The sequence below is a fragment of the Pseudochaenichthys georgianus genome, chromosome 21 (genome assembly GCF_902827115.2).
Source record: "Pseudochaenichthys georgianus chromosome 21, fPseGeo1.2, whole genome shotgun sequence".
Taxonomy (NCBI): domain Eukaryota; kingdom Metazoa; phylum Chordata; class Actinopteri; order Perciformes; family Channichthyidae; genus Pseudochaenichthys; species Pseudochaenichthys georgianus.
Window position 1 is genome coordinate 31820120 of NC_047523.1, and position 256123 is coordinate 32076242.

General features: G+C 41.3%; 9 protein-coding genes and 1 long non-coding RNA gene across 13 annotated transcripts; 5 read left to right on the forward strand and 5 right to left on the reverse strand.

The window, feature by feature from the left end:
• The first annotated feature begins 4922 nt into the window (after positions 1–4922).
• On the forward strand, positions 4923–23322 carry impg2a (interphotoreceptor matrix proteoglycan 2a). The gene is made up of 15 exons (XM_034109440.1): positions 4923–5059; positions 5895–5953; positions 6059–6079; positions 7945–8183; positions 9288–9322; positions 13137–13302; positions 13566–14389; positions 14858–15142; positions 15232–15451; positions 17848–18058; positions 19350–19538; positions 20663–20864; positions 21809–21888; positions 22386–22446; positions 23235–23322. The coding sequence occupies exons 1-14, from the start codon at positions 4943–4945 to the stop codon at positions 22426–22428; spliced, it is 2691 nt and encodes an 896-aa protein (XP_033965331.1). The 5' UTR covers positions 4923–4942; the 3' UTR covers positions 22429–22446; positions 23235–23322.
• Positions 23323–59296: 35974 nt separating this feature from the next.
• Positions 59297–87659, forward strand: LOC117466982 (target of Nesh-SH3). The gene is given in 24 exon segments (XM_034110524.2): positions 59297–59621; positions 66247–66426; positions 66588–66656; positions 66755–66887; positions 68322–68512; positions 69162–69205; positions 69892–69908; positions 69910–69938; positions 70810–70875; positions 71068–71145; positions 72878–74443; positions 74888–74965; positions 75355–75534; positions 76276–76344; positions 78923–78985; positions 80183–80308; positions 80576–80665; positions 80806–81015; positions 81510–81615; positions 84449–84528; positions 85256–85285; positions 85429–85587; positions 86315–86437; positions 86526–87659. Coding segments are annotated over 24 exon segments (3912 nt in total). The 5' UTR covers positions 59297–59512; the 3' UTR covers positions 86642–87659.
• Positions 87660–89288: 1629 nt separating this feature from the next.
• Positions 89289–104275, reverse strand: tfg (trafficking from ER to golgi regulator). The gene is made up of 8 exons (XM_034110453.2): positions 104110–104275; positions 101624–101837; positions 101370–101453; positions 98145–98291; positions 96770–96937; positions 96512–96658; positions 89994–90095; positions 89289–89875 (listed from the first exon to the last, which is right to left on the reverse strand). The coding sequence occupies exons 2-8, from the start codon at positions 101805–101807 to the stop codon at positions 89439–89441; spliced, it is 1269 nt and encodes a 422-aa protein (XP_033966344.1). The 5' UTR covers positions 101808–101837; positions 104110–104275; the 3' UTR covers positions 89289–89438.
• A 751-nt stretch (positions 104276–105026) lies between these two features.
• Positions 105027–107240, reverse strand: jagn1a (jagunal homolog 1a). The gene is made up of 3 exons (XM_034110204.2): positions 107145–107240; positions 106292–106395; positions 105027–106208 (listed from the first exon to the last, which is right to left on the reverse strand). Exons 2-3 carry the CDS (start codon positions 106381–106383, stop codon positions 105746–105748), a joined length of 555 nt encoding a protein of 184 aa, XP_033966095.1. The 5' UTR covers positions 106384–106395; positions 107145–107240; the 3' UTR covers positions 105027–105745.
• Positions 107241–107867: 627 nt separating this feature from the next.
• On the reverse strand, positions 107868–135333 carry col8a1a (collagen, type VIII, alpha 1a). 3 transcript variants are annotated; one of them, XM_071207032.1, is made up of 3 exons: positions 135318–135333; positions 111657–111948; positions 107868–111412 (listed from the first exon to the last, which is right to left on the reverse strand). In XM_071207032.1, the coding sequence occupies exons 2-3, from the start codon at positions 111937–111939 to the stop codon at positions 109476–109478; spliced, it is 2220 nt and encodes a 739-aa protein (XP_071063133.1). In that variant the 5' UTR covers positions 111940–111948; positions 135318–135333; the 3' UTR covers positions 107868–109475. The 3 variants fall into 3 exon arrangements, with proteins under 3 accessions (XP_071063133.1, XP_033965316.1, XP_033965315.1); XM_034109425.1 differs by lacking the exon at positions 135318–135333 and adding an exon at positions 129113–129149; XM_034109424.1 differs by lacking the exon at positions 135318–135333 and adding an exon at positions 125935–126021.
• Positions 135334–148660: 13327 nt separating this feature from the next.
• On the forward strand, positions 148661–166057 carry dcbld2 (discoidin, CUB and LCCL domain containing 2). Of its 2 annotated transcripts, none has more exons than XM_034109507.1 (15): positions 148661–149062; positions 150995–151219; positions 152477–152614; positions 154663–154714; positions 154806–154878; positions 158604–158737; positions 158913–158953; positions 159195–159404; positions 160986–161110; positions 161612–161756; positions 161840–161977; positions 162063–162156; positions 162827–162876; positions 162949–163074; positions 164112–166057. In XM_034109507.1, exons 1-15 carry the CDS (start codon positions 148960–148962, stop codon positions 164528–164530), a joined length of 2073 nt encoding a protein of 690 aa, XP_033965398.1. In that variant the 5' UTR covers positions 148661–148959; the 3' UTR covers positions 164531–166057. The 2 variants fall into 2 exon arrangements, with proteins under 2 accessions (XP_033965398.1, XP_033965399.1); XM_034109508.1 differs by having other exon boundaries at positions 161840–161971.
• Positions 166058–166825: 768 nt separating this feature from the next.
• Positions 166826–169704, reverse strand: tmem30c (transmembrane protein 30C). The gene is made up of 7 exons (XM_034109509.2): positions 169273–169704; positions 168895–169011; positions 168620–168727; positions 168032–168122; positions 167814–167957; positions 167523–167735; positions 166826–167329 (listed from the first exon to the last, which is right to left on the reverse strand). The coding sequence occupies exons 1-7, from the start codon at positions 169462–169464 to the stop codon at positions 167142–167144; spliced, it is 1053 nt and encodes a 350-aa protein (XP_033965400.1). The 5' UTR covers positions 169465–169704; the 3' UTR covers positions 166826–167141.
• A 255-nt stretch (positions 169705–169959) lies between these two features.
• cmss1 (cms1 ribosomal small subunit homolog) lies at positions 169960–212316 on the reverse strand. The gene is made up of 10 exons (XM_034110290.2): positions 212206–212316; positions 173047–173189; positions 171695–171766; positions 171471–171603; positions 171318–171377; positions 171127–171229; positions 170978–171038; positions 170791–170878; positions 170619–170707; positions 169960–170295 (listed from the first exon to the last, which is right to left on the reverse strand). The coding sequence occupies exons 1-10, from the start codon at positions 212252–212254 to the stop codon at positions 170212–170214; spliced, it is 882 nt and encodes a 293-aa protein (XP_033966181.1). The 5' UTR covers positions 212255–212316; the 3' UTR covers positions 169960–170211.
• Positions 204871–207919, forward strand: LOC117466818 (filamin A-interacting protein 1-like). The gene has a single exon (XM_034110289.1). It carries the CDS (start codon positions 205174–205176, stop codon positions 207394–207396), a length of 2223 nt encoding a protein of 740 aa, XP_033966180.1. The 5' UTR covers positions 204871–205173; the 3' UTR covers positions 207397–207919.
• A 27394-nt stretch (positions 212317–239710) lies between the features above and the next one.
• LOC117466206 (uncharacterized) lies at positions 239711–241400 on the forward strand. Its single transcript, XR_004554267.2, has 3 exons — positions 239711–239815; positions 241122–241229; positions 241327–241400. It is a non-coding gene; the product is annotated as an uncharacterized lncRNA (long non-coding RNA).
• Positions 241401–256123: the final 14723 nt, after the last annotated feature.

A 256123-nucleotide genomic window follows, 5' to 3' on the forward strand; every position in this document is an offset into this window, starting at 1 on the left:
CCAACAAATCTTGAGTTGGTAAATAATTATAATATCTGTATGTTTTGATGCATCTTTTTGATTGCTGTTGATTGTGTGGCCCTTGTCACCTCCTTGTTTCTACCACACAACTACCTCTCTTCACAGTGTTGCTCCAGTAACTTCTCGGCAAGTTCTTCTAAAGGGCTTAGAGTAAACAGGATTAGAGAGCATTAAAAAATCCTCCTCTCTCCAAGAGCCATCTGCCTTTCTACCTCGGAGCTGTCCTCTCAGCACCGTGACCTACACCTCATTTTAGCTGTTAAAGAAAGCAGGAAACCATTGTGCCATATGGTCATCACATGATTTCTTCACAAACTTGTTATTTTTCTGCGTCTGGAGATTTATGAACTATGCAAACTTGTAAGAAGCTGCTTTTGAGAGGACGTGCATATCTACTTGACCCTTTTCCAAGACGGATTTAAACACAATCACGGAATAGACATGAGCAACCTTTTCAGGAGATGTGTTTTCTCCTCTGTTGTTTTTAGTTTTGTGGTCTTATTTTTGGACATAAGGACAGGTATGTATAATAGTTAACTTTTAAACTAAGCACCCAAACAAGGGTCAAACATTCCATTTTAAATGTTTTTTTGTTGGTACCCCAGATGCAACAATGGAGGGTTCATCTATGGGTTACCTGAGTGTGCCCTACAGTCAGGAGCTTTCAGACGTTATTGGTGCACCCGATGTGGAGGTTTCTGATGAAGGCCATGAAGTTGTCTCTCGGCGGAAGAGGAACATCCTTTTTCCAAATGGAGTCAAACTCTGCGCACAAGAGACCGCAGAGCAAGTTGTTGCAAACCACCTGAGCTACTTTAATCTCAGAGGTAAGACTGAACATGAATGAGAGTGGATCTCTGTGTTCTGTGGATGGACTGCTGCTGTTGTGTCACTTCCTAATCATTAAGAAGTAAGGTAATGCAAATTAAAGATCCTGCAAGTCTCTATAATGGGAAACTTTATATAAATAAGAATATAGTTTCTCAAAATAATGATTAAGTATTGCAAAATGAGGACTTAGTTCTCAAAATAAATGCAACTCAAACGCTAATTGTTCTGTACGAATGTTTTATGCTAGTTTAATGCTAGCAGTGGCTAATGTAGCTGCTAGCTTCAAGCTCAAATCTGGTAAAGGCTACAAAAGCAATGTTAAATTGTTCTTCATAACTCCACACCTTCAGATTCTTTTCCATCAAATTTATATTTGTAAGCCCTAATAGTTTTTTTTAATCTTGCGTGACATTAGGCTACTTGAGTCAATTGTATTAGATTTCATACTGCTCTATGTGTGTATGTACTTTAATCAGTGCTGTTTTAAACGTTTAACATACAAATATACTTCACTTAACACTTAAACATCTAATGGAAGACAAAATGCATTTTTTTATATTAGAAATGTTCTTCACATAGTTCTGGTGTAGTAGCAGAAAGTGCAGAGGTGGACATCTCCAACTCTGGACACATAAAACCAAAACAGTCTGCATGGCTAGATTCCAGTGGTGGCATGTAATTAAGTTCATTTAATGATACATATGCTGTACAGAAGTGCTTGTACTAAAGTATTTTTCAATCTACACTGCTTTATACTATTACTTCTGTACATTTCAGATACAAAATGTGTCCTTTTTTACTATACTATATAGGCTATATGTACCTGCACGTTTGTATTTTTACATGGTGATATTAATGCGGCACAAGTGAAACATAATAATAATAATAATAATAACTTTAATTTATATAGCACCTTTCATTAACCCAAGGTCGCTTAACAAGAAACATAAGGACAAGACATTAAGACATAAAACAGGGGGCAGAAATGGAACATGTACTAAATGCACCACTGCTAGATAAGAAAATATGTTTGTGTGCGTGTAATTTGTGTTCTTGACGCCTAAACAAACACTTTCAGTACACCAGGGGTTGATAGTAGTTATGAAGCAAAATATTAAAGAGAAAAAAAACAACATTCTGATTCATTACTGATTAAGAAACACTGTGTAATGTAAGTGCGTTTGAGTGGGCAGAGATCGAGCTGTTATTCCTGTCAATGAACTCCTGGGCAGCTAGACGTAGACAGCGTGTCAGTGCCAACAGACAGTCTGTGACGGTCTGTCTTGTGAAAAGTGGAGGTGTCTTATGTAAGACAGATTTGGATTTGGAGTTGACCACTAGTGTATCAGGTGACAGACAACAGTGATTACTGAAGAAGATTGGAGCACAGGTTTAATCAACAACCGTAGAACAGTGCCCAGTAGTGACAGTAACTCATGTAAGGGAGTTATGTCATGTAGTTAATTGGCTTCCATTTATATGGCAACTACTCAAAGAGCTTTACCCTCACCTTCATACACTGTTGGCAGAGGCTCCCACACTACAGTAGATAACTCTCACACACAGACTCAAAGGGAGCAATTAAAGGATGAGTATCTTGCCAAAGGACACTTTTGACATGTGGATTGCATGGGCTGGGAAGTAAACAATCGACTTCCACAAGCTGACAATTGACATTTTAGGTCAGCATGCCACTAGCGATGTGGGCCTTTGTTTGGGCCTCAGAACTTCCAGCCAAAAATATCAAGGTCTGTCTTTTTTTGTTGTTGATTAATTAAAGAAGATCTTATTCCACTGTTAATTAAGTATTTCTTGCCTGAGGACGCCTTCAAAATAATTGAATTTGTTTGTTTAAAGCTGAGGTGTCGCCCCAACCTCAAGGATTTAAAAAACAACTATGAAACGAGTTCTTAGATGTGGACTTGACAGTCGTTGTTATGTCGACTCAGGTCTCTGTTTTCTTTTGATGACTTCCAACTTGACATGACAGAAATGTAATTATTTAAGGCTTAATATGGACATGCAATTGAAGACTCTTGACTTGACTTGAGACATGATGACTCTAATGACTTTCTGTGTTCATTTAGGTTTTCAGTTTAGATATTTTTGATGTTTTCGAACATTATTTAAGAGAATCTCTGTAACTCTGTAACTGAAATTGTTATTTGGACCAAATTACTTGATTGAAATTTCTAAAAGCTTGTCTTTCTCTATTCTGTCCAGTGTGCCAGGAGACAATATGGGAAGCTTTCAAGATCTTCTGGGACCGCCTCCCCGAGCAAGAGGAGTACCAAAGCTGGATGAACCAATGCCAGGAGGGCACAGTCACAGCACAATATATTGGCAGCCACTTTAGCCAATCAGAGGAGCATCAGGCTCTGGTTAAAATGGTAAGATGCTTTCTTTTTAAAGTATATTTAAGAAATACATAATGTATAACTTTGCTTTTTTTTCTATTTCTAGAGAATGTCAGAGCCAGGTTTGAAAAGGTAAAATATACCACAAATGTATCATTTCAATCATACATTAATTGATCTCATCATTAAGGCTATGTTTTGTAAATGATACTTTTCTTCCCATTCTCAGTAGTGATGAGCCCAACCCGTCCTGGCAACATATATGCAGGTAAAGTTATGAAGTCTCTTCCACATTGTCACTCGTCTGTTATTACACATGGCTTCATGTCAAGCTAAGCTAACGAGTTGCTGGCTGTAAATCGTATTTAGCGTATAAATGTGAGAGTGGTTCCAATATGCTCATCTAACTCTTAGAAAGAAATTGAAGGTGTAATTGTATTTCCCAAGTTGTATATTTTCTTTAATTCTTATAATATTTTTAAGAAATTACATATTTTTTATGACCCGGGGGGCTAGATCAACCTTTTGCTAAGTTAAAACAACTCTTATCAACAGAATAAAAAAAGAAAAGTAATTAAAAATGAAATAACATATATAAATGTAGCCACATTTGTAGACCCTACTTGTGTGTCTACATGTATGTGTTTGTGTGCTTATTATAATTTAGTAATATAATATCAGCAAGTTTCAATAATCTTTTACTTTTCACAGCACTCCGACACAGCGAACACCGGAAGCCCTTGAAGCTTCTGAGCTAGGTCAGTGACACTGTCAGCTTCAGGACGTCATGTGACTTTAATCACATAAGCATCCTCTTGTATCTGTACCTGTGCAAAAGCATTGTTGCTACAGGGTCAATCCATTATCTTTTGTGTGTTTCCATGTAATTATTCCTACAATATTCCAGCTTTCTATGCAGAACGTAGGTGAATCTCTTCTGTGTGTTTGGAGATTGAGCTAAGCAGGTCGGGGTCAGGGCAGTCTAATCAGGAATCACAGCACCTGCCAAAGTGCTTGAAATAGATAAGCACTCCTTTATTCAATCCTTTTTTTACACATGAACTCAACCACCCAGAGGACACAGATGAAGGAGAGGAGGTGGAGGAAGCAGCCGCCGCTGTCCCAGAGGTAGAGGAGAGTCCAGTGAGTGCACACACGCATTGTTTACAGATTCATTGTCTTTCACTAATGTGCACATGCAACTAGAAGCCATAGGTGGAAGAAGTACATTTCATTTGGCTGATGCTTTTATCTAAAGCTTGTTACAATAATGGCAATAAATAATAAAGATACACACTCAGAACAATAAGAAAGATGCAGATATAGTTGCTTCAAATAAGCCAGACCATTGTAACATTGAAAAGAATATTATGTTATCCTGTTTTCATCCCTAACAAAACACATGTAAGGGCATTTTAATGTTATAGTTTGTCATTGTGGAACCAATTTTGGATATTTATCTAGAATACTGGTTAGGTTAGTAGTACAGTACTGCATTCTATCATACAAGTACATATGTCTTTATGTGTACAAAGTAAATGATAACTGTGACTGTTAAATAAACGAAGAAGATGACAGGTAGAATATTTGCCTCTGTGTGCGTGGGATCTAGTAAAGCACAATTGTGTCAAATTATACTTTATTTTTTTACATTCCACCACTGGATGTAACTGGGTCTCTGTCTCTTGGTACAGTTGAACAACGACATCGCCGTGCAGCCTCTGACCCCCACGATGCTGGAGCAGGTGGTGGAGCTGAGCATCCTCCTGCCCAGAAAATCGTACAGCAACGACCTGGAGAATCCGACCAGCTCCCAGTACCAAACACTCAGCAGACAGCTCGCTCAAAAGGTTCCTATCTGGCTCCTTATCCTTCTCTGTCGGACTTTACGACTCCCTTAGTGCTACTGTATCTTGGCTCCAAAACGGCGCTCACTATTTATGGTCTGTGATGGATGCATTGTTAGCTTTAATAACACACATTTAAACAGCAGCAGTAGTTTCACTGTTAGGGCAGAGTTAAAAAACGCTATGTGCTGAACAGTGTTAAGACGTGTCATGGGAGTAGATACACTTTTGCACAGGTACTCTGTTTGGAAGCAGATTCAGTGGTTTTACAGGTACTCGGAAAATTCAGTAAATTTGTTTCAGTGCTTTTCCCTGGCATCATAAACAAAAGCTTGATTTTATGCCTAAAAGGGAAGCCATTTCTCTTAATCCCTGACTTTTTTTAATTCCCAGTGGATATCTGCTATACACATAAGTATAGATAGAGATAGATACACATAAACAAGGTAGTAAAAATAATGTAGGCAAGGGGAAATTGGAGGACAAGCAAGAAGGCCCTGGGGATTTTCTTGCGTCCTCTCTCCGATGTATAAAATAAAGTGGGTCAGTGAGTCTGCAGAACAGAACAGTGTATGGATTGTTTTTTCTTTGTGCCTCGAAGCAGGGCCCTGTAGACCAATACAAAGAGTTGACCACAGTGCAGCAGTCTGCCTCCAGAGGAAAATAATCTGGGACACAGCACACAGGACTCAAAACGTTCAGCTTCTTTGAACAACATGAGTCCTTGGGGAACAACACATCTGAATTATGTTTCCAAGCAAGTCCATTGTAACCTTGTAAAAAAAGAAACAAACTTCTCCTGTGGCTTGTTTTTTTTTAATCTTTTTTGTCCTTACAGATTGAGGACGCTCTGAAGGGGCTTCCTGGATTTAAGAGTGTGTCTGTGAAGGACTTCAGGTCAGTCCCTTTGCTACAGTTTTTGCTGGATCTTGACAAAATAAATGACCAAAACTACCTCGACTCGTAGCACTAACAGTATTTCAATCTCCTTGTTTTATGTAGGCCTCAGAAGGACGACGAAGGGTGAGTCATCTTTACTGGCCGTGGTAGTTAGACCTGGAATATTCTTGTAAACCCACAGATCCCTATCAACCATTCGTTAGCTATGGCACACTGTGTGAGTGTGTGTAGAGTCACCTTCCTCTCACACGGTATTTACCTGTGAGCGTGGGCACATGTCAAGGTGTTTCAGTAGTTTCCTGTTGCTTTTAGTGTGGTCAATCACATGTTAAGTGGGATCAGGATGGGTTTACCGGAGTGATCGTGTGCTATTCTATAGAGGAGATAATCCGGGTTTTACGACCGCGCCGATCAGCCTCTGAGGGAGTGATGGAGAGGAGAAGGGTTAGATATACTGTAAAAGAGATGTGTCAGGGGAGCAAAGGTGAAGACAAGCATAAGATAGGAATTTAAAAACATATAAATAAATGGAAGGAATACAATTTATTATGTGTTCTTGGTGGTGGAAGATCCTTTAGTACGGCCGAGGTACCAATACCCTATCGTGGTAACTTTTTTGGAAATAGCCTTTTGCTTTCTGGCAAAGAGTTAGCTTTGAAGATTAATGACATCTACACATCTGTACTAACACCCTACAGATTCTGTATCTGTAGGGTGTTAGTTTAGCGGCAGCCGGTTAGCTTAGTTTAGCGGTAGCCGGTTAGCTTAGCTTAGCATACAGACTGGAAACTGTCGAAAGCCACTAGCCTGGTTATCAGGCTAAATCCACCTAGAAACTCCTCTATAGCATTTCAATGTGTTCACCTATCAATGTGGAGCCAATTTGACCAACTATATAAAGTTAAGAAGTTTACATTTTTGTTTTAAGTTTTGAAACAATACAATTATAATAACTTACATTGTTGTTGTAAAGTACAGCAACATCATGCAATCCACAATATCCAGTTAAAAAATATTCTGTATAATGAAAGTAAAATCTAGGGTGTTTTTATAAAGCACTTCATCATTTGCATGAATGACGGGGAAGCAGAAGGTAAAAGGAAGGTCATTTTCTAAGCTTATCTTTACAATTTGTCATGTTTTCACAGTACTTAAGTAGATGTACTGACCTACAATCCACCCTGGCTTGCTAGAATTATATATAAATAGCTAAAAATGTACTTTTGCCATTTGTTTGCAAACATAGGTGCATACTTATGCCTTCTTACAGTGATGCTGTAATTAATCTTGAATTCGCTGCTAACTGCAGACCTCACAGCACAGGAAGAGTAAAGATGTAAAAGTCTGTATGAAGCTAAAGTGGAAAATTCCACTTGGGACCGAGAGGCACGTGCTCAGCCGTCCGCCAGAAACCCGACAAACTAGGTCAGATTGGAGGGCTCCAATTTGTCAAATGAAGAATGAAAGATTGGATTTTTTCAGGGCTTGGAAACTATTATGTGGTTTCCTTATTTATTATGATGATATTGATCATGCTGCTGACTCAGATTTTTTTTGGGGCCTACAGAGTAGAGCTTCTACATTCCAAAGAGGAGAAAATTACCCCAGTCGTTTGTCATCTGCGATCCCGAAACAACTATTTTAACAGGGTCGACGTTAAATCACAATAATGCTTGAATGATTTTCATCTTCTTTGACTTTTTTTCTCTCTTATTATAAATGTGTGTATAGGATTGTGGGTATAGGATACATGTAAAAATAGTGTAGGTGCATTTTAGAAATTTGCGTATTTATTGGGTAATACCCTTACAAAGCTTGGATTGGACAAATTAAAACCTTCTAATCTCACTCAACAACTAATATTGTGCTAAAATATGTGGAATTGTCCAGAAGTCCCATGGATGTAAATTAATGTAACACCTACAGATATATATGAAGATGCTTATGTAACTTGTTATGTGTATTAATATTGAATTGTCCCTGTGCAGGGGCGGTGTGGTGGTGGACTACGCTGTCACAGTGGTGGTGGATGGATCAGGAGTGAGCTTGGAACAACTGGACTACCTGACGCTGCAATCCAACCGGGTGGAGAACTCGTACCGTGAAGTCATGGAGCTCCCCACTGTGGTGTACGCCATCAACGAGGTCAAAGACATCATCACTGAGGCCCTGCATAACAACGAGCTGGACACTGTTAAGACCAGCGGAGGCCAAAGCTCGTCTGCTGGTATTCCCCGCACTGTAACCGAACACACAAATACCCCCATTACGGCTATTTATTTAATTGGCATGGCAGCTGGGAACACATTGGCAGAGTTAGTGCGTGCAGCGCAGGGCAATCGGCCAAACGTCATATCAAATACAGACACAGTAGACCCAACATTGACATTAGAACATACGCTACACCACTTGAGAAAACATTCCAGGGTTTTAATAGTCTCATCTGTTTCATATTTGTCTGAGGAGAGAAGAAAAGGAGTTTCAACTCAGAAGTTAATGAACAAAAAACAGACTCATCAGTTACAGAACTCATGTATTTACACTCAAATCCTTTCATTAAGTTGAGGAGAGCTGAGCAAAAGAAAGGACGTTTGGAATCTGAGCCTTTTTCTATACTTTAATCCTTAATTTTGGCTCAAACCAAGCATCTCTTTCTGATTCAGGTGTTTACCGGACTTATAATGTACAATATTATTATGAAAAAGTTAGAATTGTGGCACCAGAAGACACACAAGTAAAGAAACACTCAAATGGTCACACAGGGAGATCTAAACTTCGACATCTGTTAGAGTTACTCAGTAAGTAGGTTAGCTACCTCCTACTTCTGGCCGAGGTCCTTCTCCAGAAATGTGAGGAAATTGATAATGTCTATAGCAGCTTTCTTCCTCCTGTGTGATTCCTCCCTGCTCATGTTTTGGAGAGAATGCGTGTCATTAGTTTACTGTGTTAGCGAGCTTCCCTGGAGATGCAGCTCAGGCTCACTTTAATTAGAAGCTTTGAATGTGAAATAATGGCTAAACACTCTCATATGGCTGACATGTGGGTCTGGGGAACCTAAAGGCACCGCTTGGCTTTGTTTTTCTGCTTTAGGGGAGATGCAGTAATAGCCTTGGCCTCACAGCGGCTGATATTCAGTCCAGATTTTTGCACTGATTTGTAGATATTTCCCCCCTCAAGGTAATGTCAAAACGAAGGCTGTCAGTGCTGAAATGGAATCGGGTTAAAAGGATTCTGCACACTCCTGCAGCCTTGATTATTTTATCTATATGGCACATCCACATGTTGTGTGTCAGTGTGTATTAATATTTGTTTCCCCCACCTGGTTCCACAGTGTCTGAGGTCCCTGCCGCTGCAGATGGAGACACAGTGAGTTAACAAGTCACCTCCACTATCATGACAGCATCTCTCTTTGGGGGCTATCCAGCTGCGCGGAGCAGATAAATCCCTTTTGTTTAAGGAAGCTTGACGCCTGTAGTACTGATGTTGTGAACACTTTTAACTGGCTGGAGATGTTATCAGGACCAGCGCAGGTAGGGGATGAGCCCACCAATGAGGATGAAGCGAGGCTTTGAGGATTACTTTGACTTTTGCTATAATAATAATCCACTGCTATTCTGGGGGAAAAAGCTACAGAGCGCCGCACTACTGAGAGTCAAGAGGCGAGACAGCACATATGAGTTTATTCAGACCAGTAATAACATCTTTAGTCTGTGCTGTCTTGTGGTTGACTGTGCACTTTGATAGTAATCAGAGTTTGGGTTGCACTTAATGTGTCTGCCGGTTCACTTTGTAGCCCAGCTCCTTAGTGATTAATTTGACTCATTATATGAGTTGGGAGAGTTTGGGAAACTTCTCGCCAATAATTGATTTGCATGCAAGAGCCCAGAGCTTCTGTGCCACCGAAGCACTTTTCTGCCCCTGTTCGATTGGGTATAAGTTAAATTCAGCTGCTGTTTTTGAGTTGAGAAAAACAAGGGGCTGAAGCATGCCAGCAAAATAATTATAGACTTTTTCCAGTTCAGTCGACTTGCCAATACAACACACTCTCACTCCCTAAGCGTCCAATAGCGACGTTTGGTCAGTGTCCGTGGCGTCCAATTGTGACGCTCCTAGGCTCCTTCAGCGTCATAAAGGGACGCAAATAGCTTTCAACTGATTGCAATGTATTCCCATCTGCGTCGGGATTTGACGCTCATGGAAGCACGGCATTCGTTTATGCCGGCTGCCCTTAAAGGCAATGTGAGCGTCCATTCCCATTGGATAACGGCGAATTGTACACCCGGAAGTAAGTATTCCTCTTACTGTCGATTGATTTTACAGTGATATCTGCACTACTCATCGACTAAAAAACACCAGATTATCCTTGTTAATTACACAACATTGATTGGTTTAAATTGTGTGCAATGCTTTTGTATTTTTCCCCTTCGATTCGGAAAAACAAATATGTTTTCTGAGTAAAGGATGGCAGAAGACACTACACTACCCAGAATCCCCAGCTATCATTTGGCCTACACCATGTGCTCTGTTTGACAAACCCCGTTTTTTTCACCATTCATTCCGATAGCTGGCGTCTATGTCACGTGATCTTCAAATTTCTCCCTGCAGAAAAAGAAAACATGGCCGAAATTCGTTTTATTCTGGGTGTAAAATGCCTATTTTAAAGTTAGTTTGGCCATTAAAATGCGTTTTGATGTCATTTGATGCGAGAAATATGAGTTGTTATTTCAGATTATGTGTGCAGTGGATGTACATGATCTTTAGTTTGCTAGTTATTACGAAGATTACTTCAGGAAATCGCGACGTTTTCATTGTTGCCAAGGTGGTTTCTAGGGACGCTGCTATCGATATTATATCTGTTATGTTGTGTAACTGTTTAATGGTGTTATCTTTATTGCTACCCCCTTCCCCGTCAATGTATAGTGTTGGTCCACAGCCTAAACATATTAGTTTAACAAAATCCGCATCTAAAGATAGCCTACGTTATTTCCCCCCTGTGCAATTCCAGTCTCACATCTCAGAGCACATCGTCATTAACAAATACCGGAAACAGACCAAAATAATAATAATACCTTATTCCGAGTGTGCTTGCTTTTCTCTTTGAAAGTCATCACATAACGGCATTGTAATACACGGTTCGGCTGCATTACATATTACATATCTGCCGTAGTTCTGTATTTATAGAGCCCTGATGAGAAGACAAACATGAGGAACTGAAAACGTGACGTGGATCATAAATATATCAGCCATTAAACAACATCTTACATTTCTTTTCACACAATACGTCTCCTTGCAGTATCAACACTAATTCGGCTCACTTTTATATTTGATCCAATTGGTAGATAGGCTGTATTTACACCATAAAGGTGCAGAGATGATATAAAGGGACACCTGGTGGTTAAAGCATGTTATTGAATTTCAATATTTTTATTATTCGATATTAATAGGATCCCTATAAAGTATATTCATTACTCGTTATTCTCTACTAATTGTTAATTAAAGACTGTATGTAATGACTATTTTGCACATCCCTTTCAAGATTTTCTAAGGTTTATTGACATAGCATATAGGCCTACACAACTGTGGTGTAGTTCTGCACTGAATGAAAAACTTGGGTCGCAGGTTCCTCAATAGTGCATTACAAGACATCTATCAATATGTGTGCATACCTCCAGCAATGTTAACTATGTTGAAGCACTTATTTTAACTGATATTATACATAATGTATAATGTACTCTTATGAGATGTATGTAGATATTTCATCTCCGGCCTTGTCAGGTATTGAACAATCAATAAATAAAGAACACAGAATTGTTGAATATAAAACACAGAATTTGTGTGATTATACTAAATGATTTTCAAATAAACACAACTGCATATTTAACTGTTACACATGCTGATGTAACGCAAATGTTCCAACTTGGGATCAATAAAGTATATCTTATCTTAAGCTGATCGATGGCTACTGCCATATTTGCAAAATGTGCCTCTGAACCTTGACAAGTGCATGTTTCAGGCTTATCAATTAATGTAATGTAATGTTATCACAGGGGTCACAAACATAAGACCAGCTTTTAAATAAAGCTCTTCTGACCTTAGCTGGCATGTGGGTATATATATTAATACTGCCCATAATGGGCACCATTTATTAATTATATGTTTTAAATGTGAGTGTTTCCTGTCCCCTAAACCTCCAGGGATGTACACAGTTGAATACTGGCAACTTCTTATTATGGGAAATACGAAAACGTCTTTTAAAACTACAACTCCCAGTAGAGACGTGCCATAGAGAACATGTTGCGAAACAGAATAGCCAGTATCTGTAGTTCTGGGGACGGGGTGGGGGAGGGGGGACGCGGTGGACCCGTTCAAATCCAGTTTTGGACAGTCTGCCGTGGTTCCATCCCATTTCAAGTGCTGTTCGAGAATCGGCTTAACCCTCGGAGCACACTCTCCAATCACAGAGCTTGAGGACTATCACGGGGTTTGTCAAGAGCACATGGTGTAGTCCAAACGATAGCTGGGGATTCTGGGTAGTGTAGTGTCTTCTGCCATCCTTTACTCCTGGGAATGGACGCTCACATTACCTTTAAGGGCAGCCGACATAAACGAATGCCGTGCTTCCATGAGCGTCAAATCCCGACGCAGATGGGAATACATTGCAATCAGTTGAAAGCTATTTGCGTCCCTTTATGACGCTGAAGGAGCCTAGGAGCGTCACAATTGGACGCCACGGACACTGACCAAACGTCGCTATTGGACGCTTAGGGAGTGAGAGTGTGTTGGCCAATACTGCTTTATAGCCTGTTATTAAATAATTATTTCAATTATTAAATAATCCATTTCAAATGTATAATAATGTTTATCTGTAGAGTTACAGTTACTTTCTTGTAGAGTGATTTTTTTTGTTTTTTTAGGTTAGCATAGTGCTCAGATCAAACACCTTTCCCAGCTATATTAACCAATTTCCCCCTGGGATTATTTTAGTATTTCTGATTCCGAATATTCAATTTCCCTGTGTCTACCTTAAATTTAATTCATTTTTTGCCTAAACATTTCATTTTAGACACAAGCGTTGTACCTACTATACATTAAATGGAAACCACAGAGCAGCCACAGTAGCTGTTGTTGCATGACACACTCAACAGTACCAATCCCTTTATGAACTCTGTTTGTGATGCAGAATACTGCTGCCGATGAGCCACCAGAGGTCACGATCCTTGTAGAGGACATCTACGTCTCCGAAACCAACAGAGTGGAGAACAACGAAAACGACATCATTATCCTGGAGGAGAGTGCAGTTGTGTCTCCTGATCCTGTCAATACAGATAGTGAACTTGAAGCTGATAGTAAGTGTTTATACCTAACATAAACATTTGCAGTGTATCCCCCTGTTGTGCTTTTCCCCTACAATGATACTTCTGTTTTCACTTCGACTGCACTTCCTCCTGCTTTGTTCGCGCTGAAATAACTTATGAAACTGATCATTTTCTGCACTTCTCACTTCTCATTTTATTGATGTTAACCAGATAGATCTGTGGATCTTTACTTAGATAGCCCGTTTCTATAAAAAGAGAGATTGAGACAATTTTCTTCTGTATTTTTTTCCAAGGCATTGCAGAGGAGGGTCTGTTACTCGGGGACATTGTGCAGAGTCCTGCAGTAGAAACCCCCGCCGCAGAGGAGCTCCCAGCCGAGCTGTCGGAGGTTACACTTCATGAACCCCCGGTGGATGAAGAGGCCTCTGGAGTGGGCACAGACAACCTGAATAACCAGCTCGAGCCACCTGCAACCACAGAAGAAGAAGAAGAAGAAGTAGAGTCTCTTGAGGAGACTGACCCAGAAGATGGGCTGATAATGGAAGATGTCGCCATAAATTCAGAAATCCCAGAGGATAATGAGATGTCCTCAATCTCAGCTGAGACCACAGAGGAGGAAGAAGAAGAAGGCCTGTCTGTCCTGGTCTCACCTCCTGAGACTGAAGAGGAAGCGAGTGAAGCACCAGAACCGTTGGCAGAAGAAACAGGTGAAGAATCTGTGGAAGAACAACCAGAAGAACAACCAGAAGAACAACCAGAAGAACAACCTGCCGAAGAGGAAGACAATAATGTGGTGCTGACCATTCCTGAGGAACCTGTGGCTGAAGAAGGTGGCGTGGAGGAAGCAACAGAGAACCAGGTAGAAGAGGCTGCACCTGAAGCTCCTCCTGTGGAGGAAGAGGGCCCGGCAGCTCCAGAGCTCTCCACAGAGGATCTGACAGAGGATGAGATCCTGCTGGTCAACGTTGATGAACCAGAACCACTAGTGACAGACTCTATGAACCCGGTCCAACCCACTGCCCTGTCCCCAGAGAAGGAGTCGCCCTTCACCCGCATCTCTGATTTTGACACCGCCCTGGAGGAACAACCTGACATCATCATGCCTTCACTGGTGGAGGTAAAGCAAGAAGAATTGAATTTAAGAAAATTGCCAATTTTATATAATAATAAAATAACAATAAGAACATATACTTTATTGATGTTACTACTACTTCTATTACTAACAATAATAATCATTCAAAAGTAGATCAATAATAATAATAGTTTGTGTTTTTACGAAATCAGAAAACAGAATATATGATTTTTTGAAATATTTAAACGGATAAAACTTAAAAGAAAACATTTTGTGGAAAGTATCTGAGCTTTAATATTGCTGTAGGTCCCCAGTTAAAAGTACAATGTAAATAGGTCAAGTTGTATTTATAGAGCACTTCATATAACCAGGGCTAGGTCAATCCGTGCCTTTATATGTAATCAGCAGGACCTTATAGCATCATCTGAATTCAAGAGGAAGCTAAAGAAGGGATTTAAGAACTGCTGGTTCTTGTTAGTAACTTGACAAGTCTCTCCTTTTTTACTGCCCCAGATCCAGACCACTGACGGAGGCTTGGAAGGTGCCACTAATGGAGACAGCGACTATGATGTGATCCATTATGGTTACGAGTTGATTAACCACACAGAGGAGGGCAGCACTGGCTTTCCGTTTAGTGCACACGGCACAGAACAAGTCAGTATCGCCATGCCTGTGAACCCCGGACGAGCACTGATGGTGTTCTTCAGCCTGAGGGTGACCAACATGGTTTTCTCAGAGGATCTCTTTAATAAGAAATCCCCAGAATACAAAGCTTTGGAGCAACGATTCATAGAGCTGGTAAACTCCTGTTATTCACTGCACTTGATTATCAGCATTCCCACTGTTGTGTTGTAACATCAAACGCTTTTTTTGGTATATTTTCCCAGCTTGTGCCCTACCTGCAGTCCAACCTGAGTAACTTTGAGAACCTGGAGATCCTGAACTTCAGGAACGGGAGCATCGTGGTCAACAGCCGGATGAAATTCGGAAAACCTGTTCCACAAACCGTCACCACCACCGTCTATCTGATCCTGGAGGACTTCTGTAACACAGCCTACCAGACCATGAACCTGGCCATCGATAAGTACTCACTGGACGTAGAGTCAGGTTGGTTCTCACGATATATACACTGTGTTTTGAACTAGACAACTGTGATATCATGAATTGTTTAATGCTTGTTTTAGATGTTTCTTTAAGGAAAAATAAGTTGTTGATTTATGCAGAGAGTTCAATTAGGGCCTATTAGGGCTGTACCCGAATATCCGAATATTTGTTCGTTGGAGTACTATTCGGGTTTCAAACTGTGAGCCCAGTGGCCGTCTGCGAGACAGCGAGACACAGCGAAACCCAGCCCGAAACCAGCTCGAGCACACACACACACACACACACACCCGCAGCCTGGCTGGGAGTTTGTGTGTGTGCTCACACACCGACTCACAGCCTCGCCGTGTTCCACCGTCTCAGGGAGGAAAAATCGGCGGAGCTGCAGCTAAGAAAAGATTGAGGTTGCGGTCGGATAATCCAAAAATCAGCTCCTAACGTCTAACCCTATCGTCTATTCCTTGACCTCTGAGTGAAATGTCACAGGGTTAAGGGATAGTGGATAGGAGAATTCAAAAGGACTTAGGAGAAGAGACTGTGGTTCTTTAGAGAATCCGACTGCACTTTCACTATCCGACGTGTTTATCATGCGCCAGCGGACGTCTGCTGCTGTGGGGAAACTATGGAAACTACAGTTTTCTATACAGCGGACTACAACATGGATGTTTAATAAGAACGAAGGACTACTGTAAACTCATCTAGAGACAGCATTTTCTCCTCTCCTCTCGGTGAGGGAGGTCCAGTGGTTCCTAAGCTAAAGGAGGTTATAAAGGAAGTTTGAAACCTCCTTTCCTTTCATCTAGAGAATTCGAACGGCACTTATCATGGCTGCCACTGAGGGAAAGCTAAATGGACTATTCGACTTCACCCTGTGTGTGTGTGTGTGTGTGTGTGTGTGTGTGTGTGTGTGTGTGTGTGTGTGTGTGTGTGTGTGTGTGTGTGTGTGTGTGTGTGTGTGTGTGTGTGTGTGTGTGTGTGTGTGTGTGTGTGTGTGTGTGTGTGTGTGTGTGTGTGTGTGTGTGTGTGTGTGTGTGTGTGTGTGTGTGTGTGTGTGTGTGTGTGTGTGTGTGTGTGTGTGTGTGTGTGTGTGTGTGTGACTTAAGGTAAAATCTTCAACGAGGCGTTCTGGGGCAGCATAGACAGGTATTTTTCTGTGTTAGAGTTTTACTCGCTCCAAGGTGTACTTTGAGGGTTTGTGACTTTGCAAACCGTTTACATGCATAAAAAGCTACATAACACACAAAGGGACGGGTAATAATCGGAAAAGCATGTCATTGGTGGGACCTTTAAGACTTGAAACGAATAGAAACAGCTTGTCTGGCTACGTCAAAAGGTGAAAATATCTGCCACACTGCATCTGTAAAGCTGGAAAATCTCTGCACATATTTATCTGCACGGATATAACTTGTTAGCCAAGGAGCTTTAGACGTGCTGGTTGGCAGATTATGTGGCGCCAATCTTCTCATCTAACTCTCAGTAAGAAGCCGTGATTCCCAAAATGATGAACTATTCCCTCAACGACTGTAATCGGAGAGCATTGTTTTATAAAATAATCTCAGCAAATCAGTGTTGAATGACATGCTAGTGTGTCAAAAGGCCTGGGAAAGCAGGTGTTAGATCCTTGTCGTGACACTTGTATCGACAGCTGGGTTGAGATGATGGACAGCAGCCAAGTTTACATGTATCATTACTGCACTTTGACCGGCTGATTACGGCGTGCAGCTCCGGTTTCACGTGTGTGAATTATATTGCCATTTTTTTAACTAGGGAGCAAGCATGAAATCTTCTGTGCTCTTTAAACCTTTTTGCATTTCCTCATGTGGTATCGGTCTCCAGGCTTCTGTGCGTGACACCATCAGCCAGCTTGAAATGGGCAATTTATGATAACAGTGATTCATGCTTGTGTTGTGTTTACAATCATTACTGAGCTGTCTGATCACTGCCAGCGCTCATTGCTGGATCCCAGCATGCATTAGGGCTGCATTAGAATGGAAGGAAGAATTACCTTTGTATGTGTCTGTGAATATCCTTCTACAAAAAAAAAACATATCTGAAATACTAAGAATGTTTTGTGCAACAATGGACTATTATTTTGTTGAATTGAATAATTGTTTGGGGTTGAAGAAACTAATATCCCTGTTAATCTAAAGGTGCATAGCAGAACTCAAAGGGTGAAAATTGCTGTTGTTTTTGGTGTCATTTAAAGGTATTTATCCTTTTGAGAAATATGTGTATATATTGAACTTTCAAATGTTTTGAGAAAGGGTTAGGGTATAATGTACTCTCCTCTTTAAAACGGTGATCACTACATGAGAATTTAACAACCTGTAGACGACCTGCGTGTCACTGCTTATCCTGATAACCATTAAAAGTCAACACTACTGTTTCTTTTTGATTTCTAGGTGATAAAGCCGACCCCTGTAAGTTCCAGGCGTGTAACGAGTACGCTGGATGTAAGGTGAACAAGTGGTCGGGGGAGGCGGAGTGTGTCTGTAACGCAGGATACTTCAGCGTGGACAGCCTGCCCTGTCAGAGCATCTGTGACCTGCAGACTGACTTCTGCCTCAATGACGGCAAGTGTGACATCATCCCCGGCCAGGGAGCAATCTGCAGGTGGGTGTGGATTAGTGGGAACTGATCTGCGTAAGTGTGTGTGCGGGAAAAAAAGGTCTGATCTTAATCACAGAAACAGATTTTCACCAGTTTTGGCAGAAGGTAAGATTCTTAGCTTCTAGTTTTGACGTTGCTTGGCTGTATGTTGATGATGTGGAGTTTCAAAAGCATAGTTTTTATAGTTCAATGTGCAATAGCCTAATGAATTATAATCATAACCAACTGCATAGAATAAACATTTATTTGCACCGAAGTTGGCTACAAATAACAATGAACTGTCTTAACATTTTTATATTTTCTGGCTTAAATCAAGATTGTTTTAAAGAAACTCACGTCAACATTTTGAATACACTTTTTTTATTTCACTATGCTCTCTGGTTCTGAATGTACTGAAGAACAATAAGAAACCTCAGAGTATATTTGATTAATATTGTGATCCATTTTTCAAAATATCACATTTTGGGTCAGTGAAGTGTTTCTTATTATGTGGCGTTTCAACTCTTTTCTATTTATTTTCTTATCTCAATTATTTCAAAATGGTCATCTGTGTGTGTTCTTGTTAATGTTTATGTCTTAACATGTTTGTGCATGTTGTCCAAACAATCATATGCATGCGTCAATGTGTGTAACATGACGTGCCAGAAATCGCAATCAGTCACAACAGGTTCTCTGGCCGTGTTGAAACTGATGTATGTGGTGCACTTCAAATTGAATAATTATAAACAGACAGAGAGGCGGCCGTGTGCCAAGATGAATGTGAACCTTTGATTTACTCTTTCCACAACACCATAAAACACGCAGGCAGCTCCAGATGCTGTTTGATTGTTGTTTACTTCACGCCTCCCAACCCAAAGGATTGCGTCGCTGAATCGAGACAGGAAACAGACTAGATGAGTTGTTTCAAAACAAGGATTTAATGACGCATACAGAACATTATAATTGTTGTTTCCAACGATCTTAAGACAAACAGGATTCAGTCATTTTGTTTTTGTATATACTAAAATCATTAAACACAACATTAGAAATAAAAAACAAAGAACTATGACGTTGTTTTTCTGCTGTTCCCCTAATGCGTAAATAATTTTTAAAAGGAATTGGTCCGTGTCCAGTACCCTGTTTTTGTTTCAGAGTGGAAATGATTGTTTTCTTTACTAATCCAAAACAACAAAAATAAAAAGGGAATAAATCACAGAGATTCAATAATACCTTCATCTCAATCAGGTCTATAATGTTCTTGAATCATTGAGTGATTACATTATTCTAGCTGACAAATTCTCCATTTTATCATCAGGTGTCGTGTCGGGGAGAACTGGTGGTACAGAGGAGAGCACTGTGAGGAGTACGTGTCTGAGCCGCTGGTGGTCGGCATAGCGATTGCCTCCGTAGCTGGATTCCTATTGGTGGCGTCCGGAGTAATCTTCTTCCTCGCCAGGACGTTACGGGATCAGTATGACAAGGATGAATCAGAGGACCCCATACGGTGAGACAATCCACGTACCATATGGCTAAACTTCTCAGCAGCCCTCGATCATTTAGATCTAGCAACTAATCCAATTAATACAGATTTTGCATGTTTACTTACCAGTGAGGGACACGGGGAGAAATCAAAAGGATTGTGATTGTGATTGTAACCTAAACAAATAATTGTTCTGACAGGAAAAAAATACTTCTTCAACTTCCTAAACTCTGGAGAATCAGCTTACGTTGTGTGTGTGTGGCTAACCTACAGATCCACTGTATTTACTTCACTTTGTACTTATTTTGGAGATCTAAGATGTTTCCAAAGATTACAAATATGTCAGGCTCAATTTTGTATGCACAAAAAATAATGCACAAGAGACCAATAACATTTCAAATTGCATTCATATGAAGTTCACATCCAAAATGTGCAATTGAATTGTGACACCAGCTGAAACAGTATACATATGTGACCCTGAAAAAGCGAATTAAATGATAAATTACCCCATCAGATTGTTTTTCCATAGTGAGCAAAAGCTGTGAAGTGTATACTCCAATAATAAACAAACTTTACTTTCAGTTGATAGTGAACAGAAACCCTCACATTTAGTGTGTTTGAAGTTTTTCTCTCCTCCACGTAATCCTTTTTGGATTAAAGGAGCCTGGTTACTTTCTTCAGGGGACAGAATAAGTTGAAACACCCCATGAATGTATCCTCAGTTAGCCGGCCAAAATGATCCAATGCACCATCCCATTACTCCTCTACACTTCAGGCAGGAGGACTCCCTTTTTCTGGATATCTTTTTCTTCCTGTGCTGCTTTGATCCAGACACAAAGATACACAGAGTATCTGTTCACCATCTATCTCTTTGTGTTTGTGTGTGCATGTCTGGCATGGTTTCCAAAGCAGTCCGTGAAGAATCACTGTGCTATAACCTAAGCTAGTTATCTGATCAGAAAGGCTGCTGATCTCACACACCTACAGTTACACAATAGCTTCTCGGAGGTCTGGACACAAACACAAAGACTTATCTGAGGTTAAGGAGGGTTCATTTCTGCTGAAGTCAGATTCAATGCTGCTCAGTCACCTTTTTTCTGGCTTCCTTGACATTGTGACGTGAACTGATTATTTGTGTTGCTCCGCAGGCGAGCAGAGAGTGTCCCGTCTCTCGAGAGGGCGACTAAGTACAACCCCATGTATGAAAGTGAGGCCACCACAGGCTACAGCCACTACTACCGCCGCTATCCTGAAGCTGCGGTGTACAGCAGTGCCAGCGCTGAGGCCTCCACTGACTTCAGCAGCGAGGAGATACGACACATCTACGAGAACAATGAACTGACCAAGGAGGTGTGTGTGTGTGTGTGTGTGTGTGTGTGTGTGTGTGTGTGTGTGTGTGTGTGTGTGTGTGTGTGTGTGTGTGTGTGTGTGTGTGTGTGTGTGTGTGTGTGTGTGTGTGTGTGTGTGTGTGTGTGTGTGTGTGTGTGTGTGTGTGTGTGTGTGTGTGTGTGTGTGTGTGTGTGTGTGTGTGTGTGTGTGTGTGTGTGTGTGTGTGTGTGTGTGTGTGTGTGTGTGTGTGTGTGTGTGTGTGTGGGCTGCTACCCATGGGTATACTTAAAATATTTCCAAGCAGCATTGAGAAACTTAATTGTTCTTATTACTTTTAATATGAAGGGAACTGTTTTACCAGATGTCATACTAAGTTTCTGCAGCAAAAATACTGTAGTGGGTGATCAGGTTTATTGGCGATCACAGAGAAATTAAGAGGTGACCAGTGATGAAAAAAATACTCTTAACTTAAGTAAAAGCAGCAATGTGATGTTGCAGAAATGTTAACAAGTTACAGTCCTACATTTGAAACTTTTATTTTTGAAAACATTTTAGGGAAAGAAGATGCCTTGTTTAAAATTAACCATCCACTTGCAGATATTGGATGGTTACTGTGAGTGCTAACATACTCTGAGTGCCTTTTTGAAGCACAACTGGGTACAGTTATACCAAAGTGCAGGCCGGAGATGTGCCAAGGCCATCTGGATGCTGGATGGAAGTTAATGACACCGGACTGGCACATCCTGTCCCACAAGGATATTTGACCTGACAAGGATCTGAATTGGGAAATATCAGGTTGTAAACTTGTTCTATTACCAACTGGCATTTTTGCCATTAAATAGAAACCTCATTTGTTTTTCTTATGGAGTGTAAAATGTCACGTTTTGTTTCAGCCACAGCCGGTTTACTGTTTATTTGCATGTGATGTAATGTTCCCTCCCGACTGATACCATGTGTTTCTGCAGGAAATCCAAGACAGGATACGCATCATTGAGCTCTACGCAAAGGACCGACAGTTTGCAGACTTTGTACGGCATCATCAAGCGTAAGTGCCTCTCTTGTTTTTCCTATCGTACCACAATGAGATAAACACATGGACCACACTAACCAGTATATGAGGAAAACGGGAAGTGAGTTTGAGATACAGGAGTCTGGTCAAGATTCTGCTGAACAATTGATTAAATTGTTTGTTCAGAGCTGGAGGAAGACGAAGAGTTCAAGCCGCACTAAATCAGTTGGGAAACGGATTTATCATTCTTGAACCATCACCAATCGGGCCCTGAGCTGATTCAATAAGACAGAAAGCATTAGTGGACACAGGCATTCCTCCGTCTGCCAACAGTTTGGCAGTAGCAATGCGTCTGAGTGTAAAAGTGGAGGTTGTTTTAAGTCTTATTTGGCTGTATATCCCCAATCTGTATGCCAGAGAGATGCTTCTTGCCAGATACACCTGAGATAATATGTGGGTACGTTCATCAACTAAAGTCACTGGTTTACCTACAAAGCTGAAATACAATGTGTGTGTGTTTATATGTTCTGCAGTGTTGTGGAAACACGCAGAGAGAGCTCCTCTGCACACACATGAAACTCTCCTGTGAATAAGGTAACTTTCCTTGATTGAAGAATGTGTAGCAGCTTATACTTTCAATGACTAGTCCTCCTGAGATATTTGTCAAAAATACCAGCTACACTATGTTTAAATAAAAGTTAAATACATAATATGGGGGTACAGTACTCAAAGATTTGGAAGACTGGTAGAAGTTCATATTGACCTCTAAAAAAGAAAATGGTGGCAGATATAATATCAAATACAGTAGATTACCAATGGTGCTGCAATCAATAAATACAATAATACATAAATAAGTACATTAACAGTTGAAGGAAAGGGGGCATATTATTATGTAATGCATATAAAAAAAATAGCAAAAGAGGTTAAGCTCTAACAGTTTTGAATACCTAACTACAAAATGTATTTAAATAAACGGACAGTGCCAGACTATTCCTTGGCGAGGAGCAGTTAAAGTAATTGCTCCATATCAAGACATTTTCCAGTACAAATTCAGGCTAGCTGTGTCTATGTGTTCCCTCATGCCAACCTTAGCTGCAGTCTGTAGCTTAATATTCACAGACTGGAGAGTGGTATGCATCTTCTCACTTTAAAAAAGAATAACAAAACGTATTTCCAAACAATTCCAACAAAAAGTTAGATAATTCGTGGACTCACAGCATATTGAAGCCAAGATAGAAAAGGTGTTTCCATGAGCTTATGGAGAAATTCAAGTGAGACATTGTGTTGGCAGAAAAAAAGGATATGGTAGAAGATTAGTGTGTATATCTAATACATACAAAATGTGGACACTGCATACTCACTCACCTTTTCCTACTGCACAGAAACATGCCTCGATGCTAGAAAAGTGAAGACTCCACTTTCTTCATCATGGCACTCACAATCTGGACTGGCTAAGACGGACTCATTCAGCACACTGCTCTTTATTTCCTCGACCAACGACCCCTTTCTGTTTCTACGTATTTCCCCGAACTGTTGACTGTTCTTCCTCCTTCCTTTGTGCCTTCTCTTGACTGGTCGAGCTGTGTGTGACATCACGTGTTGCTACTGGATGTGTCCCTCTGGACTGCATCCTACTACTTGAAATGTTCATCTCAATACTGTCTTCAGTAGTACTTTTGTTTAGTGGAACAATCGGTTTTGTCAACTCATGTCTGTCAATTCTTAGAGGGAACAACTTAAAGACTGTGAATATGTAAATAGTGTCTCTGTGAGGTTGTTTGCTAGTTAAGATGTTATTCTCTACTTTCTTTTTTGTCTCGATAAAACTTAAATGACTCTTCAAGTCTTCTCAGAAAGGCCCTGAGAGAGCTGCTCTTTTAAGGACAACGGTGCTATTCTGATTCATAATGTGGTGGTCTATGATGACTTTTCTGGTTGTGACTTACATAAAAGGATTGATACAAATATCTTGACTGTCTCACAGTAGCCGTTAGCTTAGCTTAGCATAAAGACTGAAAACAGGGGTCAAACTTCTTAACTCAGACTGCCCAAATGTAACAAAATCTGCATATACTTAAGTACATTTATATTTTACAAAGAATATATAAAGTGTCAATCATGTTTATTAGTGCTGGTAGATGGATTTTGTTATGTTCAACAGAACTAAGCTAGCTATTTCCTTCTTTTCTTAATTTTCCAGTCTTTTTGCTAGGCTATGCTAAGAGCTGCTTGCTTGAGCCAATGTACATATACTAGTGGAATACATTTTCCTATTTAAATCTCTATAAATAAGGGTATTTTCCCAAATGTCAAGCTATTACTAGAAGTTAGCAACATTAAGTGGCAGTGTATGTGTTATTGTTGATCATCAATGTAAAAGCACACTTTCACAATCTTAGCGAATTCCAGCAATATTCTTTCTTTTGACAGGGGATTTCTCTGCCGTTTTTACGTCTCCTTTTATTATAAGCTTTGGTGTATGTTTGTAAAAGTACGGCGTATTAGACATAAGAAAGTGAAAACAGTGGTGATGGGAGCATGAACCCTCTATAGCTCTGGGATCCAGAAATAAGTGAAAACACGTTTCAGTGGAAAAATGCTCCGGGGCAAGCGGCCCTGGGATTTGATGAAATGGTTTGCTTTCAGATGTCGTATGTAATGCAACTGAAAAGCTGGCTGATAAACAACATGCTCTCTTTGGAATGACAACCTCAAGCTGAAGTCTCCCGCTGAAAAAACCTCAAGGTTACAAGCAATTCCTTTAAAAGAAAAAAATTCTCCTGTGACTACGTGTTTGGCTATGATCCTGCTGTTCATTCTGAAAGCTTGCAACAGACTATTTGCAGCATGCAGTTTGTAAGAGTCCGCAGGTTTTTTTGATTATTGTCGGCAAGTGTGCCCATCAGAATCAGATCCATAGATTATATTTTAGCTTCTTGTTTACATAACATACTCCACGTCCTTTGCCCTTATTCTAAAGGTCTACATAAGCAACAAACACCGGTGAAGCAGACTCTTGTGACAATTTCATGCCTTTTTCAATCTGCAGTCAGTTTAATTTTTTTGTGCATGCTTTTTTTATGGTATCTGCATACAGTTTATGTCAACATCCTCCATCTGCCACCTGTACAAACGGACAGTCATCCCATACAGTTTTGTCATGTAAATAACATTGAAGATATTAGATATTTGATAGTTGTAGGATGTAAATCATGTGTGTCTCAAATGTTTCAATAAATGAACATATTTTTATACTGATAACTGTTTCACCACTTTAACAGTGTTATCAAACCGTGCAGCTGTGTAACTAACTAATACAACTAATTGTAACATTACAAAAATACAACATTGATGTAAAATACAGACTGTGCTCGGTGGTAAAAAGTAACTTCACCATTGTACTTCAGTACTTGATTATTTTAAACAACTTTGTAAAATAAGACGTTTCATTATTAAATAAAAATTGCCCAAAAGCCATATTGGCCAGCAACAATACATTTTATTCTTGAAAAAACAGAATTATGTAAAATATATCTTTGCTTAAAGGTGGGGTAGGTAATTCACTTCAGAAACACTTTTTGTTATATTCCATGGAATGCTCTTAACATCCCGATAGCAATGAATACATGACATGCTTTGACAATAAATACATTACAAAATGTCATCTGTGGAAGGAAGCCGTGGCGCTGTAAAAACCACGGCCAATTATTAATAAAATAATTAATAATTATTATCAGCCTTCCATCTCGTCCACAAATGTATCTCGTGCCTTCATTATGGGTGTTATTCCCTATCTTTATTCAAGAGCGTGGTATTTAAATTTGAGAGCATACTTTATGTATTTATTTCCCTCAAACTCTGTCCTCACACTCAAATAGTGCCCTCGCACTCAAATAGTGCCTGCTTGCACTTAGATTTGCTCTGCTTGTGCTCAAACTGTACGCTTGCACTCAGATATATTGCTGCTCAGAATTATTCTGTGCGCGCTCGAAACTTTTGTGCAACAATCCTGTCAAAATCCCTCAACCAATAGGAGGCCAGGTGTCCTTGCGGGTGCGTTCGCTTTACTTATTACAGCGTCCCGTCAGGGCGGTTACTCTTTGGTTTATCAACTCCAGCCCTCCACGGCTTTATAACATGTACTTCACTTTTTTCTGGGGGGTGGGGGAGGAAGCACAGTTTATATATATATAGAGAGAGAGAGAGTAGAGAGATAGTTAGAGAGAGGAGATAGGAAGAGAGAAGATGATAAGAGAGAGAGAGAGAGAGAGAGAGCGATGAAAGAGAGACTGATAGAGATATATATTATATATAAATATATAATATTATATGATATATATTATATATATATTAATATATATTATATATAATATATATTATATATATATATATATATATATATATATAATATATATATATATATATATATACCAGCACCTTACATAATAGCTACGTTCAGTGGCGTACTGGGACTAAAAATCAGCCCGGGAATCTCGACCGGCCCTCGTTATCGCTAGTAAATTGTCAACGGGAGGAGGGGGCAGCGCCATATATAGAGAGCTCTGGGAGGGGGGATTGCTAGTGAATTTTCCCACCGGCCCACTTCTTCCTCCAGACTGTTGTTCTGCTCCAGCACTGTTGTGCTACGGCTTGGTTCGGCCCGACGCGAAGCGGAGTGTCGACAACCATATTGTATAGATATTCGTATATCACGGCCTGAAGTGAGCTATTGCATTTATAAAACGGTTACCACGTGTGGCTGGCAATGTGAAAGAAAAATACACACTCCAATTTAAATAGTTTTTATTATTAAATAATGATGTTCAAAATAAAATAGTCCCTCCGTTGCCTTCTGCACAAAACATAGTGCGAGGTGGTTGCTATGCAACAACAATAACAGCTAGAGAACATAATAGACAGACAGCATTGTCGTCGTTTAGGTGCTTTTTTTCTGGAGATAGGCACTTCTCAATCCACTCCTCCATAGTAAGGCCACCCGGAGGTCGAAGTTAACCTTAAATGTTTCCATTTTAAGCTTTGTTAGTTAGTTAGTTTCGTGACGGACGTAATGTAACAGTTGTAACCATATGGTTGTAACGGTTCTCAGACACGGAGGGATACTGACTTGTGAAAAGTAACTACAATTATACCCGGGATATACAGTCATTATATCACGACTAAGAAACATCAGATTCCTTGATTTGAATTGTCCGTTTTATAAACATGTACTAACTGTGCTTACACCCCCCCCCCCCCCCCCCCCCCCCAAAAAAAGTTGTACAGCGAAGTGATGTACATGTTATGTTATAAAGCCGTGGAGGGCTGGAGTTGATAAACCAAAGAGTAACCGCCCTGACGGGACGCTGTAATAAGTAAAGCGAACGCACCCGCAAGGACACCTGGCCTCCTATTGGTTGAGGGATTTTGACAGGGTTGTTGCACAAAAGTTTCGAGCACGCACAGAATAATTCTGAGAGCAGAAAAAGTTTCGAGCGCGCACAGAATAATTCTGAGCAGCAATATATCTGAGTGCAAGCGTACAGTTTGAGCACAAGCAGAGCAAATCTAAGTGCAAGCAGGCACTATTTGAGTGCGAGGGCACTATTTGAGTGCGAGGACAGAGTTTGAGGGAAATAAATACATAAAGTATGCTCTCAAATTTAAATACCACGCTCTTGAATAAAGATAGGGAATAACCCCCATATCATTGGTCATGTGTGCGTTCGTGTGTGTTGGAGGAGGGGCTCTATAAGGAAGACTGAAGGAAGCGGCAGATTTTTTTCGGCTGCGTAGTTTCAATTTCTAGCGCACTTTAATTTCTATTTTAAGAATATTTTACAAATAATATTTTTTACTTTCAATTGAATGAATAGTTCAATTTCTGGAAGAAAATGTACTTTCTTGCTGAAAGTCAGATGAGAAGATGTCACATGATATCACATCAGTAGCCAGTTAGCTTAGCCTATTTTAGCATAAAGCCTTGAAAAAAATGAAAACAGTTAGCCTCTGTCCAAAGATACCAAAATCTCTCGACCTGTTACACCTAAAGGAAGGGGTCGTAACATAGCTGTTTCCAAATGTCCAACTATTCCTTTAAAAACCTTTAAACATGTTTTTTGTCATTGTTAAGAAAACACTAAGAGGGAGAACAGACTTGGTTGACTTGGTCTCAAAATGCTAGCTTTTTCAATTTCGCTGTTGGACAAAATGTTTAGCTGCTCCAAGATAATCCAGATTAGTCTCAGCAGGTATGGATTAGGCCCGTCTGTGGGAATAACAGTTTCCAAAATAGTGCATACTAGTAATCAGCCTGCGTCACACACTCTCACAGATGCCAGGGTGTGGCGAGTAAAAGACATTGTGTAAACATTTTTCTGGTGAAATTCTACATTTGTGAACTTTTGCACTATATTAAATCCAGCTGCTGTTGCTTTTGTTATTTTTTAGAACGAGCACATTTCCAGAGGTTTGGATTATACATTTGGTTTGGTTTGATGAGATCAGCGGGTGTGTTTTTGACAAGTGATGGCGTTATTTAATTTAATTCAATTACATTTAAAAAAAGTTTAAAACACCATGGTTACATAGCAGGAGAGTTTGCTTAAATGGCTCAGTTTGGATCTTTCACCTGCATGAAGTCAGCGGGTGATAAATGGAAAACATTGAGTGAGGGGGGAAACAATTTCTGCATGCTGACAGACTGACTGTTGTTCTGGATTGAGTAACTCATGAAAAGTCCCATTTATGGCTGTTTCTGACCAGGTGGGTCGATGTTTGCTCCAGTTAGTTATTGAGCGTGTAATTTATGGCAATTGTGAGCAACTAGTCGGTGGAAAACCCCTTCATATGTTGAATTGTCATAATTATTTTTAGGGGTTTTGCAATGTACATTTTGTCACAAGCAACAACCTCCTTGTGCCGCCCTAAAAAGTTGTTTTCTGTCAGGCAGTCTTTACATTCTCTCTATACAAAATAGAAATCCCTGTGCTCTTAATACAAAAATATCAGTATTGCAACTAACTATTTTCTCCAAAAAATACCCCTTAAGCATTCAAGATAACTAATACATCTGAATATCAGTATTCACCACTTTAAATTATTTGACAATTTATGGATTTTTGCGGCTGTCGAGTGTTTGTATATAGCAGATTCTGCCTCCGCATGTTATAAATTGAGTCGCATTTCATATAGAGAAACTTAATTGCGCTTTCGTGGAATCTGGTCACAGTTTATAGGAAGTGAGGAGTATGTGGTGTTATGGATGTGTTGAAACCTGATCCTCCACAAGAGGGCCATGTATCTGTCTTCACTCAGAGGAAAGCCTCTTAAATATCACCTTGATACAATTCACTTTTGTTGTTGTTTTTATTTAGTATACCATTTATCAGGGCATTAAAGGTATTATTATACAAATTGTACTCATTATAATATTTGTAATCAAATATGTTTTAGAGCCATTTGAACCTTGTGTGTAAGTGAGCAGGCAGACAGAGGGAGAGAATGATTTATCAAGAGTAGAAATCTGTGTAGACACTTGAAGTAATCCCTACTCCATCTTTTCCTGTCTCCCTGCCTCTTCCTTCAACAACAGCATGTAATTATGCTGATAAGCCGTCTGAGGTGTTATGTGATATCTCAATAAGTCTGTGGCTCATTCTCACGTGTCTCTGAAGACTCTTGTTAAGCATCTTATAAAAGTCTGCTGATTTATGAGCACACGAATGACAGAGTTAGCGGGGTGGCCCTGACCAGCTGGCTGTAAAGCTGTGCAGACAATATGTTTACCGCTGTGTACCTGTAGCACGAATAACAGTTTGTACCAGCAAGTCGTTACCACTGAACCTGTTGGACTTTAATTGCTCCCAGCAGTTGTTTGGGGACGTTTGTGTTTTATCTTTAAACAGCTTAAATTGATCAAATATTTTATAGAAACCGTTTCTTTACAATCAATTATACATGGCAGGTCGTCTCTGAATTTCCAATGACTGCCATGATCATTTTATATTCACTTTCATCTCTTTCTATTTTTTGTTATTGCATTCCTTTTCTTTCTATTTGCACTCCCCCTCCTCACGTCATTTCCTTTTAAATCGTGTTATGACTGTGTTTTCTTTCTAAGCTTGATGTGGGACCATTCATGTCTCCAGTATTTGTATGTGGGTGTGTAGACGGAGCAGCATGGAAGACGAGAGTGAATCGGGTCGAGGGAGACAGAATCTGAGTAGGCACGTGGCTGGATTACTGCTCTGTTTTCGGTGCACGTGCCTTACCAGCAGTGTGGCCGGTAGGAGTGCAAGTCATCGTTTGCTTTTTTCCAAGTCCCACTGGCCTGATAGTCATTTTCACAGGCCCAAATCTGCCTATTGTTGAACACTCAGCATTTATCACCAGACGATTGAGTGGTTACAGAGGGATATTTGATTGTGTGATTACAAACTCCAGATATATGTTCACGTTTCTCTATCTTCTTTTTAAGACAATAAAACAATACGCCAATGCTCTGTTTACAGTTTAATGTGCTGCCCTCAAGTGTTACGTTCAGTTAACTCAGACTGGGCTCTGGTGTCAGACAGAGGGTGAAAAGAGGTGCTGCAACACAGGCAGTATGAGAAAAAGAAAGACCTTTTTGAACATTAAAGCATAAACATGCCCCAGTAGAGGCACAACACACACATATGAACCTGGTAATTAGCATAATAGTCCTCTTTAACTTTGGTAAGACAAAAGTGTCTGTGCAGTAGTGAAAATCCAACAACTATTGCAAAATGTCATGTAACTTGGAGGGGTGTAGCATTTTCCAAAGACGAACCTATTACATTAAACCGAGAAGATCTGAATCACAGGGCGGATTCACATTAGAAAATAAATGGCCTGAGGTCTGCGCTCTACAAATGCCCTTCCTGTCATAATGTATTTTTCATCTTTTATGATTTTAAGGAAGGAAATAGGAAGTTGTTTTATTTGTATGTCTTTTTCTGCATTTATGAGACAAAAGTCTTTACTTTTTAGTATGTCATTCTTGTTTTATTAATAATGGCAACAAAAGTAATATAGCATAGACAAGCTTCAATCAATTCCCTGCAAAGTAGAGTAGTTGGACTTCCTATTGTGCATCCAGTGCAGACAGATTAACATCTTCAGGTCGATACAGGCCTCTGGAGACACATTTAGCGTAATGGCTTTTTGATTTCAACGTGCCTTTGCATCACCCCGTCTTTCAGGCCGCATGTTTTTACTTCTCATCCCCTAATCCCACTTGAAGCATAATTTCAGTGTTTTGGCAATTAAAACATGATGTATTGCAGTTTAGGATAGTTACATTCCTTTCTCTTGCTTGGCGGTCGCTGCTAAGGGCTTCTCTCTCAGTGACTCAGGCCTTGTGGTTTGTGAGGTAACCCCTCTTAGGTTGATTTATACCACACAGATGTTCTAGGATGAGCAGTTATCCTGTTGGGAAGCTGTGTGTGTGTGTGTGTGTGTGTGTGTGTGTGTGTGTGTGTGTGTGTGTGTGTGTGTGTGTGTGTGTGTGTGTGTGTGTGTGTGTGTGTGTGTGTGTGTGTGTGTGTGTGTGTGTGTGTGTGTGTGTGTGTGTGTGTGTGTGTGTGTGTGTGTGTGTGTGTGTGTGTGTGTGTGTGTGTGTGTGTGTGTGTGTGTGTGTGTGTGTGTGTGTGTGTGTGTGTGTGTGTGTGTGTGTGTGTGTGTGTGTGTGTGTGTGTGTGTGTGTGTGTGTGTGTGTGTGTGTGTGTGTGTGTGTGTGATGCCATTAGCAACAATACAGAGCTGTCCAAGGTATTCTGCAGGGGAAACACTTAACGTCCTATGGCAGCGTAATGAAAAGAGCTTTTTTTCCCCATTTTAATTAATAAAAGTCCATCTTATTTAGGAAAATACCCTCCTGACTATCTGGTTGAGAAAAGGCAGGTTAGTGCAGTTATATTATATCACAGGGGTCCCCAACCTTTTTCTATCTGACAGCCCTTATAAATAAACTCAAGTAGGCATCCACCTTCACAGACAACACCGTGTTTCCAAAGTGTTCATTACAAGCCACGACAGCGACGCCAATATCGCTTTCACTTAGTGTGTGTGTGTGTGTGTGTGTGTGTGTGTGTGTGTGTGTGTGTGTGTGTGGGTGTGGGTGTGGGTGGGAGTGTGAGTGTGTGTCATTATGTTGAAATATGGTTTCGGAGGCACCTCCTGTAGTTGGAACTACCACAGAGGATGTTTTAAGTACTCTGCCAGGTGTTTATTTTTATGTCTGTGGACAGATTTTGTGACTGCGATAGCGCCTCAACTATGCACTAAGCAGTCACAAAACTTTACAGGTGTGTAGTTTTAGTTCAAAATGTAGGCTGAGATGGTGGCAAGGTGGCAATCACCCCCCCCCCCCTCCCTAACTTGAGGCCTTTTTGACATTTGACCATTTATTTATTATTAGCTATTTATTTAAGCTATGTATTACTTTTAGAACTATTTACATTTTCATATTTTTTTTGTTATTTTACCAATTTTTGAATCCGTGTTTTATCTCTTTTTAGATATTTTTTTTTTTTACTGTAAATCCATACCTAGCTAAACATTTAAATTGTAAACTATTTTTAGCTTTGTTTGCTTGCTTGCTAAATAGTTTCATTTTTGTGCTCACTCAATTGTAATGTAGGCCTACTGTGCATGCATTGCTGTCTCAATTGTTGTGTATAGTCCAATTGTAATTTATATTTTTAGCAGCAACATTTCAGATATTTATGACCTTGCATGAAGGTATTTCTCCTTTATCAAAATGGTTGTTGATGTCATATATTTCCATCAGTGACGTGCGGTGAGGTTCATGGCTGGTGAGGCACTAACTCTTTCAGAGTCAGATTTACAACTATTATATTTTGACCTTAAAGGTGGGGTAGGTAAATTTCAGAAACCGGCTCGAGATCGCTAGAATTTGAAAATACACAACCGGAGAAAATCTGCAACTTCCTTACAGAGCCCCTCCTCCAACACACACGAACGCGCACATGACCAATGAGGGCACGAGATAAGTTTGTGCCCCGTTTGACTTGAAGATGAAGTCCATGCTATCCTTCTCGACAACAATCTCTATTACTTTTTTGTAAAAGTCCTCCTTATCTTCCTCTAGTTTCAAAAGTCTAATTTGTTGTTTGCGTCTACCGTCTCTGCGTAGAATAACAGTAGCAACAAGAACCTGTGGGCTCACTTGCGCCCCCTTCAGTGCGGCAGAGGTTATGGGTGCCTCCCCTGGTGCTTTGTTCATTGCCGTTGTATGATGAGACCAGCGAGCCTAAATATCATATATACGTGAAATAAGTTATTTCGAGACTATGGATGGCGAGGATAAATGTAATAAAGGGATCTACAAACATTACATTGGTGACATACAGTGAGATGGTGCAGGCATGCGCTTAGGGCCCGCTTTCCAGCCAGTTTCTGTGGGGTGACGCATTCTGAGGTGAGGCAGAGCTCATCTGTGCCTCACCTCACCCCACAGTAGCTAGCTTGAGCGCGCTCACAAAATAAGTGCCCGCGTTAAATTAGTGCCCGCGCTCCAGCCAGTTACTGTGGGCTTACGCATGGATGTATAATAAGGGTTTACGAGAGGCAGAGCTCGTCCCTGCCTCACTTCTCGTCCCTGGCTCATCGCTACCCGTAGTTGTAGCGGAGCTCGGCAAATTTGCTGATTTTGACTATAAAAAGCGATTGGAATCATACATAAATCACATTTACAACACAGATCAGTAGAGACATTTTATTATTATTACTATTTAGTTTTTCTTTAGTTGTTTTTCCGTTACATTGGAGTATGACTGCATGTCGCTGATTTCCATGCAGAATAACTCATTTTCAGTCAAAACCTGAGCTCTCATACATCAGAATAAATCTAAAAGTCAAAAACAGCCATAAAGTCATCCCTCTTTAATCAGAACTAGATTCACAACAGGTTCTTTGGCAGCAACACTAACCAGTTGGCCATTTATCCGCTTGTATCAGTTTGATTTTTGGCGCTGGCTATCTCTCTGTTTTGGTGATTGTTGTTGTGTTGTACAAACACTCAAACTACAGTATAATAGGCTTGGACAGGCGGTGTGAAACAACCTTTGATGCGATGAGGCATTTGTCCCCATTGACGTAAATAAAAAGCCAAATTAACACTAGTTTTCTTCATTTCTCCAATTATGCTCTGTCGCTCTGTATGGGCGTAATGGAGCATTATTCATAACAGCGCTGGAACTGCTAAATCTATGTGTGAAAAACATGATCTCAGCTGTCTTGTTCCAAACCTTCTGTCAGCAGAGACCTCAGCAGGGGCACATGGGAATGAATGAAGCAGGGAAACCTCTTCTGACCCGCCAGCAATACTCAACCCGCGGCTCCTTTATGACTAGTTGCGGCTCTTTTAAGTCCCACTTAAAAAAAAAAAAAAAAACGAAAAAAAAAACATTGACAGCAGAATTCATCAACATTTCATTATCACTCACAAGTCACACATCAGTCATCACACACATCAGTCTATTAAGCCACCCCCCCATCCCTCTGAACAACCAATCACAAATTATTTCAGGTTTCGCGCTCTGATTGCAGGTGCGCGAGATAATTGCTCCGTCACACTGGGAAAACTAGCTTACAGCACTATGCAAAAATGGCAAAGGAATATAGGAAACGAAAATATGAAGAGGAATATCGAACATTTAAAGAGGACTGGGAACTCGAGTTTTTCTTCGTCTCCACCAGTTCGGAAAAATGCATCTGCCTGCTTTGTGACAACGTCATTTCACAATTTAAAAGGTCCAATTTGCAGCGCCATCACGACACAAAACACCCGAAGTTCAGTACCGACTTTCCGAAAGGTGGAGAGCTGAGGGCGGAAAAGTTGGCGAGACACAAACAGAACCGAACTGCTCAAAAAAACGTATTCCACACTAATACGAGTGAAAGAGCGACAGAGGCATCCTACAAAATCACACATGAACTGATGAAAAAGATGAAGCCATATACTGATGGAGAAATGGTGAAGGATTGCATACTGCTGGCTTGTTCAACGTTGTTCCCTGAGAAAAAAGACCTGGAACGAGAGGCAAAAAAAATTCAACTGTCGGATTCTACTGTAGCTAGGAGTGCACCAGACATTTCAGAGAACATTGCACATACTCTTAAGGACAAACTGTCATCCGCTGAGTTTGTCAGCCCTGCAATGGGCGAACGCTTGGATATCAATGACACGCCACAATTACTCATCTTTATCCGAGCGATCAACAGTAAGTTTGACATTACAGAAGAACTGCTTGACATGGTTTCATTGAAAAATGGAACAACGGGCATTGAAATAAAAAACGCTGTGCTGGAAACATTAGAAAAGTTTAACATTGGACCAGAAAAAATCACAGCATTCACAACAGATGGCGCACCGGCGATGCTTGGTAAGAGGAATGGAGGCTTTGCTGAAAGAAACGCTGAAAACGGCGGGGTTGCTGCTGAGGGTATTTTGTCATTGTATTGTGCATCAACAAGCCTTGTTTGCTAAGTTCAAATGTCTGAATGAAGTGATGGCAAATGTAATCGAAGTGGTTAATTATATCAGGGCCCGTGCAAGAAACCACTTAAATGTTAAACTGCTGTGTGAGGAGTTTGACACTCACTATGAAGATTTGGTGTTACACACCGAGATCAGATGGCTGTCCAAAGGACGTATGCTTGCACATTTCATGGACCTGCTTGAACCCCTGAAATCCTTCATTGTCGGCAAAGGGGAGACTTCCCGATTTCCCTTTTTGGATGATAAAGAGTGGGTGCTGTATGTTGCGTTCCTGTGTGACATTGCGCAGCACTTGAACGAACTTAATCTCAAGATGCAGGGAAGAAAGAAGACCGTGTATGAGCTCTACACGGCTGTCAGACTATTTTCTGACAAACTGGATGTACTCTCCTGCCCTGTCAATCACAATTCTGTGACGTGCTAACTGAGCTCAAGCAAAACTACACATCAAGATTCCACGACTTCAAGGACCATAGCAATATTTTTCTACTTGTGAAAAACCCATTCCTGATTGAGGTCAATGAAATGAAGCAAATAAGCGACCAGCTCGGACTTGTGCAGCTTCAAATGGAGTTCGTGGAGTTAAAGAGCTCAGATGAACTTCAGCGTCAGTTTCGGATTACAGATGTCGTGGACTTTTGGAAACTGGTGGGGCATCTACCAAATATCTCCAAACTGGCAAGACGCATCATCTCAATGTTTCCGTCCACATACCGGTGTGAAGCAGCATTCTCTGCGCTCTCAAAAATAAAATGTCGCAACCGAAACAGATTGAGTCTGCAGCACACAACAGAGGCCCTTCGGATCGCCGTTTCCAGCGCAGAGCCCGACTTCAAATCACTTGTGCGGCAGAAGGAGTGTCAGAAATCACAATGAGTGTGAAGTAAGTACAACATTAATCTTCTGACAACCCCTGCTGTCTATAATCTTCTGTTATATGGACTGTGATGATCAGTAAACATGCTGTCTGTTATCTGTTGTTATGGGCAGTGATGATCAGTAAACATGCTGTCTGTTATCTGTTGTTATGGGCAGTGATGATCAGTAAACATGCTGTCTGTTATCTGTTGTTATGGGCAGTGATGATCAGTACACATGCTGTCTGTTATCTGTTGTTATGGGCAGTGATGATCAGCAATGTGTGTTTTGTGGTTGCTGTGAAAATAATAAATCACAGTTATTGCACTGTACATTATGCTTTTCATTCCTTAGCAACATATTACTATTATCCATATTCTCAAATGCATAATGGTTTCAGGGAGGAAAGGAGCGTTTTTGGATTGTGGCTCTTGCAAAAATATTTTTTCGTCAACGTGGCTCCTGATTAGGACAAGGTTGAGTACCACTGCGCGTTTAGCGACGGACAGGTATGTCCTTTCTGGATTGGGAAGGATCTGCTCATATCCACTGAGCTCCAAAACTCATTCACTTTTAGTGGCCACAGTGTTGACTTTTAGGAAACAAATGACTCCCTTTTGGTAAATAACTGCTTTTTATGTGTTAATGATTCTACTGTATGGTATTGGTTTTGTGAGATCATCCAGAAGCCTTTGTTGTTTTTGTTGCATACTGCTTCGTTCTGACTGTTAATGAGGGAAGACAAGACAGGATTCTGGACACATTTAGATCAAAGTCATAAATGTCTCCCCTTGTTTTCTTTGGTTGTCTTTCTTCGTCGAATAACAACACTCAGTCACTCCCAAATGTACTCTGATCATTTCACATTTTAGAAACTTTGATGTCAAAGTCAAACTCGAGCTGCTGTTTGTTCACCACATTGACCCAAATGTTAGGCTGTTGACACTGGCAGCTCCCGCTAAACCGAAAAGAGCCGAAGTCATAACGTCATGTGTTACGTCTGTTGCATTAGCTTCTGTAACTTAATGCAATCTCTTATTCAGCATTCAATTATCCTATGTGTAAGTGTGTTTCTGCTGGGGTTTACTTTCCATACACTGAGACAATTCAGCACCAACTACAGCAATTGATAATAGAGGTAAAACTTAAATTATGACCTTGCAAGCATACAAAAAAAGTAATGAGGTTTAATTTTCACTAAAAGTCTAAAATATTGAATTAACAATAAGATTTTATTGTTTTAAGTATCACCTTTATCGAAAAATATTAAGAAAACAATGGGTTTTGAATGATATTTCTTACTTGTGGACCAGAGCCCGGAAAGTCACCTTAATAGTACAAACTTCTTCCCCAAATAAACTACGAGTTAGTATTTTTGAATGGCTTTGATTTGCTTTAATTCAATAGCACAGCTATAGATAGACAGGAAAGGGGGAAAGAGAGGGGAAGACATGAAGCAAAAGTCCGCAGATCGATTTCGAAACCGGGCCTCTAAGATCTCAGCCTCAGTTACTGGGCGCCCCTACCATTTAGATTTTTAAACAGATGTGTGTCTTGTGTGTGTGATGATTGACCTGCTGGCAGATGTTTCAAGGCCTCATTTGGAAGAGAAAGACACTGTGGAAAAGGAAAACAGTCTGAGACAGCTTGCAGGTGTAGAAACCAGAGAGGACCAAAAGCCCCTCTGAGACCTTCTGCTCATGTGGAGGGAGCAGCTGGAAAGTCTAATTTACTGTAAGTCTGTAAATGGCAGACGGTAGCAGGACCATCAGACTGTTCATCATCAGCAACAAGTCGAACCAAACACAAACACCATTGGATATAATATCAACAGGCAGAGACTCAATATGTTTCTACTCAACGTCCTCTCAATGTTTACAGCATTTTTTCTTCTATAAATATTTTTCCTTTAAGGATCCTATCTTTTTTTTTCTCTGTAATTTTGAATATTGCTACTTGATGTATGACATTTTAAGCATTCAGTCGAAATCGGCTAGTTTTAATCTAAAAAATTAATTCCTCTTGACATTCGTTGGCTTTTTGTCTTCGGGGGGTTTCTGTCTTTTTTGTCCTCATGTTTTGACAGCTTTGAAGAAGTTTAATGTTCTTGACCTTAACCGCCTTCATTTGATTACAATAGTTTGAATAGGAGTAGATTGAATAAGTGTTTTATAGCAGTAGTAATTACAAGACTATACGTCCACAGATTATTGGTCATTGCCATTATATGTAGTTTAGTCAGTGAGTAGTAAAGACAATAAACAAACATGGATGTCAAGGAAATGATGATGTGAGCTTGTTGATTTTTTTGCATTAAAAATGTCGTCATCGAAAGCATTTTCAAGGGAGATTTTCCAAAACAATCCCAGCTCAAACCGTGTCATCAAGCATCAATGTAATTTTGGCAAAAAATGAAGCCAGATAAATGTTCCCTGCAATCGATCGGTTCCGTGAGCTCCACTTTTATGAAATTGAAATGATGAAATTAATGCACAACAGTGCCTGAAATTGAAGCCAATCTGAAATCCTGCATGCTCGGACAGTAAGATAAACACTGTTTATAGTTAGTGGGCTAGAACAAGAAAAACCACCAGTATGTTTTAGTACAGACATTTTCAAAGTTGAACACAGGATTCCTGAAGGGGGACTCCAAACAGTTTCAACTGAGGCATCGTATATAGAAATGAAAAACAATTACATTGGTTACTCAGTAAAACAATAGTTACAAATGCCTTAGGACAGACACATCTTTTTCAACAAGCAAAAGGTTTCTTCTTGCATGCGTCAAAAGCACTCTTATTGCATCTTTAATGTTTGTCAAGAGTCAAATCCTGCATCCTCCAGGGGTCCCTCAGGGCTCTGTTCTTGGTCCCCTCCTCTTCTCCCTGTACACAAACTCGCTCGGAACTGTCATTAGCCCGCATGGTTTTTCATACCACTGCTACGCTGACGACACCCAATTAATTCTGTCCTTTCCCCGCTCAGAGACCCAGGTCGTCGCACGCATCTCTGCTTGTTTAGCTGACATCTCTCAGTGGATGTCCGCTCATCACCTCAAGCTCAACCTTGACAAAACTGAAGTGCTTTTCCTTCCGGGAAAAGATTGTCCCACTCTTGACCTGACAATCAACATCGGCACCTCTGTTGTTTCCCCGACCCAGACTGTAAGGAATCTGGGTGTGACCCTGGATAACAACCTGTCCTTCACTGCAAACATCGCTGCTACAACCCGTTGCTGCAGATACACGCTTTACAACATCAGGAAGATACGTCCGCAGCTGACCCAGAAATCGACGCAGGTTCTGGTCCAGGCTCTCGTCACCTCACGCCTAGACTACTGCAACTCCCTCCTGGCTGGTCTACCTGCATGTGCCATCCGACCTCTGCAGCTCATTCAGAATGCAGCGGCTCGTCTGGTCTTCAACCTTCCTAAATGTTCCCACACCACTCCCCTCCTCCGCTCCCTTCACTGGCTTCCGGTAACTGCTAGAATTCATTTCAAGACACTGGTACTTGCGTACCATGCTGCGAATGGATCTGGCCCTTCCTACATCCAGGACATGGTTAAACCGTACACCCCAGCACGTGCACTTCGCTTTGCATCAGCCAAACGACTCGCTGCACCCTCGCTGCGAGGGGGACCCAAGTTCCCATCAGCAAAAACACGTGGGTTTGCTATCCTGGCTCCAAAATGGTGGAATGAGCTCCCCATTGAAATCAGGACAGCAGAAAGCTTACACACCTTCCGGCGCAGACTGAAAACTCATCTCTTTCGACTCCACTTCGAGCGATAGAATGACTAACAAAGAACTGCTAACAGAGCACTTATATACTAATAAAGGGCTGGCTTATCTAAAGCCAGTTGAGTAGCACTTGAAATGTTTAGCTCTATGAAACCTGATGTTCGAATGTCGAATGTACTTATTGTAAGTCGCTTTGGATAAAAGCGTCAGCTAAATGCAATGTAATGTAATGTTAAGTTGTGGATCAACTGCTCATCCAGGTTGTTGAGCTGTTTATCCAACCAAATAATATTGGACAACTGGTGTGAGATTTAATAAATTAGTAAAACGTAAATGCCTTTTACTCATAGGACCAAAAAATGGACTATCCACGACATGACAGGTTGAAAGACTGAGTTGTGTTAAATCATAGTCAGTTGTACGTCACATTGTGTTTCTCTACATTTCTCCTGGGACAAGCTGCTTTCTGGGACTGAGAACAGTTATTAAACCGGTGGGGCCGTCTGTAAAACATGGTCAAAGATCACATTGAACATACAATAACAGACAGGTTTCTGCAGCGATGCTAGGTCACTGACTGTTTTTGCTTAATGTTTCAGTATTTGTTGGCGTACACCACACAAAATGTTGCATACGATTTATTCATACTCATGAACAGATTATTTTAAGGTGATTGAAACTGACCCACACCCAAGTTTTCTCAATCTGATACTTTACATAACAGTGAGTTATGTCAAATTCGTGATACATCCGTTACCGAAGGGACTGATTTTCTGCCAAATTCATTTACATCAACATGTACTAGACATAAAGCTTTTACAAAGCATGCAGGCAAAATAAACCAAAACTACAAATATGAAAGAACTCGTATCGTTATAACCATCTAATTGTTGTCTCCTTAAGTAGCTAATAATTATATTATTATATGTTATATATTTATATATAATATATAATCTATAAGAGTTTTTCCAAGGGAAATGTAACCTTTCACATAATGGTAAGACAGGAAATCACTGCACCATGCCAAGAAATAGTTCTGCATCTAAAGCCCTACCTTAATAAGCTGAGGCAATATTCTGCTGAAATCTACAACTACAAGCAAAGCAAATGTTTTTTGTGCCCCTTTTCTCATTAAAAGTTAGGTAAAAATAAGTGAAATGTCAATGACTCACAGGTGAGACAGAGCTAAACTAGCTGTTTCCCTTTTTCCAGTCTTAATTTTAAGCTATGTTAACTGTCTCTAGCTTCACATTTGACATGAGAGTGGTTTAGACCTTCTTATCAAACTCTTGACAATGCGTACTATTCAAACTTTAAATACTTAAAAAGTGAAGGTATTTAGACTCCGGGTAATCAGTACAATAATCTCTCCAAAAGGATTACAAAGTATTATTCAGTTTCATTCCCTCAGTTTGTTTTGCTTGGCCATTTATCATATCTGTGGTCCTCAGCGATAATGTTTTAGAAATATGGCCCTGTGAGGAGGTAGCAAATCTAAAGCAGAAATAAACTTCAGCGCCACAAGTGGAGGATGTTTTAAATCATCTGCAATTGCAATACTACTTTTTAGAGAATCTCTTGATCCACTTAGCTTTTTTCTCAAAGAGCTCTATGTTTTATATCAACTCTGTCTGGACCGATTCATCCCTTATTCTACCTCCTATTCTTGTGTTAACCTCCCTATCTACTTCATTTTCTCCACTGGCTTTAAAAGTCTCAAAGGATATTGTAGCCAGGCACATTCCCAGCTGTGTTCAGGTCCAAGTGGCCGGGTGACACGACATCTCCAATCAGATAACTTTGAGGATAGATCTGGCTTTGCTTTTAGAGATCAGAGGCAACTCATATTATTCAAAGCATGTGCCTGAACTAATCTTAACCTCATACGAATCATTGATTTCAAATAATCTTTGTGTTTTTTCAGGGATTTATGGAAATAAGGAACAAAATAAAAGTTGTGTCTGTGTTCATTTTTCAACTCCCAAAACAATCAGATTCTTGAAACAATTTAGTTTTCTTTGTAAAGTTCAGTATATGTCTACAGAAAGGCACATCTTTGTTTACTCTACTTAAATGTCTAACTTTCATGGACAGTTCTTGGTAATGGTCTATGGACTTCCTTTTAATGAGGTAACAATATCCACCTACGAAAGCAAAAACAGTTTCTGAGAATTTTGTGACTTTGTTTTTCTAGGAAACCAAAACCCAACACATAATCTTACATAATCCCCCCAAAACCCACAATGTGTTCTTTTACACTTTACTGTTATTGAACATGTCAAGTAGCCCTGGGGAATATCTTAATACCCACCCAAGACCAGCAGTGTCACTTTGTTGCCAGTTTTTGTGCTAAGCTATGCTAACCGGTGTATGGCTGTAGCTTTATAGCTAACATACAGACATGAGAATTGTGTTAATGTTCTCATTTCACTCAATAATAGAAAAACACATGCTTTTAATAACTTTTGTAATTGATGGGCGATGGTGCAGAGTTAGATAATGTGCAAAACATGAGTTTTTGTTGTAAAGCTCAGCTACACTAATTTAAAATCAATTATTGGCTGCAACAACGCTTTCATGAAGCATCCATCTTCGTGTTGGGTTTTTAACATGGACTGTAGGTTTTTAATAGATCAGAGGGTTCTCTGTTCTCTTCAGGAAGCAACGAGCCCCTCAGCCAAGTGCTGAGTTTAGCAATGATATTTTTTGGTTTCCCGCCAAAAGTAAGAGTTGCTTCTGACAGACATATGGAAACCAGATGGTCCGTTACCAAAACAAGTCTTTCAAAGTTCTAACCAATGTGTGTAATCAAGAGATTGTGGCTTACACACTAACCTGTCAACTGAAGATAAACAACCCAGTCTTGTATGTTGAACCATGCATAATGTAACACAATACAGCTACAGTATGTAACTTAGCCCTTTGTGTCTCCTTGACTCTCTGATTGTTGTGGATATTTCTCTGTTGTTTGTTGCCTCGCGCTATGTTTGCGTGCATCATGCACCAGTGAAAGCTGCCCAGACATATCCAGTGTGTGCAGTATGTTTGCATATGTCTGGTATGGTGTGTGCAGAGTCGGCCAGGTCGATTAAGGAATGTTATGGAAAATTAAAAAGGCCTGTGAGGGAAACAGGCCAGTCGGCGTGGCTGTGGCATTTGAAAGTGGGGGCAGTTTTTCCGAATTGTCGACTGTTCACCGGCAGTCACCTGCTCACAATTAGACCTGGATGTCTTTCTTTTTCTCTCCTTCTACGGCCTCAATAATCATGGTGTGTCACCGACTGGAAGCAGAGCAATACATTGCATCTCAGAAACACACTTCTACGTCAAAGAATTTAGCTTTATGGTTTTTCTTTCCAACATGCAGCACATTATTTTCAATACGACATAAAACTCTCTCAGAGTATCCTCTTGAGCTACTTATTCAGTTTGTGATCCTTCATCTTATCTCTCAAAGCCTTCAAGAAGGTTTATACAGCTTTGATTAGTCTTGTCAGTAGATGTAGTTTGAGATCAGTTTAAGACTAGATTTTAGACTAGTTAAATAATCTTTGATTTGACTGTTTGATGCTATATGTGCATAAATATTAAGACTAATTTATTTGGAATCCCCAAAGTAAGCCACTGGCCCCTGCTATGCTTTAGTTAATGCCATATTGTAGTCCATACATAATAATTATGAGAAACTAATCGGGAGAATACATTCACATCAGTTTTTCTTCCAAATCCAGGTTTGATTGATTTGCTTTTTTATTAGATCCCTTGCTTCCTGTGGTCATCATTTCGAAGGGCTTTAATGGTCGTAAAGACGATAAGAACGCTCTACAGTATAAATTCAATCAATTTACCATTCTTTCAGCTTCACTAACGTGATGCAATAAATTAATGTAATCCTCAACTTTTACTATCTGATTTGGATCATAATTACCACACATTTTCTGAAACAAAGGGTTATTTTTCATGCAGAATGATTTGTGGTTGTTGTATTAAAAAGAGAAATAACTAAATGGTACAGACTCAGACTTATAGCTGAAAGTTTATAAGGTTTTTGGAAAGAGTCCAACACCAGAACCAGGGTCCAGAGTTCAGCCTGACTGTCTGGCAAATGTTTCAGCAGGTACTACCTGAGGCTGGCTGTTTCAAATCCTCTTTTCAATGGCTGGAAACTATTTTTAATGAGAAACACAGGGATGGATAATAAAAAAAAGAGTTGAGAGTTAGAACTTCGCTCTTCTCCAGACCCAATTAGATGTTGGCCTGTTTCTGTCGGGAATCTTTCAACAGTATTGCGTGCAATCAAAGTTTATTACGCAAGCAGCACATCTACTCTCCACAGCAGAGAATCCAATCCCCTGAGAGAAAGAGAGAGAGAGGACACTTGTGTTGAATGTGACATGCCAGTCATAAGACCCCGCCTCTTAATAAAGTGAGGTATTATGTAATGATGGCTCCTGCTAAATTACTGGATAATGTACTAATTTGTATCAAATTAAATGCAATCAGGCATTAGCATGGTCGTTACAGAGCTGGCCCTGACTGCTGCCATGGAGAATATATCCCACATGCTGCACATAAAATCAGGTTATCAGCAGTTCACTGCAGTCTTTTCTACGTACATTAACTGGGGCAGCCTTTCAGGTGTGTAAGCATTCACTGCTCTGCTCGGTGCTGGAGGAGCTTGTGAACGTTTAGGTGAAGTTTAGATTTGTTCCAGGAGTCTCTGATGGTTTTCTCGTGTGTTTCCTCCATCTTGGCGATGGATGACGTTAATGATATTGTTGTTGTTGACATTAATCCCTTTCCTCTGTGTTTGATTAGTTCACCCGAGGAAGACCAATGTGTGGTGGAGATGCATTGATTTCTAAACATGAAGCCACATAATAAGGGTTTTTAAACTCGTATGAAGAAATGTGCCTTTTGGGGAATTCATTCCTTTTTTGGTGACAGAGGTTTCCTAACTGTGCATCAGGAGCACCTTGGAGTTACATCACCCTCAGATACAAGTAGTGCTCGTTGTTTTATTTACTAATAGTACATGTAGTTGTTGTGAATAGAATATTGGGAATGTATTGCATAGTATAACCAGAATGTAACTTGGATGAAACATTTTTAAAACAACTACTGCTAACAAACGATGTAAAACTTAATGTCAACATAACTTACTGAGAACTTGCAAAAACAATACTTTAGAGGTAGCTAAATGTTCTTCGTGATGAATTACATCTCAAGCAAATTGAAAGTTTCTCCAAGTTGTTTTTTTTCAGCAAACTGAAACTAACGACTCTCTGGAAAAGGAGGAAAATTAATTAAAAAAAACTTGTGGTGTGCTTTGGAAAATGGAAAGTCGAGAGTAAAACATGCAGAACCACCGACATGTCATTTATTGTTATGGACCAAATAATGAATAATAACTTAAGAGTCATTGCTCTCAGCTTTGAGTTTATACTACATGAGGTAGGAGAGCAGTGATCTTTAGTTTTCCCCCTGTAAAGGTCTTTGCAGGATGGTAAAAGTCACCACTTGGGAGTTGGCAAAGCATTTATAAACCCAGAATATTAGCTGTCACTGTAAACCAGTCTCTAATCCCTCACATCCATTTGCATTCTGTGAAATGATTTGTTGCTGCTCTTGAAGCTGCAGGATGGTGCTGAGTTCCATCAGTTGAACATTTTCCGAATGCGCCCAGTCCTTTCGGTCATGGCGAGGAAGCCAATTCTTCCCCAGCTTGTATCATCTGTAATGCTCCCCTGCAGAGACGAAAAGCCACTCTCCATGTGAGTCCATGTGGATGAGAATGGAGTGTTTTCGTCATTAGGGGAGATTGAAAACATAATAAACAACCGCAGACCACTGGCTCATGAGCCTCCCTGTCAGTTTGAGGACTTCCCTCTGCCACAGGAATGCTGCTTCAAGCAACGATTGAGCTTTCGGGGATCGTCATCAGCTGTCCTTTTGATTCACTTCACATTCTGCTTATGAGGAGTGTTTTCACTTAAAAAACTTTGCAGTGTCCCTGATGAGCTCATCACTTAGACTTCAGCCTGCATCCAGTGTGTGTTGAGACTCAGAGGGAAATGATCGAAAGTATGTTTAGTGTAAATAAATACAATTCTGAGAACCTTGTACTTTTTTTTACTTTAATCCACTCCAAATCAGAGACAAACAAACTTGTGGTAATTTAAAAATTTAAATTAATAAATCAGCAAATAAATCAGGATATAATTAAATCAAAAGGACTATTGATCTCTTGATGGAAATGTACACAATACATTTACCTGCTGCAACATTAGTGATGTGCACATTATTCCATTCATATATTATCCAATGATATATTAATCGGAAAGGGGCAATTTTGTGTAATGAGAACTTCAATTTATAAGTACTTTTATAATATTTTGATGCTGTTAATTGTTGTACTTTTAAAAATGTTACATTTTGCATGCAGGACTGTTACTTGTAACAGAGTATTTCTGCACTGAATGTGATTTTCTATTACTGCCTATTGGTGGTTTCATTTCACACAGCAATGTCATAGTGTTTGTGATGTTTCGATATTTAAAATAAAGTATTTACGAGAAGGTCATCCTAGTATTCTGTGCAGAGAATAAGGATTTTTCATGTATGATTCTTCTTTTTCCTAAATTTTTAGGGCCGTCTTAGGAACAAATGTGCTTTTTTTCATACTTCTGTTTCACACTGGGCACAGCACGTCTAAATATTGTTTTCTATGGCTTAAACAATCTCTCCGTCTCTTCTTCTTTCGTTCCCTCAATCAATCATTTCATGAACGCCAGCACACAATGCGGTAAGCAGCTCTCCAAACTTCCACTGTTTGACATCAAGACGAATTGATGAAACCCTACAGAGACACCTGTTGAGAGTTAGATGTATCTCCTGTGAGGTCGAACAAGGACTGCTGTGTATCCGTATAGTGCCTCTTACTTCATCTGTCACATGTTGATTCACTCTGGTTCAAATCCAAGTACATTTCTTCATTGGAAAAGCCCTTTTTTCTACCTCACAGTCCAGATGGTTTAACAGATAAACGAAAGAGGATTAGAAAAATGGAAAGAAGGAGCCATTCGTTTCTTTAGAAAGTGCGGATTTTCAGGCTGCTATATCATTTACTGTAAACTGTGTATTTTGTTCGGTAAGTGTGAAATGATGTGGTGTGGAGTGGGTGATTATTTTCCACAGTCCAGTGCACTAGCATCCCGTTTGCTTTCATCTACTGAGCTGAGCTGAGCTAAATATGTCCAAATCTCTTCCCCCTCCTGTCTTCCAGATGCTGTCTTATTTTGATCCCGTGGTTTATTTGTTTTAATCACCCAGAGGAACAAAGAGGGGGCCGAGACCAAGGAAGGCTTTAGAACAATCATATTACCAAGCCAGGAAAAGAAACACACTTCAATCACAAGTCGCTCTTTTCTTTCTGTCTTTCACTGAATCGCTTTCTAATAATAAATGTTCCCGTTGTCAAGTGGCTGTCCTGGGGATAAGAAAAGATTAAAAAGCCAACACTTGTTCATCTAGGGACAATAGACACTGTAGCTGTTATGTCATCTCAGTGTTTGCTTTACTCTCAGAGACAAAAGTGCCGTGTCAACTTTCACAATAACACAAACGATGAAGTGCAGGTAAGGAATTAAGCGATGTGTACAAACACATCCAAACAATTTATCTGTTGGCTTCTGAACATCTCCTGTGTTTTCTCTGCCGTGTGCACGCTGACCCATTCTTCAGCTCTTGTGTAGCCTACAGTACACGGCTGCCCTCTCACAGCCCGCCAATGTTCCACCATTAAACATTATTTCTGAAATGTGTCTTAACCTCAAAAAGCGAATATGACGCTGGATTTTTTTACTTGAAATGACGCAGAGGTGAGCGGTTTTCAGTGTGTCAGGGCTTTGAAAAATGACTTTAGCATGATGTGCATCTGCTTTGTGATTTTAGTCATAAATGTGTTACGTAAGTAGAGCTGTTTTAACTGTTGTCAAGGATGCCCCTTTTTCCCTGTTTGACTGGTCTGTGTTTTGCATTTGATGCTTGATGGAGCGGTGGAGTAATGGAGAATGCTGCATGTATATATGGTTAATTGTTATAACACACCTTATTGAGCCTGAAGTTATGTTTGTATTTTCATTATGGCCCTGGTAAATGGATAGTATATGGACTTCATGAACAACGATAGATATGCTTTCAGGAGTAAATAGGGCTTTAGTACCTTGCCAGTGGAGACTTTTGGAGACTTTTGAAGTGGTAAAACTGGGAATCAATCCGCTAGTCTTTGTCTCCTGAGCCACAGCTGACCCCATTATGTATAGGGGAGAAGGGGGTAAATTCAGCCAGTGGTAGTTGAACCACCCCCTGTAACCAGGCAACGCCTTATAGTTGTAATCAAGTGACCAGAAATTATGCAAGCTCCACCCATTTCTCATTGCCTGTGAAAGAGAGATACTCATTGTGGTCTGGTAAGTAAACATTTTTACAAAAAAACGTTTTTTGCTTGTCAAAGTACATTTTCTAGATGTCAGCTATATCGGCTGTCATGTAAAAAAAAAGTACCCAGGTTTAAACACATATTGTATGCGTTGGCAGCGTATTAAACCATGTGAATGATAAAGATGACTCTGAATTTTAATGCTAGGCTATTTTTTCTAAAATGGTGGCTATGGGGTAAAGTGTGCTTGGGTAGTTTAAGTTTTGGCTGTTGTTGGAGACATTTCTCTTTCTTCCTGATACATTTGATGAGAAACTGTGTGTATTTCCATCCATCTGCTTTGATGCGTTTTTTTATGTGCACAATTTGACATCTAAATTAGTACACTAAATTAGAAAATATCTTGACATATTGCAAGAAAATAATGTTTTCAAGCTTTAGCGTACAACATTTGAGATTAAACAGAAGCCTTTCAAATGACATCCTCTTGTTGCACCAAACCTAGTTTACTGCTTATCATGATGAACCAACTTGTTATTATCGCATAACATAGTTGATCGAAAAAAATATTTATTTGCGTTTTCTTTTGCAGATTTTCACAAATGCTCATTCAAAATCTGATACACATGAATGGAAACCAAACTAAGGTATGTTGTATGGGCTCAGAACAGTCTCATAATACACACATGCACACAGAAGGATTCACACTTGTATTTCCGGATCCACTTGTGTTTTTCAATGCACACACAAATGTGTTCCGTTTCATATACATGTAAATAAAATCCAATTACAGAAAAAAGTTTTACATATGTATTTTTGATCCCCACATATTTGTTTTCCGTTTAAAACCTCTGCACCTGCAAACACAAACAGCTTTCTGTGCACGGATCGCTGTGCATTCGTGTGTGGGTTTTTTGAGACTCCCCTGACGGTCAGCCGATTCGTACTTGTAATTTTTTCTATCTATAGCCAATCAGATGTCTCCTCCATTCTAAGCCAATCACATGAGCGCGCCCCCACGTGGGTATGATTTCTTGCGTTCATGACGTAGCACTTCATGTACGCATTTTGCGCAGTCCGGTCAGCTCGCTAAACCGAGGGAGGAGCATCAGGTGATCATGCAGAGCTGCGAGTCACCGTCAGACTCAGCAGCTGATCTGATCTCTCTCTCGCGTCCGGTTATACTTCACTCGCGTTTGTTACCTTTTTACTAACGGTATCTTGGCACCGAAACCGTAGTTTCGGTTACACACCGGTGGTTTCTGACTTGGCTCGTGGTCAGCCGGTAACCAGCTGCCCAGACATTTCGAGGGGAAAAGGGATGCAAACGGGGCGTTCGTGTGCCGTGGGAAGAACCTCTGTTTATTCACGTTCTTCAGACTAATCAGTTACATTGACACTGTATTGCATAGGCCTACATACAGACTAGTTACTTTTCACGTTCTGACCACTTTCTCTATACTTTCGTCTCTCTCTTCATAACTCGCCTTGGCCATCACATTTCTCTCTCTCACTCACTCACACACACACACACACACACACACACACACACACACACACACACACACACACACACACACACAACACACACACACACACACACACCCCTTGTGGCTGCTACTCTTAAAGTGACAGGCCAAGCCTGTAACACGTTTATGTCCATATCGATCAGATCTAGCTCTCCTGATCGGCCTTTATAGAGAGCACCGATCAAACTATTAAGAGTGAATATCGGCCGATAATGGCCGGCGGGGCTCCCCCCGTTGACAGTTCACTGTCTAGCACTGGCTTCGTAGTGCACTGATCGATTAGGCTAAGCTAACCTGTAGCTCCCTCCACACTCACAACAACTTTAATAAATAAAGCAGCTGTATTCGCCATGTAGGAAACACACATTTAAAACAGTTTTACCTGCCGTTTTTGTGTACACAAGCATTCATCAATGGTTCGGAAAGTGGCGCTGTACCTTAATAATATAAAGGCTTGTATTTGCGTGCATTTCCTGCTAGGAAAGTGTCAATGTACTGAGAGTGGAGGTGTCCTGCAGGCAGGTTCCATGCGGTTCCATGGAGCTGTCGGCTCCGGACTGCGCAAAATGCGTACCTGAAGCGCTACGTCATGAACGCAAGAAATCTACCCTCGTGGGGGCGCGCTCATGTGATTGGCTTAGAATTGAGGAGACATCTGATTGGCTATAGATAGAAAAATTACAAGTACGAAGCGGCTCACCATCAGGAGAGTCTCAAAAAACCCACACATGAATGCACAGCGATCCGTGCACAGGAAGCGGTTTGTGTTTGCAGGTTCAGGGGATTTAAACGGAAAACAAATATGTGAGGATCAAAAATACATATGTAAAACTTTTTTCTGTAATTGGATTTTATTTACATGTATATGAAACGGAACACATTTGTGTGTGCATTGGAAAAATACAAGTGTGAATCCTTCTGTGTGCATGTGTGTATTATGAGACTGTTCTGAGCCCATGTTGGGCTATAAAGATTAAGCTATAGAGCCAACGGTTGATGGCTAAAGTTAGATGCTATGTTCGGGTCGTGGCTGAACCTGTCTCTGCGGTCCTGCTTGGGTCTCGTCATGCTGCTTCCCTGATGGGTTCCACAGGATTGTAGCTGACATCCTCGTGGATTCATCTTCTTATTACAGACACATGCATTTCCTAACATTCGGTCTATATGCTGTAAAATGTATTATCTCTTCGATTTACACACGGCATCTATTGCACGTCTGTCCGTCCTGGGAGAGGGATCCCTCCTCTGTTGCTCTCCCTGAGGTTTCTCCCATGTTTCCCTTTAAACTGTGGGTTTTCTCTGGAAGTTTTTCCTTGTACGATGTGAGGGTCTAAGGATAGAGGGTGTCGTTTTTCTCATACTGATATTCTGAACAATCTGTGCTGTTGTCTTTGCTGTAAAGTGTCTCTGCTGTAGGCTATTTTTATTATATGTACAGCACTTTGGCTCGACCAAAAATCGTTTATAAATGTGCTATATAAATAAAACTTGATTTGATTTGATGGAGACAGGAAACAGCTAGCCTGGCTCTGTCCAAAGTTCACAATTTACCACATTATATCTCGTTTGTTTTATCCGTACAAGTTATTTAAAGATATATAGTAAGCTAGTCAGCTAGCTCTATAGGTGCTTGCTTTCTCTAAGCTAAGCTAAGCTAACTGTCTTCAGGCCATAGTTTTTTATGTTAAACTTGCATGCGGTCACATTTTCACTTCACATATTTGTTTCTCTCTTTTGATTGTTTTATTGTATTTGAATGTCCTTTTGTGGTGTTTTTTGCACTTTGGGTTAATGCTTTTGATGTTTTATGTACTGTAGTAATGTGCCTTGACTTGACTTGCCTTGCCTTCAGCAGACACAGACAAACATTACCATGACAAATATTTCTTTGTCTTTTAAGGAAAGAAGAGCATATGTGTAACAGAGGCCAGTCTGCACATTTTCATTGCAAGTTGTTAAAATATTGAGAGTATAATAACAGTGCAGTAGCAGTGTGGAAAGTGTGTAAAAAGTTATGATGCAGACATCTGTGTGTTTTGTATCGGCAAATCAGAGCCAGATTCTTGCTTAATGCCCATGGATTTGTCTAGTATCCTATCTGCTGTCAGCTCTAAGCTTTATGCCTGATCCTCCCATGTAATGTGGTTATTTATCTTTCAGATGGAGGATCTATCCCGTTAAGCACCCTTGCATACATAAAGTATGCACGCTTGCACAGGCACAGTGAGCGTGCGCACCAAAAATATACAAAGAAAGGCACACAAAATGAGAACCACATTGAGATTTTTGGTCGCTCTCTTGTGCTCTCTGAGACGAATTTAGAGTTGATGAATTATATTTGTCTCTTTTCTCTGTCCCCCTAAATCCTTCTGCTTCATCATCCACAATACTGCGGTCCCCGTGGGCTTTCCAGAAAAGAAAGATTTGCTGATTGCCACATGGCACTTGGCAATAACACTGGCCTGTCTATCAAACGTCATCATATTGCAGTTGTAATTCTCATTTTCACAAAGGAATTATTGGTCCTGGCCTGTGTAAAGAACTGACTGTTATGTCGTTTTTGGACGTTTTTAAAATATTCCGTAGATGCAGAAAGATGCACAGATGTTGCTCACCTGCAATGTGTGGGAGTATGTGAAGTTTAAACATTGTGTTGTTCTTTAGCAGCAACCACGACTGTTACAGTAATCAGCAATGAAGTAATCCTCAGAGCTGATCCAAGAAATTCTGTGATTTTGAAATGTATGATTTAATATTATTATCAGCAATTTGACAGAGCGATCTGCAATTATCTACAAGAAAAAGAAAGTGTGTGAGCACATAATGGATGCACAAGTGAAACACAATTGAGCCTTTGACCTCTTAGAAACTGTGTGAATATTTGGAAGAATATTTCCATACATCATATTTTCCACTTTTCTTCAGAATGCAGAGTTGGGCCCGTTTATCTGGCAGGGAAACCAGACTTGCTGCACTACCACACATCCTGACAGGCACATAATACATTTCCAAAATCGGAGCCGTGTCAGAAGTCAGGGGCATACTTTCAGTATATATGCATCAGTATATAGTTCATATAGAAACGGTCTGATGTACAGAGGCGCATGATTTTCTATAGGGAGGCATGAGTATAGTACGAAAGAATATATGTCTGCAACATTTTCATCCTCAAACTGCTCAGACCTGGTATGGAAGTCTGTAACCTAATAAGCCACTCCATTCATGGCATCAGAAGATTGGAAAAAGTGAGTGGAAAAATATCTAAATTGTCTTTTTCCATACTCAAAATCACAACCAGTCCTGGTGAGGAGACTTGCACACTTGACTGTGCCGTGAAGGACCTTCTGCTCTTGGCCTGCAGCAGCAAACATTTTCCAATCGCCTGCACCTACTGGAAGAAGGAATCCAGGATTATGCAAAAGTCATGATCAGATTCAGATTTTGGTGAGTGCTTTTCCACCTGAGTAAAGGTGATCTTTCTTCAGGGAGCGAAGGGGGCTTTAATCTTTTGGATAAGAACCTCCCATTGTTTCCTTCAGTATCATCAACTTATCGGAAACGGTCATTCACATAAACAGAAGACTAGTAGAAACTAAAACAGATGACTTAAAAAAAACGTTTACCCATCCCCATCACAATATTCCGGATGTGTGGCGCATGTTGTAGGTGTAGCTGAGGATGTGTTGAGAAGCAATACAAAAATCGGAGTCTTTCTCCTCAAACCTACGCATCTTTCAGGGACCCACAGGGAGGAAAGAAAAGCCAGAAGAGGATTGCATGAGGGGGAATAAAATATATACCATATCAGGAAAAGGTGAATGATTCTGATCAAAGACAAAGAGAAGTGTGAGTGAAAGGCAGAAAATATTGCCAGTATCTATAGACTAAAAGTATCTTGGTTATAAAATCAGTTATAAAAACAACAAATATGAATTTTAACACATGTATTCCTTCACTGTAGAATACTGAAGAATGGACGCGATCAGGCAACACGGAAAATAGAGGAAAATCAAAGACAGGAACAATTCATCTAAATTATGAAAAGGAGCCTAAAAAAAATCATGTATTTCAAATGTTAAAAAAGGTCCTGTCCCCTCCCTGCCTTATATGGAAGGGCTCTTAGCATGCTTTGCTTTCTGCAACAGGAGTTACGTTTCTTGGACATGCACATTTTTTCAATAAAAACCTCAGGGTTCCAAAGTGTAACAAGAAATGAACCACTGATTTAATCTGCAACAACACCATTTCTAAACCTGACATTTGTTTTGTTTTTGAATGATGGAAGACCTGCTCGAGTAATGTGAAAATGTACACAGTTTGGCAGTTTAGTTTAGGTTACTAAATGTACGGCTGGATTCTTCCGAAGGGTCCATTAATTCTCCCTACCCCTTTCCAAACATAACAAAACTAATCTCTTCTCATCCTGCACCTGTCCGCCGTAACCTCCGGTCCCTCTCCCCCTCTACCTTTGCCTCATCAGTGCTCTCAGCCCTCCCTTCCTCTGACTCGTTCCAACTCCTGCCTCCAAACTCTGCTGCAGAAACTCTCCTCTCTACTCTCTCATCCTCTCTGGACTCTCTCTGTCCTCTCACATCTCAGCAGGCTCGTCAGTCCCCTCCTGCTCCCTGGCTAAATGACGCACTGCATGCTAATGGAACCGTCCTTCGGGCAGCAGAGCGGAACCGGTGGAAATCCAAACACTGCGACGACCTCCTAACCTATCAGGGTCTCTTCTCCTCTTTCTCTGCTTCGATCTCTCAGGCAAAAAGCACTATCTTTCAAGGTAAGATCCAATCTTCCTATTCCAATCCCAAAAAACTATTTTCCATCTTCTCCACCCTCTTGGACCCTCGCAAAGCCCCTCCTCACTTCTGTCAAGCGACTTTGTTAACCACTTTGAAAAAAAGGTTGATGATATTCGCTCTTCTTTTTCTGACTCACCTTTACTCACCGTTGGGTCACCAGACTCTCCTTTCACCCGCACACTAACCTCCTTTTCCCCTCTCTCGCCAAGTGAGGTTCTTACCCTCATTACCTCTGCCCGCCCTACCACTTGTCCTCTGGACCCTATCCCTTCAAACCTCCTTCAGACTATCGCTCCTGATATTCTACCCTTTCTCACCCATTTCATCAACACTTCTCTAACTTCTGGTCACTTTCCAAACAGTCTCAAGGAGGCAAGAGTAAACCCTCTCCTAAAGAAACCCACTCTCAACCCGCCTGATGTTATAAACTACAGGCCTGTCTCTCTCCTCCCGTTCCTGTCTAAAACACTTGAACGCACTGTCTTTAAACAACTCTCCTGTTATCTCCATCAGAACAACCTTCTGGATCCGCACCAGTCTGGTTTCAAGGCAGGTCACTCCACAGAAACTGCCCTCCTTGCTGTCACTGAGGAACTGCACACTGCCAAAGCAGCATCCCTCTCCTCTGTCATCATCCTGTTGGACCTGTCTGCTGCATTCGACACGGTGAACCATCAGATCCTCCTTCACACTCTCCAAGAACTTGGAGTTTCAGGCTCTGCACTTTCCCTCCTCACCTCATACCTCAAAGACCGCACCTACAGGGTTACTTGGAGAGGGTCCGAGTCCGACCCTTGTCAATTAACTACAGGGGTCCCTCAGGGCTCTGTTCTTGGTCCCCTCCTCTTCTCCCTGTACACAAACTTGCTCGGATCAGTCATTAGCCCGCATAATTTTTCATACCACTGCTACGCTGACAACACCCAATTAATTCTGTCCTTTCCCCGCTCAGAGACCCAGGTCGTCGCACGCATCTCTGCTTGTCTAGCTGACATCTCTCAGTGGATGTCCGCTCATCACCTCAAGCTCAACCTTGACAAGACTGAACTGATTTTCCTTCCGGGAAAAGATTGTCCCACTCTTGACCTGACTATCAACATCGGCACCTCTGTTGTTTCCCCGACCCAGACTGCAAGGAATCTGGGTGTGATCCTAGATAACAACCTGTCCTTCACTGCAAACATCGCTGCTACAACCCGTTGCTGCAGATACACGCTTTACAACATCAGGAAGATACGTCCCCAGCTGACCCAGAAAGCGACGCAGGTTCTGGTCCAGGCTCTCGTCATCTCACGCCTAGACTACTGCAACTCCCTCCTGGCTGGTCTACCTGCATGTGCCATCCGACCTCTGCAGCTCATCCAGAATGCAGCGGCTCGCCTGGTCTTCAACTTTCCTACATTTTCCCACACCACGCCGCTCCTCCGCTCCCTCCACTGGCTTCCGGTAACTGCTAGAATTCACTTCAAGACACTGGTACTTGCGTACCATGCTGCAAATGGATCTGGCCCTTCCTACATCCAGGACATGGTTAAACCGTACACCCCAGCACGTGCACTACGCTCTGCATCAGCCAAACGGCTCGCTGCACCCGCACTGCGAGGGGGACCCAAGTTCCCATCAGCAAAAACACGTGGGTTTGCTATCCTGGCTCCAAAATGGTGGAATGAGCTCCCCATTGACATCAGGACAGCAGAAAGCTTACACACCTTCCGGCGCAGACTGAAAACTCATCTCTTTCGACTCCACCTCGAGCGATAGAATTACTAACAAAGAACTGCTAACAGAGCACTTATATACTAATAAAGAACTGGCTTATCTAAAGCCAGTTGAGTAGCACTTGAAATGCTTGGCTCTATGAAACCTGATGTACTTATATGATTCTGTTTTCTTCAAGGTTGTGTCTTCCTGGTCGAATGTACTTATTGTAAGTCGCTTTGGATAAAAGCGTCAGGTAAATGTAATGTAATGTCCACAACAATCTGAAGGGTGCTGAGATGATAAACGAAGGAGAAAAGAAACAAAGTTCTACTACAAAAATCAATATTTCAGTTTTCCTATTTCAACCCTCTTTTTGAAAAGTTGGGACAATTTTACTACTTTGGAAATCAAACAGTTTCTTAAATGAAACCATCTGAAAAGTTTAAAGGGGGAGTCTGAGACATCTGGAGGGAGAGGTCACACACCAAAACTTGGGAATCCCCGGTTTAATATTTAACAATACATCGTATTTTATTATAGCTTATATGTATAATCTAATTCTGAAAGAGTCAAAAGTTCAGAGAATCCCTCTTGAATTTAGCACCGAAGAAGTACAATAGAAAAACAGAACAATAGTGAGTCATTAACAGGGTTTTCTTTAACTACAATGTTTTCCCTCATCACAATTACCCTGACTTCGTACACAAATAAATCTCATCAGCAAGCTGGTTTGGTCCCATTGGTTACACCTCGAATGTTTTCCTTTCGTTATCGTTTTTACAGAATGCCCTTTATGATTCATCTGAGTTTAATGTGTTCTGGCGTGATGGAGGCCGGGGTTCCACTGCAACGATCTGTTCAGGGACTTCCTCTGTAGATACACCTCCTTTGGCGCGCAACATCATTTCCTGTCTCGTGTGGAGACATGTGGAGTACAATCAATTGCAGTGGAGGGTGGAGATGTCGGAGTATTCACACACACACACACACACACACACACACACACACACACACACACACACACACACACACACACACACACACACACACACACACACACACACACACACACACACACACACACACACACACACACACACACACACACACACACACACACATATGCAAGTGGACGTGTGGGCCTTGCAAAATTGCATACACCCCCTGAGTAAGCCCGAGTTCTGGCTGAGACTTTTGGCTGACCATGGATAAAACTACTCCAGGAAACACAAACACTCGTATACCATTAGTTTGACTTCAAAGAAAGCCCATGATGCAACACAGCCAGCATGTGTTTGCGATGCACCAGAGAGTCATGTAGAAGTGTGCGACACATGGCTACAAATGCCATGTTTTCCTGAGCTGATCTGCGCTGCATGTGATGTTAATGTGTCTTTTGTCATTGGCAGGGAATATATTTATAGATTAGATAATGAGAGACATTGTTTCCATGGAATATAATGGCAGACATTCTCTGTACTCGTAACTCTTTGGATGCAGACAGCCCATGTGACTGTTCCAATTAGTCTTCATATGCTCCTATGCTCCTGACTAAAGCATGTGTTCGTTTTATATGGCATTGTGGGGACATAAATCTGGAGTCGTGCATGCTGCATGGACTTGCCTTTTCTAGGGACCCAGACTTTGGCCCTCCCAACCTTAACAGCTTATTTCATAACTTGGCTGTAGGTTGAGATTCAGGCTAACATAGATGTTTGGTTAAAGGGGAAGGAAAAGAAAGATATGCACTGCTGTGTACAGTATGTGTGTTGTTGCTTGTAAAGAAAAACAAAATTGGCACATATTCCTCATTATAAACCCCCCTATACATGCACACAGTAATAGGGTGCATGTGTTTGCAGGCGATTTAATTTGTTTTGAGTATCCCAGGGTTTGTCTGTGTAGATAATGAATCATGGATTCAGAAACCTGGATAAGACTTTTTTTCCCCTCAATACACACATCTTTAGCACTTACTGTATCACATTGCGTTTGCAAGTTTGTAGTCCTGTAGTTCTAGCCGGAGAACAGTGTAAACCAGGATAACGTGTATGTGAATACCTTCGTCTGCAATGTGTGTAGATGCATCCTTTGGGCAAGTAGTTGACAGTTAGCAAAACAGTGTTGTACAGTATATTGAAATGGATGTCATGTCAATCAAGCAAAAAAAGTTAGCTTGAAGGAAAACTACATTATTGATCAAATCTGCACTTCATGATGCACACTGGAGTGTCAACATACAGACATGCAGCCAGGAAGTAGGTTGCAGATGTCATGGTGGTGAATGGGTGTCTAGCAGATTTGAGTTTCATCACCAAAGTCTATTTTATAAATGCTCACGTTTCCATTAAGCGGTTTCCCAAGCCTGTTTCCTATAACCTAACCTTGTAATGGCATATCAACACTGACCTAAGCTAAGTGCTTTGTGCTCTGTGCAGATATTGTAGAAAGTGAAAATGTTAAAAATATTGTAAAACCAGATTTCTTCCAGGCAAATCTGTTTTCCAGAGTAGCAAAACAGGGAACTTAGAGTTCTCAGTGTGAGACAAGCTCGGAAAAGGAGAGAAAGAAACAATGAAAAGTGTCAAAAGGCCTCTGCAGATGGAAAGGAGGATTGCTGAGGACACACCAGACTTAAAAAAGAAAAAGAGAACAGAAAAAAAGTCAGAGGAGGGCGGGGAGCTTAGAGAAAACTCACCTCTTTTCCAGAGAAAAAAGAGCTTGGGATGGAGAGTGAAAGAAAATGGGGGAGGGTAATGGGTGTGGGTGTGTGTCTGACTCTGTCTGTCCCCTCCCTCCATTATAGAGGTATAGATGGTGCAGGGCAGCCAGGAGACAGTCCAGAGAGCTGCACTAGTCCTGAGACCACCAGCTCAGAGAAGTAGTCCAGCCACTCCAGAGACGCCCAACCAGACTCACAATAACTCAACCTGTTAGATTCAGCCAATCAGCAAGGAGTGACAGCTTCTCTTATTCCTGATCTGAGCTGATTCAGATCACTGACAGCTTTACACCTGAGACGCAGAGACAACACAGCAGAGATGAGGATGGGGATGCAGCAACACTCACACAGCTTTCTGGTCCTTCTTCTCTTGGTCTTCATCGCTGGGATAGTTCTTTCTGTCCCCTCGACGCCCCGCAGGAGCAGAGGTAGGTCACGCCTGCATCAGAGTTAATGTCTTCCACTGAGGAATCCACATGACTAGTGAATGCATGTGAAGGGGTGTGTTGTTAGTCTTCTCTGCGTGTGGGTCCTTGCAAGTGAAATTGAACATTAGTGTAATTGTCCTTGTGTTTTATCCCTTTGATGGCTGTTCCATGTCTTTCTCTGCCTTCGGCCAAATGCATGCTGGGATACCCTTGGAGAGAGAATATGTCATAGTTACTAAGATTGATATGTGTTTTAAGGATACATGACAAGAGAAAGTGTTTTTTATAACCATATCGATGTAATCAGTTTCTGCAAAGTGATGGATACAGTTTGACACATGTCGTTTGTAACACCATAAAGAAAGTTGGCAGCTTCTGATGCAAAAATCCCCCAAAACACACACAAAATAATTGGGCTCAGCTCTTTTCCTCACACATTTTTGTGATTACGGCACTTGGCTTTGAAAGTAGTGAAGAAGGGAGTTAAGGGAGTCTGATTTTATTTGTCATTCCAAGGTTTTGTTTGAAGAGTAATGTACCATATTATTTCCTTAGCAAACTTACAAAGAAATGAACACCACTTCAGTGTTTTAACTGTTTCAATGAGTTATAGTTCTTAAGTGTTACAGTAAGTGTCCTTGTATATTGTGACTTAAAGCTGTTGAAGCTGTTTTGTTTCTGCACCAAGTGCAATAAATTCTCAGCAGTTTGTGTCCCCCTGCACAACTAAACAGCTTCATTGAAATAAGTCATGTTCAATATAAGTGGATTTGATACTGACTTCTGCTGTTGAGCCTTAAACCCTTAACTGAAAAAGAGCTTTCCGCTCTTGAGCCCTGCCTCTATTAGAAAGCAGGGTTTTTACGATCCCCGTGGTTTATCCATATTTCCCTGAGACGAGCTGAGCAGACACAGTGAAATAGATCAGTTACTGCTTCTCACAGGTTGTAATGAAAGTGTTTCCAGGTTGGGGGTCAGGGGTTAGACTTGTAGACAACATGGTGGGACGGCATTCCTCGAACTCTGCCCACCATGCAGGGGATCTGAAGAGTTTGTAAGTCGGCTAATTATTTTCAATCATGGCCTCAGGGAAAAACTTTGTTAACTGCCTCTTTTGTTTTATACATATTGCAGCTCTTGTTAATGGATCTTTTTAGAAAACAACCTGCAGATAAACCACAACAAAGCAATAAACATATAGTTTCTGCCCTCCCTGCCCCCCTCGCCACATGCCCTAAAGGAAAGACAGACGCACTTTAATAAGGAGATTATAACGTATTGAGCCTTTATCCGATTATGATTCTCACGCCATCCTTGGAAAGCAGAACATTTTCCACACATCTTTTTCATATAGTCTCATTATCTCACACACACACACACACACACACACACACACACACACACACACACACACACACACACACACACACACACACACACACACACACACACACACACACACACACACACACACACACACACACACACACACACACACACACACACACACACACACACACTGAACCCTGGCTATCCAGCTTCGCAGCCATGATCTGTTTTGCGGGTTCAACTTGGCGCCCCTTTTAAGACGTTTGATGATAGTAGAAGAGACTTGATGTGAGCAGTTGATATAAAGAGGTGGAGAAAGAGGCTGCTTCCAGTGTGTAACCGGTCGGCTGAACTTGGCGTGCGGACCGTTCTCAGTGTGCAACTTTGGGAGCCAGATGAAAGGAAAGTGTGTGTTTTTGCTTTGGAAGGAGGGTTGAACGTCTGTATCTCTGTTCTTCTTGGATCAAGGCCCTGCTTTGGGGGGGAAAACATGTTATGCAATGAGTGTATGCTTTATTATGTCACAGATACTGTAGGATTACACAACAGAAGGTATCAGATTTGACAAGTCTATACATTTGGATGATCTATAACTCCCAAGGCATTTCATTTCCTTTAATACTCATTTCAATCCAATACCAAAAATGATTTAGCACTACCCCTTCACAACAATATGTGGCCTGGAAACTACTGCTGAGCCAGATAAAACATGGCCACATGTCATGTAGAGATTACAGTAATGAGAAGGAAATATGAGAGGAGGGAGAGGAGATAAGAGGACAAGAGAGATACATTGAAATCACTTTAGGAAGTCCGACAAGGATCAGGTTGATGGAAAGATGGTCGCTGACACATAAAGGACAGCGAAGATTGAGTGAAGGAGGAAAGGGATGGGATGGAGCGTTGCCACGAGGGAGGGGAAAACAGCTGTTGCTCTGTTGAGTTTGACAGGGGGGATTTATTGTGTGAGAGCGGGGGACCTGCATGGAAGCTGCCAAGGTGGAGGGAAAATGTTGGAGAACGATCCCGACTGTTTCCCACTGGGCTGCAAGGTGAGGCCTCTTGTGAACCAATGACATGCGTAATACCAGAGGGCGGGATCAAAGAGGCTCCTGCTGCATGACGTGTATTCAGAGGATTTAGTAAGCGATATTCCCATCGGAGATTATATGGGTCAGTTCAGCTGTCGTTCGCTCACCAACTAAATGATTTCAACCCGCTGTGCTCCGGCTGGCACGGAGCTCAGATTTTCACACTTCATTGCCTTAAATGAAGGTCACTGTTTCACCAAGGGGCCATAAAACAGCCTCGGAGGAGCTGGAAGCCAAGTCTCCCCTTTCACCTCTCCTTTTCCAGGACAGAAACCTGAGAGGCTGAAATACTGGACCCCGGAGCTGCGTAAAATCACTCAGGAAAGGTGTCATCTAAAGTCAGTTTAATTGAAAGTGTGCGATGCTTGTAGGGCAGATATATTGCACCAATATTAGGAGTTTATACCCTCATTTAGTCAGGGGGATTCACAGGCTGCAGAGCTCAGCTGGGATGTTCAGCTGCTCGAGGAAAACTGACATGACTTCATGATTCTGTGTCACCACCAAAATAACCGCAAAAAGTAACGGAAAAGCTATTTTCCATTGCACATTTTGAAAACAAAACAAGCCTTGTAGAGTTGTTCCGAGCGGTTTTCTTTTCTCCTTTTGAGGCTTTGCTTTAGATATTTATAGTGTATTAGTTCACACATCAGCTTGAGTGGAAAAGTCTTGACATGATCGCAGTGTTAACCTTGATGCACTCCTCCACATGTGAACCAAGAGAGACAGAGGGGAATTCGAGAGCTGCCAATAGAGGAACTCTGCGGTTTGATACTGTCAGACAATAAATCAGGACTGATTGTTCTTTGCACATGCACGAGGACTGTTTTCATATTGATTCCCCAACACTAAACAGACATATAAATATCATGTTTCACAGCCGTAAAGTGAGTGAAGTGTTTTGCTGACAACCCAATTAACCTACTCCCTTTTCTCGAGGATCATCCATCATGCTGATGATCACAGATAGCCGCTCCGCTCCGCTGAGCCACGACTCAGTTTCCAGTTGGTAGGTGTTTCTGCTTCCCAAGCCAGCGGGATCACATCCTCTAGCTATTAGGCCCAAAACAGGAAAAATGCAATGTTGAAATGTTTATTGAATGATGTGGCTTTGTTTACCGCCTAATACGACATGTTTATTGGCTGACTTCCGGACGATTTGATGGATGTGGTACAGTAATCGTGGATGAATTGGTTATATTCTCTGCAGACTGAATATGTCATGATGTTTTAATTGAAACGATTTGTCTTCATTATGAGACTTACAGTACATGACATTAAAATACTGTGTAAGTATGTGAGGCGGAATGGCATTTGTGATGCTGTCCGAAGAATCTGACACCATTTCTACATAACATACAGATGAAGTCATATATTCTTTTATTAAAACAGATTTAGGTTGTTTGTTTGCTGCTCTAAGTTAAATTGGGATTGATTTGCACCTCTTTCCATCTCTTACTGGTCTTTTGCATCTCTTAGTTGGCATTTTGCATCTTTTTGTGATTGTTCCATTGACTTTCTATCAACAAATGTTCACAGTCAAGTGAAACAAAGGCTTATCTTTCACCCGGTGTAGGCTTCTAATCCATCTATGTTTGTAACAGTAATGGTAGGATTATGGATTCTATTACAAAGGTTACATGTCTTTTGATGAGGTTGTACATCTCCACTGATCTCATGTGTTCGAATGTCAGAGTCACAGGCAGAGCAGCCTCTCAGGAAAATGTGTTATCCTATTCTCAATGTGTTGCTCGATATTCCTCCACACAAACATCCACAAGATGACTTTGTAGCTTAGCAACTTTATTCCTGTCAATATTTCTCCTCTGTCGCTGATTGATTATCAGGACTGTGACTGGATTTGTTCCTAAAGTTTTATTAATTTGTCTTTGGAAACACTGATTAGTCTTTGCAGTCCCTAAGCAGTGTGGGCCAAATGGCCGGGCTCTGGATAGGCTGTCGTGGGACTCAGCCAGTGTTTGCTTGTACTGGAGTTTAACTCAAGTTGCCAAAAGTTTCCTAATGTTTCAAATGCTTTGATCCCCTCTCCGGCTGAGCCAAAGTCGGTCGTGTTGTATCGGAAATATTGATGGAAGAATCAAAACAAATGCAGTTTTGATAGGAAACATATCACTGGGAAAGCATGAGGGTATCTTTCAAATCCAGGGCTTCCCCCTCTCTCGCTGGCAGTGTCTGATTCGGCGTCTGGCAGCTGCTGGCAGTATCCCTGATGAAAAGTTCCACTATTTCATTTAATGCTGAAATATGAGCCAGGGACTTGTGGAGAGTATAGTAGGAGCCATAATCCAGGCAGAAAGTCCATCTTTTTTAGCCTCATAGACTATGAAGGGTGTAGTGTTAGGACCCTATAGACTCATGGGTGATTTCCACTGCTTAAAAAGGAGATGGAAAACATAATTCTCTTCTTACAATGTAGATTTATGAAGGGCTTCAATCGTTCAATTAAAACACACACAATGCAATACAAACAGTGTTGATTTGAAAAGCTGTTTATTTTACTGCTTACCACCAGCGGCCAAGTCTGCAGAAGGTTGTTATTTCTTGTTTTACAATTAAGCCCCACTGTTGAGTTTATGATGCCCATTAGCATGCCTGTAACAAACTAGATAATTGTTAGCATGGCTTGTTCTTGGATCATTTTGAAGGCCACATAATAGTAGCAATTGGTGAGTGGAAAATAAGCAAATCATCCATTCCTTGTTCTTGCAGAGTCCTAGAGCTGCTTGTCTAGTGACTATCCGATCATCATTCACAGAAGTTAATATTTAGCATAAACCAGAAGGGATAACAGTCCCTGTTTGTGTGCGTTCGGAAGGTGCCAACTACATTTACAATAACATCCAACATTTGCCAAATATGTACCCCTCATTTCTTTCTACCTTAATGTGAAGCTAATACATCCATCACACCAAGGCTATTTGATTTATAGACTCTAAAAGCTGCCTCTACGGCACCATGCAAGCTCATGGTCATAGCTCATTGGGCATTGGACTTTTGGTTACCTCACCAAGTTTAAAACATCCAAGAAACAGTCAAATTACTCTAACTCTGTTACTATAGTAAAGAATGGCATCTTGCAGAACCGTAGAAGCGGAACAAAAAATACTAGAAAGAAAAAACTCTATAATCATCCATTTTTCAAAACAAAAATGTACCGTATAATGCCAAGTGGCTTACCACTAGTCTGATCGGAATTATCAGAGCAAGTGAAGCTGGCTTTGGTTTACTATGATTCATCCGGTGATTATTTTCCTCATCCAATATCTGTCCCCAGACTCTGCTGATTAGGACTGTATTCTGTTCAAGTCAATTTCTACGAGACATGTGTGGCCTCAGTGTGTTTCTGTGGAAGAGACAGACTCAAAAAGTATTTCTTGTCAAATCAACAAGGTCAAGTTGTCCTCTCATTTTAACAATGCTTTATCATTTAAAATAACAGTAGATGCATTTTATAAGCACACCTATATCCTGTTCCCACTTTCATAACATACACAGTGAAAGCTCCAGCTAACGATGCTTGTGGTGGCAGATCCTAGATGTGTGTACTGTGTCTATCAAAGTCTGAATGTATACAAGTCATGTTCTCCTCCAGTTATACATCCACAACAAAAAGTGTTATTATCATAAGTTTTCAGTTACACTTGTGCCTCAGCAGAATTTAAACAGCAACAGCTGCTTTGACTTGAAGTCTTCCTAACATGCTTTCATTCTTCTTCTTTTTTTAAACCACTAAAATAGAAGAAAGACACATAAAGGGTGGTTTGAGGGTGGTTTGAACTGCAGTTTCCACATTGTTGTTCAGTATTTCCTTTCTTTTAATCCTTTGTTCTATGTTTTGTGATTCAATGGTTGCTGCTCGTATAAATTGATACTCCCTTTTTGAGACTTTGTGGCAGTTGCCAATATCTTGAACTGCAGATATATAATTTTAAACTGCATTTCCCATGGACACTTGCATGCAAAAGCAAATAAGTGCTCTATTTGATGTCATTAGAATCTCTGAGAATCCTTTTGTCAAACATCTGCTGTGACGAGGCTCCATATTGACATGAAGCCTGGTTTGGTCATAAAGTACGAGCAATGGACTGAAGTGTGCAGGAACTTTAGGTCCATGTCCTGCATGTGGTGATTTTCTCGAAAATCAACAATGAATGGATACATTGATTCCTCCCCTGCCTCCACAGTGAGACGTCAGAACATGAAAGTCCGGATCAACGCCTCAGGAGACACCATCGTTATGAAGTTTTTGCGTCCCAACGCTGACACCAAGCTGGAGGGTTACATCCTGGGCTACGGCAGCAGCATGTTCTCCAAGCAGTATATTCAGCTGCCGGAAAACGGACAGCCGTACGAGACTGAGTTTGGTAAGAAAAACTATTGATACATACTTTGGTAAAGAACCGCCTCGAGATGAGAAGTTGCTTTTATGCACATTTTAATTTGACTGAATGTAATACTTTTAGTCATGGCTGAAAGAGATGGATGAGTGGCTGCAACATTTATTTTGTTCCTCTTCTGTGTTTAGATGCTGAACCCAAATACCTTATAGCCGTCCAGCCCATCCCAACCAATGATGTGAAAAAGCATTGCACAGGTAATGCTTGAAAAACACTTGATTTAAAAACATTATCCTTAAAGTGACACTTGGAGGTGGACATGGACTTAAAAGTAAAATCTTCATTTGTTTTGTAGGTAAAGTGGAACTGCTGAAGCCGCTACACCTGGTCATCGGCTCGGTAACGCCCACCTCAGTTATCCTGTCTTGGGGGACCCTGCTGAAAACTCCCTATGAAGGCAACGTTATGAATGACTGTCTTGAGGATGGGTAAGCTTAGACGCTAACACACATTTTCAAGAATTTTATTTGGGCAGGGGCTTTAATTGACCGACACCCCCCCTTATACAAAATGTAGGCAACTGAGACCCCCCAATCACTTAAACGGGCCCTATAATGCTCACTTTCATGTACATATTTGTATTGTGTGCATCTACTGTGACATGTCTCCACGCTTTAATGTTCAAAAAGGTCTTTATTCTTCTCACTGCCTGTGCTGCAGCACCTCTTTTCACCCTCTGTCTGAAACCAGAGCCCAGTCTGCTCTGTTGTTATTGGTCAACCAACCCCTTAGAGATGTCCCGCACCTTAGCCTATCAAGTACAATGTGTTGGAGCGCTAGCCAATAGAAGCGCAAGTGTTACGTACTGATGTCACGATGTTACAGAAGTAAACAAAGGAGTCCAATGGAGGCGTCACAGACAGGGGGGGGGGGGAGAGTGTGTGGGAGAGAAACTTTGCAGACCATTAACATGCACAACACACGTCAGGAAAGGGACAACGGCAAAGATGACTTGAGCCTCTGTATTTTTTATTAAAAGTATGCCAAACTAGCTATTAACAGTTCGTGTTAGCAATGTCTCCATGTATGGACAGATAATAGCACTGGATCTTTTTTTACTATTGTACTAAACACCTCGGCCACAGAGCAAAGCCTCGATAGACGGATGGTACAGTGTAAAGGTGTGCTGAAACAGAATTGCTCTAAAGCATGGAGATGTTCATCTTATTCATGTCTTCCACACTGGCTGTATTGTAATCTTTATAAGCATAGAAACATGACTCACTCTCTTCTTCCCACACATGCAGTTGTTACAGAGAGTCTGGAATCAATGCATGAGCAGTAAATGATTCCCTGGAGTCTCTCAGGTTACTGAGCAGTGGATCCAGAACATGCTGTGCACGCACGTGTTTATGAGAGGAGTCCCACAACCCTCACAACATCTGAATGTAGTTTTTCTTCTATGTTGGAAGCATTTGATAGAAGAAATCAAACTTTGCCTTTTGGAACAGATTATTTTTTGTGTGTTTTCTGAATAAAGCAAGTAGATTAATGCATTTGATCTTTTGTAGAAAGAGTAGTAATTTTCTTCCACATAATCAAAACATTGTATCCAGACATTGCAGTTCATGCTGGAATGTGAAATTTTAAACAACACTAGAAAACTTGAGATGGACAATTTCGAAAGGAGTTCAGACAGCTTTCCTAAAATGAGCATAAAATAAGACCAAACCCCAGCAGTTTCAGATCATTGTCAGCATTGTTGGAATTACCTTTTTATGGTATCGGAAAATACTCAGCAGTTGTACGGTGACATTAAAGTACTTCTTGTACTTCTTGATATGTTTATCATCGTCTTACGTTATTATTAGACGTACGATTTACTGTTTAAATGTTCTGTTTCTGTTCTGTCTTCGGCTCAGACACTACACCGTGCGTTATCGTGAGAGACACAGGAAGTGGAACTACCAAACCTGCCCAACTAGCGACACAGTCATCGACAACCTGAAGCCAAACGCGGTTTATGAGTTCGGTGTCCAGCCCAACGCTAAGGATGTCACCGGAGTGTGGAGCAAGCCGGTCATTCATAGCATCAGCTCAGGGGGCACCGAGGGTATGTTTAATGTCAGTTTTTTTACAATATTTTCCATCCCACACCAAATAAAACAGTAGTACTTGCTACGGCAATTTCATCAACCAAGTTTCTTTGAAAAGTAATGTTGATTAGAATCATCAAAATCCATGCAAATGTATTTATGTGAAAGATCATTATATGTATAAATGTAGTTCAAAGACAGAATATGTGTGCTTCCCAGACCATCAAGTTAGTGAGGATAATTAAATAGTTTAGTATAATAAGTATTTGTCCGAAACCTTATCTGGTATTTAATCATTGTCACGTCTTGTTGTTGTTACTCTGGCTCTGTCCTATTTTAGTACAGAATGTGTCTTTCTGATCGTTAACATTATCTGTGCACATGTTTTAGATTGTCTTTCATGTTTAATTAAGATAAACAGATGCTACTTTTGACAGTTCCAAGAAGTATGGCTTCATGTTATTTATAGTCATGATTTCTTTGTGAATACATCTGTTTGGGGGAATTGCAAATAACTAGATACTTACCAATCTTACAGAATCAAAACTGCTTTGTGTTTAAATGAATCTTGAGCGAGGCATATTGCAATGTGTTGTTACTTCAGTTTCTTTTAATTCCACTGAACTGACTTTTTTTTACTGATTTGATCTTGTGTCATGTTTCTAGACAAGCCAAGGAAAATCATCGTTAAACGTCCCATCAAGCCTGTGGTATGTATTGGACACTCTTAACTAATCGCAAATAATACGAAGCTGTTTTGTTGTAGAGTTGTATGAATATGTGATGTGAGAGTGCTGAGACTTCTCAGGTACAGTTCACATCATTTTGGGAACAGAGTGTTTATATGGAACAGGCAAAACTCTCTAGCGTCCATGTTGTACGCTTTAGTCAGCTTATGCTATTCTCGGGGTTGTTTGCCTCATTAGTTTTCCATCCAGCTGCTGAATGGAAACAGCCGACTGTAGCCAGGACCGGCCGAGCCAGGAAGCAGTCTGTAGCTAGCTAACTTTTGAGAAGGATAACAAATGAGATGAGAAGGCAAGATATAGGAGGAAGGATAACCATGTGGAAATGAGTTGAGAGGGGAAAGGTGGCACTGATTTACACAGTGACAGTGGAGGTCTGATGTGTCACATGCTCCTGGCTCTGCACTCGTAAAACATCCCAGCTGTTGAGAATCAGACACAACACTTGCCCTCCCAGAGGGAAACTTCAAATAACAAGCTTCTCACCAGGGACTTTACCAATTCGACATGGAGTAGAAAGCCTACAACTAGTGCAAAACACAGAGAAAGAGAAGGCACCGAGTTTGTATGCTGACACGTTGACTGGTTGTGGTCATTACAAAGACTAATAACCGATTATTTCCCTTTTCTTTTTTTCTGTCACCCTTCAGAAACCTTTACTGCCAGGTCCACGCCCCCCCCTTTCCTCAACGCCATGGTAAGCCAACAGAGACATGCTGCAGTGCTTTGGTCAAACCCACTGAACAATATTTTATGCAGAAGCAGAATGTTATAACACACTGTGAAGTATTGCTGCTTAGTATTGTCTGTTTCCTCCATTCTCAGTGACCCATGCTTTACATCCCAGCACTGGAAGAATTTTAACTACAACTTTTGATTTATCGTCTTTTCAGACAGGACCTTTGCATATCCAGTCTAACTTTTGTTAATTCACAATTATTATTATTATTATTATTAAGCCGGTTTGTTGCAGATATCCCATTAACCAATGTTGTGTCCCTGATGATGGGATTCAATAGTTTGAATAACTCACTGTAATGTGAAAGAGGTCATTTTTTGTGATTATTATTAACAAGTATGCATTTCCCTTCACCTTTACATTTTTAGCATCTTTAACCTCAGTGTAATTCATTTGAACTGTTCCCATCAGTAGCATTTTTGTCCACAATAGGCAGTAGTTTTTGCTGAAAACCCATTGTTTACACTACTTGCTCAGCCGCAAACAGTAGACAGATAACGTTAGCAACTAGCTTGTGAAGATAGCAAAAATATTTAGCGGGAATTGGCCTTAAGAGTTTTTTTTAAGCTAAAAAATCAGAACCACAATGAAAAGGAATATCATTTGACTTACATTTCCCACTTTTCAAGAAACATGACTCTTCATCAACTTTAAATGTGATAATATGTTAATGTTGTGTTTACAGCTTGTTTCTGCTGCCCCCATGTGGCCAAAGAATCTAAGACATCAAATTCAGACTAATAATTCCTTTACATATTTTTTTCAGGATTGTGAGGACGTCTAATGTGTGACTTCTTTACTTAAATCTGTCTTCCCTTGTCATTATCAGTTCATCCTAACAGGACCCATGGCAGACCGCCCTCCACCCGGAAAATAAACTCAAAGACATCTCTTGGTAATAACTTTTCTGACCTAAATCTGAGTTTAAAGGTCAGAAAAAATACTCTTGACCTTACGTCTGACCTTTCAACCTTACTTCTCCCTCACTATCCTGCTTATTGTTTAATGAATATGCACCAGTTTTATTTATATTCTGCAGAACATAAAGTTTTCTCACAGGTCCACTAACCTAAACTATATTTCTCAGCTCCCACCACAACTACTAAAAAGGAATCTCTGTCGACCCCTGGACCCACACTGCCTGTTGTCACCAAAAAGCCAATCGGTAAACTGTGAATCATGGTTCATTTTAAAAAGCTTGAAGCTCTCATTTAGGCTGTATGCAGTCAAAGACTTGGCGGACTGAAATTGGGAGGCTGATAATGCTAAACGGTGTCCTTTGTTTGAGCTGCATGAGTAAGAGTAGCATGCTCTGAGTGAGTACAATACAGCTAAACCCCCCCCCATGGAAACCGATGGAGTCAGCTGGTTGAGTTGCCAAGAGTGTAAGGTAGGTGGCCTTGGCTGCATGGCATTTGAGCAAAACAACAAAGCTTGCAGGAATTCCCTATATACCTAGACATGCTTATAGGTTAAATTGTTACAGTCACTGATTCAAACAATATAAACAACCCGATTTGATGTCAGAACCCAAACCAATACGCATCAGATCACTTCCTTATTCTCTCTGTTTCTTATATCTTTACCACAGTGGTGACCATTGCATGTATGATATGTGTAATGTGTATTTGTAAAAGCGCTTTGAGCATCTGGAAAAGCGCTATAATAAATGTAAGGAATTATAATTATTATGTAAGTTAATATGAAATTATAAAAAAACCTAAGGCTTTTGCTTTCAATGCAGTGCGGGTGATGTGAAGTCTGCATGACGTAACTGCATGCACCAGAAATACTCTCTCTCCCACAGGAACTCGAGCAGAATTGAACCTTTCTCTTTTTCCTGTGTTACACTGTCATACTATGTCCTTTTCTACTTATCTTGTATTATGTTTAATCTAAATCCTAATTCTTATTGAATAAAGATCTTAAATAGAGCTCATTTAAATTCAGGGCCTGGATACATCTAAATACGAGTTTGATTACAACAGCTCCTTTTATAGGCAGCCTGAATGTGAAAAGGATGAAGGATGCAACCCTCATTATTCCATAATTAATTTTGCACCAATCAGTTTTTCAATGTAGCATTCATTGGTTAATTTGGAGGAACCAGTCAGTATTTAGACATGGTTATAGTTTCCATTTATTTTTAGCAATTACAGTAAAGAACCATTTGACTTGGTTGGTTGGTTAATTCCAGTACATTTGCCAACAACTCTAAAAGCATTACATGGTCATAAAGTTGAGGCACTACATACCTAGCATCTCATGTAATCTATTGGTTTCTTTGCTTTCCAATTGTTTTTCTCTCTTTCTCTCACATTCTCTGAATTCTTCTCTTTTTCCCCGTTATTCTCTATCCCTGAGGTGAACATCTGATGAGATTGAACAATCAATTTAGACTGGTCCATCAAAATCCCTCAGCAAGCAATCCCTCAGCAAGCAATCACTCAGCAAGCAATCCCTCAGCGACTATTAAAACCTCATGTGTTTTAGGCCACAGCCAATGGATTTGGATGGCCATTGCTCACAGGCGTCCTGGCCCTGCTTGCTAGGCCTGTAGGCAGTAACACGGTTGTTACTTTGCGAATACCTCATATGGTTTCTTTGCCTTTGAAATTCCACAAGACATGTGCCAGGTAGAAGTTATTGTGTAACCTGTACCTAAGTCCAAGATAAGCTCTGTGAGTTCTCAGGCCAGTAGCTGTTGGTACTTCTGCTGATCTAAATGTCAGCTGTTCCCGAAACGTCTTTATGTCTTGCTTTCATAATTTTCTAGACAGTAAAATCTAATTTATTTTTTATTTCATTGTGTCAGAATATCAAATATTTTGAAATTATATTTTACAGCACAGTATTGTGGCTTCATGGCGATATTTTCTCTTTCTTACAAAATCTAGGAGGAAGAGACCTTTCCAGATATGTCTTGCCTCCCTTCATGGAGGCTCCTTTACGTCCCAAGCCCCGTCCTCCACCACATATTACAACCACTGTTGCAGCTGTAACAGCCCTCCAGAAAAATATAAATAAGCACTTAGAGCACAACAGCCAACAACCACAACAGAGACCCCAATCCCAACCCCATGCACAACCCCCACCCAAACCCCAGCTCCGGCCACAGTATCAGCCCCAACGAAAACCATATCCCCAAACCCAAATCCCTCAACTAAAGCCATGGGTGAAAGCTGAGCCTCAACCACAACCCAAACAAACATCCCTGCCCATACTCCAGAACCAACCTCATGCACAACCCCCACCCAAACCCCAGTTCCGGCCACAGTATCAGCCCCAACCAAAACCATATCCCCAAACCCAAATCCCTCAACTAAAGCCATGGGTGAAAGCTGAGCCTCAACCACAACCACAACCCAAACAAACATCCCTGCCCATACTCCAGAACCAACCCCATGCACAACCCCCAACCAAACCCCAGCTCCGGCCACAGTATCAGCCCCAACCAAAACCATATCCCCAAACCCAAATCCCTCAACTAAAGCCATGGGTGAAAGCTGAGCCTCAACCACAACCCAAACAAACATCCCTGCCCATACTCCAGAACCAACCTCATGCACAACCCCCACCCAAACCCCAGTTCCGGCCACAGTATCAGCCCCAACCAAAACCATATCCCCAAACCCAAATCCCTCAACTAAAGCCATGGGTGAAAGCTGAGCCTCAACCACAACCCAAACAAACATCCCTGCCCATACTCCAGAACCAACCACAACCACAACCCAAACAAACATCCCTGCCCATACTCCAGAACCAACCACAACCACAACCCAAACAAACATCCCTGCCCATACTCCAGAACCAACCACAACCACAACCCAAACAAACATCCCTGCCCATACTCCAGAACCAACCACCACCCCGACCAACATACCAGCCAAAGATCCAAACACAACCTCAGTCGGAATCCTGGCCAAAGCAGCATCCCCAATCACAGCCTCAAACCACACCACATCTCCAGGTTGAACCACAACCTAAACCAACACTGCAGCCCAAACACCAGGCCCAACATCAAACACAACCCCAGAAAAAGAGCCAAACCCAGCCTCAAGTTCCCTCACTTCCCCAGCCCACACCTGTGGCACATCCTCAATCACAAACACAACCTGTGCGCAAAACTAACCCTGAACTTCAACTCAAATCAAAGCAGCAGACTGAGGCCAAACCAACAACTAAACCAAAGACCATTTCTTTACAATCCAATCCCAAATCACAGACTCGACCAAAGGGTCCATCATCTAAAATAAATAAGTCTGAAAAAACGCCCCAAACAAGAAACCGACAAGAACCTCCCCGTGAGAGTAAGCCAAGGTCCCAAGCACAACCTCCAAAAAAGATCCAGGCCCAACCAAAGCCCTCTCCACCCAAGCCACAACCTCAACCTGGGATTCATTTTCAGACCAGGACCTACTCTGATCCCACCAAGGTCACCCCAAGGCAGGCAGTCTCTACGGGTAAAGACCCTTTTTTTGCCATCATTAATCCACATAATCAAGTTTTAAGACCTTTTCTAAAATAACATTTTAAAGGGGGCATAAGGATTCAAGTGTTGATAGATATTGTCAATTCTCTACATTTGTAGGTGATGAGCTTCTTAAAATCTATCCTCCACCAAACAATCTAGAAATGTTGGACTCCTCTTAAGCATGATTTTCTCCTTTGGTAAACCAAAATGAGAGTACATATAGACCTGCCATTTTAATTGGTGCTCCAGTCCGAGTTCAGCTTTGTCAGAATGCACAAAAGTGTTTTCTCTTCATGGATATCATGATCGGAACAAATACCCTATTTTAAACCAACTATATTCTCCTAATCCATCACCTCAATTATGCCCCCTTTAAAAATCAAAAATACATTTGGTATTTTCTTAGATAAATAGTGAGTTTTCTTCCATACAGCTCCTAGTCCACCAGAAGAGGGCAAGCCTCTGCCAAGACCTGCCCTGGCTACAGAGGAGGCTGGTAGTTACAATCAGGGTAAACGCTGTGTGAAGTTTGTCCCATTACCATCTCTGCTTTCGTCAAGTCACGTGGAACCCAATGCTTTCAGTTATACCTCAAACCATTGGATGATATAACTGCATTCCCATCTTCATCTCCATCCTACCACCCTACACACCCCACCACGTCATTACCCCAGCCTGAATGTGTACCTCCATTTTCAGCCTAGCACCCTCACCTCACTCCTGCCCCATTCCCAACCAAGCAGTGTGCCTGGCTTTCGATCTCATCTATGCCTTCTCTTTCATTTCATCCATTGTCTTCTACAGTCTCTTTCACTCTCATTTATTCCATCCAGGTAAAGCGCTCAAGCTGTTGCAAGTGGATCATCCCTAACCTCCCAAATTGCTTTTCTGCTCATCTAGGTACTAGAGTCCTCAAGCCGTCCATTGCTGCAGTTCCTCGTTCTCCCATTAGCTCATCTGTTCCCCAAGCAGGAAGAAACATCACGCGCACCCGGGTTCCTCCTCAAACCCCTCGTATTAGTGGAAGGCCATTTACTCCGTCCAAGACATCCTCCTCTCACAGCTCCAGCACACCTGGGGGTAATGGAGTACTCACTTCTCCTTTCTTTTTTCCCTCTTCCCAAGTAGCAACCTCAGGTTATCTTCTCCTGCCAGCACCCTCTTACACTCTCCTCTGCAACTATGCATTTACAAAATAAGGCATACAAAACTCATGGCACGTGATTAAGCACTTGATGTGTGTTTGGATGCACACAATAGACATAGCATTATCTTTTACCTGACCTTCTCTCATGGTACATATGTTCTCCACGCTCTGCCACATGTGTTCGATGTGTATATTTCACAGTTTTACCAAGAGCAGCACTGTGTGTCTCTAGGGTCAGGATCGTTAACATGATTTACAGTCCCTCTGGCTGGCCGGTTAGGAAATCTGGCCACAGCACTGGCCAGGACACACCACATGTTATACCCACCATGCCAAGCCAAGCATTGTGCAGACAGCACAATTATATGTTCTTTCACTCTTTCTGTATTTCTTCTCAAACACATTCCCTATTTCCCCAAAGAGCAATAGAAGAATAAAGTGAGAACTGTCAACGGATAAAATTAATGATTTTTAGTCATGGCAATTATATTTGTATATCCAGAACATCTGTAAAACCAGGTTGAAGACACAAACACATATCTATCATTTTCACTCACACAAGTAAGAAATTGGATGATAAGAAAGGCATTTTTCCTTCTGACTTTCTTCCTATTTAGTATTTATTTGTCTCAGTGCCACAAAACATTTTATAACTAACCTTTTTCTCCCTCTAGCAACCGGTGGGGCGCGTCATAGGGGAATTGCTTATCCTAAACATGTGGTGTGGCCCAAAGAGAAAACTGGTAAAGACAAACCGAGATAATCGCCTCTCAGCGTTCCTCACTCACTAACCTAAGAGGCACTGCTATGTCCCGTCCCAAGCAGTCACACCGATCTGCGCTTTTGTCACAATCCATCCATGCTTTGTGATTTTCATTTGTCTGTCAGCGTGACGTGTTGTGTCTGGTTGCGATCTGTGTTGTCCGATTGTCCCAGTAGCTTTAACCTGACTGAGACTGAAGCCTTACAAAATTCCAATTATGGCATATACCTTTCCACATTGTTTAGTCTACTGCACATATGGACCTGTAATCAGGAACCGGTCTGAATTAGTTTGAGAATAGCTTTAGCCTGCTTGTTGTGAAAGGTGATTGTGGTTTGTCCTTTTTTTGGGTCAATCACATTGTTTCCATTCCTGCCAGGCAGGCTCAGTTAATTAGAGTAATTAAATCCATCTCAAGCACAAATGCAAACCATGTCTGGACCACATGTATTAATGGTGATGCTTCACCCACTCCTTGTAAGTTGGAGTTGTGAAAAGGGGTTGTGCTTCAGTCCCATGTCCCAGCTGGTGTGTGTTATTTCTGGAAACGTTGACAGTTTCAGAGTTCTTCAAGAAGTCACATGGCTCTCTGGAAGCAGCTCTACAGAAAATAATGTTGCTTGCCACACTGCACAAGCATTTAAAAATAAAGCTCCTAATGACTGTTTCTACCTTTCTAAATAGAGATGCAACCTACACATTGTTCACCTTCTTCTGCCCATGCAGTCAATTGCTTACAACACTTGATCATTTTCTCAGCACTTCCTAACTTTTTATTTGACTCAAGCGATGGAATTAGCATGTCCTTGACAGGTTTCTGGAGCTCAGTTTCACATTGGCATTTCAACTTGAATTTCTTTCAAAGCTCTGCTTATTGTGGACTCCAGGTTTGTACAGTAATGGACGGTGTCCCTCCATGAATCCCTGCAAAAGCAGCAAACCACAGGGATGTGAGACACTGGTATGTCTTTCAGTGGGAATATTTGTTCTGGACTGAACGTACATCCTTGTGTTATTTTCACATTCCTGCCCTGAAGATGAAGTTATCTGAGAGGAACCAGCGCTCACACCACTGCTTCTGTTTTACCTCACAAAAGTGAGTCTGAGGCGCTTGGCACTTCAGAGAGTCTGCCTGCTGTGTCAGGGGGTTACTGTGGGACAGCAAACCAAACACACACGCTGTAGAAACACCGACCAGATCGTTATATATTGATGTGGACACATTGTTGACATGTACTGTATAGTGTTGACATCACGTCTTATCACATTACATCACGTTGGCCTTGTTCTCATTTCTTGTCCATGACATCACATCTTCGGAGCTGTCAGTCCTTTTCTTCGCGTACCCCCGTCTTTTTTATTTTGTTTATCTTGAGACTGGCATTTAAATGATTGCAATAGTGTGACTTTCTGTATGAGCATATGTTTGCCATTAGTTGTCAGATATACCATGTGCGAGTCAGAGGCCCCCATGAATGTATTTTCGGTGAATCAGTGAGACTTGTTGGCAGATGTTGTTACAGTTCGTCTTGACAGCCTCACCTCTTTTCTCTTGGGAGGAGATGCCAGAGATCACTGTTTTATGCGAGGAAAACAAAGCCAAGATAAATGTTTTTAACGTTTTTGGCTTTAACAATTGGACAATTACAGAATGTCGTTGACTAGAAATGAATCTTTGAGATAAGAGAATGACAAATGGCGAAGGGAGTTGATTCTCTGGAAATGAAACAGTTGAAATGTATTATCTCTTAACAACATCGGATGTGAAGCCTGTAAAGAGATCAACTTGTGTCAACCCTCCCGGAGCTTAACCAACACTTCTAAGATACCAAACCAAGTGTTCTTATTCTTGTTTAACAACGTTCAGTCATTTTACAGCCGTAGTGTTAAGATGTCTGAGATTTACACTTCGTAGCTGTGGTGTTTTCATTACAAAGCCTTCTTGTGATTTATTATCCAGTTCAGCCAAGAGAGTTTATTCCTCAGATTCATTAAAGCCGTTAAACTGATCTGGTCTTCATCTCATAGCTTGGCACGATCTTTATTTTATTGTGTTCTCCATGGTGCAGGGATTTAGTGGAAAATGTGATGGTCAAACAGCATCTGATCTGAAATAAGATTTCACACAAGGGAGTCCAAAGTTGTTGAACCTGCTACCTCACTTTCCTTAGGATTCACTAAGGATTTTTAAATTATTCTTCTGAAGACTTTTGTTCAGTTATTAAATGCGGACATGTTTTTCATTAGTCAAATGTGGCTGCAACGTGACTTTTCAGCGTTTTACATGCAATCTGCTTGGCTTTGATGTGCTTTATTGTTGCTTGTATATTATGTCCTATGTTTGCACACTCATCTTTCAGCACACAGTATTACTGCAGTCCTCTGACCTACTTAATGTCTCTCTCTTTCTGAATCTATAAACTTCACATTCTTTCATCGTTGTTGCACTATTAAAATAACCATCTTGTTTACAGTTGTGTATCTCTTCTTCAGGGCCCAACACCTGTTCTGTTTTTATTTGATTCTTAATCTAAAATGGACTTTTGTTTTCCCACAAGTCCCTACAGTCCTGCGTCCTATCAACAAGAAACCCAACCTGGTGGGGAAACCTAGTGACAATGGTGAGGGCAACAGTGATGCTGCACCCAACCCTGCTGCACCTTGTCCTGTATACTGTCATCATTCACACAACAGCAAGGGGAGGCTTAACTTCTGCTTCTTAAGCCAGTGGTTGTCAAACTTGTCCTTCATGTCATCATTGTTGTATCATGGATCCAGGCCCTCTCAAAAGCAATTGAATTTGTAACGAACATTCTAAAAATGTGTAGTTTTTCACACCTTATTATGCGGATTAAATGTGAAATAACCTGTTAGCTTTATTGTGCTGGTAGAATGATTGTGTTACATTTGGACAGAGCCAGGCTGTTTCCAGTCTTAAGGCTGCTGTTTAAACTGACTATATAGTTATGTATTTACAAGAAAGAGAATAAACGTTTCCCTACATTCCAAACTATTCCTCTAAACTTCATCCGGACTGCCAGAGGCTGAACACATACAAGACGAAAGGCTTGCTACATTGACAGTGAGCCTGAACTTAAATAATTTTTTTGTAATGATTTTACTTCTTTTCACATGATAGGTCAACGAGCATCAATTATTTTCCCTTTCTTCCTTTCTAAAAATCTGTCCAACCCAAATTGTACATGTTTTGTTGTTTTGAACAATGCTCTCGACTTCCCTTTATAGCCCAACTAGCGTGAAAGCACTCTTGTTTGTTTATTAGTCACACATGACTCCAATTTATTCAACTTTAGTTCCACTGCACACTTTTCCACTAGGTCAAGTAAGTCTCGCTGCGATGCCTCCACGCCCTTCGTTATAGTTTGAAAACCACTGGCTCAGGCTGTCTTCTGCAATTATAAAAATGCTTGTAACTTCAAAATATGGCTTGTAGGTTTTTACTAATGAACAAAACAGCATTCCTCCTAACATTTCCCCTCATCTCTATCACTTGTTTATATCTCTCTGTCTTCACACAAGTGCACTGATATACACAAGGCCTCTGTGTGCATGGTCCTGAGCATCTGGGCATCTTTGTCTTTCGCAGATGTATTCTGGCAGACCTTTTTCCCCTTTAATGTGCACAAGAGCGCTCACACAACAAGCCATCTCTGATCCTCCGACGCCAGGAAGAGGCCACTGGGTTGCTCAGTGAAGATGGCCAGAGCAGATGGATCACAACTGTGTGTTACCATGAGTCAGAGGATGAGTGTGAATAACTGATCGCTTCTCCTTCTCCTGCTGCTCCCTATCCTCAGATAAACCCATGGATTTGAAACAAGGAGGCAAGGAATCCATCTTGAAGCCATTTCCTCTGGTCACAGACAAGCCCAAGCAAGAGCGCAGACAGCAGCACACGACCAGCTCGGCCCCGGCACTAAACAGTATGAGAAAGAAATATGATTGAAAAAGTGATATGAGTAAATGCATGCATGTGATAATAATCATCTTGATGGAGCTTGCAGGTGTGTTTCGTAGTAAGGCAAAAAGAACAAAAGAAATGAAAACGTTTTGAATATCAAGAGGCAGACAAAGAGCAGGCTGGCCGGTGGCTGACCTGGACCAGAGCTGCAGAACTGAGGACAAAGAGCTGCCAGGGACTGCTAGCACCTCAAACAATCCCCAACCCCTCTCTCCTGTTTCCTTTTCAGCAAGCCGTTTTGACATGAATGACAACTCCTCCGTATTCAGCCATTCTCCTGTGTCAGACTTAGACATCATGGGCAAGCCGCGCTTTGTAGGTGAGAGTCCATCCATCTTGTTGTTTTGCATCTCCCCTGTGGTTTAAACAGCTTAATCTTTGAAATCCTCTCACTCAGTACTAACACATGGCAACCTAAAGAGTGGAACAGGTAACATGCATACTTATTCCCATCTATAGGTCCCCATGTGATCTACAAGACGGACAAGAAGCCAGACGAGCCGTGCTCCATCACCTCCTCCCTCAGTTTCTTCGCTGATGAGGAGGGTGGGGATCAGAATGTGACTGGTCCTCCCCGCGTCCCCCCCACCAACCTCACTGTGGTCACTGTGGAAGGCTGCCCGTCCTTCGTCATTCTTGACTGGCAGAAAAGTGATAATGAAACCAGAGGTACAGTAGATACAAACGTTGACATTTTCAAAGATATGGGATGGAACTGCCCTTATTCAGCAAAGCTAGTGGCTTCATAGACACTTTGGGTCGGTGAGCGATGTGCTTGGACCCTCTTTGACTTGGCTGGAAGATTTGTTTTGGAAATGAGCACTGAATGGAAAATAACTCCATCTCAACTTAATCAAGCTGTGTCCTCATTCATGACTGCACGTTGTATGGATGTAACTGGCTGATAGGGTGAAAGGTTGTAAATAATGTTTTTAACTAGGTTGTCACTTATGGTTATTATAATTGTTATAGATTATAGTGTTTGAGTTTCCTTTGGTGGTGTTCATCCTACTAAAAAACCCAGGTTAGTTATGTTGTGATTGCTTCGGAGGCCTTTCCTCAAAATGAACTCAAAATATCTCAACATTAATTTATTTTACCTTTTGAAATGTGAACTTGCTAATGTGTAGAATGTGTTAAAGGATTCCTGCTTTCTTTCTCAGAGTATGAGGTTGTATCCACCACTAAAGGACCAAATGGAGAGGAGGTGTCCGTCCTGACGACCAACCAGACACACACAGCCGTGGAGAATCTCAAACCAGAGAGCAGGTATGTGACTCAAACCATATTCTGTCAGACAAACACCCTACCATCCATATTTTCCCTTTAATGGTTCCATTGTTCAGGTATTTGACGATGCATAGTTTAGGAACAACTAACCATGTTTACATTACAATAAGGGTTGTCCATATAAACCTTGCTTGAAGTTTCCCTCTGGAGGTTGGTTTTCTGTCACCTCTCGTAGTAAAGAGCAGCTTGTCTTTGAGTGGGTCTTCGTACAGATGTCAATAGTGTCCCACTCTTCCACTTTTCACCAGTTGATGGTAACATGTCAAGAAAAGTATTTGTAAACAAAGGCAGTGAAGACGTCTTCTGCAAGTAATCTTGAATATGTATGTTTCAAAATGTAAAGAAAAGTGGACTTTGCAATTGTTTTATGAAGAGTTATTGAAGGCAATGCATTCATTATGGAAGTAGAGAAAGACTAAGTGTTTATATTACCTTGTTTTTTTAAATAACTCCACGGGGCACCTGCTTGAAGTGCTTGCTGGCTGATTACATTAGTAGGGTTCACTGTAGATATCATAAAGAGAGGAGTATTGAATGGCAGTGACAGGATATTGGTGTGCTACTTATAAAGGTACAGTGGGGCAAAAAAGTATTTAGTCAGCCACCAATTGTGCTAGTTCTCCCACTTAAAAAGATGAGAGAGGCCTGTAATTTTCATCCTAGGTATACCTCAACTATGAGAGACAAAATGAGAAGAAAAACAAATCCAGAAAATCACATTGTCTGATTTTTAAAGAATTTATTTGGAATTATGGTGGAAAATAAGTATTTGGTCAAAAACAAAAGTTCATCTCAATACTTTGTTATATACCCTTTGTTGGCAATGACAGAGGTCAAACGTTTTCTGTAAGTCTTCACAAGGTTTTCACACACTGTTGCTGGTATTTTGGCCCATTCCTCCATGCAGATCTCCTCTAGAGCAGTGATGTTTTGGGGCTGTCGCTGGGCAACACGGACTTTCAACTCCCTCCAAAGATTTTCTATGGGGTTGAGATCTGGAGACTGGCTAGGCCACTCCAGGACCTTGAAATGCTTCTTACGAAGCCACTCCTTCGTTGCCCGGGCGGTGTGTTTGGATCATTGTCATGCTGAAAGACCCAGCCACGTTTCATCTTCAATGCCCTTGCTGATGGAAGGAGGTTGTCACTCAAAATCTCACGATACATGGCCCCATTCATTCTTTCCTTTACACGGATCAGTCGTCCTGGTCCCTTTGCAGAAACACAGCCCCAAAGCATGATGATTCCACCCCCATGTTTCACAGTAGGTATGGTGTTCTTTGGATGCAACTCAGCATTCTTTCTCCTCCAAACACGTCTAGTTGAGTTTTTTACCAAAAAGTTCTATTTTGGTTTCATCTGACCATATGACATTCTCCCAATCCTCTTCTGGATCATCTAAATGCTCTCTAGCACACTTCAGACGGGCCTGGACATGTACTGGCTTAAGCAGGGGGACACGTCTGGCACTGCAGGATTTGAGTCCCTGGCGGCGTAGTGTGTTACTGATGGTAGCCTTTGTTACTTTTGTCCCAGCTCTCTGCAGGTCATTGACTAGGTCCCCCCGTGTGGTTCTGGGATTTATGCTCACCGTTCTTGTGATCATTTTGACCCCACGGGGTGAGATCTTGCGTGGAGCCCCAGATCGAGGGAGATTATCAGTGGTCTTGTATGTCTTCCATTTTCTAATAATTGCTCCCACAGTTGATTTCTTCACACCAAGCTGCTTACCTATTGCAGATTCAGTCTTCCCAGCCTGGTGCAGGTCTCCAATTTTGTTTCTGGTGTCCTTTGACAGCTCTTTGGTCTTAGCCATAGTGGAGTTTGGAGAGTGACTGTTTGAGGTTGTGGACAGGTGTCTTTTATACTGATATAAAATGTTGTTGATGTTCAAACAGGTGCCATTAATACAGTTAACAAGTGGAGGACAGGGGAGGCTCTTATAGAAGAAGTTACAGGTCTGTGAGAGCCAGAAATCTTGCTTCTTTGTAGGTGACCAAATACTTATTTTACCGAGGAATTTACCAATTAATTCATTAAAAATCCTACAATGTGATTTCCTGGATTCTTTCCCCCCATTCTGTCTCTCATAGTTGAAGTGTACCTAGGGTGAACATTACAGGCCTCTCTCATCTATTTAAGTGGGAGAACTTGCACAATTGGTGGCTGACTAAATTGTTCTGATTTACTTGTACGTCTTGCTGCGACACAAAATCTGGGTGGAAAGGTTCAGAGTGTTTTTAATTAAATCTCCGCATCTGGAGTCTCAAAACTCAACAGAATCCGGCCCTGGGCTGGGTCTGCTGGCCCGACTATTGCCAGGACATCTGAATGCAGCACATGGAATAGCCATCAGATCCGTGTGTGTGTGTGTGTGTGTGTGTGTGTGTGTGTGTGTGTGTGTGTGTGTGTGTGTGTGTGTGTGTGTGTGTGTGTGTGTGTGTGTGTGTGTGTGGTGTGTGTGTGTGTGTGTGTGTGTGTGGTGTGTGTTGTGTGTGTGTGTGTGTGTGTGTGTGTGTGTGTGTGTGTGTGTGTGTGTGTGTGTGTGTGTGTGTGTGTGTGTGTGTGTGTGTGTGTGTGTGTGTGTGTGTGTGTGTGTGTGTGTGTGTGTGTGTGTGTGTGTGTGTGTGTGTGTGTGTGTGTGTGTGTGTGTGTGTGTGTGTGTGTGTGTGTGTGTGACCCATTCTTAGCTTTCAAAGGCATGAAAGTGTGATGTGCTCCAGTTCTGGAGGTTGGGAGGGATTACGATGAATAACTCCTCAACATTTGTATAACACCTTTTTATTCATTTTTTCGTTTCTATTTTGTTTCAGTTATGAATTCACAGTAACACCAAAGAACGAGCTGGGAGCCGGACCCTCCAGTGACCCTGTGACGTTTAGCACAGAATCAGGCAAGTTTCACAAACCATGTAATTGAAATAAACCAAAGTCCTAACAGAGGAACTTCCTGATAAACCTGAATGTGTTTGCTCTGACAGATGACACTAATTAGTTGCATGTTAATCCCACTGTATCCACTTCTAATTATCAGGCTGTTGTTAATATTGCTTTAATGCTCAGAAGGTGGGCTATTAAACAGTTGTTAGTGTAATGATTTCAACATGGCACTGGAGTCTGACTGATTAGGACTCGAGGGGTTTGTCAGCTCACCAGATGTCTTCTGAGTCTCATTTCTCATTTCGCTGGATAAAAAGGCTGAATTTGAGCTTTGTTGATCACATGTTGTGTTTTTATAGGGGCCTTATTATGAACAATTTCAGGTTTATATTCTATTTATTACTTTAACCCTTACAACATTAGTAAGGTAATCCTGTTCAAATCAGGGGGTGGGGTAGAGAAATAATTGAAACAGGAAAGTGAAAACCCAGAAAAGGATTAGGGCCTCTTTAAGATCCCAATGACACCACTGAAAGGGGAAGCTCTGCCTAATTGGCCTCCTGCCCTGGAGCAATCAGAGCCCAGCCTGTTGGGAGTGGATATTTCTAATATTGTGCCAAATTGGCCCCGATACACGTCTGTGTTTGTCTTGCTCAATGATTGAAGGTATCTTATGAATGTGTGGTTACTCTAAGTTGTTTTGATGATGTTTTTCATTGCAAATTAATCTCACGTTTGCAGCGGACCCACGAGTGAGCGAACATGCTTCAGGTGAATATCGTTTTTCTCTGTTTATCAGTGTGTTCCAGCTAAATAAAGCTTTTTCAAATGTCAAAAAATAACTTGGACTTGTTTTTAATCCTGTTCATACAGTAGACTATATTCAGACTCCACCTCTAATGATTTCTTCACAGGCAAAGATGCAATCTGGAGTCAGTTCCCATTTAAGTCTGATGACTACTCTGAATGCAATGGAAAGCAGTACGTGAAGAGGACCTGGTACCGGAAGTTTGTGGGAATCCAGCTCTGCAACTCGCTGAGATACAAGCTCTACATGAGTGACTCTCTCACTGGTAATTACAGAAACATTAAAGAACTACGAAGAAGCTTTTTATGATTTTCAACAATCCACTATACTATGCCGACTACTTTATTTAAATGACCTTTTAGGGCATGCTATATTCTGATTTGTTCTTGATTTTTTATGGCAACCTGCTATCCTTTTATGACTTTTTTCATTTTTGAAGAAGTTGAAGTATAATTTGTTATTAAATAAAACAATAGTATAGTATGGCATAAAAAAGCATTTTGGTCATAAAAACAATCAAAAAAACTCGTAGTATCCTTTACAAAATGTGTAAATATAAGTACGCCATAAAGGGACTGCGGATGGAAATTAGCTCCAAGCTAAAATCCGGCATATTTACACTATTTGCATTTTTTTGTTTTAAGTGTTCATTAATGTGCATTGTCTCTGCTAAATAAACGATTAAATGAAATGAAAATAAAAATGTTTAAAAATAATAATAGTACTTAAAAAAAAATATATATATAATTAAAAAGTCATAGTAAAGTATGCCAAAATAAGTTGTAAAAAAAGCGGTAGAAATAAATCATAGTATAATATGTCATAATATAGAAAGTAATATTGGATTAGATTTATAAAATAGCACTAAAAGGGGAAAAACTGACCTTTGATTTCCATTAAGTTTTGAGAGGAAAAATAACCTGGATTTCGATCATGTGGTAGGGTCTATTTAGAAACTAATTATGAACCTTCTTCCTCTATTCTTTCTTTAGGGAAGTTCTACAACATTGGAGATCAGACGGGACACGGAGAGGACCATTGTCAGTTTGTGGACTCCTTCCTGGACGGACGCACCGGCACCCAGATGTTTGCTGACCAGCTACCAAGCAGACAAGGTATGTTAGTTGGCCATCACCATTAACCAATCATTTAAAGTATTACAATACGTAGACTCTTACACTCTCCTCTGTGTCTTTGTCCCAGGGTTTTACAGAGCGATGAGACAGGAGCCCGTCCACTTTGGAGAGATTGGAGGAAAGTCACATGTTACTTACGTAGGCTGGTACGAGTGTGGCACACCCATCCCTGGGAAGTGGTAAAGACCTCACAGCGGTTTCCAGGAAGGATTCCTTTATTGGAAAGTAGGAAGAAGGAGACGCCTGCCTTACCCTGAAGGCAGGTGGGCCTTTCTGTCATGTTACCATGGACACTGTAGATGGGTCTGTCTGTTTGAGCTCCTTTCTTAAAGGGTTGAACCTGTACACGACTCTTAGGTGTCACAAAACTCTTCTTGAGTGCATTTGTAACATTTGTCTTAATTTCTCTATTTATCAAAAATGCATTCAGCAAACGGGTGTTTGAGAGAACCAAAATGTTGAATATACAATAATTACAGAGAAAATGGTTGGAAGCTGGCTCCCAAAGTGTTATAACTTGTATGATATTATTTATCAAAAGGGGATCGTTATTGAATATTCTGTGTGTGCTCGGGCTTTTGAAATGAGGAAGTACAAATTGTTCCAAATACTTGCATGTCAGTGAGCACACACATTGTGTTATATGTATACAGCACGGTACCAATCATGCTTTCATTGTACATTTGGACTTTGTAAAATACAAGTACACACAGACATGCAGAATGGACCTTCTGCTGGCCCTAAGGGATTATTAGCAGTTGCAGTTTGCACAGTATTAAACCTTTTGTTATGTATATGGTGTGGAATACAGTATGTATACCAGGGATCCTTTAGTTTGATACATTTCAGGTAAAAGACTGCTTTTAGCCAAATTGTATTTGTAGAAAGCTAATGTAGCTCGAACCCAGCGTTTCTATGGACTCACTTGGAAAGATTTATGTAGTTTTGATGCTGAGTCTTGTCCTTTATTTTATAAAATAACATATATATATAAAAAAAATATAAATAATAAACTGAACTTCAACGTGGAAACAAAAGTACATTTCATAATTTATGTTTTTGTGTTCAAACTTACGAAGTGTACATAACGCTATAATCATTGGAGAGAAAGTGTCAGTTTGTTTCCACTGCCTTTGTTTTTGATGCCCAATGAATGTGTGTTTGTTTTCAGCAATAAATCTTGTTTTTATATTTACTGATATTCATTTCTGCTTGACTTCAATGACTTTACTGGTGAAGCTTATAAAAGACATTTTGGGAAGTGTCGCAGTTGTTCTCTTTCTATGCCAATAGTGCGATCTCCGTCTTCTCTGAAGCAGGAAAGCTTTTCCAAATAAATCAAACTTCTCTTTACGGCCCGTCCACACGACAGCTTCAAAAACAGTTTCCAACGCGTCTGCCCATTCACTTTGAATGGGGTGACGTCACTTTTCGCCGAACTGCATTGCGGGAAGCAGAGCGGAGCTTTCCTGGCGTCCAGGCTGCAAAAGTTGAGCAATGTTCAACGTTTGAAGCTTCTGAAGCTTTCGGTGGAAGCGTCAGCCAATCAAATCATATGCCAGTACAAGCTCTAGCCATTCAAACCGCTGCTTGTGTGTCAGGGGCGGGAGATTCATGTGATTGGTCGAGCTTCAGACAAGCCCAGCTCCAAGCTTGTTTTGAAGCTGTAGTGTGGACGGGCCGTTAGGGTGATTCATTGGCTCCACATTTGTGCTTGGATATTGATCTTAATTGGATCAAACAGGGATTAAACTCCACAGGTAGATATTATCCAACCATGAGTAATAAATCCATAACAACGTGTTAACTACACCAATATTGCTATTTTCATGTAAACAGAGTGATTTTGGTTTGGCACAGACGAGGTGAACAGCAATGCTAAACACACTTCTCGTAAATTATCTTTAATAAATCCGATGTGCTCAATTCCTCCGACTCAGAGAGACAGTTTGACATGAGGTATCAACCGCATACTCCCGTGCCATAAGTCCCAGCCAACCACAACCCACAGGCCGGAAAACTGAATAGGAAAACCAGCATTACTACAGTTTTCCAAATCTGGGTGGGGGAGAAGAAGAGAAGCCAAACTTAACAGACATGAACTCAGAAACCACAAAGTGTTAAGAGGAAGACAACGTGCCGGCCAACAGCAACACAATATCAAAACAAAAAGATAAAACTGGGTCGCAATCATTTATTAGGTTCAAGAAAAAATGTTACATTTTATACATAAACAACTAATTTCACTCGAGGATGGAACTTGATTTATTAGTAAAAACCAGTGATAGAGAAAAAGAGGAATAGCAAGCCTTACTGGAGATGATATATAATTAGCTAAATGAAAGAAGCCTTCTTCATGACACTGGGATCTACACCTCCCATAAGCCATCACCTAGCTAGTGTTCCCAACATGGGGCAGTTTCAATAACACATCATTAATACCGACATGGTGGGGAAGTTGATCAGATCAAGAAAAACAACAACAAACAGCAAAAACAAAAGGGTAACTTTTCATTTAGATAGTGTCATATAAATGCATCTATACATAGTAAACTCGACCGGGTTGAGATATTTGCCATCGACGTGTACGACACCGATGCAGAATGTGGACGCTGATCTCACTCGCAAAATGAAGCATTACCATGTACAGAACATTGTGCAACAGCTTGCTGTGGTCTCCCAGGTGTGTGCATACAGACTAGGTACATATCGACAGGTACAAGAGGGCCAGTGGTGGTGACAGGAGGCGAGGAGCAACAAGGAACAGACACCAGGGCAGAGTGTGGTGTTGGAGAGACAGCATACGAACACTAACCATCAGACTGGGGGGGGGGGGGGGGGGTTGCTTGTTTCATGTTTGGATATTGGTGTAGGGAAGGGGATGCAGAGCAGCGTTTTCCTGCACCCACTCCAAACAGGGAGCCACACATAGAGGGAGGGGGTTGGGGGGGGATGTGTGAGGATCATCAGCTATCCTCTTTTACCGGTACCCAGGGCCAGGCTGGGTGTAGCCCTGGCCGTACGGGGGGCGGTTGCGGGCGTACGGGTTACCGGCTCCGGGCGGGGGGGTGACAGTGCTGCCTGGGGGAGGGGTGTATCCTGGGCGGGGAGCGAACCCTGCTGCGGGCTGGGAGCCGGGCGGCAGGCTGTAGTTGGCAGGCTGGGAGGCCTGGGAGGTATAGTTTTGGGGAGGGAAGGCTCCTGGGGGGTACTGCTGGGCTGCCTGAGTGGGGTGGGGCTGCTGCTGCTGCTGCCCCCCCTGGAAGCCTGGAGCAGAAGCTGCACCGGGGGCTGGGGCCTGGGAGGAGGGAGTGGGGTAGTTCTGAAACTGCTGCTGCTGCTGGGGCTGCTGGGGCTGCTGAGGCTGCTGGGGCTGGGGGGGGGCGGGCTGAGGGGCTCCGGGCTGAGTGCTGTATCCTGCAGAGAGAGGGAGGGAGAGTCTTTTTAATTCACTCCAGAATAAAGACATCCCCATTGCTCTACAACTCAGCAGCTGCTTTTCTTCTTGTAACATCCTGACCATTTCTGCTCTTACCAGAGTACTGCATACCGTACTGCTGCTGCGGCTGCTGGGGCGGGGCAGCGGGCTGCTGGGGGGGGTATCCACCTGGAGCCTGGTACTGCTGATACATCTGACCTGAAGACACAGGGACAAGCGTCATCAGTACACAGATAGAACAACACAAATAAGATCTACTGTTCCAGATTCACTTTAAAGTATCTCAGTGTTTGTTTTTCACTCACAGCTTCAGCTTCTGCTAAAACTTCACGCAGTCATTAATATCATCTGCTGTGTTTCACCCGAGTGCAAGGCTTAGGTAGCCGAGGAAAACAGATTTGGTGTTTTTCTACAGGCCTGTATTGACGATAACCATAATACGTAAAACCTTTTCACAAAACGTGAGCATTCTGCAAACTATAAGAAGTTAGGACACAACATTTAAAGTTGGCAGTAACAGATAGTCGGTTAACAAGTATCCACTCCAGATCCTTCCGTACGCTTGTATATGTTATAAATTGGATCTCTTCTGCTTTTTTAAGCATTTTATTTGAAAGCCATCCAAGATGCCTCCAATGGCGCGTTTCCACTGCAGCGCGGAGCTCGCTTTAAGCGTGCCGAGCCGTGCGGGGACCGTTTTTGGTTGCGTTTCCACTTGGTATAGTACCGGCTAGCGGGTCCTAATTCACAGTTTTTCTGGCCCCATAAAATCGTGGTTCTAGGGCCAGGTTAGTAAAAACCATGAATTAATGCTTTGACAAGTCTGCAGACAGACGGCAGGCGAAAAACTTTTTAAAATGCGTGTTTTCTGAATGGAGATCGGCTAAGCTAATGTTATATATGCTCCGACCGTCCACACTCACAACAACGGCCTATACAGACATAAATAAACCAGCGACTGTATTCACCATGACACAGGCAGTTTGTGGTTTGTACATGTTTAACTTTTGTCTAGTTTCTGAACAGATATGAGGAGCTGTGAGCTCTGAGGGCTAACAGCTAACGGCTGTGTTGTTTTTCTGGGGCGCTCATTGAAGATGACGTCACGGTTCCGCCTAACTACCCAGTTCCTAAACTGTAATGGAAGCGCAGCATTAAAGTGAGCCGGGCCTAACCAAACCGAGCGAGGCCTGCAGTGGAAAGGCGCCATTAGAAGTATGTGTGTATGTGGTATCAGGGAAACACCTGTTCATCAGGACAGAATAACAAACAAAAAGCAGCTGCAAACACTTTGATGCAGCTATTTGTTGCTAAAAGCGCAGGACTCACAGATGTTGATCGTTGGTAGACGTTACAGTAAGAAGCATCAACCACCAACAGCATGCAAGGGCCCAAGTCGACATAAACACACAAAGGCAACCTTTGCAGAGTGTGATGAGTAGTTGGTAATATCTTCCTTGCAAGTGACGTCGTGCACACACTCCTTTTTATGTTTCAAAAACATGGAAACTATTTTTCCTTGTTATTTTAAATGTGCTCATCAAGTTTTCCGTTGAATGCCTGAATGTTCAGAAGGCAGGCGAAGACTTGGCAAACTACCGGTCTCCCTTAACAAGGCCTGAATCTTTCTCCAAAATCTCCTGCCTGGCACATAAAGTGGGTTGACGACATGAAAAGCACAAAGAGGGAAGGCCTAATGAAAGACGGCCGCGCCAGGTTCCCTGCTTCTTCAAGCCCTGGTTCTCCACTCTTTGGGAGGGCTGACATGACACTTTACAATTACCGAGTCTGAACAACGCAAAGCTGAGTCCTATAAAATGATAGACCGTCCGAAAACCTCAATTCACTCAAAGAACTCCAGCAATTCAAAACATTAGAGTAGTGCAGACAGTACACACACACTGAAGGAAACTGACTTTGAGGAGAGGAGGCTAAAAGAACCAGGAGTCAGAAAACACGTCTAACAACGTTGCATCGTTTCTGGGAGACACTTGACAACTAAATATTTATCTAGCAACAGTGGTGTCTTTTTAAAAGCGTTAATGTGATGTGGCAACCATCTGTTATCTCACTGACAGCACCTTTTACATGAACACCACAGTCTTTATTGTGTGAGAAGGCATGTGTGTTAAATTGGCTTCTCCTCCTGTTCTCCCCGGCCTGTAATCCATCATGTGTTACGTGAGAGTGACGGAAGGACGCATGAGGGCTGTGAGACACCTTCAGCCTGGGGAGTTCATTTCACTTCAGGGTAGCGATCAGCTATGCGCCTGCTGAGCGCTCACAGGACCAAGGAATGAAAAGAGTCAGGGATCAAAAGTTACTATTTTGGTACAGTAGTTTGCTTCTGAAATCAGTCGCCGATAGACCACTCTACTTTTAGGGTGCATTCACACCTGATAGTCCGCTCTCTGGTGCCCAGACCACAGTTTGTTACATTGTTTCATTTTTCAGAAGGTTCAGTTTGCGTTCACCAAAACTCAAACGGACTATAAACTTTAAACACAAGTCATGTGCACGGAAATGCTGTTCAACCATTGGTCAGACATTAAGGGGGTAAACACGCAAATCCCGGCAATTTCTACCGGAGCCTCCGCCATGGAGCATCGGCACTTTCAGCAGGTTATTCTCATGCTGCTGTTAATCAGGAGATCAACAGACACTAGCGGCACGCGCATATGATTATATCATCAGACAACGTCCGTTAAAAAACATTATAACATAATGAGACGTTCTGCAGAGGAGGGGCGTTTCACCGAGGACAGGTGTTCTTACTTTTATGTAGCTGACGGAGCATTTTTACTTTACACGACACGGTTCAACACTTCATTCCGCTTTACTCTTTAACTAAACAACCGCGGATGTCTTGAAAGACTCTTTCGCTCAAGATTTTTTAAGATATCCGCGTTCTTGTGACACGTAAATACTGCGCTTCCTATGTTTTGGTGCGGACTGCGTTCACACCAGCAATGAACCGCTCCAGAGTTCGCAAGCAAGCGCTCCGAGACCACCTATTTTAGCGGACCAGAGTCCGGTTGTTTAGTTCACTTAAGAGGTCTCGGGCTGCGTTCACACCGACCCAAACGAACCGCACCGAGCGGCTAAACGCACCAGGGTTCGATTCAACCGGACTATAAAAGGCTGGTGTGAACGCGCCCTTAGAAGACAGTCATGGATAAATGGATTCTTTCAAGTGTAAACTTCACTTTACACATGCATCCTGCGCTTACCAGTGTGTGGCATTCAATACATCTTAAAACCAGTGCACATAACCACCAAGTGCACATGATATGAGTGCACAGAGTCAAAATGGAAAATGCACAAATGCAGTCCCTTCCTGCGACACTGGCTCACTCGTCCAGCTGAACATGTTTGTAGGGATGGAACAGACTGATGGTGACTTTGCTTCGGCTGAGGGAACCATAAACGGTGATCATCATGTTGTGACCACGTAAAACTTTATCTAGCAGGCTCACAAACAAGTTTCGCATAGGCCTGGATTCTGGCTGCAGTCCCGAGCCCCGGCGAGGGGCTCACTGAAGACGGAGCCTCGGCGAGGGGCTCACTGAAGACGGAGCCTCGGCGAGGGGCTCACTGAAGACGGAGCCTCGGCGAGGGTCTCACTGAAGACGGAGCCTCGGCGAGGGGCTCACTGAAGCCGGAGCCTCGGCGAGGGGCTCACTGAAGACGGAGCCAAGGCGAGGGGCTCACTGAAGACGGAGCCTCGGCGAGGGGCTCACTGAAGACGGAGCCTCGGCGAGGGGCTCACTGAAGCCGGAGCCTCGGCGAGGGGCTCACTGAAGACGGAGCCCCGGCGAGGGGCTCACTGAAGACGGAGCCAAGGCGAGGGTCTCACTGAAGACGGAGCCTCGGCGAGGGGCTCACTGAAGACGGAGCCCCGGCGAGGGGCTCACTGAAGACGGAGCCCCGGCGAGGGGCTCACTGAAGACGGAGCCTCGGCGAGGGGCTCACTGAAGCCGGAGCCTCGGCGAGGGGCTCACTGAAGACGGAGCCAAGGCGACAGGAGACAAATCCCAAGTTGGGAAAATTATGTTCATTGGAACAAAAAAGTATTTGGCTCTAGTTCTACTGACCTTTAAAACAAGCCTGAAGAAAAAGTCAGGAGAACAAGTTCTTATTTAAAAAAAACAACACATTTCTGCCCATCTGATAAAGAGCCTCGAGCTTTAGTCTCAGACGCCGCTACAAACACATGTGTTTACAGTTTCTTCATGTCTGGCACACATATTGCCAAGGGATAGACAATAGGTCGAAATCTTTACCATCTGCCTAAGGATCTTGTTGGCAGCATTCCTGTGGTAGAAAGTAACCTTTGAAAAGACCATACACAGTCATTTGGCAGCCAATCTCATGTGTTTTATAAATTGTAATGCATCAAGGCTGATTTGCCCGGAGGCAGCTCGAATGAGCAACAGTGATATTGTGAGGAAAGGGTCGAGTGGGAGAAGGGGCTGGCAGGATCTACTTTAACGTCTTTGTTTGCCAACCATCTGCAGCCTTGGAAGTAAGAAAGACATTAAGAAGTGAAAGGAGAGGACAAACTATGCGTTGCCACGTTGGGTTTGGGAGATGTGTCTAACAACCTGCCACAAGATTACAAGAAGGTATTTAGGAAGAGCGGCCAACGTGTATAATAACAACGCTTTAGTGAGCTCTGTGGGGTAATTCTCTTTTCACTTGGTACAGAAAGTTCTCCTGGAGCTGGGACGAGGCTTTCTGCACGACAGCAGGGTAAATGCTTGCAAAGAAGAAACTTCAGACTGCACTTACGGGCTGTCAGCCTGTTTAATACCTTACCTCTAGCTGCCTACATACTTTACTTGACCTCTATCAGATAAGCTCAAGTAGCCTACCTCCCGTCTTGCTTGTTTGAACCGATATACATTCAGGGCAAAGCACATTTTAGCATTGATTTTTAGGCCATTACCTCAATTAATATAGAAGCTATTGAAAAGATATGAGACTATTTGATAAAGAAACTGCTGATATTTTCATTAAAATAATCATATGTACATTTAGGGAGACAAAAATCAGCTACACAAAAGGTGTACAAAGATGTTGTTTAGCCTAGTTCTGGTGTTATAGAGGGAACACTCAGAGCAGCTGGCTAACCTGAAGACGTCTTCATCTGGAGCGACTAAAGAGTAAAAGCCCTGTGGAGAGGCCCTGCTAATCAACCAGCCAAACCACAAACCACCAGTTAAATGGGGATAGTGATACCACATGTGTGTCCACTAATCTCCAGTGTTGCAGGTGTTGTCAAGTCAGCAGCGTGACTGCTCTGAGAACAAGCTACAGCTCTGCAACAGAAAGGCCTCTCCTTTGCTCCAGTGGGCTCCTCAAAGAGCGATGCCAAACCACAATCTGAAAACAATCCGATCCACTCACTTCTTTGTGGTAAACAAATACAATATGCGTGACCTCTGGGGCTGCACCTGCCTGGGCCTTGCTCTGCAACAACAGGAACACCAGGCCAGAATTCCCTCAAGTTAAATTAGATAAAGGTTGGAAGACATTGGAAATGTGTGATCGGCGCAGAACACCATTTCCCAGCGTGGTGCTGAGTAAAGTAAAATAAGTCATGTTTGTTATTGCCTGATGCTATTTCCATTTATCTCCATCTAGTCTTTAGGGTTGGGTCCAGAACGTCCACATTAAAGATCACACCCAGGGGATAGCTGGGGGGTTTCTCCGGAGTAAGGAAACCCCTAAAGCAATGCTTAGTCTTGTTTAAAGACTGTTGAGACTCAAGCATCATGTCTCATTCCATGAACTGCTTCTACAGCAGAATGGACCTTGCTAACATCTCGGGATGCTCCGAGCGGCAATTTTGGGGCCGATCGCCGGAATCAGTATCGGTGGGCGGGGCCTATGGGGATCTTCCATTTAAAGTGATGTTTAAAACTCTGTTAATGGGGCTCATTCACTGGCGCTTCCACAAACAACAACCAACACAATTATTACATTCAAATGAAGTACATTATTCAAGTTTACATTCACTTTGGAGAATAACACGGGAGAGATGAGCGGAAGCGCTCTCTTTTCCTGAAATTGTAATTCCTAACCACCGATAAGGCAGTCAATCTCCCTGCTATCCGTGCACGAGGCTGCCTGTGTGTTCACCTATTTATTAAATATTGCATGTGGGTATTGTTGGGGAAATATTTCCAAGGTCCATAACTTTGACCCAGTGTATCAGTTCAAACTGTCCTGACTGAGCACAGCCTCCTGTAACCTTGGCTGCTGTGCTCTCAGTGTTCTTCCTCCCTGTTCCTGCCTGCTGGCGTCAGCTGATAGAGGTGTTATCATTCCATCTTATGCACAAAGTTGATTATTCTCTCTGAACTAGCTAAATACACGGGGGTAGAGTTCTTCAGAATGTATTGTGGCATCTCAACCCTGTGGTCATCCTGTGGCCCGTGACTTGTTTTGTGAATTCTCCGGCCGAAGCTCCGAATAAACCGTCAGTGTTTGCCATCAAAGCTCCAGCTCTCCTCGTATCTCTCCGAGTCCTGACTGCTATTGCTTCAGAAGAGTCCCCCACAGGTATATTGGATTTCATGGGGCAGTAGCTGTGTGTGGTTGTGACTCACCATCCAAGGCAGCTGGGGGGCCCTGCTGCACTCCAGGATAGGGAGCCTGTGGTTGGGGAGGCGCCGCCGGCTGAGGAGCTGCAGAGGAGGAGTTGATGCTGTCAGGTGTTCCTGAACGCTCCTCTAGTGACAGTGACGCTGGGGGAGCTGCTCGGACGAGGATGAGGAAAAACATTACAGCGATACACTGAAACAAAACACATTAATGTATCAAAGCCAAGTGTCTTCTATTTGATGCAGTTTGCTCAGGTGCAATACCTTGGGCATGGTCCTCACTCAGTCCAAAAGCGGAGATGACATTCTTGCTGACCTCGTCCTGGTTTTTTAACGGGTCGAAGGCCGACATGCTGGCTGCGCTGACTGGAGTGGCGTGTTTCACAGCCTGCTCTGCTGCCATCAGTTTGCCTTCACGTCCGTCCACTGAATCTAGAAACACAGACCTTTAGGAACCAGCTGAGTCTAAGACACATTTTGGCAACAAGGCAATGCATGTACAGTATGCAACATTTTGAGATAATTTGAGTTAACAAAAAACATGAACACGAATATTTAGTACTAAAGGTACGAGTGCTACAGCCTCATTAAGACCTTGATTACACTCCTGCATTAGACTCAGAAAAGGCTACAGATCACTCCCCATTTACTGTTTCCAGACAAATAACTTATTCAGATGTTATTAAAAAGAAACAGCTCACCAAAATGAAAAATGGCAGCACAACGTTTCTCAGACAACAGTTACGATAACACATGGAAAGGGTGTCTTTCTGCTTAGTGCGTTTGTGTGCAAGTTTGTATTCCCACAATCAAACTGGACTAAACCAGTTCATATTTAAACAAAAGCTAGTTGTTAAATGATTCCACGATGGCAGACCCTTATGAACTCAAGTCTCACTCTGGTACCAGTATGCCTGTGGGATCTTAAATGTTGGCAGTAAGCATGTGATCAAAGGTTTGTTCAGGAAGGGGGATCCCCATCAGTGGGATAACAGACCTTACTGAAGGTTTGTGATCTAAAAAATAAAACCCAAAGACAAATCAGACTGCCTGGATTATGCATGTGAAAATATACTATAGCCTAGACGGCACAGTGTGGCTCTGTGATTTACATTACTGTTCAGAAGCTATGAGTTTTCATGTAACGACCATTAAAATACACCATCAGAAAGACTACAAATCAATCAAGAATTGCAAAGTAAACATATTTGTATAGTAAAACAGACAGTGTTTTCTTACAAGGCTGATAGTATTGGGAGGGATGAACCCCTCTTTAATGGTCACACATGCAGAGCACACAGCACACACCGTCCTAGTACCAGGAGTCTAGTACTAGGAGCAGTGATACTAAAGGCTGTTATTAATAAGGCTGATACTGATATCCTGTTTAAACAAATCCAACCCAAAACCTAAGGATATGGATCCTTTACATTTGTGACCCATATACATACCAAGTAGGACATTTAACAAATGAAAAATCAATCTGTCGGTGCTCTCTGGTGGACAAACTATGTAATGATGACACAGAACCATTTCTGCACTGCAACTTCTAAAGGCCAACATATACACCGATATAATCTAATAAAGGTTGACTTGTTGGTCTACCTCTAAAGTGTGTGTGTGTAGGAGGGGTGGTTACCACTGTCCGGTGCTGCAGCAGCCAGGCCCGGCTCTGTTGGGGGCTCCAGGCTGTCCAGGAGGTTGTTGACTTTATTCCTGAGCTCAATGAGCTCCCTGCGCAGATACTTCACTTGACTAGACTCCAAAGGCCGCGGCTGACCGTTCACTGCAGATAACGGGAGATAAAGGAAAAGGAAAGCAGTGAGCAAAGTCAAACATGAGATTAAGCAAAGCCAAACATTTCTCCATGTCCGCACAGTCAAATCCATCTGTGTGTAAGACCTCAAGGAAAGTGATTGATTCCTGATGGCTTTTACAGAGGACAACAATCCCCAGTTCATATCTTTATTCTCCTTATCGTTGTCTCACGTCTGATCTCATTAGATACCATCATTTCCCACTTGGAGTAAAGTATTCAGGATCTGAGTTATAGCCATGACTTATTGATTTGATATGTTTGATCTTTGAGATGGATACATTTCACTATACATTATGATTAACAGTTGGGCTGAAAGTCAAACTGTAAAATAGGATCTTCAGTAAAAACTATTTATTACAGTAACATTTTCAAATTCAAAATAACTCATAATTATCCAGTTCATTGGTCAGCTGGAAAGGCAGTTCATTCCACACCGAGTATGTGGCAATTATGAATGATGACTAGTTGCAAATCTGACTACACACTGTGAATACTTGGCATTACTGATCATCTATCGGTCACATGGTTAAAACCACAAAGCCATTTGCAAAAGCAGCCAGGCTGACGGAGAACTTTATTATTACCAGCTAAACAAAAGAGCTTGGTTTTCATGCTAACTTAATGAATTGAAATGACGCTATCTAACCAATAGGTCAATTATTCCATTTCCAATCTGCTCTCAACACAGGAAAAAGGCCTTCACAATCTTTGACACGTTGTGACCTGCACCACGTAAGTCATTCAATATTTTCCAAATTTGTATTATCCCCACTCTAAAAGTGACTGGGGAGTGTAATGTCCAAGAATGATTTTGAGATTAGTGACTGCCGGACATTCTTTTCTCACGTAAGTGTCTGTGCTATGAGAGGATAATGCTGAACAGGGATGCAGTGGGTCATGAGTTCCTCTGTTGAGACACAGGCTGCCACAAGACCGACTACTCTTGCTTGTTTTGCATTTCGACACGTCCCATTATGCATGTTTGTTTTTGAAATAAAAGCTGAAATCTTGCAGATTAACCGCTTATAATTGCAATTACAGGAGAACAAACTGACGGGAAGCAGAGGATAGGAAACAACATCATGTTGCCATTATATCCCTGAGTAGATATTTTTAACTTTTGAGTTTAAAAATGAGTCAACATTATAACGTTTGTAAGAAGCAAGTACATGGTGTGCTATGACTTTGAAGTCTTTTTTTCCGTAGCTGAAACAATATTCTGTTGAATCGTTATCTTAAAATGTTACTTTCCTGCCTATATTCCTCTGCTGGTTATTCTCTACCACAATATTTCCGTGCAGGAAGGAACATAATCAGATTCTAGGCTATCCAAAAGTCAAACACTGGGGAAATAATCCTGCTTTTAAAATGACTCACAGGAAATAGAGTAATTCATGAACATGAATACAAACACATGTAATATAGAAATGGGAGCCGAGAGACATAATCAGGGAAAACAACATGTTGTTTTTTGTCATTTACAGAATCAGATGAAGAAGTAATTATGGCCTGAAGTTGGCCAGTATTGAAGAGAATGGATTGAAAGAAAACAGTCCCAGATGGCTTGTTTGATCAGTATAATTGGGATGTGCTTCAGCCACCTGCGACCCTACGGATAAGTTGAAATAGCTTAAATAAATGGGTGGAATATACTTCACCTTCAGTAAGGCACTTAGCCCTCAGTTACTCTGGGGGGGAATCAAATTCTGTGGGAAACACTGTACATGCCTGTGTGTGGACGGCCGTTAGCCTGACATGTTAGGGGCGGAGCTAAGCAGTTGTTTGTAAATATTATTAATTGTTCTCATGCCCGAGTCAGGTGGCCTGGTGCATATCTAAAATGTCAGTAAGGAACTGGACAAAAGGCTTTTGTGAAAACAACTGTCACAACATACTGAAAACAACTTAACATATAGCCAACATTTTGGTAAAACATATTCAACATATTCCACTCAGTTAAACGTTGAAGGCTGGCCAACCGTCATGGTCCAGAAGTAACAGGAAATAAATGTTGAACCACAATTTAAGACCAAATAAAAATGTTTAGGCCACCATGGCAAATGCTGGTAGGGCTGCTCATGTCATCTCTTAAAGATTTTTTGCCAGAAACACCAGCCTGTTGACATGGTCTGGTTTCAGAGATGAGCGCAGGCAGGTGACAATATTGCCACCTGGACTGAAGACCCTCAGCCACGCCCCGACACATGGAGTGACGCCGGCCAATCACAAAGCTTTGATGCGTTCAAGGGCATTATTCTGGCACAGGAAGATTATGTTACAGGACATTAACGATAAAACAGATTATTGTTGTTCTATTTTTAGACTCATCTCGCGATCGACTGGTTGGGCACCCCTGGGCTAGACCATAGGTCCGTTGTGGTAGCAAAGTAGTCAGCTGAAGCCACATCTCTCTCAACTTCCCCACGGCATGTGTCATATAGTGCAGGCAGCGCAGACCTGCTGAAATAATACCGAGACGGCATCGCGTAACGCTTGTCCAACGTGTTGACAAGTTGCTTAAAGCCCTGGTTGCTAACAGTGCTAACTGGGCACATATCTTTAGCGATGTGAAACGTAATGGCAAAGTACTTGCAAATAGTGGAAATAGTTTTATCCTTCTTTTTAACGAGTTGCTGCTCTTGTTCTGACATCTTCACTCGCGCTGAACACTCACAACACATGTCACTCCCAGGTGGCCGAGTGGGCTTTTAGGGAGGGGCGAAAGCGCACCTAGCTAAATAATCGTATTTTGTCATTTATGCTGTTTTCATAATCGTCGCAAGCCATAATCGTAATCGCGATTAAAATACGATTAATTGCACAGCCCTAGTTTGTTGTTTGAAAGATAAGCTGGACTGCCCTCCAGTGACTGGTTGAGGTAACAGCTGATTAAAGACATCTTGGTCTACAATTGATCATTATTACGGTTTCACATGATTTAAGGAATCCAGAGGCTTGAAGTTTCGATTCCTTAAGGAAAAGTTCACACACAACACGGGGGCGGATGTCTTTTGATCCGTAAGAGAAAATGCTTTAATATCTTACCAAACAAAGTCAGTTTGAGTATTCTACTGCACTGGATGGCGAAGGAGAGGTCGGAGCTGTCAAAAATGGTGATGAGGTCATCATCTAGAAAGAGGGAAATGAAAGAAAAGATGATTATCTCTGTCAAAAATAAAGATTATGTTGTCAAGTTATCAGTAACAGTCACATAAACTTGGTTTTAAAAATAAGAGGAAAACGTCAACAATCACACTTCTGACCAATGAGGATAAAGGGCCCTGGATGTCCTGACTCACCTTCATCCTTGTATTTGATGGTAACCTCGTCGTTACTCTGCAGCTTTCCCCTGAAGACACGTTGCATCATCAGCACTAGCTCGTCGTATGTAATGTCTTCGTTGTGGATTGGGATGCGTCTGATGTCATCGCCCAACTGGGCTTTAATGATCAGCTTCCCGCTTAGGTCCAGCTGGCCGTTCATGGTGCCGTCCGACCTCTTCTGCTCCCACCACTACAGGGTCAGAGGAAAGGTAGACAACTTACTAAACAACAAGCCTGATGTCCTAGCGTCTTGTCTACTTTCTTAATGCTTAATGGAACCGAGTATGACATTTTGGGAACAGCTAAGTTGGACTGACTTTGATTATTTGTTGTCTATTAAAGAAGTAGGGTTTTTATTCATAAAGTCGATTGGAGGTTACCAAAAACTAAAGTCATCAACAGCATCAGTGTTAACGGACAATAGTGTAATGCTGAACCCCACTAGAACTGCAGGATTATGAGTAAAAGAATGACTCACTCTGATCTCACGAAATAAAATAACATCAGAATGATCATTATGTTCAACTAGAGGGCTTAGAAAACACTAGGTCAGTGTTATCAGGGTCGGCAAAGTGGTTGCTGAAAGTGGTTTCTTGGTGGTTACTATTTAAAAGGCGATTGTCACATTAACAAGGGATATGGAATCATGTTCAAATGAGCAGATCCTATTTGTGGTCTTATCTCTCTGAACAGAGATCAAGGGAGAAAGAGAACTTCTGTCTACTAAACATTTAATTGTAATAGTCTAACTCAATCTTTAACAAACCGTCTATCTCCCTAATGGGCAGTGATGTGATTTCTAAAGTCTGTTTATACGTAATTGAATCCAATCAAGAGTATTCATATGCAGTAACAACATCACACAGTGTCCCTGTACTGCAGGGTCTAAGGGTCAAACATCACCCTGTGAGGTGGCAAAGATAACTGTATGATATTACAGACTTTGACCCAAAATATTAACCAGTTTGATAAGATAATCACAGCTTTCAACTATGAGTATTGGATCTTTTCGAAAAGCATAATTTTATCATTTACAAGCAAAATAAGTGAAACACACAGATTAAGTTTGTTATGCAATCCAACATATGCAGTTTCCCATTCAGCTAAAGTCGAGCCTAAACAGCTTGTGATCAATGAACGTCTCAGTGATCGTGTGTAGCAGTGGTGGATAATAACAAAGTGCATTTACTCAAGTACAATTTTGAAGTACTTTTACCTCACCTGAGTATTTACAGTATATGATACTTTTATACTTCTACTCCACTGCATTTTAGAAGCCAATATTGTACCTTTTAGTCCACTACATTTATTTGACAGCTTTAGTTACTAGTTACTTTTTAGATTTAGACTATTAGCTTATACAAAATATAAATATACATTAAATGATTTATAAGTTATATTTATAGGTTAGGATATCCAGCAGCAGTATACAGTTATAAGCTCCAAATGTACCAGCTATGATAAAAACACATTCATAATCATATAAGTAACCTAGCTACTGTATACTATATAGATGATTAGGAGCACCTTTATTCTTGATTCCTGTATTATTGCTTATTTTACTTGAAAATCTGAGTACTTCTTCCACAACTGATATGTAGTGAGCAGTTGGATTTACTATGACGTTTGGTACTTATGTTCAAGGCTGGACAATAAACAGTGAATTTAATTCCAGAGATGCTACGGCTTTCACTCTGCTAGCCAGATGAATAATTAGCCGGATGCTAGGGATTGTGTGGTAGCTAACATTTAGCATACAGTTATGTTAAATGGGGAACGACAAACTGGTTTCTACCAAAAGTGACTATACCAAATGTTGATGACAACGTTTGGTAACTTTAGATCTGATTTAGACGTAAAAATGGTCACTGAAGTGCGGCTAAAGCTGATGGTAACAGACGCTCATTCGCAGAGTCATCTGTCAGTGGCCCATAAACATAACCAGTGACTGCTAACTAGGCCGTTTCATCACTGCCCTGTCAATGGTGTCATTAACAACTGTAAATGCGGAGTTAAAAGCAATAGTATATTTAATATTTCATTTCTTTGCAGTAAAATAACTATAATTACTTTCACTTTCTAGTAATCGGTCGGCATCAAGCTGTTTCCTGGGTAACTTGCTACCTTTAAATGGCACTCTGAGCTAACGTTAGGTAAACCGGCATATTTTCAACAAAGTAAAATAACAACTTTGTCTTTCATAAGAATAGAAAAAAAAGCCAGTGTCAGTTATTTTCGTATGTAACTTCCTATGAATAAGACTCGGCACCTGTTTTGGCGAGATGCATAAGCTTTAGCTCGCTGCGTAGCTAAATTAACATTAGTAGTTGCTAGCTAGCAAGCTAACCACATAGCTAGCTTGCTAGCAACAGACCACTCAAACAGAGAAAGGATGGGAACTGCGGTGTGGTTTAAACTACTTCATAACATGCCTGAACCATAAACACAAGAAGGTATTTTACCTGAATCAGACGACTTGGCCGCGCTGTGTTTCACAGGTTTTCCTAAACCGTGAAATTAATATATTTTAGCTAGCCTAGCTAGACCCGGGTACCAGCATCAGGAAGTGTCCAAGCCTCCAAGACTGTCAACGTCAACCAGTACGTGGCATTCATCGTGCGCATGCCCAGATGATCGGATCAAAGTGCGTTGTGACCAGATACTGTGCCTGTGATTGAATCACCTAATTGTAAATATGTTCAGTGCTGTAAAGCAGAGCTGGGAGAAGTACTCAGATCTTGTTCTTAAGTAAAAGTGGAAGTACCATAGTGTAGGAATACTCTGTTACAGATGTAAAAGTCCAAAATGTTACAGATGTAAAAGTACAAAAGTATTAGCATCAAAATATACTTAAAGTAGGCTAACAACATAAAGTACTCATTATGCAAATGTACTCAATTCAAAATTATATATTTTGATTATAATGATTGATGCATTAATGTATTTATGGTAAAGGTGCAGCTAGTTTTAATTACTTAGTATGCTGCAGGGTAGCTTGTTAATGTTACTCCTGGTGTAACTAAAGTCTTCTTAGTTTTAAGTGTTATACCACTGGTGTAAAGTAACTAAGTACATCACTCAAGTACAGTACTTAAGTAGCCTACAAAGGTGTCATTTTCACTGGGGACGCTGGGGACATGTCCCCACCACTTTTTGAAAAGGCCAATTTTGTACCCACCACTTTTTAAAAGTATAACTTTTACATGTTCTGAAAAATAACGTGCACAAAGAAATGTAATAAAAAATAACACTGGTTTAGTGTTTGCAGCAAACCATCACACACACTTCTGTGGAGATGCTCTCAACATCCTCAATAATACACTGAATGTGTGTTAAGGAGACATTTCTTGAAAAAGAGATCCAGTAACACGCTTTATAATGCATATTTTATTCCGAAACACAGGAGTAATGAGCTGTCTTTCTGATGCTGAATGAGAAAACATGAACATATATCAGTACAGGCAGCTATTCTTATCACCATCTCTATGTTTTAATAGCTGAAATGCATTCTGGAAAGGAGGTAATATGAGAGGTAGACTTACAGAAGAAACAGCATCAGCACATCTGCAGCAATAAACATAGTTCCTTTAGGTAGGTAGGGTCAGAAATTCTAATCCAATATATTTTTGTCAAATTCAGCAAAAACCTCCTCCTTGCTAGAAATATATATTCAGTGTGTGCTGAAAACAAATCTGGTGTTTGTACACAGCCCTGGCTCTGTAAATGGTATACAAAAAGTGTCTCACTCCCAGTTGCAATTCTTGAATTCATTTCACATAATTTTTAGAGAGATTACTTAACATTCCTTTTCCTAATTGACCAATTTATTAGTTTAGATTCAAGCTGGTGATGAAGGGGGAAAAGTAGATGGTATACCATGTTTATGGATGTTGCTTTGATGCCACTCAAAATAAATTATGATGAACAAAAACAAAACAAGTTTTAACAAATAATAAATAAGCCAGGTTCCTGTACAGAAGAAACTGGTTTCTAATGTATGTTGTTTCATGAAATTAATTAATAATAAATAGACTTAAATAAGATTCATAAATTAAGTTAAAAACACAGTTTTTTCCCAGTCACAGCTTTTTCACTCGATTACTTCTTCTTCTTTTCCTGAGTGGAGTCAAACCAAGAGTCTAACAGCTTCTTCATGTAATATAACTGCCAGCCGTGTACTTGAACAGCAACCACCATGATGAGATACATAACAGTCACTGCAGAGAAGCCAAAAATGAAACGGTAGGCCTTTCCATGGCGGTAGAGCTGCTGCGCCACAGGAAACATCTCCATTCCACCGTAAATGAGTGGTGCCACAGAGAACAGCCCTGCGCTGATCATGGATAAGACCAGGTAACTTATATTGTTCTTTGGAAGGGATAGGGCACTGCAGAACAGTGGCAGGAGGCTGAGCAGGTAGGGGTACTCCCACTGGTACGGCATGCACACTATGTCATGGGACACCAGGTTGAAGTGGCTGACAGTCACTTGTGCCGCCACCAGCAGCCAGAGCAGGAAATGGACCAGGTTTAGCTTCCGCACCTCTGACTTCATGGGAGCACTGTAAAACCGATAACAGATAAACAAGGTGTGAGCCATACTTGTTGTTACTGCCACTATCAGAAATGCATGACAGGTACTTGCCTCATCTGGTATTGTGGGACCGACACCCTCTCTTTGTACTTGAATTCACTTCCATTGGTGCCACCTGGTCTGAGACCAGCACGTGATGTCATGTTGAGGCAAACCTAAAGACAAAACACATTTTATTTCAGCAACCAACACTTGACAGACCTAAACCAACAATCATTTTTTATTATTTGTTCTATATTATGTTTGAAAACGATATGAAAAAGCCCATGACAATCTCATAAATTACAAAGTGATATCTACAAGGTGCTTGTTTTTTTACAGCAGCCCAAAGCCAATATATTTTGAAGATATTAAAATGTATATAATTTATATCAATACATCTGCAAATCCTCACAACAGGAAGCTGGATTAGACGTTGGCTTGAAAATGACTCGGCCCAAACGACCAATTATCAAAATAGTTTATTTGACTATTTAATGATTCCAGTATTTGCTTTAGACCCAAACCTAACATTTTACAATGTTAGCCTGCTCATTTTAACCACATAATGAGACTGGATTAAATGGCAGGTGTTACAACACAGACACGATGCTATCAGAAGAGAAAATCACGTTAGCAATGACATAAAATCAACCATAGTACGTGAGACCGATCTGCTTTTCTAATAACAAAGTGCTACTAGCTATTAAAAAAATAGTGGAGTAGAGTAATTAGAGGCAGATTAGTTGGGCTGTTATATCAAAGCAGGCTAGCGTGTTAGCTGTTGTTGCTAGCTAACCTAATTCAGCATAACCTTTAAATAGATCTAGTTACGTTTTGTAGCTTACGACTGGCATGTTTCTAAATTTAGCAAAAACAACACAGTGTGACACCATTTCAAATCTTAAAAGCTAACGATGCTTACCCTTACTGCTGCGTATTTCCGGAAGGTTTGGAAGAGCTCGTTGAATGAATCTGTACTAACAAAAGATGTGGTGACAGATGTTGCAAACCCCACTGCGCATGCGCTGTAGTCGATTAACTCCCCCCGCAGCATCAGCATCTCGTCTCACAGCTGTTACCATGATCAGTAATGGAAAGTAACTAAGTAGATTTACATTACATAAGTAGGCCTACTGTACATTAGTACACTTTTGAGTTACTTGTACTTTACCTGAATATTTCAATTTGTGCTACTTAGTTATTCTACTCCACTACATCTTAGACGTAAATCGCGTACTTAACTAGCACCTTTACCAGCTTTGATAAACACATTAATGAATCAATAATAATAATCAAAACATATAATGTATATTATTATGGAATGGTCCAATCGGCATAATGAGTATTTTTACATGTGGTACTTTACTATTTTGATGCTAATACTTTTGTAATTTATTTGAGTAACATTTTAATTGGTAACAAACTACATTTACAACAAAAAAAAAAGTGGTATACTTGGGTATTTTCATATTATGCTACTTTATACTTTTACTTCATACATTTTTGTGGCAAAAGTTGTACATTTTACTCCACTACATTCATTTGAAATGTTTAGTTACTTGTTGCTTCTTACAGTGAGCAAAAACATTTCAACCATATATTCTTTTTATTTAAACATTTTTTATTTAGAAAAACAACATGGTAACAAAACACGCGATAACAAAAGTGAAAAATTAAGACATTAAATCTTTGGTTACAATGACAATATTAGCACTGTGATAAAATAAGAAATATACATTGAGTTTTCCTTTAAAAGTTGTCATGCTTTTTGTCCTTGTCATAGCATGCAAGGGATCGGCAGATTAAATAATAAATTATTGACATAACCATTCTTATGAATTGCTGCGACATTCAATACTTGCTTTGAGTTAATTGTGATAAAAATGTATTTGTATTGTCTTTAAACCTGGCAGAAAGTCGTACCAAATGAAGCTCACCAAGGATGCTGTTACAACTAAACAATGATTAATCTTACAAAACAGTTAGAAAATACAATCAGTTTAATTTTAAATAAAAAGAGTAAGTAAGAATATATTTCATTTGAATTTATTCCCAACATGATTTCGCTCTGAAAGAAACCTAAATGCAGAGTTATTTGATCATGATGATAACCGAACGACACAGATAAGCCATATACTGTTTTTTGTCGTCTTTAATATATAGTGTGTGGAGTGGTTTTCATAGGCCAGGGCAATATGGTATGTTAGTTTGACCTTTGCACTTTTGCACACACATTTTTTTTCTTTACACCCATAAACCTGTACGTAAAAACTAAAACATAAGATCAATATTACATTCTTACCTATTGAATCTCACTCATGGGAGCAATTGTCAGTCAGCCACATATATCACGGGTGTGATGTTTTTTATTTTGACTCCCTCATTTTTTGTGCTCATACAAGAGCACATTTTTTGCCATAAAATAATTCACCACCAATACCAGTTGGCCCTATTATGCTGAGGTTTACACAAGTCATATAGGTTGCTCCCACATTGTAATTTGTAAATGTAATTATTGTTGGTAATCCACATGGGGGATTAAGAGATTGGTCCATGAAAAATCTGAATTAGTGTGTATACAATAAACCGTCTCCTAATACTGATTAGTTTGCTGGTTATGACCACACATGTGTTTACCTCCAAAACCTATACAAAATGCTTTAATGTAAACACTTTACTTTCCTATAAATCATTTCAGATGCTTGCAATTATCATACATTTATATTTATAATGAATGCATGCATGCTTTAAATGTTGTACTGTAATGAATAAACCATCATGTTTTGAAATATGTTCACATTCTTCACCACAATGGGTAGCTGCCAATTTTGAAGAGGTGCAGGAACAAAATGTGGCTTTGCGTAACTAGGATTGTTTTTTTTGTTTTATTTTGCATACACTTCACATGTACCCTTCTTCCCTTTCATATGTTTGTACAAAATGCAAATCGTTTTTTGTCTCTTCTTTTAATGCCTTTTTATATATTCTATTATATTTTCAAAGCTGTAAAAGAAAGACACATTATTCTCCAAATTATGTTGCTATAAGGCTATAAAGTATAACAGCTGTTGCACATACAAGCCTTCAGGCTTCTGATTTGTCCTCAAATCTCTGCTGATGAGATCAATATGTTGTTGATTTACCATTATATAAGACTGCTAAGTCTTTGGTGGTTTATAATAATGTTTATATTATAAAAAATAGGCTCCCACTTTGATCTCATAGAAGATCTCTATCTCTGTAGTTTGTGGCTTCACATTGGATATAACAAATATCCAGAGAATGAGGAGTGCACATACTGTCCAGCATAAAGTCCTGAGGCCTGATCTGAGGGCAGCTGAATATACACAGTGTCCCCCTGTTGTAGAGGTAGTACTGCACTTCCTGATGCTTGATCTAAGAAACCCTTTTTGTATTCATCATATGTATACATCACTGGCTCATTGTTCCTCATCAAAGCCACCCAGACATTAGCTCCTTTGCAATGAACGTGGTAGGCAAAGTAATAAATGCCGGGCATGTCACAGGTGAAGATTCCTGTTTCCGGGTTGTAGTTTTGGCGACCATTGTACAAGAGCTTGTCAAAGACGACTGGAGTGCCCACAGGTGGAAAGGGAGTGGTTATTACAGCTGTGAACGCTGGCATTTCCAGCCCACTGGCCCCCATTGCTTCTGCCCCGTTGCCTCCATACTTTCCCTTCTTTCCATAGCCGCCAGTCTTAACACCATCTAGTTCAGGGCCCATTTGAGAGAGCACTCCAGCGAACTCAGGGGACAGACCCGATGCACCAGTTGGGCCTGGTGGTCCAGGGAGGCCAGGCTGACCACGTTGTCCAGCTGGCCCTGATGGTCCCTCTTTCCCTTGGGGTCCTATGGGACCAGGAAGACCTGAATTTCCCTCACCTGCAATGCCTGGTGGACCAGGAACACCGCCATCTCCTTTTGAACCTGGGAGACCAGAAGGCCCAATTGGTCCTGCAGTGCCATCCATTCCAGGGATTCCTTTAGGACCTTGAGGTCCCACTGCACCAGGTAATCCACCTTGTCCTTTTGGCCCGGGAAGTCCTGGAGATCCAGGGTTACCAGGTAGACCTTTATGCCCTCCATCTCCTTTCGTTCCACCCGGTCCTGGTGGACCTCTTGGTCCTGGCTCTCCACGATCTCCAGGCAGACCATCCTTACCAGGTATCCCAGAGGCACCAGGGTTACCCTGGTCTCCTCCAAGCCCGTTAGGTCCTACTTCTCCACAATCTCCTTTAGGACCAGGTGCACCTAAACCACCTGGGGTTCCCAGAGGGCCAGGAGGACCTGGTGGACCATTTGGTCCAGGTCGTCCAAGCATACCAGGCAGGCCCCCGTAGCCTTTATCTCCTTTTGGTCCTGAAGGTCCAGGTTGTCCACCCATACCTTTATCACCTTTTGGTCCTAGGAGCCCTGGTTTACCAAATCCAGGAAGTCCTGGCTTTCCTGGCAGACCTGGTGGTCCTGGATGACCTTTCTCACCTGGCATGCCAGGCTGTCCTGGCAGGCCATTTTGACCTGGTTTTCCCTGACCCGGTAGACCTGGTGGACCAGGCTGTCCTCCTTCCCCAGGTGGCCCAGCTGGTCCTAGCTTCCCAGGATGACCTTTATCTCCTGATGGTCCGAGTGGCCCTGGTGCCCCATTCAAACCAGGTTTTCCAAAACCAGGCAGCCCTCTTGGGCCAGCAGGTCCTTGGGTCCCTGGGAGCCCTTTGTGACCAGGTTGTCCTGGCTGGCCTATCCCTTTGTCTCCTTTGGGTCCCGGTAATCCTGGTAGTCCTGGCAACCCTTTGTGACCTGGCTCTCCCTTGAGACCTGGTTGGCCAGGTAATCCCTGTCCCCCTGGTTTACCTATTCCTGGCAGTCCAGGTGATCCTGGGGGACCCTGAGGCCCTGTCTGCCCAGCTGGCCCTTCCTCACCCCTAGGGCCCATTTCTCCTTGTGGTCCAGGCTCACCACTTCCTCCTGGCTTGCCTGCAAGTCCTGGCAAACCTGGTTTTCCAATTCCAGGCCCCCCTGGTGGACCTAGTGGTCCTGGTCGTCCCTCGGGTCCGGGCTGTCCATTCCCTGAAGGTCCAGGAGGTCCTGCGGGTCCCTCAGCTCCAGGTGGCCCGGCTGGGCCAGGCTCTCCTTGGGGAATCCCCTCAGCGCCACTAGGGATTGTCTGACCTGGATAAATATTCAACAGGAAATTATTGATTTGATAATATATAGGCAATGCTTTGATTGTTAAACCAGGGAATACATGACCATGACATGGACACTCAGTTGAAATAGAAAAACACAACAATGGTTCAATAAAAACAAACATGTTTTTTTTTTTTAATGTTCATTGACAGGTAGTGTCACATTTGTCCAAGATGAGACTGATTTATATTTTTGGAAGTTTGTTGGTTACTTTTGATTTTCTCACCTTTGTCTTGGCCCCCATTATAGCCGTCTCCTTTATGAGCATTGCCTTTGCCCTTGTGCATGGGCATCTGGGGAATCTCCTTCCTGTAGTGGGGATACTGCATATACGGCACCTCTTTGCCAAGGTACTGTTGTTGGGGAAAGCCTTCTTTGCCCATTTGTTGGTGGTGTTGCACCGGCTGGTATTGCTGAGGGTGTTGCTTGTGTCCATAGTATGCCCCAGCAGTCATACAAGTAAGTATTGCGAGCTGTAGCAGTGTCAGAAAGAAAGGGAGGGGAGGCATGGCCAAGGCCTGTATGGAAGGAAGACAAGACGAGGTGAGTGAGGGATCTGCATTTCATGTATATTACTAACTATGTCGATCAAAGATTGGTATAGTGTCGGTTTAACACTTCTTGAGAACCTCATTTGCCAAAGTAGGATGTTTGTCTCCCTCTGCTGGATTTACATTGGAGCTGCACTGACTTGTGACCAGTATTTGGAGTCGGTTGCGCTTATACTGTATGTCATTGTGTCATCCACTCTATGTATTGTCACAGGCAGACATACACCTGAAAGTTTTAAATGTATTTTTCTGCTTCAATTTGGAATAAATGGGCTGGTTAATAGATTGTGGTAGGATTGATTGAACTCTTAATGTTTACTAGTTATTTTAGTAAACATGTTAGGGGTTGTGTACATTACTGTTGTAAGGTTAAACAACACGATTGTATCTGAGAAGGACACTTTGAAATGTGTGTAGATTTCAATTTTGGCTCTACATTAAAGTTCATCTGACAGAATAGAAGGGGGAGACACACAAAGAGTCACATATTTATTTTTGAAATATGTCCTGTTGAAAATATACACTTACAGATACACTAAAGTACCAGTGCACTAATTAATCTGTCACACTGTCTACAAAATAATGTGATATTGAAACATTTGTATTTACATGTATTCAGACACACTGCTTTTTTTGCTCTTTTTACAAGTATGTGAAGTATTTCTGCCACCTTCCAGTTAACTCACTGGTGTGCACACCCCACTCCTGCTGGTATTAATAGGAACATTCTTGTTCTTCGTACATTAGTGCAACATATTTAGTCAGATATCTGACACAGAAAAAAGGCAAAAAAAAGAAAGAAATCTCCATAACGACACAAAAGTCGGAATGTGACACAGGAAGGCGGGTATTTCATGAGGAATATCTAAAGCAACCTGTCAGAAGTACAAAAGTTCCCAAGTTTCAAATATACATTATATATCAAAAAAAAGTTGCGGCCCAAAAGTTGTGGTCTGCTTTAAATGGACAGTAACAGAACGAGTCAAAGAGGTTTTCCTTGGCTCCAAAGCCAGTGAATACCTCACCATAAGCTGCTCCTCTGAGTGGCTACTCTTCAGTTTTTCTTTATAAGTGCCATTTCCATCCCAGTCTTGCATCTCCTGCCACACTCATTTTATTACAGCCAGCTCATCTGTGGTTCTTGTAATTCGCATCCTAATTGTCCACTCCATCACTGGCTCTTTGGATCTTTTCCGCTCTTTGACCTTTTCTCATTGGACTGGTGATTTTGACATGGCCGTGTCACTTTCTCCCCCGATGAGAGCTGGTCTTTCAAATAAGCCCAGCTTGTTTCCACAGCGACAGGAGCCAGACATGCCAAAGGCCGTGGAGGACTGCTGCTTTTCCCAATAAGAACTGGGACCTATGTTTGCCCACTGGGAGTAAGCTTTGGTCTATTCCCAGTATCCTACTCAACATTATGAGGTTGATAGACAATAGAGAAGTGAAGGAAATTAGTTGATGTGTGACAACCTGAGCTTCAAACTTTTTTTTTCTGTGTTAAAGTTCCCACAACTGACAGTAGTAGAAAAACAATAACTATTAGGAGATGGTAGGAAAAAAAGTGTAATGAAAATAAAGAAAAGGGTATACAAATGTATAATGCTTTGATCCAAAAGATTACGAATGAAATACTTCTAACAGGTGAGGGTTATAGAAGAAAAAGGTTCCCTGATCCTAGAGCATTTTTCAGGTTAAAATATTCAGACACATTTTTGCCAACAAGTAAAGAAACTGAACAAAAGCATTTCAAGGCAACAATGTTTGTGGAAAAAGGAGCTAAACTTTCCCTTATTGACAGGATGACATTATTATCAAAATCCCTTTTGATCTATAAATCTATCCAAATCACTATTGTATGTGTATGCTCAATGAACATTGTTTATGAACATTTGACCAGCTCAGGGTTGATTTCAGACTTCTCCACTGGTACGTGATTTACACTCTTTTAAAAAACTTCCTGTGATTGTACATTGTATAATTAGGGTTTTATTTGACTTGCATAACACATATTTACAGAATTAACTGAACATGTAAATATGAAAAGTTACATTTGAGAATACAGTGATGCGTATTACATATATATTAAAAGCTTTAAGAAAATAAATAGGACAGTTTTACTGCTTCTTTGGAACGTCCCAGCATGGTGTCGGTATGTGTGTGTGTGTGTGTGTGTGCGTGCGTGCGTGTGTGTGTGTGTATGTATGTGTTTTTTAGGGGGTTGGAAATATTCCGACAGATTTGTATGGCCACAGATCAGGGGGTCTGTTCAGCATCACATAGCAACACCGTTATGATGTCATGGAGACCGCTGAGTGATGGAAACACCTCCTGTCCTTACCTGCTGAGTTTTTCTCCAACACGTTATTCTACATAAGTGTTGCCTCCAGAGTGACTTGTTCACACAGCATGGCCAGTTTCAGACATCTGACTCAAACATTAGCTAACAAGTTTCCATGTTTTAAATGAAGCATGCATTTAAACCAATGAGACGATAAAGAAGTCTATTGTGCCAAATTAACTTTCCTTTTAAAAACGTGAGTGTCATCCTTAATGATGCCAGACATGAAGTCACATATAAATGTTGCTGTGAGTAAGGTATTTGTGAGATTTAAAGTGTAATTTTGCGCATGTTTGTGTAAAAAACGATTTATCTTGTTCATTGATGTCTTTCTAATGACATTTGTAACAATGACAATCAGGAACACCAACCATGTACTACAATTTCAGATGTCACCCATTCAGTTCACACACACTCCATACTTTGTTTGTTCATCTGACGAAGAGATAGGTTGTTGTGCTCCCTCTCTCTGTTTCTTATCATATATCTAATAGAACTGCTCGGGTCCTGATAGATTGAGTGGGGAAGTTCATGAGATCTTTCTAGAGGGTTATCAAGAATAACTTTTATCCAATGACCTTTCCCCTCTCTGTCTGTGTCTGTGTTTTCTCTTGCTCCGATGAACCCAGCCAAATCTTTCTTCTTGTTTTGTATCTATATCTACGCCGGGATCCGGAGTCGAGGCTGATCCTCTTGCTGTAGTCCTGTGTCCTGGATCCTCTATCCTGAGTTCTGGATTAAGTTGTGGACTTCGGGTCGTGGCTGAACCTGTCTCTGCGGTCCTGCCTTGGGTCTCGCCATGCTGCTTCCCTGATGGCTTCCACAGGATTGTAGCTGACATCCTCGTGGATTCATCTTCTTATTACAGACACATGCATTTCCTAACATTCGGTCTATATGCTGTCAAATGTATTATCTCTTCGATGTACACACGGCATCTATTGCACGTCTGTCCGTCCTGGGAGAGGGATCCCTCCTCTGTTGCTCTCCCTGAGGTTTCTCCCATTTTTCCCCCTTAAACTGTGGGTTTTCTCTGGAAGTCTTTCCTGGTACGATGTGAGGGTCTAAGGATAGAGGGTCTAAGGATAGAGGGTGTCGTTTTTCTCATACTGATATTCTGAACAATCTGTGCTGTTGTATTTGCTGTAAAGTGTCTCTACTGTAGGCTATTTTTATTATATGTACACTACAGCACTTTGGCTCGACCAAAAATCGTTTATAAATGTGCTATATAAATAAAACTTGATTTGATAGGGCAGGAAAATACACACATACACATAACTTGAAGACAAAAGAAAAGCACACACACTGTGCAATGTGTATGTGTCATGTTGAATTAACATGTATTTGTGCAATTATGGATAACAACTTGGAAAACAAGCTGAAACCGTTTCTGAAGAGCAATAACCCGATAAGTGTGCACAAATGTTACATTTGCTTTGCATTGCTCTGATATTTGCCTGGTTTGTATAGTTACATTTTTCGTTTTTATTTCACACAAGAGTCTACGGCAGTGTTTCTCAAACTTTTTCATACCAAGGACCACTTAACAAATAAAAAAACACTCGCCGACCACCTAACTCCACAAATATCCAAAATCACATCGTTTTTCTAGAACAGATTACAAATCGCCTGAAAATGGTACAAACAAGTGGCAACATGTGTGATGAAGGTGTTGCGCTGGGCTATATCATACCATCGAATGAAACTTAAGCTGGCTCCATTGCGGAGATATTCCCGCCAGAGTGCGTACAACTTTAATTTATTCATTTATTTAAAATGTGAAATTGTACCAATATACTCACGGACCACTAGGGGGCGCTCACGGACCACCAGTGGTCCGCGGACCACTAGGGGGCGCTCACGGACCACCAGTGGTCCGCGGACCACACTTTGAGAAGCACTGGGCCATGCTAGCAGCCAGTTTTACAAGTTAGTGATTCTGTGAACTAAATAACGCCAAGGTGCTTACATTTTCAAAATGTTAATGCTAAAATGCTGATGCTTATGTTACCATGTTCAGCATCTCATCTTTTTAGCAGGTGAGAGCGCTTACATTAACCAATAAGCATTAAACACAAAGAACATATGATGGGAACGCCATTAGCTTTACTAGTAATTATATGAACCAAAGTTTCCACCGATTAACATCTTGACCCCAGATGATGACACCAGAGGTCAGAGGATCACCAAAGTCATCATGATTAATCATCTAGGGACCATTACACTCAGTAATCCATCCACGGAGGTATTTCATCCCTACATGCCGCTAGTGTTGCTTTAAAAGAAGTGTTACCAAATGTGTTCAGACCATGATCTGTATACAGTATTTAAGCTTAAACAGTTGCACAGTGAAAAATAAATAATCTACACTATCGTAAAACTTTCAAACTTTCAAACTACATCCATCACCTTTAGTAGTCCTGTCAATCAAGTTTAGGCCCACACATCAACTGTGTGACCACAGCCCAGGGGGAAATGGATGTACAAATATCTGCGGTCTGAATCCTAATTTTTCAACATCTGCTGCCAAATCATGTGTGTCCAGTCATACACCACTGAGCTCTCAGCATGTCCTCCCTGGCCCAGACACTCTCAAAAATAAGCAAACCTCAAAGTAGTCTACATTGAATGTAATGTGTGTGCATGTTTTTCCTCCTGTTTCCCTGACTACATCCAGATGTGCATATGTTTTGTCATACTACGTAAACCAAACACAGTAAATTGTCTGTCAGGTGTGCAGTGTGAGAGGACTCATGGGCATCATGTGTCTGTAAGATGTGGTTTTTGCTGAGTCAACTTTCGCCCAGTAAAAGCTTGGGTGTCGACTACTGCGATTTATACAAGGTGCGATCTCCAGAATCTCATTAAAACCGCAGCAGCTGGCAACCCCCTGAACAAATGTGTAAGAAAAACTATAATACTATCCAAAGTACAATATGTTAAATGAACCTCAGCTTCCTCTGTAATTCTGATTTACCATAGACTGAATTACATGATTGGAGGGAGGTAGTGAGGGAATTTTAAAAACGTTCAGATGTCCCAATTACAGAGTTTCATCACAAGATTATCAATCGCTATATCTATGGAAAACGTGATAACACAAAATACAAATGCTATCAGTCCAATTTAAATCCAACTCTTCTATTGTGTGTTTTCTCTCTTTTTGGCAAACGATTTGTGTGTTTGGGGGTTGGGAGTGAGACAAAGCCAGATCCTAAATATTGGATTATTTACACAATATTATTATATATGTGAACACGTGAAGGAAGCCTAAAACCTGATGAAGAAATGCAACCGTCTTAAATGGGCTTATTGCAATATACAGAATCAAACAACATTATTCAGTCAAGTTTAAATGCTTGGAAATAATCATATCTTTGATGGAAGGACAGAGATTTGGTTGATTTTTGAGAAAAAAACGAGGAAAGCCTGCATTCATATTGTCACTGCACTGTAAAATATTACCATGATTTCACAATATTTAGCTGCGATATTTTACAATAAATTACTGTTTTACCACTTTACAGTCTTTACCTGTATTGTTCACAATATAATACTGTCATCATTTTGAATTTCACAGTGAAATCAATGCAGGCACAATGTGAATGTACAGGATAAATGATTACCAGGATCACAACATGTTACTGTATTATTTCACAGTAAAATACTGTATTCAGACCATCCTCTGTGATAACACAACAAATTAAGTGATATATATATCGTAGTATAGGCCCCTGGTCCCGACCAGGGGGGTATACTACGAATCTAGTTCAATTTATCCTGGATATGTTTTGAGTTATCCGGTTGACTTAATCCAAAACAAAGCCGCTCTCGCTAAACTGTCCTACAACGCTGGCTATCAACTCGTTCGCTCAAGCCAGCCGTGTCCTATCTAGTTAGGTGCGCGTTCACATGAAAGGGGTGGTATCTGGAGCATTCGACCAATCACAAACATGGAGAAGCGTACTGACAGCGCAGCGTCATACTTCCTGAATGAAAAGTCAACTATAATATTCAAATATGAAGAAGTTAAACTTTAAACATTCATGACTTAAACACTTTTTCCAGGATAAAAGCCACATAGCTGCACCTGCAAGGTGAACACAGCTGGAAACAGAACAAGTGTTTGAATGCGTACATTAACAGGTTTATGATATCACTGTGCGGCCGTCCAAGACACGAGTGGATCTGACTTTAATTACATTTGACTCGAGTGTTTCGTCAATTTAATGTGTTGCTTAAAATAATACTTATGCATACAGTATGTGACACTGTGAGTGTTGCACGGCCAGATACGGCTCAGCTGACTCAGATAAGGAAATATATGATACATTATGATGTGATATGAATGATAATGGGACACATCGACGTCTGCACTCACAGTGCCGCGGACTGAAGGCAACGTAATGTTACTTTGATCCGGTTACTTTTGTTGTGGCAGATATTTAATTAAGCTTTCTTAACATAATAGTATAATAGTTATAATAGTCAGATTGCTCTGAAGATGGGAGGTGATGTTCTATTAATTTTCACGTTCACACAGTCGGTGATTTTGGCCGGCCGTCTTTCCTGCAACGACAGTTTAAACTGTATTTCCTCCGCACACTGAGCTCTGATACCTCATTCACACCAACGGTGTTTCAGGGCCGGTTCGGATCTGGAGCTTGAAAAGCACCGGGTTTTCCTCTTCACACCGCAGCGGAGCAGCCTCTTAGCTCCGGAATCCGGTTCGTTTCAAGCACCAAAAAATGGTCAGGCCAGAGCAAAAGCACCACATACTTCACGCTTACGTCGAGGCGGGGGCAGGGGCAGGAGCTCAACTCCTGAACAACAACAAGAAACCCGCGTTTTATCCAGCTTGTACACAACGATGGAGAAACTTAACAAGCAGCAGTGGCCCACTGAAGAGACCAGCTACCTACTGGGAATCTGGTCTTCCGAAGAGGTACAGAGGAAGCTGGAGCACAATCGGCCATTGTTGTTGTTGTCGGTGTCAGCTGTGAGGGGTTTCCGCACGGTTTGGCTTTATGAAGCAGGCACGCAAACGGTTACGTCATGACGCAAACGATGACGCAATGACGCAGCACCAGTCGGACTCTGGGCGGTGTGAAAAGAGCCTCCGCTAAACCGAAGAACCGGTTCTGAACCTGAAAAGCTCTAGCACGGAGCTTGAACCGGAGTTGCGTTGGTGTGAATGAGGTAGAGGCGGGGGCAGGGGCAGAGACAGATCAACTCCTGAACAACAACAAAAAGCCAGCATTTTATCCAGTTTGTACACAACGATGGAGAAACTTAACAAGAGTCTCAGAGTTTCAGTGTTTCTGCCATAGACTGTATATATAACGGCCCGTCCACACTACAGCTTCAAAAAAAGCTTGGAGCTCGGCGTGTCTGACGCTCTACCAACAACCAATCACATGAATCTCCCGCTCCTGACACACAAGCAGCGGTTTGATTGGCTAGAGCTTGTACTGGCATATGATTTGATTGGCTGACGCTTCCACCGAAAGCTTCAGAAGCTTCAAAAGTTGAACATTGCTCAACTTTTGCAGCCTGGACGCCAGGAAAGCTCCGCTCTGCTTCCCACAATGAAGTTCGGCAAAAAGTGACGTCACCCCATTCAAAGTGAATGGGCAGACGCGTTGGAAACCGCTTTTGAAGCTGTAGTGTGGAGTCTGTGGACGGGCCGTAACGGCCCCTACACACGGCGGCGTGCGTTGCCGCTTGGCGGTGGGCGTGTCTTGAGCTTGGGGAGTCAACGCGAGCAGCCCGACCAACAACCAACCACATGAATGTCCCGCCCCGGACATACAAAGCAAAGCATTCATGCTACATCCATGCTGGCTAAATATACTGTCTATGCTTGCTAGCTGTCCATTCAATAGAAATACACTGGATATAAACTCCCCAAACAAGCGAAAATCTACCAGTTTCCCCCACTGTCTCTGCCACCTCCCCCCATGCCTGGCTCCTCCGGTTTGTATCCCTGTATGTTCCCTACCGCCACGATCATTTTCTCCTCCTTTTGTTGACATATGGGAAATAACTGCGGTCTGGCTCTCCCAACATACACCCGGTTTGATTGGCTACTGCTTGTACTGTCAGATTTACATACGAGGGATTTGATTGGCTGACGCCTCAAAAGTAGAACATTAGCCGCGTTCACACTGCGGTACTTTTCCCACAAAGGTTCATGCGAACTTAGTTCATGATCGCGTTCACACCAAAAAGAGCCGGTACTAAAAGTAGTTCATGCGAACCTTTTTACCCCCTCGAAAGTCCCTGCTAGAGAGCAGGGACTTTCGAGCGGCTCTTTTTTGAGAAAAGAGCTATATTCCTGATTGGCTGGGCGAATTGCAAACCACGCCCCGTAAAACTCCCAAAAAGTTTTGTGAAGCCGCCATTTTATTATCCTCGCATTAGCATTATTAGCATTAGCATTAGCCCAGCGCAGAAACGCAGAGAGACTAACTTATGGCAACACAAAATAAAACATGGGAGCGGTGGAGATGAGGAGGTGTCGGCGTTCTGGCGATTTACTCGGAAGGCTTCAGTAGAAGCTGCTGGGACTCCCAGCAGCTTCTACTGCTACTACTGCTACTTCTACTACTGCTACTTCTACTACTTCTACTTCTACTTCCGGCCGGGGACTTTGGGCGGCAGTATACGCCGTGAAGTGGGTTGCGGCCTGCCAGTAAACCCAAAGCAGAAGAAGAAGTGACGTCAGCGGCTTCATTTGCCTAATCCACCCCCAGGGACTTTTTCTGGTGTGAACGCGATCTGTACTTAGTTCATGCGAACTAAAGAGTTCGCATGAACTAAGTTCGCATGAACCTTTGTGGGAAAAGTACCGCAGTGTGAACGCGGATATAGCTCTACTTTTGCAGCGAGCACCTCGAGAGAAGCTACCCTTTGCTCCCACAATGCAGTTCGGCGAATCGTGACGTCACCCCATTCAAAGTGAATGGGCAGAAGCGTTGAAGCGGCAACGCACGCCGCCGTGTGTAGGGGCCGTAAAGGTTTCTGCTCATGGTGAAGCTGCGTGTTAAGGTGGAACCTGAGCATTCACGTTGATCACCTCTCATTATAACTCATTATAAATCTATAAAACTATAAATATTAAACTTTACTTCACGTGTTCATTTGAGAACAGCTGTTACATACCTGGGTGAAGGTTACAGTTCATTTAAATGAAAGATACAACGTTACTCCACACTCATGGTTCAGTCCACCTTAAGAAATAAAGCAGTTGTGTTTTAAAAAAACCTTTATTGACACGAGTACACTTTTTTATAAGAGTATAACTAAACCACAGAAATGACTGCAGATAGAGCCATAAGAAATGAATGCAACTGATTTCATCCGTGCGGTTTGGCTTTATGAAGCAGGCACGCAAACGGTTACGTCATGACGCAAACGATGACGCAACGACGCAGCACCAGTCGGACTCTGGGCGGTGTGAAAAGAGCCAGAGCTAAACCGAAGAACTGGTTCTGAACCTGAAAAGTTCTAGCACGTGGCTTGAACCGGAGTTGCGTTGGTGTGAATGAGGTATGATTGGTCCGCAGGCGTGGTGATTTCGCTGAGTTGATCTCTTATCCTGGAACCTATCCTGCTTCGGAGCACAGACTATAGTTCCAGGATAAGTCACCATGGAGATCTAGCCCGCTAAAAAGTGAACCAGCTTCTTAGTACCGGAAATCCCAGAAGTTATCTTGCTAAACGAAAATCCTGCTTCGTAGTATACCCCCCCTGGTAGTCCCGTTTTCGCGGCTTTATTTTGTTTCCCCATAGGGTTTATAATTGATTTCTGGTTAGGGGGGAGAAGCTCTGGATCCTACGGCCCGTGTTGTGGCTGGCTCGGGTTCCCTCCTGAGCAAACGGCTGATTATCAATAAATGCGCGTGTATTCTTTCATGTTGCGGGTCTCAGCACGAGCCACTACCGCGGAGTAGAGGTTGGGGCCGTAACAACATGTCCAAGATACTGTGAAATGTACTTTGCACTTCAATGGAGTATTACAAAGTTAAAATGGGCATTTTCTTTGTTTTTCTTTGTTGATTGAGCTGATTGAATTGTGTAGTTATGGTAAAATCCCAGTTAACTAGTCAGATTTACAATATAATATCGTATTATTTACATTTTTATATTTACAGTAAATTACTGGCTGTGTTACATTACTTCTACAGTAAAAGTGTGAAAATACAAGTAATTACTGTAATTTATGTACAGCTAGGTACCATAATACCACAGCTCTGTACCACTATATAACAGTAATTCCATGGGCATGGCAACTGTAAAGTCACAGTATTTAGTTGTACTTTTATATAATTTTTATATCTACAGTAAATTACTGTGAAATATCTACAGTCAATGTCTGTGAAATATGTACAGTGTACAGCAACTAGTAGCCAGTAATTTACTGTAATTGTACAGCCAAACATTTTACAGTGTGTGTCTGCTGTAATACTGCTGTGAAACCCACATGGTGTGATAAATGTAAAAGTTAAATGTCTTTGTACTTTGCTGAAACTTTCATCGTACACGTCAACACTCAACAATGTTGGACAGGAACATAAGAAGAGATACAGATAATGATTGAGAGCAGCTTTTGGCAGATTCCTCACTCATGGAAACACACCTGTCTCTGGTGTCCTGAATTCAAATTGCTCATGCACAAACCCACGCACCTACACTCACACACACAGCGACAGAGCTCAGCTGATGGGACAGGACGGCAAACTTTTTTTCCTCAAAAAGAGCACCTTTAATCTCTCCAGATGGAAATATCAGCGTTCTGTCTCCAGACACATCTATCTATTCTCTCTCTGATGTCAGATTCAGACGTCTCTCTTCCCACTGTCTCCTTTTCTTCCTGAGCCTCTGAGTGAACAGAGATGTGCCTGTTCTGCACCTTCCTCACCTTTGCCTCATATTTTTATATTTGCCCTCGCTGGCCCTGTGTCTCTCTTTGGAAACATCCCGGTCCAGTGACCTGAAGAGACTCGGTGACCTTGCAGACTGCCATGGAGGACTGCGTGTCTCTTTGAACCTCAGAGCAGAGACATGCACCACAGAAAAGTACAGTAGTGATGAAATGTGAGATGTTAAATAGTTATAATCACATTCTGGGCAAAACATCTATATACATAAAGGGATTTATTGTTTTTACATGAGTAGACGTGCGTGCATATTCATTTAGTTTGCTTGTGCTTTATGTTTGCACAGGAAGCATTAGAGGAGCATTTAGCCCTTAAACTATTCATGTATTCAGTCAAACTACGTCTTTGAGTTTCCCTTTCAGCCTGACTAAAAGCTAGTGTTTAAAATAATCCCACTGAACATGTTTGGCAAACCACTCCTTCCTCCTTATGACCACAAACCATTTACACATTTATGTTTAAGCCAGCAGTATACGCACTCAATCTTGGTAAGTGCACTGACGTTGTGGTTTCTCATTGAAAAGGTAAAAGAAAAGGGCAGCTCCTCGCCTCCCGAAACGCAGCTTTTATCACAAAGCACACCTCGTAAAATTAACACCTCTTCAAGTTGAGCTGCAAATGTCTTCTGTCAAACAAACACACACACACACATATACACATGTACACACACACACACACACACACACACACACACACACACACACACACACACACACACACACACACACACACACACACACACACACACACACACACACACACACACACACACACACACACACACACACACACACACACACACACACACACACACACACACACACACACACACACACACACACACACACACACACTGCCACAGCTGTGCAGCTAAATGAGCAAAGTGTTGACTTCGGACCCTTTGCTTTACCCCACCATTATTCTTGCTTTTCATTGGTTCCTTTTGTCAGGTGCATTCCTGAAGTTTCCAAAATAATGTATACAGGAGGTTAACATGTTGTATGCGCACACAGTGAAGCAAACACTCCATTTGAAAGGTTACTTCTTGTGCACACTACCATGTCTGTCGTCACAGACTTTCACACACTAAGGTCACTGCGGACATTTTCTGATTTTATTCTCTGCAATGGATTGATTGAGAAATAAATAAAGAAGAGAGAGAAAATAAGGACATTGATGTCGAAGAAATTGTCATTAGATGATGATTACTGAAACCCTTTAAAAAATATGTGTTGTAGGTTTTTTGAACACAGCAAAGTGTGTATTTTACTTTTGGTCTGTGAACATCATACGCACAGATCAGATCAGCAATTACAAAACCATAATCATAATATAAGAAAAATACCTGATCTTCATCCTAGAAAAGACCTAGGATAATTCCTTGTTGTGCATTCCCCCCTTTACACATTTGGCGTTTGAGATAAAGCAAGATCAGAAATATTGGATGATTTACAGAATGTTATTTATGTGTATGATTGTATTCTTCTGAGGACATTGGCGTATGGTGCACTTGTCAATCCCAAAATGTGTTTTCCTTACATTGTTTTAATTTGAAGTCGAGCAGCTAAATCACTTTAGTCTCGATGATAGGCTCTGATTTCCATTTAATTAACAATTCTGGAAAACAATAGTGTCTGATTAGGATGTGTTTATCAATAACAAAATCCAAATGAACCATCATATCAACATGTTTAATGTGAAGTCATCGCTGAGGCTCAACTCAAGCCTTTAGATATGTCTGAATATCTGATCATGATAACAAATATGTAATCCATAGATTCAATTAATTGATTTCCTCCTTTAGCAAGTCAATTATTTATAGTCGCTGTGACTGAAAATGCACCAAACAGATGATCAATGTCAGAGATAGTGGTTTTGCAAAGCAAACCAGGCCATGGAGACAGAGCTGCTCTGAGCCACAGACAGTGTTTGCTCTCCAGTCTCTTCTCACCAAACTGCTGCTCTTACCCCCATCACGTATTTCTGACAGTTTGGCTTCAGCTTTCGGCACACACGTGAACATTTCTCTCCCAGATGGATGAGCAGCACATACTTCAGCTCTGGAGAAAGCAAACTATGCAGGGATGCAGCAGCGTGGGAAACTCCTGGCTAACTTCATCTCTGCAGGATGATGATGTGCAAGATGCTAAACTCTCCGCTAAAGGCAACTTTAATTGAGGCCTTTTAGATCCACCAACTGCCAAAAATAAATGTAATTTGCACTGAAAAAACTCACACTAACTTTTGAGTTAAAAAGGTTTTCTAAACATTTCTAATAATAAGAAAACTTTTATGAACATTTTATCTGTCGTGCTGTATATAACAATGCAATATTTGTATATAAGAACTGCTATTTAAAGCTTTTGTCAAAGCTGAGGTTACTAATCCCATTTAAGTAAGACAATATTAAAGCCAATAACAAATATTTTCGGTGGATTTCTTCCAAATTACATTGAAAGCTACATTTTGATTAACCAATTGAAGGACGAATTGGATGCAAAGTACATTTTTGAAATAACATCGGAGCTCATGGAATGCACAAACACTCAATTAACGGAAATAAACCAACTTTCATACAGAAAAGAGTATTAATTACATAAATAAATTGCTAACAGAAAATCAAATCAATTGAAACACAGGATAAAGTGAGAATAGGACAGTGCTTACCGTTGTGGGTGGCCTTTATGGGGGAATAATCACTGCAGTCAGACTAAAAGCAGAAAAGCAGGAAGACAGACAACCACACAGGGAACCCTGGGAAATGTGCTCATAACAGACGCACACCTTGTGGACACGGCTTATATCTGCTGGAGGGTGGAGCCACTCAGTGGGTGGGGGAGAGCGAGAGAGGAAGGGAGGGATGGACTGAGAGTAAATGTAACCTCCTAAAAAAGTAATACCATAATGTATAGTGGCAAAACAGGCTCACATGACCCTGCTAGACGCCCACAGTGGATGGCAACGATAAAGAGGAATGTTTCCCTCATTAATATTGTGATATACGGGCCACTGTGTGCATTATTCACATGTATGAGCCCAGACACACTGGAGCTGTTTTTTAAAGATCACCTGTTCTGGCACACACCTGGGTAACAATTGTAAAACAGGCATGAATGCACGCACACACACACACACGCACGCACACACTCACGCACACGCACACACGCTCACACACACACACACACACACACACACACATACACACACACACACACACACACACACACACACACACACACACACACACACACACACACACACACACACACACACACACACACACACACACACACACACACACACACACACACACACACACACACACACACACACACACACACACACACGCAGGCACATACTGAAACATTTACAGGCCTTTAAGACTAAATAACAATATTGAACTGCTTTTGAACAATTGTGCAAATATATTTATTTCCAAAGTAATCTGAGTTCGTGAAATTGAATTACATATAGTATGTGATACTGTTGCTCAAGAAGTACAGAGGGTTGTCTTTTAAACACAAGGTTGGTGGTTTGATCCCTATGGAAGAGGATTAGGGCCACATGTGAAAACAAATTGGGATCTGACCGAAAGAGAATTTGCATTTTTGAGTTCTGAGAAAAAAGTCAGAATGGTGACTTTAATCCTCTTCTCTAGACCGCCTAACTTTCCTTGAGCAAGACTCTGAACCTCAAGTTGTCCCCAATTGCATGCAGCTCTGCGATTGCTGTGTGAATGAGAGCCACAATCGCAAAAGCACTTTAAATGGAGTCCATTTATAATTGATGCTGTTGCTACACAATATTACATTATTGCCTTTCAAAATATGGGCGTAACAAATAAAACAGTGTATAAACCTTCGATTTAACATTCAAATTAAGCAATAATCTAAAGATACATGGAGCTTCTCTGTAGTCCGCCATGCCCACAGTATAATGCATTCTGAATGGGGGCCAATGTGAATGGATTATGTATTTTGGTTATACAATAATGCATCAATACTGTTACTTTTGAATATTGTTAGTGCGGTTACGTGACTTTCTGTGAGTAAAAAGTTGTTGGAAATGTAGAACAGTAACTTAAAGTATTTATATTATTGTTTCGATCATATTTCATTATTCCCAATCATAAATTCAGCATCTGCATTCGTTGCCAAGCAGAGGGAAAAATAACATCCGTGCTTTTACAGCTGTCATGGCAACAGAGTGAAATAAGTACTCAGCATTACACGTGGTGAAAAGGTGTCGGATGAGCACTAAGAAGAAGTCAATTCAGTCACAGCTGTGGACTAGAAATACACTTTTTCTCAGAGGGCCTTTGTTAGTGTGTGACGACAGACACTTTCCAGGGCAGGTTTGACACCTGTCCACAACAACTTAGTAACTCTGACGTGTTCAGCGACTAACTATTAAACAGCGCACACACACAGCACCACCCTGTGTGCTCTATGACCGTGTGTTTTCTCAATTTCCTTTGCGTCAATCGCCCCAAGTGATTTTAGATAGAGAACAGAGGCCACTGTGTGTCCTAGTGGAGGGTGGCTTTATTTTGTGTGTGTGTATGTATGTGTGTGTGAGGATAGTGGGTGCATGCGGTTCCAAAGTGACACAGTGGTGTAAAAGGGTGGATGTCCTGTTGCATCTCCGACAGCCAAGTGTCAGCTCAGTCAGCTTACTGCTCCCATCATGACTGTCTTACTGTCAGTCATTTTTAATGACGTTCACAGTGATTTCAAAATGTTAGTATTATGTTAAGTGTGGGTGAGACAGCAACAAACACAAGCCCTTTAGTTATATTGTCTTATATCTGTGTAGAAATGCACTACAAGCCCTTTTGTAAAAAGCCACCTGGTGTGCCAGGCCTCAGATATTGGTCAGAAGCGGCCTGCTACACCTACTAGTAGCTTTTACAGGACTTTTACCCAGGAGACTGGTGTCCCAATTAAAATGAACAAGGTTAAGTTATACTTAAAAAGGTATTCATTTGAACCAAAAGCACAATCTTTTCCTAAATGAAACCAAGAATTGTGGTTGTATTTTCACAAAGAAGTTGACTTTTGGAAGTTGTTCACTTTCACAACGTAGTAGGTGCAGTGTGGCCAACCTAACTTATTAAAATGTGAACGATTACCACAGATAACATCAATTTAATCGGATGATAACACTGACAATGTTTCAGTCATCTAAGCTTCATTGTGACAATGCTTGTATGTTTAAGGTAACCCATAACACAAGGTTAAGTACCACAATGCGGTATTCATCTTCTTGGGAGCATAGCTTGTAATTGTTCCCCCTACCGCCCACTCAAATACAACTCATATAAATGCAATAAACACAGCACACACACACTCACAGGAACACACTTAGAGTTGCGGCGTGAAAGGTACACGATAGCCAGGGGGTAATGAGTTGTGTGTGTTTACCCTCGTGCTTCAACTCTCTTCCTGTTCCATTAATGAAGCCTCAATGGGCCTCACAACTGCTTCTCACCACCCGGCCTCCACCTGCTGGACTGCACGTTGCTGAATGTGTGAGTAGACCCATTGCACCGACGCAGTACAGTACAACCCTCAACCGTGACTCATCACACATCAGCAATCAATTTGTCAACGATACTGACAAGGTTTTATACAATGTGTAGAATGCTACAAAAATCACCTTGCATAAACCATACGTCAAAATGTAAGGGATTAAAGTAACGGCTTCAAATACAAAGCTAGTGTAACGGAACACTGTTGTATCACACAATGCTCTTTCCCACTAGTTTAAATTAAGGACACTTTTCCTAACTGAGTGCTCGCAAACACACACAAACGATCACCCACATATTTCTTTGTGCACTTACCCAGACATAGAATTGCACGCAGTATATATGAGTGTCTTTGTTTTCCCACCAGCTGGCATGCCTCCTCTCTGCCCTGAGAACGTTTATGATGCATATTACGCATGACATTGTCCAGAGCCCCTCGATGAGAGTTACACTAGGTATTTGTTTTTTTGCCTCAGCGTTCCCACTTCAACACTGAATGAAAACACTCATTTGGTTGCTCTATAAATACCGCCTAATAATAATCCAAACAAGTCGATGCCAGACAGAGAGGCATTTTAGACAGTACACGCAGTATGCCTGTCAATGAGTGGAAATGTGCTTATCAGATGTTACTTCCAGAGCAATCCGTGTCCACTTGTCATTTATCATTCTGTCCCTTGCTCTCAGTCCCCACTTTCACAGATCATAGTGACCTCCGCTCCTCACACTATGTCTGCTCCTATGTTCAAATCACAGCATCTCACCACCTCTGCTTTAGGCCATCATGACAACTGTAAATGCATCTTTTTTATTTTATTTAAACAGCTGTGAGTATTTTTTACAGTCCAGAAAATCAGCCGATCACCACAGCAACTCACCGAATCTGTGTTTTCACAGTTTACCAGTTGCAATCCCATGGTCCCCGTCACATATTCAGATGAGTTTATGGCATCTGACTTTGTAAGGCGGCCACATTCCTTTCTCTTTCTCTCTTCAACATGAGGCAATCTTGGAATTTGCAGTGCAAACAGAGTGAACATCTGAATGTGTCCGTGTCACCTCGTGCATAGGGACAGAGAGCTGTGGAATTTAGACCGTCCAGAAAAAACAAACAAAATGCAAGTGATCTATAAAACAATCCGTGTCACCAACATAAGAATAAAATACTTTATACTATTTTCCTAAAAAGAGTGTCTCCGTCACATAAACATAGTGTACAAATATTGATGTCCCTCTTGCCAGATCTCACACGGAGTTAATATTGACCTCTTCATGATGTCACCAACAGGCATCCGGCTGGGATCTTTCAGCAGAGAGGTAAATCAGGGTTATACCCACAATGCTTTTCAGCAAGTGTATGATCAGCTTCTTTCTTTTTAGACTTTTACTATTTTGAACTTTTGCCCCAGTGGCCAGAACAGTGAACCTTGACCTTCCTTCTCTGACCCGGGAGGTCACGCTGACCTAACCCCACACGTGAACAATGGAGGGCAGTAAATACACAGAAATACGTCACACATTTCATCTATACAACTAATGCACAATCCACGTTCATAGACGCTGCATAAACCTCACTCTTATCAAGTATATAATGTTGGTCAACAGTTTCTTCAACACTTTGATTCAGACAGAAACATCTTACAACTGGTTACAACTTAAAATTGGTTCAGACATTCATGGTACCCAGATAAATGAATCCAAACGACTTTGTCTTTAGCTGTTTAAGTGTTTAGAGCCTATAAGGAAACATTAGCATGCTAATATGCTATACTAAGACAGTGAACATGGTAAACAATGCTTGCTAGTTACATACCTGCCGATTCGGGCCGTAGTCTGCCGCTTTTGACATGTTTTTACCGCTTACCGACTTAGCTGACTTTCCCTACCGATTTTCAATCTTCCCAAACTATAACAAATAAAAATGACACTGGACTCGACTTGTGGCGGACACCGTATGCAGCGTGTCTGTGATCCCATCATACAAACAGTCCTCTGTGCTTCATTTGAGTCCTGCAGGGTTTTCCCGTTAATATCCAACATCAGTGTCTCGAAAACACATGTTAGCGACTGAAAGACATCCAGTGTCTGGTCTTTTCCTGAAGCATCCTTCACCTACAGTATCTCAACTGAAAGAGATTTGGAGATATTTATCTCCCATTCTTTCACTTTTTCTGACATTTTCAACACCAAACCTGTCGTTAATGTCTCTGTTTAGTGAACTACAGCAATCTGAAAGCCTGCACGTTATTTATATCACACTTTATCAGTAGACAAATGCAGGAAATGACTTTTTGAATGCAGTATTTTCTGATTTATGGCGCAACACAAAGATATTTCGCTCTGTGCAAACCTTTGACTCTAATATGTCAACAACATGAAACAAGAATATGAACCTGGCTCTATCCAATGTTCACACAAGAGTGCTACATCCTGACACATCCTTCATCTACACTGTCTCAACTGAAAGAGGACCAGACACACATTACAAATATAATAAAATGTGAAGACTTTGGGATATTTATTATCTCCCATTCTTTTACTTTTCGGACATTTTACAGACCAGACATGTTGTTGATGTCACTGTTTACCAAACTACCACATTTTCTGAAAAATGCATAAAATGATGCAATATATGTTAAATACATGTTGTAATTACTGGGGTTCCATTTCTTCTGATTACCTAATTTGGGCGTGCACATTTGCAGCGCGCAAACCTACCGCTTTTGGATTTGGAAAGACTGGCATGTATGTAGTTAGCTGACGAGCATTTAGCTCAACTCAACAATAAAGCGAAGGTTTACAGCTGACAGCACAAATAAACCTGTTACCTTGAAAGTAATGGTTGTTTTCTCTCTCCTACTTTACTTTTTAGAATATCCACCAAACTGGATATAGCCTACGGCAGTAAAATGTACAGTGCATTCCTCATTTTTCCACAACAGAAGCAAGTTAACTATAGGTCTAAAGTTGCCTTAAAGATAGATGTTGTCTTTTTTATTTCATTTTTAATTAAAGGAAATATTTGTGACACACTGTAGTTCAATAGTTCCCTCTTTATCACAGGTCACGATAACCATCCTGTCACAGCCTTCAGCCGACACCTGCTCCACTCAGGGTGGGTACTTCTCATTCCTTGCCCCTTACCATTGGTCTAGCAATAAATCATTGGGTTTAAGAGTCCCCTGTGTCACTTCAAAAAAGCCCCTCTCACCACCAACAAGGCCAGAGGTTTGTTATTCAGTTTTTTAAGAAAACAAGCTAGCTGCTCACGCAGTGGGGCTCCCAGGACTTGTCCCAGCACCTCCCCCCTCTCACAGACCTCCACCCCATGAAACAAATGTACACTGTCGAGTTTCAGACGTAAGGCGTTCCAATGAGGTCAAAATCTCACAACCTTTACTTTATTTCAAAATAATCATCCATCCGTCATATGTAAATAATGTTATCTACTACAAAACTGGGGTTACGGACAACATAAACTATTTTATCACATATTTTGGCTTATTCTCTCACAAAGTGGGACTGCATGATGTGTAATATATCCATCACGGCAGGCTCCCATGGTTCAGGCCCAACCGCTATGACCGGTCACTACGACCCCAAACAGCGCCGTCTCCACTCAGTCTACCCAGGGATAATTGTACAAGCAACACAAACCATCAGACTACAATCATGTATTCATCCTACTGTACATGTATCTGTCTCTCTGAGTGAGCGGTGGGCTTATTTAGCTTTGTGAGTTTGCTGTGAATATACGGTGGGTCCACACACTCCCCCGCTCACAGCTGGCCTGTCCCGAGACAAGGCTTCACACAGCAGTGTTGCAGTAGAGCCCCCATACATGCACATAGGCGTACACGTGCACAAACACGTGCACAGCCTCCCTTCCATAGTCTTTTCATTTCACATGTTAAAAAACACACAACAACCAACCCAAAGTCCTTTGCCTCAATCAACAAGCTGTAACATTCCCGTCTCTCACCCAGGGCTGTCCAGTAATGACATCACTCTACCCAGAGAGACAGGCACGACATTTAACAAGGTAAGAGCTGGCTTCACGGGTAACGTTTTGCATGTGAAAGGCTCTCTTCTCTCATAGGCCCACATAAAAAGAAAAGTTTATCCAAATTAAATATTTCATTTCATAGGAACAGAACTGTACGTTAGCTTAGCATGAGGACAGAAGTCAGGGAGAAGGAGAATACCAAAAATACCCAAAGCCCTAAAGTTGACTAGCTAGAACATTTTATCTAGTTTTCTAATGCGATACCGACCGTACACAGCATCTCAAGGTCATGTTAACGTTATGTAGAGAGAACGTAATGTAGAGAGACCAAAACCAAACGGGGATGTTTCACATCAACCGAAGTCTGTGTATGTAAAATGCAGATTTCATGAATACAGAGCGATAATGACCATGGACCAACATTCACGAACTGTTCCTTTAATGTGTTTCTACTGCTTTGACCTCTGTGCACAAGTTTTGTCTTTATAAAAGACCTTCATGTGAATGGAAAGTCACACCTACTGGATAATCCAAAACACCCTACAGTCACACATATGTACAGAAACCCCCCATACTCCCTCATCACACTCTGGTACTACCGCCTTGTTCCTATAACTGTGTCCACAACATGGCACACACGGCTCTTTGAGTGATAGGCTGTGAGACATGTCAGAGGGAGGCAGACAGTCTGTAGACCGCTGTCACGTCTGACTTATTGTACAGATTTGTGGGAGAAACAAGGGAGTGATAGATACACAATATCGAGGAGGGAATGGGGGCATTAAGTGGCATAGAACCAGTTTATACATGCAGAGATTGAAAAGGTCATTCAGGCTTATCCCCTCTTCTGATGGCTGGTCCTGTCCTCTGTCCTCTGCATTATCAACTGTTTTCTACTTGGCTGTTTCTTTTCAATTAACATGTTTTATGTATTGAATTACTCTTAGACTATTGCCCGTCTGACCTTTGACATTGGAAAAATATGCATCGATTACTGTAATTGATTTGGCTCACTAAGAAATCTGCTATTTTGATCTAAATAAATGTACAGCAAGGGGTCAATCAGGCATGTGCATACACACACACACACACACACACACAAATAGATTTCACAAGTACGCTTTTTGATGTTGGCCTTGTTGGTGTGATTAATAGTTTTCATTTCTTTGTGATAAATCTTGCACACTGTTTGCAGACAAAATTGATTTTAGCTCTAAGAATCAGCGCTCGGATTTATGAACTGTTTGCCTAAGTGTATCTCTCATTGCTAGAGGGGCAATTTTAAGACAAGATGATGTTTCTTCGAAGGGATGAGCCTCCCGGGCAACACTTCCTGTCACTTGTATACAGATCCCGCATTAACAGAAACGTTATATATAGCATAAAGGGCATAAAAGGGCGTGACAAGATGACGTAATAAAAAGTGCCTCAAACTCAAAGTATGGAAAACGAAATGGAAACATGGAATTTAGTTGTTTTATTTGAGGAAGGTTACAGTCTGCATTGCACCCTCATCTGATGTTTTTGTCTCATTGGACGACGTTTGAGGGATGTGTGCATCATGTTTTATTTGCTATGCCTGTTGCCATTGTACAGTACAGTGTGAGTACATCAACTTTTCCACCTTAGCCACACAACCTTTTTTCTAATACATTTGATATGAGACTCAGCTGCTCTCTTGTTTTCTCTCTCACTGATTTATACCGTCATTATATTATATTACATTCGATTTTGGTTAATTCCATAGCTTGATATTAAGCGTAGCGTTGGGTTTTAGGACACGTAGGAAGGTCAGGGTAAATGCATGCTTGTGCACAAACACAAGGCACCACCATTGCAGAATTTAGATGCTGAAAGGTCAGAGGTTAAAGGCAATTTCGACTTGCCATACAACAGATGTTGGAGAAGTAGCAGCACACAAAACAAATACATCTCCACAGGCATGTTCTGGTCTTGTGCCATACATTTGAGACTAAGCATTTCTACTGACTCTCCTGTATTTCTTTATTTTAACCCCCAACAATAAAGCTATATTCCCCACTGGGTGAAAGGGTATGGTCTTGGGCCATAAACACAGGTGCTTGCTGAAAGGCATTGTGGGTAGGGTATTCTGCAGTGAGGTGTTAGTATGTGTGGAATGTTCATAGGACTCAGTGTTGACCTGGGACACACAGATAGCGTGCTCACATGCAGCATATGGGGACAGGACAGCTTCAGCAGCTTGACTATGTGGTACTCACTGGCACAAGCATTAATATATGTGGTGTACTCTAGAGAAGGATTCTTCAACGCTTCTGTAAAATGACTGTAGCCTACATGTTGGCACTCCTGGGGAGAGCAGTTAAAGGTGGGGTAGGTAAGTTTCAGAAACCGGCTCGAGATACACTTTTTGTTATATTCCATGGAATGCTCTTAACATCCTGATAGCAATGAATATCTTAAGTGCTTTGACAAAAAATCCATAAAAAAATGTCATCTGTAGAAGCCGTAATACTGTAAAAAGTACAAGCCTACCTGCCTGTCAGCCTTCCATCGGGGCACAATCTTATCTCGTGCCCTCATTGGTCATGTGCGCGTTCATGTGTGTGTTGGAGGAGGGGCTCTATAAGGAAGTGGCATATTTTCTCCGGTTGTGTATTTTCAAATTCTAGCGATCTCGAGACGGTTTCTCAAATGTACCTACCCCACCTTTAATGTACAGTCCATAGACCCACATGGCCAATATATATAATGGTTAATATATTTTTCACCCTTCACACATCGTTGCCATCATTAATGTCCAACCATGGCATGGTCGGCAACATATGCCAGCTATAATATTCATGCAATAAATGCAACTCCATCATATGAATTAAAAACTGGGACATGGAGTAACGTCTAGGGAAAGTTTGTTGGTTCTATTTAGTTTGATTATATTTGATGAACACAAACATAGATTACATGATAGCTTATTCTAAAAAAAAATCAAAGGATGTCAAATTAGTTAAAAGATGCAATACACTATTAATAAAATATGTTACTGAGAGAATTAAGTTTACCACACATACCTCACATTGTAGGCTTTTCAGTTAAGTAGGGTACATCAGTTTGTCAGGTGTTGCTCATTATAACAAAAGAACACGTTGAACAAAAACATTGTTGGGGAAAACCATACCAAGAACAACTGTCTAAGCCAAAAACCCTCTCTGGCTCTCAGGTTCTGTAAATAGTTATAACCGTCCTCTTCTCAGTTAAAGTGCAATATCACCACCAAAACCAAACTATCTCTACGGTCGGACTCCGCTTCTCAGGAAGGAGTAACGACAGATGAACCCTTACATTCATACAGAAGCAAACCACATCAAGTTACAGAATGTCTTTATCACAGAAAATGTGTTATTTTTTACTATGTCAAGGTTACATATTCATATTTTAGCTTGTTATCTTTAATATATTTATTCATGTTTTTATATTCCTTCACAACTTTGGAATGAAATCAAAAATCTAAGTAAATATTGAGTTTTGCATGTCAGTGTTGGCCTGCATAGAGCAGCATTTACCTGCCAACTATAAATGCAAAGCACAGACATTAGTTTTCATGAAAATGTGTGAGAAGGCTTGTATGTTTTAAAGATGGAAACTCATTGTCCATGCAACAATGAAAAAGTATTTATTTTATAATGTTTTACTTTAAGACTTCTTCTAAACCTGTAGAACATTGTATTCGTACATTCATTCACCTTATTCTTTTCAAACACAGACGGTGTTATTTATTTAGAGATCTACTTGTGTAAAAAAGGTAAGTGATTGACTATAGGCCAATCTCTAATGCCCCTTTCACACCAGCGCCTTTTCAAAGCCAGGTTTTCCTGTTCACACCGCAGCGGCGCCGGCTCTTAGCTCCGGAATCCGCTTCATTTCCAGCTCCAAAAAATTGTCGGTCCAGAGGCAAGAGCTTTGGAGCTAAGAGGCGACGTCGCTTACGTCTCTCTTACGTCGAGGCGTGCAGGAAACTAAACCCACCTCCCCTGAACATTGTTATGCCTGCCTACAAGCAGTAGTGCCTATAAACACACTTTATAAAGTCAGGCAACACTAACCAGGCTTCGTGTGATTCTGTTTATTTGTACCTTACTTTGACCATCCGTTCACTGTTATCGATCATTGTGGAGAGAGGCAGACGTGTTGTTTTGTATTATTGCAGCTATCGGATGCAAGTAGTCAGTTTAGCTTCGGTTGCTATGCTAACATCACCCGTTTTATACCAGAGAAACTTTCATAACAGCGTTGTGATACCAAACAGCGTCAATTCAGACTGACACACATTCACTTAGGCTAAGGGAACTGGGGATATGCATCAGCTGCTTGTGTGAGTCGGACAGTGAATACTTTAGAGCGGCCGCTGCAGTGTGAGCTAACCGGGAGCTAACGGGAGAATAAACTCCCGTGGAAGAGCAGCACTGCAGCGGTCGGTAAATGCTGAAGAAACACATTAATAAACAATGAACCACGGCACTCTGGAGCAAAGTATAAGGTTGGAGAAGTCGTTATTCAATTTATTCTGGCTTTGTGTGATTAAAAGCAACACGATCATCGACCCGACGCAGTTGTTGTTGTTGTTGTGAGCTGCCGTTGGGGAGCAAATCAGCGATGTAAACGGTGACGTCATGACGCAGCAGGGGCAGCTCTGGGGCGCCAGTGGGCGGTGTGAACAGAGCGGGAGCTGAAAAGGGAAACCGGAGCTGAACCAGAAAAGCGCCCGCTCGGAGCTAGAAACTGAAAAGCGCTGGTGTGAAAGCCGCATAAGTTGTCAGTTCTGGCTAAGGTTCTTGAACGCTTAGTGAGTGAATAGGTAAAGGTGTTTTTATGTACAAATGACATCCTGTCTAAACATCAGTCAGGCTTCAGAAAGCAACACAGCACCATCACTGCCACAATGAAAGTGGTAAATGACATTACTAGTATTTTAGATAATAAGCAGAGTTGTGCAGCTCTGTTTATTGACCTTTCAAAAGCGTTTGACACCATCGATCATCACATTTTAAAGCAGAGGCTAGCCAGTATAGGCATGTCCAGCAGCCATGCAGTGGGGTGGTTTGTGAACTACCTCTCTGAAAGGTCCCAATGTGTTCACTTTGATGGGCTGTCTTCTGAGTGGTTGAACATTGCAAATGGTGTTCCTCAAGGTTCTGTTTTAGGTCCACTTTTATTCTCCATCTACATCAACAGTTTAGGTGAAAATGTGGATGAAGCTACTTTACATTTTTATGTGGATGATACCGTGATGTACAATACAATACAATACAACTTTATTTATAAAGCACTTTAAACCTCCAGACCAAAGTGCTGTACAGGCAAATAGATAAAACACAGCTCAGCTCACACACCATAAAACAAGTACAAGTAAAAACAAAAAACAATTTAAATGCAAAAAAGCAACACTCTAAAAGATGTTGAAACGCCAAATGTTAAAACGCTAAGGAGAAGAGGTGGGTTTTAAGAAGCTATTTAAAAGCAGGCAGTGTGGAGGCCTGTCTGATCTCCAGGGGCCGAGCGTTCCACAGTTTGGGAGCCGCTACAGAGAAGCAACGGTCCCCTCTGAGCTTTGACCTGGTTTTTGGCACATTCAGGAGCAGTTGGTCCGCTGACCTGAGAGGGCGGTTCGGCGTGTAGTGCTGTAGCAGCTCAGGTATGGTGGGGTCATGCCATTTAGGGATTTAAAAGTAAATAAAATAATTTTAAAATAGATCCTAAAATAAATTGGCAGCCAGTGGAGAGAAGCTAAAACAGGGGAAATGTGGTCAAACTTCCGTGTGCCAGTTAAGAGCCTTGCTGCAGCATTTTGCACCCGCTGCAGTCGTGCGAGCGAGGACCCACTGACCCCCATGTAGAGAGAGTTACAGTAGTCCAGCCGGGTGGTGACAAAGGCATGGATTACTGTCTCAAACTGCTGTCTGGAGAGAAAAGGTTTTACTTTCGCTAGCTGCCTCAGGTGATAAAAGCTCGTTTTTACCACCGACTTAATCTGACTCTCAAGTTTGAGTTCACGGTCCATTTTAATACCAAGGTTCGTAACGGTGGGCTTGGTGTACTGATGCAAAGGACCCAGGTCTACAGAAGTGGTGTCAGTGGTGCTACCAAAAACCATTACTTCTGTTTTTCCTTCACACAGATGTACTGTGCAGGTCCCTCCATTAAGGAGGCTGGTGTTAAATTACAGGCTGTTTTTAACATTATTCAGACTCAGCTCTCTGAACTAAAGCTTATTTTAAATGTTGAGAAAACCAAGATTCTTTTCTAAAGCTAAAAAGACACCAGAGCCTGTTTTAGATATTGTAACTATGCAAGGAATAAAACTTGAAGTGGTTACCCGTTACAAATACCTGGGTATCTGGCTTGATGATTGTCTCTCTTGTAAACTTCATGTCAATAACCTGCTTAAAAAGCTGAGGGTTAGGCTAGGTTTCTTCTACAGAAACAAGTCCTGTTTCTCGCTTGAGGCCAGGAAAAGGCTCTGTGACCTTTTTACCTGTGCTGGACTATGGGGATCTGGTCTATATGAATGCACCTGCCCATTGCCTGGTCAAGTTAGATGCTGCGTATCACAGTGCACTGAGATTTGTGACACACTGTAAAGCATTAACCCATCACTGTACCCTGTATGCAAGGACTGGTTTGCTTTCACGAACTGTACGGAGGCTCAGTCACTGGTACATTTTTATATACAAAGCCATGTTTGGGAAACTTCCATCTTATATCTGCTCCCTGATCTCACGGAGAATTGTAAGTGGCTACTGCCTGAGATCGAATGCTGTGGTTTTATTAAAAGTGCCAACTGCTAGGACTGTCTTAGGGAAGACAGCTTTTAGATGCGCAGCTCCTCTGTCTTGGAATAGTCTGCAAATTAAATGGCAACTGAACAATCTGGTGCCACTAAATGTTTTTAAAGCTCGGTTGGATGCTAGTCAATCGGAAGCTATTGGTACCTGTTTATGTGGATAATGATGCTGAATGATGCTGAATGATGTCCTTTTGTTGTTCTGTTTATGTTTTTGTTTCATGTGGAACTACTTGAGCAGGTCTCCCTTGAAAAAGAGATCAATGATCTCAATGGGATTTATCTGTATAAATAAAGGTTTGAAATGAAATGAAATTGACAGATATTAAAACAGCAGATACAAAAGATATCACTTTACCCGGCTCCTGTCTGACTTCTCTTCACTGTTTAGCTGTCTGTTTTTAGGACTTTACAATAAAACCTGCTTTGAAATGATTGTGTAGTGGAGCTTCGGTGAAACACATATACTAACATTAGACCACACACACTCTCACACACACATATGCAAACATGTTCCATATACAGTACGAGGGAGTTGAGTGTGACGGACCTCCTACGAGTTGACCTTTGCAGTTTATTTGCTCTGTCTTGGATGATTAAATACCCATCAAATATGCCTCTCTTCCATAGTTAAAAATGGGTAAAAAATAAATCCCAGCTTCGAAATATAAGATGAGATTGACTGTAATCAAGTATTGCCTGCTGCCTTTATCACTGAAAAACAATTTCTCTATAGGATTTTTACATTTCCCTTTATTTGATTAGTTGTATTCTTCTTCTGAAGCTGGTTAAATAAGCAGAGTTAAAGGTAAGACCAGATGTATTTTTAAGAGGATGAAAAAAAGAAGGTGTTTGGCCGCTTGCCAGGGAGATGAAACCTTTTATTGCGTGTTTGAATAATGAGTGAATTTGGCTTGGAAAGGTTTACATGAGGTGATGATGCAGAAAATGCATGAAAAAGAAAAATACACAGCACCTGGACAGGGAATGTGTCCAAAAACAGACAGCTAGCTCAGTCCAAGGATCTCAGCCACCAGACAAGCTCTGGGCCTCGAACCAGACACTGACACGTAAAACAGACGAGTTCAAAAAGTCTCTCTTCGAAACTTTAAACTAAAAACTGTCCTGAACCCAAAACAGAACCACAGCGTTTCCAATTGTATGGCTGCTCAATGCACAACAGTGATTTCATAACAAAATGAACCAATTGGTTTGAAGATCTACTCATATTATCGAGCCGATTGACCCGTATTAACACGGTGACATTTAAACATTATAGCGAGGCAGTATATAAACAGTTCAACTCAGAGCTGAAATCAACACTTATGTTCATTATTGATCTATTGGTTCTTTGTTTATTTAAATCAAGAATAGTTTGGTCGATAAAATGTCAGAAAGGAGTACAACTTCCGAGGCTAGATCTCCAGATTGTTCATTTTATTCAACCAATGGAGTAAAAAAAAGTCCATAAAGTTGCAAACATATTTAAATAACAGCGATATGGAACTGAGAAAAGCAGCAACTCCCCACGTTCAGGAAGCAGCAACCAGAGGATGGAAAAGACCGAAACAATTGAATGTCAGAAATGTCGCTCATTACCTACCAATGATTCATAGATTTAACAACGCTGCATGCCTGTTTGTGTGTGGCAAGAATTACACACGTGGGTGTGTACATGTATGTATGTGTGTGACATGTGGCACTGCCAACGCAGAAAAATAAGCATACACAACAGAAACACATTCCTCCTCAATCGGAGTAAACACAGAGTCGGAGAAAAGGTCAGAGGTCATGTTGGACAGTCACATCCCTAACATGATCTGCAATTCAAACCAAACCCCTTTAGAAACCTCATATGCATCGATTTTTCAACTGTTAAAAAAGGTTTAAGATACATTTCTGATCTTTTGAAAGTTATGTAGAGTAACATGTTTACCTTCTACGTTGTGCATGAATAGAATAGAGTCCTTTATTGTCATTATACAGGTATACAATGAGATGAGTAGAGCTGATGTGTGTGCTTGTGTCCTGAAGTGACTCTCTTTGGTATTTCTCTTCTGAAAAGGCAGCAGTGTGCACAACCCTGATGGACAAACACAATTCATCTAAGCTGACAATATATACTAAAGGACAATCAGAGGTCAGAGAAGCAATGGAAGAAGGAAAGAGGAAGCAAAGTGATGGATTGAAGAGACGAGGGATTCTCTAAAGAATAAGAAACGTTTAATAGTGTGATTAAACCAGCCTAAATGTACAGTACTGCTTCTTTCACAAATAGTTAATTAATTTGAATTCTAAGGGGAGACACTATCGGTGAATAAGGTAAAGGAAAAAGGGATCACACTGAAATCTCCCCAGTTGATAACATTAAAATACTTTAAAAAAAATATATATATCTTGAATGTAATAGTTAAACATGCAAATGGGGCCTTCTAATAATTGTTAATTTCATTTCTGTAAAATAATTTAAAGCATTTTATATTTTTGTCAAGGAATACAACTGTTTGGTTCCACTTTACAATAAGACTACCCTGATAAAGGGTTTACGAATAGTTCGTAATTAATTTATTAATTAGGTTGTGAACACTTTATAAATCATTAATAAGCTTTTATAAGACACAAGATAAACAGGGCAACTGTGACCGGTTGCTTGCCAAATAGTGAGCCCACTTGTATCTGTACTGCTAAGCCTTATATTGGCTACCAGCTTACTTCGTCTTCTTCATCAGCCAGCATCCTTGGTATCTGTTGTTCACTGAGTTGATTCTCGCTAAGTAGCCAATATAAGGCTTAGTCATCTTGCCAAATAGTGAGCCTGTGTTGATGTAGATTTATATAGTTTTACTATGTTAGAACTGGTTTATAAATGGTTCTTAATGATTAATAAAGTGTTTACAACCTAATTATAAACCCTTTATGAATCCTTTATAAGAGTAGTCTCATTGTAAAGTGATACCAACTGTTTTATAAATCAGGGTATGACATACATGTATGTCAAACCCCTCTGTAAAAACCTTCATAGTGCAGCTCAATAACATATCAACACTATAATTCATCTTTCTAAATCACAATGTCTTCTTTGTGTTTTTGCAATGTTAAATGATCCTCCTTGTTCAGATGTTTATTAATGTGTATTCCCAGTGAAGATAAGGTCCTAGGCCAAATGTCATGCACCACTTACAGTCACCCCTGGTTTGAAAGATCTGATTATGTTGTCTCCATGTAAACAAGAGCTTGTTCCCAAAGCTCCCAGTGAACATGATGGCCAGTGAAAAGACAACCATCTGTTCTCCAGGTCTAATTACGGCTCTATGTCTCCCATAAACTGTCTATTTGTGTGCGGAGGGATGTAGGAAGCTGTGATGTATGTACACATGTCGACTGTCCCACTGGAGGGTGCTGTGGTGAGGACAGACGCTGTGGTTAATGGTTATGCAGCGGAGGACCACCGGGCATGATCTCCCATAAGACCATGGACAGGATACTGGGACCGACTCATCAAGTCACACATGTTTCTTTAATGGAAGAAGAAATATGGGACAAACCGGTAGCTTCCTTCTACATCTCTATAACCACGGACAACCACAAACCCTTAGATACTTAAACTGTACTCTTCCTCTGCCTGACTCTGATGATGGATGGAGGATGACACATAACTCACATGCTCTTGTATATATACTCAGACGCATGCACACATACAAAGGTACATGCGTGGAAACAACGGACTGATTCACACACACACACACACACACACACACACACACACACACACACACACACACACACACACACACACACACACACACACACACACACACACACACACACACACACACACACACACACACACACACACACACACACACACACACACACACACACACACACACACACACACACACACACACACACACACACACACACACACACACACACACACACACACACACAGGGCGTCTACTGTCTGAATAATGTCTGTGGGGAATAATTATTATGTGGATCACACATTGTGTTCAGGTGGAACATGTTTTTTGAATAGTTACACTAAATTGTTTTAGTATAATCTATAATATTACATGGGTTTATCATGTGTGTTATATGTAATGTTTGATTGTTCAACTGCAGTAAGAAACAATCCTTGTAGTAAAAGGAGATGTATCTAAAATAGAAATAGAGAGAGTATAAGTAAAAGTGTGCACAGTGTGAAACTAGTAATGTACCTTATAAATTGTAATAACTGTGAGCACTGTATTTCAGCCTTTTTACCTATGAACCAAAGCATAATTCAAATGCCTTACAGACAGAAATGTAACACATATGAATACAAACAGATGTTTGTTTTTCACATAATGTAGATATGACCAAAACTTCAAGACCGACAGTTAAAAGTATCAAGATCAAAGCAGCAGAATAAGAGATATCAACACATATCTGACCTTTGTCAAAACCTGGGGCCTACATTAACCACAATGCAACTTGCTAGTAGCAGCTGATGCATCTTTAAGCTGCTGACCTCAAGCAGAACTGAGGACAGGCAACATATATCTTCTTTCAAACTCCACAAATCTAACGTTTTTTTCAATTGATCACATATTAGACAGCTTCTTCTCGAGCAACAAAGGGTGTTATAATGTATTTGTTGTTACCTATGCAGAAGTATGAATCTCCCTTAAGCAACAACTCTAAAACAACCACCATAATCTCAAAGCTAAAATCACACAATCCAAATCAAACTAGTCATTTATCACATTTTCACTATAAAGGCTCTTAACCTGACCTGTAAACCTGAAAGGTTTTCAAATTAACTTATTAAATAGCTAACAAACATGTCTGTAGAGTTGTTCTCCTCAACCTGCTGCACACTGTCACTTTGGGCTTTAATCCATGAGACAGAAGCTTTGGGACATTTTCTAAAAGAGCATCTCACTCACAAGCTTAAGTTGTTTTACCCATTTTTGGGATATTTCTAGTGTGAAAATAGAAAGCTTGGGGTAAATAAAGATGAATTGACAGGTGACTGTTTTGCACTTATCTGTGCCCCATACTGACTCCCAGTGGAGATAATATTTAGTGCAACATTGTTACTCCCAGTAACAGAACAGATTATCTGTAAAAACACCTACAAGACGATATTCAATCTCATCGCAATACATTTAATATAATATATCCCTAGAGTCCAGTCTATAACCAATTTTGTCATATATTGCATTTCCTGGAAGTACCATTTTGAGGACACTTATTTGGATCAAACCAGCGAAAGTCCTGCGGTCAGAGCCCCCCCAGACTGGATCACCATGGAAACAGTTGACCTGTGGTTACTGTCAGGACCTTGGCTGAATTCTTTAAAGTCCGATCGTCTCTTTACAACCGAGTGCCCCAGAATACCAATCAGGTTTCCCCTGCATCTGTTGACCTTCTCAAGCTGACCGGTCAAGAGCAGCTACGTGCTGAGACTTCAAACATTTGCAGGAAATTCCATTAATTTCCCTTCAACAGCAGATCAATACACTTTTATAACCTTGTACCCTTTGATCTTTTGTTTATGGCCTTCAAATGTAGTCATTACGAGCGAACCTATGACCAAACAAGAGATTGACTCTTTACCGGTTCTGTTTGCAGCTCATAAAAGGGTTTGTTTTCCAGTCACAATACGTTTGAGTTAAATGGTCTTAGCACAAATCAAAAAGCAACGTTGATTTACTTTCAAAAAGACAAGTTTAATAAATGAAGAGTCCAACAAATACGAGAGGCAAGTTAATACTCCTGTGATATAATATCTATGAAATGCATTGTATAGGGGTGTGCAGAACAATACTTGAAGTATTGAAACTACGAATACAAAGAATTGTTTTGAGTATTGTAAACATGATGAATACATAACTCATGATCTGCTATTAATGCACATGGACAGTCTTCATGGGGTTGGTATACTGTAACAATGCCATTTCTATTCAGCAGTATTAATGGCTCACTCCTGTACATGATAGTATCTAATTCCCTTTTGAAGAGGAAGCCATGTTGTGATTGGTCAACCGCTCAGAGATGTCCCGCCCCTCACGTACAATGTGTTGGAGCACTAGGCAATAGAAGCTAAAGTGTTACATACTGTTGTCACTATGTTACTGAAGTAAACAAAGGAGTCCACTAGAGGCGTTTCAGGCAGGGGGGAGAGTGTGGTTGAGAAACTTTGGGATTTTAGCTTTGCAGATTTACATGCACAACACTCTATATAACACACTATAGGAAAAGGAAACCACAAAAGGAATAATATGGCCCCTTTAATAATAACTGTTGGTATCAAAATGGCCATTGCAGTCATTTCACCCTACAGTGCAGGGCGCTTTGGTTGTGCCTTTTGTTTCTTGCATTGTTCACTGAGTCGATAGTGGGAAAGCAAGTACAGACTTGACCCAGGCATGTGATGACTAAACTCTCACTAATTGACTCTTTCTCCAAAAGACCGTTCCAAGTCTTTATCAAATCATCTCCCATGGGAAATGAGAGAAAGAAAATATATCAATACTCAACTGTCACTATCAAACTCACACACAGTGCGGTGTCAAGCTGTGAGCATGAATTATGAATTATGAGTGCCACTCTTTTCAGATAAGACTGTATATGGTACGGGAATAATTTTTAAATAAAGGAATATGTCACTAGACAATCAGGGAGTGTTAGATCCTTCCACAAACAACAGCAAAACATCCATCTGTTGCCAGCATGTTATAATACTCTGTGACCACTGAGTGGCACAATCTAGTTTCTTACAGAATATATGCTTTCCAGCAGAGGTCCTCAGTGACAGTGTATCACAGTCTGTATAATGACAACCACTGTTTATTATTTTTGCCAGTATCATAAAATAAACCAGTTTAGAAATCCCCAGTTTCAAAACAAAGATGAGTCTTTATGCAAAACCGCAAGGGCTGAACATATGATAATGAACATTATACGTGAAAGTATAATTTATGTGGCGCTCTTGAATTGAAAAGCAATAGACTGTTCAGGTGTTGAATACAAATAGTTCAAGCATAATGCTTATAAAATATAATGGTGAAATATTTCTCTTATACTGAAATAACCCTCCATTTCTGTCTATTGTCACCTTCAATCATAATGTGCAAGCCCCGTTTGTCACCACATTTTAAAAACAGGTACAAGTGAGAAGTAAATGCACATTTTGTTGTTTACAAATACAACATTGGCGTCTTTGGAAACTCAAACAATGAGGAAGCAAGCAAATGTCAACAAAGCACAAACTATCTTTCGAATATACAACTCGCTTTAGGGATATTCCACTGGATTCCATTAGATTTGACATGTTTTATATATATTTTTCCAAACCTACATAATAGTATGTTATCTATATCTGACTTTTATGGGAACTTGTAAGAATGCCCCTCAGGGGGAGGGCACCTGGATAAGCCTGCCGCTGTGAATATATTGGAGTTCCCCTTGTGCAAATGTGTCATACAAATACAGATAGGGGATGTAACAACAGCCAAAGGGTGTGTATGGGAGAGACTGTTGGAGTGGACCATTTCAGCATGAGTGCCTGTTTGGCTGCACCTCTGAACATTACACTTTCTAACACCCTCATGGACATCTGCCTACAGTCAGCTCACAGAGATTTAGAGAAACACACACACACACACACACACACACACACACACACACACACACACACACACACAACACACACACAACACACACACACACACACACACACACACACACACACACACACACACACACACACACACACACACACACACACACACACACACACACACACACACACACACACCACACACACACACACACACACACACACACACACACACACACACACACACGATATATTACTCACAGGCTACAGGCTAAAAACTGTGTTTGTTGCTACAGGTTACTCTTGGTTACTCTTGGCAGTTGAAGCTCCTTGTTAAGTGAGGGTGTTCTGCAGAACAATAATAAGTGTCTTCACATGAATGTACTGCTTCACTGTTCAGGAATATGTTGCTAAGCCTTTGTTGTTTCACAAAGGCATTACTCAGACAAACTTATTTATGCACATTCTTATTTAAATAACTACAGTATGTATTAAGTCTTTAACATCCCAGTATGTGTGGATTCTCCCGTGACAGATTTGGGTGTGCAGCTGAAAGGAAAACACATTAAAGGAATAATAAAGAGAGGGTGGGACAATAAGTGCATTAGCTCACACATATTTGTATAATACAGCGGAGTTCCACGAACAACACAGTCATTACACAAGTCCCAGTGAATAATCAACAACAATGGTTAGGTTGATAATTGCTGTGTTATTCATCAGAGACAGAAAGTATGAATGAATGTTTATTCAAGAATTGTTTTTAAATCTTATAAAGTTATTCAATCTTATAACGCGTGCATACATTACTCGTCTACGTTAACAGGGGGCAATGTAGAAAAAATAGAGTTGTACCTTTACTCCTTTGCATTCATCACAAACTGTAACTAGCTCGGTCCTGTTTGTCTTCAATGATAAACAAAGACTTGGGTAATTTTTTTTAAATAAATTACATTATAGATTTTTTCTCTTTCATTTATTTATTACATTTGTATCTAATATTGAACCTTTTTGGCAACCCAGTAACACTTGGGCCACTTACTACATTTAAATACTGCTTCATGATTTAAGATGCAACATATGCCATGACATAGTAGGCTAAAAACACAGGTGTTAAAATTACCATTAAACAATTACTACTTTTTTTTAAGTACTTTTAAGTGCACTAGAAAGTGACGGTCTTTTGTTAATATACTTCACATTTTTTGTCTTAGGTATACTGTATTGTTTGAGAAGTGTGTGAGTTACCATTTTGATATCCAACAACTGCTGTGGCTTGTTGTGCTTATGCTAATAAAGCCTTTAAATCTTTGTTTTGAATGCAGGACTTGCACTTGTTATGGAGTGTTTTCATTACTTTTAATGAAGTAAAGATCAGAATACTTCTTCTCCCAGCCCTGTCAGAGGGGTGTTGGTGGATGTGGGATCATTCAGACCACTTGGGGGACTCGGGTATCCCAGATCAGGAGGAGGAGCCTCGGTGGAGGAAGTAGCTCCACAGCTTGGATGTCTGTGTGTGTATGCGTGTGTGGAGTAGTTACCTCCACAGTGAGTGTCGCTAACCACTGGATTGTTAAAAAAGACAAGCAAAAGTCACCCTCGGGAGGAAAACACACACCGACTCGCTTTCGAGGAATAATTTTGAGTTGTTTTTCCTACGTTCTCGGCACAGGTTGAAGCGGTGCAGCCGGTCCAGAAGCGAGCATTATGCATTCAGACTGCAGGCTGCTATGGGCAGAGCGGTAATGGTGGGCAGGGAACCGACAGGGGCCGGGGTTCTCGTCCTGTCGATTCTCATCATCCTCACCACGGAGGACTGTCGAGCTCAGAAAGGTTGGTGCCTCACAGCTGCGGTGACAACTGCAGGCGGGACCCAGTGCGTAAAAGCACCGCTGCGGCCATGCTGCTTCTCCAAAGTGTGAACACGGAGGGGGGGTTTAAGTGTTTTTAGAGATGAGCTGAAGGAAACGCTACATTGTTATTGTCCCCCAGAGTTAAACAGCTACCTTACATGGCCGTGTGTACGTGGAGTTCCGCTCAGTTTGCACTGCTTGCCGCCGCCCGTCATGGTGAGAGACGGGTTTAGTGAAACCAGGCTAACCGGTTCTTTAACAAAAAAGCAGATTGTAACGAAATAACGGCTGCTTGGTGGATCAGTTGCTAGCTGAATTAATATAGGGCTATAACTGATATGTTAGACGTTTAAAGTCACAGTCCCAATCTTATTTGAGTTCCCTAATAAGCGAGTTACCTTTAAAATGGCATGTTTTCTTAATGGAGTCTGGATTTAAGATGTCTTTAGGAGACATTTGGCAATTTACCCTTGTTTCTCGGTCCAGGTTGCCCACTGTATACACAGTTTTCCCTAAATCAACTACTATAAACACGGAAAGCTTAATATGTTTGATTATATTCGAGTTACTTTACTTTCTTCCTAAATACGCATATTTAGCAGTTTTTCAGAGCCCACAGCCAACCTCAGGTGGTGCGAGATTGGGGGTGGGGTAGCAATGGGGGTAAGACTGTAAACACGTGGACACAGTTGGTCATAACTCTACATTTCACATAAATTAGAATTTAGTTTTTCCCCAGAAAGTATCTCGTGGTATATTGTGTGATGATATCAATATCTAATGAGGTCTTATGATAAAGCAGGAGGGGTGATTTAGGTTGTGCTCTGATCTGTTTTTGAGCATGAGGGGAAACTTGAGGAAGGTAATCTGAACTCCTGCTGAATGCCATGCAGTTGTTCGGTGTTTGTGAGTCAGAGTTGAGGGAAGCAGCTTTGTTTTTGTCTTGTTCATCTGGACAGTGTCCACTGAGAGGCTCTTATATAACCCCAGGTCCACAGGACATCCACTTAGCCCCATGAAGCGTGACTGAGTGCGTGTCCACACCCCACACACAATGTCTCTGACAGCTCAGAGGACACAAACACAAACTATCCTTAAAGAGTCTAAGGTCATAAACACAAGGTCAGATACCTCCTTTTCTTTATTACCTTTTGATCTGTTTATCTTATCTGCTTCACAGCCACAAGTATTTACTGTCTTTTTAAATCAAAGCCAGCTTTCCTGCTCAACCTAATTACAACACATTACATTATTTAGGCAGGGGCTTCAAATTCTTTATGCATTTTTTTTGTTTGGTCCAGAAAACATCCTGATGTATTCAGATGTCTTGTTTAGTTTGACCTATTTGACTATCACCACCTAAAGACACTATGCAAGTCTTTACATTTAAGTAATAGAGAATTATGGCATTTTTTTCAAGAAGTGTCTTCAATAAAAGGTTAAACTATCAACTAATTTAATGATTGATTGGTGTTATTCTACATTTATCAGGACATTTTGCATTTCTAGGAAACTATTTCATCTGTGGTTTTATAAACATCTAATTTCCACATGTTCGTATTCAAATACAGAACTTGTTTATCATAAATAGGGCATATTTCTCCCCATTTGACAGCCTTGCCCATTGATATTGTTTATTTTGTTTGTCTGCGCTGTAGGTCTATGACACAAGGGAATAAGATGTCACACTCAAGCAGACTCGAGGCTTCTTGTCAGTTTTGATTTTGGTGTTTTTCATGCTATTTCTTTACCTTAAGGAAAGTAAAGAATAGATTTACCTTGTACTTAAACCCTCACTTCCATTGCACTAAAGGCTTATGAAGAGTACCTAAATTAACATATTTGTATGCTTTTCTTATGTTAGTTTTTTAGCAGCCTGCTCTTTTTCCTCATACATTGTGTTGTCTTGCAGGTGATGGCTGTGGCCCCACTGTACTTGGCCCCAGCAGTGGGACTCTGTCCTCTCTGGGTTACCCGGGGACATACCCCAACAACACGGTGTGTGAGTGGGAGATCAGCGTGCCGCACGGCAGCAGGGTCCACTTCCACTTCGCAGAGCTGGACATAGAAGACAGCGACTGCCAGGTCAACTACCTCCGCCTCTACAATGGCATCGGGCTCGAGAGGAGTGAGATTGGTGAGAGTCACGAGCAGATACTACAGTGGGCTCAAACTGATATGGGATAGAAACTTTACATTTTGGCACTAGTTTTTAACAAACTGAAAACTTTGTTCGCCAAAGTCAATTTAAAAAACCCAGCATGACAGTCCTTTTAGTCACAATATACGCATCAGAGGTACTTTTAGGATAGTAAAATAGTCAGGGTTGACCACATCCTTAAACATTACATCTCCGAACCTGCATGAATCTTATTATCTTCGTTACTGCGTGTGTTTTAATGCACAAAAGAAATGAGGTGATGACATATTACTTTTGTGTTTACTGTGAGACCTGAACTACATACGGCTGACGAGTAAACATCATTTCCATTGACCCAAATACATTTCTTTTTAAGATATATGAGGAGGCAGCCTTAAGAGATACTTAATAGATCTTAACAGAAAGCTGAGCGTTAAGCTGCAGACTTCCAGGAGTTTTATTTCTTATAATTTAATTTTCAGCATTAGTCAGACTATGCATTTCTGAGTTAACCAAATTGGTTTTGATGGAGTTTCATAAGTGCTTGCATCATTTTCAGACACCATAGAGCTGGATGTGTTTATTTATTTAAGTTGAAACAGGAATATTTTTGGATAAAAGAGAAATGGAAATCTTTGCTTTCACCTCTTTGCACTTTCACTATGATACTTTCCATGTCCAAAGTATTTGTTTACATAATGATTCAGAAACCAAGCTGCTGCTGTGCTGTGCCAGGCATCGGCCACATGATTAGGTCTACAGTCACTATTGGTCTCATGCCAAAGTGCTGCAGGGTGCACTTTTAATGAGTTAAGCTAACTATTAGAAAAATATTATTAAAAACCAGCTGTGGGTGAAGAATTTAATTGGCTTTAATTTATTTTTATGGTGCCGTAAAAAGATGTCCCTTTTTAAAAACATCTGATTTCTGCAGAGAAAATCTCACTTTTGACAAAGCTCTCGTCTCTCGGCTCCGTTCTGATGGGTAACATCAAAGTGTGATACATAATGTCAAATGACTGATTTCTTTAGTAAGTAGCCATGTAATAATCAGGATAATACAGGAAGCAGGTCAATATTGCACCCAGACAGGGTAATGCAAAACCCAGAAACTTGTAATCTTGAACCAACCGTCCGTATATATTATGTTTTGTTAGATTCTTTGTTGTATATGTAAACATAAGCTGGCTTTTATGACTAACCAGTGCCTCGTTGTCATCTACTGCTCGTTTCTCATCCTGTGCTGTTTAACAGTGAAGTACTGCGGCTTGGGTCTGAGGGTCGGACAGCTGATCGAGTCCTCCAACCACCAGGTCACGGTCCAGTTCATGAGCGGGACCCACCACAGCGGGCGAGGATTCTACCTGTCCTACTCCACCACCCAACACACAGGTAACTACACCTGTCTGAGTCACCTGCTGATCATCTGTAGCTTCCAGTCTGCAGGGTGGGGGTACCTTTTCTGTTTCTGTTCTTAAATGCCAGCGCCAAGTATATTGGGCTGCTGGATAAAGGAAGACGCTATGCATTTTCATTATCAATCATACTGGGAGCAAACCTTCTATTTTCAGCTCATACAAAAGACTAACGGTTAAAGATGAGTTGAGTTGAATGGAGACTGTGTCTGCTGCTTCGTGATAAGGTTGCTTCCGTCGAAATGAGGAGCATTTAAGACGTGGTGTTTGTTCTCTTTTGAGAGACAAAGAGCTGCCGTGCTGTGAATACTGATTTCTGACCCGACACATATCAGGAAGTTCAGCTGAGTCATACCGCCACTGGGCATCAGTCATCGTCTCGAATGATTGTATTTTTCCTACTTAAATGTGAGAACAGAAGGAATTTAATACAGAAAAGTTAATTATTTTAAGGTAAATATTTAACACAATCAGTGTTTTCTTTGTGAGTCAGCACTGTGATGAAAAATGGTGAGGTTTATTTTCTTGTCCATCACTTGTTAGTTTAAGCACTTTCAGCATCATTTAAGGTACTAAGATTCTTTCAGCATAATCTAATAAAGCCAGAATTCACAAAATGGAAAGTTGCATGAATAAAACACAGTGGGAGAGATAGTTGGTGTCTGATCTGATCAAGGAATAAATCAAACGGTCTTTCTAGTCGCCACCAAACCTTTGCACATGGCAGTTTAATACGTTGGTGTAGATTCAGCCATCTGTTAAAGCCCACGAGAAACCGAAACACTTTTTTCCGTTAATAAGAAAGTTGTCGTCACTGTGCGATTGCAATTTCAGACGGCCGCGCTTTGTCATGTGGAACATTTACAGATAAACAGATAATTGAAGCCACAAGAAGAAGAGGAGGAGGATAATGATTGTGTCTAAGTGTCTCTGTGCAGCTGAATCACACTGCAAGGCAAACAAAGCGGTCAGACGGACTTAACTAGTTTTCCCCGTCAAAGAACTGGTGTGTGTTTTTCATGTCGTGTAACTGATTGTGCAGATGATGAGCGTGGGAGGACAGTTTGCACAGCTAAGTAAATCAGTCAACATGGCGACTTGCGGTGGCTGGGGGTGTTTGTCAGTTTGACTCACTGGTTGGTTTCCCAGATAAATGACTTTTTTGATAAAGTACTGGAGACTCACTGAGATGGACCACCGACACCGTGGGGTAACAAAGACTTCCCAGCCGCCCACATCATCCGACTGTGGCGTGCCTCATCACTGAAACACTTGTGTTAGTGGGTCCCCCCCACACACACACGTGTACACACACACACGCACACACACACTCTTGTTTTGAGCTGTATGACTTTGATATGTCTGGAGTTGAGCGCAAGTCAATTGCCAAATGATTAATCAGCAACAATGTTGATACTTGAAAAAGTTTGTGCAATTTATCTAAAACAAAAAGGCCAACATAATTAGAAAGACAATTAATGGCTTTTTTGATTATTTCAATAAGACACAACTGGTTATTGACAAGACAGTGTTATTTACCGTGATATTTGTGACTGAATATTTGCTGTCAAATGATTAGTCTTCTACTATTTCAGCTCTATATAGTTTCTAGTGCTAAAAAGATCAGATTTACGAATAAAAAAGAGTGAAAACTGAAATATAATCAGCAACTATTTTTATAAACGATTAATTGTTAAACATAATTTAAAGCTAAAGAGTTTGGTTTAGGTCTCTCAAACTCATCTTAAAATATGATTGTGTTATTTTATATAGCTGTCACTGAATATCTTTGAAAAAGGATTGTAAGTTGCAACCCTACCCTTCAATTCAAGCCAATCTTTCTGTGAGAAAATCACAGTTCACAACTTTAAAAAATGTAAATACGAGATAATGAAATGTATGAATTGACTGGAAAAGCCTTGAGGTTGAGCTGTTGCCAGAGAGGCACGGAGAGATATTGGGAGTGATGGGTTTGTGCAGTGTGCAGAGGAACCGGTTCTGACACTGTTTGTTTGCCTTTTGCAGATCTAATCACCTGCATGGACAAAGGGGCTGATTTCCCAGAGGCAGAGTTTAGGTAAATAACATTTTGCTTTGTGTGGAATGGATATTTATGTGATCAAGCTGTGTGATATGTATTCATTGTGCATGTCTCTCTTTCTGCATAGTAAATACTGTCCTGCAGGCTGCTTGACATCTACCGAGGAGATTTCAGGAACTGTACCCAATGGCTACAGAGAGGTGAGCACATGCAGTGTGTGTGTGTGTGTGTGTGTGTTTTCTCTTTGTGGTGGCCTCGCGTCACAATTCCAGGTGAAACATGTCGCCCCGCTGTTTGGTCAATCCGTCAGCATTTTCGTACTCATGCGATCATTATCATTATTTTCCTCCTTTTCTCTTAATCTCACATCTTTTCGTCCGTCTGTAAACGGAGCTTCATGGTGTGTGAGTCCTGGACTGATGACCTCACAGCCCCCCCGCAGAGCCTGAGGTCATGGGCCCCGAGTCTCTGGCTGATGACTTCATGTTCAGAGCTTGGGGTTTTTTTTTTATATATGGAGGGAGGGAGGGAGGGGTGTGTTGCTGCTGGCTGATGGGAGGACAGGGAGGAGCGTCGGGGGGGGAGGTTCAGGGAGTGAGGTGCCCCAAAGGAACAGAGGAGGGGCCGGGTCAGCGGATGAGAGGGAGGTGAGATAATAGTTTGGCCGAAAATAATAAGCCTCTAATCCAGTCCAGCTGCAAGAGGGCGCTGAGCGGAGCTGTGTGTGGAGTGTGTGAGACAATAAGCTGCGAGTGAGTCAGTGTGAGGAAGAGGCTGGAGAGCATGCCGAAGGTTTTGTATATGTGCAAATGAATCATTCCTGCCTGTGTTCGCGGGGTGTGTGTGTGTGTGTGTCACCAATTTGTAATATTCTGGTTATTGTTCAGGCATTCTTTGAGTCTCCCCCACCTTAAAACAGACCCTGCAACTAATTCTTCTTTTTTTAAATCTGGAGTTTCTAACAGTGTGTGTGTTCTTTATTTGCACATCCAGCACATCACATATCTGTGTGTGTGTGTGTGTGTGTTGTTTTATGTGTGCGCGTGTGGTCTCCTCAGTTGGAGGCAGGGAGCGGTTTGGAGCAACGCTTTGTGTTAGCGGTTTGGGATGGCGCTCTTTAGGATGTGGTGTGTGTTTTTGGGAGGTTTAGGAGTCACAGGGCAAGTGTTGATTGCTAGTGGCAGCATTTAACTGCCGTGCATACATACGTGTGTGTGTGTGTGTCTTTGTGTGAATACATGTGCTTGCCACTCTGTGGGTCACCAGTGTTTTCCCACAATCTTGTCAGCTGTGGATTCCAGTTCCAGGAATGAAATCCCACCTCACTCAAACAGCTGTTCACGGGAAGGAGCTTGTGACCGGAGCAGGATTGTGTTTTTTTGTCTGCTTCTCCGTGATGTGGCAGCAGGTTTGGACAGGAATGCGGCCGGCAGTGAATCATTACCATCAGTAACCCTCAGTATCCTCTCTACAGAAGAGTGACATCATGCTGACTCATCAGCCTTTTATCCGCCACAGTCTGGAGGTTAAGAGGTTCTTCTTTGTGAGCTCACCGTAAGACAGTACTGCCTGTTCCTGCACATGCTTTATTAGAACTAACCACCAGAGATGCTCATCTTCGGTGTTGATTTGTTGCTTAAAATATCTTTATGTGAGTTTTTACTCTTCGAAGAGTTAGTCCTGGGTGATTGTGGATTATGCTCTATTATTAATTATATAGGTGATATTAGTAGATATTGCAGAAGTCAAACTCTTAATTGTGATTAACCAATACTATTGAGACCAAATAACATATTGGGACCTTTTACAGTTGGGCCATCAGAACAAACTATGTGTTGGGTACTGTTTCTTAATTACCTTGCACCTAATCTGTATTAGTAAACATATTCACATTACCATACATCTGCAATAAGCTGATACCGGCTGACCGTCAGATACATTGGTCGAGCTCAGATCAGGTCTAGCTTGTCATATCAAATTCAGCTCATTGACTGTAACTATTAAAGGAGACCTATCATGCTATATTTGAATAATATATTGTAGGGCCATACGGTACTATATAAGGTATATTTATACATTTTCCTTTTCAAAATACTAAACAGATCATGCATTTTAGGCTGCGGCCCCACGAGGACGAATTCGGTCGTTTGCGTTACTGTTTAGTGTCATATAGACCGTTCGGCCACACGAGGACGACCGAATATGGCACTAAACGACTGAGGAAACGACAACGGGTCCCAAGGTGGATAGAAATGCATACGCCACTCTCTGGGGGGTCAAACAGCTCCGTGTGTCCGCCCTATACGGACATTTTCAGATCACTGATAGTGATTGCGCAATAGCCCCGCCTCTCCCCACCTCTTCTGCTCACCTCCGCTTACCCCGCGCCAGTGCTGAAGTGTTTCGCCACCAACAACAACAACAATGGCGGATCGCAGAGTTGCTATCGTGCTCCGGACGCTATTGACCATGCTACAGTTGTTTGTGCAACATCTACAGCAAGAATGATGAGGCAATAGCCCCGCCTCTCCCCACCTCTGCTGCTCACCCCCACGTCAAAGTAAACTGCACCCTGAATTCAGATTATTTATCTTTCTCTCGCGAGTGAAGTCTAATCTGACAGGACGGAGACACGCAGCTCTGCTCACCTGCAGCTCCTCCCGCTGCAGCAAAACACACACTTCAAGTCAGATCATCACCCTTAGCTATTTTAATTACCTCTCAAACTCCCTAAACTAGTTTATTTTTTACTGTCGGCCGGGTCACTGATTACTGGATGAGCTGCTGCATGAGACAGACACTGACGCTGTCCGAAGAGAGGGAGGAAAAAGAGAGGCTCCGTGTATTTTATCATTATATTATATAGAGTCGTTATTCATTTGTTTTAAAGCTCAATAAATAACAAAGAAGACCTTTGACCGGCACTTTTATAATTTTGTCCGGAAGATTTCAACTTTAATACACGCTGACTGGCGAAAAACTCTGCCCGGTTCCCTCGGCCCCCACCGCGGAGAATAAACAGAAGGGCAACCATGACAACCATGCTTCTTCGCTGCTTTTGTGGAGGAAGTTACAGCGCCCCGTAGAGGCTCCTGCATATGTACTGCAGCTTCTCCAGCGGTTGGAGCTAAACGGAGCGGTCTCGTGTGGGCAGACACTATCCGGATAATTATTGCATGTGGACGGAAGCCGTTTGCGATTGCGTTTGCGTTAATCCTATGCGTTTAGCCGTTTTCGTCCTCGTGGGGCCGCAGCCTTAGCCATGCCTCATTTCGCTCTCCTCCACCCCTGTCTTTGCATGCGCTGCAGCTGACCACGCCCCCCTGCAAAGGAGGGGGCGAGTTACGAGAATGCTGTTACCATGCTGTTACCATGCCACGGCAACCTCTCATTCCCCTGATTGGTGGAGAGTTGGCCATATAGGCGGAGCTCCTCGTCACTGACGTCAGACTATTTTCAAATCTGTATCAGTCTGTATCAGATCCGTTAAAGCCCCGTTTTTAGAGATGTGCGTATGGAGGAAAAGAGAGAGGGTTGTGTTTTCTGACACTTGGTGAGTTCCCTGAACACACCGGGGACACATATTCATGTGTAAAAGACGTACAAAAGTGCATTTTGCGTGATAGGTCCCCTTTAAAGACGGTGTAAAACAGAGCATGAACATTAAGAAGTCTTGATGATAGATTTAAAAATCGACACACACATGCTTTAATACTGGGGAGTTCAGCATTCACTCATCTGCAACATTAAGCACTGGTACTATTCATATAAGGAGGTTTAGGATGTCTAAGCGTTTTTTGTAATTTTGTGGGCCGTTAAAATGTATTAAATGTACCCAACGTTCATCGGATGTTGTGGCAGTTTGTTGTAATGGAAATATAAAACGGCACCACCGGCCTCCCTTAATCCCCCCTCCTCTCTGCAGTCCTCTCCTGTGTGCGTGGCAGCCGTCCATGCAGGCGTGGTGTCCAACGCTGTGGGGGGGCGGATCAGCGTGGTGAGCAGCAAAGGCATCCCTCACTACGAGGCCACACTGGCTAACAATGTCTCTTCCACTGGGTAAGAGAGAGATAGTTGTGAATCACAGATACATTTACATTATTACAAACCAAACATGTAATGAATGTTTGAAATAAGATCAGAAGTGTACTCATGGTTGAATTGCTAACTTAAAGTATTTATTGGTTAAAAAAACACTAATCCATGTCTTCTGATGCTATACTTCTCTCTTCAGAGGAACTTTGTCCGACAGCCTCTTCACCTTCAGGACCAACGGTGAGTTTGTTCTGGTTCTGGAGCACCATAAGCAGCTGTAATTGTTTTCCCCTGTTGATGTAATTATTAGCGTCAACATCTGTTATTTTAATTGAGTGTAAATCTTGCCCTAGAGTCCCTTATTTTTATGAGTCTGAAGTGCATTACTTTGCTGTTTTTATGATGCCACATTTCTAATAGGTCACAGGGATGGCATACACACATGTTACATCTATATTCAATGGCCTCTCTGTGCTGGCAGGCTGCTCTGGGACGCTCGGTTTGGAGTCTGGTGGCGTTGCGGACACTCAGCTGTCCGCCTCGTCTGTGTGGGAGTGGAGCGTCGGTCAGCAGAGTGTGTGGGCACCATCAGGGGCGCGGCTTAAGAAGGCGGGGCTTCCCTGGGCATCTGCTCAGAGTGATCTAAAGCAGTGGCTGCAGGTCGACCTCAAGAGGGAGAAGAGGATCACAGGTACACAACCATCATTTTCTAAAATAAGGCTCCTAGCTTACACAACTGTGGTCTCGTTCAGCCTGGTTAGCAGTTTGGCTCTCGGGTTACATTTTACTTTTTACATGTTGGTTTGTAGGTTGTTACACCACTTTGGTCTAGACTTAAATATCACCATGAATATTGGATGGATTCTCATATAGCTGGGCGATGAGCAGAAAGTCACGTTACAGTTTGCAAACCAAGACATAACCACAAATATTCCTTATTAAGACAATCCTGTCACAATATAGATATGTGACCTGCTCTGTCGCATTGACCCAAAGACACATTTTGAGTTGTATACACAGCTGGAAAGAGGACATTCCCAGCTTTCTAATGATATCAGGATTGTTTTTGTACTCCAAATATTAAGCGAAATATGTCACATTATATAATGACTGACACCGAGTCCTCATTTTGAGAAAAAGGCCTTCATGGTTTTCTCTTCTCTGGAATCCATCCATCTGATTGATTATTAGTGGAGCAAATGATCAAAATACTACGGAGGGAAGATATTTTCATTTGGAGGGGAAGCTCGCGAGTGGGTGTGTGTATACGTCTGTGTGTGTGTGTGTGTAATTTTGCATTTGTGTGTATTGTGTTTGTTTCCCGGGGAAACGAGAAACACCGGCTGTTGTTACGCCTGCTGTGACGTTAAGTGACTCCGTTCTCCGCTGGTCATTATGCCGTCACAAGCTTCAAAGCTGTATTTATCATCTGAATTTGTCGAAACAAGTTTAATATTCTGAAAGCCAAGACTCTGTTTATTTGAAACCAGATGAAAACAAACTGTAACGGACCCTGCCGTGTTATCTACGATCACTATACGCTTACATTCATCATTTCAGCGGAGGGAGGGGGGGCGGCGCTGCGGAACAGCAGATTGCGAGTGAGAGCCGTCTTCGTCCCTTTACAAGCTTCACAGATGTATTTATCGTGTGATTTTGGAAATAAAAGTTTCATATTCTGAAAGCCAAGACTTTGTTTGTTTAAAATCAAACAAAACACCCGAACCCTGAAAAAATAGTTTTTTACGTAAATCCACGTTTATTTTGAAATGAGCCGTTGCGACTTCCGACTGATTTCGACAGAGCGGGTCACATATTATATCAATATACTGCTGAGTACTAGATGGTCATTACATATTGTAAAGATACACATGCGGCCCAGAGGAAGAATCCTTATGTCTGGCACAACCTCATTTGGTATTGGTATTTCTTTTACATCTACATTTCTACTGGATAAACTGCCATTCATTTTGGTACAATCATGTTTATTTCAAAAGGAAAAGTAATCCACTGACTTCCTATCATCATTTTGTGGTCAAAAAATATTGTGTGGTTTTACTAAACGGATATTCCCACCATCCTCAGTTTTGTGTTAAGTAATGAGGATCATGTTGACCGGCTAAACAAACATGGTGAACATGTTACATCAGCATTCAGCACTGTGATGAACAACAGCCTCACGGAGCTGCTTTAGACTCTTTAAGTCGCTTTTATTTCATGTCGGAGCCAACTTTACATCATCTTCCTGTTTCTATTCTGCCCCGTCACCCAGGTATCACCACCACCGGCTCCACCCTCAGAGAGTATCGGTACTACGTCTCAGCGTACCGGGTGCAGCACAGTAACGATGGCCAGCAGTGGCTCAGCTACAGGGAAGCAAATGCAACACGAGACAAGGTAATGCAATCACCAAATCAATAAACCCTATTTGCTGAACAATTGCATTATGGGCTTTTAGTTGTTTTTTTTCTTAACTTCAAATGAGTGCAAATGGATAAAAATGTCACTCTAGAAAGCTGCAGGGGCACAAACTTGGACTGTTTCCATAGCAACTGGTATTGACTACGAGATGTTTATGGCAGGAAATGATAGCCGTCAGTGGTTTGAGTTAAGTGCTGTGGTAGACAAGTCGGGACACTCGGGCATTAATAATGAATGGATATGGATTTAGTGGCGGGTTGTCGGGATGGAGCTGCTCTCTGCTGGGATTCCCAGGCTCTTGTTGTGTGGGGGAAGCGGTTATTAGCTTGCCAAGTTGGAAGATAATCAGCTCATGGCTTACAGTGCAGTTGTTCACACAGCCTGAAACAAGGACTTCTTCCATTCTTAACTACTACCGGGCTTTAGTTGGGTTTACATGTCTGGCATTAATAAGAGTGTGCTCTCTTTTTCTGGTAGATTTTCCAAGGCAACATCAACTACCTGCACGAGGTGAGGAATAACTTCATTCCTCCAATCGAGGCGCGGTTTGTGAGGATACACCCGACCCTATGGCATCAGAGAATAGCACTCAAGTTGGAGCTGGTTGGCTGCCAAATTCTTGGTTGGTAAAATAATGAACTTGCATGTTATTGTAAGTTATACATGTTTCTGTTCTATAATATGATTTACAAATGTGTCTCACAGCGAAGCCAGTACCAAGGGCGTTTGACCCCCATCGTCATACTCCACCTTCTATGGGTACAAAACGTCCACCTCACTTTGGACACACCACTCACCCCCCCGACATCAGGAACACCACGATGCCTCCTCACACTGGTAAAGGTGCGCTACGTTTCAGTTTGAAAACTCATTTGTTTTCATCCTAAATTTGCCGCCTGGCGCTTATTGCGGCCTTTTTCCCCCTCAGATGTGGCGCTGGCAGCAGTTCTGGTGCCCGTGTTGTTCATGGTTCTGACCGCGCTCATCCTGACTGTGGTGTGTGCGTGGCACTGCAGGAGCAGGTGTGTATTCTCATTGTCATGTAAAAAAAAAAACTGATGTCTTGTGAAGCGCTCATTGCATTGGTGGAATATGGTGTCAAAAACATATAATGCAAGTTTCCTCCTATTATACTATTTGTTGGCATATCTTAAAGGACATGTCTTATATGAAAGACATATCTATGAAGTGTTTTGCTCAAAATACCAAACAGATTCTAGCCATGCCTCATACCCCTCTATTTCAGCCCTGTTAGAGAAACGCTGATTCCGGGTCTGTAGCTTTAAAAAAAGAAAGAAAAGAGATTAAAAAAAAAGATGTGGGTTAGGAAGAAAATAGAGGGTTGTTTTTTACGGACACTTTGAGTCTACTGCCACACCGGGGACACACATGTAGGTATAAGAGACATCAACCTTTAACACTAAACCCAGGTTCATTTTAGGATTTTTGTACCAATTCAAATGATTATATTGTCTTATGAGGGATGTCCCAAACTAATTTCTTTACCACCGATCCAAATCTGATTAATTAATATTTTGTATTACTACCGGTGATATTGATTTATGATGTTACTTTCTAGTATGTATGAAACCATCATGAGGACTATTACACAGAATGCAACATTTCACGAAGAAAGACGGCACGGAAATGAACATGTTATATAGTCTGACTTGATTTTTTTTCTCTTCATAGGAAAAAGAGCTCCGACGGAACATATGATCTCCCTCACTGGGACCGCACAGGTATGTAACGTCTGCAGCACAGCCTGAATGTCTCCATGTGTCCTGCTGAAGCTCACTGTGTCTCTGCTGCAGACTGGTGGAAAAGCATGAAGCAGCTGTTGCCCTCCAAGATGGTGGAGACGGAGGATTCAGTTCGGTACAGTGAGGTGGGCCGGCTGGGGAGAGGGGCTGTACCCAGACTACATGCTGAACCTGCAGGTAAATACTGTGGTGGCTGTTCAAGCAACCAAGAGTCCTTACTGGGTTGCTGCATTCAGGTTGTGTTCCTTGAGGTTTGTAGAGGCTTCAGCTGCTTTTAAAAGGCACCCTGTGGAGTTTCAGTTTTCAAAAGACAGCGTCAGCCAAGTTCAGTTTATTCTCAAAGAAAACCAATTTCAAACCACAAGAAATCAAAGTTCCTAAGAACAAGTGGTTTGCTCCTTCTTGGTTTTTTTAATAAATCTGTTAATATAATAGTTTGTATCCTGGTGTGCGCTGAACTTTGATTACCCGGCACCAGCTGGCACCCAGGGGAGAAGCACTGCTGAGTGTCTTCAGTTTATTGCAAAACCTTTGTTTTGAATGTTGTGAAATCAGCTTTTTTTTCTCCGCCCCAGCTTGTGGTGGTCTTGTTCTTCTCATCCTTTCTTGCAGCAATTCTTTCTTCAATAGGTCATTACAGTCACAAGCGGCTGCATACAGAGTTGCGTGAAAACAAGGAATGACATGCAACTGTTTCATTAGTGTGCTCTTGTTTGAGTTGATGTTAATGTTGACGGCACTTACTGCCTTTGTAATTTCAAAATTGTATATTTCCACATCAATGTTATGGCAGCACACCGTAATGAAGACTCTTCCCCATTATGCTGCTTAATCTCCACTAGACATGCAGGCATAACTATTTACTGATCCGATGTTTACAGAAAGGGTCAGATTTCTATCCAAAAAGAGCTAGCTTTGACATAAATAAACACGGGCCTTTTTAAAGTTTAATGAATAAAAACCTGAGCATGTATACGGGATAGCATCTGTGACACAGACACCACATTGCATTCCGGTGCTATAATGGCAAACATCTAGGCATTTAAGGAGCCTTTTTAATGATCCAATTGTGTTTTTGGGGTCTTATTTGAAATTGTTATGTACATTACTGATGGTTAAGTAACCGATACACTGTTATATAATTAGGGTAACAGATGACAATAATGATAAAAGTATAAACTTAATTAATACTTTATGAAATGCTCTCTTTTCAGATTACGCTGAGCCCCTGGTGAGTGGCGTCACAACGCTAGGGGCCCGGTCCACCTTCAAACCAGACGAGGGCCCCGACCCGGGATACACGGACCCCGACCTGTACGACGCTCCCATCTCGCAGGACGTGTATCACGCCTACGCAGAACCCTTACCGGCCACGGGATCAGAATACGCCACGCCCATCGTGGTGGATATGGGCTGCCACCCATCAGGGGGCTCCACTCTGAACCAGCCCTCCACGGTGTGTAACTTCATGGGTGCCGGGCCCCCCTCCCTGCTCACTCGGACAGACAGCGGCCGCTCAGGGAGGACGGCCTACGATACGCCAAAGAACGCCACTGGACAGGCCACGCCCCCTGAGGATCAGACCTATCAGGTGCCCCAGAGGAACACTCAGAAGCCCAAAGGAAAGAGCTGAAGAGTCCAGATGCACATGGCCTTAATCTGCCCCGCCACAACCCAGCGGAGGGTTGTGGCGGAGGAGGAGGAGTGAATCTGTGAGCCCCGGAGCCCGGCTCCAGTCTTGAATGAACACTACCTTCGCTTTAGATTCATCTGGAGATGTCTGTATTGCCTAAATGTTTCTGCATGGTCACAATCTGCTTGTGTAGTGCCATTACAGTCCTATCACTGAAACCACAAAGATGAATGTGTGTGTGCCAGGTGGAGGGATGGATGAAGAGGAGGAAGCTGACTACTATTTGAAAAAGACTCTGTCCCTGTTCTGTGATCCGTAGTAGTTCCTGCATTCTGTGAAACTGTGATTTCCATTATTCTTCTGTTACATACCGACATGTACCCGATGATTTACATTCATCAAACCCAAAGTGTTCTCTGACTGAATTATCTGCATGTTGCATTCAGTTACCCCACCGCCACGGTCAATTAATTCCTCCTTTTCTAGAGAAGCGCTAGTTTTCCACGGTACGTTTTTGTCTTACTTTGTTTTAAAAAGCATGACTTGAAATTGTGTATAGTTCTAGTAATCCCATTACTGCAAACCTTTTGATTGATTTACTGATATTTATTTTTATTTTACATCCTGCTGATGAGGAGAAACTCTTATTACAAATTGCCCACCACTACCCTCGCTGATTACACCAAAGAATAATGGTTGCACTGTTGTGGACACCGTACGGTTTTATTTTGAATGAACCTGGTCAGATGTTAACTTGAAAAGGCTGATCGATCCAGTGACTTTCACAAACGAGATACTTTGTGATATTGAAGACCAAATGTTGCCTTTTTCTGTGTTTATGCAATTCATAACAGAACCACCTTTCACCTTTCAGCGCACATTTAGCCAAATGACTATGAAAGCAGTCTTAATGTAGAAAATAACGTTTTTAAAGGCCTAGTTAGTCGATGTCCTAGTGAATGGTACAGAGCAAATAGGTAGATGGGTTCATCTGTTACAGCTGATCGTTTCTTGTATGTTTGTGTTGAACTTTTTAGATTTTATTTGTGCATCGTGGTGATTGTCTCGTGTTGAAATGGGTGCTTGATCTTGCCTTAATGCATTTGAGTGTTCCTATCTATGTGCATCAACATCTGTATGTGTGTTGAGCTGTTTCGATACTTCAGTCCTGTGTGTTTTTCTTTTTTGGACTGTTTCTTGATGCGGCTCACAGGTGTATCATTGTGTGTTCAGTCATTGTCTGTAGCACCAGTTAGACTGCATTCCTCTCCTCTGGTACTGATGTGACCAAACGCTCTGTGGCAGGAGGGCAGATGGAGAAAAATGGAACACGCTGCTTTATATCTTTACAGAATAACAACCTCACCGAGGAAGTTATTCTCACAGCTGTGCCACCAATCCTGCTTTGATTATGCTCAATAACCGAGGCGATCTACATCCATTGTTCTGGTGCTCCCTGGTCACAGAGGGATGTGTTTGTGGCTCTCACTGATTGTATATAGAGAAATAAAGAGTTTTTAAAGAACATGTTTTGCTATTAGCTTTTGTCTACAACAGGAAATATATGCATAACAGACAGTACAAACGGTTCATGTCAGCAAGTCGTAACACACCTCAAAGCACTGCTCAGCCTCACAGATCGGCTAGCATAGCATACACTTTTACATTATTATACATTGTAAAAAGGCCATGGTTTAAGCACTTGCTAACCCTGCAGTGATTAGACAGATATTCTCAAAATGACTCCTTAGCTTAAAAGGGGACATATATATATATATATATATAAAATCCTTTTCAGTGCTTATGCTAAAACATTGGAGTGCCCACCAACCCACAAAATGAAATAATACAGCCCATTGTTTTTTTTAAGGCTGCCTAGGTCAATGAAAATGGGAATCAGCAGCCCTACAGATCCTATGTCATGGAATTCTCAATAGAATATACTGACCCAAATCTAAGTATCCATAGATGACTTAAGAGCTTCCCATATACATAGAAGAAAACCAGACATTCCCATTCTAACCCAACATATCTGGAGAGCGTTGGGAAAGGGTTGCTTGGCTGTCTTCCTGTTTATTGAACATTTAAACTTCTTCAAAATAAACTTAAATTAAAAGTATGAACTTAAAACATTTGCATAAATTGTCCCCCTCTAAGAATTACATGTACAGGCTTTGTTTTCCAATTGGTGTTCTGCTAATTGTACCTTTTAGTGTTTTCCACTTTGCACAGTGACTGATCATTCTTGATAACTGTATAAGAAATAGATAATTATGTTAATAAATATCAACAGTGCATGAACAAAATGGTGTGTATTAAAGAAATGCAAGTAAAATCCACAAGTAAAGAAAGCTTAACGCCTGTGCTAACACACCTAACTTTCAGTTGGCTCTTCAAAGCAACTTCACAATACAAGCCAAACACATGCAGGCCGTTAGACGAAGGGGGAAGTCATTTCCCAGATGCCGAACTGGATTATTCAACATATGTACCTTTGAACCTTTCCCCTTAACCTTCAATGTTCTTTCATTCACAAAGCAGCACGACAATTATGGCTCAAGCTGCTGGAACGTTTTTCACACCTCAGCATCCCAGAGCACGTCTTCTTCCTTCATTCCTCCATGTTTTGCCCATTCTTCCCAAACTTAAACCAGAACACCGTGAGGAGGATGGCTATCAGAAGGATCAGGCAGCTGGTGACGAGGTACGCAATGGGCAGGAAGTGGTTCTGACCTCCAAACCAGGTCAGCGTGGTCAACACTACTTCCTTTCTGCCTCGGAAGTACTGCACAGGGAAGTCTGGAAAGCCAGAGGTCAAGGCTGCAAACAGGTGATCACAAAGAGAAGCTCAATGGAAAAAGCTAGGCTATAGTTCTAACATAGTCCTTGTCTATGTGCTTGTTTAACTGCAGATAAGACAAAGGAAACAATGCACACAATAGGACATTTAACCTCCCATACAAACTAATTTCTGATTGCAGTGAAAGGATACTGTAAGATATTTCGACGCTGTAATTCCCTGCAGGCAGACCGTTAATGAAAGGCTTGTTGGCTCGGTGTAAAACCCCGTAGAGCTTCTTGAAGTTGGGGAAGGCTGCCTCTCTCATCCACACGATCAGGTCATCGTTGATGAAGCCGTTGTTGTTCTTGTCGAGGGGATCCAGATCATACACGGGCTTCTGCCAGTACAGAGGCGGTGCTGTACCTGCGTAGTAATCACTAATCAGACACGATGATTTGATACCAATTCTGTGTTCGACCCAAGGTTACATCTTTCCTTTACCTTCAAACACTTGAGGCAGTGTCATGTTTTCAGTCGATGGGTTGCGGTACTTGATGTTTTTGTCCGTGTACCAGGAGATGCCTTTGCGTAACAGAGGGACACGCACTGATCCGCTGGAGGACATGTAGCTCAGAGTGAAGGAGTCTGGGAGGACAGAGGAGAGGTTAGAGTGGAGGAAGGATGCGATGATTGATGGTTTAGGTAGGAGTGGTGCTTACCATTGAAGATACTGTTGGCCACAGCACCGCAGGGGGCGATGGGGACTCCATTTTTGTCTTTGTCAAACGGCATGCAGTATGAACTCGGGCTCTAGTAGTTAGGATAAAAAGGTTACTACAATTAGCATCAAGCTTAGGTGTACATTTAATCAAATTACGTGTTTCAGTTTTACAATTTTAAGTTAACGTGGGTATTTTTTTAAACGTGCATATTATTTTAGATAATGTTATATTCCATAACTATTTATTCTACTACATTTATACTACAGCTGGTATTACTGATTACTTTGCAGGATTATGTTTTACAATTTATTATTTTACAAAAGAAGATTTTTTATTATATTAGCTAACAGTGTAGAAAGTTGGTCAAATGTCCACCAACTCCTCCACGACAATGCTACTTACACAGCACTTAAGTCACAATTCAACCATAATAATTGAATAAATACTAATGAACAACAAATAAACAAAAAACACTCTTAATATTGCTTAGTAAATTATCTAAAACCGTGTCCACAAATGTACCAAAAGGTCAACAAACTAATAAACAATGTTATTTTGATAAGTATAAAACTATTGTGGAGCTACCTTTAACTTGTTCTTCCAGCCAACCATCTGAGCATCGTCTCTGGAGTCCATGTATCTGCGGAGGTTCTGATGGAAGTTTATGAGGCCGTAGTAGAAAAAGACGTCTCCCTGGAGCAGCAGGATTCACATCATCAGCTTATGTTTACTTGTAAGGCTGAATTCTGTCATTGACTGACTTTAAGATTTACAGCATGGACAAGAAATCAAAGCCCTGGAACCGGAGCATGTTGGGAATCGAGTGTGGAAACTGTGTTGTCAAACTTCGTGGTTGTTACCTTGAATGCTTTCTTGATGTTAAACACAGCGGTGCAGATGCAGGGTTGGGCTGCGTTGCTCACATTTTTACGCTTCTCAAAACATAAATTACACGTGCCAGCCTCTGTGTAGTCCAGCTGGAAAGACAGGAGAGATAATTGTTCAAATGAATAGTGAATAAACGGTTCCTGTTTACACGACTCAAAACCTAACCTTGGACCTTTCCTATCTGTGTCACTCCCTTTTTTAATTGCACCAGGGCATTGGGTCTCTTCCTCTAATCCCCTCCAACACACATATGCTATTTGCATTGTACTACAAGTATTTCTTCTTATTTAACATTTCCTCATATGTAAAACTACTAAATAGGTGACATTTTCAGAAACACCCGCACTCACCTTTAGTTCCTCTGTGCTCTGTACTGTGAGAAGCAGCCATACTCCGAGCAGCATGCATATCAAAGCCATAAAGTAGAAGAAAGGCAGCACAGTGTTAGCCGTTAGCATGGGAGACCAGGCAGGTAACCTCTGCTGTTGGAACGCAGAGTTGTCCGGCCTCCGAGCCAGAGGCCCAGGCTTCACTTTGCCCATGAGAGGGACCTTTGGATGCGGACAGAAGAGGAAGTAGAGACAGTTGGAGATCCAAACACTTAGTCAGAGAAGGCGCTGCCGTCTTCTCTTCCTGTTCTTTTCTTCAGCGGTATCTCTCTGCACACACTACACTCTGCTTGCCAAAAGATTTACCCAGGAGGCTTTGCCGGGGCGGGGGAGACCGTTGTGGCCTGTAACTTATTAACCACAGTCTAACTGCCTCTTCCTGTTTTCCGTGGTTGAGTTTTGTGCTTCCTACTGTAGAAACAACAGGTTCCCGTTTATTCACATACAAGTGACTCGGATGTGTATTTGATCCAATATGCTGGCAGAGGTACATGCTGGTTCTGGACCTCCCTTTGTGCTGCTTGAAAACGCTTTATCAAAGGATGTTATGGTAAATGGGACATCCTAGTGAGCAAGTTAACTCATGACCTCACATTCTCAGTAGGAGGGACTTCCCAAGGTCAGACTAAACAAACAAAAGGATGCTGGTTTCATTCTCAGTTCGTTTATTCAATCCGTCACACTGGGATGTCGTGTTGGACAACAACAGTGAACAAACAACAGCACACATTTAACAACGGCCTCTGGAAATATAAAAAGGCACAGCGCAGATTTCACAGAGACACAAAGGGAATACAAACAGGATGAGGCCCCTCGGCACATAGTGATCTCCTTCAGTGTGGGGCTTTAAGACATGAAGGTGTCTCTGGAATCTCAGCGCGCAGCAAAGAGTGCGGGCAGTTAAAATAGACCAATTTTGACTTTGCCTTCTTTACATCCATTCAGGATACCGCTCTCCAGCAGCTTCATAAAGTCCAGTTTGACCTGAAATAGACATGTACGTATGATGTTAAAACTACATGTATAGACAAGATGAAAGACATCCCCAACATACTGTATGTTAGGACATATTTATGTTTTATTCCTAATAAAAAAAACGACAAGATAAAAATAGCTTCTTTGTAGTGAAAGTTCAAGAATATATGATTAGCTAAATGACGTTCAATCATGTTAGTTTTGCAAGTCACCTGGTCTCCATGACTAAAGAGACTGTTCTCACAGTGCATGCACCAAGTACTGCACCTTACGTAAGTACACATACATAAGAAACTAATGATCTTTTAGCCCAGCAGGGGGCAGTAGCTCACCTCAGGTACGTCCACCATCCTCCTGAGCTTCTGGTCCCTCCAGTTCCAGTCCAGAACCACGTACTTCAACGCCTTCAAGCTCAAACCATCTGGAACAAATACAAGAGTTTCCATAAATAACCTTCAACAACCGTGAGGACTTATTTTTAAATCAAGACATATTCACACCTACCTTTCTCAATGAGAGCGCTGATCCTGCCAGGTGTCCCCACTCCCACATGTGTGACGCCCTTTTGCAGCAGCTTCACCTGCTCCTCTATCTGCACAGACCAAACACAGACATTAAGAGAATATTGTTCGGGTAAAACGTACCAATGTTTACAAAAACATGCATCAAAATGAACCGTCTTCTCTAGTACCTTGATATGTTTCGCAAAAAGTTTTACTGCTTTGGCTTCACCTTTGAAGGCCGTCATCTGCCTGGAAAAAACACAAAAATAATCATGTAAATAGAATGAAAAAGGTTTCATGTGAGATATGCTACAAAGTCATCAGATGCTTCACTTACTTAAGCAGCTCGATGGCACGGAGAGCCGAACTGCAGACGATGAGCAGAACCACTGAACTCTTTTCTTTGTGCTGCTTTTGAATCTTCGACCACTTGGGACAAACTTACAAAAGGAAGGGGATGAGATAAAAGTCAGATGCGTGTTCGAAAGTCAACAGCTACTCGAAGATTTCAGTTGAGCCACCACTTACCCTGTTTCAGAAAAGAGGACAGTGTGTGCGTCAGGTCGTTACAGGACAGGAAGCTGGAGTCTGGAGGATGCAGGATACAGTGACCTTAGTGAATCAATGTTTCTGCAGATATTCACTGAACTATAGAGTTGGAGAGGACTTGATCCGACTCACCCTGCAGTGCGAGCTCCTCCTGCTCGATCACAGAACGCTTGTCGGAGAAGTAGAGTGTGGCCATGCTCTGCAGGTCGGCCGGACAGCCGGGTTTCGGTTCCGAAGAGGCCAAGACGTCTGTAATCGTCTTTTTCTGGAAAACAAAATAAAGTGATGTACAGTAATGTCCATACTTAAAGCCCAGTGGTGTCCCTCCGTGCAGCCGCAGGTGTCCCCACACTCACCTTCCTCTTTCTTTTGGGTTTTGTCGTCTTATCATCGGCGGTCTCCGTCTTTGGAGGAATATTAGACACTTTCTGTAAAAGCAATACATACAGACAATACATATTAACCAGAGTTTTGGATGCTTTTAAAATAAGTTATAAAGTAATGATTAATCCTCAGTGGGGAAAAAAGTAAAAGTTCATTTAGCATAAAACTAAATCATCTGTTAAATAGTTTGTGTTTTATGTTACCAAGCTATAAATGCAAAATCATATCTATAACCAGGGGTGCACATAACCGGTACGCAGGTACGCATGCGCGGCAAAAATCTGAATTGCGTAACTTCACTCCGCGCCTTTGCGTAACTCAAAACATCTAAACAAAACACATATTTCGTCTACACGTGTTTCTTGTCAACAGTCAATGGAGTAAACTACGAGACATGTCAAAAAACCCAAAGACATTAAGCAGCTACGTTGCCGTTTCGCTCCCTGCAAAAACTCCTCGGACTTCCTATGACTGATTGAACTGGAGCTGGCCGAGCCGCGCAGGACATACCCGACGGACCTGTGAAGCTTACAGGAGGCAGAGGCTTAGATCACCCGACGAGAGTTGGTCGCCGTGTGCACAGGCGGGGTTAACGTTGGTATGAACAACAGAATTGTGCCAAAACTCCGCCAACTGGCTGCAGTGGGAGACTCCGCTGTGCACACTCTGTGCCCCGCGCACACACTGGAGAACTGCGCAAAATCAGCTGATCACAACGTGCACGCTCCGTGGTCAAGCTGCTGCAGTTTTATTTACAACAACGTGGAGTAAAACACACAGTTGCAAACTTCCTCAGGGTGTTATGGAAGACTTTGAAATCAGACCGAGGTGGAAGAAGTACTCAGATCTTGTACTTGAGTAAAAGTAGAAGTGCCAGAGTGTTACTCTGTTACAGTATTCAGTATGCATTCAAAATGTTACTCAAGTAAAATTAGAAAAGTATTATCATCAAAATATAGTTAAGTAGTTAAGTACCAAAAGTAAAAGTAGTGATTGTGCAGATTGGTCCATTTCAGAATAATATATATGATGTGTTTTGGAATGATTGATCATTAACGTGTTCTCAAAGCTGGTAAAGGTGCAGCTAGTTTTACAAATTACATCAAAGTCAAGTAAAGTACAAATATCTCAAAATTGTACTTAAGTGTTAAGTAGAGTACAATTTATCCTGCGGGCCAAAATTAAATCCACCAAGCGCCTGATTTGGCCCCCGGGCCTTGAGTTTGACACATGTGATTTAGAATAATGGGTTGGAAGAACATTTTCCAATAAGGTGAAAGACTCTTCTTATTGGCAGCTCACAAAAACAAAAACATGATGGTACCTGTTCGTTACTTTTCTTCTTCTTGGCTTTGACTGTTCCCTCTGTTACACTCTTCCTCTTCTCTGGTTTGGTCTTTGTGTTCTTTGGGGCTTGTTCTGTTGGCTGTTTCTCTTGTTGTGTCTTCTCCTCTGCCTCCGATGCATCTGGGGAAAAAATAAGAAATGACCTCATTACACTAGATTTATTGGTCGTCAACTTGCAACTGGGAGAAGTGCAAGATTAGGAAACTATTAGAATGAGTCAACACAGAGCGCATTTCGAGTTAGACAACATCCGGTATAGCTATTAAACATACTCCCCATGGTTACAAGCTCATAAAGATTTAGATTATGTTTCCAGAGTTTGGCCCCTGGACCAGAGATTTGGCATTTGCACATCATGGTGTCTCATCAAGTGTTGGTGCTCTGCCTGCAGGCCAGCACATTTTGGTGACTACGGAAAAAACTGGTAAACACAGACTTTCCCCAAGATAGTAAAAGCGCTTTGAGAGTCATTGATAAAGCGCTATAATAAATATAAGGATTATTATTATTATAACAACAACAATGCAACAGACCTAATTCCAAGCAGGTGGTTATATTTAGCTTCTCTGTTGCTACCACTTCTCTGTGCATACCTCTTGTCTCATGCTATGAGGTCATGCTCAGACCCTCTGGCATATCAGCATGCATGTTCAAAATGCTTTAAAAACAGATGCCAGAGTAAACTCGGCAATAAATCTGTGGATTTCATTAGAGTGCTCCTTCCTGAACGTGCATTTTTTAAATTCCTACTTTCTTTGTAGTTATCCCTGTCGACATCACCTCTATCACAGCTTGTCAGTGGCAAAAAAACTAACTTTTAGTGGACATTGACGGTGTGGCGAAGCTGTGGCCCAGGAGGTATACTGGTCTTCCACCAATTGGCGGGTGGGTTGTTCAATTCAAAACGTCTGCCATGAACAGAGGGGGGGAAGTAGTGGAGTACAAATATCTCGTTACTGTACTTATGTAGGCAAGGCAAGGCAAGGCACGGCAAGGCACGGCAAGGCAAGGCAAGGCAAGGCAAGGCAAGGCAAGGCAAGTTTATTTATATAGCACTTTTCAACACAAGGCAATTCAAAGTGCTTTACAAAAAATGAAAGACATTAAGAAAATGGCATTTAAAATCAGTCATTAAAAAGAAAAGCTAATACAATAAACATTAAAAGAAAAAATACATGGATAAAAGTTACAGTGCAGTCTAAGATGTGAATAGTTCAATTAAAAGCAGCGACAAAAAGTAGTAAGAGTTGCAGCGGACCTGCAGGTTTCAGGGAGTTTGTTCCAGATATTTGGAGCATAATAACTGAACGCTGCTTTACCATGTTTAGTTCTGACTCTGGGGACAGAAAGCTGACCAGTCCCTGAAGACCTGAGAGATCTGGATGGTTCATAATTTAGCAGGAGGTCAGTAATGTATTTTGGGCCTAAACCATTCAGTGCTTTATAAACCAGCAGCAGTATTTTGAAATCTATTCTTTGACACACAGGAAGCCAGTGTAAAGACTTCAGAACAGGAGTGATGTGATCCACCTCCTTAGTGTTAGTGAGGACTCGAGCAGCGGCGTTCTGAATCAGCTGCAGCTTCCTAATAGATTTTTTAGTGAGACCTGTGAAGACACCATTGCAGTAGTCCAGTCTACTGATGATAAAGGGACAAGTTTTTCCAAATCCTGCTGTGACATTAGTCTTTTAATCCTAGATATGTTCTTTAGGTGATAGTAGGCTGATTTAGTAACTGTTTTAATGTGACTGTTGAAACTCAGGTCAGAGTCCATGACTACACCTAGATTTCTGGCTTTATCTGTTGGTTTGAACATTGCAGACTGAAGCTCAGCGCTAACTTTTAAACGTTCTGCCTTGGCTCCAAAAACCATTACCATTACCATTTTATCTTTGTTTAATTGGAGAAAGTTCTGACACATCCAGTCATTGATTTGTTCAATGCACTTACTCAGTGTTTGAATTGGAGCATAGTCTCCTGGTGAAATTGTTACATACATTTGTGTGTCATCTGCATAGCTATGGTAACTTATTTTGTTGTTTTTCATTATCTGAGCCAGTGGTAGCATGTAGATGTACATTTTTTTGTTATCAGTACTTTATACCACTACTTATTTTTCTGACAACTTTTGACTTCTTACATTTTTAACACAAATGCCTGTACTTTCTACTTCTTACATTTAGTTTTGATCTGTGTTTGGTGGCGTGATCATTATTATTTAGAGTCAGTGCGTGCCTATTGATTTGAACATGATCCGTGTATCCATCATTTCCTGGTCTTCTCTAAAGAAGAGCGACCAATGAAAACGTTGTCATGTTGCCGTTGTTCAGCACTAGAACATTCATTAGCTAACAATGACATTATTGTTCTATTAATATAAAGGGAGTCAGTTACTCTTTAAAACAGCTGGTAGTTATTGGTACTTTTTACTTAAAGGGGACCTATCATGCAAAATGCACTTTTGTACGTCTTTTATACATGACTATGTGTCCCCGGTGTGTCAGGGAACTCACCAAGTGTTAGAAAACACAACCCTCTCTCTTTTCCTCCATACCCAAATCTCTAAAAACGGGGCTAAAACGGAGCTGATACAGATTTGAATTTTTCTCACATCAGAAAAGGGGTGCTCCGCCTGGGCAATTCTCCACCTATCAGGGGAATGTGGGGTTGGGCCACGGGCCGCTCGAAAGCACTTGAGACGCTGTAGTACATATGCCAGGCCTGTAAGTGGCGCTGTAGTCTACCACAAAAGCAGCGAAGAAGACTTCCCGTGCATGGTTGCCCTTCTGTTTATTCTCCGCTGTGGGTCTTTTTCTCCCTCCCCGAGGCAAGCGTTTGCTCCTGCTGCTGTAATTCAATGCAATCCCTCCCTCGCTGTAAATCTCTCCGGTTAGTCCACCAGCAGATGACAAACACCCGCCTCTTCCAAGGAACGAGGGGACCGTGCGGCAGAGTTTCAGTTAGATTTTTTTCCGCCGGTCAACATGTCAAAGTTTAAATCTTCCGGACAAAATTTGAAAAGTGCCGGTCAAAGGTCTTCTTTGTTATTTATTGAGCTTTAAAAGAAATGAATAACGACTCTATATAATCATATAAGAATAAAACACGGAGGACGGAGCCTCTCTTTTCCTCCCCCTCTTCAGACAGCCCAGCAGCTGATCAGAGCACTCCCCTCTCCTGCAAGGGGGCGTGGTCAGCTGCAGCTCATTTGCATTAAAGCCACATCACAGAATCAGCCCTTGCAAAAACAGGGCTGGAATAGAGCAAATAGAGCGAAATGAGGCATGGCTAAAATGCATGATCTGTTTGGTATTTTGAAAAAAAAATGTATTTTTAATAATGTTTTATATAGGTATGGCCCTACAATATATTTGTCAAATATAGCATGATAGGTCCACTTTAAAGGTCATATGTCATGGCCATTTCCACTGATCATAATTCCATTGTTGAGGTCTACTAGAATAGATTTATATTGTGCAATTTTCCAAACTCACATTGGTTTCGCATACAGCATCTCTGTAAAGTATGTGTATTCACTCTCTCCACTAAACGGCTCGTTGCAGCTCTTGCCCCCCCCCCTCCCTGTGAGCCCAGTGTGCTCCGATTGGTCGGGACCAGTCGGGACGTTGTGAATCGCGCTAAGCTCCGTGGAGGTGTGATTTCCTTGTTTAGCTACACAGCCAAACTCACCCTGAGCACACACAAAGTCACAGCCGAAGTAAAAACAATAAGTGTGGCTTGATATTGAGTAAGAAAAAGGTTGATCAACGCTGTGAGAATGGGTCTGCACTGCAGAGAGAATTTCGCCGCGATCCCAACTGTCTGTTATCAGCCTGCAGCCAGGGAGGAGAAATCAGCAGAGCTGCATGCACTGAGTGTGTGAGGAAGTCCGTGGATTGGTCAATTTGGACCAATCAGCGGGGGCTTAACGTAACGGCTCCGCGGACGTAACGACATGACATCATGATGTACCCGGAAGAATCAAATGGACAGTGACGTATCTCCAACGAGGCGTTTTGGGGAGGTATTTTCTGTTTTACTCCCTACAGGGTGTACTTTGAGGGTTTTGACTCTGCAGACCGTTTACATGCATAAAAACCTTCATAACACACAAGGGCAATAACCGGAAAAGCATGACATGTCACCTTTAAGTACATTTCGAAGCACATACTTCTTTACTTTTACTTGAGTAAAGAAGTGTGGTTAGAGCGTTGATCATCAGATCAAGGGGTGTTGGTGAACTCCAGTTTGAAACCTGCCTCGGCCGTCACTGCGTCAGGCCGTCGTGTCCTTGGGCAAGACACTTTACCCGCAAATGCTCCTGTGGGTAATGTCCACAGTAATGACATTTACATGTCTAATATGTAATTGTAAAGCGCTTTGAGCACCTGTAAAAGCGCTCTAATACAAAATGTAATGCATTATTATTACTTCTACCAGAGTATTTTTAAACATGAGTATCTGTACTTCTACTTGAGAAAAGCAGGCGTTTACTTTTGCCATCTCTGGCCATCAACAAGTACGAGTGTCCTTGGGCAAGAGACTGAACCCCACATTCCTTGCGATGGCATGGCCAACGGTGTGTGAATGTTTATCACTCTGGATGTGCAGATTGCACCTGGTATGGTAGCCTAGTCTGTATGAATGTTTGTGAATGGGTGAGTGCTGACTTGTGTTAACTTGTAAAGGCACTTTTAGTGGTCAGAAAGAGATAAGAGAGATGTTTAAATGCAGTCCATTTACTATTTAGCGACTGTCGTTTGTTGTCCCTTTTGTGAAAATAGGGTCAAAACATACAGATGAGATTTGAGAGAAATCTCCTTATGTGCGGCTGTAATGGGTTGAAATGTGAAGAATGTTGTATTTAAGTCTACTTATCAGTAGCACTAGAAAAAAGGTTGTTGCATCATTAACCTCTAATGGACAACACCTGCTGAGCTCTCGCTGGCTGGGGTGTGGCAGAGTGCAACGTCTCCTGCCACAGAGAGCAATGCGTAAACTGTTTTACACTTTAAGTTATAGGATATTACATTTTCCTTTAAAGTCTTAACACATATTCAAGAGCAAACTTGGTGTAAACCATCCTCTCAACTGTTTGGAGTACAAAGAGACAATATGCTTTGGAATAAATGAACACACACTTTTTTAATATCTCCCAGTTCTAGTTAGATATTTCCTTATACATAACTAATAGTATCGGAAATCAGTGACATGATGTTAAAAGGATACACCTGAGGTAATTACCATTACTGAACATGAAAAAGTTAAGACAATACATGAACATTTCCAACGTAATCATCTGTATATTTGTCACCATGAAGACTACCCATTTTGGAGTATGTCCTAAAACTTGTTACAAGGCTAGCAGACAGTAACCATGAGGAAAACTACAAAATCAGGATATAAGGAGGTTATCCATTTGGCCGACTGTGTGTGAGCAGCATTGTTTCTTAACCCGTTATACTGAAGCAACACAAGAAAAGAATACCCTTTTTAAGCCTATGACAGCTCAGGCTGCAGCCACACGAGAACGGTAACGGTCGTATCCGCTACAGTTCTCTATCATATAGACCAGGGGTGCCCACACTTTTTTGGCTGGTGAGCAACTTTTGAAATGACCAGCTCACCGAGGTCTACCAACCAAAAATAAAATCCCAAATTGCAAGGGTTGCTGAATAAAACGTTTTATTTATACATGGGACATCTAGGCTGCAACAAACGACTAATTTGATAATCGATTAATGAAACGATTAATCGACTATTCGGACTATTATGCCTTGCACACTTTCTCAAACGCTCTTATTTAGCAATCAACTTTTAGATTTAGCTTGAGGTTGTTTTAGGCATGTGGAAACTAGCAATGAAGACAATAAAGATGAATACTTGATTCAAAAATACATATATTATTAAATTAACTAAACAAATTGTGAACAAAATTAACATTGCTTTTTATTAATTAAATCAATAATATTTCACGTCAAAAGAAACAACAATGTTTTAACAAATCGAATTAAATAATCTGATGACAGAACTGTAAACAGAATAGCTGAAACTTTAACAAAATAAAGAGTAACTCAGTTACCTCTAATCATTAACCCATGCTTGTATAATTGTGTTAACTCCGTGAGTTGCTGACGTGGAAACGTTACTCGTGGATGGGGCTACAGAGCTACTAGAAAGACAGTCCAACCCGGTGCATTTCTCCGTCTGAATGTGGAGCACTTTTGCTAAATGTTTAGATAAATTGCTCGTGTTACCGCCCTTACATGCTAACCACTATTGGTAAGGAGCATTGTCCACATCGAGACGGGTAACATTCAACCACACCTTGCCCTTGGAGCGCTTCTCTCCGCCATCCCCGCCGTGTGTTGCTGCATGTAGCAGCCGCGTGTGTGTAAACTGCCCCGCCCCCTCGCACACAGACGGGGGAGAGAGAGATCTCGTCTCGATAGGAAATATCGAAAATACACCGACCATAGACGCATTTGTTTGTCTTTTTGCATGTTAGAAACGAGTTGGCGACACTAAGACTGCAAGATAATGTTTGTGTAGCAATAATACATGACCTTTCTCAACTCGCTACTCGGAGAGAAGTCGCTGTCATATGCCTTGTGAACACTCCGATAATGCCTCTCCACTTTACCTTTCTTTGGCAGAGCGATGCTTGCTTTACAAATGAATAAGGCAAATAACCTTTGAATGTGACATCACAAAAAAATATTCTTCCTCCCATTTTGGATGGAAGTGGTGTATTTTTAGCTTTTTGCTCGGTCCCGCACTCATTTTGTTGTTTGTCTCTTTAACTTAATTTGAGTTTTCCCGGCACTTGACTGATTTTGTATCGCTTTGCATTCTGGGTTAACAGACTGGAAAGCGAAAGGTTGCTTTTTCTGTCAAGTAAACTCCTGAATTAAGTGGCAGGGAGGCCAAGGGAGGAGGGATCAAAACCTGTTTTGTCTATTTGAACGGAGCTGGATTTTTTTTTTTATGAATGACCCGCGATCTACCAGCATTTCCCCGGTCGACCTACCTCTGATATAGACGGATCGGCCACAAGAGGCCGACATGGAAACGCAGAAAACGATAACGGGTCCCAAGGTGGGTAGATATGCGGACGAAACGGCTCCGTGTCTACTAGGGCTGTAGCACTAGTAGACACAGTGACTTCAAAATATCGTCGACGACATATTTCCGCGTCGACGCGTCGCTACACACACGTGGGTCACCCAAAGCAACAAGCAGTTCTAGCTGTGGTGGCTACCATTAGCAGCTAGCATTTGCTCTCCGATTTTTACATAAAAATGGAATTATGGATTATAAATTCAATCATTTTTTTATAAATGGACGTTAAAAACCTATGGATTAACCGATTCAGCTGCGTTTTTTCTCATTTTAATGCCATTGAACACGTCTTTTGATCAGATTGACAGCTACGGTGGTGAGACGATCTCCCTAGAAGCTCTGTAAAGGTACGTGTTGTGATGACTGTATTTGCTTCCCCTGTCGCGAGTCCGGATCACTCAGTAATGATGTGCCAATGTCCGTTAGCATTTTTCGCTCAGGGGTCATTTAGATGCTTCTTATGAGACTTGTGTTTTATTTTGGTAAACATGGTTTGTATCGTCAGTTAGCTGAGATTATTTCCGTTAATCTGGTATTACACATTAATAGGTTCTTGAATATTAAGATCCCCAGAGACACAGTATCGTGAATTTTTTTACATTACGTTTTTTATGAATTGAACAACAGAAAAATAATCGTTAGATTAGTTGACTAATCGATCAAATAATCGCCCGATTAATCGTTTTCAAAATAATCGTTTCCCCCCAGCACTAGTGTCTACACCCAATACGATAATTTCCTGATAACGATGACGCAATAGCCCCGCCTCTCCTGCTCAGAGATCAGATGCTGGGCTGTCAGAAGAAGGGGAGGAAAAGGGAGTCTCCATTTTCTATTCTTATATAGAGTCGCTATCAATTTGTTTTAAAGCTCAATAAATAACAAAGAAGAGCTCTGACCGGCACTTTTCTAATTTTGTCGGGAATTTTTTTTAACGGAAACTCTGCTGCACGGTCCTCTCGTCCCTTGGAAGAAGCAGAGAGGTGAGTGTTTTTCATCTGCTGGTGGACGACCGGAGAGATTTACAGCAGGAGCACACGCTTGCCTCGGGGAGGGAGAAAAAGAGCCACCGCGGAGAATAAACAGAAGGGCAACCATGCGCATGAAGTCTTCTTCTGCTATTTTGTGGCAGAAGTATAGCGCCACTTACAGGCTTACTATATGTACTACAGCGCCTCCAGCACTTTCGAGCGGTCTCGTGTGAACGGACACGTTTCTGGTGCCTATTGCGTGTGGTGTGGACGGAATACTTTTTTGATATCGAATTCGGTTTGTTTGCGTTACCGTTCTCGTGTGGCTCCAGTCTCAGTATAACAGTGATTACATGTCTCTGATCAGCGGCCATATTGGGTTACTGCTCCAGCACAAGAGCATTCCCAGAAGACATTGATACCTGACGCCTTATTTCCTGCCTTGTACTCTAATTTTCCAATCTCACGATTGATCCATCCAATCTTTATGAATCACATCCCTCTCCTTTTGTTGTCAACAACTCTTCTTTGAGACCGTTACAGCCAAGGACCATACAAAGAGAAAGGACAATGTGATGGATTGATGAGGATAATTAGTCCACTGCGCTCTAATTCTCACTCGCAGGTCCTTTTCTTTCTATCATTCAATAACCACGCCTCTTCTCCACTTCATCCTTCACTCCCATAGCTTCAGCCTTATTTGTTGCAGTCATCTGTCCAGCCATACACCGAAAGCCACTCCCATTATTGATGGGCCAAAGCAATCACTTCCCCACTCTCTTACTCTCATAGTACTCATCCTTTTCTCTCTTTAAAGCGGAATAAAAGTGAGGATACACAGGAGCCACTGACCAGAGGATAGAGGGAGGAAAGAAAACGAATCACGGTGGTGAGGAGGACTTCAAGATATTGGGGGATAAAAGGATTATAATCAAAACAAAGACCAGGTCTATATATGACCAATGCGCTGTCCAGGCTCACCTGGTCCTTCAGAAGGTAAGTGTATTTTCCCTGCTGGTGTTGGTATTTAAAAAGAGGATCTAGGTGAGAGGAAGTATGACATTGTTACCAATTAGCAACTATTTTACAGAAAGTAGTAGATGAACAAGTAGTGGGAACACAACATGGACTAGTATAATATAATTAAATCAGAAAATGTGTCAAAAGGACATTCTGAATTAAGTACAACGTTTAGAAACAATCTTTATTTGGTAAATATCACTACACATCACCACATGTTGATTTTAATAGGTTTTTCAATGAAAGTTAGAATAATGATAATGATACAAAGTGACAGTAACAGACTGGAACAAGAAAACCAGTGTATGACAGGTTTTTAGGAATATGAGAATGTCCACATTTCCAGGTATTTATAAGCTGGGATGTTTGGGCATTTACAATATCCCCTGCTCTGGAAAAAACTCTCTCGCTTGGTACTGATGTAGCTGGGACAGCAGTGGTCGCGTTAACCGAATATTTTATTTAACAATGACGGAAAAATCTGAAAGCAGTCTGTCATTTCAGATTAGAACAAACTCGGAACAGCGCCAACGTTTCCCCGCAGCGAGGCTCTGGTGTTATGCCGGGTTATGTATGACCTCCAAAAGGAAATTATATAGTTTCCAAACCGTACTTTTCTATACAGATCAATACATGTCTGGGAGGTTTTACTTTACGCTGTGCGCGCTCCCGCGAGGTGCATGCACACACGGCATAACAGCGCCCCCCCCCCGTTGACAGTTCACGAGCGTGCTCTCTCGTGAACTGTTCAGACCCGACGGGTAATAAGGGATTATGACGGACATTTTACGATCCTGTCTGTCAAAATGACGGACAGCGAAAAAGTCTAGAGATATGCTTTGGCCATGGGTGACAGCAGTGGGTCAAACTGTGCATTGTCTCTCCACTACTTCAAAAACAATACAGTTGTTGCCAAGAAGGTGAGGCTTATTGACAGAGCGAGATATAAATATACTGTTGGTACTTGTCAATGTCTCTAGGTGTGTAAATGTAGCCCTGTAAATACGATGTCCTTTTGTGTTCTGTTGTTTTATGTTCATGTTGTAACCTACTTGCTGCCATGTTGGACAGGTCTCTCTTGAAAAAGAGATCGATGATCTCAATGGGACCACCTGGTTAAATAAAGGTTTAAAACAAAAAAATATTAAAAAAAAAAAATGAATTAAAAAAAAAATATGCGGTAGATTTTGTCAGTCTCACGACGGTATTGGGACGTTTATTTACCGCGACACCGCGATATATCGTTACATCCCTAGTTAATGGCATTAGATTTTTTCGGCAAATGGTTCAGTCCTAGTTAGAAGTAAAGTAGGTCGGTAAAATGTGCAGCTTATGAGAAAAAAATAGTTTAATTAGTTCACCTTTCTAGTATTATTTGCACCATCTATAGGCGCAGCTGATGTGCTCGAGTTGAAAAAATGCATTAGCCTGACATGACTGTTTTGTGATCAATGAACTGTGAAATACTCATCAATACTATAAGCCTGGGGGGGTCAGAAGTTAACCGATACCCTCAGATGAAAGGTAGCTGCTGACAGGACGACTACAGTGAAGCTAAGCCTGCAACACATTTCTAATCCTACCAATAGCACAAGGACCATTCTAGCGCACTTGTGAAGGAGCCATTAGACAACACTTTATAGCTGATGTGTTGCTGATTAATGATGTAGGCTATTTAGATTTTTAGTTAGTAAAGTGTTGTTTTGTTAAAGGAAAGTTTCCTGTACTTTATGCAAGATAAGAGATCAAAACATCTACAGCAAGGTCATTCAGAGGTTAGGGGTAATAGCCTGAAGATTAGATGTGGTTTTCTCCATCTTCATAAATGCTGTCAAAGCACAACATTTAATAGGAGAGTTTTACATTTATGGAGGCTTCGGGGCCCAATTTAATGTAATTTCATCAAATCATCACATCCAATCGCTCGGTAATTAGCATCCGACTTATTAATGCATGGACGAAAGGCACATCACTGATTAACACACCATAACGTGACTCTATACTTCACTGCAAGTGTAAAAAAAAGATAGGTAAGTAAGGTATTGAGCTGTTATTGGCCACCAGAAATATGACGGTGGTAAAAGCACCGTTGGACCAAGTTCTCCCACTTTTACACTCAACGATTCAGGTTTTTTCCTTTAAATTTGTCACCACTCTTTAGATTGCATGATATCATTGGATTTTGCAGATGTAGTAGTAAAGTGAGAGGGCAGGAAAATCTCTCCGTTCTGCATCATTTGCATTAAGTTTAATACCAAATGCCTAATACCTTTAGCAACATAAAAATGGTAAATGGATAGTTGTGACAAATTCGCCAGATGTTAAATAAATGCAAACCAGATTTAATAAAAAGGTAATGAGGAAACCGAGTTAAGTCTAAAGTGCTCCAAGGGGGAAAGAATGGGACTGGAGCACAATGATTGGTGTTGTGTCTGTGTCCATTTTGACTCTGATAAAGAAACAGTAGAGTCTGTCTCTTTTGAAAGGCTGGAAATCAATCAATTAGTTTTCTCCTTTACTCTGGGATGTTAGCTTTTCTTGAACTAATAAGCACCATAATCAGCTTAGAAGGATGTGCACAGAACCTTGTTTAACATGTTTTAATGGGTGACTAAAGAGACCAGATTTATGAGAAGGACTCCAACTCCAATGCCCCCTAACCATACGCACGATATACTCCATACTCCATACTCCATACCACAATGGCTCCAGATGGAGGAGAAGGAAAAGAGAATGCGTTCAGAAGCACAGAGGGTGATGCGCTTACAGATCAGATAACCATAGATCAATGAAAGTCAATGGCTCAAATGCAGGAAAATGGTGCCACTCGGCTTCTTCTTAATGGAAGATCAATAGGGGTGACATGTTTTAATGGATGGTCAATGGCGCTGACTGGATGGTAAGAGGATCAATCGACTGGTTACAGGAAACGGTGGATCTTTTCAGTTCCAGACAAATAGCACTCAGATAGGGTTAGTCATTGTTAAGGGGGATGTGCTCACTCGTCTAAACTGGCACTGTGCCTAATAGGGCTGGGCAATAATTCAACATGATCTTTTTTTTGATGAATGCGATCAGTGCTGGCAAGATGTATTTATACATTTGATAAATAATTTGTAGTGGATATTTTTGCAGTAAAGTTCTTAATGATATAACAAAAGATCACAGGGATAAACTAAAATAGGCTTTACCATGTTGATATTTCATTATCATGTAGTAATTGAACAAAATAATAATACATTGCATTTATATAGCGCTTTTCCTGGTGCTCAAAGCGCTTTACAAGCATGTAAAGAAGAAACAAAATAACAACAAAAGTAAAAAGTGCTAAGCTAGCTAGATATTGTGAAATATGTCCTGATTGAGATATGAAATTGGGATAAAAGATTGAGACCATATTTCTTAACTCTATACGTTCTATGAAAGATACCAATGTAGCCTTTACAGAGGCATAAGACAAACCGTATATCCTCCAACCACCCAAACACGTCCCCCACCCCTAAAGAGACTCTGATATTTCTGATGTGTGCTTCTATAAAAAAAACAATATCATGATATGAAATTAAATCAGCACTGGTGTAAACAATCAATAACACTTCCCAAGACATGAGGTATTGACTGATCCTAGAAGTGGTGCGGGTGGGTGAGGGGGTGTAGCAGTTATTGGTCTTGGAGGCCTGCAGCTTCCTCTCTAAAGCCACAATCTGAGCATGCGTTATTGTTAAATCAATGGGGACTTAAGGCGGCATGCACAACATTAACAAGCAGCCAGCAGTGGCATGGCAGAGAGGCAGAGGAGAAACCCAGAATGGTTACAAACTCATTGTCCAGCCCATTTAGCCCATTGTCTTAACACTCTGACCTTGTATTCAGTCACTTGTTGCTTTGTTGTGACACTAATCCAGGGACTTGTTAATGGTAAGTCTTTTACAATGCCTACATTAAGTTGAAATAAAGATAAGATTAAGTCCTCGAATGGTGTCTTAATAGATTTACAAGCTTTCCAAATGATGTGTAGGAGTTGTTATTTGGCTATCCTTGATCTTTCTTGGGTTTCTTAGGACATTTAACAAAAGCGGTGCAGGGATGGAGTTTCACCAGCAGGGGGAGTGTTGGATGCATAATAAGGCCAGCAATGATTACCTATAAGATATGCTGGATAAACAAAACAGGACATCCTGTCAAATGAACACGCATACTGAAAATGTATTTGCTCAAGAAAACTGGATAGAATGCTTTTCTTGGCACTAAACAGCGCACGATTAATAAGTATTTTTTATAGCATCTTAACTCATTTGAGAAAGGCAACTCTAAATGGCACTGAGGCAACCTATGTACAACCAACGTTAAAAGACACAGTGCATACTATTTCAATCCCCCCATTAATTGTTAAACATGAATATAAAGTATACCGTAAAGTAAGACTTCCACCGGATCTATCTTATATGTTTTGGCACGTGTTACAGTTCCCTGACATATATTGTTAGGGGACACACGGACATGCATGAGTTTGAGTCCTGGCTGGCTGAGTGTGAAAGGAGCTGCGGATGATGTCGCTCAGGAGGTGCTAGTAATCAGAGATATGAGGGTTACGTAAAGAACTCAAAGCTCTTAAGCTTTAACAAGAGCCAAATGAGGGAACCATTTTCTTACCTTGCCAAATTCCAACTTATGTCATCTTTACCGTTGTTGGCCGAAGCTCATTTAAGCTTTTGACACTACTCGCACTGCTTTCATCTCTCAGACAACAAACTGATACAATACGTGTGGAATCTAACATCTTGATACCAGTGAGGATAGGGGTTCAATGTGTCTGTGTGAAAAGTGCACGTCTGTCCTAACACCAGTGCACACATGTTCAACAGTAAATAGTAGTATTTATCATCAGCTTCTGTCAAGGAAGTCTTGCTCAACATAAATAGCTTCTAGAGGACAAACCTGACATCATTACGAAACAATGTAGACCATCATTCATTACATCATTGTCCAACTAAGGGTTGTTGTTGCTTTCCACAGCTATAATTACCATTTGATTTATAGAGCTCAGTCACTACATTGTATAAAGACCACCTATGAACATTCAACAAAGCATTCAAAACAAATGACCAAATGCAACAGAAGAGCAACAACAAGAACAACTAAATGTGTTGAGATGCCAAGCCTAATTTCAAATATCTGGTTACTAGGGATGCTCCGATCGATCGGTCACCGATAGAGATCGGCCGATACTCACTCTCTACCGATCGATCGGTGCTCTCTAAACATGCCGATCGTGAGAGCCGATCGCATGACGTAAAATACATGACACTTTTGTGTGCGGCAAAACAAGCTCGCCAACATAGCTTCACCGGTCTGGCATTATTTTAAGGTGTCCGAAAAAGACAGTACAATAGCGGTATGCAACGTGTGTGAAGCAGAAATCCTGCAGCTCCGCCCACCGGACCGGTAAGCGCAGCGAAACACACACACAGGGAGAACCAGACCGCAGTTCATTTCCTCATATTCCAATCGAGAAATTACGATAGCAAATCACCCGGTTCTTTACGACCAGAACTATTACGGCCCGTCTACACTACAGCGTCGAAAGCTCCAATCTGCCCATTCACTTTCAATGGGGTGACGTCACGTAGCCGCGCTTTTTCGCCGAACTGAATTGTGGGTAGCAGAGCGGTCCGTCTCAGGCGACAGTAGCCGGAGTAGCCAGCGCCAGCCAATCAAATCCCGTTTCCCAAAATCTGACAGCTGAAGCCGTAGCCAATCAAACCGCGTCTAAGCTGGGACAGATATCCCGCCGTTCATTTCTATATTTCAAAAAAAGTCGGAGGAGAAACTAACTATCGCCGTCGCAAATCACCCGGTTTTGTATGACCAGACCCTCTTCACCTCCCGGGATACAAACCGGAGGAACCAGGCATGGAGGGAGGTGGCAGAGACAGTGGGGGAAACTGGTAGGTTTTCGCCTGTTTTGGGAGTTTATATATATATATTGCTCGCATAAAATCCTCGGGGGTTTTTGCTTTGTATGTCGGGGGCGGGAGATTCATGCGATTGGTTGTTGGTCGCGTTGCTCGCAAAAAGTCCCCAAGCTTTCAGACCATGTTTCAGACACGCCCAGCTCCAAGATTTTTGAAAAGCTGCTGTGTGGACGTACCGTAAGAGTTAGACCTAACACACTTAGCTATTTTATCTACCTCTGGAACAAGCTAAACTAGTTATTATAAATATATGTATTCTTCATTGTCGGGTCACTCATTACTGGATCAGTGAGCTGCATGAGATACTGACAGGCTGTCAGGAGAGGGAGAGAGGGGGGAGAGAGAGAGGGAGAGGAAAAGAGAGCGCTTCTGCTCATTTCTCCCGTGTTATTATCCAAAGTGAATGTAAACTTGAATAATGTACATCATTTGAATGTAATAATTAAGTTGATTGTTGTTTGTGGAAGCTCCAGTGAATGAGCATTAACTGAGTTTTAAAAATCACTTTAAATGAAAGATTTAAAGTGATGTTTAAATCTTCCATTAGGCCCCACCCACTCGATCGGTATCGGCCAATACTGATTCCGGCGATCGGCCCCGAAATTGTCGATCGGAGCATCCCGACTGGTTACTATAAGTGAGTGCCAAGTTAAGGCCAGTTATATAAAATCCCAGCACAGTACTGCATTACCTCATACTCATAAAACAGTTTGGCTCACCCTCACTATTGGGTTGTAGTTCAACAACCAACCCCATGATAACCGAAGATAACAAAGACAAACAAACTTGAAGACACGGCTGTTACCTGATGGCACTGAAGTGAGCTTTTCTTTTACAGATCTAGTAAGTCGGAACATATTTGATGCCAAGGGCTTATATCATAGCAATCTATATCATAAAAAAGTGTTTGTACCCTGTTATCAACCCCAAACATTCAGCAGTTGTGAAAAGCCTTGAGCACTTTAAAACGCAGAGACAGCAGGAACTCCGCTACATCTGGCACTTAAAACGTATCAATGGCAATGAAAGTGAAATGGGAGCCATACTCAAATATTTAACACCTTCTCTCAGGCGCAACAAATAAAAACACATCCAAATAAAGAAAAAGGCAGAAAATAACTATGTTTATAAATCATATTGGTTCTATGCAAGACATGCTTAGTTACACAGAAGCCAATATGATTTCCAAAAGCATTCTGTGGTCTCATGTATGTTTGTTGATAATCGAGATTGAGTGAAATTGTATATGGTATGTGATATTAAATGTCATATCAGACTTGACCTTTGATCCCATCTAGAAGAACGAAAGAGTCATGGTAAAACCTAATTTATTTTATCATAAGAATTAGGGACGAACACAACAAACCACATTAAACTCCCCGACTATAAAAAAAAGAGTTAGTAGCAGTGAGTGAATGTTGTTAATATAGTGATGTAATGCCTCTCGTCTTTATGCTAAACCCATCAGTGTTTCGAGCATTTAGCAATATGTGCAGCCCAACCCCACACATAATCATAAAGTTCAACAGCGACATTTTTAGGTGACAAAAGAACTGTATAGGCTGTTTAACGTCTCCTGCACTCTCTAGCTGGCTCGCTAAGTGTATCATTTATCCGTTACAGCGCTCTTACCAGCCATGCCTGCAGTACTGCTCGCATGCCAAAGCATACATCAGACATACGGAGTGTTACAGAGTGATGTGCCAACTTGACCCTGGAAACTGGGAGCCAAAGACAACTCCAGGGCATAGCCTGAGCCAGCATCTCATGACAGGTGGATACAAGGTGGATATGAGCTGTTCAGGGGAAATGAAAGGCTACAGCAGAGGTTTTCAGATTTTAATTACCTGGGCAAGCAGGATGTTTGCTCCGACAGGGGGATACATACTTATGGGAAATATATATTGTGCTCCTCTCTCCCTTGTATTATACTGTTCTGAATGTTTAGTAGAATAAAACCACTGTAGGATTGATTGCTAGACATTCTTCCAAATCCATATTCCTCAAATTACATTTTATTTAGCTGAATCCAAAGCAATTTACTTTACAATACCACTAACATGCCTACAGGAGCAAATTAAGCAACTTGCCCAAGGACACTGCTACATGTTGACTGCAGGGAATGCCCATAACTCCTCATTTCTGTTTAACATATCTATAGTCATCATGATTGTCAAACATTAGTGTGGGTTTTGCCATGGTATAGTCAGTTTGGTCAATGTCAAGCAGACATTTTTGTGTCCCGGGTTTTTTGGAAAGTAGTTTGAGGCCCCCGAGCGGCAAACCAAATTTAAAAAACATGCCAACTTAGCGCTTTTGTGATAGTTGCATAAAGCTGATGGACCCTAATTTGGGTTAACAGCTGGGTAAAGAGCTGCTTTGAAATGTCACAAAAGTGGTGGGACATTTCAAAGGTCCCAGCCCATGGCCCCGTTTCATTTTGAGAGACTGCAATGGAAGAGTTAATAGATGTTTCCGAGAGCAGCTGGTGCCTTTTTGAGTTAGACGGGGGCAGGCGGGACGGGGGCGGGCAGGAGGGATGCAGGCATGCTGCCCTGGGAAGTGTTCAGATAAATAAACAGAGATGGCCGGCCACATGTGCGGCTGCCAACCTGCCTGCCAGTGGACGTCCCTCGCTGGGACAACGCTGGCAACCATTATTAAGACAGACTCTGGATCTGAGCCAGAACTTAAGTTTGGAGGTACAACGTCACATGCCTGGCATTGTGTGGGAGTGTATGTGTATGTGCTTGTCTAGACGCTAAAGAAGAACATAGTCTGACTAATGCCATCTGTGTGTGTGCACGTGTGTGTGAGCATTGTGAGGTGTTCAGACACCATCAGGCCAAGAGCAAGGACACAGAGGCACATGTCTTAGCTTGACGGCTCACATTAACAGAACCATCAGACAAAAGAAAGAGATGCACTCACATCCAAAGAAAACATGCCCCAGGCGACCACAGAGAATACACGCCATAGATCATTAGCTCACATAACCTCCATACATGTCGTCATGTCTTGATCTGTACCAACCCGGCACTTAACCTATTAGGGCTGACTGAAGCTGGTTATCTTTTATCTAAACCGTCAACCGTTCTTTCTTAGAATCCGAGCCTCTTGAAAAAGAATGCCAAATGAATTCAATATATACTAATTTTGAGTGAAGGCAGTACATTATATCATTAGGGATTGATGCCGCATGTTGAAAGTACTCAGTTTTGATAGTTTAAAAGTGACCTACTCCTCAGGCTGTTAAGAGCCTCAGTATCACCCCTTCTTCTCTCTGGAAAGAAGTGGAATAAAGGAACGCAGGGACAGCTAAGACAGCTTCATCCCTCTTCCTGATTGATACAGAGAGGGTATTAAGAGGAAGGGAGGGAGGCTGAGATCGTCACTCTTTCTTTCCACATAGAGGCCGAGTGAAAATACTTCTATGCAGACACCATCTATTAAGTAAGCCAACACTCTCACAAGGATTGGAGGGACGGTGTTGGCTACAGTTTGAACAAGCTAAAGGACTTGGACGTGTTTTTACTTTCAAAATGTTTGTCCCTTTTATACCAGTGTTGATCTTGTTAAGAAAGGCTCAAGGCTGCTCTTAGACCATGTTGACAACAAGAAGATGCCGTCTGTCTGTGTGTATGTGTGCTTGTGTAAGAGAAGGGATGGCTGAGTCAAATAAAGAGAGGGGAGAGAAAGAAATGCCGTTACTAAACAGGAAAGCAATGCCACTATTTCTATAAACACCCATAAAAGGTCTGAGGTGGTCTCAATAAAAGTCTTAAAACAACTGCAGTGAAATGTCATACCTCTTAAGACATTTCTTATACTTGACCTAATTGCTTTTCACAATTATCTTGCAATTTGTTGAGTTTTCCAACAATGGCCTTTAGTAACTTAACTAAAGAAACTTGATCAACGACTAGGGAATACAAGGCGTTCCAGAGCTGAAAAGCAGAGGGATTACATCATCTTGCGCTAATATGAACCTGCTTGGTTCCTTTCTTTCTTTCTCTAAATATGGGATGAGAACACCAACTCAGAGGAAGCTGGCCAGCTAACGCAGTTTTGCTGATATGATTTGCTTCAATAACACACATACCTTGCTCTCAAGTGGTCAGTAATCATGGACCTACTTTCTGGCAACCTTCAGCGCTTTTGTCCGCCAAGCTAACAGTGATTGCTGTGAATGTACTAAGAGTAAGAATATGAGATGACATAAGCCTCACACAAAGTAATGCCAGGCCTCTCCGTTTCAGAAACACTAACTGTGATGACAAGAAGCCTTCTGACTTTGGATTAGCCCACAAAGGGTTATATAATCTGCATCAGCCGGTCACTTATTAAAGACATACAATAACCACTTGTACTGTAATGACAGTGTATGACCTTGTTTAACCTCTTTTGATCGGAAGCACACATTACTCTGTGTTCTACTTAAGCTGCCTCCTTTGATCTACGCTCTTTCTCCATTTTCTCCTAGGTAGACTCAAAAGTCATGCACCCACTTGGTAAAAGCGGCAAAATGGTTTCTTGGAATCAAAATGATTTAAAGAAACACAACTCAGAGTCTCCATTCCAACCAATGCAGAGCCCTAAAATCACTGTGCAGAGGGCCAATGAGCGAGACGAGAGAGAGAGGTTGGAGGCCAGACACAAAAAAGAAGACCTGTCCCGTGATGACTTATTGTTTCTGTTGAGTATTCTGGAGGGAGAACTACAGGTAAATGATTGGTTAATATCCCAACATGCACATTCATTCTGTCGCTGCATCGAGCTCATGAAAAGTCACAAACTGTGCAGACTGCAGTTTCCCAAGATGCTGAAATCAAAGCCAGTAACTGCAACGTGTGTCCCTGTAGGCCAGAGATGAGGTAATCGCTGTGTTGAAATCAGAGAAGACAGATTCAGCTCTACTGGGGGCCCAATATGGTTCCAGCAGACCGGAGAAGGTGCTTCGTGCCCTGCAGAGAGACTCCCTGTGGACCCAGCAGGACCACCTGCAGGATGTGTACAAAGAAACAAGGGCTGAGGTACCTACAGCAGCAAACTAGACACCATATGGAGCGGGTGAACAAATTAAACGAGGGGAATGCATTACTGTCAGACAAAAGAGCATCTATTACGGATGCATCATTGCACACATTTGTTATTCTGCTCTACAGGTGTTACTTGCGTTGGATCTAGTCTTCTGCAATGTTTATAAATCAGTGATAAAAAAGTCATTTTTCAAGTGAGTGAAGTTTTATGATTTAGAACAACAACTTTTTACAGGAAGCTCTGCAGATGTTGTACATTGTTGCAATTAAATTGTAGTAGTGTGTACAATTAAATCCTTAATCTTACATCTCAAAAACCTAACTTTTCGGATGACGCATCTATGGCTGAATGGGAAAATGCATCCAATTGTAGCTTTGGTTAAATGATTCCTTAAAAAGGTGGTTTTACTCTATTTTTAACTTTACATTTTGTTCTATTGGTAAATGTCCCCTCTGTGGGACCAATAAAGGTATTCTGATTCAGGTTTTACGGTAATGGCAACACATTTAAACACAATTGAGGCACTCGCCCATTACACTGCGCAACTTTTCGCTGTGTAAGATACTATGACCTTCTCCTCCGTGTTGTTTTCCCCATTGTTCTCAGCTCAACAACTTGGTGAAGGCCCAGAAGCGCTCCTCTGAACGGATGCAGGAGCAGCTCCTGGAGGTGTCCCGCTCTCATAGAGAAGCCTTACACAGGCTTGAGGAGCAAGAGAGGAGCCGCAGGGATTTCACCCATAAGAGCACCGGCCTGACCACTCTACTGGAGGAGGACAGAGAGAGGTGGGTGCACCAAAACTACCATGTAGAGATTAAGATGAATGAATAAGCAGAGATAAGGTTTAGGGATGCACGATATTGTTTTTTTGAAACCGATACCGATAAATTCCTGCTTCTCAAGACCGATAATAAAAAAAAATGTACACCACTAATTATTTTAACGCGATTAACGCATGTGTATTTTTTTTCCTCGGCCGCCCCGTAGTTTCAGAGCGCATCGAGTTTAAAATACCATCTACAAGCTGATGATGCTGACAGCCCCGCTCCTGCTGCCCGTTTGAGGCAGACCACACTTCCACGCTCACCGGCAGGCACCGACTGGCCATCTGGAGGACCGGGAGGGTGTGTGTAATGTGGCCCGAGCGAGCGAGAGAGAGACCTTACGTGCATTGTTGTTGTTGTTAGCATCTGGTGCTAGCTAGCTGCGCTAACGGATATAAGGAGCTGTTTAAATGAAAACAGAGGAGCAACATTTCGCCACAACTGCGCCGAGCACTTGACTTTATGCAGGAAGCCAGACAGTGGGACATTGTACGAAAAGTCAGCACACTCAGCACGGATAGTGCGCAACATGATTGCAGCGTCCAGGCAGCTCCGGTTCGAGCATATGCCTTGAGTTGCAAAACTGGCAAACTTCTTGCCTTTTTCAAAAGCCTCGTCGATAGTAGGGGTGTAACGGTACACGTACCGAAATTATTCGGTACGGGCCCTTCGGTTCGGTACACGTGTGTACCGAAGTGTACCGAACGAATATAACGTTAAACGTAAACAATTGAGAACGTGAACAACTTCTTGGAAGTAATCTCAGGTGCTGCGTCGCGGCATTCAGAGTAATTTCCTCACATTGGGCTCATCGCGTCATAGAGCGAGCAAGTCATTTCATTGGATGAGAGGGCATGCTATGAGAGCTGGTCAGAGGGATGCGTTCAAATTTAGTCAGTAATTTGAGGAACTGTCGAAAATTAATGGCGAACGCAGATAAAGTTGAGCTCGAAAATCCTCCAGCATAATTGAAGTCTCCGGTTTGGGAACATTTTGGTTTCGCAGTTACGTACAAGGATGACGGACAAAGACAGGTGGACCGAACCAAAGCTGTTTGTCGGCATTGTTCAACTAACATTGGTTACGCGGCTGGCAATACATCAAACTTGCACACTCTTGAAAAGGCATCACCCGAACGTGAATATCACCGGTACCAAAAGAAAAAAGACTGAAGTGCAAACCCAACTCCCGCTAGCATTTAAGCCTCCACCACTCTCAAAAAGTTCAGACCGAGTCAAAGCCATTACAAACGCCAAATATCCTTATGTTGCCATGTTAGCAAAGCGCTACCTGGCTGTATCTGCTACCTCTGTCCCGAGCGAGAGGGTTTTCTCCACAGCAGGAGACATTGCTAGTGCCAGCAGATTTGCCCTTTCGGCAAGCAATGTGGACAAGTTAATCTTTCTTTAAACAACATGAAAATACAATGACAAGCAACTCATAATGTCAAACTGGCTGCTTAGGTGCTAGTACAGTACAGTTCAAATACAGATAATTTCAGTTCATCGAAATGCTGCACCTTAATGTTCATTTGATTATATTTTGTATTTATTTGAGTGAATATTCACAGTTTAATAATAATTAAAAACCCAAAACTAATAGTTTATGTTTTGTGAGTACTTGTACAGTAAAGTTCAAATACAGATTATTTCAGTTCATCGAAATGCTGTACCTTAATGTTTATTTTATTATATTTTGTATTTATTTGAGTGAATACATTATTCACAGTTTAATAATAATAAATATATATATATGTTTTGTTTTGTGAAAAAAAATTCTGCTGTACCGAAAACGTACCGAACCGAACCGTGACCAAAGAACCGAGGTACGTACCGAACCGAAATGTTTGTGAACCGTTACACCCCTAGTCGATAGGTAAAAGCCCCGGTGCCTTTGCAGCTGGCTTTGCCGCTAGTTTAGCAGCGCAGGCGTCTTCATACGCTTTTAACACACCATCGTAGTGATGGCGATGTTTCAGGTGACTGATCAGGTTCGAAGTATTGTAGCTCGTTGCCTTTTTCCCTCCTCGTGGAACTTCTGCATTACATTAGTTACAAATAGCAAGCGAACTTTCCAACTCTGAAACTTTGAAATAGTCCCATACTACCGACGACATGTTTGTTTACTGTCCTGGCTTCACGGCCGCACACCATTTACATCACAGCCAGGCATGAGTTAGAGAGCGCTGGATTTGTGAAGAACTCCCCTCTTCCTAAACCACTAATACCACAGTACCGGCAAAACGGGAGGAGCCGAGTGAAAAACAAGCGCCCCTCATCCCAATCCACCCACACCGCAGTATCTTTTTCTTTTTTTTACCCAAAAAATATATTGTATATTATCGGGGCTATTAATACTGGTATCGGGTTTATCGGGATGACGTCATAATTCCTAATATCGGACCAATAATTATCGGGCCGATAATTATCGTGCATCCCTAATAAGGTTGATATTTCCCAGTTGGTAGACTGCCTTGCCGGTAGACTTATGGAAACATGCTATCCAGAATCCCTCACAATGTAAAAGAGATGAGGATTTACAGCGAGGGTAGAAGAGGCTAATAGATTAAAGTATTTCAGCACACTGGAACAAGCCAGATCTGAGCCCTCGATGTGCACTTGTACAGGCTTACATTATGTCAGTCGGTCTGTAAAGCGCTGAGCGAGGGAGCAAAGGCACTGTTGGCTGCTACCATCCCCAATGTATGTGACCTCAAGACAGTACTTTGAGTTACTACACTCAGACACAGTCCATTGCATCCTGGCCTTGGTAGGACCTTGCGGCCAGTCTGGCTCTGTTCGCTCTCTCTTGTAAACAGACAAACATGCACTCACATGCAATTACTTGTATAGTCTTAATTGGCACCCTTCTGCCCAATTCAACAATACCACACAGCACAGGATGAAGCCTACTTCTGATCCGAGTAAATGGTATTGCTTGTGGCTAGGAAGATTCCCTTCAGAAATAGAGAGCACATTTAGATGTGGCCTATGGGTACACACTAGGTCTAACATGGAGGTGGTCACTGGCTCTCCTAGAGTATGCAATTTGAGGTCCGCATCAGGGCTGTTGTGTTGATGTCCTGGGTTGCCTCGGCTCATGTACCGTCAGAGTCCACTCTGTAATCTAACCAAGTAGAGACCGGACCCGCACTGGGCTTGCAGCCTTGGGAGGAGACTAGTTGTCTGCATGTGTGCGCCAAAGCGAAAACGTTTACTGATCCACCACAGGCACACACACAATTAAAGACTAAAAATAGCCATGCCAGTAGAGTGATCAAGTTTATTAGAATTCTGTCTATTCAAATGCAATGTGGAAGCCCTAAACATGGACACATAAAAGCTTTGTGGTTCATGTTGGCCTAATGATGATTAATACATGAGTAGACAGCGTGTCTGTGGTGCAGTGTGAACCCTATGTGGCTCATACATTCCTGACTGTTTGAACGCAGAGGATTTTAACCTCAGGTTTGCCCTCCTTTATGAATTCCTTTTAAGAACAAAAAAACACAATTGACTTCATCACATAATTTAAAATTGCCATGGTTGGTCGGTGGCTTGTATCAACAGGTTTTAGTTTGTGTCAGTACTTAAAATACAATAAATAACCTATTCCTCATTGCACATTCACAATCATCCCACACAGCATTGCTCCATTGCCTGTGTATATTTATCTGTGTTGTAGGGGACTCTCGAAAAATAGTTTATATTCCCAATTGCGCTTCAGCTTTTCTGAGCTTGGCACGAAAACGATTGAGTCAACGCTCGCATATATCTACAGGGTAAACAACACAAGGCACATGGTGATACAGCCCGTCCCTTTCATCTGCCTCTCCATCCTGTGCTGCAGTAGCCTAAATATTTAACTGAAAGAGTTTCCACTTCTACTTCAAATCCTCTTCAACTATATTGCAATCTCCCTCCCCGTTTCTTTTCAAAGCGTATGCTCTGAGCCACTCTGCCTGGCTTAAAACCAGCACCCCTCTCCTTTTCATTTCCCTACAAAAGTAGCTCCACAAGGTGCCATGTGCACAGCAGATGAACTATATGGTCAATTCCAGTCACGGCATATAATCACTTTTTTGCCATAGTATGATCCCGGTTGCGTGTCAAAGGATGATTACATCTGCACATCACAATGCAGCAATCTGGTTGTTCTAACCTCAGCTATCAGAACATGCTCTCAGTCTGTGTGTGTTTCCTATAGTCTGTCACTGGGCAGACGGCATCTCAACATTAACCACACACACATGTTCAACACACCAAAGACATCCCTGCTCTCATCTGTTCACTTCAGCTCTGAATCACAAACTCTTCACATGCATTACCCTACACCCACAAACCACGTTTCAACTAGATTCGTTTTAACTCCCCAACTGATGTGGCCTTCTCACCAATGCATCATCAGTAAGTATGTACAAATGAACGGAGAGAAAGGTGGATTATCTAGAAAATATTTCTTAAAGGTCTCCCAACATGCTATTTTTAGGCATATCTCAGATATATACAAATATATAAAAACTTGTCTCTGATGTGTTTTTCTCAAAATACAAACAAATGCTGCATTTTAGACATCCCTCATATTCCTCTATTCCAGCCCTGTTAGAGAAACGCAGATGTTGAGTCCTTAGCTTGAAGAACAAAAAAGAGGAGGTGGAGCTAATGCCTGATCAAAATTCTACCGAAGATAAAGGTAAATTCTGCTGTGATAAAACGCCATCATGTTCTAAACCACATCAAGGATTATTTCTGAAACAGTATGGAGCTCAAATTCTTTTTCTCTTGCGGGTTTATCACGAGGTGAGTTCCTTTTTTTAATTTCCTGCTTTTTTAAAACACATATGCTCTACACAGTTAGCTCTGAGTGTTAGCGAGGCTTGCTAATGTAAACAAAGACGAGGTTACGTCCAAAACACGTCAGGCATTGTTTCTGATAGCAACTCTCTGTGGGTCCACCATCCGAAATTGGGTAATATCGGCAGCATTACATTACATTGCATTTAGCTGACGCTTTTATCCAAAGCGACTTACAATAAGTACATTCGACCAGGAAGACACAACCTTGAAGAAAACAGAATCATATAAGTACATCAGGTTTCATAGAGCCAAGCATTTCAAGTGCTACTCAACTGGCTATAGATAAGCCAGTCCTTTATTAGTATATAAGTGCTCTGTTAGCAGTTATTTGTTAGTAATTCTATCGCTCGAGGTGGAGTCGAAAGAGATGAGTTTTCAGTCTGCGCCGGAAGGTGTGTAAGCTTTCTGCTGTCCTGATGTCAATGGGGAGCTCATTCCACCATTTTGGAGCCAGGATAGCAAACCCACGTGTTTTTGCTGATGGGAACTTGGGTCCCCCTCGCAGCGAGGGTGCAGCGATTCGTTTGGCTGATGCAGAGCGTAGAGCAAGCAAATCTGTATCCGCTCGTGGTACCACCGTTTTTGAAAGATGTGGGTACGGAGGACAAGAGAAAAGGTTTTATTACACATCTTTATGTATAAAAGACATCAAAAAGTGCATTTTGCATGATAGGTCCCCTTTAAAAGACTTAGAGTCTACAGCCATGCTAGCTGCTCTGTGAGGCTGTACGAAGTCAGCAGGCATTTATCTGGGCAGTTTATTGTTGGTGCATAAATGCTTCAACCTCTGAGAATGAAGGGGCTCTGGTTAGCCCCAACATTTGAAACAAAAACAAAATCTTAAAAGGGGGACTGACTTTTAAGGTTGAACACCTATTGTCATGTGACAAACCCCCCTGTTTCTCTCGTGTCATATTACAAAGAGTCATTTGTTTTGAGATGAGATCAAACCTTGAGTTTTCTTTTACTTAATGTGTTCGAGGCCCCTATATCAAATAACTTATGCCACATCAGATACCTTCTTGTGTACATTAGTGACGGAAAAGTGCAAGTTTTCCTTTTGTATCAGGCAGCAAAAAAGTTGTTACATAACGTGTCTTTTTCTGCCTTGACATCACACACCCGGCGATGTGATTACTGTGCGATGAGGATCCTTAACGCTGTGCGATGTGAACACAAGCATGGCTAACAAGCAGTCGATGAAAAAACAATCTGGCTTGGTGAGATGTGGTGGAGGAAACTTTCAATACATTGTGCTCAAAGGAAAAGGACAAAGTAAACTCGACTGTGCCGGAGCGGAAACCGACAGCTGTTCTGTCCATCCCTCACACTCAGCACACATCCACCATCTGCAGCCTCAGCCAATAATGTGTCGGAAGAATAAGTGTATCAATTACCATAGGAGTTTGGCAGTGCATCACTTCAGAGCAGAACCGCTGTTCTGAGCACAAGCTGTTATTAGTTGTACCAATAAGATGAGGTCAGTTTAGCCAGTCCTTCAATTGTATTAAACATACTGATAAATTAGGAGACACAAGCCAGGAAAAACTGCATGAGCAGCTGCTTCTCTTTCAATATGCCTTTTCTATGACCCTATACAGCATTATGTTAAGTACAACTGGAGGATTTGTTCAAAAGCGCCGACTGAAAAAACTCAATATCCCCAAATTACTCCGCTGGATGAAAAGGAGCTAATACAACAGCAGCCAAAGTGCACTTTTCATACAAGAGGCAATGTTTTAGGGTTTTCTTGGAAAAGCCTAAGAGGGATCCGATCGTGCTTGTAATTGAGGAGAAGCGCTGCGGATGCCAACCCCTCCTCGAAGCAAAACAGGACCTCGTGAACTCTGGTTTAGGAGTTGGTCTGTTGGAAGGAATTTCACGGAATGAGGAGGATTTCTCCTTCACGTTCCACAGACGAATATCTCATCTTACCGAGACCTTTTTCTTACAAATAATAAAGTCATTAGTGTCAAGGTTATCAAGCAGGTTGATGTATTAATCATACCACTGTCTTATCTCCTCTATAACTTCTGGTGTATTCAAAATCAAGTTTTCATCAGTACAATCAACAAACAAGTAAAGTTGACATTCTTCTGACTTTAAAGGTCACCTATCATGCTATTTTTAGGCAATATCATAGGTCTCAGATATATAAAAAACATGTCTATGAAGTGTTTTGCTCAAAATACCAAACGGATCACCCATTCTTGCCATGCCTCATATCCCTCTATTTCACTTCCTGTTTCAAAAGTGCTGATTTGGGGTATAAAGCTTTAAAAAATAAAAATTGATAAAAAAAAGGAGGGGGCTGAGCTCATGCGGGAGATGCTACCGACAGATACTGCGGTGATGAAACGCCATATCATGGATTATCAAGGATTATTTCTGAAACAGTATGGAGCTCAAAGGCTTTCTCTCTTGCCGGTTATACCACAAGGTGAGTTCCTTTTTATTTCCTGCTTCTTCACACACACATGCTCTGTGCAGTACAGGTTAGCTCTGAGTGTTAACGATGCTAATGTAAACATGCACCGACCACATTACGTCCAAAACAGTCGGGCATTGTTTCTGATAGCAACGTTTCTGATAGGGGCGCGGGTCCACATTTCGGATATTACGTCATATCGGACACAAATCTGGATCAGCCCCGTTTTTAGAGATTTGGGTACGGAGGAAAAGAGAGATGGTTTTATTTTCTGACGCTGCGTGAGTTCCCCGACACACCGGGGACACATATTTATGTATAAGAGACATCAAAAAGTGCATTTTGCACGATAGGTCCCCTTTAAAACCGGCACTCATTCATTACATTTGTAATGAATCAATAATAGGGTTTAAGAGGATGCCAACATGGGGAACCATACAGGCTTTTCATCATTAACACAAGTCACTGCTGTGGTCAGTAACTCGAGGCCCGGGATTCCCATCGGAGACTCCAACAGTTGATTTGGATGGATGCTGTAGAGCTTCTCTACATTTCACTTCTTCGTTGGCTTAACAAACTGATTAAGTGCGTTGCAATAAAAACAAATGTGTGAAAGTGAAACCTGATCATGCGATGTGATAAGAGATGACTGAGTATCTTAATGTTTTAAAGGCTTTCTTCTTCTATGACATGTGTTTTGTTAGCACGGGGCTGCTGAATCCACTGTTGACAGCAACTTTCAATTACCATGGAGACATTGTTTGCACATTTGTAAACTGTGGGCCATCTTTCTTCTCCACAGAGGTTAGGCACTGTTGCACAACCTTTCTTTGCTTTCTTTGAATATATACGAGCAATCTCTAGATTTCCATGCCTGGTGTAAAAATGCTTGAGAACATAAATGTCTAAATGAAGTTTAAGTGTGTCTTTTTGGCTGTTTGGCACATTTTTGTGTGATGATGACGTGACACAGGGGAAATAGCTCTCCTTTAATTGGGGACTAGATGGTTTGCTTGACAGAAATAAATTCCATCAGAGGTATATTTCCCAGTGAAAGCTGGACCGAGGAGCCATGGTGCGAGTAAGTGCTCCCAGAGGGGAAAGTGCGTCACACACAGACCTATGTGTTTATTTTCCTGCAGCGCTGGTGGTGGCATCAAGTAGCGAGATACAATATCATTTATTATGCCATTATGAGTTGTGTCACTCTGGTCGTGATGGACGAGACAAGCAGCGAGAATAATGAGTATAATCCGTCATCCCTCCCTGCTCCACTGATCTCATACATTTGATTTGAGTAATACCATAAGAGAACGCAGAAGAAATTGATGATAGCAAGGACGTGGTATAAATAGCAAACTACAAAAACTAAATTGCAATTCATAACGTCTAGCAATAAGCTAAGGTTAGGAAGAGAATGACATAAAGAAGGATAGAGAGGTGGTGTGGGGAGGAGAGAGAAAGAAAGAGAGACATATGGATGTAATTGAGGGCCTATGAACTGATGTCGTCATCTCACAGTCAGGTTATCAGGCCCCAGGCAAAGCAGCTACAACTCACAAAACATGCCTCTCTTCTTAAAACACACGGGAACACCCACACACACACACACACACTACAGTATGCATGAGCTACAGTTCGTAGAACATAGGACTTTTGCAGCATGTATTAACATCTTTGCGAGGCTTAACGTGCAAACTGAGAGCGTTGGCCTCTCGAGTTTAAATTGTGATTGAAGCTTTAGTTTTCTTCGCACACTCACACATACACAAACACATTCTGTCCTTCCCATTAGCTTCTTTGGCATGGCTACACAATGACCTCATCTGGAATGGGCTTGACTCCAGTAAAAACACACACACGTACACACACACACACACAAGGACACACACACACAGCAGTAGAGCCTGTTCAGTCCCATATAAGGACTTGCTGATGATGTAATGGGCGCCACTGACTGCGAGTGAGACTCAGTGTGCAGAGCACTTCTCATAATGTTTGGTTTTCCGGATGGAATGTCCACATCACTCGGATCTCCGGGAAAGGGAGAGGTGAAAGAGTAGAGACCATTTATTCTCTAAGGATTTTAAAGGACAGAGACTGACGGCAAAGTACAGGTAGGAACAGTGAAAAGACTTGTTAACAATGGAAAAGATATGAAGTAAATGTAGACGCGTTATCATTTGCAAACTTTTAAACTGTAAGATGAGTTGCGGGCTATGTGAGAACTGTCCTGTTATGCTTAGATCTGATAGATAGAACATCTTACAAGGCCGGTTGCTATCAGAAAAATTCAAGTTAAAAGTCTAAACTAAAGATGTAAGTCTCACTGAAACTCTACATATTAATTTAAATGTATCACCGTTTGTAATTTGTTGATATTTCAAAGTATTTGTTTGACAATACTATAATCACGACTAAGAGTTACACCGTTACAAACAAATCTCAATGCAAGTTTGTGTAGCTATTGATCCAAGTATAACAGAAATATACCATATATATATATATATATTTCAAGAGCTTTGCCAATTTAACTCACACATACTCATTATAGCATTAGGTGATGTGCGCCTTAATGGCAACATTACAGTTTCTAAAATGATATTCAAAGAATGCTGTTCACTTGAAGACAACGTGCAGTCTCATGTTTTACCTAATATAAGCTACCCCAAAAACTTGAAGAATTAATATTTATTTACAAAACTCTCCATAAAGGCATCCGACTTATCAAATGTTTCATAAAAGTTAAAGTATCTGGGAATTCTTTCAAAAATGGGCAGAGGAATAAATGCATCGAAGTAGGTACACTTCTCTAAATGCCGCCACACCATATTGTTTGTCCACACAACACTATCAGCAAACAGTCCGCATACTTGTGTGAGATTAATTCCAGAAAGTCAAAAGCTACTCGAATGAGATCACTTTGAACGCGATTGCAATAACACATGAGATTTTTTTTTACAGTGTGTATGAAATGAATTTGTGCAGGACTGGTATGTATCTGGGGAAATGTGAGGAGTGACAGCACTTAGTAAATGTAGCCAGTATGTAATTACTTATGAAACAAGGGGGAATTCCGGCCTTTCCTTGCGGGAAATGGGGGTAGCATTGGAGGTGCACAGAAGGAGGGTGATTGGATGCAGCGTTGAGGGTACTCAAGGGTAGATGAATTTCTTAATTAACCAACACTCCCTGCCAAGGGACCATCTGCTGTGATAGTCTAAACAATCTACAGACCGCACACTGCCTGGAGAGAAGTGCAAAATAGCAGTTACATGGATATATCTAGGATCTACAGGTAGGAACAAACGGACCAGATGTAGAGGGGAGAAAGGAAAGTATTACTAGCTCCTGTAGATGTTTGGATTATTGTGTCGAGTAATTTAAATTCTCTTGAAAAATTATGCTGGAAATACACCACTTAGGAAACTATTTGTGTTTAAAAGTGGTGGTCATGAGGTTAAGTTGAAATACTACGAAGTGTCCTTGGAGGCTGAATTAAGTATCAATTACACATTTCAACCAGGCCACTCACATCAGCGTCTTTTGTTTTTCCTCTACAGACTCAAGCTCCTGGTTGCGAAAGAGAGAGAATACCAGGAGATAAAGGACACGAAAAGTGAAAGAGATGTGTCCAATCTAAAGGGCGAGCTGATCTCACTGAAGGCTTTTGCACTGCTGGTTGTAAGCGAGCAACAGTGTCTGAGCGAGCTGCTGGAGGAGCAGAGGCACCGGGTCAAAGAACTGACCGCCATCACTGATCACATCCAGCAGGAGATTAGTGCCGCTCACCCCAGAGCAAAGAAGGAGGAGCTGAAATCCCTGCGACAAAATCAAGTATCCATCGCCAACCAAAGACAGAGCACCATGACAGCCCCGAGCCTGCTGTCCGAGGTCGAGCTGCTGAGGAGAAGGGTCGTGGAAATGGAGGGAAAGGACGAGGAGCTGATACGTATGTGGGACCAGTGTCGAGAGCTGGACCGCAGACTAGCGAGGGAGGCCAGCCACTGCCGCAGTTTGAAAGTTGAGGTGGATAAGCTCAATGGCAGAATCACTGAACTGGACAGGGTCGAGGAGGCTTTAGACAAGAGCAGACAGGACTGCAGTATTCTGAAGGGAAGCTTGGAGCGAGAGAGAGAGGATAGGAAGATGCTGTCTGGTGAGCTCGACACACTGAAAGTTAGAGTGAGAGAGCTAGAGGGAGTTGAAGGCCAGATGGGAAAGAGCGAGGCGGTGATTCGACAGGACCTGGCAAAGCTCAGGACTCTGACCGTAGCTCTGGTGGAGGACAGAAAGACCATGGCAGAGAAGCTCAGACAGGCGGAGGAACAACTCAACAGGAAGGAGGGCAACAAGAATGAGCAAAGCAATTTGACATCAATGACGGAGAGACTGCGAGAAGAGAAGCAGCAGGCAATGAGATCCAAGGCAGAGTTAGAGGACAGGGTTAAGGGTATGGCGGAGGAAAGACACGCGCTCCAAGACAGACTCAAAACAGAGGAGGAAAGGAACATAGTGCAACAAAACAAAATAATCATAATGAAGAGAAAGTTACAGCTCTTGGAAAATAGAAAAGAAAAAGAGGAGAAGTACACGCACAGCTCAATTCCAGACAACGCTAACCACCACTGCCAAACAGACGACAACAAAGTCAAAGAGTTGACCCGGGAGCTAGAAATGCTGCAAAAGAGACTGCAAGACAAGGAGATGATGGAAGAAGAGTTAATAAAGGTGGAGGAGGACTTTGCCGGCCTGAAAGCGAGGTTCAAGGATGAACAGAAGCTGTCCCAGGCTCTGACTGAAGAGCTAGAGCTGGCAAAGAGGGAGCTCTCCAGGTATGAGCAGGCAGAAAAGCAGGAGGTCAACCAGGAGCACCTTCTCCTTTGTCGTCTTCAGAAGGAGCAGGTTAAATCAAGACTATTAGGCAGAGAGGTGGATACCCTGAAAGACAAACTTCAGAAGCTGATGGGAACAGACGAGTCCATCTGCAGGGTTCAGACCGACCACTCCACACTGCAGAGGAAACTGAGCCAGCAGGAAGCCAGTAACAGAGAGCTGGCCAGAGAGATGAAGGAACTGAACAGTGAGATCGACCGGCATAGGCAGATCAAGAATCTTACACCTAGTTCAAACAGACAACTCTTTCCTGACCTTTGCCAGAACACCAAAGAGGTTCAGACTGATAGCCTGACATCTGACTACAGCGAGAAACAGGATGAAGGAAGTGAGAATGAGGACCCAAACCACAACACTGAAGTCATAAATAGAAGAAGGTCTCTCGTCAACAGCCTTAACAGCTTGAACAGTGCAAATAATAACGTAAGCCCATACAGCAGCCCCTCTGCCGACGGAGTAGATATGGCCCCAAGCGGAGAGGTGATGATGTTAACGCACACGCCAGGGCAGCCCTTGCACATCAAAGTAACACCCCATCATATACTCAACACAGCCACAGTGGAGATAAGCAGCCCCACTGGAGACGCAGCTACGTCCTACACCAGCACGGCGCTCATTCCAACAAGCGGAGCCTCGCCTAAACAGAGAATAACCATCATTCAGAACACATCTCTGTCTGCGGTGAGTTGTAACACCCCGCCTTCAAGCCCTGACCGCACCATCTCCCCACTTGACGGTACACCCATCTCACGGATGTTAAGTCCAAATTCATCACGGTCTGCGACACCCGACCAGAGCAACTCTCCAATCCAGATCGTAACAGTCCGGACCTGTTCTCCAGAGCCGATGGAAGCTGCAAGTCAAGCCTACTGCAAGACACCGGAGCGGCAGAACAGCTGGCAACATCAGAGGTCCAACAGCACCGATACAAGTCCAGGTATCATCGCCACAGAGGATAGCAAGATCCATATTCATCTGGGGAGTCCATACATCCAGTCCCTGACAGGTATTACCCACAGCATCCCGCAGCCTGTTGGGCCATACTATCTCCGACATGAGCAAAGGACTCAAGTGCTCGCCAGTGGCTGTCATGTCAAAGGTGTCGGCAAGATTACAAGTAGCATTACAATATCCCCTGCTACCTGTACAGCTGCACATTCCTCACATATAACAGTAAGTGGCCTTTGTGATTAGGTGAGAATGTATATATTTTGAACATAATCTCAGTCCTATTTCTGTATTATAAAACTAAAAAAAATTCACTTTGCCTAATGAGAATCTAGTTTGTTGTATTTTGTAACAATCATGAAATAAATGCTTTCTGGTGTGTTTTATAAGAACTGTTGTAAAGCCTACTTTGTGTAGTTAGTGTGTCTTTAGACTTTAAGACATGTATTTAGTGTCTGTACTCTGTATGCGCTAAGTGAGACCTCAGTGCAGCCAAATATTTGATGTGCTTTTTACAATTTTCTGTTTCATCAATGTGTTTTTTTCCTGCTCATTAAAAGTGTTTGTGTTAATTTTATTTATTTACCCTGAGTATTTTTGAGAGCAGGTTGGCATCGATATAGCTAATAAATTGTCCGGCCAGTGTTGAAAATAGTTGGAATCCGAAAAGACAAAAGATACTGGTTTGATGTTTTCTCCCTCCAGGGCGAAATCAACACTTTAAAGCACCACACATCAAGGACTTGTATGTTCATTTAACACATCTTCTTAACCATGAAATAAAGGGAGAAAACTAAGACTTACCGCGATAGAAAAGGGTTATGTGTTTGCTAAACTTGATTCAAAGGCAGCCACTATCTCAAACACAGCAAATACTTCATTACTGAACGTGTGTGTGTGTGTGTGTGTGTGTGTGTGTGTGTGTGTGTGTGTGTGTGTGTGTGTGTGTGTGTGTGTGTGTGTGTGTGTGTGTGTGTGTGTGTGTGTGTGTGTGTGTGTGTGTGTGTGTGTGTGTGTGTGTGTGTGTGTGTGTGTGTGACACCTCCCAAAAGTATGCACTGGAAAACTCGGCTCATGTTTTTCTGACACAATTGAACTTGGAACACCTAGTGGTGTGGGTCTGTTCAGGCTTTATGGTGGATCGACTATTTAAAGCCCATTCTTCCCTGGGCATAACTTATAAAAAGGTAAGTTGTAATTATCAGAGTCTTAACATGTTTAAAACTGAAAGTTGATATATGAACAAATCCATTAACACATTTTCTCAGCCTTTCCCCATTTACTGTCAAAGAAACACTTATGTGGCCACTTATGTTGCCACAGCAGGCAAAGCCATCTGCACATCTCATGTTGCCAGCTAAACCTCCCTACGCAGTAAAATGATACCGTTTCTGTCATAGTTTTGACAATTGTCTTACGTTATAGCCATTTACTGTGAATGTGAAACATGAAAGTTCAAGTGTCAAACTAGTCCGTGGTCTGGGTTTCACCTAATTGGTAATCTAATGTTTACACACTAAAACTAAACCACTTCTAATAACTTTTTCCTTCAAAAACACGAGTTCAAATGGCTCTGTAAGGTATGCAGGAAAAGGATATCCATCTAGAACGGAGGTGTCAAACTCAAGGCCCGTGGGCCAAATCCGGCCCGCGACCTCATTTTATATGGCCCTGCAAGAGCGTGTAAAGAATATAATATACAATAGGTGTAATTGTGGAATCTTTGCTTTCAATTATTTGCCCTAGACTTCTGCTTTCAGACGTAGTTATTTATGAAGTTATTACCGGAACTGATAATAATCCAATGCAGAGCCGATATAATGTAATATAATACATTATTTAATATATATTATACGTGTATATTTATAAAGAGAAGCCAAGAGAGTGCAAATCTGTAACCAAGGAAAAAGGGGGCTAATTTGAAGAATCTAAAAATATAAATCATATTCTGGATTTTTAACACTTTTTTATTTACTAGATAATTCCATATATGTTCTTTTATAGTTGTGATCTCTTCAGTATTAACCTACAATGTAGAACATTATTGAAATCAATAAAAACCTTCAAATGAGAAGGTGTGTCCAAACTTTGACTGGTACTGTTTATTTATATAGCTACAACCGGCCCTTTGAGTGTAACCATAATGCTGATGTGGCCCGCGATGAAATTGAGTTTGACACCCTTGAACTAGAACATTGAAAGGAAAGATGAATGTGGTTGCCAACAATAACGAAATGATGTAGCATGCTATTCAGGAGCAGTATACATAATTTATGTTGTAAAATATTGCATCAGTGTATCCAACTACCCAAAGAAAACCACATGAGGTATGGCGATGATTTGTACAAGTTGTCGCCTTCTAACAAAGTTATCGTTTTTATTTTTTCATTTTAATCATCAATCACTTAATCTCATCTTTCTTAAAAGGTCTTTGGTCAACGTTTGCTTTGAATCTTCTCTATAAATAAGCCAACTTGATGATTATCTGTATTGAGATCAGCCAATGTCTTTAAATAAATAAGAGACTAGCATCAACCCTAAACCCTTAATGACAGCATTCATGGATTTAAGTCAACAACAGATAAACTTTTAAAAAGATCAACACCACAAAGTATATGATTACATAGTGTGGCTGGAATAAACTGCCTGTTAAATAGCTTTTGATATAAATTGTGATGAGCTGTGTCATCTAAATAAGAAACTAGCTGACAGTATTGGGGGACACCCTGAGGCTTGTGGTAGCACAGGCTGGAAGACATCAGGTACATGAGGACAAACCTGGAGAAACATCAGCCACACTGACATCACCGGCTGGCAAAGTGGAAACAGGCATTTTATGCAGTCTGGAGCATTACAGAGACCTCATGAGAGTCTGTGTCATCGGTGTGAGCATTTAGCCACAAGACACATCATCATAACAGTCATACCGCTTCTCATGAACCACTTCTTCATTCTCAAGACTTCAAAGTCAGTACCATGCTCTAACTAACACACTTCAACTCCCCTTTTCTGTCTTGTCAATTTTCAGTCGGCCTCACAGCCTTTTCTGTCAAGCAGCTTACAAATGCAAGCAAGGATGGGATGCCAGACAGGGAAAAGGGACTAAACTAGAATAATTAGAGCTCTTACTCCAAAAAGTACATTGGTTTATATGATTATTGTATTGATGCTTTAAAAAAAAGGTCTAACACTAGACATCTTAATACAAACAACAGATTTCACAATAAAGTGCGAGCAAATCTGCACGAGTGAACATTAGGCAAACAACGGATAGTTAATCCTCTTTTTGAGAAAAAAAAATCAGATTCCTCTTGGGTCGCTAAAGACGCCTGGTCCAACAAGGAGTCCAAAGACCAAAGGATTAACTAATTAAACAAAGAACAGAGCTCTCAATACTTGACAGATACAGGGGAAATACTCACCCTGAGAATGTCCAACAGACATGTGATTACAACATGGGTAAATATGTCAGCCCAATGATTCAAAATAATAGCTTTCATAATAAAAAGGTGCAAACTAGATTAAATAATTGTGATTGGAAGGCTAGGCAGCATCAACAGGATTCATCCCTTCTCTCCCCTCACTATTGATGATGTATCACTTCATTGTTTTTGTCCAATTAGGCCTGCACATTGACAGAGAACCTCCACTCCCACCACTCATTAGTGCAATATACAGTAATACAGGTGTGCACGAATGCGTGATGAAGGCATTTGTCATTTGAAATACTTAATTGCCATGTGAAACAAAGGCATTCTTATACCCGGGTGTGCCCTGGATACATTTGGAAGGAGACAGTCTACCAATGCAATGAGCCATTAACAAGATGGAGTAAGTACAGTACACCAAAAGGATGCTATTTTATGTTATTTCAGTAAAAGCAGTAGCAATAAAAAGTAAAATATTACACACAAAAAAAGTACTCATGAGGCAGAAGGGCCCTTCTCATTATAATGCATTATTTATATAATTTGCTATATTATTTGTTTATTATTACTGTAACATCACTATTACCTTACCAACTAATACATTATTATTTAGTAGTTTAGAATATTGTTTTTTCTGAGTACGTTTTTGATATAGTAATGTATGCGTTAAAATAAATATAATTAAGTACATTTACCTAGGAAACGTTATGGAGAAGTATAACACATCAAATATTTAAATAATGTAACAGTGTTAATGGAAATATTCTATTTTAAAGTACATTTCACTTTAGTAGATGAGTAAATGTTTTAATTGACTGTTTGCTACTGGTCTGTTTGTGTGTTTGGTTGCAAGTGGTCAGGACTCCCTGGAAGAAGAGATCTTGTATCTCAATGGGACATTCCTGGATAAATAAAGGATAAAGAAAGTGAGAGACAGAGAGAATAGGTCTGTTTTGTCCACTAATTACAACGTTTGTATTCCCTTGAAAAAACACATTCTCCTCTCAGCAACACTGCTGTCCATAGTAATCAGGCCAATGATCCTTAAGGAACAGGACTGCCCTCTATTGGTATGCAGAGTGCATGGAGCTATGACAGAATAGCCGCAGGGAAATATCAGTGTTGATGTAAGAAGAAGAAGAAGAAGATGGACATAGCAGAATACATGCAAAGTTAGAGGAGAGCAGCTAACTGAAGTTAAAGTGAAAGTACAGTGCATGACAGACAACTTTAGAAACTACATAACATATCATGACCCACGTGCACACACAGACTGAAAACTAAACAGACAGAAACTAACACACGTGTTTTCACACATCACCTGGTACCAACTCTTGCTACCAAGGCCAACCCCCCATGTCCTTCTAAAACACAGGTAAGCTGTACAAAAACACACTGGTGTGTTGTATTAAACGTGTCACTATGGTTACAGTCGTCAACGTATTCAGAATGTACGTTAACTTAGCGTAAATTAACAGCAACTCACAAGCTAACGTTAGCTTACAGTTAGCAACCTATATTTCTCGCACAGCAACAAGCTACTGAGATTTGAATAATGTACAAAAACCTCCCGGACCACACGGTTGAGAAACATTAGAAATACAGACACTAAAGTCAAGCAATATACCTGATTTATCCTCGTGTGCCCACCACTCGTCACCTAAATCGTCTCCCATCTTCCTGAAACAAGCTAGCAGTCTGTCCAATCCGAATCTGCCGCTGCTGAGAGCATGTATTGCTAGGGGTGTGTTCACAAGCACAACGTTTAAAACATGTGGCTAAAAGCCGTCAACTGGGCTCCATGAAAACTAAAACAACACTCGTTTTCTTCCCTCAGTATTTCATTTAGTTATATGATTTGGTTTTGCCACACACAAGAATACTTTTTAAGAATGTACCTTCCCATTGCATCGAGGTAAGTAACTGTTACGAAGTTAGGGGACTGTAACGTTTACTATGCAGGAGACACATTTGTTTTGCCTGCTTTCATTTAACACGTGGAGTTGTTTCCATTTGCGATGAGTACACTTCTTTGTATAAACATTGTGAACACTACAATACTGCAAGTCTCTTTATCTCAGAGTCATGAGTAGGACCAAAACAACCACTATGAAATGGGCTTGTCTTTTTTAATAAAGAAAATAAAGCTGAATGCTTGGTCAACACTCTCACTCAATATGCTAAAAGATAGATAAGCTGAAACTTTATTTTATTCAGGCGTTAAGGAACACTTTTAATGCTAAATGAGCCTAATGATTGTGAAAAGTAAAACATAATAATAGTGAGGCAGATTTGTGACATTGTACTGTATAAATAAAATGTACTGGACTTGAGCTAAAATGGATTACATTTACAAATGGGTTATTTTTACCATCTGGGTCATGATGGATGCCTCACTGCATTTGATTTTGGAAGACACGTTTTAGGGGATGGCCATTCTTATTTTGATGCAGTGTGATACAATTTAAAAAGAAACCGATCAATAATTTGTCTTTTTGCCAATATAAATGCCTTGAAATGACTTGCTACATATTGTGGTAAAGTTACTTTAGGTCTTAACAGTTACATATTGAATCAGTTGTCTTTGGACAAACATGACAGGTAATCATTTTAAATGTGTAGTTTTACAATGTCCCCTCCATCACATAGCCTACCGTACATTACTGCATTGCCTGTTGTGGAAATGAATGCATCCTTTTGCTTCAGTTACCTTTGTTTTCTCTGAAACTTTCTAAAAAAAACAAATAAATACAAATAGATGGTCTGCCCTTCATAATAATATTTATTTTTTTCACAGCTACACATAACAGTATCTTAGGATACTAAGAGAAACACACCAAAAAAAATACTTATTTCCCACTTGACGGTTAACGGAAAGAAACAAAACATCAGGAAAAGAAAAGTGCAACACCCTCACCTGAGTCCTACTGGAGAAGAAGGTGGAAAGCGACACATGATGATAATAATAACAATAACAACAATAACAATGACAATGGGACCCGAATATGAAGGATCTCTATGACTTTATGTAACTTATAAACCTCAAATGATAACAATTATATTAAAAATAAATGTTATGTATGGATCCCTTTTCAAAATACTTTAAGAAACTTTAATATATAATAATAACATAAAACTGCTCTCAAATAAACAACAACAACATGTGCATAATGACAGGTGCAATTATAGCACTCATTATTTATCATAAGGTGAAATGTCTACTGAAGAGGAGAGCCGTGAATTGCTATTTTACTGAGTATTTCTAATCATTTTCAATTCCACAATACTATTAAAAACTTTTGTCATTATGGTTTGGGTGTATATGGTCTTATTTTCCAACGTACAGAAGAAAGGAAAGAGAAGAGAACAGAGGAGGAGGACGTGTCTGGAATAGTGCCCTCTTTTGTGCAGCTGTAGCGAAGAGGAGGGACAGGTCCTCCGGGAGTAATTGTATGCTTTTTTGTTTTTCTGTCGGAATAACACATTTCTGGCTGGTAGAGGCTATGAGATGTTTGATTAGAGCTTTGCCACCGAAAAAGAACAGACCGATTACTGGGGAAATTACAAGGGGTTCAGAATGGTTATGTTGTATAACCCTCAAAATGGGGGAAGAAAACAAATCAAGAAAGAGAAAGGAAGGATGCAGTCAACACATTGTGCGGAGGTCTGCCAACATTCAGTGAGGACAATGGACTCTAAATGGCAGATTTGTATGTAATTAAGCACCATTCCTGTAAAACACAGGCTTCTACCTCATTTGTTATTCTCTCTGTTCAACGTTTGGCTGCATATTCACTAGGAAAAATATGCGGTACAAAAGCACACTCCTTTTTTTTCTGGACCCCAGGGAAACTCGTGACATTTTAACATGAGATTATCCTGCGTTAATCAGCCAACCTGCATGTGTAATATTAAAAAGAAAAGAAAGAAATTGCGCTTCATAAAAAGGGTAATCTCCACAGGAGGGTTCACACTTAAAAGGATCATAAAATGTCAGACAAACCTTTTCTTTTAACACAAAGAGAACAATCAATCAATCAATGTTTATTTATATAGCCCAATATCACATGAACATGGAAATCCCCCTTATTCTTTGGGATTTTATAAATTGAGACACCATTTTGTTTATTCCTAGTGAGATTGCTGTTGTTGACGAAGAGGCTGTAATAGAATATTATTTGTATTTGCAGATGAGAAGAAGAATATGGTAAATACAGTATTCAAATAAACTCTGACATTTTGGAATTAACTTGCTTTCCCCCCAAAATGAAGATCAATATTTCCCCGGAAAAACATCAACTCGATTATTTTACAGGTTGAGTTTTTGTACATATTAAAGCAACAAATTAAATGTGTGTATTTTCATAAGAATGAAAGAATTACACTTTTTTATAATAGTTTGGCAACACAGAACAAATCCATTAAGAAAGAGATCCACATTAAATCATAGAACTCTGAAAAGTTTTGAGCATTCTGAATAACAGTGAAAGCGAAGATGAGCTTAATTGTAATTAAAGGCGGACAGCTGTCTCCTTTGGCCTCTGTGATTGCTCGCTGTGGAGCTTTGGTGTTATCCTGGGTTTTTTGGTGCAAGCAGCTGTTCCTCCACGTTCTCTTTTTAATGATCACAAGAATATGATTTGTTTTTGGTTTCCTTTCTGCTTTTTTTACCAAGTATTCATTTCTCCCGCTGAACGTGAAGAAAGAGAGGGAGGGTCAGGCAAGTGAGAACGGACTCAGACTAATTATGGCTTTGAAGAAGTTCAGTGCTGATTATAACGCATCATTAAAGGCATCTATTTCCTACCTGTTCTCATACCGTGTATTTTCACTGGGATAAAATGAGAGGATTTCTTCTCTATCTAAGATTAGTACAGTAATTATTTTAAAAACTATTCTTTGTTTTACCTTTTGAACAACATCAAATTGATTAGGTTTTTGTATATTATAGCGTAAATTGGATTTAGATCTTCAGCCCGTTTCTTTATCTAAACCAGAGTACAGTTTATTTAGGGACTGTTTATTTAGGAACTGTTTTTTTGCAGTCGATCTCGGTTGAATGATAATATAAATGACAGTAAATTATTTTATTGCGGCATAACCTTGTCTAATTATTAGGCCACAATCCAATCAGAATAAAGTTATGCATAAAATGGCCCTCTCAATTTTAATGAGGGTTGAAAAACTAAAATGATGATTCAAATGAATATAAAATGAAATACAGTAACTGTCATGTTTATATGCCGCAGCTAAAACTAAGGGTCAGCAAGGTAGTCAACAGCTTGACAGCAAGTATGTGACCAAGTGCAAATAAACAGGAAGCGACCTTGAGCTTTCGGAAACTTCAGCACATGAAACTTGCAGGTCTCCAAGTTACAACTGTATTCATGAGCATCTGGCTGAGCCTGACCTGCATGGAGAAGAGCTGCATCCTAAACACCGTGCCAACATTAAGTTGTTGCAGAAGCTCAATGTCAAGACTTAAATCTGAAAAAATACATGTCAAAGAAGTACTTAGATCTATTACTAAAAGCAGCAATACTGCATTGTAATAATCCTAGTTATTAGTAAATGTCCCACATTAAAAAATCTACAGAAGTATTAACATCAAAATGTATTTACATTTACAGAAACAAAAGTACTTTTATGTAGTTTGGCATTTCTCAGAATATAATCAATCTAATTATTGATACATTCATGTGGTCATCTCTTCAATGCACTTGGTAGGAAAGCATTAGTTGAATTACTTTATTTACTGCTTGGTAGTTTAATCTGTTGTAATATATCATTTATTTGTTTATTTATATTTTTGTACTAAAAGTAGTTTAAAACTAAATCTGTAAAACAATGGAGTATACCGTAAAACTACTGCCTACACAATGTATTGGAGTAGAAGAGTAAAGTAGCATATGGAAAAAACATTAAAGTAAAATACAAGCACCTTTAACTTTTAGTACAGTATTTGAGTAAATATACTATGTTACATTCCACCAGTGTCCAAATCGCATATTGACAACAATTATAAATGGATCGGAACATATACTTAGCAATTTCTTAACTGCAATTTAAATAACTAAATACTTCAATATCAGTCATTTATGATAGTATACTTTCAGCTGTAGGCATCAGTTTGTTGTCGTGTGCACTTTACAAAAAGTATGTGGCCTCAGATGATATTCACATGCCTTTAGAGGTGGGGTTAGAGGTAAGACGGCATGTATTTCTGTGCAGGCATTATTGTGACAAAGGTCCCAGTAACTGTCAACCTCACCAACTGTCCGACCACATGGGTCACCCTGCACCGGATGAAGTGTTAGGGCCACACGTTGCTAAATGTGCTCGAGTAGAAAGGCCACATCAGAGGTTACATTATGACATGTTGTCTGGTTGAGTCTTCAAGGTTCATCATAGGGTCAGTTTTGTTACTCTGTTTCAAACATATGAAGCACTGATGCAATATTGTCACATTTGTCTGTGGCTGGGATGTTGATGATCTGGACGAGTTCAAGCAAGGCTGTAGCTAGGACAGTGAAAACACAGGGTTCAGGTGTATCTACCTGAAGAGGTGTCACTTCAGTAGGTGGAGTCCTGAGTTTGAAAACGTATACAAATCTGGGCTGTGAAGTTAGAAAGGAATGTACTCGCTCCACTCTTCTCCGTTTGAGGCTAGCGGTTCATTGCAGCATTAGCCAGTAGCCTGATTTGTTGATCTAATTGTTTCAATGTGTAAAATAGATGTTTATGGTAATGCTGAATTTTAACTTTTTGTTGTATTCAAGCTGGAGTCCTACAATGTAGAGTAGGCAGGTAGAAAGCTTTTCAAATGATAAATAATGAACTTTCAACAGTTGAGCACGATTGTGTTGAAATTGACCTACGTTCTCAAGAGATCATACATTTGAATGCCAAATGTGTCTTCTTATTCATACCTTTTTCTTCCAGCAGATGGAACAGAATACAAGTCCCCATGTGTGAGACCTCTGAATGTATGGACACAGCTTGCTGATGCCGCAGAGACTCTACAGTGTGGGCAGTGACATGACATCCTGTCCCCTCTCTAATTATGGTAAGTGATGAAAGTGATTGTTGTTAGCTGGAGAGGTGACAGCGTTAAAGGGCGGAGGGCAGCCGACACAGCTGGGAGCTTAGCGACACATACATATTTTTGCCTCAACACGTAGATCACCAAAGGGACACAGAGGCACAGAACAAGGTGAGAGGAGATTTCTGGGTAATGCCCCTGTCACATAGGACCTTGCTGCCTGTGTGCTGTTATGTGACCCGGCAGAGGAAGGCCAGGAGAGTTGGAGAATAAACACCTGTGTTGTTGGCTAAATGAGATGTGACTTCTAGCATACAGGCTCTTATGAATGTGCTTGCATAAAAGGTTGATGCAAAAATGTATATTCTCATCCTCAAATCTAAAAACTCCAACTCTACGGTTTCTGATGACATTTGAAATCCCTGCTGCAGTGCAATAGGATCCACAATGCCAAAGAAAAATTATGACGATGATAAATGTGTAACCTTTATTATGAACTTCTGTTCCTGGAGAAAGGTATGAAATGGCCTTTGTTCAGTCTTGCAGTTAACTATTTCTTGTGAGCATTGGCTCAATATAACCTCTATAAACCTTCAAATCAATTGGGCATGTTGTGAACATTGTGTAGCTGTGGTTAACTTTTACTGTATAAAGGAAACTTGAAATAATATTTACCTTCCGATCCCCTCCACATTCAAATCAAACACAGTATGTAAAAAAGAATGGCATCCACTTGATGGAACCGTCTGTGAGCTCATTGTGAGGCTATCAGTCGCCACCAATAGCAATTTCTCAGGAACTCAGTGTGAATATTATTGAATTAGATTTAGGCCTTGAAAAGACCAAATGTCTACCTCCATCGATTGTTAGTCAACAGTAGAGGGCTGACATTTAAACAAATCTGATTCACTCCATTGTTGAAGACCTCATGAATTCATGTTCCCTGCTGCGAAACTACTCACCCATGAATTGTAAAAGGATGTACTGTAGGGGACATATTCTATCTGTCACTAGAATTAATACACAATTAATACAATTCCAATGTCACATTTCCCCTTAAATAATAACCATATTATACAGAGGAGCTTCTGAGGGGTGTTTCATCGAGGAGGCTCAAAAAAGCTTTTCAGCGAGAAATCTGTCTTAAACCAACATGTCACACGTAAAGATAAACCTAAGCACTTCAATCAATAAAGAAAAAGCATGCTAGCATCAAGTGTTGGAGCGGTGGTGAGCTCAGGGCTTCACGAAAGCTGAGATTAACTTTAAGTTCCAGTGTCAGAGTTTATTTGAGCGATCTGATTGTTGTTGTAATCATTAATATTATATGATTGAGTGATGGTGTTTCTAAACATCATCAATAAAGTATAATGTTAAACAACTATTCCAAAGTGAACATCATTTACTCCAATAAACCCTTCTGAAAGTACATTTGAAGAAAGGTTAATGCATCTGAATTTCTGTGTACTGTTTTGCAATATTGATCAAATGGTGGATGAGTGGAATGCTAGACCTTGAGGCAAACGAAAATAGCATGCAGTATTCACACTGCTGTCACTGTGCGAAAAGATGCAGAACATTTTCTCTCGACAACTCTAGTCAATAGGAACATAGCCAGGAGATAAATCATCTCAAGCATGGTGTGCAGTGGTAAAGCTGTTGTGGTTCAAAGTGATTTATTTCCCCAGAAGCCTTCTTTCTCAAAGTCTGGACTCAAAACAGCATCATGACGTTACACTTTCAGTAGTGCAACATTATGATGGGTAAACACAATCCGATGCTTGTTTTCTACCTGAAGTAAAGAAAGGTATAACCAGCTCATTAGATCCTAACATCCCATTGAATACTACAATGGACGACATTTCAAAAATCTGACAAAACGCCTAACTATGAAACAGGCTAACTGGGCCAACAGTGACAGTTGGCCAACTTTATAATCCCTAAACGACAACAAGCGCACCGGTCCCAGCTGTGTGCCTCAGTTTTCACTCTCCCCTGGAAACAGTTTGCATTGTTTTGAGCTTTTTGCAGCTTTTTTTATTTACAGCTTTTTGTATTTGCGGCGTTTCGTTTATGCAGCGCTTTCAGTAAACCCTTTGGCTGTTTCCCTCAAGTTGGTGAATGCATATTGGTTTTCAAGTTGCAGGTTTGCATTGTTTAAGAAATTGTTATTTGCATCGTTAAGAAACATTTCTTTCAATGGCATTTTTTATAGACGTCATAATAACGCATTTGCACCTGTCGACCACCGTAGAAGAAAGGAAAATTCAGGTTTGTAAATGCGACATGATTTTAAAAAACAACAACATTAATTGAGGCTTCCTCTAACTACATTTGCACAGAATAAAAAATATTTGTTGTCATAAGTTACTCTTGAAAATAATGTGTTTTACCCAGTGCAATTCATTTTAAAGTGTCATTGTTACAAGGGAACGTAATAGTCATTATGTAATACAATGGCAGCAACACAATTACTAGTTATTAAATAAAAACATTCACATATAGGTAATTACTCAAATAGACATAACTTCCATAAATGTATAATTACCGGTAATCAACATACATGCTAATGCTCTTCGGGCTTGCTCTTTACCCCACTCTCAATCCTGCACTATATACTTTATGCAAATAAGTAATCACTCATGAATGTATGAGCTTAGTAATATATCACACATGGGGATGATAAGACGGTAAATGAAAGAATGAGGAGAATGCAGGAGAGGAGCAGAGAGGGAGGGAGGGAGAGGGGGAGGGAGGGAGGGAGGGAGGTCAAGTTTGACTGGGAGCAAAGCAGTGAGAGGGTAAGGCAGGATGTCCCGCAGGTCATGAATAAAAGACGAAAATAATAATTTTGGTGTTTCTCAACCTTGTACAGAACGTAACAGTGTTAATATCAAAGAGATTAGAAATATTGAATTACGTCTGTCTCCCTTTTTTTCTTCTTCTCTTTTTTATGTTGCTTTTTTGTCTTCCTCTCTCTCTCTATGTACGTACCTGACAGCAACAAGCATATACCGTACATTCCCCCATAAAACCACAGACGCTATGGTTATCTTGTAGGTGCAGTCACCATGGGGATTATGCAAGGTGGAAATTATGTTGGATCTCATCCTTAGAGAAGCTATTAGTCCCTCACTACCCCCTTCTGTAACTGTGCATGTGTGTGTGCATGTGTGTGTGTGTGCTGTCAGAGTGTAATGTTATCAAGGAAATCTCTGCTCCTGCAGTACATCGTGTTCTCTTCATCAGGAAAAGGGAAATATGCACTCAAATTAACGTACTTTTTTGGCAAATACATAACACCGGCTTGATAAGAGCTTGTTTGTGTTATTGCTTTGTATCATGCAGAATGAAGAAGAGATATATTTTCCTATAGTGTTGAGCACGGGAGCACACGTACAGCAGCAATTCATTTTCTGATCTAGTTGTAGATAGTGACTGGAGGAACCACGCTATGGTTTCTAAAGAGATGTTCCTAAGAGGAAGATTTGTCTTGTCACTGTTCTCCGCAGGACTTTGCAGCCTATTACCATTTTGCAATCAGTTCTGGGGCAGCTGTTCCCATTGATAACAAATTGATGTATTTGTCTGTAATTGTGGGATGATGGGAGGACCTTACCCATGCAGACATACACAGACTCATAACTGCTATATGCTGATTCAGAGAGACAGTTATCTAGTCCCCCCTTACCTGTGTAAATATGTTGGCGAATGTTATCGGAAACTCCTGCATTTAAACATTCTGTGTCAAGTAATATTTTCTACGTCAACTAAAAACTAAATCTCAGGAAATGTCCCACAATCTTTTGCTGTGGGGAGGAGCAGTTTACAAGTAGTTACACAAAAGATTGTATTATTCTGCTGCCGGCGGTGATAAGAATAGCAAAAGCACACTGCCAGCAGAATCCAACTAGAAATAGTGCTACATCTTCAGTAGTGTTGCTAAAATAATTGAAATACCAGCTTACAAGCCATCCCTTGTGACTGTAGCTATTTAACATTGTTTTATCTGGTGTGTATTTACAACACATATTCTCCTACAAGTCAACTATAACAGACTCATACTGTATGACCTCAGATGCCCCAGACGTTATTGAAGAAATCTTTAAAGGTCACATGTCATGCTTTTCCGGTTATTACCCGTCCCCTTGTGTGTTATGAAGGATTTTATGCATGTAAACGGTCTGCAGAGTCAAAACCCTCAAAGTACACCATGTAGGGAGTAAAACTCTAACACAAAACATCATCCATTTGATTCTTCCGGGGACATCTGATGTCATGTCGTACCCGGAACTAAATGGACCAATCCGTGGAGCCGTTACGTTAAGCCCCCGCTGATTGGTCCAAATTGACCAATCCACGGACTTCCTCACACACTCAGTGCATGCAGCTCTGCTGATCTCTCCTCCCTGGCTCCAGGCTGATAACAGACAGTTGGGATCGCGGCGAAATTCTCTCTGCAGACCCATTCTCACAGCGTTTATCAACCTTTTCTTACTCAATATCAAACCACACTTATTGTTTTTAGGCTGTGTTTCGCTGTGTATCGCTAAACAAGGAAATCACACCTCCACGGAGCTCAGCGCGATTCACAGTCCCGACTGGTCCCGACCAATCGGAGCACACTGGGCTCACAGGGAGGGGGGGGGGGGGCAAGAGCTGCAACGAGCCGTTTAGTGGAGAGAGTGAATACACATACTTTACAGAGATGCTGTGCGAAACCAATGTGAGTTTGGACAATTGCACAGTATAAATCTATTCTAGTAGACCTCAACAATGGAATTATGATCAGTGGAAATGGCCATGACATGGGACCTTTAAATAATGTAAAGATACTGCCACCATCAAGAAGTAAATGTATCATGTTGGCGTGTTGAAACTTGGTAAAAAGGTAAAGCACGGCTAAGGCCCATTACCAAACTAGTGCTGGTGAACATAGTGGAACAATTAGCATCTCAAAAGCCAGATAGTTCTGTCAGATAGAGACTAAAAACAAAGAGAGCGAATATTGAACCTACATTTTCCAGGTGGCCAGACACACAACTCTCAATGAAACTGCAACTGCTGGGTGTAAATAGGCAACTATTTGTGAACATCTCAAATGTAAGGTGACAATATGTTAGTGTCGTCCCCTCAACTTGTTTCTGCTGCCCCCAAGTGGCCACTAAATACATTATTGCAGGTTTGAGTTTACTACACTTTTACGCAAACAAGGTCGATCCCCTTTTTAGGGGGACATTTAGTTTTGTTCAATTATCTTTTATAAATAGGCATCAGCACGTACACTGCCTTAAATCAAATTGATATCAAATCTAATTTCAAACTTCTTTCCTCTTCCTTTGATATAAAAGATGATCTTTATGGATGATAGAATATACTGTACTTTTGAACTGGCAAAGTGGAACTAATCATGTAAGATTAGTTTCTTGGCTTCAAGGAGGTGTAAATGGAAAGAGGGAAGCTTGGCATAGACGGTGGAGTGAAATGATTTTAGGGAACTGAGTTGGTGTTTATTTCCCCTCGGCCACAGTGGAGCAGCTTATTCACGATGTCACCAGTAGATGGAGCTGAGATCCTCCCAATGCTCCAAGGCTCTGCAGCATGTCTACATGAGTGTGTGTGTGTGTGTGTGTGTGTGTGTGTGTGTGTGTGTGTGTGTGTGTGTGTGTGTGTGTGTGTGTGTGTGTGTGTGTGTGTGTGTGTGTGTGTGTGTGTGTGTGTGTGTGTGTGTGTGTGTGTGTGTGTGTGTGTGTGTGTGTGTGTGTTTAACGGCTGCAGTAAGCATGTGATTATCAACATTGATATTATTTGAAGCTATTTTAAGGTTGATTGAAATGTTAGTGTCATTACATGTTTTGTCTGAATGATTTCGTAGAGGTTTACTCCTTGTTACTTCCCTGGATGCAGAAGTTTTCCTATTTGAGCTGTTTACTTCTGTTGGAGGTCAGAATAGGACAGGACCAAATGCTCAGAGGCAGACTTCTTAAGGGAGCGTCTCTTCGGGCGCCTGCGGTGAACTTGCACTTCAGACGCTGGGTTCGGGGGCTGAGTTAGGGGGTTAGTTCTGCACAGTTGGACCAGAGTAGGCTCTTAAGGCTGGAAAAGCATGTCTCCCTTTTTTTGCTGCCTTTTACTCCATTTTCCTCTCTAGTGCTCGCCCGGTGTCTCCTCTCCCCTCTCTGTGTCCGTCTTTAAGTTTGCCTATCAGCCCTCTGGCCCCGAGGAGCATCTGTGCCCCTCCTCGTTCCCCATATGCCCCGTGCCTTTAAGTCTGGCCCCCAACAATGGAGTCAGTCACTTATTCATTAGCGTCATGAATTAACAATCCTCTATTTTCCATCACACCAACAACCTGATGGTTGACTTCACTCCTGACCTGCTTCTGGTTTGACTTGTACATCACGCAAACATACAGATGGCACATAAGGAGTGGGAACCTCGACATGTCAACATCCAGATACAGGAAGGAGTTACCAACAGGCAACGCAATTCATAGTCAGGCCAAGACTGCAACGTGGAAGAATAATACCTTCATCTCCAAATCAACATGGAGTCAAACATTTTAAAATGGCACAACAATACTTATGGCATTATCAATAGAATTGGTTTCAGCTCCTATGTGGATGCAGAAGAGTTCATGTTGGGATGCAGATTAAATTAAAGAAAGGCTGAGGCGTATGATGCTGAGCCACAACACTTGCGACTCAATCCTCTTGTTGCTTTCAAACTGCTCCTTTTCCTGCTGTTTTCAGCTGTCATTTCATGGCCACATCTTATGCGATGCATCTCCAGGTTTGAACAAGACTAATTGTCCGATGGGACCTTTCGGTGGGTTTATCAGAAGTCCCACTCAATTTCAATTCAGATCGTTGACTATCGGTCTTCACTCTTTCACTGCCACCATGTCCATTTCATTCTGGGATAGTCCTGTATGGCTCATGGGTTATCCTCATAAATTATGCTGTTTTGACTCCTTCAGAGAGATGAGGAAATTGACTTGATATTAACAATAATCGAGGAAGGAGAGAGAATTGCAATGTTAGGGTAAAAACTATTGGGGGCGGCTTTAGAAAGATAGTGGAATGAGAAAAAGAGAAGCGTAATAAATGGACTAGATAAAAACGGTGCTAAAATTATAGGCTTTGTGTAAGTTCTGAAAGAAATGGTTGAACTTAAGTGAGTTTTTCCAATCCTTTTAGCCCCCATTTGAGATATCATAAGAGCAGTCAGGATTAAAGGAGAACAGATCGATACCACTCCAGGAAACAAGATGACAGGATGGTTTAATCCCTACAAAAACCAAAGTTTAAAAACGACAGGTTATGATTTTACAGGTGATTATGGACAAGATTATCTTATTTCCCGTGGGTGCTGGAGTCTTGTCATCATTGTAAGTTGCCAGGCAACCAGCAGAGACTCTAGGAAGTTACTGTAGGAAACATGTATAGTCTGGGCAGCCTGTCCTCCTCCAAAAAACGACCAAATAGGTCGATTATTCAACAGCTTATTACGACCTATAGTCACGTTTGAAAGTTTAGCACCTCTAGTGGTCGTGTAAGAAACAACAATTTGAGGCATATGGGCTGATGCTCCCGTTGACTGCAAACGCTCCGGAGGGTCCTATATTAATAAATAACCCTCTCTGGAAAATCCTAAATTGTAGGATAGTTTGGCCATTAAAATGCTTTTTGATTAGATTTCTAGCGAGAAGTGTATATTATACTTTTAGAACCTACGTCCAGTGGATGTGTAGGATCTATAGTTTAATAGATATTATGAAGATTGTTTGAGGTCTCGTCAGGAGAACGTTAATATACTACGTCTTTCCCCACAACGTCCATGTAAAGTTGGCGTCAACCCTCAGTATTTCAGGTCTCGAAGTTTTCATAGTAAAACCGGAAGTATTCCCCTCACTGTCAAATCATTTTAAAGCTATATCTGCAGTACTCATCCACTAAAAAACATCAGTTTATCCTTGTTAATTACACTACATTAATTGGTTTGAATTGTGTACAATGCTTTTGTTTTACATAGGTTTTTTATTTAGGATTTTCCAGAGAGGGTTATTTGTGAATATAATAGCATCAGCCCATATGCCGCAAATTGTTGTTTCTTATACAACCACTAGAGGTGCTAAACTTCAAAACGTGACTAATAGGTCGTAATAAGGTGTTGAACAATCGACCTATTCGGTCGTATGAGTTGGATGACTTGTTGAGTCTGGACTATAATCCCCCACGTAAAAACACAACTTGACAGTTTGACATTTCATTTTGTTAAACAAATAAGATCTTGGGTGCTATTGTGCAGATATTGTTTGGACAGTCAGGCTAGCAGTTCCCTCCCATTTTCAGTTTTTGTGCTAAGCTAAGATAACTGGCTACTGGTAGCTTCAAATGTACCATACAGATAACAAACTGAATAAGGATATAACCTAATATATCAAACTGTTCCTTTGAATTAAATCTTAATCGAATGAGGGTGACACAACTGAGAAAGCGACTACCATAAATTTGATGAATACAGAGCCATCTCTGATTCTTATGAAACATTAAGTGAACAGACACTGTTTCATGGGTCCCACTTGTGCCTTTCAGATAAATATGAGCCTGTAACCTGGAAACATATGGTAATGGTAATTAACTAATTGCTCTCCTCAGTGTCGCAATGATTCTGCAGACAATTGCAACAACATGTTGCCACTAGAAAGTTATTGCTCAATGTGGGCCCGATGAGATATATGAGTCTACCGTAGGACGTGGTGACTTCTTGTAGCTGCAGCAGGGAACATTCTGTGTGTGTGTTTGAGGTGTGTGTGTTACAGGCTAAGAATGAGGCAATGTCGAGATGTTGTATTGTAGTACATCTGTATTTATACTAGGGATGGGAATTTGAAAGCAAATGTATGTTCGAATATTCAACCCCCAAAATAACGGTTAACCGATTAACCAAAATGTATTCTACATATCCTATTAAAAAAAAAAAAAAAATGTGGGAATTTTTTTTACAAAACATAAAAACAAAAAATAGATTAATTTAGAAAAATAAATAAATTCATGTTCAAATAATGTATTGAATTGGTGATCACAGTTTGAACAGTTGACAGCTACAGTATAGGCCTACAGCTTTCAGGCTTAAAACATAACTTGTTTTTTTAATTAAAGAGGGATCATACACGAACAACATAACGGGTTAGGGTAACGTAACCCTATTACAACAGAGATCAACAACCTATAACAGGGCCTATGCACAGAATGCAGCTATTCAATACTCATTCTTGTTTAAGAATATGAGCATGTCGGCCAGCTGTAGAGAAGACCCTCTCAGATGGGCATAAGATGAGGTTTGAGTCTGCGTGATCTGCGTGTAGGGAGGGGCAGCAGCCATATCATTAGCTAGAACTAGCTAGATCTGATGGATTTGGACATAAACGCGAGTGAAATATAACCGGACGCGAGATAAAGAGATCAGCACCTGCAGCTCTGTCTGGGTGAGCGGAGCAAAACACACCTTTAGACCTAACACATTTAGCTATGGCCCTGTCGTGTACATTGAATTATTCCATTTGATAATATGTAATCAACTTAGGCACCCCTCCAAATCTAAATAATAATTACAATAAAAATATTCACAACTCATATTCTCATATTCGACACCTGAATAATTTCGAATATTCGATTAATCGTTCCCATCCCTACTTTATACATGATGTGTAAGTGGATGATTAAAGGGAGTGTCTGTCTTTCGGTATGACAGTCCACGGACATGGTTCAAAGTGTTACCAGGTGTCAATCGAGTCCTTTGAAGCCTCCTCGCTCACCCCTCTCTCAAAGGGTAGATGGGGGAGAATAGGCGGAGCTAGCTTGAGTGTTTTGCCATGCATGGAGTAGTGTTTACCTTGCTGGGAATTGAATTGCTCTCAGCTATAAGAAGAACTGCTCCCTTGATGTGAACTACTCTCTCCAACACATCCTCCTTATCTGCTGGCTCAGCCCAGAAGCCCCGCATTGTGCTATTTAACCTCTCAAAACACCCCCCCCCCCCACGTTTCTCCATCACCTACAAAACACTTCACACACCTCCATCACAGTCTTTTAAGGGCAGGCTAGTGGCGCCCAGAGCCACATTAGCATGGCAAACTCGGCGTGACAGCAGTTTTGCTACAGTGCTGTTATGATGCAGTGAATATGCTCCCAGTTTGGGCTGCTCTGGGGGAAAGCAGTTCCCTCCAAAGTGTGTTATCATGTAGCCCCGAGTGGAGCTGGAGGGAAGGAAGGAAGGAAGGGGGAGGGTTGTACGATTGGGAGGAGAGTGGGGATGGGAAAGTAAAAAGGGGCTGTGGGGAAGAGACTGGAGGTGAGCTAAATTCAAGTTCAAAGGCGCAGAACGTAACTGTGCTGAGATTGAGCTGGGGAGGAGCTGTGATGCAGACAGAGTGCTGGGAGTTTGGATATAGTGTGTGCCGGAGTGAATGGGCCTTGGCGGGTTGACAGTCACTCCACACACGAGTTTGAGTCAAAGAGTAGCCGACAGTGGCAGGCTTATTGGAAAAGACAGGGAGAACACTGCAATCAGCTCTTCCCCTCCTGCAGGAGGGAGTGCAAAATCACATGAAATAAAAGGGGAGTACATAGAAGGCAGCCGTTACAAACATCATCCAGATGTTCCTAAATCTATCTATATCTATATATCTATATAACATACTCATTCATACTGGTCAAAGAGCAATACCGGAAGGGCAACCATAAAAGATCAAGAAATAAGAATGGAAGTCTTCTGAAGCATAATTGAAATTCTTTAGCATAATTGACAAATGCCTCCATGTTTTGCCCTTTTGAATAGCTTCTTAGAAGATGGCTAATTAGATTTCATCCTTGGAAGAGCAACTACCTGGTTAATCGAGGTGAAATTACATTTTTCTTGAGGTATATTCTCTGGTTCTTTAAGTGAGGCTCAGATGTGGACCAGACATTAATCTTGAATGTGGATGTCAAGCAACGTTGGACACAGCAAAGTGAAAGTAGAGATACCATGTAGTAAACTCGATTAGAACTAAAAGTCCTGGATTTGTAAAAATACAAAAGTATTATCAGAAGAATGTTGTATCATTTGTAAGAATCAACACTGTGTTTATTCGCATTAATAGACAATAATTATTGATGCATTATTTAGCATATAAAAAGTACTTTACCTGGTTAATTGTAAATGCTTTATATACCTTTGGGAAGTCAAATCCACACAAGGACATTTATTGATGGTAATATTTTTGTCTCAGGACTGTAATGAAAAAAGCATCAAATTACGTACCAAACAATACTTGAGTATATTTACATAGTTGCGTTACACCACTGGTGATCAGCGGGCAGGAAGATGCATCGAGTAAAGATCTTTTTTTAAACCACGCTATAATATGTAAAGAAAGATCTGTCATTTCCCCATTTCCTTCATAAAGTACAATAGCTTTAAATAATTGTCTGTCTGTGAACACGTTATAACTAGTGGTGCACGATAATTATCGGTCCGATATTAGGAATTATGACGTCATCCCGATAAAACCGATAAAAGTATTAATAGCCCCGATAATATACAATATATTTTTTGGATAAAAAAAAAAAAAAAAATACTGCGGTGTGGGTGGATTGGGTACATTTAATATATATATATATTATATTATTATCGGGTATCCGTCTTGAGAAGCAGGAAGTTATCGGTATCGGTTTCAAAAAACCAATATCGTGCATCCCTAGTTATAACAACAGAAACCAAAAGCATCAATGGTATTTCATCATTTTCTGTCAGACTGTATATATAAAGTACTGCATATTGATTTGTCTTCGCATATTTCTTATATTTTTTGGTATCTTAGTGGGGGATAGGGATGGAGTGTTTTGCATCCCTAGTATTAAACTGTCCTTCAAATGTTATCTACTATCCAAATCTCTAAATCACGGTAGAATAAGGTATGCCTCTGTAATTGCCGCCTGAAATAACCTCTGTTGTACATGAGATTGTGCAACATCTACAATGAATCATGCTACTACAGTATTGCCATCTTCTTACCGCCCTTTAGTCCCATGTACTTTCTCTTTCTCACTTAGTTGTCCAATTCTCCGATAATGACATTTTCTCCCCCAGCTTACTGATCGCATTCATTTAGTTTCCTCATCACACTGTTCTGTCATTCTTTTCTCGATGGAGAAATGTGGGAAAAGAAAATGACATCTTCTCACAGATGGGAGTACAGGAAGCAGACACATCCGATAAAATGTCTAATCAATTTCAGCAATTAAAGGCAGTTGTAGCCTGTAGGCTGAATACAACTATAGCACGGCTGCAGTATTTCCCCCCCCTTGATTATTATAACAACAAGCCAGGAGCCAGGTGTTCGTTCTGGCAGGGAAATGAAGTATACGTCTTCACAGCAATAGAAAACAATTACTAGCAGCTCCACTCAACTTCAAAGTTCTCTCTACATCATTAAAAACAGGTACTGCAACCTGTATCTAATACTGTGAGCTACCTAGCTGAAAATACATTTTTGATTTAACTACACTTCAGCTACATTAAGTACTGGTGGTTATATAGTATACTGATGTCTTCATGCTATAGCAGATACACTCTTTCAGACTGACTGTGATGCTGAGGATAGTGTGTCTTTCAATTGGCACTTTGCCCATTCACTTCATGTAAAACAACAAGGATGCCTCACCCCCAGTTACTGCAGACTGATGTGGACTTGTTACCATAGCAGCACACAATGAACTTCCTGCAGGTCCTATAGAGGGTTCACTTAGCCTGCATATAACATCATTCACCTTTCAAATAATCTCCTATTTAGATCATTGAGTTGTCAGATCCTCCAGAGATAATTCATTTACCCTCAGCAATCAATTTCCCCTATATGCTGATAAAATGATCTCACCTTTTTCATCATGATATAAGAAGTAATAAACAGGGAATTAACTCACTAAATACCCAACCATGCATTGTACATGTTTTTTCCCCCTGGTCATTTCCTTGTCACATGACAATAAATTGACAATACAGTTAAGAAACTGATTAAATGAAAACTGAATTTAAAACAAAACTAAATCAAATGCTAATATACTTTAAACTTGAAGCATGAGCTTACTGTGCCTACGCTCATGAACCAAAATATGAACCTAAATCTACTCAAAGGGCAGTGAAACAAAACAAACACAAATAATATATGATGAAGAGTGTGACGACCCCTGCTGTGCGGCAAAGTGCAGAATGCCGTTTTGATAAGGGATCAATGTGTGTAGTCTTTACTATTAAACATGATCGCTGGTTGATAGCCACAGAAGTCGTATCACAGTTTAATCTGAGCGGATCACTGTTTACCACAGCTCTCCATGCTACGTGTAAACAACTCAGACGGTATGAAAGTATAAACGGGTCTCAAATCAACTCCACATCATATTAATAACGATACAAATATAAGACTGACAACAAGAACAAGCCACAGAAGTCGTATCACAGTTTATCCTGGGCGGAGCTCTCCACAGCTGAAGACTTATCCACGCTGCTTTCAAACTGTGAGTAAACAACGTGTGCTTCACTTGGAGGCTGTCTGAAGGTGTACACAGGTCTCAGATGGACTTGGTATCACATTAAGAATGATATTCAATAATAAGTCTGGCAAAAATAAATGGTTTAAATTATTTATTCAAGCTCGCAATGTTTTGAACACACATCCCCAGTCACCTCGTGTGTCTTTTTGTAGTCCTCGCTGTACGCGTCCGCATATCGGCATCGCAACCACAACCTCACACACTGGTACTGAAAGTGCATCAAAGTGTTCCTATGGAGCCAAATATACCAACAGATTTATGTAAACGACAGAAGAAGCGATCGAAATGTGTATTTCCTGGTTATTCGACAAAGGCCACGCCCCTGATACATCTGCCTATTAGGGGTGTAACAGTTCACAAACATTTCGGTTCGGTACGTACCTCGGTTTTTTGGTCACGGTTCGGTTCGGTACAGCAGAATTTTTTTTCACAAAACAAAACATATATCTATATATTTTTTTATTATTATTAAACTGTGAATAATGTATTCACTCAAATAAATACAAAATATAATAAAATAAACATTAAGGTGCAGCATTTCGATGAACTGAAATAATCTGTATTTGAACTTTACTGTACAAGTACTCACAAAACATAAACTATTAGTTTTGGGTTTTTAATCATTATTAAACTATGAATATTCACTCAAATAAATACAAAATATAATCAAATTAACATTAAGGTGCAGCATTTCGATGAACTGAAATCATCTGTATCTGAACTTTACTGTACTAGTACCTAAGCAGCCAGTTTGACATTAGGACTTGCTTGTCATTGTATTTTCATGTTGTTTAAAGAAAGATGAACTTGTCCACATTGCTTGCCGAAAGGGCAGATCTGCTGGCACTAGCAATGTCTCCTGCTGTGGAGAACACCCTCTCGCTAGGGACAGAGGTAGCAGATACAGCCAGGTAGCGCTTTGCTAACATGGCAACATAAGGATATTTGGCGTTTATAATAGCTTTGGCTCGGTCTGAACTTTTTGCGAGTGGTGGAGGCTAAATGCTAGCGGGAGTTGGGTTTGCACTTCAGTCTTTTTTCTTTTGGTACCGGTTATATTCACGTTCGGGTGATGCCTTTTCAAGAGTGTGCAAGTTTGATGTATTGCCAGCCGCGTAACCAATTTTAGTTGAACAATGCCGACAAACAGCTTTGGTTTGGTCCACCTGTCTTTGTCCGTCATCCTTGTACGTAACTGCGAAACCAAAATGTTCCCAAACCGGAGACTTCAATTATGCTGGAGGATTTTCGAGCTCAACTTTATTTGCGTTCGCCATTAATTTTCGACAGTTCCTCAAATTACTGACTAAATTTGAACGCATCCCTCTGACCAGCTCTCATAGCATGCCCTCTCATCCAATGAAACGACTTGCTCGCTCTATGACGCGATGAGCCCAATGGGAGTAAATTACTCTGAATGCTGCGACGCAGCACCTGAGATTACTTCCAAGAAGTTGTTCACGTTCTCAATTTTTTACGTTTAACGTTATATTCGTTCGGTACACTTCGGTACACACGTGTACCGAACTGAAGGGCCCGTACCGAATAATTTCGGTACGGGTACGTGTACCGTTACACCCCTACTGCCTATAGAGAACCGCAGTGACGCGTCCTAAAACCCGGAAGTAAGTTAGCATTTTTACCACGTCCGGTTCCTTTGATAAAAAGCAATGCAATTTCTCCATAGGATTTTTGAAAATAGCTCCAAATAAGGTCTGTGGTAGAGACAAATTGAAGAGACGGATCACGTTTTGTTCTACGACATTAAATACATCAGCAGTGACCCCGCTGGTAAATTTTTTTTAAGAGTTTACGTGTCTGAAAAACGATGGTTGTTAACAAGTGGCTGAATAGGACTACAGAAGTTGTCCAGGCCGTTTTACGTCATTACACCGAACACGTAAACACTCCTCTAAGTTTGTTTGCCCTGTTCTGCTTGAAAGCAAGTCCCTCCCTCCTGCAAACTGTTCAAACAAACGCTTCAACTTGTACCATTTAGAATCTGTAGTTTGAATATGGATCTTAAGTTGGCGTGACGTTGAAGCAGCGACCCTGCTGTAGTTCGTTTATAGCAGTGTTTCTCAAACTTTTTCATTCCAAGGACCACTTAACCAATAAAAAAACACTCGCGGACCACCTAACTCCACAAATATCAAAAAACACATCGTTTTTCTAGAACAGATTACAAATCGCCTGAAAATGGTACAAACAAGTGGCAACATGTGTGATGAAGGTGTTGCGTTGGGCTATATCATGCAATCGAAAGTGAAACGTAACCTCCCTCCATTGCGGAGATATTCCCGCGAGAGTGCGGAAAACTGAAATGTATTTATTTATTTCAATTGTGAAATGTTACCAATATACTCACGGACCACTAGGGGGCGCTCACGGACCACCAGTGGTCCGTGGACCACACTTTGAGAAGCACTGCGTTATAGCATAACGTTAGCATTTTGCGACTAGATTTATGCTTCGAAAATTATAAAAGTAGGATAGACATGTGGATATTATCCGGCTGAACAAAACGTGATCCATCTCTTAAATGTGTGTCAACCACAGACCTTATTTCGAGCTATTTTCCCAAATCCTATGGAGAAATTTCATTGCGTTTTTGACGAAGGAACCGGAAGGAGTTTACATCCAGGTTTTAGGACACGTCACTGCGGTTCTCTATCCCGTTATTAGCACCAGTTGTTCGGCCCACATCTTAATCGGTAACACCGGCTCATTGTGGGAAGGACATTAGATTTCAGATCGTTGTTTGGGGACTGATTAGATTACTTTGTGAGGCTTTGGTTTGTTTTGTATTATATTTCAGGACAGAGTTTACCAGTTGTTCTTACCCGTGGTCAGCTGTTTGCTTTGTTTTTTTCCTTTCTCTCTCGTTGACACGGGTGCGTTGTATGTGGAGCAGTGCGGAGCGGTGCGGAGCGGTGCGGAGTTTTCCCTGCTAGGTTAAGCGGCGGTTCCCTTGGGATTGTTGAGCGGGGTGTGTAGTGTTGCGGAGAAAGTGGTTGAAGCTTCGGCTTGGAAGCATGGCCGTGGTCTCAGTAGTGTTGCTAGCCTGCTAGTCACTTTGCTGGGCCAGCGGTCTCCAGTGCATAAATACCCACCACAAGTAACTGCATGAAGACTAGGGAGAAGATGGGATGGTAACAGTTAGTGGGAAACTCCAATCAAAAAGGTAGTGTTGTTCCACTTTGGACGCATAACAAACGTTGTGGTGGAGGTCCGGTGTTGTGTTCCGGTGAGGGCTAGGTCTAATTTAATATGGCTGACGTAGAGGCATTTATTGAAGCTCCGTCTCAGGAGTCTCTTGGCACTTTTTCAAGAGAGCAGCTGCTCTTGATTGCTGAGCATTTCTCTGTGACTATTGTCGGTGATAGAAGGATGAAAGAGAACATTAAAGACTCTATCGTGTCGACATTAAGTGAGACAGGAGTGTTTGCTGCCAAGGAAGAGGGGTTTTTGTTAAAACCTTCTTTTCAGGCTAGTGCACTTTCTTTTGAGCAGCAGAAGGAAATGTTGTTGTTGTTGCAGCAGGAACATGACAAAATAAAGTGGGAACATGACCGGGAACATGACAGAGTAAAGTATGCGTTGAGAATTGAAAAGGAAATCACAGTGGAGCGGATATGACAAGAATCTGAGAAAGCCAAGATAGAGTTGGAGGGACTTCGTCTGTCTGTTCTTAGAGATGGCGCGTTGTCCGGTGAGGGGCAGGGTGAACAGGTGCCCAGGTCTCATTGTTTTGATGTTAATAACCTGCGCTTGCTGCCTCACTTTAATGAAAGTGATCCCGACACGTTTTTTTTAATTATTTGAACGTGTAGCTAGAGATTGGCCTGATGCGGACTGCGCTCTGATGCTTCAGTGTGTTCTCACAGGAAGAGCACAGTCAGCATATTGCTCCTTATGTCTTGAGGATAGCTCTAGCTATAGTAAAATACAATTGGCGGTGCTTAGAGCATATGAACTGGTGCCAGAGGCCTATCGACAGCGTTTTAGGTCCTTTGAGCAGAAACAAGGTCAAACATATGTGGAGATGGCGAGGGATTTCTCGGTTCATTTTAAGCGTTGGTTAACTGCTCTTGAAATCGCTTCCTTTGACGATTTGTGTGAACTCATGATTTTGGAGCAGTTCAGAAATGTTCTTCCTGATCGCATTGCAACATATGTCACTGAACGAAAGGTCACTTCTGAGGCTGAAGCTGCTGTGGCAAGTGATGAGTTTGTGTTGCTTCATAAGAGCAGGTTCGGAGGGCACTCTGGGGCCCTAATTGTTTTTGATGGAAATAGATAGGATGTTGTGATGGATCCAAGGAAATTGGGTTTGGTCAAATCTGATGTGGACAACATGGATAACATTAATAATTGCCACTACTGTCGTGAAAAAGGCCATTGGAAGGAAGAATGTCCTGCGCTTAGAGCAAAATCTGTGGGAGGAAGATATTTTGTTGGGCCTGTTGCGTTGGCTGCTCCTGTGAAAAGCTGCTGTGTTGCCGATGTGCTTACATCCCACTTATGTGGGTCTGAGGTTTGCGCATCTTATGCTACATTTATACGAGACGGCTTGGTGTCATTGGCAGGTAGTAACGTCAGAGTTCCAATCAAAATCTTGCGGGACACAGGGGCTTTTGACTCCTATATTGTTGACTCTGTTTTGCTGGTGTCTGATGACAGTGACACAGTTCTGAGTTGGGGGATGGGATTAAAAGTTATTCCTATTCCTGTTCATAAGGTGTATTGACTGTGACCTTGTTAAAGGTGAAGTAGCTGTTGGTGTATGTCCAGTCTTTCCAATCGAGGGGATACATTTCATTCTGGGCAACGGTTTGGCAGGTAGCAGAGTCTGGACTGATGTTCTCCCTGCACTTTCAGTGACTGGTGGTCTGATTGAGTCTGGGTTTGAGGTAGTGTTGCACGGTGTACCGATACTTGAAAGGTACCGCGATACCCTGCCGTTAAAAACGGTACTATTCCTTCGTTTCATTACTATCAGTACTTTAAGAATGACGGGGAAAAGTACTCCGGTGAGAAAGCGCAGTTTTAATAAGAGCCGTGTGTGTTCAGCGCTCTGCTTCCACTCCCTGCACTGCAGCGTGCCTGCAGTCCCGCCCCTCTCAAGCACGTTCTAAGTCCCTCCCCTCTCTCGTGCACGCGGCCACGCTCTAGCTGCCAGAGCATGTGAGAAAACGAGAAGCATGGCTGCAAGTGGGAGTGCAACTGCCGCTGCGCCTCGGCTTGTTGACAAAAAAGACGCCAGAAGCGAAATTTGGAAGTATTTGAGCTATATCTCTGACAGTGAGGGCAAGCCTACGGACACCACGAGGCCTGTCTCTTACCTCATTCAAACCAACGCCACTCCGGTTCAAGCTCCGTGCTAGAGCTTTTCAGGTTCAGAACCAGTTATTCGGTTTAGCTCTGGCTCTTTTCACACCGCCCAGAGTCCGACTGGTAATGCGTTGTTGCGTCATCGTTTGCGTCATGACGTAACCGTTTGCGTGCCTGCTTCAAAAAGCCAAACCATGCGGATGAAATCAGTTGCATTCATTTGTTATGGCTCTATCTGCAACTTTTCCGGAGTCATTTCTGTGGTTTAGTTATATTCTTATAAAAAAGTGTACTCGTGTCAATAAAGGTTTTTTTAAAACTAGGGCCGGGACTTTAACGCGTTAATTCAGATTAATTAATTACACAAAAATTAATGAATTTTAATCGCACTTTAATCGCACTTATTTTTGCACAGCGGAACGTTTCTCACTGGATGAGTTTCAGGCGTACCGATTATACTGGAGCACCAACTAACGTTCATGACTTCAGCATGGGACTTCAAACAACAACAAACCACGGTGAACAATAGTCAAACATGAACGAACAAGCTGATGAGACCGCTTTGGTCGGCCCCGTGGATGGGACATTTTGTTTTAAAAAACGGACGGATGGAAGCGTCGACAAGAGCACGGTTGTGTGCAAATTATGCAAAAAAGAATTTGCATATCACCGCAGCACATCAAGCCTAAAGTATCACCTAAATGCAAAGCATGTAGCAGCTAGCGTGGACGTTAGCCCGACTCCGAGTGCAAGGAACCACACCCTGACCCAACCCACACTCAACCAGATGACTGGTTTCAGGGCCAGGATAAGTAAATCCACGTCTGAGAAAATAACCAACTCCCTGGCTCACTGGATTGCACTCGACTGTAGACCACTGGGAGTAAAATCCATGTGAAAATTGCTTGTCACTGTTCTCAGGTCAAATATGTATATTTGATTAAAAATGCGATTAATTTCGATTAATTAATTACAAAGCCTCTAATTAATTAGATTAATTTTTTTAATCGAGTCCCGGCTCTAGTTTTCATACTTGCTTCTTTGTGCTTCCGTACAGTTATGGTAAGCTTGCTAATTCCAACTACTTTAGTGCAGTGCCCATTTAATTTGTACTATTGCTTACTACTTTGACTATCTTTTGGAGACTCTTTCGAAAAAACGTGAGTTAAATTATGAAATTCCTCCATAATCCACTGAAAGGTTTTCTTCAATTAACACTTCAATTTCTGTTTCCACATACTTACTCGAAAAAAAAAAAGTAGTTTAATGCTGCCTGTTTCCAGATATTACACTGCAAGCATGAGTCGTGTCAAACATCATGCCCCAACAAACACTTGTTTGTGGCGTTTACCCCATCTGACGCTCGGATATAAAAGTGCTTTACAGAGGAAAATGCTGCTACAGAAAGCATGTTTCCTGTACCTGTAGCTTGGATGGTTTCCACTAGGCCACATGTTTTTTTCTCCTTCCTGTTATCATGTATTTCCTTGTTATCTTTTAATATAAACCTTTCCTCTTCATCTTTGACTTGTAAAATATTTGTATTTTATAAATGATGGCCTGTGTCCACATAGCCTTTTCTGAGGGCCAGCATCTTTTTGCAATTGTTACCATGGGATCGAGTACATGCTATCCCATGCGGCCACCTCGAGAAGAAAATATTTCCGCACTTCAAGTTAAAAAATATTTCAACTTTTCAGAGAAACACTGGTGAGGTCACTGTAAAAATTAGAAGAGATAGAAGCTTATTTTTTGGCAATATCTTTCGAGGGAAACTATAAAAACAAATCAATTTGAGAGCCAGAATCGTCCGGTTGGTCTTCATGGTGAAAAAACATTAAAAAAATATATGTAAGTAGTTGATTTGACGCTGAGAATATATACAGTAGAATAGATGCTATGTGGACACAGGGCCTTGGATTGCTAGGCAACAGTTTGGGTCCATAGCTACTTCCTGTGAGCTGATGTAACTCACAACTATAACAGGAAATAAATTGGGACACATTTAGAAGGTTCATGTATATAACTTTGAAATGGTCTATTACTGTACTCTGCTTATATTATTACTAGGGCTGTCAAACGATTACATTTTTTAATCAGATTAATCACAGTTTAAAAATTAATTAATCATGATTAATCACCATTCGAACTATGTCCAAAATATGCCATTTATTTATGTATATTGTTGTGGGAATGGAAAGATAAATGAAAGAAGGCGGATATATCCATTTAACATACAGTATCTATGTTTATTATAACATTTTTCTGCATGTCAAAATGAAAGACAACCCACACACCTATCAATCATCAAACCGTGGGGTCTTAATTCATTACGTGTTGATTTCTATCAACGGGGGAGTACTTCAGGAAAGTAGTGGCGCGGCTAGTGGAGTACTTCGTGACCACAGAGTGTGAACGTTGTGATCAGCTGTTTTAGCGCAGTTCTCCAGTGAAGGGGGGAGTCTCCCTCCGCAGCCGGTTGGCGTAGTTTTGGCACAGTTCCGTTGTACAGACCGACGTTAACAGCAGCCCTGTATGTGCACACGGAGACCGACTCTGTCGTCCGGTGATCTAACCGCCTTCTGGAAAAGCTTCACAAGTACGCAAATGCGCTTTGTGACACAAGTGACGGTACGCATTTCAGATTACGCACATAACCTGCGTACCAGTTATGTGCACCCCTGTACCAGAGCCATATTATTACTATTATATGGCTCTGCCCGGTACTACAGCAAGAGTATTCTCCGTCGGGACTTCCTGCAACAACACCACGCCGTTATCAAAGATGTTCTATTGAGAAGACGATCACTACGTGACAAAAGTTTTCAAAACCGTGGCTACTGAAATCAATCTTACTAACTGCTGTCTGTGCAATTTACTCCGCGCGAGTTGGCAGACTTTATTTTGCTTACTTTAACATCATTTTTCGTGGTGGGGCTAAGCCATTTCTTGGTATGGGTGTAGCCTACCCCAGCCATACCCCAGCGCTGCCACTGGTGGCACGTATGGGGCGGGCCATTATGCACATGCGTTAAATGCGTTACATATTTTAACGCAATTAATTCAAAAAATGAATTGCCGCCGTTAACGCGATAATTTTGACAGCACTAATTATTACACACAGTATCTTTATATGTGCACTCTAGCCAGGTATCATAGAGAGCCTCCTATTGGCCACCCACCAGCGTCCCTGGCTCTGGGGGGTGTATGTCTTCACTGTTGGACTTCCAGCCGTTCTCTTCGTCAGCTTCATGTGGCCTGACAAGGTAAAATACACTTTTTTTATTCACATGTGTGTGTAGATTGGTGTGCCTAATTGTCCAATACTGAATGTGTCAGATTATGACGCTTCAAGTACCCCTTTAGCATCTATTTTGGACATGTAAGGGCAACCTCGAGGGGTGTTACAGAAATGTAATTATGACGGTGTGACGAGTCCGACTCTTTTTAAAGTAATGGTTCCTTTGAGTTGAACCTTTTGAGTTTTGCTGCTTCTTGCATAATATAACGTTAGTTTCTCTGTGACTCCGTTATGGTACATGCCAATTGAAATGCTAGGGCTAACAATCTCATAAAACGTTCCTTCGAGGCATTACCAGCCATCATTTATACTTAACATAAATAAAGATAAAAGGTACATACCGGACAGTAAAAAGGGTTATCCGAAAAATGTGTTTGGTCATTTTTGTACATCAGGTCCGAGTGATTGAAGGGTCAAACAAACCACAGGACAGTTCATTTTGACTAATCATCAGGATCTTAGTTTTGGATTCCTGTTTTATTTTGAAATGTATTTTGTCCTTTTGAATTGTGTCTTGTTTTACTTCCTGTCTGTGTTTTCCCTCCTGTTTGATTGTCCAATTATTTTTCACCTGCTTCCGCTTGTGTTTTCGATGTCTTGTCTTGGTGATTAGTCTTGGGTGTATTTATCTTCCCAAGTGTTCTCTGTCAGTTCGTCTTCATTGTGTCCTCCGTTTGGTCCTTTGTTTCTTGTCTGTTTTATTCAGAATGTCCCTCGTCTTCACTCCTGGGTCCTCCAAGTCTTCCCTGTTTGTTCCTCTTTTTGGCTGCCACTTTTCCTTTTGTTTGAGTCTGCCTACTCCTCCAGTTTTTTAATAAAGCTGTCTTTTCGTTTATTCTTTGATAACCGCCTCTCTTTACTCTGCATTTGGGTCCTTGTTCCCTTCCCCTGTGACCCTCATTTTAAGAAAGATACGTAAGTGAACTAATGCTACGTATGTAACCTAAATATTTGTAATTGAATGTAGGTAGCTGTATTGCTTAAAATGTGTGTTTGCTACCTTTTGTGAACCTAACCTAAGTTTGACTAACAAATCATCAACCACATATTGAAAAATAACGTTGAAATACGGCACTAAAGAGGTACCCAGTGCTTTAAGAATTAACAACAAAGGGTTGTGACCAAGCGTACGTATGTGAAGATGTTGGAGTGACAACATGATGAACGTCCTGCAAAATAACTTTATAATGTGTTTGAGTGTGATTTGGTCCTCCAGAGAAAAAGTGCAGCTACTTTATAAGAAGCTACATCATGTTTTTGTTTGCATGTAGAGATTTGGACCACCAGATCAAGAGTACTACTACTGTATAAGAAGTCTGATGACACTCAACCAGATGATCCTGAGTTCTCAAAGCAGACAGACGCAGTGGATATCAAAGGTAATGTCTTATTATTGGATTATTTCAAGTACCACAGAGGTATTTTTACTCCAGGAGGGGGAAGTTTTAGTAGTAATGTCTTCTGCTTTCTGTGTAGGAACGGCTGACAGAGCTAGAGGAAGAAGGAGAGATACTCATGGTAACACGACGAAGGGTGACCTAGACCTAAAGGTGAGATTCAACAGACAATAAGAAGGTGATAATGAGTGAAAAAGTAATTTTTAATGTTATTTGTAAAGGTGCAGAAGCCTATTTCAAAGATATCTCAAATAATGTATGCACTGTAATTTCCCAACGTAAACATAACAGTCTGCAATGAAATGGTTGTCTCCTGTGTGCTCCATTTCGCGCACTGGTAACTTTCTCAACCAAAAAAAGAAAAAAGTATTATCCCGTACTTTCATGATACACACACGTTTTGTTTAGCATAATCTCCACATATCAACACCACTTAAGCTTAAATGCAATCACCAGAAGTAAAAAGCTAAGGCTATAAACAAACTACATGACGTTTGCATGGCAACACATAACCACTGCTAAGCTAAAGGCGGTCTCATGTCACTTGTAAGCAACCGCCGTTTTTCTGACACATAGATGCTTCTGACATTCACAAGTGGAGTATTTACTGATGTATTTCATGTCGGGGAACACAATTGGAAGATCTCTCAAGCTTGTGTTAAGCATAGACCTAATTTCACCATAAACATTTTCAAAAACGGTTGACATCGAGACCAGGGAACGGAGGCTATAAAAGGTTATGTGAGGACTTGTTTCTGCACCACTCTATTGAAGTGAGAGTGTTATGTTCTGATGTCAAATGTGATGTTGCCCTTTTTCATATGCAATGAGTGTGGGTCCTGCGGTGGGGGAATGGAAAGAGGAGGATGGTCTCCTGCTATCACATGTGAATGATGTATGTGCAGAGTATATCTGAAATTGAATATATTTGTTGAGGGTCTAAGGACAAAGGGTGTCGTTTTTCTCATACTGATATTCTGAACAATCTGTGCTGTTGTATTTGCTGTAAAGTGTCTCTACTGTAGGCTATTTTTATTATATGTACAGCACTTTGGCTCGACCAAAAATCGTTTATAAATGTGCTATATAAATAAAACTTGATTTGATTTGTTACATATTAATAGAATTTTAGATTTTTTTATTTGATTTTGGATTTGTGAATGGGAGAAGTAGTAGATGGAAAACATATCAAACACTAATTATTCAAAGTAGAGCATTTCATTTTATATACGGTAATACTAAGGAGGCATACTGTAGGCCTATATGATGATATAATGTTTGACATTATTGATATTAAAAAAGTGATTTGTTTTCCATGTCATTTGTGTGTTTTTCTTATCAGAAAGTTATTTATTTGTAAGCTCCAAATCCAAATGTTTCCCTCAACGGCCTTTGTGCCCTGGCATGTGGCCTTTGCGCCCTGAAAACATTTGTGACACCAAAGGCCAAATGGCCTTGCCCCTAAAATGACGAAAATCCAAGCCTGGTGTATAGTTAAAACAAATGCAAATACAATTAGTTTTAAAAATCAAAATCATATGCAATAAACCTACTTTTATTACCGACTTATAATTCCCAAAACCATTATCTTTTCTTTAAACATAAACAAGTGATGATGTTGCCTGAACATAACTACGTTTTAAAATTGTATTCCACAATACAAAATATGCCAGTGAATGCCTCAATTGTTTTAACCGGTAATTTACAATGCACACTCAAAATCTAATTTCATATGTTTGTGTGCGTTGTGTAGGATCATTTATAAGTGCAATCTGCGGAAAGCACCACCGCTACATAAGAGGAGGCTCGGCAATCACATCTTTGTCAAGTCATATTGAAATTTGTGAAAAATATGTCCTAGGGGTAATTGTATTATTATTTTCTTGAGAAGATAATGTCATGTCAGTCCACTTGTAAATGTGTTTACATATGAAATAAAGATACAATGTATAATGTATTATTTGTATTATTATTACTCATATTGCTCAAAATCGAGAATAAGCTCTTAGACTTATTCTGCAATGTAAAGAAGAAACCAAAAGTGATTTGATCAAGCTGATGATTTTAAGAGAATAACCTTTATTTTCAGTATATATTTAAAATAAGGTGTTATTTAAACACTGATTGTTTTTTGTATTGTAAGCAGGACAGTGAGTATGTCAATGCATTCGTAGTGGCACTCTGTCTCAGTGGCAGGATTGGAGGCATGACAAGCAGAAGAATATTGGATTGGACAACAGGAATATATTGTTGTTGTTTTATTGTAAAAGATACACTTAAAAATCAGTTGGATTTGTGTTGATGATGTCCTCATATTTATGTCATCTGAATACATTCCGAGTCCTGCCTGCTTGATCCTTTGGAATCATGATGTCATCCACACATTTGGAATGCTGTTTACTTTGATGCGTGGGATGAAGTCACGATGATGTCACATTCCATCCATTCGAGTCTATGAGAGTAAACCGTTTATCACATTTGGTTACATTCAGTGTAGGACAAGGAATCCACTTAAAATCGACTCAATTTACAGTAGAGAGCATTTAAGAACCTTTTACAGGAAAAATGTCTCAAACTTTTCAGGTAGAGCAAAAATACATAATCTCAAGCCAGACCGCTAACTCCCCAGTATTGGACTTTATTGGAGAAGGAGGATTTGACGATGTCGAGAAAACATGCACAGGATTACCAAAGAGGCTAAACATCCTGGACCATTCAGATTCATCGGATGTTGCAAATAATTCTGAAACATTTCAGGTAGAGAAAGAATACATACTCTCCAGCAAGTCTGCAGACTATCGAGTATTGGACTTTATTGGAGAAGGAGGATTTGGCAAGGTTGCAAAATGTGTCAACCTAAATACCTCAGAGATTATAGCCATTAAGATTCACAAAGACAGTGAATATCAAGTTGAAGAAGTGAGAATGCTAGAAATCATCAGGAAACTTGACCCAGAGAAGAACAACCTGATAAGATTTATTGACAATTTCTTTTTCCGAGACGTTTCTTGCCTCGCATTTGAGATGTTGGATCAGAGCCTTTATGACTTTATGATGAACAGACAGGAAGCATGTAGGCTTAATGAAATCCGTCCAATCACACAGCAGCTACTTGTAGCATTCAAAGCCCTGAAGAGCATTGGTGTCATTCATTCAGACCTTAAACATGACAACATCATGCTTGTGAACCACCAGAATCAGCCCTTTAGGATTAAATTGATCGACTTTGGTGAGGCCATCCCAACATCTGAAGTAAAAATTGGAACAGAAAAGCAACTTCTACCATACAGAGCTCCAGAGGTGAACTTGGGCCTCCCCATTTCTGAGGCCATAGACATGTGGTCACTGGGATGTATTATTGCAGAGATGTATTTTGGTACTTGCCTCTTCCCTGACAGCTCAACATACTGTAGTATGAAAGTCATTTGCCATATGATTGGTCAACCAGGAGACCACTTGCTAAATGCTGGGAAGTTCACCTCCAACTACTTCATTAGGGAACGGAAAAATAGTTCAGAGTGGAGATTTAAAGCGCTAGAGGAGTACAAGGAAGGAACCGGTGTCGAGCCCGACATTTCAGAGTGTGTTTCAGACCAGTATTCAAGTTTGGTTGAAGCAATTGAGGATTACGCAGAGGAAAAGGGCAGAGTTGAGTTGAAAGACAGGATGGTCTTTGTACAACTGCTTAAAAGGTTACTTGACCTGGATGCTAACTCGCGAATCACACCCGAGCAAGCCCTGACTCACAGCTTTGTAACAATGGATCACCTGGAAGAGGACCTGGACTGCAGCCCTTATGTTGCAGATGCTGTTAGGTGGATGACCATCTGCAGACTGGACCATTCTGATTCATCGGATGTTGCAAACAATTCTGAAACATTTCAGGTAGAGAAAGAAGACATAATCTCCAGCAAGTCTGCAGACTATCAAGTATTGGACTTTATTGGAGAAGGAGGATTTGACGATGTTGACAAAACATGCACAGGATTACCAAAGAGGCTAAATGTTTTTCAGCGAATGAGAAAGAGAGTGGTTTACTTTTGCAGACGTTTCAATACCAGTAATGCAGACGCACGGCCAGATGGTTTCTGTCAAGATCCTCCTATCACATCTTGTAGGAAAAGCTCACAGAAAGATCAACCCATTACTTCCATTGCTCACAATTCAAATCTAGCGAAGTCCGAGGACCTGGGCTGCCGCTCTCTTGTAAAAGAAGCAGGTAGCTTGTCAAGCCTCAACATCCTGGACCATTCAGATTCATCGGATGTTGCAAATAATTCTGAAACATTTCAGGTAGAGAAAGAAGACATAATCTCCAGCAAGTCTGCAGACTATCGAGTATTGGACTTTATTGGAGAAGGAGGATTTGGCAAGGTTGCAAAATGTGTCAACCTAAAAACCTCAGAGACTATAGCCATTAAGATTCACAAAGACAGTGAAGATAGAGTTGAAGAAGTGAGAATGCTAGAAATCATCAGGAAACTTGACCCAGAGAAGAACAACCTGATAAGATTTATTGACAATTTCTTTTTCCGAGACGTTTCTTGCCTCGCATTTGAGATGTTGGATCAGAGCCTTTATGACTTTATGATGAACAGACAGGAAGCATTTAGGCTTAATGAAATCCGTCCAATCACACAGCAGCTACTTGTAGCATTCAAAGCCCTGAAGAGCATTGGCGTCATTCATTCAGACCTTAAACATGACAACATCATGCTTGTGAACCACCAGAATCAGCCCTTTAGGATTAAATTGATCGACTTTGGTGAGGCCATCCCAACATCTGAAGTAAAAATTGGAACAGAAAAGCAACTTCTACCATACAGAGCTCCAGAGGTGAACTTGGGCCTCCCCATTTCTGAGGCCATAGACATGTGGTCACTGGGATGTATTATTGCAGAGATGTATTTTGGTACTTTCCTCTTCCCTGACAGGTCAACATACTGTAGTATGAAAGTCATTTGCCATATGATTGGTCAACCAGGAGACCACATGCTAAATGCTGGGAAGTTCACCTCCAACTACTTCATTAGGGAACGGAAAAATAGTCCAGAGTGGAGATTTAAAACGCTAGAGGAATACAAGGAAGGAACCGGTGTCGAGCCCGACATTTTAGAGTGTGTTTCAGACCAGTATTCAAGTTTGGTTGAAGCAATTGAGGATTACGCAGAGGAAAAGGGCAGAGTTGAGTTGAAAGACAGGATGGTCTTTGTACAACTGCTTAAAAGGTTACTTGACCTGGATGCTAACTCACGAATCACACCCGAGCAAGCCCTGACTCACAGCTTTGTAACAATGGATCACCTGGAAGAGGACCTGGACTGCAGCCCTTATGTTGCAGATGCTGTTAGGTGGATGACCATCTGCAGACTTGACCATTCTGATTCATCGGATGTTGCAAACAATTCTGAAACATTTCAGGTAGAGAAAGAAGACATAATCTCCAGCAAGTCTGCAGACTATCGAGTATTGGACTTTATTGGAGAAGGAGGATTTGGCAAGGTTGCAAAATGTGTCAACCTAAAAACCTCAGAGATTATAGCCATTAAGATTCACAAAGACAGTGAAGATAGAGTTGAAGAAGTGAGAATGCTAGAAATCATCAGGAAACTTGACCCAGAGAAGAACAACCTGATAAGATTTATTGACAATTTCTTTTACCGAGACGTTTCTTGCCTCGCATTTGAGATGTTGGATCAGAGCCTTTATGACTTTATGATGAACAGACAGGAAGCATGTAGGCTTAATGAAATCCGTCCAATCACACAGCAGCTACTTGTAGCATTCAAAGCCCTGAAGAGCATTGGCGTCATTCATTCAGACCTTAAACATGACAACATCATGCTTGTGAACCACCAGAATCAGCCCTTTAGGATTAAATTGATCGACTTTGGTGAGGCCATCCCAACATCTGAAGTAAAAATTGGAACAGAAAAGCAACTTCTACCATACAGAGCTCCAGAGGTGAACTTGGGCCTCCCCATTTCTGAGGCCATAGACATGTGGTCACTGGGATGTATTATTGCAGAGATGTATTTTGGTACTTGCCTCTTCCCTGACAGCTCACAATACTGTAGTATGAAAGTCATTTGCCATATGATTGGTCAACCAGGAGACCACTTGCTAAATGCTGGGAAGTTCACCTCCAACTACTTCATTAGGGAACGGAAAAATAGTTCAGAGTGGAGATTTAAAGCGCTAGAGGAGTACAAGGAAGGAACCGGTGTCGAGCCCGACATTTCAGAGTGTGTTTCAGACCAGTATTCAAGTTTGGTTGAAGCAATTGAGGATTACGCAGAGGAAAAGGGCAGAGTTGAGTTGAAAGACAGGATGGTCTTTGTACAACTGCTTAAAAGGTTACTTGACCTGGATGCTAACTCGCGAATCACACCCGAGCAAGCCCTGACTCACAGCTTTGTAACAATGGATCACCTGGAAGAGGACCTGGACTGCAGCCCTTATGTTGCAGATGCTGTTAGGTGGATGACCATCTGCAGACTGGACCATTCTGATTCACCGGATGTTGCAAACAATTCTGAAACATTTCAGGTAGAGAAAGAAGACATAATCTCCAGCAAGTCTGCAGACTATCGAGTATTGGACTTTATTGGAGAAGGAGGATTTGGCAAGGTTGCAAAATGTGTCAACCTAAATACCTCAGAGATTATAGCCATTAAGATTCACAAAGACAGTGAAGATAGAGTTGAAGAAGTGAGAATGCTAGAAATCATCAGGAAACTTGACCCAGAGAAGAACAACCTGATAAGATTTATTGACAATTTCTTTTTCCGAGACGTTTCTTGCCTCGCATTTGAGATGTTGGATCAGAGCCTTTATGACTTTATGATAAACAGACAGGAAGCATGTAGGCTTAATGAAATCCGTCCAATCACACAGCAGCTACTTGTAGCATTCAAAGCCCTGAAGAGCATTGGCGTCATTCATTCAGACCTTAAACATGACAACATCATGCTTGTGAACCACCAGAATCAGCCCTTTAGGATTAAATTGATCGACTTTGGTGAGGCCATCCCAACATCTGAAGTAAAAATTGGAACAGAAAAGCAACTTCTACCATACAGAGCTCCAGAGGTGAACTTGGGCCTCCCCATTTCTGAGGCCATAGACATGTGGTCACTGGGATGTATTATTGCAGAGATGTATTTTGGTACTTGCCTCTTCCCTGACAGCTCACAATACTGTAGTATGAAAGTCATTTGCCATATGATTGCTCAACCAGGAGACCACTTGCTAAATGCTGGGAAGTTCACCTCCAACTACTTCATTAGGGAACGGAAAAATAGTTCAGAGTGGAGATTTAAAACGCTAGAGGAGTACAAGGAAGGAACCGGTGTCGAGCCCGACATTTCAGAGTGTGTTTCAGACCAGTATTCAAGTTTGGTTGAAGCAATTGAGGATTACGCAGAGGAAAAGGGCAGAGTTGAGTTGAAAGACAGGATGGTCTTTGTACAACTGCTTAAAAGGTTACTTGACCTGGATGCTAACTCGCGAATCACACCCGAGCAAGCCCTGACTCACAGCTTTGTAACAATGGATCACCTGGAAGAGGACCTGGACTGCAGCCCTTATGTTACAGATGCTGTTAGGTGGATGACCATCTGCAGACTGGACCATTCTGATGCATCGGATGTTCCTGTCAACAATCACGAAACTGAATCGAGTGGTGGAGAGAAAGACATGGAAATATCCTGTAATGCAGACGCACGGCCAGATGGTTTCTGTCAAGATCCTCCTATTACATATTGTAGGAAAAGCTCACAGAAAGAGCAACCCAATTCAAATCTAGAGAAGTCCAATATTGACACGACACACAACAAGTCCACACCGAATTCCAACGATGGTGCTGCAGCCGCCATCACACCTACTGATCAGGGCGATGTCGACAAAACGTGCACAGGATTACCAAAGAGGCTAAATGTTTTTCAGCGAATGAGAAGGAGAGTAGTTTCCTTTTTCAGACGTTTTAAGAAATAATCCCCTTTGCTCTATCAAAATCAGTCATATTGAAACCAAAACACCTAGAAAGTAATTGAAAAGAAATATCTAATGTCATCTAATGGATTGTAAAAAAAAAAATGTCCTCTGCTGAAATTGGGTTTTCTCCAGGTACACTGGTTTTCTCCCGCATTAAAAATAAATGTAAAAAAATACGAGCACAATCCTAAAACATAATATAGGTGAAACCCCCCAGATAGACCAATCCGAAGCTTTCAAATAAGGATCCAGACCCTAAACAGAAAGCCCCTTAATTTCCCCCTCACCGCACAGAGCTCTGTCTCATTACATTACATTGCATTTAGCTGACGCTTTTATCCAAAGCGACTTACAATAAGTGCATTCTACCAGGAAGATACAAACTTGAAAACAAATCATATAAGGACATCAGGTTTCATAGAGCCAAAACATTTCAAGTGCTACTCAACTGGCTTAGATAAGCCAGTCCTTTATTAGTATATAAGTGCTTTGTTAGCAATTATTTGTCTCGTGTTATTGGTACATACCCCCATGGCTGCTGCTGTCTCACGGTCTACACAATCAGCATGGTTCGGATTTTAGCTGGGGCCAGAACATTAAATTAAATAATACTGCAGATACAGCACAGATTATATTGGTTTTGCTGCAGTGTCTATTGCTTAGAGTTGTTATATGTATTTTCTGTATTTCTATATTTCACAATCTGTTTGAATACTTTAATTGTTTTATTTATTTGTGCAAATAAAAATAAAAATCTCAATTCCACTACATTGAGTATATTTCAACATTAATGAGTATCGAATCATATATTGTGTTTTAGAAAAATGTTTTTAAGGCAGACATATAAATCATCTCATGTATGCTGATTGCTACCAGCTCTTTTAAACCTGATAATCTATTACAAAACTGAAAGAACAGAACATACAATATAAGGCCTTTTTTAAATGTATTGGTTTAATTGGTTAAGGCCCATTGTAAATTCAGCCTGATCTTTCCTCAGAGCAGCAGCCGCACACCTTTAGTAAATCTGCCAAAAATGCCACATTATTGACCCGAAAGTACACAAAAAGCAGACTCAGACGCTCGCCAGGGTCCTGACATGCTCCACGCTTTGAAATATTACCGATAGCTGCTACGGTTTTCAACAAAAGTTAGAAATGTAAGAGGTTTATTCCTCATTCAGAAGAATGGAAAGGCTCTCCTTTCACAACACATCTCCATAGAAACATTTGATCTCTGGGCTCATGTACACAGGTGTTTGATAACCTCGTCACCATGGTAACCTTTGATCACTGGTCTTGCACACACACAGGTGTTTGATAATGTCATCACCTCAAACACAAACACACAGACTGGAGTATAACAAACTCTCTCAGCCTATTATTTTCTCTCTGATGGAGACTTCATACTGACTTCAACATGTTCCACATATGTTATACATTATTGGTGACGTTTGGTTTTAGTTCAAACTAGGGCCGGGACTGTAACGCGTTAATTAAGATTAATTAATTACACAAAAATTAACGCGTTAAAAAAATTATTATTATTATTTTTGCACAGCGGAACGTTTCTCACTGGATGAGTTTCAGGCGTACCGATTATACTGGATCACCAACTAACGTTCATGACTTCAGCATGGGACTTCAAACAACAACAAACCACGGTGAACAATAGTCAAACATGAACGAACAAGCTGATGAGACCGCTTCGGTCGGCCCCGTGGATGGGAAATGTTGTTTTAAAAAACGGACGGGTGGAAGCGTCGATAAGAGCACGGTTGTGTGCAAATTATGCAAAAAAGAATTTGCATATCACCGCAGCACATCAAGCCTAAAGTATCACCTAAATGCAAAGCATGTAGCAGCTAGCGTGGACGTTAGCCCGACTCCGAGTGCAAGGAACCACACCCTGACCCAACCCACACTCAACCAGATGACTGGTTTCAGGGCCAGGATAAGTAAGTCCACGTCTGAGAAAATAACCAACTCCCTGGCTCACTGGACTGCATTGAGGCTCAAGCAGGGCTCGACATTAAGGACTGCCCGATGGCCCGGGGCCATCTAGTATTTAGCTCGGGCAATGAAGCCTCACCTGCTGGTTGCCCGATCGGGCAATCTATTATGCCAGTATCATGCAGCTCGCGGATCCAGTAATGAGTGACCCGACAGTAAAACTAAACATATCTATAACTCGTTTAGGTAGTTTGAGAGGTAATTAAAATAGCTACGTGTGATATTCTAACCTGAAGTGTGTGTTTTGTTCCGCTCACCGCTGCATGTCGAGTCTCGACTCGTCAGCAGCAGCTGATCTCTCTCTCCCGTCAGATTAGACTTCACTCGCGTTTATGTCCATATCGATCAGATCCAGCTAGTTCTAGCTAATGATATGACTACCTGCGTATTAAAAGACAACTACCAGGAGAGAAACACAACTCTACTCTCAGTTAATAATCTCTACCTGGAGAGAAACACAACTCTACTCTCAGTTAATAATCTCTACCTGGAGAGAAACACAACTCTACTCTCAGTTAATAATCTCTACCTGGAGAGAAACACAACTCTACTCTCAGTTAGTAATCTCTCTACCTGGAGAGAAACACAACTCTACTCTCAGTTAGTAATCTCTACCTGGAGAGAAACACAACTCTACTCTTAGTTAGTAATCTCTCTACCTGGAGAGAAACACAACTCTACTCTCAGTTAGTAATCTCTACCAGGAGGGAAACACAACTCTACTCTCAGTTAATAATCTCTACCTGGAGAGAAACACAACTCTACTCTCAGTTAATAATCTCTACCTGGAGAGAAACACAACTCTACTCTCAGTTAATAATCTCTACCTGGAGAGAAACACAACTCTACTCTCAGTTAGTAATCTCTCTACCAGGAGAGAAACACAACTCTACTCTCAGTTAATAATCTCTCTACCAGGAGAGAAACACAACTCTACTCTCAGTTAGTAATCTCTACCTGGAGAGAAACACAACTCTACTCTCAGTTAATAATCTCTCTACCTGGAGAGAAACACAACTCTACTCTCAGTTAATAATCTCTACCTGGAGAGAAACACAACTCTACTCTCAGTTAGTAATCTCTACCTGGAGAGAAACACAACTCTACTCTCAGTTAGTAATCTCTCTACCTGGAGAGAAACACAACTCTACTCTCAGTTAGTAATCTCTACCTGGAGAGAAACACAACTCTACTCTCAGTTAATAATCTCTCTACCAGGAGAGAAACACAACTCTACTCTCAGTTAGTAATCTCTACCAGGAGAGAAACACAACTCTACTCTCAGTTAATAATCTCTACCAGGAGAGAAACACAACTCTACTCTCAGTTAATAATCTCTACCTGGAGAGAAACACAACTCTACTCTCAGTTAATAATCTCTCTACCAGGAGAGAAACACAACTCTACTCTCAGTTAATAATCTCTACCTGGAGAGAAACACAACTCTACTCTCAGTTAATAATCTCTCTACCAGGAGAGAAACACAACTCTACTCTCAGTTAATAATCTCTCTACCAGGAGAGAAACACAACTCTACTCTCAATTAATAATCTCTCTACCTGGAGAGAAACACAACTCTACTCTCAGTTAATAATCTCTCTACCAGGTGAGAAACACAACTCTACTCTCAGTTAATAATCTCTACCTGGAGAGAAACACAACTCTACTCTCAGTTAATAATCTCTCTACCAGGAGAGAAACACAACTCTACTCTCAGTTAATAATCTCTACCTGGAGAGAAACACAACTCTACTCTCAGTTAATAATCTCTCTACCAGGAGAGAAACACAACTCTACTCTCAGTTAGTAATCTCTCTACCAGGAGAGAAACACAACTCTACTCTCAGTTAATAATCTCTCTACCAGGAGAGAAACACAACTCTACTCTCAGTTAATAATCTCTACCTGGAGAGAAACACAACTCTACTCTCAGTTAATAATCTCTACCTGGAGAGAAACACAACTCTACTCTCAGTTAATAATCTCTCTACCTGGAGAGAAACACAACTCTACTCTCAGTTAGTAATCTCTCTACCTGGAGAGAAACACAACTCTACTCTCAGTTAATAATCTCTCTACCAGGAGAGAAACACAACTCTACTCTCAGTTAATAATCTCTACCTGGAGAGAAACACAACTCTACTCTCAGTTAATAATCTCTACCTGGAGAGAAACACAACTCTACTCTCAGTTAATAATCTCTCTACCTGGAGAGAAACACAACTCTACTCTCAGTTAATAATCTCTCTACCTGGAGAGAAACACAACTCTACTCTCAGTTAGTAATCTCTCTACCAGGAGAGAAACACAACTCTACTCTCAGTTAATAATCTCTACCTGGAGAGAAACACAACTCTACTCTCAGTTAATAATCTCTACCTGGAGAGAAACACAACTCTACTCTCAGTTAGTAATCTCTACCAGGAGAGAAACACAACTCTACTCTCAGTTAATAATCTCTACCTGGAGAGAAACACAACTCTACTCTCAGTTAATAATCTCTACCTGGAGAGAAACACAACTCTACTCTCAGTTAGTAATCTCTACCAGGAGAGAAACACAACTCTACTCTCAGTTAATAATCTCTACCAGGAGAGAAACACAACTCTACTCTCAGTTAGTAATCTCTCTACCAGGAGAGAAACACAACTCTACTCTCAGTTAGTAATCTCTACCAGGAGGGAAACACAACTCTACTCTCAGTTAATAATCTCTACCTGGAGAGAAACACAACTCTACTCTCAGTTAATAATCTCTACCTGGAGAGAAACACAACTCTACTCTCAGTTAATAATCTCTCTACCAGGAGAGAAACACAACTCTACTCTCAGTTAATAATCTCTACCTGGAGAGAAACACAACTCTACTCTCAGTTAATAATCTCTCTACCTGGAGAGAAACACAACTCTACTCTCAGTTAATAATCTCTACCTGGAGAGAAACACAACTCTACTCTCAGTTAGTAATCTCTACCTGGAGAGAAACACAACTCTACTCTCAGTTAATAATCTCTCTACCTGGAGAGAAACACAACTCTACTCTCAGTTAATAATCTCTCTACCAGGAGAGAAACACAACTCTACTCTCAGTTAGTAATCTCTCTACCAGGAGAGAAACACAACTCTACTCTCAGTTAATAATCTCTACCAGGAGAGAAACACAACTCTACTCTCAGTTAATAATCTCTACCTGGAGAGAAACACAACTCTACTCTCAGTTAATAATCTCTACCTGGAGAGAAACACAACTCTACTCTCAGTTAGTAATCTCTACCTGGAGAGAAACACAACTCTACTCTCAGTTAATAATCTCTCTACCTGGAGAGAAACACAACTCTACTCTCAGTTAATAATCTCTCTACCAGGAGAGAAACACAACTCTACTCTCAGTTAATAATCTCTACCTGGAGAGAAACACAACTCTACTCTCAGTTAATAATCTCTACCAGGAGAGAAACACAACTCTACTCTCAGTTAAGTAATCTCTCTACCAGGAGAGAAACACAACTCTACTCTCAGTTAGTAATCTCTACAGGAGAGAAACACAACTCTACTCTCAGTTAATAATCTCTACCATGGAGAGAAACACAACTCTACTCTCAGTTAATAATCTCTACCAGGAGAGAAACACAACTCTACTCTCAGTTAATAATCTCTACCTGGAGAGAAACACAACTCTACTCTCAGTTAATAATCTCTACCTGGAGAGAAACACAACTCTACTCTCAGTTAATAATCTCTCTACCTGGAGAGAAACACAACTCTACTCTCAGTTAATAATCTCTCTACCAGGAGAGAAACACAACTCTACTCTCAGTTAATAATCTCTACCTGGAGAGAAACACAACTCTACTCTCAGTTAATAATCTCTACCTGGAGAGAAACACAACTCTACTCTCAGTTAATAATCTCTACCTGGAGAGAAACACAACTCTACTCTCAGTTAATAATCTCTCTACCTGGAGAGAAACACAACTCTACTCTCAGTTAATAATCTCTACCAGGAGAGAAACACAACTCTACTCTCAGTTAATAATCTCTACCTGGAGAGAAACACAACTCTACTCTCAGTTAATAATCTCTACCAGGAGAGAAACACAACTCTACTCTCAGTTAATAATCTCTCTACCAGGAGAGAAACACAACTCTACTCTCAGTTAATAATCTCTACCTGGAGAGAAACACAACTCTACTCTCAGTTAATAATCTCTCTACCAGGAGAGAAACACAACTCTACTCTCAGTTAATAATCTCTCTACCAGGAGAGAAACACAACTCTACTCTCAGTTAGTAATCTCTACCTGGAGAGAAACACAACTCTACTCTCAGTTAATAATCTCTACCTGGAGAGAAACACAACTCTACTCTCAGTTAATAATCTCTACCAGGAGAGAAACACAACTCTACTCTCAGTTAATAATCTCTACCTGGAGAGAAACACAACTCTACTCTCAGTTAATAATCTCTACCTGGAGAGAAACACAACTCTACTCTCAGTTAATAATCTCTCTACCTGGAGAGAAACACAACTCTACTCTCAGTTAATAATCTCTACCAGGAGAGAAACACAACTCTACTCTCAGTTAATAATCTCTCTACCAGGAGAGAAACACAACTCTACTCTCAGTTAATAATCTCTCTACCAGGAGAGAAACACAACTCTACTCTCAGTTAGTAATCTCTACCAGGAGAGAAACACAACTCTACTCTCAGTTAATAATCTCTACCTGGAGAGAAACACAACTCTACTCTCAGTTAATAATCTCTACCTGGAGAGAAACACAACTCTACTCTCAGTTAATAATCTCTCTACCTGGAGAGAAACACAACTCTACTCTCAGTTAATAATCTCTACCAGGAGAGAAACACA

Coding starts and splice junctions, on each gene's coding strand:
- LOC117466818 (XM_034110289.1), top strand. CDS start 205,174: ATGACAGCCCCGAGCCTGCTGTCCGAGGTCGAGCTGCTGAGGAGAAGG.
- tfg (XM_034110453.2), bottom strand. CDS start 101,807: ATGAACGGCCAGCTGGACCTAAGCGGGAAGCTGATCATTAAAGCCCAG. Junction 98,292..101,369: donor ACTCAAACTGACTTTGTTTG/GTAAGATATTAA, acceptor CGTTATCTGCAG/TGAACGGTCAGCCGCGGCCT. Junction 96,938..98,144: donor TGCTGCAGCACCGGACAGTG/GTAACCACCCCT, acceptor CTGTGTTTCTAG/ATTCAGTGGACGGACGTGAA.
- cmss1 (XM_034110290.2), bottom strand. CDS start 212,254: ATGGGAGACGATTTAGGTGACGAGTGGTGGGCACACGAGGATAAATCA. Junction 171,378..171,470: donor GGAGGAGCTCGCACTGCAGG/GTGAGTCGGATC, acceptor TGCATCCTCCAG/ACTCCAGCTTCCTGTCCTGT. Junction 170,879..170,977: donor TTTTTGCGAAACATATCAAG/GTACTAGAGAAG, acceptor TGGTCTGTGCAG/ATAGAGGAGCAGGTGAAGCT.
- impg2a (XM_034109440.1), top strand. CDS start 4,943: ATGCTGGAGCAGGTGGTGGAGCTGAGCATCCTCCTGCCCAGAAAATCG. Junction 14,390..14,857: donor TCATGCCTTCACTGGTGGAG/GTAAAGCAAGAA, acceptor TTACTGCCCCAG/ATCCAGACCACTGACGGAGG. Junction 19,539..20,662: donor GAATCAGAGGACCCCATACG/GTGAGACAATCC, acceptor GTTGCTCCGCAG/GCGAGCAGAGAGTGTCCCGT.
- col8a1a (XM_071207032.1), bottom strand. CDS start 111,939: ATGCCTCCCCTCCCTTTCTTTCTGACACTGCTACAGCTCGCAATACTT. Junction 111,413..111,656: donor TAATGGGGGCCAAGACAAAG/GTGAGAAAATCA, acceptor ATATTTATCCAG/GTCAGACAATCCCTAGTGGC.
- jagn1a (XM_034110204.2), bottom strand. CDS start 106,383: ATGACATCACGTGCTGGTCTCAGACCAGGTGGCACCAATGGAAGTGAA. Junction 106,209..106,291: donor GTCCCACAATACCAGATGAG/GCAAGTACCTGT, acceptor TCGGTTTTACAG/TGCTCCCATGAAGTCAGAGG.
- tmem30c (XM_034109509.2), bottom strand. CDS start 169,464: ATGGGCAAAGTGAAGCCTGGGCCTCTGGCTCGGAGGCCGGACAACTCT. Junction 169,012..169,272: donor AGAGCACAGAGGAACTAAAG/GTGAGTGCGGGT, acceptor CTGTCTTTCCAG/CTGGACTACACAGAGGCTGG. Junction 168,728..168,894: donor ACATCAAGAAAGCATTCAAG/GTAACAACCACG, acceptor CTGCTGCTCCAG/GGAGACGTCTTTTTCTACTA.
- dcbld2 (XM_034109507.1), top strand. CDS start 148,960: ATGGGCAGAGCGGTAATGGTGGGCAGGGAACCGACAGGGGCCGGGGTT. Junction 154,715..154,805: donor TTCCCAGAGGCAGAGTTTAG/GTAAATAACATT, acceptor CTTTCTGCATAG/TAAATACTGTCCTGCAGGCT. Junction 158,738..158,912: donor AACAATGTCTCTTCCACTGG/GTAAGAGAGAGA, acceptor TTCTCTCTTCAG/AGGAACTTTGTCCGACAGCC.